This window comes from Lepidochelys kempii, chromosome 1 (assembly GCF_965140285.1).
Source record: "Lepidochelys kempii isolate rLepKem1 chromosome 1, rLepKem1.hap1, whole genome shotgun sequence".
In the NCBI taxonomy this organism is placed as follows: domain Eukaryota; kingdom Metazoa; phylum Chordata; order Testudines; family Cheloniidae; genus Lepidochelys; species Lepidochelys kempii.
Window position 1 is genome coordinate 229,312,397 of NC_136380.1, and position 282,075 is coordinate 229,594,471.

General features: G+C 42.6%; 5 protein-coding genes and 1 long non-coding RNA gene across 14 annotated transcripts; 1 reads left to right on the forward strand and 5 right to left on the reverse strand.

The window, feature by feature from the left end:
• Nucleotides 1-848: 848 nt before the first annotated feature.
• On the reverse strand, nucleotides 849-34,011 carry PARVG (parvin gamma). The gene is made up of 13 exons (XM_073316502.2): nucleotides 33,755-34,011; nucleotides 28,403-28,498; nucleotides 27,813-27,877; nucleotides 21,872-21,974; nucleotides 19,817-19,957; nucleotides 19,307-19,422; nucleotides 18,176-18,231; nucleotides 16,172-16,194; nucleotides 14,219-14,280; nucleotides 14,053-14,121; nucleotides 12,072-12,173; nucleotides 4,221-4,293; nucleotides 849-2,623 (listed from the first exon to the last, which is right to left on the reverse strand). Exons 2-13 carry the CDS (start codon nucleotides 28,479-28,481, stop codon nucleotides 2,544-2,546), a joined length of 969 nt encoding a protein of 322 aa, XP_073172603.1. The 5' UTR covers nucleotides 28,482-28,498; nucleotides 33,755-34,011; the 3' UTR covers nucleotides 849-2,543.
• A 2,840-nt stretch (nucleotides 34,012-36,851) lies between these two features.
• PARVB (parvin beta) lies at nucleotides 36,852-134,439 on the reverse strand. 5 transcript variants are annotated; one of them, XM_073316514.2, is made up of 13 exons: nucleotides 134,237-134,439; nucleotides 97,913-98,002; nucleotides 91,852-91,922; nucleotides 79,567-79,669; nucleotides 73,824-73,964; nucleotides 72,107-72,222; nucleotides 65,493-65,551; nucleotides 63,759-63,778; nucleotides 58,255-58,316; nucleotides 53,887-53,955; nucleotides 51,183-51,284; nucleotides 46,020-46,092; nucleotides 36,852-40,388 (listed from the first exon to the last, which is right to left on the reverse strand). In XM_073316514.2, the coding sequence occupies exons 1-13, from the start codon at nucleotides 134,349-134,351 to the stop codon at nucleotides 40,312-40,314; spliced, it is 1,098 nt and encodes a 365-aa protein (XP_073172615.1). In that variant the 5' UTR covers nucleotides 134,352-134,439; the 3' UTR covers nucleotides 36,852-40,311. The 5 variants fall into 5 exon arrangements, with proteins under 5 accessions (XP_073172615.1, XP_073172652.1, XP_073172635.1 ...); XM_073316551.2 differs by lacking the exon at nucleotides 134,237-134,439 and adding an exon at nucleotides 127,366-127,425; XM_073316534.1 differs by lacking the exon at nucleotides 134,237-134,439 and adding an exon at nucleotides 114,354-114,495.
• On the reverse strand, nucleotides 105,759-110,999 carry LOC144929541 (uncharacterized). Its single transcript, XM_078849337.1, has 2 exons — nucleotides 106,995-110,999; nucleotides 105,759-106,324 (listed from the first exon to the last, which is right to left on the reverse strand). The coding sequence occupies exons 1-2, from the start codon at nucleotides 107,368-107,370 to the stop codon at nucleotides 106,272-106,274; spliced, it is 429 nt and encodes a 142-aa protein (XP_078705463.1). The 5' UTR covers nucleotides 107,371-110,999; the 3' UTR covers nucleotides 105,759-106,271.
• Nucleotides 134,440-155,374: 20,935 nt separating the features above from the next.
• Nucleotides 155,375-189,429, reverse strand: SAMM50 (SAMM50 sorting and assembly machinery component). Its single transcript, XM_073316621.2, has 15 exons — nucleotides 189,286-189,429; nucleotides 185,960-186,070; nucleotides 183,122-183,223; nucleotides 181,808-181,895; nucleotides 177,292-177,398; nucleotides 174,004-174,134; nucleotides 171,525-171,612; nucleotides 170,786-170,914; nucleotides 169,959-170,030; nucleotides 165,573-165,659; nucleotides 161,179-161,249; nucleotides 159,342-159,409; nucleotides 158,052-158,198; nucleotides 156,346-156,487; nucleotides 155,375-155,485 (listed from the first exon to the last, which is right to left on the reverse strand). The coding sequence occupies exons 1-15, from the start codon at nucleotides 189,304-189,306 to the stop codon at nucleotides 155,440-155,442; spliced, it is 1,410 nt and encodes a 469-aa protein (XP_073172722.1). The 5' UTR covers nucleotides 189,307-189,429; the 3' UTR covers nucleotides 155,375-155,439.
• On the forward strand, nucleotides 188,716-213,588 carry LOC140900064 (uncharacterized). 2 transcript variants are annotated; one of them, XR_012155542.2, is made up of 5 exons: nucleotides 188,716-188,935; nucleotides 205,221-205,368; nucleotides 209,451-210,922; nucleotides 211,357-211,433; nucleotides 212,577-213,588. It is a non-coding gene; the product is annotated as an uncharacterized LOC140900064 (long non-coding RNA). The 2 variants fall into 2 exon arrangements; XR_012155543.2 differs by having other exon boundaries at nucleotides 209,451-210,592.
• LOC140900045 (patatin-like phospholipase domain-containing protein 2) lies at nucleotides 198,737-242,993 on the reverse strand. Of its 4 annotated transcripts, none has more exons than XM_073316598.2 (9): nucleotides 242,372-242,993; nucleotides 231,727-231,959; nucleotides 230,629-230,694; nucleotides 224,448-224,657; nucleotides 223,163-223,223; nucleotides 217,573-217,788; nucleotides 214,057-214,189; nucleotides 210,412-210,528; nucleotides 198,737-199,136 (listed from the first exon to the last, which is right to left on the reverse strand). In XM_073316598.2, exons 1-9 carry the CDS (start codon nucleotides 242,556-242,558, stop codon nucleotides 198,968-198,970), a joined length of 1,392 nt encoding a protein of 463 aa, XP_073172699.1. In that variant the 5' UTR covers nucleotides 242,559-242,993; the 3' UTR covers nucleotides 198,737-198,967. The 4 variants fall into 4 exon arrangements, with proteins under 4 accessions (XP_073172699.1, XP_073172677.2, XP_073172687.2 ...); XM_073316576.2 differs by lacking the exon at nucleotides 198,737-199,136 and adding an exon at nucleotides 199,242-202,278 and having other exon boundaries at nucleotides 242,372-242,986; XM_073316586.2 differs by lacking the exons at nucleotides 198,737-199,136; nucleotides 230,629-230,694 and adding an exon at nucleotides 199,242-202,278 and having other exon boundaries at nucleotides 242,372-242,988.
• Nucleotides 242,994-282,075: the final 39,082 nt, after the last annotated feature.

Sequence of the window (282,075 nt, forward strand, 5' to 3'; positions counted from 1 at the left end):
GTATGGCTACTTTTAAATCTGTTATTGAGTAACCGAGGAGAGTGAAGTGTTCTCCTACTGGCTTCTGTATGTTACCATTCATGAGGTCTGATTTGTGTCCATTTATTCTTTTACGTAGAAACTGTCCGGTTTCGCCAATGTACATGGCAGAGGGGCACTGCTGAGACATGATGACATATATCACATTGGTAGATGTGCTGGTGAATGAGCCTCTGAGAGCGTGGCTGATGTGATTAGGCCCTATGATGGTGTCCCCTGAATAGATATGTGGACACAGTTGGCAACGGGCTTTATTGCAAGGATAGGTTCCTGGGTTACTGGTTCTGTTCTGTGGTTGCTGGTGAGTATTTGCTTCAGGTTGGGGGGCTGTCTGTAAGCGAGGACTGGCCTGCCTCCCAAGGTCTGTGAGAGTGAGGGATTGTTTTCCAGGATAGGTTGTAGATCGTTGATGATGTGCTGGAGAGGTTTTAGCTGGGGGCTGTATGTGATTGCCAGTGGTGTTATTTTTCTTGTTGGGCCTGTCCTGTAATAGGTGACTTCTGGGTACCTGTCTCACTCTGTCAATCTCTTTCCTCACTTCCCCAGGTGGGTATTGTAGTTTTAAGAATGCTGGATAACGATCTTGTAGGTGTTTGTCTCTGTCTGAGGGATTGGAGCCAATTCTGTTGTATCTTAGAGCTTGGCTGTAGACAATGGATCGTATGATGTGTCCTGGATGAAAGCTGGAGGCATGTAGGTAAGTATAGCTGTCAGTAGGTTTCCGGTATTGGGTGGTGTTTATGTGACCATAGGGCACTAAAAATACATCATCTAGTAATGACTTCCAGTCACTAACAACATGGGCTGGATTCTAACCAATTACCTAACGGCAAAAGGCTGTGCCTATACCATAGTACCAGTCCCCAGAGTCATTAAATCCCTCTGTGATGGACATTCTATTTCTGTATCCTCAGTAATCTAGCGGTGTTCTAATCTTCATGTAATGTTCCGGTAAACGTATCAGTGAATAAAGAACACAAACTTTTAAGGTCTTCCCCTTCATTAGATGTTTGGAGCCCATCAGGAGAATAAAACAAGATATCTACAGAGATTCATACATGAGATAACCCTAAGAATGTATGTCAGATATGAATCTTTTGGAATAGCTGATTTAATTAACTTTTGCTATTGAAGCAGGGTGCTCTTTTTTGGTAACTTGTTGGCGCCAGACATTGGATTTTCCTTTGTAAAATGTATCTTGATAATTAGCATAAATGCAAATGGCATTATGATGTTCATAGCGGTTTGTGGAACTCTCTCCTTCAGTAGCTTTGCATAATTATAATTTTTCAAAGCCAAATATACATGAAATGCAAATTTAAAATAACTTTAAGGTCAAATGAAGCTGAAGAAAGCCGCAAAGGGCATAGGACTTAAACACCAGGGTGGCAGTTAAAGGAGAGGAATGTGGCTTTTGCAGCCACAGTTACATTAGGGTGGGGATTGCGTGGGTGCATACCTTAGTGGCAGCTGCTGGAGGTATTGTACAGAATAGGTATCCTGTATAGTCCCAATACAGTTTGTGTGCCCCACAAGAGCAAACTCAGAAGTGGCAGCTACAAAAAGGTTTCAGTATAAACTCCCGTCAGTGCTGGACTCTGAGTGTTACTGGGATAGAATGAGCCACACCCCAACCCACCCTCCCATGCACCCTTGTAAGGGGGAAGGTGGAGTCATGTTAGCCTCTCCCCTTGCACTTAGATAGTGCAAAGACTAGTATTCAGGCTGGCCATAAGTAGGTGCACAAGAGTTGCAGGGAGAAGAGGGCTGCAGCAGGCCACAATGTTGTGTTAGATTAAAGGGCAAATAAGGGGGCTCTTTCATGGTTTTTTAGGAGGTATGGAGGACCGGGGAAATCCACAATACTGTACAGTGGATGGCCTGTATAGTCTCACCAATGTAAATGTATTTTAAGAGGCAAGCAGGTTTTTTCAAACAGTTCATGCCTTGTCAAGTTTCATACCGCTAGCCATTTTTTAAAATGATTAATCTCATCATCCTGCCTGAAAATGTAGTACAGGAGTTATTAGACTATGGGCTTCAAGCCCCCTTGGAATCTATCCATGGACTTCAACTCCATCATGGTGCTGCAGCAACCTCAGTGCAAGTACAGGTGCGAAGTTCTAAAAATGACTTCCAGCTCCCTCGCTGATAAAAGGGTGAGGTGTTGAAGCAGGGGCTGAGGTAGCACATTGACAAGTCTTTACAGCATTTGGGGGCCTTAGACGAAGCAAGGGGTGGATTCTGTTTCTGTGGCAAAATTCACAGCCAAGGAACAGCAGAAAACACTGGCCCCTGAATACGCACGTGCACACACATTTATATTATAGATAGCACAAGTTATATAACTGCAACTTTGCAAGCATACACACTTTTCAAAGCATATTAATACAACAAGTGTCATACAGGGTGTGCGCATGTGCAAAGTGGCAAACACATAGCTAGGGACTGAAAATTAAACCCAGCATACACTAGCAAGAAAATCTAGCTCTTGGTTTCACTCTTCATGTTTCTTTGGTCTTGTATTTGGAATACAAGCAGTACAAAACCTGCAATGTAGTCTTCATATCTCTGTTCACTATATCTGTGGATACACAAGAAAGAAACAAGCCTTCACATGTTAAAACACTGAAGATAATCTTTCACTTTCCCCAAATTACAATCTAACTACATTTCCTGTTTTGGTTCTTGATTTAAAGTTTTTAGATTTTCTTGATAACTGTATTTTTTGTGATTCTATTATAATGTGAATAGTAGCAGACATTGCCTTAACTCTTCATTTCCTGGCTTTGTAGTGTTTGCACTTTATTCTGTGGTGTGTACTTCCTGCTTTTTGAAGGTTGCAGTTTTCAGCTGCTAACTTCCATATTCTGAAAGTGCACAAGGTACTGCTAAGCAACCTCAACTCATGTTTGACAAGGGTTTTTGCTAGTTAATACATCAACTTGTATGCAAACTACTACTTCTTCCAAACGATGAGAGACATAGAGGGCTTGCTGCTCCTCTTCAAGTAATGTAAATGTATGGCTTTGTACTGAACATAGACCAGCAGTAGGACCACTAGGCCAGATCTTCAGCTGGTGTAAACAGTGTAGTTCCATTAAACACCAACACTCATCAGCTGAGGATCTGGCCTATGTAGCTGTACATAAATGATACACAGATGCTGGAGTTTATATTTCCCACATTAATCAACATTAGACATTATTTGAGGCAATCCTCCACATTTAGAGAAATGGATGTCCAATGCTTTTAACCCACTCAAAGAAAAGGTATACCCAGAGGCTTTCACAGATTTAGCTTTCACAGTTTAACTAGACTGGTTCACTGAACTTCAAGTTCCAAGTATAGGGCATAAAGGCTCCAATTTTTCACTGCATGCTCACAAATCACTCACATTGACATTAATGACAGCTACCCATGAGTAAAGCTGGTTGGAAAAAAACATCGAAAATGTTAACGAAAAAAATTAAACAAATTTTCATAATTCCCACACCTTCCATTTTTTGATTGTCTCTACCCAATGACGTAGGTACAGATAGATGACCATTCCATGTGCTCATATGTACACATACCCCAATCTTGTTCATGAGCGGACTACCCAACTGGGAAAAGATGCCATTTTTAACACTTGAATCGCTTTCTGGGGAACATGGTAAAATGCCCATCACTTAACATCTTTAAATAAAGACTTGAGGTCTCTCTAAAAATATATGCTGTAGTTCAGCAACACATTATTGGGCTTGATTGAGGAATGATTGGGTGAAATTGAATGGTCTATGTTATTTAGGAGCTTGGACTAGAGGATCATAATGGTCACTTCTGTCTCTAAAAATCTACTAATACATTCACATCCTGATTTTGGCAACGAGGTCCCACAGACAACACACTTACTCCTAATTGGTAATTTCAGCAACTACAGATGTATCTTACATAATTTCATTCTTGCTTTAAATGGTGTTAACTTACCAAACAGTGGGTATTGTAACAATAGAACTTTTTTTTTAGTGTAGACTAGATTGTTAAAATATGGGATATATACAGGAGATGTGAAGCAAAGGAAATGTTATGAAATATGTGGTTGTCATGTTGGAGAAGATTCTCTAGCTGAGTATCTTAGCTTTTCATGAACCAGAGCAAGAATCATTCTCTTCCAGAACAATTACTATGTTATGACTCACCTTCAGCATTGACAGGAAAATCTAGAAGACCTCCATCTGTCAGCAAAGCCACTGCAAGGTTAACATTGTGAAGCTGTTGATCAGACGAGATCAATGAAACAAAGTGAACTCAGGCCAAATATAGATAGTGCATGCTTTATTTCTTTGGTAGTTGAAATGGGAGTTAGCATTGCTGTACCAACATTTTTTTCATACTCTCTTTAGTTCTGGTGAAAAGCTTATAATCAATCACTTCTATCAATTACCAAATCAGAAAAATAGAAACCAAATTTCCTTTAAAAATTACATGAGAAGGGATGCAGAAAGATCAATTCATTTAAAAGTTTTCTGAAAATCTTGCATTAATGAGAGCCCCAAAAATTAAAAGTTTGATAAAAACACAGGGAAATGTTTAACAAATTAAATTTGCAGAAAGTATTCTATTTTTCATTTAAAATCCTAAAGGTTTGAAATTTTCTGAGCAGCTGTAAATACAAACATTAGGATAATGTTTTAACATACAAAGGTCTACTGATGATATCATCATGGATATCGCACTTGAGATATTAAGGACACTTCTAGGAATCAAGTATTTTTCAAGCTCTTGATTTTTATTTATTTACAGTTACATTCCAGATCCCATTCACCTCTTGATTTTAACAATCTAAAGTCAAGTTGTCTATTTACGTTCTGTCACAAGACTATTCCTTTAATGAAGTAAGAACAAAAACAAAAATTTAAATTGCTTCCTTAACCATTCTACTGCTCCTGATCAGCTTATCCTCCAGGAGGTACTGTGTACAGTGCTGGCATGCTGTGCTTTTTAACCTCCCCATGTTACGCACTTATGTCCAACCATGCATAAGCTGAGCAAGAGCTTATTGCTCTTTTATTTTGAACTAAAGTGATACCTTTATGTTCCACCTGGTTTTGTGATTTACAGATAACAATGACAGAGTTTGAAACTAGGTTTAGATTCTTCTTCAAATCCATGGCAGACAAGGAAAACAAGAGGATTATACAGAGCTACTAACTTCACCTGGGGATGAATAAAATGATTGTTTAATGAAGTCACCGAGTGAGGAGGATCAGATGTTTCCCTCAGCAAGTTTATGAGACTTCCACATAAAAGTAGAATGCTGATCTTTTATATAAATCTTAAGACACAGTACTGATACTTACTACTGATAGGCAAAATGGTTTGGATAAAGGGAGCACATTCATCTTTCTGCACTTCCAGATGGAACCAGAAGCACTGTAATACTGTTCAGCATTTCCAGCCTGATAGGAAGTTGGAAATATGAGAAGTCTTGGATAAAAGTCTACTCTAGTGGTTATAGACTCTTCTGCCCCATGCCACTAGCTTGTCTTCCTCTCCATCTCTGACATGTCCTCTTTCCAGCCTGAACACAGAAGCGAGTTCATGTGCATGAAGTGCAAGCTGGTGGCTGTGCTGGAAGAAAAGATTCTTGGATTGGAGGAGAGATACTACTGAGAATCAGAGAAGGTGAAGAGGAAATACTGTTACCCCAGGTTCAAGGAGAAGGGACCTGGCCACCAAGGAAATCAGAGAAGAAGCCTGGCAGTTCATAACCACCAGAGGCATACGGTCACGGTCAAGCTTGCTTGCAAAAAGTTCTCCAACTGTCCAAGGAAGACAGATAATTCTTGTTGGAGATTCATACTCAGAAGAATCAAAAGAAATTCTGCAAGGCACAGGCAGACAATAGGACAGTGTGCGGATTTCCTAAAGCCAAGAAATGAGACACCACTCTAAGACTGGATAGGCTTCTGAAGTCGACAGGCATCACCATTGGTGATGATGCCTATTGGAACTAATGACACTGTATTGTGGGATATTTTGCAGATAGTAGATGACTTCAGGGAACTTGGAAGTATTCTGAAGAAGAATGTCCAAGTGATCTCTGAGATCCTTCCTGTCCCACGAGTGAAAGACGACAAAAGGCAGAAGATTCTGGAAGTGAATTGTTGGCTAAGTAAGTGATATAGTGTTTTGGGTTTATGGAACATTGATCCACTTTCTATGGGGAGAGGGGATTATATAGTCTGCATGGCCTCCATCTCAGTAGTAGGGGAACCAATCACTTTGGGGACAGGCTGGCTAGAATAGTCAGGAGAAAGCTAAACTAATAAGGTAAAAAGAGGGAAGATATGAGCACTCAGCACAAAATTGAGATGTTGAAAACAAAATTAATCAAGGAACCAAAGGACACGAAGAGAAGAAATTATTGAATTGCCTATACACTATGTTAGGAGCCTGAGTAATAAACAAGAGGAACTGGAATTGCTCATTTATGAGCATAAATTTGGTCTAGTTAGCATTACTGAAACATGGTGAGATGATTCTCACATTTGGAATGTTAAAATCAATGGTTATAACCTATTTAGGAAGGATCAAGTAGGGAAAAGGGGAGGGAGAGTGGCACTCTTTGTCAACAGTGGAATTACCTGTTTCCAAATCACCAATAACTTAGAAGAAAATGATCTTCAATGCTTACAGATCAATGTCCTAACAGATAAAACACACAGATGGAGTACCAGATGGTGTCTGCTATAGACCACCAAATCAGTGTTAGGAACAGGATAACCACCTCCTTTGAACTTATCTATAATGTGAAGGAAAATAAGCTGCATGATCATGAGGGACTTCAATCTGCATGACATATGCTGGAGATCTCATGCTGCCAGTACCAAAACATCCCTGGAATTTCTAAACATTATAGATGACAATGTCCTAACAAAAAAGTGTTGCAGCCTACATAGGAGAATTCTTTATTAGACTTTCTCCTAACAGATGAAGAGGAACTGATCACAGAACTAAAAATTAATGGTAGCTTAGGTACAAGTGATCATGATTTGCAAGCAGAATAAAGTCCAGACCATTAATATGTACACCTGGTTCTTTAATGGGGCCAATTTCACAAAGCTGAAAACAATTATGACCCAAATCAGCTAGAAGGAAGAATTTAATCAGAAAAATGTGAATGATAATTGGGAATCATTTACGAAAATCTTACTAGATGCCCCAAAAGCCACAATCAAGGAACAAGCCTGTGCTGGTTAAAAAAAATGACCTGGTTTAGAGGAGAAGTAGGCAGCTATAAAAAGTAAGAGTGAGTGTGAGTGTAAAAACAAATGGCATAATGGGGAAGGTGATAGTAATGAATACAAATCAGAAGTTGGGAATTGTAGAAAAATTATAAGAGAAGCAAAGGGACAGAGGAAAATCTATGGCCAGCAGAGTTAAGGACAATAAGAAGGAATTTTAAAAATATTTTAGAAACAAAAGAATTCTAACAATAGTATTGAGCCATTGCTAGATGGAACTGGTAGAATTATCAATAACAATGCAGAAAAGGCAGACATGGTCAATAAATAATTCTAGTCTATATTGGGGGGGGTGGAGACAGATGATATAGTCTCTTCATATGGTGAAGATAACACTCTTTCCATTCCACTAGTTACTCTGGAGGATGTTAAACAGAAGCTACTAACGTTAGACATTTTATATTAGGAGATCCAAATAACTTCCATCCAAGGATTTTAAAAGAACTGGCTGAGTAGTTTGCTGGACCATTAATGTTGATTTTCAATAAGTCTTGGAGCACTGGGGAAGTTTTCAGAAAACTGGAAGAAAGCTAATGTTGTGCCAAATTTTAAAAAGGATAAACAGAATGACCCAGGCAATTATAGGCCTGACATCAATCTCAGTCAATATAATGAAACCGCTGATATAGGAATCAATTAATAAAGAATTAAAGGAGGGTAAAGTAAGTGATGCAAATCAACATGGGTTTATGGAAAATAGATTAAATCAAACTAACTTGATATCTTTTTTAGCTGAGTTTACAAGTTGGGTTGTTAAAGGTAATCGTGTTGACATAGTATACTTTGACTTCTTTAGGGCATTTGACTTGGTACTGCGTGACATAGTGATTAAAAAACTAGAATGACATAAAATTAACATGGCACACATTAAATGGTTTAAAAACTGGCTAACCAAATAGGTCTCAAAATGTAACTGTAAATGAGGAATCATCATTGATGGATGTGTTTCCAGTGGGCCCCACATGGATTGGTTCACTATTTAACATTTTTATCAATAACCTGGAAGAAACCAGAAAAACATCATTGATGAAGTTTGCAGATGACACAAGATTGGGGGAGTGGTAAATATTGAAGCGGACGGGTCACTGATTCAGAAAAAACTGGATCGCTTGGTAAACTGATCACAAGGAAACAATATATGTTTAATACTGCTAAATGTAAATGTATACATCTAGGAGGAAAGAATATAGGCCATGCTTATATGATGTGGGACTCTATCCTGGGAAGCAGTGGCTCTGAAAGATTTGAGATCATAGCTGATAATCAGCTGAATATGAGCCCTCAGTGTGACACTGTGTCCAAAAGAGCTAATGTGATCCTTGGATGCATAAACAGAGGAATCTCAAGTAGAGCAGAGAGGTTGTTTTACCTCTGTATTTGGCACTAGTGTGACCATTGCTGGAATACTGTGTCCAATTCTGGTGCACACAATTTAAGAAGGATGCTAATAAATTGGAGAGGGTTGAATGACTAAAGGATTAGAAAATCTGTCTCATAGTGATAGACTCAAAGAACTCAGTGTATTTAGCTCAACAAAGAGAAGGTTAAGGGAGACTTGATTACAGTCTATAGGTACCTACATGAGGAACAAATTATTTAATAATGGACTCCTAAATCTAGCAGAGAAAGGTATAACCCAATTCAATGGCTGGAAGTTGAAGCTAGACAAATTCAGACTGAAAATAAGACATAAATGTTTAACAGTGAGGGTAATTAACCATTAGAACAATTTACCAAAGGTCATGGTGGATTCTCGATCACTGACAATCTTTAAATCAAGATTGGATATTTTTTCTAAAACAGTGGTTTTCAACCTTTTTTATTTCCAGAGACCTAAAAAATTTTGAATGGAGGTGCAGACCCCTTTGGAAATCTTAGACATAGTCTGCAGAATCCCAGGGGTCTGTGGACCACAGATTGAAAAGCATTGTTCTAAAATATATACTCTGGGAATTATTTGGGAGAAGTTCTATGGCCTGTGTTATACAGGAGGTCAGACTAGATGATCACTGTGGTCTCTTCTGGCCGTGGAATCTATGAACCTCCCCCCATCCCAATTCCTGCTCTCCTCTCCCCTCCTCCTGCTCATCCTCTGGTCCCTAAATCCCTCCCCTTCCTAATCCCTCTGCATTCCCACTAGAGTGACCAGACATCCCAATATTGGGGACTTTGGCTTATATACTCAGCCATACCCCCCAACCCCTGAGAAAAAAAAAAGTGTTACAATTTTTCACATTTACTATCTGGTCACCCTCATTCCCACTGTGGCTTCTTCCTCCTTTTCCTCCACGCTACCTAGGCCCAGCAACTGGGAACACTGAGAGAACAAGAGACAGTCTCCCTGCTCTCAGTTCCAGTGCCCAAGTCCACAATGGCCCCAGCCCACAATGGCCCACAACTACTGAAGAAGCAACTGAAGAGAAAGTCTTGTGCAGCCTTGCAGCTCAGGGCTTGGAGCATGCTTGGTTGCTCTGAGGGGATGGTACACGTGCAGTCCTGTCACACAGAGGAGCAATGAGAGGATGGAGCGTGCTCAGTGAAGACAGAATCTTCAGGGAATTTAGCTGCCACACTCAAACAACACTCTATACTGACCATGTGCCAACTGAGAGGCTTACAAATTGACCAAATTTGGGCAGTTTTTCACAGGGATGGCAAAAATCCTCACAAAAACCACCTCCTGCTTCAAAGAATGGAGGAGCTAGAACTTCTCAGCAAATGGGTTGTGAAAATGTTTTTAGTATGGGCAAAACAACAAAGTTCCCCCTAACCTTGTTCTCAGAAATAGGTGAACTGTTTTAGTTGGAAAAAAAAAATTCAGCCTGAGGCAGGTACCTTGCCTGGAAAAGTATAGCCCAAATAGTTGAAGTTTGGCAAAGTTATGATCAACTGAGAACAAGGTCTTATAATGGGATTTATGGGAAGTATCAAGGCAACCTTAACTATAGGTGAGCCTTCCAGTTCCACCTATAATAAAGGAAAGGGGGGAAGGGATAGTGCCATCCTCTGACATCAAAGGGAGGGTGGTGAAGCAAGAGATTAGAGAGTGCACCACCCATTGTTGCCACAGGATGAGCAGGAGGATAACTCCAACCACTGATGCCCTGCTGAGGAGATCTCTAAGAGGTAAAGGATAGTTCCATCCTATGTTGAGCAGGGTTCTGCCGCCACCACATTTGGTTTCTTTTCAGTTTACATACATTCTAGATATATCCTAATATCGATTTTCCTTTATTTTTCAGTGTTTTCCCCCCTCACTAGAATTCACTCCAATTTCCTCTGCCAAGATACACAGACTGTATTTACTGGTTTTGAACTATCAGCTTTCAACTTGAGTAAAAGACAATACACAATAATGATCCTGAAGGTATGGCTGGTTGTCACCACCTTTTATAACAGGAATGTCATGTTTTAAATCTCAAAGGAGTTCTGCAGTGAAGGTTACAGTGTCATGTTCTACTGTACCAATTAATGTCTAAAATGTGGGGGAGTTAGAGTACATAAGGGATTTGGGGGAAGTGTTTTAAATTGAAATAAAGTCTCTGAACTACAGTAGTTAGATTTTTATATCACTCAGGGTGTAAGACAGGGAAAAAAATTAGTAAACAATGCTTTGACCAAAAGCAGTACCTGGGATTAACTTTGCTAAAATGAAAATTCTTGACATATTCAGTATCACAGCAGAGTGCTTCACACTCTCAGTGGATTCCTCTCTGAAGGCAGTGTCCAATGGGTAGAGGCTAGGACTGGGAGTCAGTAGTTCTGGATTCTAATACCAACTCTGCCACTGTCTTACTCTGCAATTTACCTCCAAAAAATGGAGATATCTACATTCCTCACAAAAAAGATGTTTAGGCATCATTAACTAACAGGGCTGGTCAAAAGAATGGGGATTCTTTTCTACAAAACTCTTTGAACAAACCAAAAACATGTTTGTTTTGTTCAAACTTCTTCATGGGTTTTACTGATTTTTTTCCTTCTAAAGTGATTTGAAATTAAAATGTTTTGTTTCCAATTTAATGGAATCAGAGCAAAAGAAATAGTGGAGAAAGAAAAGGGAGAGGGTGATTGAAGATGGAAAACTTTCATTTTGATTCAATTCAAATTTATTTTTTCCCCAAATCTAATTATCAGAGTTTTAAAACAGGGTCAGTATTTGACAGGCTGTATGTACTAGGGCTCTCAGCTTTGCTAACAGAGGTCAGGTGAATTGATGTTAGCAACAGCAGGAAACTTTTAGAAAAGTTACCTTGCCTACGTGGGGCCTTAGCAGTGGTTCCATCAAGTTATGGTTGAGGTACATTTGTGGGACAATGTGAGGGAATCTCTGTGGCCCCTACACTTGCTGTGTCACCCGTGTGGCTAAATGGAAGAAGCTGTTGGTCTAATATTGCATTCGCATTCCAACCCATACAACACAGAGATGTTTATTTAAAGCACTATGAATTCAGTGCATTGGTCTGGTTAACAAATGCAAATAATGATCACTTTCATTTTGTAGGATCATGGTAGATTTCAGTATAGCCTTGGGGACAGGGACTTGTTTTTTTAAAAAATTAATTATAACATGCTTAGAACACTCTTGTGTGTTGTCTAAAGCTGCTATCCTGCAAACTCTTGATCATATGATTAACTTTACACATTGTCAGTAGTGTCTGTGATTTCAGTGGGGCTAATCATGTGCATAAAGTACAGGTAAGGTGTTTGCAGGATCCGGGCTTAAGTAAATAAATAATAACCTACCATTTCCGTAGCACAGTTTGGGTTCAGGAAGAACTCCCTTAAATTCAGGAAATAGCCCCCAAGTTGTCCAATTAACAAAAGCAAGATAACTCCATCTGCAAACTATAAGAAGAATCACCTGAGTATTATTTATTAAATTGGCTTTTACCAAAGCCAGGGAAAAAAAGATTCAAAGAGTTTTACTCAGAGAGATAAATGTTCTTCTATGGAAAGAAGAATTGAGAATATACAGTATAAATTATACAAACTGGTGACTTATTTCTTTGACCCCAATTTATACACACAATGTCATTTCTATCTATATAAGGCTCATAAATTCCTAGCAGGAATGTAACACTGTGTGGAGGATAGCAATACAAATGTCCCATATTTGAAATGTCCCATGTTTGAACAGATTTCAAACAAAAATAAATACGCATCACTACATAAAAGGAAATTTCATCTAGGATTCCTGATAGCAGTCCCTTCAAAAGCTCCATTCTTGGTAATTAACACTGCAGTCTCCAGCCATACAATGCAAGCCAGTGGAATTATTATTGCGTCAAAGGTTTTAATGGTTGCAGTGAAGTGTCAGCTGTAGGCTAGATTTCCCCCACCCTTTCATGTGCATGCCAAGAAGGAAAAAAGCACAAGGAACTTCCGCATCCCAATCTGCTTCCACTTGTTCACCCTACTCAGAGGCATGGGAGAATCACAATTCCTGTACTCTCGCTAGCATAAGAACGGTTTCCCTCCCACTTATGTGCCCCAAGAGGTGCCAGTTGCACCAACGGGAGGTGGGAGGAGACAGAGTTATAGCACCTCACCTCCTCACTGGAGTGAGCAGGCTGCACCCATCCTCACAGATGGTGCAGTGTGAACTCTCCCCTGTGCTCTGTGAGGGATGTGTCTGATGAGTGCAAACCCTGTTGGAACTCCTCCAGAGGTGGTGGCTCCACGTTGTTCCCAGCGCAGGGCTGTGCCTCTGGAACAATCATGCCCTATAAATAAGGCTACGATTTTGTCACAGAGGTTGCGGAACTCACAGGATCTGTGACTTCCGAAGACCTCCATGACTTCAGCCCTGGCGGCTAGGAGCTGCAGGGTCTTGCTGCCTTCCACAGCAGCAGGGAGCGGTGAGGCCCCCAACTGCCAGTCACCATGGGCATGGGGGGTACCCCACAGCTTCCGGCCACCGTGGGCAGGGGGATCCCCGCAGCTCCCTGCCAACCGTGGCGGGGCAGGAGGACCCCCACAGCTCCACATAGCGGTGGTACAGGAAGATTCCCGCAGCTCCCCACCGCTGGGGCTCTGAGCCCCCACAGGTGGTGGGGTCCCCGGAACTCCCAGCCACCCCGCAGTTGCCCAGCTCCTTCCCATTTTATCATGGATATTTTTAGTGAAAGTCACAGACAGGTCACAGCTTCCGTGAACTTTTCTTTATTGCCCATGACCTGTCCGTGACTTTTACTAAAAATTCCCATGACAAAAATCTTAGCCTTACCTATAAATTATGACCTAGATTTTCACAAGTGTCCAGTGATTTTGGGTGACCACCTTCAGGCACTTTAAAGGGGGCTGATTTTCAGAGGGCTGGAGGTCAGCACTTTGTGAAAACCAGGCCTCTCGACCACGTCTTAAGTTAGGCACTCAAAAAATCACTAGTCACTATGTACAATTTAGGCCTAATTTTCAAAGATGCTGAGCACCCACATTTCCAACATAAGTCAGTGGAAGATGTAGGGGTTCAAGAGCCTCTGAAAATCAGGACCTATATGACTGCAACCTTGGGATGGTGTTCCATACAAACCCCTTATTTTCAATTACTTATCATATTGGCATTAAAAATCCTCCCAAATTGACACTTGATATGCCTGAACTCAGGCTATGAATGAATGTGTATATTTGCCAAGTTTAAAAGAGAAATATAGGAATTTTGGAGGTGACAGGGAATATTAACGTAACCGACAGACATTTTAACATACATCTCAAAGAGTGCTACCTGAGAGTCAGCATCTTTCACGTTTAATCCTAATTTTCCAACATGCTTGTTGACAAATTGCAAAAGCACCTAAAGAATGGGAGGGGGGAAAATGGAATTTTTAGAGAATTCGTTAATTATATCTTATAATGCAAATGTCAATGCCTGTTTAACGTTTAAAAGTTACCTTTTTCACAGCATCCAGTTTGTCCGGTGCATGTGAGAATAATTCATCAAAGGCATCAGCTTCTATGGCAAAATATTCAATAAATGTTAATTGGGATTCTCTGGAGTAACTACTAGACCAGTGGTTAAAATAAACTGAACTGGGAGTGTGGGAACCCTCCCTGTAGAAGCCCAGGAGAAGTCGAGTTGAGGAAGAGCACTGCTCCCTGATATTCTCTTCCCCACTTCATATAAAAGAGAAGAGAGAGCTGTGCTTCCCCTGACTTTAACTCCTATGTCAGACAAAATAGTTTGTTTTTAATCAGCTTCCCTAATTTTCACAGGCATGGGTTCTCATAGTTTGTGCTGCCATTAGCATGAGCCCTAGGCAAGCTGCAGTTCCATGGGCCCTATAGTTCATCTCTTTTCATGTCCGCACCTTAACCCTGAACATTTGCAATAAAAATCAGTAGAAAATAAGTGGCATATATTACCATTCTTCAGTACCTGAAATTTCCATTGACATCAATGGGAGTTTTGTACAAAAACTGAGGGTGGAGAATGGCCCTACATTCAGTGATAGAAATATTTGCCCATAATTCTAAATCCATAGATTTGAAGGTCAGAAGGGACCAGTCTGACCTCCTGCATAACACAGAGCATAGAACCTCACCCAGTAATTTTGAGTAACATTACATGTGAGAATTAGGGCTGGAAATTGGAATGAAATTCGGACATTTTCAGTGAAAAATGGAAATGAAATTTTTGTGAATTCCCACCCCAGTGACCCATGAACACAATTGCTTTTGCCTGAGATGAACAAAGTTCTCCAACTCGATTAAAGTCAGGGGCATTATGCCAGCGTAATTAAGAAGAGATTGGGGCTTCTATGGTGTGGGAAGTGAATTCAGCTTTGTTTAGGAGAGAGACTACTCATCAAAATTGGCAGCTATACTACATAAGTATTGAGAGAGTGCCACTGGATCTCATTCTCCCTATTCAATTGTGGGTTCAGTATTGTTGGGAAACAAAGAATAATAAATCAATAGCAGGAATGTGTGTAAATCCTACAGCATTGTCACAAACTAGAGAGCCTTCTTCTGGAGCTAAGCTTTGTGTTTTTCTTCCTTACTTTAAGCAAGATATATTTTTTAAAAAATAGATTAAAGACTGAAGAGTGAATTAAGGTTTCTTCCTTTGACAGATTCATCTGCAGGTTTTCTGCATTGTCTCAGTTTATAAATGAAGACCACTTAATGAAATAACTGATAAAAAATAAATACATGTTCAATGAAATACTTTGTCTCTGCACTGGCTGTTACTGGTCATATGAATTGCACAGAAGAGAATTAAAGCAGCCCCATTTATTCACTGAGGGTGAAATTTACCCCTTTGCAGATAGCAAGGCTCAAACAGGCCTTGTAAGTCCCCAAAATGGAGCATAAGTGGTATAGAAGCCTTCTGCTGACCCTCTTCACCAGGGTGAATTTCACAATGAAATGTTTTACTTCCTTTGGTGGTTCTGATGGTACATTCAGCTTTGGATTAACCTGGTTGTTAAGGTCTGTTATCAAATGATAATAAAGTTTCAAAACGTTATTTTGCAAACTAAAGAAAATAGACCTGAATGAAACTGGCAGCAAGTCAGAAGCCCAATTCTACAGCTATTACACACATGAATAGTTCAACTGAAGTAAATGGGATTCATCTCACTTCACCCCTCCATCATTTTGCCTCCCTCGATTTTATTTCTCATTGCCAGTATGGCTTTAGGCTCTCCTGTGGGGTGATCAAGTGGAACCATGATGGGCCCAGTTCTGATCTCCTCCCAGTATTATACCATTGTAACTCCACTGGATCTCATGGGGATAGCCCTGATTTATCATTACGTCAGTGAGATCCGAATTGGATACATACAACTTTTGAAAACAGTATGCAGTAAAGAAACACTGAATTTGGCCTTCAGAGTACTTACTTGACTGGCCTTCTAAATTCTCTCTAAAGATTCAACAACAAAAAGAGAATTAGCAAAAACATATAGCAGAACTAATCCAATTTCTAAGCAAAGCATATCTGTGCCATAAGGATCCCTATGAAGTAGGAGATAGAATACAGAACCTCACCAGTTATTTGCCAGAGGTAGCTTTCCAACAGACAGTTTTATAGTGCACTGTATTTATGTGTTCTTGGAAGAATATAATATTTTAATTGGCACACAGACTAACGCACATTTATTTTATAAGCACAGTTTTCCAACGAGCTGCTCACAATACTAGAATTTGAAGTTGTGTTAACATATAAAATATAATAGTTGATGATGGAACTGTAGAAGGGAAAAACTGTTTCCAGCTCACGGTGCGACCTCCATAATTTCATTGTGTCCCATGGCTGAGCTCATATAATAATTAGAGAATCTCACAAACTGAGCGAGATCAGATTGTTCTTTCTTTACTACCAAAATAAGGAAAAATTGCTGAACTCTGGTAATGTATTAATACAATAGCTATAAATTAGTAATATGTAAACTGGTTTTGTTTTTATACAATTGCAGTTTCAACCTCAGATGTATAAACCTAACATGCTTGGTTTACTAACTATGTCATTTGTCAGGTTTTGCTAAGACCAGTCAAAACCAGTAAGAGCTCTGCAAGATGAATAAATGCCTCTACTTCGTCCAATGGCAGTAGTGTTTATTTAGCATGGCAGTAGGTTTACTAAGCCCTGAAAATGCTTAAATTACTGAACCGATTGTAACTAAATGGCAACCAGACATGATGTATAATTGAACTTTTTGGTAATAGCAATTTCAGAATTTTTTTCTGATCCGGTCAATGTGTTGGTGTGACGTATTGGGAATATGTTTATATGAACTTATGACTTTCAGTTTGATTTTTATGAACTCTTTGTGTGATTATATGCTTATTTGATTCTGTATGCTGTCATGTAAAAATTACATCTTCCCTCTTTTGCAAAGGGTCTGGCACCTAAGGGGTTGACCCTCGATAAGGACAATCAATAGTTTAATAACCTGGCCCTAGGAGGACAGTGGAGACCACTGGCCAGAGATTACTGACTTACTAATGGCTGTTATCCATGGTAACAAATATAGAGGATGCTGAAGGCCACATCTAGAGTTAGTTGAACACTGATTCATTGAAATCAAAATGTTCTGATGAAAATTTTGTGAGGAAGGTTTCTAAAGTCCAGGATGGAGTCTTATTAGTGAGTGAGACACACCAACCCACCACAGAATAGCCAATGCCCTACGTCCACCTAGGATGTGGGTGACCCAGGTTAAAATCCCTCCTCCAAACCAGTGACTTAACCAGCGTGAATGCCCTAACCTTTGGACTATTGCCTATTATTGGGGTGGTGTATCTTTTTTCTGCCTCTCTTGTATTCATTCATAAAATGTTTTGAAACATTGCCCTTTTGATCTGATGCAGAACAAAAACAAATTTTGAAATCTGGAATTTTTTCATAAAATGAAATTGTTGCCTTCCAACCACCCCTAGCCACAGCCCATAGGGGGCTAGAGGCTGGAATAACCCCAGGGGAAGGCCAGGAAGAGAAAAGGTCTAATAAACAGTTGTTAAAAGAAGACTTACTTTAGCAAGGGGGCCAAAACCAGAAGACAAGACTGAACAGAGAATGGTGTCAGAGGATCCTGGACTCACTGAAGGATACTGATTAATACCAAAAGAGCTCCCAGGAAGGATGAGGAAATTGAGGGAAGGTCTTGTGTTCAGGCATTTGTTGTTTCAGATATGAATATCTCTTGTGCTTTGTCTATGAGTAAAGTGTGACTGGTTTAGAAATTCCTTTGCAGAATGTGTGTGTTCCCTTGTTTTAATTCACAATGTCCCAGAAAAGTGAAACTGTAAATCAGGGTATCAACGTGGGTGGAATTCTGGAAAGCACATGCTTAAGTTATTGGAAAATGTATACAATGTATAAAACAAAATGTTTCTTCTCTTACCTGTTCTCCGTGATATATTCCACTGCATTTTCTGTCCTTAATCCTGTTAAGGTACGCTGTTAAACAGAAAGCCAATATAGAATAATATTTAACTGCAAGGACTATAGAAGGAAATGTGTTGGAGTAAAGGCAACTTTTATTAACAGTTTGCAGCTATAAACTTTAAGTTTAAAATATTCACAAGTGCTTAAGTGACTTAGGAACCTAAGTCCAACTGTCAAAAATGACTTTACTGGCGTCTTGTATGGTCAAGATCTAGATCTTCCTGTCAGAGGCTATCCATACAATAAAGCATTTAAATCCAGACTTTCCTCGATGTAAATGTGTAGAGAGCAAGCCCAAGGTATATGCATCACTTAAGTCCCATGTGTAGCCCTGCAAATAGGGATTAAGTGGACTTTAAGGGGGATATAGGCCTCATGCTATGTTCTATATGCAAGGGAACTTCACCCACAGTTAAAAATCTGACTCAGTATTGCCAGCTTCCACAATTATATCACAAGTTGTGGGATATGTGATGTTTTTCTTAAAGCCCCAGATCCTAGAGTCATGTAACTATGTGAGGATCTCAGTTTTCATTTCATTACCTAAATAAATAAAATTCTGAAGGTAAATTCCTAGCCCTCATAGGTGTGGAGAAAAGCTTGAAAATGTGACCCAAGTGCACCCTAAAGTCACAAAAATCAGAAAGTAAATAAAAACCCCAAATTTTTAAAAGAAAAATCTCATTATTTTTAGGCCAATCTCAGGATTTTGGGAAGCAGACAAATGAATTTTGAACAGTTGGGGTTATAATCAGTTATAATTTTCCATCCACCAAGAGTAACTCTGCTTTCAGTCTGAATGCCTTTTATTTTACATTAAGTGGAAACAGCAAAAGCGTAGCAGGAAAGTCTCAATGACAAAGCATTGTGTTTGTAGTCTCTGTAGAACGCTACCTCTGAACTGAACACAAAATGGCTGGTTACTCCTGCAAACAACAGATTTCTAGAATTAAAAGGTGAATTACACAGAAAACAAAAGCAGAACAGTTATACAGTGATATTCACCACACTTTTCTTCCACTGTATTTTTTAATTTCTTGTGAGATTTCTGTGACCCCATGGCAGCAAAGGAAAGAGCCATAATTACCTCAATGATTATTACTTCCACACTAATATTTGAAGGGATAGGCAGATCAGGTTGGAAGTGCTTTGCTATTGCAATCAGAAGATATAATGTGCTCAGTAAGTCCTTCTGGAAGATAGCTGTTTCATGCAAAGAAAGCAAATTATAAGTAATGTGCAAACTCATTACAGCCTAATAATAATACTTTGCATTCCCATTGCCCCTTCCTGAGAACATTCTAGTGCTTTACAACCAAAATATGAAATATGCCTCCAAATATGCTTGTGAGGAAGGGCAGATTAGTCCCATTTTATAGCTGTGGGAATGAGGCACAGAAAGATTAAAGAGACCTGTTCAGGGTCAAATAGGAAGTCTGCAGTTAGACACAGGAGAACTGGGTTCAGTTCCTGGCTATATTTCAGTGCCTTAACCCCAAGATCATCCGTCCTTTAGCAACATCATCTTAGCCAAGTAAAACCCCAGAACAATGTATTTTTATGAGGTAATTTCCTTGCATTTTACTTCTCCACATACAATCAACACTCCATTTCAGCTGGCTCTCTTCTAGTTGTAAACACTGGCCCACAGCTTCCAGAATAACAGCAAGTTTACGCTTCTGTTTTTTTTCCGTCAGTGCCATCTTCTCAACATCCAGCCTGAGAGATCCTAGTTTTTCTGAGATGGAGCATAGTTAAAACAAAACAAAGCAAGATTGATGTGTTTTAACAGCACTGTAGAGACAATACAAAATCATAGCAGAAATACCAAAAAAAGTCTTGATGTAAGTGATCAGTATAATTTAATAAATTATATAACGCAGACCCAAAACCTGCAATTGGATGTGCATAGGTACTCCCTTGGGTTCATGCAGAATCTCACTGACATCAATAAGGCTCCGCACATGGTTCTGACTGCATGGTTCTGATTGCCCTGCAGATTGACTTTTAGCCACAAGTGGTCCACACCCTGGGTTTTACCAGTGGGAACTGCAGGAATCCAATGAGTGAATCTGCCCTGTAGATTGGTATATGTGCTGAGCACATAGCAGTTCATATAAAAAAAAAATCTTAGCTCATAGTTGTGACATCACAGCCCCAAATTATAAAAGAAAACCAATCCTATTCATGAGCCTGGTGGCACCACTATGATTTATGAGATTTAATCAGAAGATTAGGAGGTGAGGGCCAATCCAGTTGCAGTCAAAGTAGAGTGGAGAAGAGGATGAAGACCGCAGTAATTAGAGGGACGGTCATGGGGGGAATGGTAGACCATAACTTTAGGCTGGGCATTGATTCAAGAGGCCAAACCTTCAACTAGTATAAAATTGATGTTGCTCCATTGAAGTGAATATAGCCACATTGATTTTCAGCAGCTGAAGTTCTGGCCTGAGGTCTCAGACTATGGCTTTTAAATATATATTGTGACAAAATTCCTCCTCTACCTTGGTGGATCCTGTGCTTACTGGCAGATTTTGCTCACCTCAGATATTCACAGTAGCCCTCAGTTTGGCCACTTTCGTGGCTCAAATCTGCCATTCACTCAGATAACCTCATCACTGGCCAGCATGGGGAAAAGGAAGGAGAACAATCCCCACAGTCTCTGCTGGTCCACCTAGTGGGTCAGGGGACAGGCCAGGGACCTTCCCCTCTGGTGGGACCCACAGTCCAAGTCAACTTCTCCTGTATCCAATAGGGAGTTGGGGGGGACTTGGGCCTGCCCTCTACTCCAGGTTCCAGCCCAGGGCCTTGTGGATTGCAGCTGTCTACAGTGGCTCCTGTAACAGCTGCGTGACAGCTACAACTCCCTGGGCTACATCCCCATGGCCGCCTCTGTATCCTGAACGCAGGACCTTCCTCCTGATGCCAGATAGCATTTGTACTCCTCAGTCCTCCAGCAGCATGCCCTCTCACTCTCAGCTGCTTGCACACACTTCACTAACTGGAGTGACAGCCTTTTTAAACCAGGTGTCCTGATTAGCCTTAATTAATTCTAGCAGCTTCCCAATTGGCTACAGGTGTCCTAATTAGCCTGCCTGCCTGCCTTAATTAGCTCTAGAAAGTTCATGAGTGTTCTGGAATAGTCCCTGTTATTTTACCCAGGGAAAAGGGACCTGCTTAACCTGGAACTAATGTATCTACCTTCAACCGCTCTTTTGTAGCCATCTGGTCTGATCCTGTCACAATACATATATATGTATAATTGTAGTGGTGATTCCAGCTGGTATTTATGGTAATATCATAAATCATATTCACTGTCATGGCTTACAATGTCATCAGCACCTCTTGGAGGTGTTATAACCTCAGACTTCAAAGTTAACCTTTTTACTCTCTATATAAACAACGGAATAAAAAGACTTTCCAAAGGTTGGTGGGGAAGGGTAGATCAAGCACCTGTTCAGGATTAGAATTACCACATATGATTCACAGTGCAGTGCTCGTGTCTATTTGAGTGCATTAATAATTAGTACGATACCAGCAAGCAAAGCTGTTCTTACAGTTTAGTGTGTTTGGTTTTTATTTTATCTGTGAGCTTCTGCACTGAAGAGCATGCGAGATTTATTAGGGAGCAGAGCTCAAAGAAGCGACTTACCCAAGAGATGATGAAGTATCAGCCCATCAAACAGATCTTCTTCCAGGCTTTTTACTATGATGTGTTCCTCTTTCAGGGATGTGTTAATCCAATCTATCAAGAGCTGCAGGGAAAAATCAAACAGTCAACAATGATATATCTGTTGTTGGAACAAAAAGTGGGAAAATAAATGGTAACACTTGACCACCACAAGAGTGCACCTTTCTCCTTTGTCTTTTGTTTTGTTTTCATCCTCCATCGAGTCTCTCCTTGTCTTTATTTTATTTCAGTCCTCTCTCTCTCTCAACATCATGCCCCTATTTTCTCTTTCCAACTCTCTTCTCTCTCCATTTTCATTTTCTCTCCTCCTCACCCACATCCGCTTTATTTTCAATTCATCTCACTAAGTGGCATATACACAGTATGTAATGGAATACATCTTTGTGTGGTAAAGGAAGGTGCTCAGATTATTTGTGTCCTCTCTGCTGTGGTTGATCGAATGTGTTTCAGCACTTCAAAATATGAAATGCTTAAAGGGTAGAATTCATTCTGTGCAGAAAGCCAGTAAAACCCACCGGTGAATATGTGTTATGGGTCCTCTTCTGTGCCTGATCTGCAGAGGGTATTAGAGTAGCAGCCGTGTTAGTCTGTATTCGCAAAAAGAAAAGGAGGACTTGTGGCACCTTAGAGACTAACAAATTCATTTGAGAATAAGCTTTCGTGAGCTACAGCTCACTTCATCGGATGCATTCAGTGGAAAATAAACAGCGAATGCATCCGATGAAGTGAGCTGTAGCTCAAATAAATTGGTTAGTCTCTAAGGTGCCACAAGTACTCCTTTTCTTTTTAGAGGCTATTAGTCTGTTACAGCCCAGCTACAGAGATTTGGCTCTAGCTCAAGCTGTGACAGCTCATGCTTTAGTTCTGGAAGCCCCCAGTTCTATGGTCCATGCTCATGTCTGTCCCAATTAAACCCTACTTGGAGGGCTTAATTGGTGTATCAGTTTTGTGCTGCTTCTCTGCCCAGGGGTGAATGGAATCCTGAATAAGCCTATTTTCCCCTCATTAGACTGTTCGTCAGGCTGAAACATTCCAGTCCATATTGTTACTCTGAAGACATGCTTCTCAAAGAAAAATGTATGAAAGAAAACTTAAAAACCCTATGAGATGTTTGAAAATTCACAAGAAACTAAAAAACCTCTCTGCTCTATATTGATGAGCTCTCGAAGTGTGTGTAATGTATATTCAAAGCCAAGAGACAGCAGCATTTCACTCAGTGAACTGTGGTTCTCTCTTCACCTAATGCCTAGAGTTCAAGTTCTGACGATGCATTGGATTAGTGCAGTTTGAACTGGCAAGCTGAGGGCAGTGGCATAAGCTGATGAACTGCACTGCTGAAAATAGAGTCACAAGCTTCCTGGTTCACCTGTTTTATCTTTTAACAGCCATCTCCCTAGCCTACAGCTTAGGCAACATTGCCTTACCTCTAGCTACCAGGGTCTCCCCAGGCAGCAGTACAGAGAAGTGTATCTGAAAATACAGAAGAAAAGAACAGGTAGGGAAAAGAAAAAGAGTAGTTGAAGCAGAACTTTGCTACTAACTTCTTCTTGCTTTAAGCACTTCACATTTTACCTGTAGTTTAATAATCTTGGCAACTGAGGTGGCCCATCTTGCAGCTTATATTTCTTTGCCCCCAAAGCCACCCTGATAAGAACACCCAATTAAATCAGGAAACTAATTTAATATTTTCCACAAGTGAGTTTCTTTGCTTCTCTAAGGCAGCCCTTGAAGCGACTCCAATGTCTCCCATTATAATTGCCTTGCTAAAGGCTCGGTGTCAGAGCTGTGAACTCTCCAGACAAGGAAGACAATGCCTGCCACTCCCCGATATGCCAGAAGGAATTACTGATGGTGAGCAACATAAAGCATTCTCTCTCTTCCCCTGGCCAGTGAGGAAACGGGTGAATCCAGTGGTTCTCAAACTTTTGTACTGGTGACCCCTTTCCCATAGCAAGTCTCAGAGTGCGACCCCCCCCCCTTATAAATTAAACACTTTTTAATATACTTAACACCATTATAAATACTGGAGGCAAATAAGGGGTTTGGGGTGGAGGCTGACAGCTTGCAACCCCCATGTAATAACCTCCCGACCCCCTGAGGGGTCCCAACCCCCAGTTTGAGAACCCCTGGGTTAGTCAGTCAAACCCAGGTTGCATGGTCTGTAACCATGAATGGGGTCAACAGCAAAGCTCACAGGAATCTTCACAATCACAGGCTAAAGAAATCTTTTATTTTGGCAACTTGTGAAGAATGAATTCAGTGTCTTTAGTGATTCCTTTTTGCTATACCACCTCTCAGATTCTCTCGTTTATTAAAATATGGTAATGGTAAACCCTGTTGCAAAAATTAAATCCTTCATGAACCGATTGTGAGCTCATTAGGTTTTAGGAAACATATAATATAGAAACACACAAATATATGTTTAGGGATTTGTGAATATGAACTATACATACACACCAACACTCAAAGGGCATTTTTAAAATACCTGTCACAAAGTCTGTCCTATCTCGGGGCCTCTCCTTCTGCCCCTCCACCCCCACGAACATGATACAGTTCTGTGGTGACCTGGAATCCTACTTTCGACGTCTCCGACTCAAGGAATATTTCCAAAACACCTCTGAACAGCACACTAATCCACAGAAACCTTCCTACCAACACTAGAAAAAGAAGGATTCTGCGTGGACTCCTCCTGAAGGTCGAAACAACAGACTGGACTTCTACATAGAGTGCTTCCGCGGATGTGCACGGGCTGAAATTGTGGAAAAGCAGCATCATGTGCCCCATAACCTCAGCCATGCAGAACACAATGCCACCTGCAGCCTCAGAAACAACTCTGACACCATAATCAAAAAGGCTGACAAAGGAGGTGCTGTTGTCATCATGAATAGGTCGCAATATGAACGAGAGTCTGCTAAGCAGCTCTCTAAACACCACATTCTACAGGCCATTACCATCTGATCCCACTGAAGGTTACCAAAAGAAACTACACTATTTGCTCAAAAAACTCCCTGAAAAAGCACAGGAAAAAATCTGCACAGACACACCCCTAGAACTCCAACCAGGGGTATTCTATCTGCTACCCAAGATCCATAAACCTGGAAATCCTGGACACCCGATCATCTCAGGCATTGGCACCCTGACAGCAGGATTGTCTGGCTATGTAGACTCTTTCCTCAGGCCCTATGCTACCAGCACTCCCAGCTACCTTCGAGACATCACTGACTTCCTGAGGAAACTACAATCCATTGGTGATCTTCCAGAAAACACCATCCTGGCCACTATGGATGTAGAAGCCCTCTACACCAACATTCCACACAAAGATGGACTACAAGCTGTCAGGAACAGTATCCCCGATAATGTCATGGCAAACCTGGTGGCTGAACTTTGTGACTAACCCATAACTATTTCATGTTTGGGGACAATATATAGCTTCAAGTCAGCGGCACTGCTATGGGTATCCACATGGCCCCACAGTATGCCAACATTTTTATGGCTGACTTAGAACAACGCTTCCTCAGCTCTCGTCCCCTAATGCCCCTACTCTACTTGCGCTACATTGATGACATCTTCATCATCTGGACCCATGGAAAAGAAGCCCTTGAGGAATTCCACCATGATTTCAACCATTTCCATCTCACCATCAACCTCAGCCTGGACAAGTCCACACAAGAGATCCACTTCCTGGACACTGCAGTGCTAATAAATGATGGTCACATAAACACCACCCTATACCGGAAACCTACTGACCGCTATACTTACCTACATGCCTCCAGCTTTCATCCAGACCACATCACACGATCCATTGTCTACAGCCAAGCACTACGATACAACCGCATTTGCTCCAATCCCTCAGATAGAGACAAACACCTACAAAATCTCTATCAAGCGTTCTTACAACTACAATAGCCACCTGCTGAAGTGAAGAAACAGATTGACAGAGCCAGAAGAATACCCAGATGTCACCTACTCCAGGACAGGCCCAACAAAGAAAGTAACAGAACGCCACTAGCCATCACCTTCAGCCCCCAACTAAAACCTCTCCAATGCATCATCAAGGATCTACAACCTATCCTGAAGGATGATCCCTCACTCTCACAGATCTTGGGAAACAGGCCAGTCCTCGCTTACAGACAGCCCCCCAGTCTGAAGCCAATACTCACCAGCAACCACATACCACACAACAAAAACACTAACCCAGGAACCTATCCTTGCAACAAAGCCCGTTGCCAACTCTGTCCACATATCTATTCAAGGGATACCATGATAGGGCCTAATCACATCGGCCACACTATCAGAGGCTCGTTCACCTGCACATCTACCAATGTGATATATGCCATCGTGGGCCAGCAATGCCCCTCTGCCATGTACATTGGCCAAACCGAACAATCTCTGCGCAAAAGAATAAATAGACACAAATCAGACGTCAAGAATTATAACATTCAAAAACCAGTTGGAGAACACTTCAACCTCCCTGGTCACTCAATTTCAGACCTAAAAGTCGCAATTCTCCAACAAAAAAACTTCAAAAACAGACTCCAACAAGAAACTGCAGAATTGGAATTAATTTGCAAACTGGACACCATTACATTAGGCTTGAATAAAGACTTGGAGTGGATGGGTCATCATACAAAGCAAAAACTATTTCCCCATGCTAATTTTCCCCCTCCTATTACTCACAACTTCTTGTTAATGGTTTGAAATGGGCCATCCTGATTATCACTACAAAAGTTTTTTCCCCCTCCTGCTGATAATAGCCCACCTTAATTGACTAGTCTCGTTACAGTTGGTATGGCAATACCCATTTTTTCATGTTCTCTGTGTATATATATCTTCTTACTGTATTTTTCACTGCATGCATCCGATGAAGTGGGTTTTAACCCATGAAAGCTTATGCCCAATGTGACAAAGTTCCTCCTCTGCCTTGGTGGGTCCTGCGCTTATTGGCGGATTTGCTCGCCTCAGGGGTCCACGGCAGCCCTCAGTTTGGCGACTTTCATGGCTCAAATCTGCTGTTCACTCAGTTAGCCTCATCACTGGCCAGCTTGGGGAAAAGGAAGAAGAACAAACCCCGCAGTCTCTGCTGATCCACCTAGTGGATCGGGAAACAGGCCAGAGACCTTCCCCTCTGATGGAACCCACAGTCCAGGTCAACTCCTCCAGGATCAAGTAGGGAGTTGGGGGGATGGAGAGATGGGGGGAACCCGGGCCTGCCCTCTACTCCGGGTTCCAGCCCCGGGCCCTGTGGATTGCAGCTGTCTTCAGTGGCTCCTGGTAACAGCTGCGTGACAGCTACAACTCCCTGGGCTACTTTCCCATGGCCTCCTCCCAACACCTTCTTTATTCTCACCACAGGACCTTCCTCCTGATATCTAATAATGCTTGTACTTCTCAGTCTTCCAGTAGTACGCCTTCTCACACTCAGCTTCTTGCTCCCAGCTCCTCACATGCACACCAGAAGCTGAAGTGAGCTCCTTTTTAAACCCAGGTGCCCTGATTAGCCTGCCTATCTTAATTGATTCTGGCAGCTTCTTGTTTGGCTGCAGGTGTTCTAATCAGCCTGTCTGCCTTAATTGTTTCCAGAAAGTTCCTGATTGTTCTGGAATCTTCCTTAACCTGGAGCTAATATATCTGCCTTCTTTCACTCTCCTGTAGCCATCTGGCCTGACCCTGTCACACCAAATAAATTTGTTAGTCTCTAAGATGCCACAAGTACTCATCGTTTTTGTTTTTGTTTTTGCTGATACAGACTAACACGGCTACCACTCTGAAACCTGTAACCTGCTTAAGTACTTTGCTAGACTGGGGCTAGAGTGCTCAGTACCTTACATGATGGAGCCTGATTACAAAACATTTAAAAACAACAGTTCATGTGTAAATTATAATTTAGTAAAAGAAATTATACCATTTGTAGTTCGTCCAACTTAGCATTATTGCAGGATGTAGGATTTATTAATTTCCTCTTTTCTCCTATAAATAGAAGTGAACAATATCCATTACAATTCTCTGATGTGACTAATGCAAGTTTTCTATAACAACTGCCATCAGTTCAGTATTGCCCCATTTTGCTAATTACACCATGAAAAAGTGTACTCATTTGTAATTTTATAGATTTCCTATGAGAGAGAAAAGGGCATATCAGATCATTACAATTGCCTGTTAGAAATTATCTTTCCAGGGGATTCAAATTGATGAGACCAAAGGGACACTTTCTAAAAATAAACAGAAACACAGTTTGGTTTGGTTCTTTTGTGAATTGTAAACCTCATTTAGAGGATTAACCGGAACTTGCATTGACTCTTCATAATCCGCCTATGGAGAGTTGGAGGCTAAATTCCATGCAAAAGGGTTACTTACTTACACTTGTCCGAACCTGGGAATAATGTTGTGAAACAAGTGAAATTCATCTGTGCTGAGAACTTTCTTTTTTTTTTTTTTTTGGTTCTTTGGGTCCCTCCTCTCTCTTTCTTCATTGCTGGTTTATAAAACACATACCTTGAACAATGTCATTCTTAGGTGGCGAATGATGAAGTGCACTGGGCTGTGCAAAAGCAGTGAGAAAGTCTGGTTCCATTGTATTATTTTTTGCTCCTAGAAAATTGAAAAAAAAAATTCAAAATGTGCTAGAGCCAAAATGAGTATGAATGAGGGAATATGCACCAAATGAAATTATTTCTTTCAGCAGTTTTTGAAGTGTTTGTGGGTGACCTACTTTTAAACATGCAGCAACGTATATTTAAGCAACATAAAAATTAAAATGAAGTTAATCAGTTTTTTCCTGGAGATGAAAAGCACTACAGTATTCAAAAAAAGTCTTAACTCCAGTCAGTTCTGCTTAATCTGAATTAGATCAGCAAAATCCTATTTCAGTTCAGTTGATAAATGCTTCAGCAGGAGACATCGGGGTGCAAGTTATAAAAATGGTCAGCACTTAACTGTTTGGGATGAATAAACCAAGAATATAGCGAATCTAGAAGACTGTATGTATTTTAGAAGGAAGTTCAAAAAAGCTCAGGTTTTGACGTTAATTCCCTTCCCAACTACTACTGTCCTGAAATAAAATGGGGATGGCAACACACAAAAGGAGAACAGACCAACGTATCTTGTTAACATATAGAAGACTATGGAAGGGATTTTCAAAACTGGACAGGAAGAGTGGGAGAGGGTAGCAGATGCCAAAGTGGGGGTGAATTGGATAGGAGCAAAGAGGGACAAAAACAGGTTGGAGCACAGAGGCAGAAGGGTCTATAACCACTAGAAAACATTCCTCTCTATCACCTGGAATTGTATCTTTCAAAAATTTAAACATATCAGGGAGAGCAGAATAAGTTTGTATACACAAACGTAATCCTAGAATTTCCTAACATTAGAATGCTTGACTTTGTAACCTTAACGTTCTTTTAACATAGGATTTTTTATATGTAATATAAAAGGCTGAGAAAGCTAGGCTTGCTTAGTCAGGAATGGTAAAGAGCTAAAGGAGACTAAGATTCTGAAGAGTATAGTTAAAAACTGAGCAGTCTCTCTTTACTTTGTCCTATAATATAAGAACAAGAGGTTAACTTATTACACTAATGGCAAGTAAATTTAAATTCACTGCATCAGGAAATCTTGTCACATACTGTAACTGGATGTTAAGGGGTTGGATAATAACATTTGTAATTACAGTATGCAAGCTAAAAATAGGGATATTAAAATCTTATACATCAGTGTACAAAATTATCATCTGCCGGGGTCAGAAAGGACTACAACTTGCATCACCACCAGCCATTTATAATTATTATTGCTCATTATTTGTATTACAATAGTCTGAGATTGGTCTACATCATGCAAGACTCTGTACAAACACAGAGTAAGAGCCAGTTTCTGCCCTTTACAATGTAAACAGACAAAGGGCAGGAAGGGGAACAGCATTGGATAGCTAATCAGGCGCATTCTGGAAGCGAGGGCCACAGTTCACCTTCCATTGAAGCATCAAATCTTAGCTATTGCTAGAGGCAGAATATCAGATATCACGGATAAATAATCTGCCCGGTATTATTAATGCTATGTTCCTATGGCCTAATTGATAGAGTACTGCATGTGGACTCAGCACTGCCATGGACCTGCTGGGTGACCGTGGGCAAGTCACTACCCTCCCTGTGCCTCAGTTTCCCCATCTGTAAAATGGGGATAATGATACTGACCACCCTTGTAAAGCATTTTGAGACCTATGGAAGAAAAGTGGTGTATAAGAGCTAGGTTTTATTATGAAGGGGAAACACATTTCCTTCTTATTAAAAAAAGTTCCAAGTCTCAAAAACATAGGGGAAGAAGTAAATTTAAAGGAAAGTGAGGCACGCCTTGTTAAACATTCACATTGTGAGAATAGGAAAGCAGAATAATCAATAGGTGAGAGATCCACTGCAAACAGTATTGCACATCTGACATGGAAGATCTCTAAGGTACAGTTTCTTGCTCTGACAGCTTAAAACTCCAAACAGCATTGGGAGGGTCCCCTTAGAATCGTTCTCACATTTTTATCGGGGCTCCAGTGTAAGGAAAGTGCATGTGTTGTGTTTTAGTACAGACTTTGATGGTTCCATTTTGAAAATATGCTTGGCGAGACAATACTAGCAGAAAACTATGATTAGATACTTTCACATGTCAGTCTTGCACAACACAACACAATAGACACGAAATGCACAAAACCGCTGGAGAGAATGTATTTCATCATTATGGTTGCAAAACCAAATGTCAGCTCTAGAAATGCAGTTGGCAAGAATGGAATAATTATAAGAAATGGAGCCTTTTACTGCCTACGTAAGAGCAACAACTGAACTATTTGAGGAACGCTGGAACAAGGGAAATGAAAAATGTAATTAATATAGTGGAAGATTTTCATATGCACTAGTGGCAATTAGATACCTAACTTGAAAGTCAATGGGGGTTAGGTATCCAACTGCCACTTTTGCCTTCAAAAATCTTTCTCGGAACTCTTAGACGTGGGTACACTTACTGTAATTCATACCCTATATTGCCTCAGCGTTGCTGTTCCCCTTACCTTTGATATCAGTCACCCTTCCTTCAATACTTATGGCTGAAAAAAACTTGAACTGTCAACAATTCTGCTTCTCTCTAATAAAAAGTTAGTAACTAAAAACACACATGGGATATTGGGGAGGCCCCCAAAATCAGACACCACCTTTGAGAGTTTGGACCTTGGCATCTCAGTTTCCCCATCTGTGACGTGAGGAGAGGAACACCTGCCGCTGAGTGGTTGTGTGGGGATTCATTTGATGAGGACTAGAGAGAGGTTTCCCCGCTGCCCATAGTAAGGAGCATCAGGTTGCTGTGCCAGCCCAGGCTCAGACTAGAACCTGACTTGTGACTCAGTAACAGTCACCGTTTGATTTCTACTTCCCCAGCCTTGCTCCTGTGAGGGAAGTAATCTGCTCTCATCTGATAGCAGGTGTCAGTGACTTCCCTCTCTGCACTAGCTCAGCAATGCTGACAACCACATCAAGGCTCTGCCCATTCCTTGCCTTTGCCTGTCCATCTGCACAGGAGGGCGGAAGGGCCCAATGGAGGTTGCTCTCCCCGCCGAGTTGGGGCCCACCATACTGACTAAACCACCCAGAAGAGTGAGGATGTGCCAGACACCCCTTTACTCCGCTGCATGAGCATGTAGGGTGAGCCACAGTTGTGCCCTAATTATTCATGAAGCACTTTAAGGCTATAAAGGGACTAGATTCAGTAGGTATGCCACCGTAATATTAAATCAATGGATTGATGGTGGCCATCTTGGCTGATACAGTATGTACACTGAGAAATCTCCTGTTAATTCCAGGGAGAATATTGATGTGGGATTGTTTCAAGCCCTTATTTTACAATAAGGGTGGCTTGGTGTGCAGTGTCAGGCTAGTGACCCAGCATTGCATGTCTAGCCCGGTGGAAACCTAGATTGTAGATCAGAATTTGCTGCAATCTTCTCCCTCACAGGCCCTTCACCTCAGCTTCACCCCATCTGCCCTTCTTACCCTCATCTTCACCCCGGTCCTATCTCCCTCACCTCCTTCACTACCGTGTCCCCTCCCTCTTCACTTTTCTTTCCATTTAGCATACTTCCTTCCACCTAAACCCACAAAAAGGAGTGGGGGTGGGGGAAATCACAGCACTAACATGACATTTGCCACTACCGTACTGGGCAGTCTGCTTGGGTGTTCTACCCTTTTCCTCTCCCTGTGTCTGACTTGTCTATTGGGTTGTAAGCTTTTAACTTCAGGGACTATCTGCTACTCTGTACAGTGCCCATTTTTGCCACTTTCTCACCTCCCAAGCCCACCTGGGTTCAGAATGCTGCGGGGCCTGCCTCCTGGGAACGTTGACTCCTCTGATTTATTCAGGAGCTGTTTTGGCAAGCTGAAAAAACTTGGGGATCTCATACAAATTTATGGCTTAAGCTGGCAAGATGCTGAGCACCTACTGCTACAGGAGTTGGAGATCTCAGCATGTCACAAGTAGTACTCAGGACCACGCAAGAACAGGCCTTAAATTAAAAATTGGTGGCAGCGTACATAAATATACCCTTAGGGCTCAATCCAATAACCTGCTCAGCAGCTGAGAATGGAGGGCCTCAGCATTTCATAGGATCATTAGTTATTATTATTAAGGTGGATTCTGGATCAGGCTCCAAGTTACTCTCTAGTGAAGGGGTGGCCAAACTGCAGCTCGCGAGCCACATGTGGCTCTTTTACAGTTAAAGTGCAGCTCGTGAAGCCCACCACACCCCGCATTCAGCTTCTGCCCTAAGGAGAGGTGCTGGGTCTAGGGGCTTCTGCCCAACAGCGAGGGGGGGAGGTCTCAGGGCTTCTGCCCCATGGGAGGCACCTGCCATGGGGCAGAATTCCCTTGCCCCACCACCTTGCTGCAGGGCAGGAACTCCAGAAGGCATGCCCCGCAGGGCTGAAGCCCCAAGCCCCAGCAGGCACTCCCAGCTCTCGAACTTCTGAAGATTATTATATGTGGCCCAGTGGGTCAGTAAGTTTGGTCATCCCTGCTCCAGTGAAATGCTCAAAAATTTGATACAATAAGTTTCAGTTCCAAACAACCCCCCAGGATGTCTGTACATAGCCCAGAAAACTGCCTGCTAAAGGTTTATATATTGCACTAACATCATGGGGGAACGTGACTGTGTTTGGAATCCTTTTTCTATTTCAGTTCCTTAATTGCGCTGGGAGAAGTATTAAGATTGGAGTTTGTCATGCAGGCCCGCTGCAATAGGGCTCTGCAGACTATCTTTTCTATTTTTCTTTTCACTTCTTTTGCTTTCAGGCTATTTTCTCCGGCCTTGCATCCATGCATCCATTATTTACTGGTACATGGAGAACAACACTTGGAATAAAACAATTGCTAGAATATTGATTGCAACAATATTGTGTACTGGAATTTTTAAATCATATTGGCCTTACACTTGACTCTTTGAGCAAAATGGTATCACTTGGTTCTGTGTTCTCAATTACTGAGAGAATATCCTAAATTTTCTGAGATCTTGAGAAAGGCAGAAGCTATTTATTTTTCTGCATTCTGCTAGGGGTAGTCAGTGAATAAGTTTTCAGGTATGTCAAGAGTTGCTATAAAATTATAAGCTGCAATGCTACAGTTCCTTACTTGCTGAAAATAGCAGTTAAGAAGGTTCTGGATTGCAGAATAACCATTTTGTATTAATAGTTCAAATCACCCAACTTTTCGTCTACTATCCCTTCACAATCTGGTTCCTCAAAATTTCACTGAGCTATTACATATATTTTACTGCTCATAATGCTACCATAATTATAATCTACCATAGAATATACACGAAACACTTACTTTTGCAGATAAGGACACCAAGAAGTTTGAATTGATTTATTTCCTGTTGGAAAAAGCCAAAAGTGGTATTCCAAATAAGCTCAAAATTAGTACCAAAGAAAAGGCTTTCTAGTCTGAAAAAATAAAAACGGCATGTGTCAGGATTCAATCAATCCACCTAATTTTATACTGCTGCCATTAGAACACCACGATGAGAAAAGTAGGCAAGAAACAAAAAGAAAGACTAGTTCTTTGCACTCAGTTTAGAACAGTCCCTTACTTCCTCATTTTGCACTGCGGTTTTCAAGAGGTTTGCTTGGTAGCAACAGGAAAGAGATGACGTTATGCCACATTTAGCCAATATAATCAATTTGCATATGAACATTTTACATAAAAGAACTGACACCATGTTGCCTTTAATAATTCTTTAAGTGTTCCTCAAGGGGTGTATTCAAGGAAAGGTCATGGGAAAGGAGTATGAAACCTAGCATAGGATAAAGTTTTGGGCAGCTTTGTGTTGAAATTGCTGCCTTGCATCAAAGCAGCTTGAACATTATCAAGAGGCAAGTTACACACAGTTCTTACGTTACATTTTAAAAATGAAACCACAATTCTGTTCAGAGTCCTAATATCAGCAAGTATGGTCTCTGCTAGCATCTATAGTAACTGCAGTAAATGTGCATCTAAACCAGGGGTTCTCGCAACAAATTTTTGGTGGCCTCAGAGTGAGGCCAGCAACTCTTGCTGGTGGCCACACTGACACCTTTTTCCTAAAATTATTTCTTTTTCCTAAAGTTAATAAAGTAATATGCACATATATACATCCAAATCATTGTAGTTTATTTATGGAAGGTTTTGGGTTTTTTTTTTTTTTTTTTGCAAACTCAATAATAAAAATAAATGCACAATTATCTCTATTCTTTACTGGACCTAACAGAATAGAAATGCAAATAAGGTACTTTGCACCTTCTTGTCTTTTTTATTGTTTATTTTGCATTTTTGGTAAAAGTGGTTGTCTGTACAATTCTGAAGTAAATTTAAAAATGCTTTGACATAATAGTCCAAATAATAATGAAAAACATATCTGGGTGGCTTGGGTCTGGGGAGGAGGGGGCAGGGCTGTGGCTGCCCCGGGGCTCCTCCGGGCAGGTGTGTGTGTTGGAGGCATCTCAGGGCTTCGGCCAGCCCGGGGCTCCTCTGGCTGAGATGGGGAGGCACTCGGGGCTTCTCCGGGCTGGGGGCTTTTGGCTCCAGCCATAGGGGGTGTGTGCGGGCGGAATGGATGGAGTCAGGGGCTAGCATCCCCAAAAGGGGGAATCCACCCACTGGCCATGGGCCCGCCACTCGCCTCCTCACCCCCCCGCCCACCGCTTGCTTCCTGCATCCCTCCTCAGTCCCCCACCTGCCGTTCACCTCCTCTTACCCCACCCCCACCCACTGCTCCCCACCTCACTCCCCTGCCACAGACACCCCCTTCCTGCAGCAACAACCCCCTGGTATTTTACTGACAGGGAAAATTGTGGTCATACTGCACAGAACACTGCATCTCTCTCAGGAAATATACAGTAGCACCTACCATTCAGGTGATTAAATACTTTTCTTTCTGAAGACAAAGAGGCAAAACCGCTCTTCAGGATATAATATTTAGATTTTCCCCTAGTCTAATTAACATTTTAAAATATTGTAATGGGCATACTAATGGGGAAAGCCTACTAGGTCATATCCATCCAGTTACTAATGCATGATGATTCCCTGAAGTAAATTCAAGTGGTTAGTCCAATTTAGTTTTAAGCATCATAAGCAGTAAGGCTTCCTTCCCCCACTTCCCTTGGGAGATTATTTCACAGTCTAATGGGGCTCACTCTGATATCATAAACCACCATATTTAAGCTAAATTTTCCTTTTTTAAAAATGTCACATTCTTACTCCAAGTTATAGCCCCCAAGCACTACTCAATTCCTCTCCTTCCTCACCATACATCCCCATCAGATAATGGTAGCTGATTGCCATCCCCTCCCACATATACTCATTCATCATTCAACCACACTGACTGGGATTTGTTCTCTAAAGCCTTCCTATCACTAACTGATGCATTCACAGTCATTTTTGTTGCTGTTCTCCAATTCCCCCCAATTGCTTTCTACCGATAAGATGCCCCGATCTAAGTACGATAGTCTAAGTGGCGTGTGATGGCGTGTCCACCCCACACGAGCCCTGAACTGGTTAATATGGATCAGAAGGGGTCAATTAACCTTAGATACCGCACCTGGAGGGGACCCAGGGCTGGATAGGGCCAAAGGGCAAATGAAGCAGAGCTGGGAGGCGGGGATTGGGACAGCATTATAAAGCAGGGAGTAAGCACAGGAAAGGGTTGCAGGCAGTGTATCTGCAGTTGCTGTCTAGAGTAAAAAGGTGTTGGCCAGGGATAAGGAGGAGCTCTAGGGGGCAAGTAAGCCCTGGTGTCCTGCCCTGGACTAGGGAATCTTACAAGAGGCCTAGGAGGCGAAGTGGCCCTGGGGAATGGAGGACGCTCTGGGGGTAAACCCAGACAAAGACAAGGAGATGGAGAGGTGGGTAGGAAGGAGTCCAAGGACTGCAACAGCAGTCAAAGGGTCCCTGGGCTGGAACCCAGAGTAACAGGCAGGCCTGGGTTCCCCTACCAGCCACTGGCTAAGTGGCACAGAGCTGGAGTTGGAATAGAAGACTGCCTGGGAGGACATATGGACAGCTTGTCTGGTGGGACGTCATTGCCCTGGAAAGGTGGGAGAAGACTATATAGTGACTGGCCGAAGGGCTGAATCATCAAGAGGAAGCACTCCAAGTCATGGAGGTAGGATAGAGAGAAAACAACTGATTGCAGGGGCCACCATATGGGGCAAAAGTTAATTCCCAGACCCAGGCAGAAAGAGGCACACCTGCAGTGAGTGAACCCCTTCATATGCTGCTCTACCAGTGCCAGAGAGACAGACTGTCACGTCCCTGCTCTGTTTTCTAAGGCCTATGCAGACCAATATCTCATTGGCATCTTGGTCTTCATTAAATGCATTCTTCATTCAAGTCCTTCCTTTTATTAGAACTTCATCCATTAAGCAGGCCAAATAAGAGCAAGAAAGCTATGTAATCATTATTTGTTTATTAGAATAAATACAGTTGTCACAAACCATGCATTAAGTTCCACAACACTCCTGCTGTGATTTTAGAAAACATAGGATTGCATTGTAATTTGCTTACAGTACACTACTGTTACACTCTCACAAAGCCAGACTTGTCCACGGTATGACAAGTGCAGTATCTCATCTGCAAGGTTGGTTTTTTGTGTGGGTTGGGGTTTTTTTTAGGAACAGAAATCCAGAGTGAACATTGTTAAAAAATAGTAGAAAAGATTCTTAAAATACATTAATACACAAAGCATTGGGTTTCTATTAGGGCGAAAAAAGAAAGCTCTAAGTTTTTACATTGATGTAAATTCTTTTTTGTTGCTTTGCAGTCTTGTGAAACATTACGCCATAGCTGACCATTGCTCAGGCCTCTCCTGAGCCATAGAACAAGTTGTACGACAACTGGCTGGAACGGAATCCACAGTTCTGATGGTGAATCTACAAGGCACATTACATAGGCTGTATAGGCAGCCAATCTCATTAACCATATATAAATGTGGAAGCTTGAATGCTGGGCATGCCGTGGTCAAGAACTATGCAACAAGCCTCAGAATTCCCTGGCCTTTTCTACCCAACTAACTCTACACTAAGAGGCAGAATTCAAAATTTCCAGTAATACGAACAAAATATTAGCCATCCTGTTCTTTAGCACTGATGGGGGGACACCTATACTTTTAAGCTTTAAACCCAAAACATATTAGCCCATTAGAACTAGAGTGACCAGATAGCAAGTGTGAAAAATCAGGACAGAGGGTGGGGGGTAATAGGAGCCTATATAAGAAAAAGCCCAAATATCCGGACTTTCCCTATAAAATCGGGACATCTGATCACCCTAATTACAACCCACATATCAGGTATGTGATAGACTAAGAATGAAATAAACAATATTAGTTGGTGGGGAGCTATATCAAGATGATTGTGTTTTAAAACTGTTTGCTTTTGGGGAAGCCCTTCTTAAGTTAAAAGCATCCTGTTGGCAATTTGCCCATGCATATAAACTAAAAGGTCCCAAATCTGCAGTCCCCTGCTCACAGGAGTACTCATATAAGGACTATCTAATAGTCCAGTGGTTAGAGCACTCACATGAGATGTAAAAAACCAACTTCAGTTCAAATCACCTGACTTGGAGTGGGGACTCGACCTCAGGTCTCCCAACTAGCCCTAATTGCTGGGTTATGGAATTTTCTGGGGTGGGGCTCTCACTCTCTCCTGTTGAAGCTCTTCCGCTTCATATCCAATATTTGAGTTTAAGCAGGAGTTTAGGGACCTAGAGGACTAGGCAGCAGCTGAGCAGGGGAGTTGAGGATCTACATTTTGGACTTAGGTGCCCAGTTACGCACCTAAATTCCTTTGTGAATCTAGCTCTTACAATCTAACTCACTAGTTCTTCAGTCACCATAGCATCTCCCACAGTAGATGCGAGCTGAGTTTCGAATGGAAACAAGTAGAAACCTCCTCCCGCTTTTTTTTAAATTTTTTTTTTGGACACTAGCCCCCTTAGGCCACTTTTATACCTCATAAAGAAACAAAAAATAAGTGTTTTCTCCTTTTGCAAGTCACTGTTAAAGTGTCAAGCTGAGACAAAAATGTTAATGAAGAGAAGACTCTTCTGTACAATTACACCACAGTTCACATAGCACAGTAAGGGGACATGCGTTTCCTCCTGGTCCTTAATGCTGAAGGGTAAATTCAGTCCTGGTGTAAGCAGATGCATTGCATTTGTAGTCAATGAGAGATGGACCTCTGCTTACAACAAGACTGAACTTGGCCCAGATAACGCAGTAACACTGTCTTCCTTGATAGGCTGCTCTGTTAAATGCTTTACATAAAACCTGGCAGCCCATAAAATGTGACTAATGTGATAAATAGAAAGCAATAAGATAGTAGTTTTGAATCTCCTCCACATTCTAAGGGAAGGAATGCTATAAAATACAGAGCCCACAAATAACTTGCTTTAGCATTATAATACTATTTCTTTCAATAGCCCTGCCCATAACCTGCTCACACAAACCACATCCTAGCCTTGCCTTCTTTGTACATTTAACTACACCTATTGCATCATTAGACACACAGATATGTCTGCACAATCCGGTGAAGTCCATCAAGTGCTGTAACAGTTTCTTGTGACAAGGTAGATACATTCGAAGGGTAGAGTCTTTTCTCTCACTGACCTCAATGGGAGTTTTGCCTAAGGATTACAGCACTGGGTCCAGAGTTCACAGCAGTAGCAAAGTATCATTGGGAATGATGGGATGAAGTCAACTCATCACAGCATCACTGAAAGGAAACTTATGTTATTTTCAGCCCTGGGCTTGCACCTCTAAACTGTTCCAAATTCGGTGCAGTCCAGTCTGTTTGATACTGGTGTACATTACATGGCATTGTCCAGAATAACCCAGGAAACAGAGGCAAAATCTTACTGAAAAATGACCTTGCTTCATTTAATTTTCAAGACAAAAACCTGTAGTTCTGTTTACACACTTTGGGCTCTGTCGTGCTGTAACTGCCGTTGACTTCAATGAGAGCAGGAGTAGGTGCTTTAGCTTTTCCACAGGAAAGTAAAGGTCAACCTTGCACCTCTAAGCAATCAAACTGTGATTCCCCCTGTTCATTCCACGAAGGGTTAAAAAGAATGCATAAATCCAGCCCATCCATCCTTGACCAGCTCCTGACCGAGCTGATCCAGACTGCACATTTCAAGTGTGGCTACAGCTCCCTCCTCAGCACAAAAGGAGGGAGAGAAAAGCAGCTATGACCAGATGGGGCAATAATTCCATTTCTAGTCTGTGTGTAAACATCAGGTGGAAATAATACTGGGTAGTATGAAGTTAACATGAAAGGTAGAAAAAGCCCTCATGGGTTCTTATGTACAGTTTCAGGTGGTGTCCTTGGAAACAAATACAGTAACACACACAAACCTTATTTAATGGAAACTGTGCAGTTTCTAAATATATTACAATGCAATGTTGTATTTCTCACACTCAAGCCTAGCATATCTTCCACCACCAATGGTAACCAAGCAGTTTACAAAAGAAAGTATATAAAGGCACTGCCCCATCAAGAAGGGTTCAAGTTTTTCCTGTTTATCAAAGTAGCTAGTAGTAGATTTCTTTATCAACAGAACAAGAAAGCTTGTTGACCCTAGCAAACAGACCCACCAGGATCTCAGAGCAAAGATGTAAAAATGATATTTCAAAAGGGAGCTAACATAAAATACACAAAGTATTTTCAGTGGGCACGTCATGCAAAGAGGTACATGGAGATAATGTGAACAGAAGAAGGAATGCCATCATGCAGCATGGAATATAGTGTAAGGCACAATGGGAACATAGAAGGTGTTTCATTTTTCCCTTTTTTTTTTCTTTTCTTTTTCTTTCCTTAAGAAGGTCGTGAGGATTAACATCTCAGCAGCTTCCAGCATCACTCAACATTCTTGTATTTTGTGAACAGGTTGTACAAAACCCTGAGGGTAGACTTCAGATCCAAGTTAACAACATCTGTGGAAGAAAAGGAGAGATTCTTAAGGTTGGTTTAGTGCTACCTCCCAGTTGCCTATGAATGGAAGAAAGTGTCTTCTGATCTGTGAACTCAAAAGAATAAAAAATCAAATCAAATTTAAAAAATACAGATCCAGTTCCCTTGAATAGCATCATACAATAATCTTCAAGAAACCTTAGCCATAACAGTACTTTAATCACTGATATTTTTAAACTTCTCTCTGGAGGGGGGGGGAAAAAAGAACCCCCATCCCTCCCTGATCTACAATTTATCATAGGCTGCAGTGTTCTTGTGTCTCAGACCTGATATCTCACAAATAACTTTGAAAAATACTCCATGTTAGATACCATGTCACAGCTTTAACAATTTCTAGTGAGTTTCTACCAGGGAAATTACTAACCAGGGGTCCAGAGTGGGGATTTAAGTCTAAATTGTATATTTCATGTGAGGTTCTGGACCCACCGTATCTAGAACCTCTGCAATGACTTGCTATGCAGTGAGCAGGACTTAAACTCCTGCTTTGTGTGCCAAACCTTCCTGCATCCCCTCTCACTGTGCCAGAGTGTGGGTACATTTTCATCTGAGAAAGGAAGGGAAGAGTGCATCAACAGTTACAGTCCACCATAAAGACAGGCCGTCTTCCACCCTCCCCATTCTTCCCCTTTGCAAACTTCAAACTTATTGCTAATGGGCTTGGTATTCCCCCTTCTCAGATGTACAACAGAGAGAGTCTCTCTCTTTGCTCTTCCTGTCCTTTTGCTACGATAACATAGAGGAAGTGCCAGAGAGAAGTACATTCCAAAGGCTGCCAGGGGAAAGTACAGCACAGAGTGCCCTTGCAAGACTGGAGAGAGGATCTGCCAACGTCAGCAGCGCAGGAGAGGGGAAAAGCAGCAGGTAAAGATGTGGGAAAGGAAGAGGACAGGAGGGAAAAGCAGGGGAAACAGGAAGATGAAAAAACATTGAGGAGGAACAGTTCGGATGGAAGAAGAGGAAGGAAGAGAGGTAAAAACAAAAAGAAAAACCCCACAAACCCCATTCCCAAAAAAACGACGTTTTCAGTCTCCTCTCACCCTCTCTTCCTTAGTCTATTATTTTGCACAGTTGAGTGAAGAGAGACTCTTTGTCTTTCTCGTTTAACATGTGGATTGAAACGTGCTGGCTATAGAGCTCCACAGAGAGGACCCAGCACAGGCTTCCTCACCATGCCCTGCAAACATGCCTGGCCTGAAATGATCCCTTGTTGGGTAGGAGAGAAATTCATGCTCCATGAACATATGCTTCTCAGCCTCCGTGACGGGATGGGCAACTGGCTCTCAATTAGCACCATTTGAGGGGACAGATTTGTGCTGCACACACTTGTTTGGAAAGAAATTAACTATTTTACACAAGCCTCCAGACAGCCACCAGCATTACTAAATGACGTGCAGCCTCTATCAGCTTGGCCGGATTTTAAGTCGTGACTTAGAAGTGAACAGCTACATATCCAATTACCAGTTCCCAGCGTCATGCTATTCCCCCATGCTATCCTCTCTTCCTAACCTGTGTACGTGTGCATAAGCAGCAGGAGCAAGGGAACTCCTAACAAAGATCTTGCTTGTATGAAAAGGACCACTATAACACAGGAAGAATAGTCCTAGTTTTAGCAGAATTGTTTCTGTATATCAAAGTTTTCCAGAAGGTGTAGGAAGCTGTTTAACACCACAGTATCCCCAGCAGCACAACACTCCCAAATGGCCTGGGAATGTGTACTACCTTCTGTGCAACAGATCGAGTTGCCTCAGAGACAGATTTAAATGTGAATTTAGCCCTGAGGAGCAAAGCTTCTTACCAGCCATATCCTCCACAATCAGCAAGCCAAGGGGAATCTTTGGTGTGGGCCAGGGAAACCGACAGGAAGATTCAACCTAACGGTGCTGGCAGCCAACTTGAAGTTCCAATTCCAAATGTATAGCTCTGGTAGTGCAGAGCACCCTTACAGCTGGCCTATGAGGCTAGCTGAGGTTACTGTGGCATGGGCAATCCCTACCTGGCATAGAGCCTGCATAGCCAACTCTACACCATCCAGCCAACACAGAGAGTACTCCAAAGGAGGGAAAGGTGGCCAGAAAGCACTGCGCTCCACCAATCCCCCTTGAGTCCACTGCAGGCAGCTAGAACTTAGAGCAGCTGAGACCAAATCAGCCCTGTGCATTGGGGGAGCATGAAGGTGACAAAGCCCCCTTCTACGGCTGCACTAAGCACAGCTCCGCTAGAGCCAAAGATCAAGGACTGCATCTCTAGGTGCCCAGTACTGAGATTCATTGTCTCTGCTCTTTGTTATAGTACCTGGTCTGCAAGATAAGTGGACGGTGCAGTTTATTTGCAATCATCACTTAACAGGGATGATTGTTTTTTTAAGGTGACAGGTGGTCCTCTGCCTTCAGGGATTCTTAGGGTATCTGTGCCATTTCCCATTGCTCCATTGGTTTACTTCTTCCCTTCCCTCCTATTCTCAAGGTCCTACATCCTAGAGACCTCCCTTGAAGACGTGTGGGTCTTCTTTCTGAGTCACGGCCATAACTTCTGCCTCAGCTGATAGGAAGCAATGGGGAGGGAATTATGACATGTTGCTCACTCCTCCTGCTGAAAAGGGATAAACCCGAGTCTTTTACTTGCTAATATAATGTAATGATTCATAGAATTTAAGGTCAGAAGGGTCTACAATCTTCTAGTCTGACCTCCTTCATAAAACAGACCAGAGAACTTTACTATGTAATTCCTGCACTGAGTTTAATAACTTGTGCTTGAACTAGAATATATCTTTTAGAAATACATCAACTTTTAATTTAATGAGTTCAAGTGATGGAGAATCCACCTCATCTCTTGGTAATTTGTTCTATTAGTTAATTACTCTCACTTATAAAATCTATGCCTTATTTCCAGTTTAATTTTTCCTTTCAAAGAACTTCTAGCCATTGGATCTTGTTAAACCTTTGTCTGCTAGATTAAAAAGTAATGTAATATCAGATATAGCCTCACTGCATGGGTAATTATAGGCCATGAGATGAGAAGCACTGACAAGAGGGACACCAGACATGCCCAAAAAAACCCCATGATCTCAATCTTCTGCTCCTTGTAAGAGGAAGTTTGTGTGGCCAAAGCCCAGCCAGTGCTAACTGACAGAATGCCAACCAAAGGTGGCAATAAATCATAAAAATAGCCTAAAATAGAGTTTAAATGAATAATACCTCTACAACCTGTCAAAATCCCTTGGGAAGATAATAAAGCCGCCCACTAAAATTCACTCTACTTTAATGACTTAGGGCAAAATTTTGTCTTCAGATGTGTCTATTGTATTTAATGGATGTAACAGAGACCAGAATTTGGCCTGTAATTTGTGCAATGTTGTATACACCATGCAAGATGACTTTTGATATTTTATTGGGGTGGGAGTGAGTGGAGCAGGATATACTAAAATATTAAATTGAATACTAGACCTATCTCTTGCGAGTACTGCAGAAAGCACTTAGACTGCAAAGTGGTGTTAAAGTGCCCTGTCCTCAGAAAATCCTACAACAAATAATTTAAGAGGCCTTTACTACCCGAGTCAAACCAACTGTCCATCAATGTAAATAAATAGCTTCAACTGGCGCTTTTTCCAGTCCATTCAGGCACAAAGTGACACCAGTACAGTAGGGCATACACAGCGAATCCCACACATAAAACATTCTGTGGAGCGTGAGAAACTGCACCACTGCAAATTGTTATTCAAAGGGACACTAAAGTTTGCAAATGCCTGTCCTTCTGGATTCCACAGCAAGATGAAATAAAACTACTGCAACAAAAACAGCCTCCGATGCTACTGTCCCTTCCACAGGAGCAGCTGTACAAAACAGTGTCTCCTCTGTTGGAAATCACAGCTCTGTGTGGTGTATCAGCACCCTCATTCAACCCAGAGAAGCAGATGTGAACCGGTGCTAAAGGGGAACAGTACACACAAGACTACCTCCTGCAAAGCGGGGGGACAATCAGACCAAGACGACTGCCATATTAACTAACCTTGCCCTCCTACTTTTATTAATAAATTTAATTTCTAAAGGGTACAATAATCAGCTGATTATAAGACCATGTAGACACTGAAACCTGTCCCAGTTCTCAGGGCATGTCTACATTTACCTCCGGAGTGATCGATCCAGCAGGGGTCGATTTATTGCATCCAGTGAAGACGTGATAAATCGACCGCCGTGCGCTTTCCTGTCCACTCTGGCACTCCACCGGACCAAGAGGCGCAGGCAGAGTTGACGGGGGAGTGTCAGCGGTCAATTTACTGCAGTGAAGACACCACGGTGAGTAGATCTAAGTACGTTGACTTCAGTTACGTTATTCACGTAGCTGAAGTTGCACAACTTAGATCGACCACCCCCACTCCAGTGTAGACCAGGCCTCAGTAGGATATCCTCTGCTGTACACTGAATCAGAGGGCAAACCACATGGAGTCCGGAGCAAAGAGTAAAGTAACACTGTTTTGAATGCTTTCCTGCAGTAACAAACAGTAATGGTCAGGCTAAGCTACCTGCCTTCACCTCTTCTCCCCCTCCATCCCCTCCACTCCACCAACGATGCCAGTCCTGATTTTGATCCCGCTGCACCCACAACCGTCCCCAGCCCCAGTATATGGAATGTATTCCTGCTTCTGGTCCTCCAGGCTAAGATGTTCACATCATTCAAATCTCTCCTTTAGGTGCACTTTGGGAAAGAAGAAAAAAACAGTCTGAGACATGAAGATGGGCACATGCCTAAATCGAGTAACTAGGCGATCCTGATGCCGTAACCTTTTCCCTTCCTCACCTCATCCCCTCCCTGCTATTTATTATCCTCACTTGTCTCATTTAAAGTTAGACTGTAAAACTCCTCAGGCCTCCTTGTCTTTCTGTGTGTGCTGCAAAAGCATCGAGCACACTTCTGGGGTAGTCATAATGAAAATGAAGATTGCTCGACTGACAGTCAAGACGACATAATTCCTCCTGTTAGCCAAAGAGCAAACAGTGCAGAGGTAGTGCAAGATTCTTGACACTGCTCCATTAATTAGCTTCAGTACTCGGAGGTACAGCCTTTAAAAAGTCAAAAGCATAATTCAAGTCTTCATGCTCGTTCAGTACTTGGCCCTGCACCATAGGAGCCGATGGGAGTTTTTGTCACTGATTTGCATAGGAGAAAAATTATCCCTTCAGTTATTGATCTCTGTGATCAGGCTGCTCGCAAATTAGTGCTAATTTTTTATGTAAACTTTCCACTAGGAAAAAGACTGAGAACACCAACTAACCTAACATAGGCTTCTGAACAGCTTTCACATAGCACTATCACTTACTAAAATCATGGGCCTGACTTGAACCTGTTAACAGTTGAGTCTACTCCAGTTACGATGCACATTAAGGGAGATAATGCAGATATGCATAAGGAGTCTTTTGGATAAGAGGGAGTCTGATAAACATAAAGTTTTTCTGTGTGTGTATATATATATATATAATACATGCACCCACAACATTATTTCCTGATGTAACCCTGTTGACTTTAATGGAGTAACACGAGAGATGTAATTGCCACTATGCCTGTATAAATAGCTTGTGCCTCTATAGTGTATATATTACCTTCAGGACGAGCCTTTGGTTTCTTGAGCCCTCCATCTTGCATCAACTCAAAAGCGAAGGAAACATTATGGACCTGCAAAGAAGCAATTTAAATAAATTCCCAAATTCTAACAAATTGATGAAAAAGCAGTTACTTTCTTCTCCCTTCTCTTGACATCAAAAATAATGATGCTGGGATTTATTTTGTTGGTTTTAAAATCAACAACATTTGTTGATCTGAATCGCAGCTGTTTTCCTCCCAGGAGTAAAGACAACAGAAATCAAATCAACCGAGGGACTCATTTAAGAAGAAAGTTTCCAAATGTAAAGAGTCAAAAATTTAAGATGGAGTACAGTCTGAATTAGGAAACCCCACAAAAACTTGGCAGAACAATCAAGTCTCTGTGTTGGAGACTGGGTGTGCTACTGAGATCAATAAATCATACAAATGTAGGGCAGGGAGGGACCTGGAGAAGTCAAGATGTCACAGCCTTTATATGAGGGCAGAAACATCTGCATTTCTGGTGAGCTTTTCCTGTCTGTATACTCATGATAAATTATAGTGTTTCAGACTCTACGGAACAGATCATCTGCCATCCAAGCAGTAATTTTCAACAGAAAGCAGGTGACAATTAGGAAGAGAGATTAGAAGTAAGGTCAGGCTTAACATTTTCAAATTATTTTCACTAGATCATTACAAACTAAGTACCAATCAGCAACAGTAAACGGCTGTCCCTCAGTAATAATTAAGAGCAGTATCTTGACAGAGGAAAAGAGGGCTTCTGGGTTCTATGAAAAAGAAGACAGTCACATTAACAGAGAACCCACAAAAACTATTCTTAGAATTAAGGCAAAGTCAGAGAACAGAACAGGGAGACACACAGGAAAGAAAAATATGAAGAGGATCAATTAGGGTTAGTCTACACTGGCAAAGCTAAAGCGTTGCTTGGCTTGTGTGGGCACAGCGCTGGGAGAGAGCTCTCCCTGCACTCTAAAAAAAAACAAACACCTCCACGAGAGGCGCGGCTCCCAGCGCTAGTGCACTGTCTACACTGACGCATTACAGAACTGAAACTTCCTGCGCTCAGGGGCGTGTTTTTCTACACCCGACCCAGAAAGCCGCTGTGCTGTAAATTGCCAGTGTAGACAAGCCCTTAGAAGAGAAACCTGTTGGGGAGAGAATGTTAGTCTGAAAGGATTTAACGTGAGCAATCAGCTTTTCTTCTGGATGCCTACTGACGTTTAAGAAATTCTTCCTCTCTGCATGTGGAAAGGTAATTTGTGCAAAGAGATCTTTGTATTTTTGTCCCTTTAAGTGATTGACTCTGGAGATATGTGCCATGAGGGGGGAGATGTAATTAAAACTACTCATCTCAGTGAGTGAGGGAGTTATGCATACAAAACCCCTTTGCATTAGGATGAGAAAAAGCTCCCTTTGTTGGATTAATTGATCAGAATTGTAATCTTTCCTTCTACTCCTGTTTTTCCTTGATTTATTTAGGCAAAACCAATTTCAGATGTAGAACGAGATGCACAGTTCACAAATAAAAGCAAACTAATCCCTCCCCACGCTCACAGAGACACTTTCTTTTTCCATGTCTGGTTCAAAACAATATCTAATAACTTTGGTTCAGCATGAGTCTCATGCAGCTAGACATAAACAAGCAACACCACAACCACAGCTGAGTAGCTATGGCATATAGATAAGCATTGTACGATTTTATACGCAAGAAAATTCAACCCATAAGAGAGAGAGAGAGAAAGAAAGAAAAACTGGAAGAAAAAAAAAAAAAGCTAAGCAGTACCCATGAAGGGTTTTTTTAATGAAATAATAAAATATTCATCTTTCCCAACCTGCTCTATAAACATAGTCCACACAGAATATGAAGTCCATCATCATCACCCACTCCCTTGGCATTTCTTTATTAGGAAAAGAAAACTCTAAGATAACAAAAGATACACTCAGATCTTATCCTCAGGCTCGGTTACTCCTAGGTGTTTCTCTCATAGGATTTCTCAGACCACATCCTGGATTCTCGTCTCTCCTCTCCAGGAAGCCACTCCTACCTCCCATACATCCACATCTGGCAACTCATCATCACCTGCCTAAGGGAGTCAGCAAACCCCAGGTTGCTGTTTCTCAGCGGAATCGACACCGGTTAACAGGACAAGGAGTTTCAGGCAAATTCTTCAGTCAGTTACAATACTTTCCTAATTTGGTAAAATATATTTTTTGCCCTACAGTATGGTACAATCCCTTCTGATGAGGATGAGCTATATCCATCAAAGGTGAGTTGGGCAGTGAAGACCAAGTCCTTTAAGGTGTTGGGCTCCTCCTGGTAGACGCTGGGCCTCAACCACCTCCACTAAAGTCAGCAGGAATTGAAGGTGCTCAGCATTTTGCAGGATCATGCCCTTAAAGACTACTAAGTTCCTGCAACGTTACTAACATGTCAACCCCCAATGCAGCCAGCTTCACTCCTATTCATAACCCTGGAATGCACTATGCGCTCAGACCAGAGCTCCACAGAACCCCACCAGAACAAGGAGCCAACCTCGCAGGGGGCAGATACATTGTTTGTATTCCAGAAGCATCTAAGGCCTGCAACCAGGGTCAGAGCCCCACTGTGCTTGGCACTGAACTCACTGAGAGATTACATAGCATCAGTGGTGCAAGTAGAAATCATTTCTTGCTGGTATGCTGCACTCATGGAAAGGACACAAAGGGGAGGCACGTGACTGCCCCATGTGACCCCACCCACGTGACTCGTCCCCGCTCTGTCCCCAGCCTGGGGCCCCCGCGCTCTCCCCGTCCCCTCCCCATGATCCACATCCATCCCACATTACATGGGTGGGGGAGGAGTTGGGGCATGCTGCTGTACAGACATCAGGCAGGAGGACTCAGGAGACACAGCTGCTTGGAAGGGCTGGGGGCAGTACACCTGGTGGCCCCATGTTCTGTTCCTTTCACCACTGAGGTTTCTGGGAGATCAAGGCTCTCTGGAACTGCAGCGGCGAAAGGAACAGAAGAATGTGAGGCAGAAGCAGCTGCTATATCCACCGTCCTTTGGCAGGGCTGCTCAGGACTCTCCTGGGAACCGCAGTGGGGCAAGGAGCAGAATGTGGGGCCATCGGGCCCCAACCCAACCCCACCCCACCCCTGCCCAGCCCTGTCCTCCGGCGGGGCTGCTCTACAGAGCCCAGGCAGGAGGACTCAGGAGATGCAGCTACGTGGAAGGGCTGGGGTGGGGCTGGCTCCTCCTGTGTCTTTCCAGTACACCATACCAGCTATAAATATCTTACTGGTATGGCGTACCAGACCACACCACCGTACTTGCACCACTGCATAGCATGGAGAAGGATTACATAGCACGGAGGCTAACAGTGAACCAGGATATCTAAACCAAGGGCCATCCCTGAAATTTTTCACATGGTACATTCCAGGGCTCCCTGCTGCCCCTCTCCCATGCCCTGCAGTTCCTCCTTCTTGTAGCAGGTCTTGAGGCTGTCACTCAGCAAGTCCTGTGGGCAGAGCAGAGAGGAAACGAGCTGCTGGAAGTGGGAGGAGGTCGGGCAAGCCCTGGTGTAGGAGCCAGCCCCCCAGCAGCAGTGAGGAGGAGCAGAGCTGGCTGCCCCTCTGCCCACTCAGATTTGGTCCTGCCACTTCTCCACCATGATGGGGGGATGGCAGGGCCAAACCTCAGTGGCACAGTGACCCCTGTGCACCAGGTTGCAATGCCACTCACTCAATTTCAGCCCTGTGGCACACCCATTGTGAAGGAGGGCCCATGGGACCCAACCCGAGTAGGCAGTCAGCAGCCAGCGCTGCCCCTCCTCTCCATGGCTGTTGGGAAGGCCCAACACAGACAACCTATCGCCCCTCCCAATGGCATGCAACATTCACAACTTGCTTATCACTCTAGGCACCACTGATCTAGGCCGCCCCCCGCTGCAACAGCGTGGCAAATCCTTACCCTCTCCTCACAGCTCACTTCATCTGTGATGCCCATCCACAATAACCTACTTTAGCTCAGATGCCATCATTCACATCTTACCATATGGAAAGAAATACATGAAAATGCTTAGCTAGATAGACAGAACACTGGGAGACCCAGAGGAAAACTGTGTACCTAGATTACAAACCCCTTGGGGAAGGAACAATGGCCCCCAATTCTGCAGTGACTTGTGCACAAGCAGATCCCTGAGCTGGTGTAGATTCCTATTTACTTCAGTGCGGTTTTGTGTGGCATGCTGCCAATAGGGTGCTCATTGCAGGATCAGAGCCTATGTTTGACTGTGCATCTGGTACAGAGTCAATCCCACTATCAGTGCTCAGCAAATGAGTTCTAACCCCAATACAGTCAGAGACCGGCTGTGTGGCCTTGGCCAAGTCACTACTGCTCTGCGTCAGTTCCTCATACACATTAGAGGTAATATTATTTATTTCCACATTTTACAGGGAAGTGACAAAAATTAGGAAAGATAAAGGATGGCTTTGTGGTGAAGGCACTGGACTGAGACTCAGGACATCTGGGTTCAATTCCTAGCACTGTGGTGCTGACTGCCTATGCTAGTCTGGGCAAGTCACTTAGTCTCTTTGTGCCTCAGTTTCCCACCTGTAAAATGGGGACAAGACTTCCCGTCTCCCACCTTTTGCCCTTCTTATGCCTTTCTTGGATTGTAAGTAGCTCAGGGCAGGGATTGTCTCTTATTGTGACTATATACGATGCCTAGCAAAATGGGGCCCTGGTCTCAGAGTGGCCTCTAAGCATTGCTGTAATAATAATTAAATAAGTTATTCAATCTGAACACGTAAAAGTTCTATGTAAGTGCAAACTATTTATTATTTTATATCCTTTGGGTTTATAAACATCATCTGACCACAACTGTGCTGGACATCGCAGGACCTAGCTTTTCTTCTCTTAAATATGTTTATAGGTATAGTCATTCAGGAAGTATTGGTAAAGTCACTGGGATTTACACCTTTGTTTCACAGGCAACCTTTAAAGTAAGGATTCTAGGAACTGCCAAGTGTTATAACGAATGCACCTTCGCTACAGCCTTTGAAAGAAAGGATATGCTATACTCTGGCTTAACTGGGCATGAAGAGAATTCAGCCAATGGATGGAAAATAGCATGTGGGATATGGTAGTGAGCGGAGTCCAGATTGGAATTTCTACTCACCTTCTGATCAAAACTTTCAGGTGTTAAATAAAAGTGGTGGAGTGGAACAAAATAGTCTTCGAGCAGACCCATGAGCAATACCAAATAGACACCATCTGCAAACTGAGGAGAGATACTGGTGAAATTCCCAGATGACAGGCAAGAGGCATTTGGTTTCATGCGAGGCTTTGCAACCAATGAGAAAAATCAAGATAAACGGCCCAAACCATTTACCTCTACTTGCAGCACTTCATTAGCTGGTTTACAGACATTTAATAATCTACCTTCTGCCCCATTCAGGACTGGGAAGGAGTTTACTGCACTTGTGTCAGAAACAGTAGGACCCTTGGCCAGTTCCTCTTCTCCCCAGACTCAACCATCAAGGCCCTGTATCATGGTCAATATCCTTTCAGCTGAGGAATGCCGAACGGGTTTTTCTTTGGAGTCCATTGACCTAGCCCTAAGTGGCTAGACAGGTTGCTGCAGAGGGGCACAGGGATGTCTCCCCACATCTGAGTGCACTGTTTTCACCACCCTCACTATGAGTAACTATGTGCTACATTGATAATGGGAAACTATATCTTTAAAAGACAACCCAGAAGACCACACAAAACTCTTTTGCATGCCTTTTCCTTGTTTTACACCATATGTATGTTCACGTGACTTGGGATGAGGTGCTCCAACCCAAGAGGAGAGCCACACCAAGCTTATGAAGAGACCCACCAGTAGAGTATCACTGCTGTAAACTCATACAATTCCTTTTAAATGTTGGTAGGTACTGTATCTTTCAAAAAGAATTATCTATATTGGTTCCAATATGACCTGTATGACATCCCCTGAACTTTTTAATCAGAGATAAGGTGGAACATGCAAAGAGTTCTCTGGGGCAAGAGCAGTCTTTGTTCTGTGTTGTACAACATCCAGAACCATGGGGTCCTGGTCCATGACTAGGGCTCTTATGCGCTACAGTAATAATAAAGCAGTGCAACAATCCACAGAGACCTACACTTCCAAAACCAGAGCCACATAAATGTGGCATGGGATAAGCCACTACCACTTTAGCAGAAGCAGAAACTCCTGTTAGCTGTCAGTAGACTTAAGGGGGAGATTTTCAAAGGCACAAATGGCAGAGAGGTGCCTAACTCCAATTGGAAATGAATAGGAGTTAGGGTCTTTGTTGCTATTTGTTTCTTTTGAAAAATCTTTATCTACATCCGCTTTGTAGGCCAGCCACTAGAGGAAGAAATTCTCAAAACACTTGACCAGGTCTCATTCCATCTAGTTAGGGACAGTAGTACAGAAAACCCAGCCAGCACGTTTATGTACTACTGCACTATCTGACCAAGGTAAGCAATAGTTCAATGATCAAAATTCCGTGTTATCTAGTAACTTGTCAGACATGACAGCCTCTCAACCTACTTTCCAGAGCATAAAAATCCTTGTTAATTCTGACCACTTTGCACTGCAGTCTAGCAACTGCTTCCACCGTAAGTGCAATGGTGGAGTTCCAAGATTCTGATTGATTCCTAAAATAGAAGGTGTCTCATCTAACCAATATTTCCATTTATTCTAACCTCCCCTGGCCCATTTTCTTGTATTTTTTACATTCTTTGTACATTTCAGCACTGGTGAATGATGCTGGATTGACAGCCCTTGGAGATGAAAGATCTGTATGCATAAATCAGATACCGCATTGACAGCAATCATACAAGACTCTTGGGGCAAGCGGGTGGATCAAGTCTCCATAGCCCAATTAATCACAGGTATCTCAGCAGAGAGCTCAAGTCAATTTTTGTGATAAAGATAGCCAGGCCCCAGAACTGGACTGAAACCTCCCATTCACTAAGGCCCCAGAATTTCCATCAGTGGATGATCAATTTAATCTGTATCAGCCTAGGCCAGATTCAGACCAATTACCCAGATGAAATGCTCAGTAGTCCATAACCAATTCCCTAGGCTATCCAGTGCCCACACTTACTCTCCTGGGCAAACAGCAAAGAATAAGTTAACCATGTAGTCCCATTTTAAAGCAGTCTTTATCTTTTATGAACTCTCTTCCATTACACAGTTTAATTGTTTCTATTACAGCAGTTAGAGCTATGCAAGCTTCTGATATGCTCGCAGCTGAGTGAAAGCAACATGCCCCAGTGTCTCCAGAACTCACGTTTGATTGGGTTATAGTGTTTTGAAGGATACCCAATATCCAAACTGAGTTAAACACAGACAGACCTATGCCACAACAATTACTGAATCAACTGAGGATATCCTGGTTCAGATCAACAGCCTGAATTCACACAGTTGGAAAAGACATGCCCGTCACCTGCTCTCATCCATAGTTTAAGTAATACAGCGAGTGCTTTGCACATGTTTTCTTTGATGTGTTTGAAACATTGGTCTGAAACCCAGCCATATATTACAGTCAATAACACAAACAAATATTAAATATTCTAAAACTTCTCTCGTTATCTGAAGCCAGGCGAGGTTACAAATTACCAGCTGCATCTGCTATAAGTCATGTGTGCAATAAGTGGGCAAGAGAAGCAGCCAGAGGCAAACATTACTGCAAATAACCATCACCTACAAAATAAGGCAAACACACATGTGTATCCCTCTAGCAGAACTATTCACGTGTATAAAGAGAAGCACATGCAAAACAGTTTGCACAACTGGGGCCTAAATTTGTAATTTACACCTTGAGATTTATTTTCTTGTCTAAAACGCCTACCTGTGTTTCTAATTCTGTCACTTCCAAGTTTAGCTTATTTAGGTGTTTGTTCACAAAGGTGATCAGAGACTGTAAAGGAAGATGACAAGGATTAATGAGATTAGAAACAAGAACCAATGTCCATATGGTAGGGTTAATACAGCATTAGACTAAAAAGATTGGTAAACAATTGTCACAATACCCTCTTTGTCAGTACACACAAAAATAAAAAAAATGTAAGAATTAAAGTGATACAGCAGTGTAAATTACTATCTCCATTGCAACAGTATTATGGCAGGAGTCACCTCTTACAAGTTATTTTTCTTAGCATGCAAGCACATTTTTAATCTTGGAGGAAATGCTATGGTGGTGTTGGTTCAGTTGCCGGTTCTTGGGGGAGCCATGGTAAGCAGCAGGAGTGTGCACTGCCTGCCCTAATTCTCCAAAGAGAGCCAATTCTTGCACCAGAACTGTTCTATGGGAATTGGGCCTTGGTACTGGGCTGAGATTCTTGAATGAAGGGATGGTCTGTGTGCCGTTTGTGACCCCTCTGCTCCAGAACTGGTGTGTGTGTGTGTGTATAAATAAACAAGTTACAATAAGAATATACCCAGGCTCTGTATGTCTGATTTCCATCTGAACAGGAAGCTGATCTGCAAGGCCCTAGACATCTGCTACCATTCAGCAGAGGGACAACAGCAGCATGAATATGTACAGTAACTCCTCACTTAAAGTCGTCCCAGTTAACGTTGTTACATTGCTGATCAGTTAGGGAACATGCTTGTTTAAAATTGCACAATGCTCCCTTATAACGTCATTTGGCAGCCGCCTGCTTTGTCCACTGCTTGCAGGAAGAGCAGCCCGTAGCAGCTAGCTGGTGGGGGCTTGGAACCAGGGTGGACCGGCAGCCCCCCTATCAGCTCCCCTCTCCCCTAAATTCCTTATGTGGCAGCCACCCAGCAGGCTACCAATTGCCGGCAGTTCAGCTGTCCCTCCCCCCACTGCCCTATGCTGCTCCTGCCCTCTGCCTTGGAGCTGCTCCCCAGAGCCTCCTGCTTGCTGTGCGGAGGGTCGGAGGAAGATGGGGGCTAATTTCAGGGTGCCCCCCTCCCCCCTGCTCCTGCACCCTGCTTACCCCATCTTCCATAGAGCAGGAGGAACACATGACAGCGGATTCCTAGCAGCAGCTGCCAGCTCAGCTTGCTGATCTACTTAAAAAGGCAATGTACTTAGAGTGGGGTCAGCGTACTTAAAGGAGCAATGCGCACCTCTCTCTCACACACAGGGTGTGTCTCTCTGTCTCTGTCTGCCATGCTGTCTCCCCTCCCTCCATTCGTGCTGCCTTGTAGAGCACGAGGCTACATTAACAACGAGTTAACCCTTGAGGGCTCAGCCAATTGCTAGTTCATCATTTAGCAGTAAGGTATTTCCTGGGAAATATCCCACCCTCTGACTTCACCACCTCAACCAAGCTTCACAATCATCATCGCTGTGTATAGTATTAAAGGGTGAAAAAAAATTCCCTAGAACTTAACCCCGCCTATTTACTTTAATTCTTATGGGGCAATTGGATTCGCTTTACATCGTTTAGCTTAAAGTACCATTTTTCAGGAACATAACTACAACGTTAAGCGAGGAGTTACTGTACTAAGATATTTATCCCAGCAATCTAGCCATCAGCTTAAAATATTTTTAGAGGGACGTGGAGTCAGATTTTAAAGTGTATATTAAATGGGCAGCATTCACTTAAAATTCAATCAACTTTTTAAAAATGCTTTAGCAGCAGTTTCAGAATGGAAAAATAAAAACGTGTCCATGCTACACGCCTAAACGTATTAGTTTAAATGTATCCTGGAAAACACCTCTTCTGTCCTGGTCCATGACTAGGGCTCCTAGGTGCTTTACTAATTAGGGCTGTCAAGCGATTAAAAAAAATTAATCGTGATTAATAGTGTTGTTAAACAACAATAGAATACCATTGATTTTAAATATTTTTGGATGTTTACTACATTTTCAAATATATTAATTTCAATTAAAACACAGAATACAAAGTGTACAGTGCTCACTTTATATTTATTTTTATTACAAATATTTGCACTGTAAAAAATAAAAAAATATTTTTCAGCTCACCTCATACAAGTACTGTAGTACAATCTCTTTATCATAAAAACTGAACTTACAAATGTAGAATTATGTACAAAAAACCTGCATTCAAAAATAAAACAATGTAAAATTTTAGCGCCTACAAGTCCACTCAGTCCTATTTCTTGGTCAGCCAATCACACAGACAAACAAGGTTGGTTACAATTTTCAGGAGATAATGCTGCCCGTTTCTTGTGTAGAATGTCACTTGAAAGTGAGATCAGGCATTCGCATGGCACTGTTGTAGCTGACACTGCAAGATATTTACATGCCAGATGTGCTAAAGATTCATATGTACCTTCATGCTTCACCCATCATTCCAGAGGACACACATCCATGCTGCTGACTGACACATGTTCATTTTCATCATCTTAGTCAGATGCCACCAGCAGAAGGTTGATTTTCCTTTTTGGTGGTTTGGGTTCTGTAGTTTCTGCATCAGAGTGTTGCTCTTTTAAGACTTCTAAAAGCATGCTCCACACCTCGTCCCTCTCAGATTTTGGACGGCTCTTCAAATTGTTAAACCTTGGGTTGAGTGCTGTAGCTATTTTTAGAAATCTCACATCGGTACCTTCTTTGTGTTTTGTCAAATCTCTGTGAAAGCATTCTTAAAACGAACATATACTGGGTCATTATCTGAGACTGCTACAACATGAAAGATATGCAGAATGTGGGTAAAACAGAGCAGGAGACATACAGTTTCTCCCCTTCCCCCAGGAGTATAGTCACAAATTTAATTGACACATTATTTTTTTAACGAGCATCATCAGCATGGAAGCATGTCCTCTGGAATGGTGGCTGAAGCATGAAGGAGCATATGAAACTTTAGCGCACCTGGCATGTAAACATCTTGCAGCGTCAGCTATAAAAGTGCCATGTGAACGCCCGTTCTCACTTTCAGGTGACATTGTAAATAAGAAGCAGGCAGCAGTATCTCCCGTCAATGTAAACAAACTTGTTTGTCTTAGCAATTGGCAGAATAAGAAGTAGGACTGAGTGGACTTGTAGGCACTAAAGTTTTACACTGTTTTGTTTTTGAGTGCAGTTACACAACCAAAAAAAAAAAAATCTGCATTTGTAAGTTACACCTTCACACTAAAGAGATTGCTCTACAGTACTTGTATGAAGTGAATTGAAAAATACTATTTCTTTTGTTTATCATTTTTACAGGGCATACATTTGCAATCAAAAATAATAACATAAAGTCAGCACTGTGCACTTTGTATTCTGTGTTGTAACGGAAATCAATATTGAAAATGTACAAAAACATCCAAAAATATTTAATAAATTTCAATTGGTATTCTAAGTGCAATTAATTGCAATTAATTTTTTTAATCATGATTCATTTTTTTAATCAATCACGTGAGTTAACTGTGATTAATTGATAACCCTACTAGTAATACAAATAATAACAATCATATAATGCAAAGAAGCAAATTTCAGTTCCAATCTCTATGTAAAATAGTTACTCAGTTTTATGCTCAACAGTTTAACACTGGTATTTGCACAAGCCAATGGAATAATGCAAAATCTTTGTCTGTTCTCTTCCAGATGGATATATTAACAAAAGCTGGCCCAGATTAATGGCTATTCTTCCTTTTCCCTCTGCCCCCAAAAAGTGGCATGTTGAAGGTGGAACAGAGGGTGGCCTGTGATCTGTATCAGAAGAACAGACCCAGGGGACTGTTCCAGCTGTCGTAAGTGAGCATCCCTTTGGACGCATTAATGAAAGTGAAGTTTAAATAAATAAAGAGAGCAAGATTGAGTGAGTGAGTGAGTGTGTGTGTGTATTACAACTTCTTGCAGCCATAATTGGTGAATCACAACTCATATCTGTCCCTCTGACAGCCACAGTACACTAGGGAGATTCTCCAGCTGTGGAAGGGCACCCCTTGTACAAGACAATTGCTCAGATCAGACACTGGATGCTTCTTTTGGATATTAATACTTGTAGTTTCTCTCAAAGTGCTGTATGGAAGAGGGCTGACAAACACCAAGAATCATCCAAAACCCACTTGAAATTATGGGAGTCTTAACTGACTCCAGTGAATACTGGGCCAAGCCACAAAGCTTCAAGATAAGCACTTCAGTTGTAACTTTGGAGTGAAATTTGTATGATTCTGATGGGCATATTTTTTCCACTGATACCACAAATATTTTCTACAGGTTTCCAGACTTCTGGGACCCCTTCCTGCTTAAAAATCCACTACTGACTACAGTAGGAAATACGTTTTTAAAATATTTTACCTTTTTCACGACGCTGAGTTTATCTGGTGCATGGTCAAAGAGGGTGTCAAAGGCATCTCGTTCTGATTCACAAAGAGACGAAAGCAATGTTAGAAAAATCAATTCTGCTGTAACAGTCAGATGTGGAAGCAAGTTATGTATGTTAATTTTCTTTGTTCCTTGTCTTAGGAAAAACACAATGGAGATTCAAACAAAAATCAGTCAGCCAACATAGGTGTCTAAAGGCCAGAGCAAACTGAATTGGGAATCTTGGGAGTAGTTGAAAATGGTGTCTTGAATGTGAAATGCAGAAGGGAAATCCCCCAATTTAATACAGAAAACAGACACATGAAAACAAAAAACATCTATTACAAACGGAAAGAAAAGTTGCCCTATGGCCTATTTTTCTCTATATCAAATGGTCATTGAATATTACTTGATGTTTGTGTTCTTCAGGAATTGTGTATGCCCGTTGCTGAGTGATACAGCAATCAGGCCCTGATTCAGCTAGGTACTTACTCGCAAACTTAACTGTAAGCACGCTAGGAGTACCATTGACTTAAATGAAGCTACTCACAGGCTTGAAATTGGGGCACGTCTTCACTAGCAACATTAAAGTGCTGCCGCGGCAGAGCATTAACATGCCTTCTGTAGTCATGGCTTGTATAGTCCACGAGGGGAGCAGCTCCCAGCTCTGGGGCATGGTCTACACTGGCGCTTTACATCCCCGAAACTTACAGCGCTCAGGGGTGTGTTTTTTCACACCCCTGGGTGAGGAAGTTGCAGTGCTGTAAAGTGCCAGCATAGACCAGCCCTGAGTCATGCAAGTAGGTGCCTTGCTGAATTAAGGCCTGAACGCAGACCTGATTTCCCCCCATCCTCCACCCCAGTATTCAATGTAAAGAATAAGCATTTAGCACTTCCATAGCGATTTACACTTCAACAGGTCTGCGCACTCGCTAATTAATCTCATCTAAATTGATTTAAACTAATTAAATATGAGTGCATTACTTCTGTTGGTATTTTAATGGTAAATCCACTGCATTTGATGAAGGTTGTATTCACGCTGAAGTCAATGAAAGTCATTTTCCTTCTGTATGAAGAGAGACTGTGCCTTCTCCAGCCGCTCCAGATTCACAGGCCCCAAAGAGGTTATCCAACTCGAACCCAACACTCCTTTTTTCTTGGTCTCACACAGTGCTTAGATGAAGGAGCGAGCAGGCTGCCATTAGGCTGGGGTCCCAGAGTGGGGGGATGTATGTTAGGGTATAGGATTCAAACACACTTAAGAAAAAGTTTGACAATGGGATGTGCAAATCCTGAATATCCCTCGACAGAGCAGTGGAATGTGGTAATTGCAGCCGGGTGCACTCTAAGAGAGCTAACAGCCAATCCGTGCTGTTTGAGCTGAAGGAGGTAGTCCAATCTGAGAGGTAATGGAGCTCAGGCAGCATCGACCTGTCCGTCGGCACACCGAAGTTGGAACCGGTTCCACGTGTGGGAATAGGTACGTCCAGTAGAATCGCACTTGCTATTTATCAAGATATGTTTTACTGAATCTCAACAGGTTATTTCTGAATCCCAGAACCACAAAGGACCAAGCTTTCAGGAGGAGCATCCGCGAATTAGGATGGTGAATGCATCCCCTGTCCTGAGAGAGGAGCCACGATGCTGGGGGAAGGTTTATAGGCCGAGAGAGTGTCATGTGAAGCAGGTACGCGTACCAGACTTGTCATGGCCATGTTGGTGCTATTAGTATAATCAGAGCTTGATCTTCCTGTATCTTGCATAAGACTCGGAACAGGAGGGGAAAGGGAGGGAAGGCATACAGAAGTGGCACATTCCAGTTCATAATGTATGCATCCCTCAGCAAATCACGTCCCAGGCCTGCTCTGGAACAAAATTGAGGACAGTGGGTGTTCTCGTGAGTGGTGAAAAGGTCTATGGTGAGATGACCCCATCAACAGAAGATGGGTCGGAGTGCTCTCATGACGAGCTGCCATTCATGCTCGTGCGAGAAGGTTCTGCTCAGCACATCCACTGTCATATTTTGATGTCCAGGGAGATACGCAGAAGAGATGGAGATGTTGTGGATACACCAATTCCATAGCTTAATTGCTTCTGAGCATAGGGAATGGGACCTGGCACCTCCTTGCCTGTTGATGTAATACATGCAGGCGAGGTTGTCCGTCATTACTCGAACAGTCCGGTTTCTGAGGAGTGGTAGGAAATGTTGGCAGGCATTGTGGACCGTCCTCAGTTCCAGGATGTTGATTGGTAAGGTGAACTCAGTGGGCATCCATCAGCCCTGTATAGTGTGCTTGCATAGATTCACTCCCCAGCCGAGGAGGGAGGCATCAGTGGTAAGTATCACAGTACGATACAGAAATAACCTGTTCAGATTCAGTAAAACATATTGTGATAAATAGCAGGTGCGATTCTACTAGACGTGGAACCGGTTCCAACTTCGGTGTGCCGACAGACAGGTCGATGCTGCCTGAGCTCCATTACCTCTCAGATTGAACTACCTCCTTCAGCTCAAACAGCACAGATTGGCTATTAGAGTGCACCTGGCTGCAATTACGGTAAGTATCACGGAGGTTGAAGAAAAGGGACCCTGGCACAGACATTGTCGGGCACATCTACCACAGCAGTAAGTCCTTGACCTGGGTTGGCATGGACAGGAGTTTTTGCATGCTGTGCTTGTGAGGAAGATATACTGTATGAGCCAGCCCTGAAGACACCCCGCACATGCAGCCTCGTGTGTTTGACCACAAATGTAGCAGCAGCCACATGTCCCACAAGTGGGAGGCATGTAAGTGCTGGGATTTGGGGACATGCTCGGGTGGTTGAAACTAGTTGTGTTATTGCTGTGAACCTGTGAGGTGGTAAAAACGCTCTTGCCCACTTGGCATCGAATAGAGAGCACCAATGAATTCCAGCGTTTGCACTGGGGTTAGTGTGGACTTTTCAAAATTGATAAGGAGGCCCAGTTTTGTAAAGAGGGTCATTGTAGTGTGGACTGCTTGGAGTGCTTCGGTCTTGGATGGCGCTTTGAGAAGGCCATCATCTAGATACTGGGAAATGGTGATGCCTTGTTTGCAGAGGAAGGCCATGACCACTGCGAGTACTTTGGAAAAAAGTCAAAAGCTGTGGATAGTCTGAAGCGTAGTACCCTGTACTGGTAGTGACCGTGGCCGACGATGAATTGTAAGAAATGTCTGTGAGCAGGGTGTACTGCAATATGAAAGTACGTGTCCTGTAGGTTGAAGTGGCTCGGGATCTTTCAATGAGTGTAAGGAGTTGTCCGTGCGCTCAGAAAAGAGTTTTTCTCCCTCAAATGGGAGATCCTCGACCGTATTTTGCACCTCCTTAGGGAATCCTGAAAGGTACAACCATGATGCATGTCGCATTGCTACTGCAGTAGCAATGGATGGGCAGTTGTATCAGCTGAGTCCAGGGAGGCCTGTGGGGTCATGACCTTCCGAAATGAGGTGCAGGAATTGTTCCCTTTTTTCCCCTGGCAGATCCTGGCAAAGTTCCTCCAGCTTAGAATAAACTTTATAACGATATTTGGCCATATCTCTTGGCCAGATGAATAGGATTTTCTGCCCAAGAGATCTAAATGTTTCCAGTCTCAGTCAGGATGACCAGATCGGGATTGGCATTGATGGCCATTCTCTTGCACCGCATTCACCACGAGGGAATTCGGGGCAATAACTCCACATTTTTTGCAGGTTCATAATATTTCCTATCTGCCCATTTGCATGTAGGGGGGGATAGAAGCTGGAGTCTGCAAAAGGTTTGTAGGTTCAAATAGTGCACCTTTAATAGGTAGGGCAATTTTTGTTGTCGAGTATGAAGAACGTCAATCAGTTCACGTTGTTGTTCCATGACTCCTCAAGTGGGATGTTTAGGGAGTCAGCCACTCCACAAAACAACTCCTGAAAGTGACGAAAATCATCAGCTGCAGTGGGAGGTGGTGGCATGATGGCTTCATCAGGTGAAGATGAAGAAAACGGCAGGACCAGAGGTACCTCCTCATCCTGCTCTCCTTCCAGTTCCTCCTCCAGTAGTGGTATTGTGGAGGCTGTGTTTCTGGAAGTTGAGAGATTGTTGAAGAGGGGATGGATGGATGGATGGAGGTCGGCGTGTTTGCAGCGGTGTGGGATTACCAAATTGTGCCATGGGGGTCCCAATATGGCCAATTAGAGGGAAAGGGAATATATGGTTGCATCCATGGGGCCCCTGAAAAGGCTGGGTGCCCTAATTGCGGCAGAGTAAGGCTGGTAAGTTGATGTTAATTGTCCTGATGTGGATGGGGCAAGAGAGTCTTGATAATCACCCACATCCTCCTCGACATCACTGAGGAAAGAAGATGCTGTCCTTGTGGGAGAGCACGAAGAGCGTGTTGACTGAGAAGTGGGTGAGATCTGGGACACCTCCTGTCTGAGGAGTGGAGTATCTGCAGTGTCAGCTACAGCGAGGCCTGACAGCTGTGTGAATTCCTGTGGGTGATCTCTGGTCAGTGCCTGTGTTGAGCACAGGGCTGAGGTGTGATATGGGAAAGAGTCAGCAGATGGCGCCAGAGAGCTCTCTAGAGCCACGGCTTTAGTACTGAGGTTCTCAAAACTGGGGGTTGGGACCCCTCAGGGGGTTGGGAGTTTATTACATGGGGGGCTGCGAGCTGTCAGCCTCCACCCCAAACCCTGCTTTGCCGCCAGCATTTATAATGGTGTTCCTCGGACAAGGGGAGTGAGGGTCAGCAGACAATCTTGCTGAGCATGAGTGTCTCTCCAGTGAGCAGTAAGAACTGGGGTCCGACACTGGTTGCAGGGACTTTTCCATGAGGAGTGGGAACACTTCTGGGAAACGTCCCTCTCCCAGGCAACGGACATGGCTGTCCGTTATAGAGAAACCTGCCCCACTTAAACCCAGAAGAGCCAGGCATAAGGGCGAGGGAGTAGCATCCCTGACGGGAATTAGGGAAAACAAAAAAATAATTACTTTTTTTTTTTAAAAGGATAAAGGAGAAGAAAAGAAAATGAAGAAGCTAGCTAACTACGAGAGGGAAAAACAGGTAAGAGACTATCTAAATAACCAAGTGGGCTCTGCGAACTGTTCCATACTAGACCACAGGCAGTAGAGAAGGGTCCGAGGACGGTCAGACCGCATAGCGCGGGGGAGGAGAGGTGCACGTGTGCGGTCTGATGGGCACTGCTATTGAAGACCTCTGACACAAAGGCGCTGCCGCACCTACGGTGGAGCACCGATCGGGACATCACTCCAAGTAGTAGTTCTGGCTCTTTTGGTAGCTGTTCCTTGTGCTCCAGTCCCCACTCCTCCCTGGTGCTTCAGGCAGTACTCCCCACAGCCAGTAACAGAGCTGTCCCAGCTATGTGCTCCTGCCCTGTGCAATTGCCTACTCCACTGCCCTGGACTACCCAAGACACACTTGTAAGAAACACAGACACTTTGTCAATGTGTTTGAAGGGGCAACTTTCAAAGGTTCATGTGTTACTTACCAAATCTTCCCATCATCATCCTGCAAGTGAGAACATGAGAAAATATTCATTTAGTTCATGAATCATTACCGTCAAGGAAAAGATCCTGGCCTTAATGGGCCTGATCCTGTGCGGTACTAAGGATCCTCAACCCCCACTGAGGTACAAATCTCAGCACCCAACAGAATCAGAGCCAACATGCTGGAGGAAGAGAATGGGCCAAATGTATCCCGGGTGTAACTCCACTGATGAAGCGTAATTATTACTTTTCCAAGTCTAAGAGTGAATGAATAAATATATCAATTTATATTATTAGATACCAAATCTCTGTACACATATAGATAATAGATTACATTACACAGTTCAGAATAAGCATTGCGATGGTTAGGTATACCACAGTTTTATTTAGAGAAAAAGAATATTTATATATATAGCTTATATATGGTATGCATATTTGTATGTTATGGAAATAACATAGGTACATACTACACATGAACCAAGTCCTCAGCTGGTGAAGTCAATGGAGCTATGCAGATTTACATAAACTGAGAATCTGGCCTATCTATATGCACAGAAGAGTTTTGTGAGAGTTCTGTCCAGGGTTTAGTTTTGTTGGCTGTTATGGGGTTAGGTTGTGTGTGTGTGTGGGGGGGGGGGGTTGTGTTTCTAACTTGTGTCAGAGCACTTAGGTGCCTCATTTATTTAGATCTACACCATATAAAAATACACACTTAATTACACACCAAACACACAGTAGCACCTTTCCCCCTAAAACAAAACACTTTACAAACTATATCCAGCACCACTGAACCGCAGCCACCTCCGAGAAAGAGGTCTGCCAAGCACACTGCACAAGCTGGAGGAAGGAAAGTAGTTTCGGCCAAAGACACCATGGCAAACCTCCATTCCCCTTAAAAGGGCCACGAGAGCTTTAATGTCTGCACAGAAAAGCTGCGCCCTCATTTCTGAAGGTTTCATCCAAAAGGACCCCCACGGAGCAAACCACCTGGTACTCCACTTAGCTACAAAATGATAAAAGGTTGAGACATCCCTACAGGGAGCCTAGACACTGATGAGCTGGAGAGGGCTCATGTAAGCCCCTTGTTAACACTGCCTTTAGGCCCCATGATGGAGAGTCTGAGCTTTCACTTTTTAGCCAAAGTGCATTTCTATCCCTTTCGCTTTGGGAGAACTGTAAAAACAGCAAGTGACGTAGACCAGCTGCAAAGATTAAAAGGAGTATGCTGCTGGGCTCCCACTGTGCAGCACAAGGATGGGGAAACCTTACAGATCCTTCCCACACTCTATTTTTGTATGAAAGCAGTTAGTTCATTTTGAGGAGGTGTCCCAAGGAAGCATCTTGCTGATCCTCCCCAAATTCCCTACACTGCTCCTTTAACAGCGTGGTGTGATAAGGATGGACAGAAATGGATTATACACAGAGGGGGTAAGGGACACAGCAAAAAATTGTTGTGCAAAGATCATCAGTGATATATTAGGATATAGCTAAAATCTTTTGGCACACAGGCTTGTTAAGGAGAAATTTTTTTCCTTTGCAATGTATTTCCAGTGATAAAGTGGCTTCTGCATGACAAAAGTTGTGCATTAAGGGTTTCACAGAGTTGGTTAATCTGGTAAACAGAATTTTTTATGCTCTTTCATTTTGAGTAACGATACACCATACGTACTCCCTACACTCTCTCTCTCTCACACACACACTCCCCTCTGTCAGATGGATAAGGATTTCCTGCTTACTCTGTTGTGGTTGTGAGTTCCTCTGTAATGTGAGCCGTCTGGAGAAGGCCTTCCCGTTTCTGGAAACCAAGATATAGAAGTCAGAAACTGGAACTGTAGTGGAGGAGTTCGTAAGAGTTCTGCAGCATTCCTCTCCCATTAGCGTCCCAAAGGAGTGCACACATTTTATCTAGCTTTTAAAATTAAGTTTCTGTAAAGATGGGGCAAGGCAATTGACACAGGGGGTTGCGATTTAGCACAGTGGCATTTATCAGACTGACATCCAAATGAATGCTTAGGACGCATATATCTGCAGCCTATAAATTCACGAGCAAGTCTCCTCAGGAGACAGGCGTCAAAATTCTGCCTAGATCACAAATTAGAGAGAGAGTTTGTCAATCCCATCTGAAGCCCCCTGTGGATATTTGCTCATGACACAAACATCAGAGAATGGTTTAAATGAATTGGCAGCCCCAGAGCAGTCTGGGGCTGGGATAACAAGGGTTGTTACCAGAGGTCAGGGTTGAGGAGCACTGGCAAAGCTACCAGTGTGTGAGGGAAGCTTGCCCAGCACAGGAATCCAAATGTGGTTGAGTCAGTCGCTCTCTTTCAGGAGTAACCAATTCACCAAGGAATTGTAGCAGGGGAAGACTGACTATTTTATAATGGAAGTTATTTCCCTTTTACTGGACTTTTCAGGATGATTTTCTGCAGGACTAAGAGCTGCTCTGCCCTACAGAAAGCTAGTGCATGGTGAGACCCAGTTACAAAACAGGTTTCCCCAGACTCTGATAAAACGTGGCCTTTATACTGTAGACAAGACCAAGCTGAGCTTTAAGCATGTCCCTGCGCCATGCTGGAGCCTTGGGGACACACTTCATTGCTGTAATTGGGTCCTCCTGTATGGTAGTTTTCTAACTCAATGCAGAGCCAGTGTTTTTACTTGCTTACTTACATTCATAACTTGCCCTTCCACAGACTACATAGGTACCCTACAAAATTCAGGGATATATCATTTCCCCTCTGAAGGAAGAGAATTTTTTTTCCTTTTCTTTCTCTCACTGCTTTAGATGCTGTCTTAAAGAGCTCAGATCCCAGCTGCTGACTCCCAAGCAAGTCTTGTCAAATAGACTTATGACTCGGATTGCTGCTTCAGGACTAGCTCTAGTTCTGGTATACAAGGCAAACCACCCCCCGGCATGAAACCCTCCTATTCCTCCCATGCCCTCTCATTCATTCTTGACAGTTGAACCACAAACATCAAAAAGAAATGGTTGTTATTGAGGAAAGCACCAAAAAGAAGCACCCCTCTCTGAAGCATTTTGTTTAACCCAAGAACCATTGCAGGAATTCCTTCCTGCCACCCCTTCTTCACCAAACAAGAACAGTTTTGCTGTTTCTAGTGAACCAGCTAACCTGGCCTGGAGCAATGTTGGAAGCAGCTGTTATCGCTTGCTATTTTGCTGTCATGTCTCCACTCTAGGGCCTAGCCCTGTGCTGTAGTGAGGGCATCTGTCCCACTGTGTCTGAAGAAGTGAGCTGTAGCTCACGAAAGCTTATGCTCTAATAAATTGGTTAGTCTCTAAGGTGCCACAAGTCCTCCTTTTCTTTTTGCGAATACAGACTAACACGGCTGTTACTCTGAAAACTGTGTCTTAAGAACACATCAAATCCACTTCATGAATACATCCGATTCTGCACCCATCAGGCAGCTAAAGGATTACTGCCTGGATGGTCTAATAATGTAAGATGGGATGACCACAGGGATGGACAAATAAGGAATTCTGAGTGAGTGCCAACACTGAGTGCTAAGCAACTGCTGACTTGTTTCCAGCCCATTGTTCCTCTGCTCTGCTTCCTAGATGGGCTTCCGCAGCCACCAACCACTTTACAGCCCAGAGGCAGGAAGCAATAGCTGTGAATGAATGAATTCAGAAAGTAAAGCTGGTGAATAATGGGTCTTAAATGTGAAAAAGGAAGAAGAACAGAAGTGAATCCTGCTCCTGGGTTGGCTGGAAACAGTTACTGGAGGGAAAAGTGCTGATTTTTAGGAGCTGAGCATGCTGGTCCTACAGCAGTCTTGGAACCTAGTCCCATGGACCTGGCCAGCCCAGACACAAGTGATCAAGGTTTGGTCCTGACCCTTTACACTGCAGTCACTGAATAGACTTATTTTTCCATGAACACCACATACGTTCCTCATCTCCGGGCTTTGACTTGGGACTCCAGCTGTTGGAGGATTATTTCAGTGATACCCCAAAAATCTTTTAGTAGCACTGAGGCCAGATGTGCTGCACATTTGTGACATTAAGTGGACTAGGAGAGAGATGGACTCTCTAGGTAAGCCTTGAATATAATCCCACAGAAACTATGCACAGTGGACTTAAGCACTGTCGTTATGATGATTTATGAATAAGTCTTTCTATATTCTCCTGATTTAAAATAGTGCTCTATTATAAAAAAATTAACTGATGTGAATTTATCTTTCAAATGAAAGTTAAAACTCAGGAGGGGGAAGTCAGCTGGGAGCAAACCCTCAGGATTTTCAGTTTTCTGCTTTAGGCAAGTACATCCAGGGTTTCCTCTTTTTTTGAGGGGGGGGTCGGGGGTTGAGTGCTGAACAACTCAACTACTAAAGCTGCTCAGCAATGCAACCTTAGCCCTGCTAACTCAGTATCCGAGGCAGCCACTTATAGGGTCATACAAAACAACAAGTTAACTTGAGCTCAAGACTTCATGAGTAACTGCAAAAGTCAGATTGTCATGCTAAAAACAGTTTATATTTCATAGGCAAAGCATTTAAAAAAGAGATAAAATAAAATACCACTGGTCAATTTCAAGAGGCAATACATACTGATTTTGCAACAACCCACCCTGAAGTTAGACACACTGCCATCTTGTGGAGTCTGTCACAATACAGTTATTAAGTAGCAAGCGTACATTTATGCTGTACTAATCTCTCTGGTATGTGAAATACATTTCTTGCTATGTGTGGTACAGAGATTATAGTTCTTCCTGCAAAGAGAGAGAAAGCAGAAAGACCTGTTTTAAACATAAAGTTGCATTCTGCGTATACAGTGCAGCATGCACTCAAAAGTCTACGAGGTATAAACCCAGATCAAATTGCACAGATTTTCCAGTTCCTACATGTCCTCACCTTTAACTGAATAACTGAATCCAGACAGCATGGGAAAGCATTAGCCTCTCCCCTAAAATCCAAATCAATGTTTTAAAGAAACGGTAGAAAGGGCATTACATCTTTCAGGACCTGCATAGACTACTTGCTCTCACCTGCAGCATGGTGCTATGGTAAATTTGTTTTATTTTATTGAGCAGGCTCATAGAAACCAGAGAAGAAAAAGACCTATTAGATCACTGAGTGGCTTCCAGGTTATTTGTTGTTAATAATTCGCACTATTGTAGAGTTTTCACCCATAGATCAAAGTGCTTCATCAACGTGGATATGTTATCCCCATCTAAAACCTGGGGACATTGAGAAATAAGGAAGGTAAGGCAGGATTTTCAGAGACACTGACCTCAGTTGTAGCTGTGAGTGCTCAGCATCTCAGAAAACAAATAATCAGGCCCTAGGTGACCTGCCCAAAGTCACATAGCAAAAGCCAGGAACCGAACCCAGTTTCCTGACTCCTAGTCCCATGCTTTATACAGTTGACCATGTTCTCTCCCTAGGGAAGCTACTGCAGGTTTACCTTGCAGACCTCTGAACCAGCCGTGTAAATGCCAGGAATTCTACTCTAATCCAATCCACTCACACTTTTAGCCTTAAACAAGGCAAAACACTTCTATAAGGGATCCCACATCCCTAAGACACCAGGCGCAAATGACTACATTTACCCACAGAAGTCCAAACACTATGGCTGGAATTATTTAGATATTTTTTAAAAAAAAAAAACTGAAAAAAACACACCATTGAAAAAAACAGCAAATGTAGTAATAAAGAAAAGAAAAGAAGCTAACTTACAGCAGAATTTAAAAACAAAACAAAAAACAAACACTGGAAATACATATAGGATTTTTTTAAAAGTAGAAACTGGCAGGTTATTAAATTAACACCACTATGGAAACAGGCAGAGGTTAAAAAAGTAATAATTAAATGAAACCAAATCATGAAGCTGTGAATTAACCCGGTCTATGTAACCTCATCATCTTATCACTGCTACCCTCACCCTTCCTGCCATTTCTCCCTCCTATTGTTTGTTAGAACTTTTCTATATTGGAAATGGCGAGCCAGTTTAAGTGAGACCTTGTCTACACCACAAATGCTTTCCCAGTATATCTATATTGGCAGAGTCCCCTAAGGAAGACACAGCTTATGCTGACAGAAGGCATTTTTCGGCCAGCTTAGTAACACCACCTCCCTAAAGGACATTAGCTATGTTGACAGAAGCCCTCTTGTTGTGCCAGCATAGCTATGTTGGCTAGGAGGTGTGGTTTTTTTCACATCTCTGACCAACATTGCTATTCTGACAAAAAAAAAAAAAATCTGTCAAGGAGACCCAGCCTAAATCAATTTAAAGCTGATTTAGTTAACCCATGCAAAATTCCAAAGTGGACATACTTAGGCCAGGTCTAAACTACAAAGTTCTGTTAGCATACTTAAATTGGTTGGGGTGTGAAAACAAAAAAAAACCCAAACATCCTCTAGCCACTTATAGCTATGCCAACTAATCCCCCAGTGTAGATACAGCTATATCAACAGAAGAGGGCTTCTGTTGACATAGCTAATATGATCTGGGGAGGTGGTGTTACTATGCCAACAGAAAAATTCCTTCTGTTGCTGTAAGATGTGTCTACACTAGGGGGCTCTGCTGGTACTGCTTTACCGGCAAAGCATTTGTCATGTAGAAAAGGCTTCAAACAAATAAGGCTTATGTTGGTAAATTACGAAACTAAGCTAAGCCAATTTTAAGCAAGGGTTAAACTAGTTTAACTGAGTCTACATTAGGGGTTTGCATCAGCTGAACTAATTCAAGGTAAGACTTTTCTAAGGGGTAAAAATGTCGAACGTGCCTAAGCGATTTAAGAGTTTAAGTCCCACTGACTGTCACTTCTCGCATCTTTTCTTAAATGAAGGTCAAATTCTGCAGATGGTTACATACTCCAATCACTTTCCATGATGTTCAGTGATCCCCTTGAATGCATATAAAAGTGTTTGCAGGATCAGGGGAGGGGCCATCTATTACCCTGTTTCTACAGCACCTCGTCTAATGGGGCTCTGATTGTGACTGGGGCCTCTCGGCAATACAATGCAGACAATACATTATTATTATTAATATGTATTATTTAAAATGTTATCAATGCTGACACATGCTTTAAAAACTGACACATGTTATTGAACTGGTATACATTTCCTTAAGACTGAATCACGTACAAGTTCAACTACAAATATTTTACACCTCACTCAAACTCTTAAAATACAGGATAGTATACTGTATTTTAAAATATTACAGGATAGTAGCAGCAGGATAGTAAATATAAAGAAGTTTCTCAGCAAAGTGACATACATAGATAGTGCGCACACGTACATACACACATCCCCCTTGTCCCTCCACGGCAGGTCTACACTGCAGCTGGGAGTGTGCAGAATCATGCTAGCTCCGCTCAATCTAAGACTGTACTCCTGAAATGAATCCTACTACAGCAGGGGTGACCTCACACTACCTGCCAAATCCACAGTCAATGCCGTCAGCTGTGCATACGTTACAACCGCATGGACCATCACACTGAACATTTAAAGCAGGACATGAGAAAGCAGCCAGCCAGAAGTAGTCTTGGATTGGTAGGACAGTAGTTGTTCAGGACCCATTTTGGGGCTTCTGCAGCTTCATCGGCCAGAGAGGACCACGTGGCCCAGGTGAAGAGTGAATGAGTTATGATGGAAACTGAGACAAAAAACAAGAGTGAGAATGCCCTGCAGTAGCAAAATGCTCTTTGTGGACCACGAGAAATGGGCAAAAAAGCCAGGAGGACCAGGCAGCAAAGACAGAAAGGACTGTTGCAATGTCTAGAGCAGGAGATTAGAAATCAGGGTCTAATCCCATCTCTCTAATTGAGCAGAGCAAACAGAGGAACGGAGCTGTGAATGACCATGATCAAGGTCAAAATGCAGAACCAAAGGAACCAGAGTGTCACAACTGACATGACGAACTGGACCCTGGGAAACACAACGGGCTTCCAAAAAACAGATTCTAAACCTCTCCCCAGATCCTGGTGTTGTTTCTGTTTGAATGGTTCCCTCTTCAACGAGCAGGAGGTAACAATAATTTACCTTTAGTAAAAAGCCAACAAATGGAGCTCTCTGACATGCAAATTCCATTATACACTACTAATTTTTTTGTATGACAATAGCATACAATCCCGACCATTATTAGGGATGTATTGTTCTAGGTACCTTGTGAACACATCATAAAAGATTGTAAGATTCATAGATTCTGAGGCCAGAAGGGAACACTGTGACCATCCACTCTGGCCTCCTGAATACCACAGGGGAGGGCTTAGCTAAATAACTAAGACAGAGATGGGGCTGGGGGGGAGGTTGCAGCATATAAGATGAGTGATCAGGGTGATGGATGGCAGCCATTATGACACAACTATACTTGGGAGTTCATACTTACCCTTACAACTACCACTTGCACAGAAACGTGCTCAGGAAGTCGGATGGGAGCCCGGAAATGCATGGCCAAAGCTACCAGAAGGTGGAGAATGGAAATTAGATTCTTGCCATGGATTGCTGAAGTAAAAAACACAAGTCGAAAACAGATTTTAAACAACCAGTCTTTAGGGGGTGGAAAAAAAGGTTGAAAAACTTTATTGGTTAGCAAGGCAACACTTTAGGCCTTTCACATAATGATCTCAAAACAATTTTACAAACAATAAGAATTCAATTCACCTGTGTCCACTGGTGAAATATTATCCCCACTTTACAGATATGGTAACAGAGGGGAACCGATTGACCAAAGTCACAAAACAAGTCAAAAGTAGAGCCAGGTGTTGAAACCAGACCAGTGCCCAGATCATCCCTCTCCTCACGGAGGAGTAAAGGACCTGAGGGAGCATATTACATGTACTAACCGTGTACAGTAGTTAGGTGTATGCACAGCCTCAGAACTACAGCTGAGTCTATCAACAAAGTAGTGCATATTCATAAAAGTCACCACAGAAGTACAGAATTGTATTGGCTATTAAAGTGAATTAGCACATCTCCTCGAGCAAGTTCAGATATGCTCAACTGTATTAAATCAGACCTACACTTGAGAATGCCCACCTGGAATACATCTGTAGCAAAATTAAACAGGCTATGGTGTTCCTGTTTATAAGCCACATTAAGATGGTTCACTCCCTGGGTGGAAACACATCACAAATTCTTTTGTAGATAAAGGGCCACACTTTAAAGGGATGTTCTTTCTGCTTACTCCATCAGAAATAGTATCTCTAAACAGGTTTCAGAGTGGTAGCCGTGTTAGTCTGTATCAGCAAAAACAACAAGGAGTCCTTGTGGCACCTTAAAGACTAACAAATTTATTTGGGCATAAGCTTTTATGGGCTAAAACCCACTTCATCAGATGCATGGAGTGGAAAATACAGTAGAGAGGTATAAATACACAGCATATGAAAAGATGGGAGCTGCCTTACCAAGTGGAGGGGTCACTTTTGTAGTGCTAATGAGTTCAATGTAATCAAGGTGGCCCATTTCAAACAGTTGACAAGAAGGTGTGAGTATCAGCAGGGGGAAAAATTAGTGTTTGCATCTTTTCATATGCTGTGTATTTATACCTCTCTACTGTATTTTCCACTCCATGCATCTGATGAAGTGGGTTTTAGCTCACAAAAGCTTATGCCCAAATAAATTTGTTAGTCTCTAAGGTACCACAAGGACTCCTCGTTGTTTTGGTCTCTAAACTGGACATCCTAGAATGAATGAATGGGTCCAAGCTCTTAAGTCTCTATCTTGAGAGGCTAACAAGTTTCTCAGATCTATAGAGATTCAGCAAACAATGTTTTAATGATAATATATGCTTAAAGAAATGACACACTTCAAGAAGCCCAATTATGACATAACCCTCCTCATCTGAAGGAGTTCGAACCAGAGCTATAGAGGTAGGAGGGTATATGGTATAACAACAACCTTCTCATGCTATATATATGGACTACACATATACATTACTATTAGTAGTCTGTAAAAACACTGCAGCACAGAATATGTGATCAAGTTATTGGTTACCAGGATGGATGCTGCATTTCTGAAATGGGCAGCAGAAAATCATTTCCTCTGCATTCATGAACATGACACAGTCTCACTTCAAAGCAGACTTTTTTGCACATGGCACTTACAGTCGACATTCCACTTGATTGTCCAGCCGTGGGGTCGGAGTAAATCATGGACAGCTTCCAGAACTGTCTGCAGCTTTTGCTTCTGACCAATTTCAGACTGTGTCACTTCTGCCACATTCAATTTACGGTCAGCCAGCTTTTCTGCATTTAAACAAACAAACAAACAAAGCAGGACTTGTTAGACAAGCATAGGGGAGAGCACAGGACTCCTGGATTCTAATCCCCAGATCTGTCACCTTGGACAAGTAACCCACCTGTGAAATGAGAATATTTACCTTCCAAACTTCACAGTGATGTTTTCCAGTAACTTCAGTGTTTGGTAAGACACAGAGACCCTTAGTTAGTAGTATTTTAGAAGTGTTATATTATAATAATTTTCACAAGGGTACAACAAAAATTTTGCTGTTGTACCTTCCTTTTTCCTCCCCTATAGGTAAATGAGTTCAACACAGTAAGGCCTTGTCTGCACAAGAAAGTTGCAACACTTTGACTAAAGGTCTGATTTTGTTAAACTGGTGCAAAAGGCTGCGTGGACACTCTTATTTTGGTTGAAACCTGAGTTATTTCAGTTTAGCTGAAGTCAGTTAAGAGTCGGTTTAAGCTAAACCTAAGGCTATGGCTACACTAGAGAGCTTACAGCGGTTCAGCTGTACAGATGCAGCTGCACCGTTGTGAGCTCTCTAGAGTAGCCGCACTAAGCCAATTGGAGAGAGCTCTCCATCGGCTTAATTAATCCACCCCCAACGAGCAGCAGTAGCTAGGTCAGTGGGAGAAGCTCCACCAACATAGCGCTGTCCTCACCAGTGCTTAGGTCAGTGTAACTTGTGTCGCTCAGAGGGATGGCTTATTCACACCTCTGAGTGACATAAGTTACACCAACATAATTGATAGTGTAGACACAGCCTAAGTAGGCCAACTCTTAAACCAAAATAAACTTTTACACAGTGGTTTATACTGGTTTAACTGAATTGGTTTAAAAATAGATTTAAGTTAAACAAGTATAACTTTCTCATATAGACAAGGCCTAAGTCAATTGGTTGTTTTTTTTTGTTTGGTTGGTTTTGTTTTGTTTTAACCAGTGGACAAGGCACAGCAAGTTTTGGTAAAAATCACAGATATTCCTAACATTTGGGATTCCTCAATAGTTCGTCTGAACTATTCCCCCAGAACCACACACTAGTGTTTCTCCTTACCCCTCCCCCCTCAAGCCAATGAACTTGCAGTTGAGCTACCTCTATCTACTCTTCCTCAAACTGGTGGGGGGTGAGGCAAGGAGACCAAGCTGTCCTCCAATAAGCTGTACAGCAAAGGGAGGAGCTGGTACCTTCTCTTCCCTTCCTCAGGCCAGGGGAAGAATGGCCAGCTCACTCGATACCCAGCTAGAACATATTTTTAGGGGTGAAAGCCTCACATCCAATGGAAGTGAATTTTTTGTCATACACCTCCCTTGTTATTGATCACCTTTTAGTGCACAAGTTAGGGATCGGGTGTATTGACAGCCCAGCAAATAGGGATTTTGCTAATCTTTCATGCTGACACTATGTATATCATGGCATCTCAGTGGCAATACTTATCATCTTGATCCAATTCTGCAAACGAGGTTCAGCTTCTAAATAAGTCCATCACCCATTTGCTAATCTGCCACTCTGGGTGGCTTCAGAATTCTCCAGATGACAAGTTCCGATTTTCACCTGTCATACATCCTCTAAGGAATCTGAATTCTGTTCTTAAATCTCGGAGCATCTTTCACATGAATGAAACAATAACAATCACGCAGTGCACGAAGTTGAAGGAACCTACTTTATGAGCCTCTTGTGCATGCAAAAGGGTGAAATGAAGGGTCAACTTTGCTCACATATTGTGAGACCCCAACCAAAAGAAGCTCCTCCAGTGCCACATACTTCATTACCTCTTGCTGTGTCACTAGTACAAGACATTTAGCCTCAACGATGCAATGGCTATGGCTAAAGCAGTCAAGAAGCCTTGACTAGAGCACGAGATGGAGCCCAGTTGTGATGACTGTGGTTCTCCTGTGAAGAAGAGGCAGGCTTGCATGCTAGAAGATGCGGGAAAAGGCAACTCGGCAAGGATTCTGCAAACTCATACATGCATAATTTTACTCACAAGACCTCCCATTGAGTTCAACAAAGCTATGCACATGCATAAAGTTAAGCACATGGGTTTGTCTACACGTACAGCGCTGCAGCAGTGCAGCCTCGCTGCTGTCACACTTTAGTGAAGAGCTTCTCCCGTCGGCATAGTTCATCCACCTCTCAGAGGCGGCAGCTTCTCCTGTCGACATAGTGCTGTCTACACCGGGGGTTAGCTCGGTATCACTACATCGCCCAAGTGTGGGGATTTTTCACACCCCTGAGTGACAGTTATACTGATGTAAGTTCGTAGTGTAGACCCGGCCTAAATGTTTGCAGAGTTGGAGTTTACGTGTGCCACTGTGCCCTCAATAGAAGGTCACTGATTTGTATAAACTCTCCCTATGAGGAACACCCACCTCGGATTATTTAGTACAGCGCCACTTGCTACAGCAACAACGTGTGTAAGGGAGAGCAGAGACCATACTTCTGCCCTTTTATTATCCCTTGCAACTAGTTGGGAGCCACACACCAGAAATTCCCATAAGCAGAGAATTCCCAGTTTCTCACCATTGACCCATGCCAGCTCCCCAGCATGCTGAAACTGACTCCTAGAGAACGGACAGCACACCACAAGTATTCTGAAGTGCTGTCCAAGCAACACACTTTGTAGGAAGGAGCACCTCGGGATAAAAATGGTTGGCTGGGGCACCCTACGTGGAGGGATCCCTGCCAAAACTTTTGATTTATACTAACATGTCTGAATGCTTGTTATTCTAAATTGCTGTGGCTGAAGACCATTGGTTAGGAAGGAATTCTATAGAAACAACATAGTCTATTGAATGCAACCGCCAATCCATAGCCATTTGCACTTGTGCAAACACCTTCAGCTAAGAGGTACCCCCACCTTCAGTCATAGCCTGACCAGCCAGTGTTTAAAGCTCCCCCATTTAAAGTCATGCATTCTGCTTCTCAGTGCTCTAGAAAAGCGGATTACAGAAAGCTACCTTTAATAGAAGCAATGGAGTCTGGTCAATTAGGAAACAAAAAAAAATTATAACTATTTTATATCCATCTTTGCAGACAATGTTCCTCACAAAAAAGTGTTGATATATGACACGCTGGGACGAGGATGTGGACAGACAAATTACTTCAGAAGAATAGGGTTTGATGTGGAAAAGAGGACCAGCAACCTCAGTCTGTAGCACTAAAAAAGAAAAATTATTTAAAATACTGTTTCAATGGCCCCAACCATACAAACACTTAGACCAAAGTCAAAAAATAGAGAAAGACTGAATGGGGGGAAACGTTGGAGAAACTGGCGAAAAAGGAGATTTCATGCATATATGGTGGACATGTCCAGTCATTAGAGAATATCGGGATGCAATTTGTAACCAAATATCACAAATGGTTGAATATTTATTACCAAATGATCCTTTGGTAATCCTCCTGGGGCTTCTTAGGGGATATGGTCACACAAAGGAAACATCAGTGCTGGAACTAGGGGTGCTGGGGGTGCTGCCACAACCCCTGGCTTGAAGTGGTTTCCATTATGTACAGGGTTTGCAGTTTGGTTCTATGGATCTCAGCACCCCCACTATACAAATTGTTCCAGCACCCCTGAAAGGAAATGAAGAATTAATCTCTCATCTGCTAGTAGCTGCTTGGCCATTGCTAGCTTCTCATTGGAAAAAGAAAAATAGACCAACCACTGAGGAATGGTTCCAAAATTAATTATATATAAATATAAGAGGTTGTGGTTCTGGAAAAATTGACACACTGATTACGTGCCCAGCAAAATAGACAGGGGACAGATAGTCACTTAAATATTGGGTTACTTTTTATTCAGTATTCAGAGTTCACCTGCAAAAAGAAAAGAAGCTCCTAGCACAACTATCCAACTGTTTTTTGTTTTTGTTTTTTTTTAATATTAATATTTGAGAGAGATACCTGGTCTGTTAACTACATGTGCATAGAGATTTCACTCCATTTCATAAAGTCACTAGAAGCAACACAGGTATTGTAATGATGGTCACTCTGTAATATGGTAACACCCTGTTAGCTAGAAAAGAGCTAGTGACTATATTCCTAGATAGCGTCTCTTTACACAAAAGCTAATTGTTGTAATGTTTGTTTTGTTTCTGACATTTACAGGACAAGGATCTGTAAACTTGTTAAAACTTCCTAAATAAATAGTTTAAAAAAAATTTAGAAAGTTCTCCTCCCATTTTATTGAGCTCCCACAAGCTGTGTTTTGAGGAGTTTTCATTGCATAATAAAGCCGTTATTGTTAATCAATGTTTAAAAGATTTTGTGAATGTTTACTGGAACATTGTGGGGCTCTTTCTAAGTGGCACATGGGGGAAACTCAGAAAACAGCATCCATAAAGCCTAATGAAATTAGCATAATTGAAACCCCTCACTCCAGCCCCTCCAGATCACTGAAAACGTTCCATGGGCAGTCACTCTCAATCTGTGGCTCACAAGAATTAAGGAAACTATGAGCCTGTTTCTCTAGCATGTCTCTGATCTTCTACTACTTGAAGCTCTGAGGCTTGGTCTACAATATCACTTTTTTCGGTAAATCTTTTGTCAGTCGGGTGTGAAAAATACACACCCAGGACCAACACAAATTTCACCGACAAAAGTGCTGGTGTGGACAGCGCTATGTCGACAGGAGAGGTCTCTCCTGCTGGCAAAGAGCGGCTGCACGGGAGACCTTACAGAAGCACAGCTGTAGCGGTACAGCAGTGCCGCTAGAAAGTCTGTAGCGCACATATAGCCTACGTCTCTCCATGGGGTGCTTCTAGCTTATGAACCACTGCATTGATTCCTGCAGCACCTCCTCTGAGACACAAAGGATTCTGGGTAGAAGCTATTAGGGGACAATGGTTGCAAATGGAGAAGTGAAGGTGTAAGGGGGATGCCGAGTGATAGATAGAATAACTATTTACTTAACCTACTGATTGACTGAAGATCCTCTCTCCCCCAAACCCAAGACACGTGTAAGGGCACAGTGTGTGTACCCCACTCATGCCACATCGTACAAAGTTAATTTTTGAAAGAGCGTCCAGTCTGACCTGAAAGATGAACCATTATAATTTATGAAATGGATTGCTCTCAGCCCAAAGACTTTCAAAAGTGGACACACTAGATCTAAAGTTAGGCCAGTTTCACTTTGATTGACCAAGGTTAGCACATGTCTCCTCCCCCCCATTTCATCTATCTGGGATGTTCTCCTGAGCGGACGGAGTTTAGACATCAGCATGAATCACACATTCTGGGGAGCAGGATTCTCGTCTATTCCAATCCCCTACCTGGTCACATGAACAGAACAGATGGGCAGAAAGATAGGACAGGCTGACGCTGTGCCTGATTGCCAAGGTGGATGGGCTGAATATATGAACCATTATAATTTATTAAATGGATTGCTCTCAGCCCAAAGACTTTCAAAAGTGGACACACTAGATCTAAAGTTGGTGGATGGGCTGAAAGATGAACCATTATAATTTATTAAATGGATTGCCAAGGGGGATGGGCTGAATATTTAACTTTACCAAAGCTGCAGACAGCTAGTCTGTGGGGGGCAACTAGCCATCAAACCAAAGGGGCTGACTTCTTTGCAAAGCCCCCCTTCTGTAGCTTCAACTCACCCAAAAGCTTCTGCAGCACTTGCCCATCATAAAGGTCCTCTTCCAGCTGCTTAACGATGATTCTCTCTTCCACCAGGACATCATTAATCCAGTCAATTAGAACCTGGGAGAATGGAGATGGGAGGCAAGTGTCTAATCACTGAAGTGTGTTACTTGTATCACAAGCAGTGATCAAAGTAAGGACCAGAAACAGGTAACCCTGCATGAATAATCATCTTGTATATTTACTTCCAAACAATAGAGAGCTCAGGTGGTGAAGAGATGCTTCAACTTTTTTGGGAGCCCAGATCTCACAAGAATCCTCTCCCTCTCTAGAGCCAGTCAGTAATAGGTGATGAAAATATACAGCTCACTGTCATCTATTATTCCATTCAGATCCTTTTGCTCCCAAAACACAGGCTACCACTACTTGAGCTAAATCTCTGTTATATGTAATTAATACAGTATTGCGCTTTAAAAAGATCTCTAAACCAGTCAGAAAGACCTGAGCACAGCAGAGCAGCAGTATATATACACACTAAACAGTATTTTACAACTGTTTGGCCATTGGCCAGACAGGAACGGGTGTTTTACAAAGGCAATAAGCTCTAGCTCCTACTATAGGCTAAACAGGCTCCCTGAAGAATAATCCTAGTCCTTTATCAACCCAAGCAATAAATGGATGAGAAGTTGCTTGACCAGATAGCAAGTGTGAAAAATCAGGACACTTCTGGAGGAGAGGGCGGGAGGCAATAGTTGCATATATAAGACAAAGCCCCTAATACTGGGAGTCTGGTGACCTGAATGAGACTTTACATAGTGCACCCACAGCACAATATAGACAGACAGAGTAGTGTGGAACCAAAATGCTAGTCAGCTGGGCCAGTCTGGCAGTCACTCTGTACTGTGCGTGACAGGTCCCATATGCTAAATTAGCTTAACTATAAAACCTTGCATGTGCTAACTGAAGCAGGAAGGAGCATAAAGAATCTTTTAAAAAAGGAACAATATTAAGTTTGTCAAGCCCCAGAAATAACCCCCTTAAAAGTAACAGGCAAAACAGTGAAATGTCTTTGTTTAGTTGGCATTAGCATGGGAAAAAAGTAGTTCATCACTTGTTTTACTCCAGTTGACTATGTTAAGCTCTCTATATTAAAGTACATTTTGCTGAAGTAATGTAATTTTTGTAATAAGAGACCTTGCTTTCTGCTATTAAATCTTTGCTTATAAGTGGAGAGGCAGTATTGCCAACCTCAAGTCTTCAAAAACCATGAGTCAGGGCCCCCAAAAATCATGAGAATGGCTTAAAAATCATAAGGTTTTAAATGTTATATATACAAAATTGTGGATTCCATTGATTTGCTTTCTGGTTAGAATCCACATTTCCACCTTTTCTCCACAACCATGAGCTTTTGGATCTTATTTTGTTTTTCTACATGCAAGCTGAGATTTTTATGTAATCCTGCGATGACAGGAGCTGGGCTTAAAAAACAAATACTGCAAGACTTGTGACAAAAATCACAAGAGTCAGCAACACTGGAAGAAACAGGCATTTCGGGTGTGCTGGTTACAAGGTGTATTTGGCTAATTTATACAAGTTAGTGAGGTTCAGCTGTATTAAGCTACTGCACAGCAGCAGAGACACACACTTAGGGCTTGTCTACATGGGGCCAGCGAAGTGCGCCAGAGAGATGTAATTGGTAAAGCACACTAATGTGCTGCACTCTAATTGCCCCATGTAGACATGGCTGGCATGCTGTAAAAGGTACCTAGCTCATGTTAACACAAAATAGGCACCTTTTAGGGCAGGGGTCTAAAATGTAAGGTGTGCCAGCAGGATCTACATGGGCCAGTTAAAGTGCAGCACATTAGAACGCTTTAAAAAAAAAAACACACACCCTTCTAGGGTGCTTTGCCAGTGCCATGTAGACAAGTCCTTAATATTCATAAATCGCTTTGAGATCCTTATACATGTGCACCTCTAACATGATTCTTAAAGGTCTCCATGATACTGTAGAAATTAACAGAGCTACTAAAATCAGGGCTAAAAATAGAGCACAATTTTTCACAAGTTTCAGCTGGACAACATAGCAAGCCCTTGACTCAGGGTGAACTGGGATAGGTTTGCGGGTATGAACATCACATCTACCCTTTGCTTTAAGCTGCCTGGAAGCAAAAGAAACTTGGTAATAAAAAGAATGCTCTACAAGTCTTTTTTTTTTTTTTTTAATTAAAAATGTTTTGAACAGATTTCCGTGAGACAATAGCAGCAGCTCTTTAATGCTGTGCAGGATATAAGCACATGACTAAAGAGACTCATGTGTAATGTATTTTTCAATGGGGGGGGCAGGAGGGAGATAAGAGTTTAAAGGCATCTGATGACTGAGTGCTCTGCAATAGTTTAGACACTGCTCCTCCGTGAGTTCATAAAGAAGCTACGTGTATCTGCTTTGTCATTCACTCCAGCCAAGCAAACATCACTTCCTCAACGTATACAATAAAGTGTCCATCCTCTCCTCTGTGCACCACATGTCATAGCCCTTCAGTGATCTCTTCTCAGGCCGTGTCTTGATAGGGGCACCAACCCCTCTGTTCTTCTCCTCGACATTTAGACTGAGATTTTTCAAAAGAGCCTACGGGAGTTAGGCACTCACATCCTCTCAGTTTTCAACATGAACTAGGTGTCCTACTGCCTTAGGCTCTTTTGACAATCCCAGCCATTGTCAGCTGGCCAAAGATTACACCCAGCCAAGGCAGAGTAAGTGGGGTGCAACCTGTGTAGAAGAGTTTGGAAGGCATTGCACAATAGGGCAGTGCACGTTACCAGAGCAGCCCTTGCAGACTAGGTCAAGGAACTAACTTATAGCTCTTTTCTGGGGGCAGCAGGGCAGTACAGTCTCGTTGGTAAGGGGGAGAACGAGGTTACAGTAGTTTTTTTAAGGTAGGAAGGAGCCATTACAGTGAAAGGAAGAGAAGAAGGAAATGGGGATTGGGTGGGAGAGGAAGACAGGCCTCCTTTAGCATTACAGACCGTTCACTAACTCCAGTAAAAAGCAACTCCCAATTAACTAGATACTTTCTTGTCTCAGATGGTAAAATAGAGATATTGTAGCCTCTTCCTGAACTACAACACCTTGATAACTGTTGGACAGCAATAGAAAATGTTTAGCGAGAAAGAAGCCATAAAGAAATACACGGTTAGCATCATTCCTTAAAAGAAGAAGGCCAGATTTCTTTTTTCTTTTTTTAAGTGCATTTAGAGCCTGAATGAAGTGGTTAGAGTTTCAAATGTGCAAAAGTTCTCAGCCCACAGCAGCTTCCATTGGAACAATGGCAATTTTTGGGTGCTAAGCTCTTTAAAATCTAGCACAAAAGATTGTGACTGAAGTTACTTCATCACCTTTCTCGTATCACAATAGTGACAGAGAAGAGATTGAGAGAGAGAGAGACCATGGGTAAACAGATTTCAAAAGGATCTATGTGAATTAGGAGCACCAAGCACCATTTTCAAAATAGGAACCTAAATCCCATTGACTTCCCAAGTCACTTAAGTACTTTGGAAAATGTTACCCTATGTAAGGAGTTAAAGTTACAGCACTCACAGTTTAAATTTAGAATAAAAAAGACCTCTTGGCAAAAACACATAAAGGAGAGAGAGAAATAAAACAAGGACTAGTTGGCAGGTTTCTAAAAAAATTAATACAATGGCTACATTTGAAAAGGGGAGAAAAGGCAATAAATGTGAAAACTCATTTAATATGCAGCCCACAATATCAGCCCTCCTAGAGAAAATGATTTTGTAATTAAAAAATAATCCATCTGAACCTTTTTGAAAAAGCCCTCAGAGAATGACAAGAGCTGCAGTTTTCAAAAACCAAAGTTAGCCAGATCGCCCATTGATTTCCTGATTGCAAAAGCTTGTCTTGCTGAGGAAACCTGAACAAATGCTCTTTGCATTGGATCTTTTTAACTCTTTCAAGAGGAGAAACAGGAGTAATTTGGTTTATTTAAAAGGTACAACAGAGACAGAATTTTTTTCTGATTCATTGCCCACAGAGGCGTAACTCTTCATGTCTTCCAAGTCTCCCATTTACACAAAGACAGACACAATCTAGCGAATTTTCTGTAATAGCTGACTGTTTAAGCAGCTCAATATAGGTTCAGACACAACAAAGCACTTAAGCATGTACTTAACTGAGCATGTGAGTAGTCCCACTGGAGTCAGTGGGAGAATCTGTGTGCTCAAAGTTACATGCATGCTTAAGTGTTTTGTTGGATCAGGGCCTTAAATTCCTAAAAGTGGAATTTCTCTTAAGTGTTCTACAGTATTTGGCTAGTAGCAGTTTTAAAACTGCAATAAAATCAACTCCTCTCCCCACCATCACCTCACCTGCTGCCTCATACAGACAGAGACATATAAAAACAATCTGCAACTGTATCAGATCCCCAGACACATATATGCATAATAAATTGCATAAACATGCCAGTGGTGCTTTAAATTTTGACACACATATTTATTAAACCACTTTTAGGACAAACTCTTATGTCTGATTTAATGAGCCATGTTTTATTATCGAGTGCTGGGTTGAAAATTGAAATTGCTACAGGCAGAACCCAGAAATAAAATGGTGTGAATATCCTACAAGGAAAAAAAAAATCTGGTCTGCCTGGCTGACTCGTATTATGGACAGGTACGCTCATTTTTTGCATCAAACTTCACCAGTCCCATAAAGTGCTTTATTAGAAAGGCTGCCTGCCCCAGAGCACGTTGAAACTTGTTCAGAGCAAACTTGCAGAGATCAAGGACAAAGAGCCCTAGGTCACCGCTGTTGCAAATAAAGAACACAAAATAAAAACAAAACGAGTACGTAAGAGCACTTGGCACAATGGGAAAGCAGGAAGCCGAGCAAAGAAAGCCAACTCCAAGCAAAAGGTCATTAAAACAAGAGTTGGAAGAGCCTTCCGCAAGAAAATGTGAAAGCATGCAAAAAACAAGAGAGCTTAGCTCACTTTGTGGTTGAGTGTGGAAACTGCTGGTGTCATGCAAGTCTGCAAGCCTTTTGGCTAAACCTTCAGTGCAGGCTGTTTCTGGACAAGCGTTTTTTTATTTTTAAGACTGAACATCTAGCTTTTTTGAACAAAACTTGCACTGGTTAGTCACATGGTAGGCCTCTGTGAAAACTCGCAAACCCATGCTCAAAGCTCACAGCTTAATGGTTGAAATTTAATTTTTGTCTTCATCAGATCTGACTTACCCAAACTATGCATTTAACCTTGAAGGAGTGAAAACTAAATGAAAATGTTTGTTAAAATCAGGGCTTGACCAAGTATCATTGCTTGGAGCAGGATTCAGTTTAGGAGAGAGTGTTCAAGGTCCAAAACATCTTGCATCATCAGTTGATTTTACAAGGTTTCTGTGTCAAAAATAACTTGAAAGGTTTGGTTGCTGTCGAATCTGAACCTGAAAGGGATAGGTTTCAGGTTTAAATTTGACAACAACAAAATACTCCAAGCTATCTTTGCAAGATTTTGACCCTAAATGGCAAAACCTTGTAAGATCAGCTGATTGTAACTAGGGTGACCAGATGTCCCGATTTTATAGGGACACTCCTGATATTTGGGGCTTTGTCTTATACAGGCACTCTCCAACCTTTGTCCTGATTTTTCACAGTTGCTGTCTGGTCACCCTAATTGTGACAGATGTGAGACCTGGGAAGTGTACGGAGTTCAAACTCCTTCAATTATGCCAGACAGGCATGGACTTTTGAGACAGTAAGTGGGGAATCCCTGAGGAGTGATTAATCCAAATGCCGCAACCCTGGTTGTGCAAAAAAACAGCCTTTTGAAGCTACATCCTGAGGAGAGGGCCATTGACCTGTACCCAGAGACTGGAGATCAAAGGCACAAGAGCTGCATCAAGAAAGAGCTGAACTGACCAATCGGTATCAGTCGGTTTCTGGTTCCCAATTTAAAAACTGACATGAACTTGTAACCAAGGGGCAAAGCCAGTTGTGGGGTTTGAAAGACTGACGCCCACCAGAGCCTTATGTTGGGGTTGGGAATAACCTCTGGTAAGCATTTAGCATGTGTGTAGATTCTTTTATTGTTTTTATAGGTTTTTTTCTGTAATGCTTTTGCCCTAAGAATAAATGTAGCTTTGTGAAGGCTTGTTGGTAAATCGGTGTACAGTGTTATAGCCTCTGGAGAAAAAAGTTAATGACAGGTTCTGTACCCTGCTCAGATCTGTTGGAAAAACCACAGGAAGGTGCAGAGGGACTGCAAGCCTAAACCCCCCTGACTAACAGGAGAGAGGCCAGTTCTCCACACCAAGAGAAGTGAGTGCTGGGAAGTCTAAACCTTAAGTGGATGCCATCAAGGAGGGATACCAAAGGTGCAGTTAATCCTGAAACTATAACACAGATGTTGCAAGATCTCCCTCATCTTGAATGGGGGAAATCTAAGAGAATAGGTGTTTACATGAGATTTTGGATAAAGTTTTCAAAAGTGCTAATTGATTTAGGAGCCTAAATCCCACTGACTTTCAGTGAGATGTAGGCACCTAAGTCAGTTAAGAATTGTAATACTGAGTAGAGAAATGCCTAAATCCTTTAAAAATCTGGGTCTTAGACACTTTTGGAAATTACACTCTTTGGCTCCATCTGGACCAGAACCAAAAGTTAGGCCCCTTCCAGTTTTGGATCCAACAAACACCAGAACACATAGATGTGAGAGTTAAAGGGGATTCAAATCTGCATTACTCTCAAGATCACAATATTTGAAGTTGTTCAGTAGAACTGGAATAGCTTACAAATATCCCTGAGTACACATTAGAATTATTTAAATGGATTGGTTTCAACTATGTTCACATCACTTCGGTGTTTACTCTAGTAAACAATTTAATGGTAGGAATGTTCACCAAAACAGAGAATCTTAAAGCAGCGAGTCAGGATATTAACGGCAAACAAATGTTAAATATGTAAACAAGAACATTCATATTGGAAACCTGATAATAAGGGCTTGTCTACATGGCCCCAGACTTCAGTTTACAGGGGCGTACACTGACGTGCACACCAAAGTGATGGGTTGTAACTGCCCCATGTGGACGCTGCTGGTGCAAACGAAAAGGTACCTAGTTTGCATTAATTTATGTCCACCTGGGGCATTTACAATGCAGCACTTTGGTGTGCGCTACAGTTCACACCCTGATAATCCAAACTGCAGGGTCATGGAGACAAGCCCTAAGAATTATGACATGCTTATCTAATCAGAGAAGAGCCACATACCAAGTGCCTTTAAATATAAAGGGAAGGGTAAACACCTTTAAAATCCCTCCTGGCCTGAGGAAGAATCCTTTCACCTGTAAAGGGTTAAGAAGCTAGGATAACCTCGCTGGCACCTGACCAAAATGACCAATGAGGAGACAAGATACTTTCAAAAGCTGGGAGGAGGAAGAAACGAAGCCTCTCTGACTGTCTGGGTGATGCTTTTGCCGGGGACAGAACAGGAATGGAGTCTTAGAACTTAGTACGTAATCTAGCTAGATATGCGTTAGATTATGATTTCTTAAAAATGGCTGAGGAAATAAGCTGTGCTGAACGGAACGGATATTCCTGTCTGTGTGTCTTTTTGTAACTTAAGGTTTTGCCTAGAGGGATTCTCTGTGTTTTGAATCTAATTACCCTGTAAGGTATTTACCATCCTGAGTTTACAGAGGTGATTCTTTTTTACTTTTTCTTCTATTAAAATTCTTCTTTTAAGAAACTGAATGCTTTTTCCTTGTTCTTAAGATCCAAGGGTTTGGGTCTGTGGTCACCTATGCAAATTGGTGAGGATTTTTATCAAACCTTCCCCAGAAAAAAGGGGGTAAGATTTGGGAGGATTTTGGGGGGGAAAGACGTTTCCAAATGGCTCTTTCCTAATAAAAAACCCGGTTAGACGTTTGGTGGTGGCAGCGAAAGTCCAAGGGCAAAAGGTAAAAGTTTGTACCTTGGGGAAGTTTTAACCTAAGCTGGTAAAAGTAAGCTTAGGAGGATTTCATGCAGATCCCCACATCTGTACCCTAGAGTTCAGAGTGGGGAAGGAACCTTGACACCAAGCAACCCAAGTGACCAATCAAAAGTAACCATCAAAGCTGAATTCCAAATACTCACATAAAATTGTTTGCAAATAAGCCACAGACCAAGAACAAATGAGTTTGAGAAAAGTTTAAGAAGGTCACCCACAGCAAGAAAGTCCAAAAATTCCTGGATAAGCTATTTACTATGAATTATTGCCTCAGTTCTTATGTTTTGATCTGAGCTTCCAGCTTTGGGCCATCTAGTAAATTTCATACAACTCTAATCAGAACCTACAGTTCTACCAAGACCAGAACTGTAATTCGCTACACGCAGATGCAAATGAAGTGGAAAACAAGGACTGATGGCCACTGATGGGATTTATTTGATTATCTAGTTGTTCTTTGCAGCTGGATTTCCTCCTGACCCATTGTGCCAGACTATTTTTAAAATATATAATTATACTACACATCACTTTTTTTCTTTTGTAAGCCCACCTCTAGCTTGTGCTCATTTTCAGTTCTGTAAGAGCAGTCAAAGCATCTATTATAGAGTTCTCCACACAGCAGCCATTTAGTATAAGAGATTTACTATGCTTGCTTTAGCTGAGATGAAAAGTTATTTTCCCTTTTGTTCTTTCTGCATTACAGTGGGATTCTACAGTCTGTCTCCCCCAGAGCTAGGACAGTTATGTTTTAATCACTTCCAAATGCAAACAAAAGCCTGAGGTGCTTAATCCACTACGGATACAATTCTTATTGCAGCAGGGAAGAAGAGATTAAACATCCTTTTCTGTGGAGCCAAAAGGTATTAAACTATATGTCACTATTAGATTCCCTGGTTCATTTTCCCAGGGGCTTCCCTGCCCCGACTCTGCTTTTCACAACATTGATTTGTGAGCGTGTATGTGAGTGGAGTGGGAAAAATTAAGAAGAGGGATTAAAAATACTGTAGATGTATCCGCTTTTTAGAGAGGGGAAAGAAATCCTGAAAAGGTTTAGGATCAAAATTAAAGCTATAAAAGTCACTATTCAGTTTTTCCCTCTTTATTTAATGGTGATCTTAGATTGTAAGCCCTGTGGAGCACAGACTGTCTTGTTCTGGGTTTGTACAGAATCTAGCAAAATGGGGTCCTGGTCCCAGTTAGGGTTCTTAGGTGCTACCACAACTCAAATAATAAACAACAATAGTAATAGACAGCTTAGTGACCCATTAAAAGAATACAAAGCAAAGAGAAGATCAACCCACCACACTTTCATTAAGTCATTCAGGTACAATCACAGCATAATTCAATCCCCTCTCTGCCTCACAGTCTCACACCAAGTTCGTCCTCAGATTCCTTTCCAACTATGCCTTTCCAACTCCTGCTTTAAATTAAGCTTGTGAATGGTTAACGAATATTTACATTTATATATGGCTCTCCTCTCTGGAGTAGCCCCACAAGAATAAACACAAGGCTCTTTTTGGATGGTCCAGAGGAAACAGCCCCTAGTGGTTTCCAGGACATAGGGATCAGTTCTCCATTGCTCAAAGTGGGAGTAAAATCTTACCAGTCTGATTTGTAAGCAACTGTGCTGAGTAATGGTGAACCAGGCCCCGATCCTGCAATGTAACCCATGCATAGAGACCTTTGTGCCTATGAGGAGTACATTACAATATCAGGGCTCAAGTCTTCATCCTTGCTCTAGTCAGATTTTGAGGGGAGGAGAATCTTGCTAATTTGTATTAATGACTCAAAAGATTCATACCTGACCACACCATAAGGGCTTCAAGTCTCACTAAATTCAATAGCAAAGCTCCCACTGATTTCAACAGGATCAGGAACAGACCTTGTAGCAAACTAACAAGATTTTAAATCAAGTGTACTGCATTCCAGAGTGTGCTTGGTTCACTTATTCTGACCACAATCGTTCAGTTTTGATTATTCGTAGGACAGCCATGAACACCCTGTAGTACAGTTTGGAATAGCGGCACAAGACCAGTAGGGTTTTTGCAAGCACTGTTGCGTCTGAGGATTAACACAGTGAGTATGAGTGAGATTCTACAACATATTCAATGGGAATAATATCACGTGTACTTGCACACAGCTCCTCTGTAAAGATGGATTTGCAACTGGACAGGAAGCTGCAGTTATGTTTCTAAAGCGATGTCTTGCCACTGCAGTGCTGATAATACAATGATGGGTGTGTTGTAAGTACATACATAGGCTGCTGTGGTATTTCTTTGAAGCATGCATTCACTCCAGTGATGTAAAGATACCCTGACAAGAATGCATCAAAGCACACGTCCTTGCCTCCTTCATGGGATTACATAATCCAGATTTTTCTGACACATCTAAGCATTATTGCACTGTGGTTTCTATCCAAAGCAATATAAACCAAAAGCCTCGCACGCAGAGAGGCAAGTACAGGAAATGTAGTAAGAAAGTAGTAGGAGCATGAAAGCTTCTGGGAAGAAAGCATGCATTAGGGCAGGGGTTCTCAACCTCTCTCTTTCGGAGCCCCCCCCCCCCCCCCAACATGCTATAAAAACTTCACAGTCCACCTGTGCCACAATAACTGGTTTTCTGCATATAAAAGCCAGGGCCGGCATTAGGGGGTAGCAAGCTGGGCAATTGCCTGGGGCCCCATGTCACTGGGGCCCCGGCGAAGTTACATTGCTCAGGCTTAGGCTTCAGCTTCAGCCCCGGGTGGTGGGACTCAGAGCCCCAGGCTTCAGTCCCATGCGATGGGGCTTCAGCTTTCTGCCCTGGGCCCCAGCAAGTCTCACACTGGTCCCGCTTCGTGGCCCCCCTGAAACCTGCTCACGGCCCCCCCACCCCCAGATCCCTGGTTGAGAACCACTGCATTAGGGTACAAACCTGCCAACACCTCTCTCTCTGCTCCAACCTTCACTCCGTTAACCTCAACGCCCTAACCCTTAAACTGGCCCTTCTAAATGCTACACACTCTGGGTTAGACTCCTCCACCTCACACAGAGCATGAGTAAATGTGTGCGGAACTCGGGCTGCAGTGGGATGGAGTCTACAACCGTTATAGGACAGGCTGTGGGGCAACACTACAGATCCTGAGCTAGAACAACAGCTGCTGCCCCTCCACACACCTAGTGCAGATGCTCCCAGCTACTGGATATATGACAACCACAGATCCAGTCCCTCCTCTAGCACACAGGTAGATCAGAAGCTTCTATTCTCCCTGTCTCATAACACAAAAGCAAAGGGACATTCAATGAAATTGAAAGGAGGAAAATTCAAGACCAGCAAAAGAAAATAATGTTCACACAACACGTAATTATTCTGTGGAACTCATTGCCACAGGGGGTCATTGAGGCCAAGAATTCAAAAAGAGACTAGATATTTATATGGATACCAAGACCATCCAGAGTGAGCATAATAAACAACAAAATATAGTGGAAGGGATGTTAAACTTCAAGCTTTAGATCTTAACCGTAAGCCAATCTCTAGTTTTAAGAGACCAGAATGAGACACCTAAGGCGGGGGGCAGATTATGCCACCTCTGCCTACTGTGGGGTTCTTACATCTTCCTCTGAAGCATCTGGCTCTAGTCATCATAGAGGACAGCATGCTGGACAAGATGGACCTCAGGTCTACTCATTATGGCAATGCCAATAGTCCTATACTCTCAACGCTCCTCTCCACTTGGACCTAGCCTGGACCCACTCCCCCAGTGCGCAAATATGAAGACCACCCTGCACAACCATTTCACCTTCCCCCTTCCTGGAACAGGAGCACTGCTGGGGCTCCACAACATAGAGCATGGGCCCTCCTCCACCATGGCAGAATTTCACACCCAGCGAAAAATCCTGTTCCTCCCCTACATTTCATCCATCTGCACTCCTTTCCTGTAACCCAAACTCACACCTTCCAAAACTGTTTTCCCTGCTACCACAGTGACAGGGAGCCCAGTCTCTCACATCATGAGGAATGGCATTGTGATCATTGCTAGATTCAAGCTGAATTCTGCCTCACTTCAGTATTTAAAGGGATGAAACTGTAGCCTTCATCTCCCCTCCCTTGGCATCCTCAGGCTCTCAGATGTCTGCCAACCTCTTCTCATATCTTCTTTGCTGTTGGCTTTACTTCCTAGCACTTGTACGTGACCTCAATATCCAAGACAGTTCATGAATTATTATCCCTTTACATAGATATATATCTCTGGTTTGCAAAGGATTACATATAGCGATCTAAAGATTTTTTCATGAAAGAAAAACAAGACAAGTATTTACTTCCTACCTTGATCAGTTCTTTGAACTTGGAGTCTTCTTTGGAGTTGGGATCAATCATGGTACGTTCCTCATTTTCCTCTGGCCATTGAGAAGGGAAATGTCTAGTTAGAGCCATGACATGAACACACTGTCGAGGATACTGCAGGAGCTATTATTTATAAAGTTGTCTGGAAGTTGATTAAGAAATGGCAAAGTCTAATCATCATACTAGTGAGGGAACATCAAGTGATCAAAGCATGGGGAATTCTTTAGAGATACACTGAAGGATTACACAGTATTAACTTCCCTAAAATAAGATTCAACTGGCCTTCATCAGATCACGCAGCATAGTGTGTGTCAGGCTGTATCAGCTAGTCTCCTATATAATGTAGGCTCCTTGGGGCAGGGCTATGTCTTTCTCCAGATGGACCAGAGCGCATTAGTGGCACCCAGCTAACAATGATGATCATTTTATCCTTTCCTCAGTTATTTAGTTTTCATTTTAAGCTACATCACTAGACTGCAGCATCCCAAAGAACCCAGTAAGCTCACTGCATTGTGCTCCCTGTAACAGGGGTGATGCTGGATTATGGGTCATCCTCCTTTCTCCTGCCTTTTCAAATTCTACTGTAGAATTTGCTAGCTAGTGAGGACTGAACTTAGTCTGCTGCAACTGCACATAATGCTGAGTCAATGTCCGGCAGCAATACCAAGAGTGAAACTGACAAAGATTTAGGTCAAATTCAGTTGTGCCTGGAGGAAAGTGCCCAGAGCAAGTTTAGCAGAGGTGCAATCTGCTCCATTGCTGTGGAGCTGAAGAGTGGAAAGGAGAGAAATATTTTCTCCTTCTACCACCAAGGAGCTGCCAGACCAACACAATTTGGGAAGGATGGGAGGAGAAGGGAAAAGACACAAAAAGGAGATAGAAACGGAACAGGGACACAGAACAGGAAAGTGGAGTGGAATGAGTGGAAGAGAACAAGGAAGACATACACATGGGAAGTAGAGTGGGGTGGGACAGTTAGAAGGCATTGAGGAGGTGGCTGGCTGCATCAGAACTGGGGACCCAGCTTAGTTCCTCAGTGTTAGCAACAGCTAAGAGTACTGTAGCTAAAGCCACTGGCAAGGAAGCGTAGGGAGTGTCTTTCTACACAGTTTCTTGGGCCAACTGAAAGAACCATGCCAACAGGCTCTGGGGGAAGACCTATCTAGCTCTTCTGAGCTTGAGGAGGGTCTCCATAACACATGGGTGAAGGGAGGAGAGGCGAGACAGATAAAACAAGGAAGAGGAAAGAGAAGGGAAGGTGAAAGACAAAAAAATCCAAAGGAAGAGAGGAGACAAAGGAACAGAAGAGGGAGAGGGAGGAGTAAAGATTAATTTTAGAAAGATGATTGCATTTGAGGTTTTGTCCACTGAGCCAACACTTTGTTGAACTGGTAACAAATACATTCAAACAAAGGCTCCCACTATGTCTTTCCCCACCATAACTGAATGCATCTGTAGGTGCACACAACATTCTATCCTAGACGTGAATATTAAGGAGCAATGTTGTTACAGCCTGTTAAATTCTGGTGCTCCATTTCAACTAGCAAATTCAGCCCTCCCCACCTTTCCTCATTGTAATCTCCTTTGTTGCTGAAATGACAGTTGTGATTTAGTTTAGAACAGCTCCTATAAGTGGAAATGAAAGCACAGCTGCTACACTGCAACAGGAATGCAGCATCACAGCCTTGTTACATGATCCACTGCTCTGCAGCTAAAACAGAACGGGAGGGTTTAACTTTAGCTGTGCACATAGACATACAGGATGAAATCCAGACCTGCTGGAAGTCAATGGCAAAATTTCCATTGACTTCCACGGGCCAGAAGCCCATAGCATACACTTGCCTAAGATTTATGAGGCAGAAGCCTTTGATACATGAAACACATGCCTCACATCTCACTGTACCGTTTAAGAAGCCAGGCCTGCTTGAGTAGGTCTACTCTACAGCTGCGAGTGAGCCTACCTGCCCAGGCAGACTGACTTATGCTAGCTCCGCTCAAGCTAACATGCTAAAAACAGCAGCGTGGACACTGGCCCAGGCAGCAGCTCCACCCGACCCCCCGTGCTGCCACCTGACCTGGTCTACTCAGCCATTTTTAGCACTCTAGCTTGAGCAGAGCTAGCATGAATCCCTCTGCACAGGCTGGGAGGCTCTTTGCAGTGTGGACTTACCCTTTGTGTTGCCTTGATGTACACATGAATGGAAGATGGACAGAGATGCCAACACATAGTACCACAATGTGGTCAACCACACAAACAATATTATGGTCACAAAAAGGAGCTTTGATGGCCACAGTGCCATGGACAGAGAGCCCTCTGACCTGCACCACTATTCAGGCACCAGAACACAACGACCCACTGTCCCAGTATTACAGTTACACTGCTGTTAGTGATGAAGCTCTGCACTCACACTGGGTGGATATGAGAGACTGTACAATTGAGTGGGGTTTCCCTATACCTGCCCAGACATTTGAGCTCAGTTCTTTGCAGGGTGCACAATCTATTAAAAAACAATCAAACTGAACGTTGAAAACGTTTGCCAAATTTTCCACAAACCTAGGAAGAGCTTCTGATTCTGTAAGGTTTCCAGTTTCTTTTGGTTCTTTACTTCCTCTTGGCTACTGGGATGAGTCAAGCAGGCTAATGCTGAGGAAGTTACACCCAGCACACGCCCAGTCCATAAGATTGCAAGCTGGAACTTTCAAAAGAGATCTCACCCATGTTTGTGCAACACCCACATTTCCTGTGTGGGGCCCTAATCTTTCTCAGTCTCTCCCTCCCACCTTTAATAGTTAACAGCGGAGGGAATTAGAGAAGCTCTTTTTGTTTCTTTTTATATAAAGGCCTTGTATCCCATCTCTGAAATGAGTCAATACCAGATGCAGCAGAAGGCAGCATTAGGTCCCCCGCCTTTATTCCATTATGGAATAACCTCTACAGAAGTTAGTTTTCTTCCCCATTCTGGTCAGTCAGTGCCTGGCTTATGCCCAGAAGAATGCAGGTTTGTCTCTCTGGTTTCCTTTGCCTATTTAATGTAACTGTGGGTTTTCCCATTATCCATATAAACAGTTACTCCTTTTTTCAACTGCTCAGAATTATTTACCTCAGTGACATCCTGTGCCAATGAGTTCCACAGGTTAAAATATATATTGATAGGAGGAAAACATTTCCTTTTATCATTTTAAACTTGTTGCTTTTTAATTTCAATGTGCGCCTTCTTGTTCTCATACTATCAGAAAAGATAAATAGAAGCTCTCAATTTACCTCCTCTATTGCATTAATTATTTTATATACCTCTAGCATAGCTCCTCTTATTTGTCTTCTACAAACTAAACATTTATCATCTTTTCAATCTCTCCCACCCTCTGTTCATTCTCCAGACCCATATTTAGTCCCCTTCTATTTTTTCTATATCATCATTTGTGAGATGGGATGACCAGAACCCAATATAGCATTCAAGGCTGGAATGTATTATCCATTTATTTAATACGTACTTTGAGAAAAAGAATGGTCTAGTGGCTAGGCCTAGAGACCTGGAGCTGCGACACCCATGTTCAATTCCCAGTTCTCACACTCCGTGTGAGTTTGGGCAAGTAACTGAGGCTATGTCTACACAATGGACCGCAAGGCTGTACTGCTGCAGCTGCACCACTATAAGGTCTTCCATGTAGCTGCTCTCTGCCAGCAGCAAAGAATTCTCCCACTGGCATAAAAAAATCACTCCCAACAAGCAGTGGAAGCTACATGGCACTGTCCACACTGTCAGTGAAACTTATGTTGGTCAGGGGTGTGTTTTTTTCACACCCCAACTGACAAAAGTTTTGCTGACCAAAGTGCTAGTAGAGACATACCCTTGTGTGCCTCAGTTCCCCATTAGTACAATGGGAATAACAGGAATTCCCTACCTCACAGGGGTGAGGTGAGGATAAATACATAGCCTTAGTCTCTCTCTGCCTCAGTTCCCCATTTGTACAATAGGATAACAGAACTTGCCTACTTCACAGGGGTGTTGTGAGGATAAATACATTGAAGATTGTGAGGTGCTCAGATATTATGGTGACGGGGCCAGGTAAGTATAACAAGATATATATTCAGAATTATATTCGGTCTAATTATTTATACTTCCTAGCATTTATTTGCTTTTTTGACCACTGCTACACTATAAGCCAGGGATCGGCAACCTTTGCCACACGGCCCGTCAGGGAAATCCGCTGGCAAGCCGGGACGGTTTGTTTACCTGCGGCCTCTGCAGATTTGGCCAATCGCAGCTTTCACTGGCCGCGGTTCACTGTTCCAAACCAATGGGGGCTGCAGGAAGCGGTGGCCAGCACATCCCTCAGCCTGCGCCACTTCCTGCAGCCCCCATTGGCCTGGAACACAGGGAGCTGCGTTCGGCCGAACTTGCGGACGCTACAGGTAAACAAACCGTGCAGGCCCACCAGCGGATTTCCCTGACGGGCTGCATGCCAAAGGTTGCCAATCCCTGCTATAAGCCAATGTTCCCATTGAGATGCCCACAATGACGCCAGGTTTTTTTTCTTGTTGTTAGTTAATTTAGAAGCCAGCACGATGTGTGAGGATTTCAAATTATTCTTTCTGGTGTGCAAAACTTTGCACTGGTCAACACTGAATAACAGTGCCATCATGCTGCCCAGTCATCTAGCTTAATTGGGTCCCTCTGGATTTCCTCAGAGACTACTCTAATCGTAACTACCTTAAATACGCTATCTGCTCGTTTTTCCATCTCACTGCTCACCTCCTTTTTCAGATCATTAATGGAATACACTAAAAACATCAGACCTTGGCAAGAACCTTGGCACACCCCACCATGAAAACTTTTGGTATGTTGAAAATTGTTCCTACTCTATTTTCTGTCTCTTGACCAGAAACCACTGTATTCTGAACCACAACAGTACTTTTCATCTCATCCCAAGACTACTTAGGTCAGGTCTACACTACCGTGTAAATCCACCTCTTACCTCGCTCAGGAGCGTGAAAAAGACACCCCCCTGAGCGACACAAGACCTAAGCGCTGTCCACAGCAGCGCCACATTGGTGGGAGACGCTCTCCTGCAGACATAACGTCCGCCTCGCACAGAGGTGGAAAAATTATGCCGACAGGAGAGCACTCTGCCATCGGCATACAGCGTCTTCACCAGATGTGCTGGTGCACAGCAGCACTGGTGCAGCTGCGCCGATCTAGTGCTTCTCGTGTAGACCTGCCCTTGGTTTCCTTAATATGTGGCATTTTGCCAAAAACTTCTTGAAAGTTCAAATAAAATTATATTTATGGGCTCCTCTTTTATCCACTGTTTCACTGACATTCTCAAGTTCTAGTAGATTGGCATCCTTTACAGATGCTATGCTTGTCTGTCTTATCATATGATCATCTAGGTGTTTTATAATTCTATTTTTAATTACTGTTGCTTACAGTTTCTCTGGTACTGGAGTAAGGCTCAATGGTCTGTAATTCCTAGGATCACCACTAGCACCTTTGTTAAAGTTCGGTACAGTATGTGTTACTACACCAGGAACCTGGAGGGTGTAAGTGATATAAATGAGAGTTTCAATATTTATATGAGCACTTCAGCCAATTCATTCTTTCAGAAGTCTTGGAACACGACCCCTGGTGGCTTGCTGCCCTTTAATTTAGCTGTTTGTTCCAAGGCCTCCTCTTTTGATATGTCAATCTCTGACAGTGTCTCATCCTCATTACCTGAAAAGACTTTAGTTCCAGGTTAGGTATTTCCTCAATATCCTCTGTGATATGGAATGATGCAAAGAAATCAGTTAGTTTCTCCGCAATGCCCTTGTCTTCCTGATAGTCCAATTCTCTTGCTAGCTTCCTGGCTCTAACATACTTGAGTAGTGGACTCGCTGCTGTTCAAATTTTCTCTCAGCCCTTCTAATTTTTATTTTACATTTTACATACCATAGCTCATGCTCATTTCTATTGGCTTCAATTAACTTCAATGTTCAATACCTACGCACATACTGATCTCCATTAACACACACCCACTTATGCCTGTAGCATTAATACTGTACCTAATAGGGTATCTTCAGGGTGGATATCAATGGTGGTGGGAGACATTGGAGCGTTGATAGCATTTTTGCCCTCTTCCTGCAGGTCGCTCACTGAAGAGAAGAAAGGAAAAAGAAAAAAAGAAAAAAAACTTTTGTAAACGCAGAATTTTGTACATTTTACACAATTTTTAGCTACAGTGGGAGAATACATCCGGCAGGCCCATTTCAAAGCAAGTTTACAGCTTATGGAAATAAGAACCACAGCCGCTGTGGAATAGAATCAGAGAGTCAAAACATTTTGCCGTTTCATAAACAGCTGGTTAGCCTGGTGATTTAGCGGAAGTTATTTTGCAGGATCTTGAGCTTGCAGTAAAGACTAACTCAGAATTTCCATTTCCCACACTGGGAAGTGTTTAGAGCTCTGTGGACTCTCTCTCAGTCTGGAGTAAAGATTGTTCCTTTTGTGCACCTCATGGGGCTGCACATGAGACAGAAAGGGGAACTAAACACTAGTTCTTCTATGACGATAAGAATAATCTTTTCCACCTACGGTGACCAGATGTCCCGAATTTATAGGGACAATCCCGATTTTGGGGTCTTTTTCTTATATAGGCTCCTATTACCCCCTACCCGGTCCTGATTTTTCACACTTGATATCTGGTCACCCTATTTCCACCTGCAAGGATCACTATGTGCAACTATAATTAACAAAAAGCCTGAAAGAGCCCAAGGAAGACTTGAGAAACAGCAAAAGGGGTTTTAGTCCAACACTGGCACTGACATTATAAAGAGGCATAGTATGGGCTAGGGGATCAAGCATAAGACTGGAATCTTTGAACTCAAGCTGTAAACCCAAAGCTGCCACTGACCTCTCCGTAGGATCTTGGGGAAGTCGCTCAACTAGTCTGAGTCTCCATTCAGCCATTTCTAAAATGGATCTTTAGAGCAAGTTTCCAGGACTGTCACTCTGTATGCCCCTCTGAAGCCTAGAATGTCTGTTGAATCGGGGGAAGCGATGGAAACAGCAGCAAGCATGGCTGAAAGTTATTTTTGCCCAGAATACCACTGGGTTCACTTATGCCGGCATTCACGGTCTGTTACCATCCAGTTGTTAAGTTCTCAGCCATTTTGATTTTATGAATTACACCCATGTGACAGTAAGGCATGTATCTATGATACTCCAAGAGTCCTATTCCACTGCAATATCCGCAGTAACTCAACGAATCACCACCCTTTCTTTACAGCTAATTTTCGTTCAACAACAATTTCATTGGTTGTATGAGGGAGACTGAAGAGATGGTGGATTACTTGGCGCAGCTGTCACAGTTCCTCAAAACCACCCACACAACACCACAACCAGCACATATAATAACCCAAACATACATAACCCCTCATGGCAACACCACCCCCGCCCCCATCCCATTCACAACTCACACAAATCAACACATCTCCCCACACAATCCTCCTACAAACAAATCAACACAACTGACCCACGAAATAATCCCAACTGTCTCTCTGAAGCCTAGAATGTCTGTTGAGTCAGTATGAACGGATGGAAACGGCTACAGGCATGGCTGAGAGCCCTTTTTGTTTAGCATATCACCAGGTTCAATCAGCACTGGGATGTTCAGCCATTTACAGCTTCTTTTAGTTTTTTTAAAAACACACAACTTTACAAATTACACTGCTGCAGCAGTATGGCCTTTCAGCTACTAATATTAACATACCTAACTCTCACCAGTGTTGGATGGAATAACAGTGCTTGTGCACAGTTAGAAAAAAAGCAAAAGAATTGTATGTGCTATTAGTATCATCACATGTTATTAACGGATATTCACTTTAAAGCTCCTATGGATAACAAAATCAACCACTTATTTTAAGTTAAAGGAACAGATGGGTTTGAAATAAGACAAAAGCACTGTACAAGGAAACTATGTAGGCTACTGTAATACACAGCAGCTCAGTGTGGTGCTCTGCTGATCTCTACTAGTGGCTGGTATAGAGATTGATGAGCCTGCTACCAGCCTTGGCTAACAGCTGGTTTACTTTAGCTCAAGAAGAGAAGGTTCATGCTACTAGATCCAGAGGCACCATGTTCAATCTCTGCTGACAACAACCCATTGCAGGGCCTGGTGCTACACCGTGGTTAGGGATGGATAAAGTCCAGTAAAAAATAAAAACACACGATCAATCTTCACCCCCCTAGGTTGAAGCTTGGATAACTTTTGCTGCTGCTGACATGTTCAGTTTCACATCCTTCTGCACTGCATGGTCACGGTGAGGAGTGAAGGTGGAAATGCCAAAATATCATGAGAAAGCAGCTCTTGCAGTATTTCGGACCCATCTGAAGGCGGCAGTAGAATTAAGGTAGAATCCTTAGGATCTGGTCTCCCTAGGCTATCACGCTTTGAAGGAAGATCAGGAACCCAGGAGTGGAAAAAAGAATATCATCAAGAGCAGTGAGAGTTAGCAAAGGACTATTGGATAGGGGAGAGACAGGACTACGTAAGGGGGAAAATCTCAAAATTATGGTGGATCCTGGTCCTATTTATCCTTAATCTGCTTTTACCATGAAATGCTAGAAATCTCCTGTTCTCATGAGATTAACAGACCAAGAAAAAGTTAGAATACATTAGGGTGGTAGATAAGCTGCCACATTTATGGATGTTTCTCCCAACCTTTTTAGGTTTGCCTATTGTAACCCACACACCTCCTGGGTGTGGTGTTCTGTCCCATCGAGTGGCACTGAGACCACTGAGAGAGAGATTAATGAGTCTGCTCTACAGCCTTAACTAACAGCCATATGGCTTTCGTTTCATTCCTATAGCTCCAGAGGTCCCAGGTTCAATGCCACCTGCCAACAACTGGGGGTCTGTCGACGTTACAAGTGGAGGCTTGTCCGGGATTTCAACTGGGAAGTCTCTGAAGCTCGGGATGCACTTCCTCAGCTAGGGGAAGTATGTAACGCATACACCTTCTGGATGTGGTGTTCTGTCCCATTGAGTGGCAACGAAACCACTGAGAGAGAGATTAATGAGTCTGCTCTATAGCCTTAGCTAAGGGCCATATGGCTTTTAGCTCATGCAGTAGAGGCTCATGCATTAAGCTCCAGAAATCCCAGGTTTGATTCCACCTGCTGACGACTGCGGTTTGCCAGCATTACACTATCACCAGCTTCACATAGCATTGGCCACCGAGGAAGAGTGTGGTGGACAGGGATACAAAGACCTAGGTTCCAAGGCACAGTAAAAGCAGAACTTTAAGTTTGCAGATAACCAGTCCTTCTCCGACCTACCAAAAAAGAGCAACATCACTCCAGGAATGACAAGAATGTTTTCATTGTCTGTGCAGGAGACTACACAGGAGGCCAAAGTCCTTGAGGCTCTTTTGGGGCAAAGCAAGGATATCCATATAAACTGGGAAATAACCACAAGCTCAAAAGAGCAGTCCTTTCCTAGGGAAAAAGGCAATCTAAACCCCATCAATCTCCCATCAGGCAGTTCTTTAAAAATATATCCCTACTCCCCTTTCATGCAGTGAAATCAACCCATATACTCTAGCCATTTATATATATATTACACATGTCACAAAAAGTCCCATGTCACCACTCTCCACCTCCCCACCATACAGAAAGAGGATAACAGAGAATTAGAATGCTTGGGACACACACGTGATAATCTCCATGCAACATTTCACTGGCATCCAAAGAGAAGGCACTTAAAACCATTTATCACTTTTCCTAATGAGGATTTCAAGAGGTGAACTAGTTTCTGCTTTCTGGCAGACTATCAAGTAAGTATAAATTTCCTGAATGCCACATGTTGTCCTTATGTCCCCAGAAGCAACAAATGCCAGATTCATACATTTTGAGAGCCTATGGATTAAGATCCATGTTAAAGTGACCTGCTAGAGTTAATATGCAACAAGAGTGTGTGCTGCCGGTAAGAAGGTACAGCTCACTTTTGGTATTGTATACTTCTTGCAAAAGGACAGGAGCAAAACTGCATCCTCTACTATATATGGAATGTGTTGTATATACTGTAGCTTTTTACTTATACATAGTTAATTAAAAAAAAGACACTAAAGACATCTGGATTTTATTAATTTTTTCAAAATTCCCCTAAACAAGAAATCACAGAACTAAAAAGTCACATGCTAAGTTGAGTGTCTTTTCATAGCATGGCATCCTCTCTATGTGCCCACTAAGGGCTCAATCCTGCAAAACCTTACTCCCTCAAATAGTCCTTATGCTGAGAAGTCAATGGAAATACACGTGCAAGTAGGAATACTCACAAATAAGGTTTTGCAGATCTGGAACATGGAGATTTTCAAGAGCTTCCCAAGAGATTTGGACACCCAAATCCCATTCAACCAAGTTGCCTTTGAAAATCCCAGTCTAAATTATTAACTCTTCATGGCAGAAGTTTTATCTTCATTATTAGTAGCATTTACATCATTACTGTAGCACCCAAAATATCCCATCAGGACCAGTGCCTCCCTGCCCTGAATGTTAGGGAAAGATAGATGATGAGACAGTCATTGCCCTGGAGAACAAATATATTTTAGAGTACCTCACACCCACTGTGCGCTAAATAAATACTCAAGATGCTTTCAGAAAACTACATTTAAACAAGATAGTCTTTTGAAGAGACTTGGAAGGATTACATTTTTTAAATCAGTAAATGTCAGCAAACGTCATCTTCACCATACACACACACACACACACACACACACAGAAAAAGTATTTCCATCACTAATCGTCAAAATTTACAGAACAGCAAAGTCAGAAAAATGCTATTTGAGAACTTATTATGGTTTGATTTAAGGACATTTACTTTGCACGTTTTTGACATCTGATGTTGTATCAGGTTATAAAGCTTAACATTTGGAATCCTATCTGCCGCCATTAAAGCATTATTGTCTGGCCTCCCCCCATAATTTCCCACAACTATGACAACTGAAATTGAAAAAAATGCTTTAAAATAATCGTTGCTATTATCCATCGAAATTGTCCAGAAAAATAAAATTCTGCCAAGCCTACTTTTAAAATGCAGCTAAATTGCTTTTATTCCCCCAGGAGTTTGATTAAAAAAGGAAGCTCTCTGATCAGAGTAGATAAGGAAGGAGATATTTTTAAAATGCAAGAAATACATTTTGAAATCAGAACAAAGTAAAGTATTTTTAGCAAATAAAATCTCCTCCTTTCCACAACACCACTTCTATGCTAAGGGCTCAAAAACAGATAAAGAAAAAGTTAAAGGTGGAAATAAATACAGTCATGCATTAGGCACCCAGTGCCCACCTCACACACAGTTGAAGAAACATGTTTGATCTTGAAATCCAATTTGCTGGGCTGAATTCCACAAGAGCAAAAGGTTCTGTCCTATTTCTGAAGGAAGTGCCTAGTCAGAGCAAAGTGCTGCCATTTCAATAAAGCAAATTCTAAGAGACAGTCCCGCCGGCAGAGCCTCACTTACAGAAAGCCAGAAGCTCACAGCAAGATCTCTGCTCCACACAGGTAGCTTACAAACCTTAGAGTTTTGTGCATGACAAATCCTTTCGCGTACCTCCTTTTTTGCGTTTTTTACAAAGCAGCCCTGCCATTTTGGCTCCCTACAGTATGCGATGGTCCGGAGCGTACCTCTGCAGTGCAGTGTGGGCAGTGCAAACGTTAAAGGCAGAATGGCAGCTGGACAGGGACTGACACGCCTGGCCAGTCAAACTTGGGTTAATTTGGTCATGGTGACTTGGGAGGAGAGAACAAGGCAGCAGCAGCTATGTGGAGGGGAGAGTAGGGGGAGAAAAAATACTTTGCTTAGTAGCATGAAATTCAAGAAGGATGAACTCCCAGCATGAAATTTGCAACATACCTCACGTTCTGTAAAGAGAGACAAAGAAGCCATAAGTCCATCGCGGTCAGCTCAAGGCAACAGCTGACACACAATTTTTAAAGGTTGCACTTAGCCCACAAGAAGTCCCCGGTTAGTCATCTTTGCCCACTAGCCAGGGCACAGTCACATTCCCCTACCATTAAGCGATCACAATGGCTTATCAAAGAGAATACTGAAGTGCAGAGAGGAGTAAGAGGTTCAAAAGGCACTGATCACTTATGCAGATAGTCAGAGACACCTAATAGCAGGTCTTATTTCATCATCTTCCATTCCCCGTGTGGCTATGTTTGCTCTGAGGTTTAAGCTTCAGGTTTATCATAATATTCCACATGCCAGAGTTTCTGAAAATAAGAAACTGTCCCATGAAAGCAAATAAAAATGAAGCTGCAAAGTTCAGATCAGGATTATTCACAATTCTAGTGCACATGCCTGTGTGAACATTCATTTGCTGGGGTACTCTCAACATGGTGAACTCTGAAGTGTATTCACAGGGTTTTTTGGTAACAATTCTGCGTCACCGTTTTCCCCTTCACACCAATAGTCCGTTAATGAGATACAGAAATGAAGCAGGAGGGGAAAAATAACTTACAACACACACACAAAAGAGACCAAGACAACTCACAAACACACAATGGAGACAGCAACAAAAACAAATTATTCAAGATTGAAAAATGTATCCATGTCTGGGAAGAACCCAACAGATGTTTTAATAAAGGCTCACAAAAGTTATGCAAAAAAATTAGTCTAACTGAGACAAGTTTCACACGTCTCCAGATAACAAAAGCTATCTCCACACTGAAAAGGGCTTCCCAGGGTAGCTACTGTATACCAAAAGAGCTATACCAGCAAACCCCCCTTGTGGAAAAGCACCTTATACTGGCAAAAAAGGGGTTGCCTTTTAACCAGTATAGCTTATACCAGCTCCTCAAATGGAATAAGCTCTATTGGCAAAAGCATTTTTTTTTGGCAGTAAAACTGCATCTACACTACACTAGGATTTTTGTTGGCATAGCTAAGTGATTTTCCCCCCCACACTCCTACCAGACTCAGCTATGCCGGTAAAACATTCTAGTATAGACCAGCCCTCAGCCAGAAGGGGGGAAAGCTAATTTGCTTCTTCTAAGGGCATGGTGACACTTGCAGGTGTAAAGCGCTGAGAGTTAAACCAGCCATCAGAGAGCGCAGTAGGGAAAGCGCTGCCGTGTGTTCACACTGACAGCTGCAAGCGCACTGGCGTGGCCACCTTTGCAGCATTTGCAGCAGCATTGGGAGAGATGCATTATGGACAGCTGTCCCACAGAGCACCTCTTCCCATTCTGGTGCTGTGGCTTGTGGGAAGGGGGCGGGGGGGGGCATTCTGGGTCCTGTCCCAAAGCCCCGTGATGCTTCGCTTCGCATCCCAGCAATCGCTGTGCTTCCATTCACATTTGGCGCCATCTTTCAATGGTTTTTGTACTGCGCGCTTTGTCTTCCCTTTCGGTCTGCCAGAATGGAGCCCGAAGTGCTGAGGAATATGCTGATAAGTCTCGCCAGCACGTCACGTTTGGCAGTTGAGTTACTCCTTAAGCTACAAACTGACAGTGAGGAGTCCGACGACGATGTCGACCCGCATAACGCATACAACAACAACATCCCCACGGTTATATCGCATGCTGTACCAACGTTTGTGAAGGGAAGGGTGAACGATTCACTCAGGCATGGACCTCAGAGGTTCAACACCTGGAGGCTGAATTTGAACAGCCAGAGAGCAGGGCTATTAGAGGGGCCCAGCGTGGGGCTGCAAGGATTAGGGATGCCTTGAGGGAGCAATTTGAGGCTGAAAGCCACCAGTAATGTTTGGTGCCTGCACGGGAGTGAAGTGCAGTGGTTCCAATGTTAGTAGGAATCTGTGTTTCCTATGTATGATACACTGACTTGCAGTGCTTGTTTCTTTCCTGGGCTAAGGTATCTTCTACTTAATGCAATAATAAAGAATGTTTTCAAAGCCAAAAAATCCATTTATTGAAAAGAAACACAACTGCTTGGGAAACAGAAAGGGTAAGGGGGTGGGGTGGGGAGGGGAACGGTACAATCACAGATTTGCGTATCATACTGTTATCATTTTCCTGTTATCATACTCAGCCTTCCCATCTGGAGTGCTGTGCAATGAGTGCTGCACTTCTGGCTGGCTGAAATGCATGGTGATGGGGGTTGAGTGGGTTGGAGGTGACATGGGGGTACAAGGGAAAGAGTTTTGGAACAAGGGCTGCGGGGTGGGGGGGGCGGAAGCGCTCCACCTGCATTGCTACGAGCGCCTGTATTGAGTCCACTTGGCGCTCCATAATGCTTAGCAGACGCTCGGTGCTTTGGTGCCGGCGATCCGCATTCTGCTGGAGGACCCTCCTTTCTCTCTCCCGCCACTCCTGCAGTTTTTGATTTTCATTAAGGGACTGCTGCATTACTTCATGCAGCATGTCCTCTTTGCTTCTACGTGGCCCCTTTCGAATTCTTTAGAGTCTTTCGGCCGGTGATGACATGAATGGCTGAGATCTCAGGGTTGCATCTGTAAAGGCAAAATGCAACACTTAACAGAGGCAGCGTTGTTCACACCAGACAGATCAATGATTTGGCCGTACTTAAAGTAGACAAGTACAGTCTACACAATAGCAGAAATTGTCTGTACCAAAGCAAGCGCACATAACCCACAGGAGCCCCAAAATGGTGAGTAAGCACAGGGGCCAGGGGGACTGATTGTTTCACGGCTGTACTGTCCTCTGGGTTTCTGTGCCTTGGGGAGAACTAACAGCAGCAGGGGCCCCCTATACTGAACTCTGTCCCCACATTTTCCACAGGAGTTCATCCTGGAAGATATCTCGCTGCTGAGAGTGACCTAGGAAGCAAGGGAGGGTCTTGTACTACAATGCAGCTTTCACCCCAGCCCATATGCAGCTTGCCTGTGTGCAGCAATGGTCCCCCCACCGCTCATGGCACAGTGGCACGGACATGTTAGCCTTACAGGACTAGGAGTACCGTAGCTCTCCCAAGGAACCTGCACAAGCGCATTGCCCCAGCTTCTGCATGAGACCTTTGAAGAGATCACTGAGGCCAATTACAGCAATGTGAGAGAGCACATCAACGCCCTATTCCGCATTTAGGCATGCATGCAGCCCTAACCCTCCTAGCCCCAAGAGCCTGCACTGAACAACTTCCTTCCCAAAATAAAAGCCGCTTACCAGGAACCTCCTCTGGTGTTTGTCCTTCCCCAAGCACCGGCCGCTGCAACTGGCTACCTTTCTCCTGGCTTGAAAACAGCTCTGGCTGCATGCATCTCTGGATGCTGGGCTGTCTCCTCTCCTCCACAGCACCCTCACTCCCGCTTTCCTCCTCCTCGTCCTGCCTTGTTGAACTGGACTCTGAAGTGTCCATGGTACTCGGAGTGGAGGTGGGGTCGCCCCCAAGTATTGGGTCCAGCTCTTTGTAGAAACGGCAGGTCGTGGGGGCAGCACTGGAGCAGCTATTTGCCTCGTGGGCTTTGTGGTAGGCATTCCGCAGCTCCTTCACTTTAACCCTGCACTGCAGTGCGTCCCGCTCATGGCCCCTTTCCATCATGTCCCTTGATATTTGCCCGAAGGTATCGTAATTCCTGCAGCTGGGACTGGACAGCTTCTCCCCCCCCAAACACTGACGGGACACTTTTGGAGGCCGATCAGAGCGCACTAACAGACCAGGGCATCCACACTGGTGCCGTGGCACTCCAGCTGGGGCGCATCAAGCGTTATGCTTCTCGTCGAGTTGGAGTACCAGGAGCACTCCAGATGCGGAGTCCGGGCACTCTACGTGCCTTGCCAGTGTGGACGCATTATGAGTTAGAGTGCCAGGGGCTGCTTTAATGTGCTGTAACTCACAACTGTAGTCATGCCCTGAGTCACAAGGATTGGTCTCACTCCTGATTCACATCTGGTCTGTAGTATTGTGAGGGACTCTGCTAAACAGTTATAGCCCCAGAGTCAAATTTTCAAAAGCCTGTGACTTAGAAGCCTAGGGCCTGGTCTAGAAAAGTTATACAAGTATAACTTTGCGGATTAGGTGTGAGAATTTTTATTGATATAATTATACTGACATAAGCCCTGGTACAGATTGGTATAATTGTGCCTTATACTGGGGGAGGGGCGGGGGGAGGTTGGTGCTCTAACTCTATTAGTTAATGTAGCAAAACTTTCTAGGAGACAAGCCCTAAGTCCTATTTGCAAACGTGATTTAGAAGCCTACATTCCACTGACAGTCAATGGGACCTAGGTGCCTAAGAATTCTACCCTAAGTTTCATTGACAGTCAGTGGGGGTGTAGACTCCTAAATGCCTATCTCATTTTGAAAACAGGACATAGGCACTTTTGAAAAATGTACTTCCATTTTTGCAATCAGATCCTTGTGGGCAGACCTACTGGGGTTCCCCATGGGCATGGGAACGAGGGTTGCCAACCCTACAGGATTGGCCTGGAGTCTCCTGGAATTGACATCGATCTCCCAGTGACTACTGAAAGCAATCCGGGAGATTTTAATAGGATATTTTAAGAAAATGGCATTATGTCATGGGGGGAGAGGGGGGGAAGAGGAGGAATCTCCTGCAATAGCTTCAGTCAGAGTTGGCAACACTAATGGGGTCCCATCTGTGTGGATCCAGTTGCAGGATCGGGGCTTATGCTTGTTCCAGTGTCTGGCCATTAGTTGGCCAAAACACAAACACACACACACTCTTCTTTGAGAAAAATCATTTTTGAAATATTGCCAAACCCCCAAACATACTAAAATCATGATCTAGGCTCCACCCCAAAATAATGAGATTTTAATAAATCCAGAGTTCATTGCCTTCTCACTTCTGTGTCTTTTTGCTACACTCCAGTCATGTTTTCAGGCTCTTCTCTGCAATCAGAGAATAAAAAGGGTTTTTTGTAAAATAATGAAATAAATAATTAGTAAAAGAAATGAAAGCTGAGATTTTCCTGTAATCCCCTGAAGAATAATGTGAGTGGGGTAAGGTCATGAGGCTTGCAATAAATCACCTGAGCAGACAACAATGAGATAACTCAAATTGTTTAGCTCTAGGATCCCTATTCTAGCCCAATGCCCAGTAATATAGACAGTTAGGTGCTCAGTACAACACAACAAAAAAAAAAGGAAATCAAAGGTAGCAGAAAAGCAACAGTGAGAAGTCTTCAACCCCAGTTATGTGTTTTAGGACTCACCGAGACCTACACCTGTTCCATTCTGAACTTATTACGGCTTTAAAGATCAGTGCCCTGAATTGGACTACACTCTCATGCTTTTGTCATGGGCATTCAGTCAGCAGCAACACCCTCCCCTCCTTTCTTTGGCATGTACTGTGCCTCTTCTCAGGCACCACGAGTCATGAGACAAGGAAAATTAAACAACACAGCCTGGGATTTGAAAAGGGAAATAGGAGACACATATATCAGCCTCCCATGATACACGTCCTGTGAGATTTCCATGGAAAGTGCAGAGGCGGTCGTTCAAAACCCGGGACATCATCCTTGTAAATCAAACAGTGGTTTACAGAATCCCCTTTACTTGTGCATTGCCTGAACAGAGCCCAATCCTCCCTCCCACAACTGACACGGACTTGTGCCTTACCTCTCCAGTAGTTCCACTGAAATCAGAGTGAGGTACAACTATCTCAATGCAAGTAAGAGTGGCAGAATTTAGCCCTTACATTTTAATCTCTTCACAGCAGGGATCTCACTACTATCATGCACTTACACTGGCACTACTGAAATAGTAAAAAACAATAAAGAATCATTAAGTGACCAGTGGGTTTGTCAAACACCATGGAAGCTGCCCCAAATCATCCAGGCAACAGAGCATTCTCTGGCCTATTGGATTCTCACCGTGGCACAGGACCATAAACCACCCCTCTCTCAATCCCAGTGACGGGGCCATGGCTAGGGTATCCATAGGCTCTAACAAGCCTCAGATGCCATAACAGGCCCTGGTGATCATTGACAGCCAATACTATTTAGTTGTGCTGACTGACCTGGCCTTATCTACTTAAACTAATATACTGCCTGGACTGTATAGCCACATGTCACGCTGTACAGTTTATACCCACAATAGTAAGTTGCGCTGTTAAAGGCACTTTGGTTCCAAATATCCGGCTGCTTCAGGGCATGGGAATGCAGACAACTGCACAGAATGAAAGGGATCAGTAGCAAGAAAGTGAAAGCTCCAATGAGATTTTCAAGCATTTCTCAAGAGGCATGAAAGTGAATTTTAAACTCAGCTTGAACCCAGACAAAAAAAACAAACAAAAAAAGGAATTCCAATTAGGCAAATTCCACTACCCATAAAGGTAAGAACAATTTGATTTCAACATGAGGTACTTGCTTATCTGCTTCCTCAATAACGTCAGCATAATTAACACGGTGTTAGTGTTTTAGGATACAATGCAGGCCACCTTTAACTCACCACCATTAATGTTCTTGTTATAAAGGGCAATCACTAACTCTCAACTCTTAAAAAACAAAATAGAGTGATAACTAATTAATTTTAACTACAGTTATTTCTGACCCAAGGATTGAACCTCACCCAATAGAAAAGCAACAGCTGTCACAATGCTGATCATGGCACTTTGGACACACAGCACCTTCCACTTAGTTCATATGGTTGGTTAATTTCATCCTCTATTTCACTTGTTCAAAATTTCCAAATTGTGCGTGTAAAAAAGTAACACTGACACTGACAGCTTTTAGGGAAAAAATTGGTCTTGTGGTTAAACCACAGGTCTGGAAACCAGGAGATCCTGTGGGGTCCTATGCCTGGCTACATCACATACAAATTAACTGAGCACATCACTTCACCTCTCTGCCTCAAAGAAGGTGCAAATGTGATGCCTATGTACACATGCTAACAACGTGTGGCTCATTGTCCCCCTCTAGTGGCCAAGGATACACAGAAATTGACAAGCCTACTACTGCATTACTGATGTGTTAATGTTTGCAAAATCTGATGAAATCTTTGGATAAAAAGTGAGAGAGCAGTGCAAAATATTCATCAGTTAGGGATGCAAAAGTAGCAACAATACTAGGCAGTAACTTCAATCAAAATGATAGGAACTGACCTGATCACATTCATAGGAAGGGAAAGTGTTAGGAATTACATCCAAAACAGAAGTACTTTAATAAAAGGAAATGACTAGTAAGCCTGAATAGGCAGACAATACACACACTCACAGTAACCAGATAAGCCGACAGACTCACAGTGCCATTTAGACACAAGGAGGTCAGAAAGAAGGCAAATGCAAAACAACTGCTTTTGAGAAAGAGAGGTCTGATCACACTTCTTTTTTTAGCTCAGAGAAGTGGGTCACATTGGCTTCTATGGGCTTCTGTTAAATTGACAGTGACAGTCCCATCAGAGACTGGCGGGCAGTGAACAAAAGGTCTCCCTTATTTCCCCCTAAAAGGATTTTTTTAAAAAACAAACACTCACATCAGATAGAAGCCATACATTCTGGATCAGGATTGGCTGAAAATTTTCCATCAAAACAGTCTTTCAGTGGAAAATTATGTTTGACAAAACAAAATTTTCCACAAAAAGTGTCTGTTTTCCACGGAATATTTCAATTTTTCGCCAAAATCTTTTGGTTTTTGAGTTTTCAGCAAAAACAGAACATTTCCATGGAAAAATTTAAGAAAAATCTTTTTTTTTCTCCTATTGTTGTTGAAAACTGCCATAGGAAAAAAAAATAATTCAGACGAGCTGTATTCATGGTGTAATGCTATAACATTCAGTACGATTGTAATGTGACAGAGCCCCAAAGGATACATCTACACGACAATAAACCACCTGTGGCTTACCCATGTCAGCTGACTCAGACTGCGGAGCTATACAGCTGCACCGTAGCCATTTGGGCTTGCGCTGGGACCACCCCAGAGCCCACTTATGATGGGAAATGGAAGAACCATGCACTGTTTGGGGCCTGCATATGTTTTTCCTTTGCAATGTAGTTATGCAGCTGTTTCTTTTCTATAGTTAAAATGCCCACTGACCCACTGTATCAAAGAAACAGGACCGCAGGACAAATGAATGAAGTCTCAAAATTGATTTTTGTGTTTAGCCCATAAACAAATATCTCCGTACCCTTAAATAAAAGCATGTGTCCAACTCTATCCCCTGACAGAATCCGCTTTTAAGGATTCAGCAGTTATGAGTCCTTTTAAATATAACAAAAAGATATTAAACTTGTTACCTGAACTAAGCAGAATGGGATCAGGACAACAAAGAAGATATTGCTGAAATGAACACTGTTCTGGTCCTTATGTAGCTATGGGGCTTAATGAGGATCAGCATGTGGATAACAATTAGAGAAAGAAAACGTGTGCCTATTTAAATACAGGGGCTCAAATTCCATGTTACAGGCTCTACTGGGCCATTGATCACTATTTTTTTGTTTTGTTTTGTGTGTGTCAGCGGTCATTTCGACTATAGAAAAGAAACAGCCACTGACCTACATTGCAAAAGAAAAGCATACATAGGTCCCTAACAGTGAATGGTTCTTCCCTAACTCAAGAAGAGAGAGAAACAAGAGTCCCCCTCATTTAGATAAAGTCATCAGAGATCAACAATCCCAGCTCCTTCATTTATAATATATTTAACTCTCCCCATACATCATGGCAGTTTGCCTGCTTTGTTACTGTCACAATTAAGTCGCCGGCATGGCAGTTGATCTTTTTTGTTCTTCTGCACTTTGGAACAGAAAGTTATTCAACTCAAGCTTGACAAAGGAACAAGAGAACATGGGTCAGGAATGTCCTACTAACATCCTGTATTAATTGTTCTGTGACTGGGACCTTCCTCCTTTGTTTCCTGCTTCTTATCTCCACCTCTTCCCCAGTTTTGAATGCATGCCACCTAGAGAGGAGGTGATTACTTAAGGATAACTGATAACTAGCCATCTTCTCCACTAGCTTATTCACTGCTACCTAGTAAGTAGGGAACTCTCCCAAGCAAATGAAGGCCATCCATTTCTAGAATTTGAACATTTTAAAAGGAAAAAAATGTTTGTACAGCACCTAGCACAATGGGGTGAGGATCCATGAGTGGGACTCCTAGGCACTACCACAATACAAATAATAAAGCTTCTATCCTTCAAGACGTGAACTGAATGAATTCAATGAAGTATCTTCCTGAGCCTGCAAAAGGATTGCTTCAGTCCATGAGTTTGCACCCTTGCTCAGTTAAAGTTCTGCCATAAAAAGAAGGGATTTTCCACTCATTAAACAAGGATTTGTTGGTGGTGGAATGGAGGCGGTGGTTGGTCTTTGTTGTTTCCCACTGCCTCCTGCATGAATAACAGGAACCTTGTATTTAAGAGAGGGAGGTAGAGTCTGAAAGTTGCCTGTTAAAACATTAAGGAAAGAGAGAGTCTAATGTGCAGAGGAAAGCTATGTGGGGAGACCTACTGAAGTAAATGTCATCCTTTAGTATCCCTGCACTGGCCTTGGGCAACATCAATACTCCCTTTGGAGATACTTGTTCTTGACCCCACCTCCCCTACCCTCCAACCCCCAGCACCGCCCTGCTATACAGTTAATAAAGAAGTTTTTAAATTTCGTATAGCAAATGCTATATAAAGCATTGCATATTACTATGTAGTCCACACTACTACTTTGGACTTCTACACCAAAGAAAAGTTCAAAGAGATTTATCAGAATGAATTAATCTTCAGAGACATTATTGTATTATCATCTCCATTTTTAAAAATATAATACACACAGAGTCTGAGGGCAAAGTTTGGGAACCCAAATCAGGCACCTAAATAAGGGGTTAGTTTTCAGATGTGCTGACACCCCCCAATTCCCATTGAGCAATGAGTGCTGAGCACCTCTAAAAATCAGGCCACTAACATGAGCACCCAAGTTTCTAAGTTTTGGACAAAGTGACTACTGAAGGACAAATCAGCCAGTTAACCAGCAGAGCCAGGAACGTACCTGAAGAGTCCCAACACAGTCCATTCATTTTAATCTGTGATCACACAGCATTGTCCCCTCTCCCCAAAAAACCCACAGAAATTACTTGCTAACTTCTGTACACTTTAAATCTGGCCCCAAATAAGGGCTCAATGCTGCAAACACTACCATTTGTCACCATTAGCGATTCCGACTGAAGTTAATGTGATTCCACCAGGTAGTAAACATTACAATGAATGATATTTGCAGAAACAGACTCGAGGATAGGGTGACCAGATGTCCCAATTTTATAGGGACAATCCCAATTTTGGGGTCTTTTTCTTATATAGGCTCCGATTACCCCTCACCCCATGTCCCAATTTTCCAAATTTGCTGTCTGGTCACCCTACTCGAAGATAAACATTTCCACAGCCTTCTCAGTTGGATACGGATCATCAGGAGAAGTTTTACATGCTTCAGCTTATTGCTTTTCTTCTCCTCCTATTTGTTCTAATTGATATAAAGTGTTATGCAGAATTTTATATTAAGCATACATATGTCTACACATTTGCACATGTCAAATGTTTTTTTCTGACTATGTCAAGAGAAATAAAAGGCAACAGGACTCACTGATGAAGGCAATGACAGCAGATAAACACCGGTAGTAGCAAGAAAATGGCACTCTCCAATCCAGCCTGCGATATGGAAGTCAAGAAAGAAGCCGTTTGCTATATATGAATTCGCATCTACAGCTATGACTCGCAATTTAAGGAAAGGAACTCTTTTTGGTGCAGAAAAGTGACTGCAGGAAAAGTACACTGAAGATAACAGATGCTGCAAACCACAAATATAAGTTCTCTCTGAACTGTTACTAACAGCTCTAGATGCACAAACAACAACAAAAAAGAAAAGGGAGTCCTGCTGTGAGGTTTTGCTAAAAAAAACAAACAAACCTTGCAATTCAGATATTTAACTCAACAAATTTTATTGTTTTATAGTAAATACTGGGTCTGAATCCAGTACAATGTAAATAGGGTCCAGCCTAGGGATGGGCAGACTATTTCACAAGGTTGGAAACCACACCCAGAAACTCAACCAAAGCTTTCAAAGTGTTTAGCACCTCTTCCTGTCCCGAAGCAGCAAAACAGCAGCAGCCAGAGTCTACAACTCATAGCCATGCTGGCTAGTGCCTTCACTCTGTGAATACATTCAGTGATTTCAGCAGAGCTACTTGCATGGTAGGATATTACTCCACATATGGTAGAATCTGACCTTTTAAGGAGTTTTTCTAATGGTTCCGGTTCTGCCATATTCAGGAAATTATTATTTGTATGGCAAGAGCCTCTAGGGGTTCCACCAAGATCAGGGCCCCATTATGCTGGCTGCTAGACAAACACAGAGTAAGAAACAGCTCATGCCCCCAAAGAGTTTACAATCCAAGTAGTCAAATCAGACAGACGCTGGGAGATAGAAAGTATTTGTATTCCCATTTTACAGATGGGACCTGAAGCACAGAGAGACTCAGTGACCTGCCTGAGATCACGTGGAAATTTTGTAGCAGAGCCCAAATTGGACTCAGGTCTTTGAGTCCTAATCCAGTCCAGCATTCCAACCACATGACTATTCTTGGAATTTCAGGAGAAAACTCAACCATGAGAAATATCAGCCCAAGTACCAACCAAAAGAGGCTCCGAGTTTTGTGAGGGATCCAAATGTTTGGATTATAGATTTGGGTGAGCATCCAAGCGTTCAAATATTTCACTGAACAGGAGGTGCAGAGTTTTGGAGATGAGGCTAGAAATTCCTCATGGTCTGTCAGTCTAGCCTGTTGCATTTCCTTTTTATTCTAAGGAAACACATCAGTGGCATCAGGCACCAGCCTACCTCATAGTTTGCATAAGGCAAGACATTATTTTGTGCCATGAGGCGCAGCAGCAGCAGTCTTGGCAGGCAGATGTTCAGTGGGCTTGGGCACTTTGAAGAGGAAGTGAGCCCTTCAAATCCAACCATTGGCCAATCTAAATTTCTTTTTAAAGCTACACAGCCTGACCCTGACTCAGGTTGGCGGGGAAAAGTGGGCAGAAGAGCTACCCAGTGAGATACACTCAAAGCCAGGAAAGAGAAGCGGCTTTGCTATTATTTCCTGTTTCTAATGTAGTAGTGTGCAAGCACTCCAAACAGGAATCGCGGCCCCATTGCTCTAGGCACCGCAAAAAAATCCCACACAAAGGCAACCCTTGCCCCAGAAAGCTCACCCAGTATAAGAACAGCCCCCTTGAACCACACTTGCATAGATCCAGCAGCCAAGAATCATCACATGGGGGTTGCTGTAGGTTAGAATGGGAATCTTTCCTTCTCCACATCCTGCTCAGGCCATTCAGAGGGCAGAAGCCTGATTCCTTGGGTTCTGTTCTCCAGTGAGAACTCCTCCTTCATTCCCAATGTCAATTTACAGTCATGTTACTACCCATGGTGTGACATGCCAAAATACCCAGCATCCTTGGAACAACAGTCTGCGTCGCTTGTGCAGACCTGTCCATTACAAAAGTGAAATTTCCCAATCAGGACAGATTCTTGTTATCTGTATTTTCACTTCCTTGAGAAAACTCTCCACTGTACCACGCTGCCTCCCCACAGCTGGATTTGCTCTCAAGCAAAATTCCCTAGTGCAATGAAACTCCTTTCACCGTGACCTAGGAAGTCCCATATTGTTTTCAGGCACTTCAGTGGGTATGTAAATTGCAATTCCGATTGGCTTCAATATGACAGGGCTCCAAGATGGGGTGTGAATAGGGTGACCAGACACCAAATGTGAAAAATCGGGATAGAGGATGGGAAGTAATAAGAGCCTATATAAGAAAAAGACCCAAAAATCGGGACTGTCCCTATAAAATCGGGACATCTGGTCACCCTAGGTGTGAACAGCCTTACCAGTGAGTCAACAATGACATAGATCCCTAAGGGGTTAGACTCGGCATAGATTAAAGGTATAGTGCTAGCCACTCCTTCCCTGCCCAACATCCTGGTGAGGTGGCGTCACTGTAGCAGATCTCTGGAGCATGAGCAGGAAGGGAGGCAAACGATGATCCCAACGAGATGGCATGTGAATGAAGACCAGTGGAGAGCGAATTAGGAGAGGCACATTAAGGGAAAGTCCACAATCAGATGCCTGGAAACCCTTCCAAAACTCCACCGTCCCTGAAGAAAAGAAGATTCAATCCTCTGTGTGTGCCAGAGCTGTGTATTAGACCCATACCACTATGCAAGACAAAAACTACAGTATGCAAATGCCATTCTATTTTAAACTGAAAGAGACAACAATCTTTGCATCTATTTAATAATATGTCTTCAAACTCTTGCCAAGCAGGCTAAGTGGGAAGATGTGTTTTGAGGATCACACATTGTTTTTATTTAAAGATAATGAGAAACAGACAACATGCTCTATAAAGAGACTGTAATAGTTCCCCATCTCATCCAACTCCCACGTTTCACGACATCAGGAGTTTATTTCCCCACCCCAAAGAACTGGTGTACATCTCTCTCGCTTAGCTAATTAAAAGTTTTCACAGCCAACATATGGCAGCTTCACTGAAAAATACATCCTTTCTTTTCAGTGTATATTTGTATTACAGTTCAATCGTTTTAAATAAGAAATACTAAATGAGGAATTGGAAGTCATTAAAGCCAGAAGGGCTGGCCTGTTTTATGATCACTTGAAAATACATTTTATTGGGTGTTGAAAAGTGTTTTTATAATAATAAATAATAACAACAACATCAACAACAAGCAGCTCTTATAGAGATCTCCAGGTGTTTTACAGAAGAGGCAAGTATCATTACCCTCTTTTTAAAGTCTAAGAAACAGTCACTGAGAGATAATAGACTTGCTGAAGGTCACCAGAAATAAAACCATGTCCAGGGCCACATCACCTAGGCTACACTGCCTTCTCCTCTCTCCCTCCCCCATACCCCACTCCTCCAATACATAAATAAATAAAAAATAAATATTCTGCCAACCGACTCCTTAAGGCAAGACTGAACTGGAATCACGTTGCACACCATGTTTTTCAATTAATTTACACGCAGCACAGAATCCATGACTTCTGGCTGCAGAAACACAGGTTTCTTCGTGGCTAAGATGGAGTCCCAGTGTTGTCTACATGGTGACTTATTGCACAGTAAGCCACTGTGTGACTGTGTAGTGCACCAACTTGCTGTGCAAACATTGTTACACCACAGTGAAAGCCCTAGCATACGGCTTAGCATACTACTTCAAAGTGCAGTATGTTAAACCACACTCTCACACTTTTGCTGTAGCAGTGGCCACACCGTGAGTTACTACACAGCAAGCTGGGGTAATGTAGATTCACAGTAAATCCTCCTGTAGACAAGACCCAAGTCAAGAAATACATACATGGGCAGGCTGGACACATTCCATCCAGTAAAGGTTAGTAGTGTGTGCAGACATGTGCCTGCACAAACACAAGCATTATCCATCTCAGAGGTGATGACTAAAGAGAGTAACAAAAATAGCACATAAAGCAAGAGGTATTCCATATCTACCACACATGTGGCCAGGAAAACCCAACACAAATGCCATATTTTGCATATCATAGCATGTAACTCAATCTATTGCATCAACTGACCTAATACAGCCCCAGTGGGAATCAGTAACCTCCAGCAGTAACGACTAATGTATTTAACATATTTCAAAGACAAAATCCACTCAAAGTAACAACGCATCCCTCCCAACAGTCGCCATCGTCTGCTGGAAAACCATGTGATGGGGTGGAGGAATTATTTAAGCTCAGTACCAATGTGGACACAAGAACAAATGGATATAAACTGGTCATTGGGAAGTTTAGACTTGAAATTAGACAAAGGTTTCTAACCATCAGAGGAGTGAAGTTTTGGAATAGCCTTCCAAGGGAAGCAGTGGGGGCAAAAGATCTATCTGGCTTTAAGATTAAACTTGATAAGTTTACGGAGAAGATGATATGATGGGATAACATGATTTTGGTAATTAATTGATCTTTAAATATTCATGGTAAATAGGCCTAATGGCCTGTGATGGGATGTTAGATGGGGGCGGATCTGAGTTACCCAGGAAAGAATTTTCTGTCGTATCTGCCTGGTGAATCTTGCCCATATGCTCAGGGTTTAGCTGATCGCCATATTTGGGGTCGGGAAGGAATTTTCCTCCAGGGCAGACTGGAAGAGGCCCTGAAGGTTTTTCGCTTTCCTCTGTAGCATGGGGCACGGGTCACTTGCTGGAGGATTCTCTGCTCCTTGAAGTCTTTAAACCACGATTTGAGGACTTCAATAGCTCAGACATAGGTGAGAGGTTTTTTGCAGGAGTGAGTGGGTGAGATTCTGTGGCCTGCGTTGTGCAGGAGGTCAGACTAGATGATCTTAATGGTCTCTTCTGACCTTAGTATCTATGAATCTATGAGTATTACTGCCACGAGTTGTCACCAATCACCACATTACTCAGAGTCATGGAGGCCTCATGAGACAATAAAAATTGGATAGAGAATATACTGGGGGAGGAGGGAAATGTCAGCTGGTAATGAAAACATAAGAGCTCCATTAGAGAACCATTCAGACTAAGACATCAATAGAATCGACACAATGATCGCTGACTAGACATAGCCTGTTGCATCAATCAGGTCCCAAGAGGCACAGATTCAGGTTGACTAGCAGGTCAGGTTTTTCTGTTTTAGATACTGCAAGCTGACTTTTAAGTCACTAGCTTCTGCAGTAAATTATAAATAACTGCATGCAGTTAGCCCGAGATGTCAGAGAACAAAATCTGCTGAAGTCATGACTGCTTTGATGACTTGAGGTCAGTGCAAGAGAAAGCCTGCGGGTAACCAGCTTTTGTCTTCCCTACTTCCTGCTGTCACTAAGTCTTCTAAAAAAAACATAACGGGTTTGAGGGATGCCTCTTAGTTTGCTGATGTGCTGAGGAAGATGAACCACTGAAACAGGAACACAGTAAGGTTGAAAATATGAAACGGCGGTGCACAACTCTGAAGTTAACAGGGGAAGCATAAAGCAGCTCCAGTTACAGGCTCTACCAGCTGTAATGATGGTCAAAAGTCCCAAAGAGACACTGCTATATGAAAGCAGTGGGCCCTTCTTATGGTATATGCCAGTGTCAGTTTACTGCGTTCTTAGCTTTTCTGATGTCCCTAACAAGTAGTCATCAAGAGTTCTCTATGTCCCATGTATCCTCACATAACACCCCACACTTCCAAATTCATAAACACAGGCTGAGATTTTCATCCACGTGCAAGGGATTTGGAAACCTAATCACCTTTAGAATAAATAAAGGAAGCACAGGCAGGAACGTCTGTGAGGGGAGGGCTCCTACCTCATACTGAGAATGAGGGGCGATCAGCAGGTTATCTCAAGTGCCTATATACAAATGCACAAAGCCTTGGAAACAAGCAGGGAGAACTGGAGGTCCAGGTGATGTCAAGCAATTATGACGTGATTGGAATAACGGAGACTTGGTGGGATAACTCACTTGACTGGAATACTGTCATGGATGGTTATAAACTGTTCAGGAAGGACAGGCAGGGCAGAAAAGGTGGGGGAGTAGCACTGTATGTAAGGGAGCCTGCTCAGAGCTCCAGTATGAAACTGCAGAAAAACCTTAGTGTCTCTGGATTAAGTTTAGAAGTGTGAGCAACAAGAGTGATGTAGTTGTGGGAGTCTGCTATAGACCACTGGACCAGGGGGATGAGGTGGATGAGGCTTTCTTCCAGCAACTCGCAGAAGCTACTAGATCACACACCCTGGTTCTCATGAGCGACTTTAATCTTCCTGATATCTGCTGAGAGAGCAATACAGCGGTGCATAGACAATCCAGGAAGTTTTTGGAAAATGTAGGGGACAATTTCCTGATGCAAGTGCTAGAGGAGCCAACTGGGGGGGGGGGGGGGGCGGGAGCTTTTCTTGACCTGCTGCTCACAAACCAGGAAGAATTAGTGGGGGAAGCAAAAGTGGATGGGAATCTGGGAGGCAGTGACCATGAGTTGGTTGAGTTCAGGATCCTGACACAGGGAAGAAAGGTAAGCAGCAGAATACGGACCCTGGACTTCAGGAAAGCAGACTTCGACTCCCTCAGGGAACTGATGGGTAGGATCCCCTGGGGGAATAACATGAAGGGGAAAGGAATCCAGGAGAGCTGGCTGTATTTCAAGGAATCCCTATTGAGGTTACAGGGACAAACCATCCCGATGTGTCGAAAGAATAGTAAATATGGCAGGCGACCAGCTTGGCTTAACGGTGAAATCCTTGCGGATCTTAAACATAAAAAAGAAGCTTACAAGAAGTGGAAGATTGGACAAATGACCAGAGAAGAGTATAAAAATATTGCTTGGGCATGTAGGAATGAAATCAGGAGGGCCAAATCACACCTGGAGCTGCAGCTAGCAAGAGATGTTAAGAGTAACAAGAAGGGTTTCTTCAGGTATGTTGGCAACAAGAAGAAAGCCAAGGAAAGTGTGGGCCCCTTAATGAATGAGGGAGGCAACCTAGTGACAGAGGATGTGGAAAAAGCTAATGTACTCAATGCTTTTTTTGCCTCTGTCTTCACGAACAAGGTCAGCTCCCAGACTGCTGCGCTGGGCATCACAGCATGGGGAGTAGGTGGCCAGCCCTCTGTGGAGAAAAAGGTGGTTAGGGACTATTTAGAAAAGCTGGACGTGCACAAGTCCATGGGGCCGAACGCGTTGTATTCGAGAGTGCTAAAGGAATTGGCGGATGTGATTGCAGAGCCATTGGCCATTATCTTTGAAAACTCGTGGCGAACGGGGGAAGTCCTGGATGACTGGAAAAAAGCTAATGTAGTACCAATCTTTAAAAAAAGGGAAGAAGGAGGATCCTGGGAACTACAGGCCAGTCAGCCTCACCTCAGTCCCCGGAAAAATCATGGAGCACCTCAAGGAATCAATCCTGAAGCACTTACACGAGAGGAAAGTGATCAGGAACAGTCAGCATGGATTCACCAAGGGAAGGTCATGCCTGACTAATCTAATTGCCTTCTATGATGAGATTACTGGTTCTGTGGATGAAGGGAAAGCAGTGAATGTATTGTTTCTTGACTTTAGCAAAGCTTTGGACATGGTCTCCCACAGTATTCTTGTCAGCAAGTTAAAGAAGTATGGGCTGGATGAATGCACTATAAGGTGGGTAGAAAGTTGGCTAGATTGTCGGGCTCAACGGGTAGTGATCAATGGCTCCATGTCTAGTTGGCAGCCGGTATCAAGTGGAATGCCCCAAGGGTCGGTCCTGCGGCCAGTTTTGTTCAATATTTTCATAAATGATCTGGAGGATGGTGTGGATTGCACTCCCAGGAAATTTGTGGATGATACTAAACTAGGAGGAGTGGTAGATATGCTGGAGGGCAGGGATAGGGTACATAGGGACCTAGACAAATTGGAGGATTGGGCCAAAAGAAATCTGATGAGGTTCAATAAGGATAAGTGCAGGGTCCTGCACTTAGGACGGAAGAACCCAATGCACCGCTACAGACTAGGGACCGAATGGCTAGGCAGCAGTTCTGCGGAAAAGGACCTAGGGGTGACAGTGGACGAGAAGCTGGATATGAGTCAGCAGTGTGCCCTTGTTGCCAAGAAGGCCAATGGCATTTTGGGATGTATAAGTAGGGGCATAGCGAGCAGATCGAGGGACGTGATCGTTCCCCTCTATTCGACATTGGTGAGGCCTCATCTGGAGTACTGTGTCCAGTTTTGGGCCCCGCACTACAAGAAGGATGTGGATAAATTGGAGAGAGTCCAGCGAAGGGCAACAAAAATGATTAGGGGTCTGGAACACATGACTTATGAGGAGAGGCTGAGGGAACTGGGATTGTTTAGTCTGCAGAAGAGAAGAATGAGGGGGGATTTGATAGCTGCTTTCAACTACCTGAGAGGTGGTTCCAAAGAGGATGGTTCTAGACTGTTCTCAGTGGTAGCGGATGACAGGACAAGGAGTAATGGTCTCAAGTTGGGGAGTGGGGGAGGTTTAGGTTGGATATTAGGAAAAACTTTTTCACTAGGAGGGTGGTGAAACACTGGAATGCGTTACCTAGGGAGGTGGTAGAATCTCCTTCCTTAGAAGTTTTTAAGGTCAGGCTTGACAAAGCCCTGGCTGGGATGATTTAATTGGGGATTGGTCCTGCTTTGAGCAGGGGGTTGGACTAGATGACCTCCTGAGGTCCCTTCCAACCCTGATATTCTATGATTCTAAATGGAAATTGGATATCCAAATCCCCCTAGCCAACTTTGAAAATCTCAGTCATATATTTTTACTCACTCCCCATGTCCTCAAGTTTGAAACTCTGGACTTCTGTGTCCACGGTATTGACCATATGTATACCTGGTACTTCCTGTATCAGGAAACCTCTCTGCACTGTGGATAAAGTTATCACGTAGGCTGAGCAGCAAGCCTGAAGCTGCTAAAACACTGAACCCTACAGCAAGCAGAGTCTGCCTCACCTAGCTCTTGTCCCAGATCACCTGGCACTTGAACCCTTACCTAGAAACTGATAGATTTCAGCAATGGAAGGAGTTCACTAGCTGAGCCCCTGTTCTTGTGAAATAAAGGCATGATCCAAAGCCCAATGAAGTAAGTGGAAAGACTCCCATTGACTTCAATGGGCTTTCAATCAAGTCTTAAAAGCGGAACATTTTGGACCAGACAGAACATTCTCTTGGGTGAAGAATGATGGAGGCAATTTCGGTTTGCTGCAGAGAGTGAAAAGATGACAGAATAAATATCAATCATATGCGAATGTTTGGCCTATGCGGCTGCTTTTAAAATATGCCAAAGAGATTTAATTTTACAATACTCCTTGTGTATATAAAACTCAGAACTGTGTTGAATAAGCCCTCTGTACTCCCACAGTACTGAGCTGTGAATCACTTGAATAAAATTTACATTAATAAAGAGCCCTGATATGTTACAATCCATAAAAAGCACTGAAGTAGTTATGATTTCATGCATTGCAGATATAGTCCAACCTAAACCACCACAAGTCAACCACCACAAAGGAACTGAGCAGTCTATAAAATGCCTTTTCCCCTCCAACAATATTTTTAAAAACAGTTGTGAAAACTGATTTTCTGTAAATTATTTTGATAACTATTTTGCTACCATTTCTGAAAAAAGTTTTTAAAAAAATCCAAAAATTTTAGTGAAAACAAAAAAAGCTATTTCAAAACACTTTGAAATAAAAACAACTTCAGTATTTCAATTTTTTTAAAAAAGGGTGTTTGTTTTTCAACCTGCTCTAATAAAGATGCAGAGCTATTCTGCTGATTCTTGCTCCTGCCAGACCAAGTGAAGGTTTTTAGCTACGATCCAAGATCCATAAAAAGATCCACCATTTCTCTCAGAGGTACTGTCCACACTTAAAAGCTTTTGCTAGTATAACTTAGACAAGTTCCCTAAATGAAATAAACTATACTGGCAAAAAAATTCTTTTGTTGGTATAACTGCATATACAGCATTGCTAGGGGTACCAGGTGTCCAGTTTTCAACCGGAACACCCAGTCAAAAAGGGATCCTAGCAGCTCCAGTCAGCACCACTGACCAGGCCATCAAAAGTCCAGTTGGTGCAGGGCTGGAAGGCTTCTTGCCTGGCTCCACGAGGCTCCCCAGAAGCGGCAATGTGTCCCTCAGCTCCTAGACGGAGTCCCATTGGCTGGAACTGCAGTGGCGCCTCCGAGCAAAGGCAGTGCGCAGAGCCGCCTGGCCTCACCTCCACCTAGGAGCTGGTGTTTCTGTGGACTCGGGAGCCACCCAACCCCCCGCCCCAGCCCTGAGCCGCCTCCCACACCCAAACTCTCTCCTGGAGCCCGCACCCCAAAGCCCCTCAAGCTCCCCACCCGAACCACCTCCCACGCCCCAACCCCCTCCCACATTCCAAACCCTTCAGCCCCAGCCCAGAGCCCCCTGTTGTACCCCAAACACCTCATCCCCAGCCCCATCCCAGAGTCCGCACCCCCAGCTGGAGCCCTCACCCCGCCACCGCAACACTCTGCCCCACCCCAAAGCCCCCTCCTGCACTCCAAAGCCCTCATCCCTAGCCCCACCCCAGAGCCAGCATCCCCAGATGGAGCCCTCACCTCCTCCTGCACCCCAATCCCCTGTCCCAGTCCGGAGCCCCCTCCCATACCCTGAACCCCTCATTTCTGGCCCACCCCAGAGCCCGCATCCCCAGCCATAGCTCTAACCCCCTCCTGCACCCAACTCCCCTGCCCCAGCCCAGTGAAAATGAGCAAGTGAGTGAGGGTGGGGAAATGGAGTGAGCAGGGGACAGGGCTGCTGGGCAAGGGCAGGACCTTCGGGAAGGGACGGAGAAAGGGTGTTCAGGTTTGTGCGATTAGAAAGTTGGCAACCCTAAGCATTGCCAGCATAGCTACATCATTTAAAAAAAGCAACAACAACAAAAATACACTCCTCACTAACTGACACTGCTATGCCAGCAAAACTTTAAAGTTTAGACCTGACCCAATGCAGAGGGAACTAGTGGCAGGGGCAGAGGGGCCCTGAATGGTAGAATCCTATGAACAGCCAAGCTCAGAAGCAAATTCATGTTTGTTGTTATTTAAGGAAACACTAGGAAGGGCAATAAGTTGGACTCAATCCAGTGTGTGTCTATCAAGGCAGGAATGTCACCTGCCTCTATATAGGTACATGTATCATTTTAAAAGTATAACTCTAACAACATAAAACATGTAAATTCCCCTTCTAAAAACAATCACTTCTGCTTAACCAGCTTTCATTCCACCATTGATCTACTTATTTAACTTTATATAGATATGAGCAGCAGTGATGCTGTGTAAATGGATCATAAAAGCTAACCAAGTGCAGACCAAAGATTCTGCGCTGTCTCTCTCTTTCTTTTTGTTAATATATCACCCTTTCATATGCAGATCAACTAGAAATCAGTGTTTCCAACTCTGACACTGAAAGCTGTGTGCCACTCTTCCATTACCTCAGAATACCTCGCTGGGCATAGATGAACAATAAATTACACTTGGCTCTTACAGTGCTTTTCATCCACGGATCTCATGAGTTTACAAGAAGCGAACTAAGTATCATTCTCCCTACTTTACACCGGAGGAAACCAAAGCAGAGAGAGGTGAAGTGCTGTCAAAAGGCAGGTCGGTGCCAGAGCCAGGGACAGAACTCAGGTTTCAACGTTCCCATTCTAGTGCTCTATCTACCGCCAATGCTTTTCTTAAATAGCTACTGGAACTGGAAGTATCCTGCACAAATAATGGGTTATCTAATACACAACATTGGTGAAATATGGCATTTAATACCTAGAACATTTTCCATTTTATTATTAATTTGCTCTTTATTTAGGAACACTAGTGCTGCAGACCCAATGGTTGAAATGATGTACGAATTGTCTGGTCTGTTCTTCCACTTAAAGTTTGCATTTCATGGCTATGGCATTTCAATTGTACTGCAGCTGTGAAATATGATCCTCCAAACTGGCCCTGAGGTTTGCAATCATTTGTCAGAAATGTCACTGCAGAGCCCTGCGGCAAGAGTTTTTACTCATTTTTTCCACATGGCACACAATGGTGGCCAAGAGGGGAAGAACTTTGAAACGGGAGGAGGAGCAAACATCCGGCCAGGCAGGAAACAAAAGGGACACAGAGTGCCTTGTTAACAAGATAAGGAGGATACAAGAAGAGCTACAGTATTAGTTGTTTCCTGCTATGGAACGTGACTCTATGGAACACGGATGGGAGGGACTCCCACAGTCATCAACAAGACACAAGATCCAGTTCACAGACACAGAAAGGCAGAGCATCATTGAGGAAGAGGCTCAGAATCACTATTGTAGCTAGGGAAGGGCTCAATCCTGCAGCTCTTACTCGTAAAAGTAGTACCTCCTTATCCAAGCAGTCCCCTTAACTTCAATGGGGCTACTTGCACGTACAAGGATTGAGGGATCAGGGCCCCACTTATTTTCCGCTCCCTACACTGATGAATCCATTGCCACCTACATTTAAACACAAGCTTCCAAATTACACACAATATGATCCCTTCACATAGTGAGTGACGTTAAACAGCAAGATCTAACAACACTGGTCTCTGGTAACACTCTAAACACACAGAACACCACGCCAAGACACCGTACGCACTGCTTAGTGGAACCCTGTCTCAAGCTCCACCTCCAGGATTTGCAAGAAACAGGTGAACTCAAGAGGTTTCCTGTTTGGCAAGAAATACCACAACAGTGCCCAGCCGCTTGCAGTTATTTGGCACTCTGTACCCCTGGTCATAAAATGAAGACGACACACATCAGACTAAAAGTTACAGCAAAGGCAGCAGGAGTGCAGGATTCCATGCACCACCCCAGTACATGCCTCAACCCTGATGCCTAATGTCTCCAGGGCTGAGCTATCAGCTCGGCCTTGGCCCTACTTTGGACCTGTCTACAGCATAGCTGCACCAGTGCAAACCTCTGGTATAGACAGTCAACACCACTTATAAGTTACCCCTGCTTGAAATCTGCAGACCAGCAATGGCTGTAGCCAGAGCAAATCCCCAGAGCAGACAAGACTGCCACCAAGAATGACAATTGTGATGCAACGGGAAATACTGACCTGCTAGGTTTTGGCAATGGAAGAAGTTCACCAGCTAAACGACTCCTTTAAATGATCAGCTGAGGTCCAGGCCCAGGCTTCGGGGAAGCAAACACCAGCCAGAGCACAAAATGTAAGCATCTGAACTAATCTGAAAGCACATGAACTCTTGCTGAAAGGGATTTTCCTGCTGTTTACTCAGGCCAGGTCTACACTACAGACCTATATTGGTATAACCAAGTCGCCCAGGGGTGTGAAAAATCCAGACCCCTGAGCGACACAGTCATACTGACCTGACTCCCTGGGCAGACAGCACTATGTGGACAGAAGAGCTTCTCCCACTGGCACAGGAGCATCTTCACTTAAACAGTACAGTCAATGCAGCTGCGCCAATGCAGCACTTTAAGCGTAGATCTGTCCTCAGAAGTCATTCTCTCAATCAGCATTACGCTCTGCAAGGGACAGGGGAAGAACGTTAGGGTTTTTGTTTTATTTTAAATACTGGATCATTTCATGCCATGGGAAGCAAAATGGTGCTCACTCTGTAACAAAACATGTTGTTAAATAGAGAGATCTGGTTGTTATATTACTGTGTAAAGTTTCTCTAACAAAAGATCACTGTTGGAAAGATGATTGTATTGTCTCCGATATTTACATAGCTAAGATCTGTTAATTCCTAAATAAATAAAGCGTTAAAAAAGATAGTGGATCATTTAGTGTAGGTCTGTAAACTCAGTCACCAGCCAGGGAAAGATAACAAGCCACACACAGATCAGTTCATAGCCCTTACCTAAAGACTCTATTTATTGTCCAACACAAGAAATGCTGAGTGACAAACGAAACAACAGTCCTATTCTCAAACCAGATTGTGGGGGGCCCTGGCAGTTTAGGCTATGTCTACACTACAATTACAAACCTGCAGCTGACCTGTGTCAGCTGACTCCAGCTCATGGGGCTTGGGCTAAGGGGCTGTTCAATTGCGGTGCAGACATTCGGGCTCGGTCTAGAGCCCGGCCTCTGGGACCCTACGAGGGGGGAGGATCCCAGAGCTCAGTCTCCAGGCCAAACCCGAAAGTCTACATTGCAATTGAACAGCCCCTTAGCCCAAGTCAGCTGAAACTGGCCAGCCACGAATGTTTAATTGCAGCATAGACATACCGTTAGCAGTCAGCACCTCCACTGAGCCAAGACTCATCACCTCCCAGGCTTCAGCTGCATCCCCTATCTGGTAATCATTAGGCCCAATCATCTAACACTGCCAAGCGGGCCAGCTGATTCCCAGCACTTGCCTGCTAGGCTCCTCTTCCAGCACAGGGCTGGCTGATCTCTGACCTCATTGGCCCTTTAAGGGGCAGACCACCCTATTACATTTGTGTTGAGGGATTTAGATGGGGGATCAGTAACATGTTATGACTGAGTCAGCTGCTCCTGTTGCGGTGAGAAGCCAGCAAAGTAAGAGATCACTAAGATGAGAATCTCTCGGTGGGAAACTTCCGGTCAGCCAGGCTGTGTGGCACAGGTGATGGTAAGATTCGAAACGTGGAGTTAGCCCGTGGTGTCAGAGGCCAGGAAGTGTCAAAGTGGTCTTGTTTGTCAAAAGTGTCAAACAAGAAACCTTGTTCCTCCAAAAAGCAATCCCTTTATGGTTTGCTCTTTTGTCCTTCACCACTGGTGAGGCGGCCCCCTAGGTGCGCTCTTCACCAGCTCTATTCTCACATCACCCTTGTTTACGGGACAAGTGGTGCGAGATGTCAGTTTTTTGCCATCCACGTCTGGTCATTTCATTCAGATGTGGACTTTGAACAGCGATCCATGCTTTTGTCACCTCAGGATTAGATGACTGCAACATGCCCCCTATGTGGGCTACACATTAACCAGTGCTTTGGGATCTAAACTGGCTGCCCATTGGTCTTCAGATGGAGTGTTGGTTAATGACCTATAAAGTGCTAAATGCTTGGGACTGGCCTACCTGAGGGACCACCTCTCTCCCTGTGCCATACTGTCACAGCTGCTGGCAGTAGGAGTGCTAGAGCTGGATCCCCCTTGTTAGAAAAGAGAAGGGACAGCTGGCAGGGTGTTCTCTCCGAAGGCTGTGGGTCTGTGGAATGCCCCATATACACACTTTTGGTCCAGAATAGCCTGAATTTGGTATCCTTCAAGGTAGGCTGCAAAAACCATCTGTTTGAGAGGGTTTGCAGAGAGGGCTGAGGGTATGCTCACACAATGACAAAAGGAGAGAAAGGAGTTTTTGTAGGTGGCTGGCTGAATTCCTGTTGAAATTATTACTTTAATGTTCCTGGGATTTCAATGTATTATTAATGAGGTGTCAAAGTGCCTAAAGCCTTGGATAGGCATCTTTTCAAATAATTTAATCTAAATTAAATAAACAAACTCTAGCTAACCGCAGAGCAGCAGGAGGAATTAAGCTCAGTACAGAACATCAGTGGATTGGGAGTTAAAGGAGTGTAATTTTTTGGTACACCCCATCTCCCGTTCAGGCATTGTAGGATCAAATTATTATAGATTTGATGGCTCCAGAGCTCCCACAACAACAGCTGTGAGGCAAGCTTGGTCAAACTTGGCTAGGAGGTTCTGCTTCCATCCATTTTTCCATATAGAGGCAGTCCAATGGAGCAATCCTTAGCCTGAAAATCGTTGGCAAAACTTTCATGTGGAGGGATTGGATGGGCAGAGGAATGATGACTATGTCGCAGCTAATTGCCAATGATAACTTTAAACCATTTGTAGATCTTTGGCAACAATTTGGCTTGCCCTGCTCCAGAGCATGGACATATCTCCAGCTAAAGCATTTACTTATGAATGTATTTGGACCAGATGCATTGGGAACTCCAGAACCTCCATGGTTTTGGAGGAAACTTCCCGGATTTACTCTGCCAACAGTATCCTTTTATGATTTTCTGGTCCAAAAAATTCTGCCAAAGATTGTATGCCAAGCTTGTCTCTCTCACCAACAGAAATTGGGCCAATAAAAAAAAATATTACCTCACCCATCTTGTCTCTGCTAAAAACTGATCGTTTCAGAGATGCTTGGAATAGAGATTTGGATACACAACTATCTCTGACCCAATGGAATACAAAATTGTATCTAATGTTAAAAAACCAACTACAGACTCCAAGACTACATCTTATTCACCAAAAGGCACTTTTTCGAATATACTATCCCCAATACAGGCTATTGGTAATAGGCCTCATTAATTTTGACCACTGCTGGATATGTAACTCCGTTGGCATTACACTAACTCATATGTTTTGGGAGAGCCCCTGTATCAATAATTTCTGGTGAGCAATTTCCCACATTCCCAACCATAGATGAATGGGATTGACCACATACTTTTCAAACATCTCATTTCAAGGGACGGCACTCATTTTAGTCTTAAAGTTCCCTCTATTCCATGCCCTCTCACATTATTAATGAAAATTTAGACCAGAACTATCCAGAAACAAAGTACTGACAATGTAGATGACCTCTCAAGGTCCCTCCCAGTCTTACGTTTCCATGAGTCTGTGAATTCTGGCAACGTTATCTTGAGTCTCACAATTTTTGGTGTGTGTAAATCTGTAGTTCCTAGAGGTGTATCACTCGGGGAGAATCCCAGCTTTTATTTTTAAAAAGGTAGTTTCTAGCCCTGATGTTTGCAGAGCAAAGCTTGAAAATGTGCACCCAAAAAGCATCAAAAACCAGGAGGCAAAGAAAAAGAACCCAACACTTAAAAAAAAAAAATCCCATTATTTTTACGCCAATCTCATGAATTGTTTAGATGCAACTCATGATTTTTAAATGCTTGGAGTCTGCAACACTGGAATCATTAAACTAAGGTTAGAGAGAAGGTTATTTATATGAAAGAAATGAAACCCAACATTTGCTTTCAAGTTTCCTGTATGTGCATTTTTGGAGTCTTTCATTTTGGATCTTTGTCACATACTGCATTTGTGCCTTGGCGGGTTGAAAGAAATAGCTGGCTGGTGTAGGGAAGAAGGCAGAAGAAGCTAAAGGAATGGAAGCCACTTCCCTTTACAGTGAATAACCTCCATGCACTCAAAGTCATAATGCTGGCCCCGCCAGAACGTAAACATGAAATAAACAAATTGTTGGTAACTACACAGGTCTGTGGAAATTTTTTTTTCTTCATTTCCATTCATCCCATTTAAAGGAAAGAGTCACAAATTTAGATTTCCTTCCCATCAAGAAAAGCAATACAACTCAAGCAGTTTCCATCTGATACAAAAGACAATAATTAAAATAAGAATTCTATAGCCAGCGGGAGCTGTGGCCACTACAAGAGTTGGCAAAATAATGGGCAAGCTCAGCAAAACATGCATTTGGCCTCATCTAAAAGTGACTGCAGCAGCAGATGTCCTGAAAAATACAATCTTACAATGTGGAAATTGTTTGTTTAAAAGTGATGCTGGCAACCTATTTAGGCTCAAAGAGTCACCTTCAAAAACCAAAAACTTAGTTGTATATTTTGAAATTGACTTATATCAGGGGACGTTGTGACTATATTCCTTCAGTACCTCAGAAATGGAACAGTGGGACAAGGTCTGAGAAACTCTGGATTAAAAAAGTATACTAATCAAAGGAAATGCCTTTTCTTCTCCCGGGTTGTGGTTTGGTATGGCCTAGCAACATCTCCTTTGATCCAAGTTTGGATGCCAAACATTTATATTTTAAAAAAAAATGTACAGTTAATTGCTGTTCATAGAATAATTAAGTGTAATTAAAACATACACAATTTCAATAGGTTTCAGAGTAGCAGCTGTGTTAGTCTGTATTCGCAAAAAGAAAAGGAGTACTTGTGGCACCTCAGAGACTAACAAATTTATTTGAGCATAAGCTTTCGTGAGTCACAGCTCACTTCATCGGATGCATCCTTTTCTTTGTACAATTTCAATAGTTAAGTGAAAGGAGTTTCAAATTAAGTGATTTATCCCCTTCCCCCTCACCTCCAATCTTAATCTAGACCAGAGCCAAGAATGTCTCTGATTAGCAAGGTTTCAGAGTAACAGCCATGTTAGTCTGTATTCGCAAAAAGAAAAGGAGTACTTGTGGCACCTTAGAGATTAACAAATTTATTTGAGCACGAAAGCTCATGCTCAAATAAATTGGTTAGTCTCTAAGGTGCCACAAGTACTCCTTTTCTTTTTTCTGATTAGCAAGAACGTAAAAATTAGATTCAAACATAAGGAAATGACACTCGGATTTCCTGCTACCAGATATCAGTTGTTTGAGAGTAAGGATGATGATGCTGAGGGATACCTCCTATATAGGACTAGACATGCATTCAGAGTCAAAGAATCAAAGGGCAAGAAAGTGAGTTATCCTTAAAAGGGACGTTGTCAATTAGTTTAGGGGAAAATTTAAGTTTAGTTTATAAAGAATTAAAACTAGTTCTACAAAATCTAATTACAGTATCTTCTTGTTTACATAAAAGTTGCATCATTTTAACTATTCTGATACAATTAAAGCAGTATCACCGCCATGAGGGTTTGTCCATAGTTAAAATGGACACTACCTATGCTGATGGGAGGGGTTCTCCTGTTAGCGTAGGTAACTCACCTCCCCAAGAGGCAGCTAGATCAAGGAAAGAATTCTTCTGTCAACCTAGCACTGTCTACAAAGAGACTTAAAATGACCTAGCTATATTGTTCAGAGGTGTGGATTTTTCACACCTTTGACTGATGTAGTTAAGCCAATTTCATTTTCTAGCTTAGACCAGGCCTTAGTGTGGATGCAATTTATATGAACAAAACTGTGCGTTAGCTGGCATAGCCTATTCCAGGTCCCCCTCACTCCAAGAGAAATAAACTATACTAGTAAAAGTAGTGACCAATATAGCAATGCCAGCAAAACTTTATAGTGCAGACCTGGCCCTTATACCAGCACAACTGTGTCCACACTAGGGCTAGGTTTACACTTAAATCACACCTGCAGCACAGCTGCAACACAGCAGCTGCGCCATGGTAGCACGGCACTGCAAACACTCACTGCAGCGAGGAAAGGGATCCCGTCTCACCCCTAGCCAAAACAGGTAGGCCTGTAGCAAAACAGCATGTAGACCAGCCCTGGAAAACAGCTGGCGGGATTTACAGGGTCTCTTGCACTGTTTGCAACCCCAACACCACAGCATTGTGCTGGAGCAGTGGCTCTCAGCCTTTTCCCAACGATGAGCTCATTTTCCAACAGAAAAAAAGTGTCCGGGCTTATCACTCCTCACTGAGAGCCCACGTGCAAGAGCATGGGAGCTGGGAAGCAAAACTAGACAGAAAAAGAAGTGGAAGCGGCTCGTCCTGCCTAAGTGAACGAGGAGCAAATAAAGGAAGAGCTGGTAGTAAGCAGTGAAGGGGGGGGGGGGGGGTTTCCAATATTCGGCAAGCTAGAGCCTCAGCGCTTTCTGTGAGAGCCGGGGCACAACCCTGCAGCCTTTGACGTTAGCACTGGCTACGCAAGGGCCGGTCTGTACTGAGCAGCGGCGCCCCCGCAACCAAGCTGAGCTGCGACCGCTCTCCCCCCCCCCGACTGCGAGCGCCCCCCCCCCCCGACTGCGAGCGCCCCCCCCCCCCGACTGCGAGCGCCCCCCAGCCCCGCCGCGCTACCAGGCCGCCTCTGCCGAGCGCGCTCTCCGCAGCCCGCCCCTGCGGGCCAGGCCCTGGCACGCACCGCCCCAGCGGGGCGCCAGACCTGCCTGCGGGCTCTCGGCCCCCCTCCGCTGCCCTCAAGCCCATGGAAATAACAAAGGGGGGGGGCGGGGGGTTGTTCCAAAGCGTCCCTGCCCCCGTTTCCCTGGCCAGCTGGGCGGGGGGGGGGGAGCCCGCAGCAGCTGCTGCGAGTCACGTTGCTCTGATTCACTTTGTCCCCCCCCGCCTGACTCACCCTCCTTCGCTTTCTTCTTCCTCGCCAGGGTCCCGCCGAGCTTGCCCAGGAAAGACTCGTCCTTCTTCATCCTGTGGGGCCGCAGGGTGGGCGAGCGGAGGGGCGCCGAGGACATTTGGCTTGTCCCGGGGCAGGCGGCGGCAGCGGGCTGGGGAAGCGTGTCCTTGTCTGGCCGGGCTGGGCGAGCGGCGGGGGAGGGGAGGGGAGGGCCGGGCGGCGTGTGGGTGTGGGTGTGTGTGTGTGAGCCCCACACGCGCACCGGGAAAGGGGCGGGCTGGGAGCTGCAGGGACCGGCCGCTTTCCAGCCTGCCACAGCGCCCTGCCCTGGCGTGGAAGTCCAGGGGAGCCCCCTCGCTCAGGCAGTCAGAGGGCTCCCCCTACCCGGCTGGGGAGCAGCCCCGCTGCTTGCGGGGAGCGAGCAATGAAATCCTGGCGGGCTGAAACGCACACGAGGGTGGTTAAACCGCGCCTGTGTCAGCTGGACTGTAGGCTTGGGGTTGTGGTATGGGGCTGACCCACACAAAAATCCCACACGTGCGCTGAACCCCCCCTCCCCCCCCCAAAAAAAATCCTGTCAAGGAAGATCCATAATCCAGGTGTCCCTCCACTGCTTGGTCTGCCTGGGTTTCCTTAGCACGCTTTATTAGCCAGATGAGGAGATGGGGCTGGCACATATTGCAAACGTGTAGATGTGTGTGGAAGAAAGACATGAGCTCTTAGAGGACCCCTCTGAGATGTAGGCACCACACACACACTGAGGAGCCAGCCCCCCTGCCCTGAAGAGCTGACAATGGAAACAGGCAGGACAAGGGAGGGGTTCAGGCACAGAGGTGTGAAGTCATTTGCCCAAAATCGGTGGCAGAACTGGGAATACAGCCTAGGGGCAGCACCTCAGCTGGTGGCAATTATCACAGCTCTATTACAATCAAAGGAGTTATGACAGCTTCCACAAGCTGAGGATCTGTCCCCAAATCTCCTATTCCCCAGTCCAGTGCCCCATTCATTAGACCACCCTGCCTTGCAAACAGTATATGTGTTTCAGAGTGGCAGGCGTGCTAGTCTGTATTCGCAAAAAGAACAGGAGGACGTGTGGCACCTTAGAGACTAACCAATTTATTTGAGCATAAGCTTTCGTGAGCTACAGCTCACTTCATCGGATGCATTCAGTGGACATTTAGTGGAGATGTTCAGTCCACTGAATGCATCCGATGAAGTGAGCTATAGCTCACAAAAGCTTATGCTCAAATAAATTGGTTAGTCTCTAAGGTGCCACAAGTTCTCCTTTTCTTTTTGAGTCTATATGTTACTGTCTCCTCTCCCACCCTGCCTGTGTCTCTTGTCACTTTAGGCAGCAATCCTCCAATGAGCTCCATGAGGGCAGATGCTTGTGCCTGCTGGGACCCCATTGATTTCAGAGAGACTCCCCATGGACACAGATGTGCAGATTTTATTATAGGGCGGAGGTCATTGACTCTGGAACAGGAACCATGCCTTGTGTATTAGTGCAGCACCTACCACAAGGGATGCAGAGCCCGGCTGCAGGTCTCTGCCCACTACTTCTATATAAATATTCGATTCTAATAAAGAAAGGCTACAAGGCAAAGTAACTCATGATCCTGCTGAAAGATGTACTTATTACTTACCAGTTTATAGCCCCCATAAGTGTGAATAGGTGCTTCACAGAACACACAAATACAGATCCCACAGAGGTTACAAATCTTAGGCTCTAATCCTGCCAAGTTTTATGTACATGTTTAATTTAAAAATTCCATTGAGTTCAATGGAACTGCTCAGGTGCTTAGCATTTAGCACATGCATTAGGCTCCAATCCTGCGCTCTGTTCCAAGTGAGCATGTGACGGTCTATATCAGGGGTGGGCAAACTACAGCCCGTGGGCTGGATCCGGCCCTCTAGCCATTTTAACCCGGCCTGCGAGCCCCTGCTGGGGAGCGCGCTCCGGTGCTCCAGCCGGGATGCAGGGTTGGGGGTCGCACCATGTGGCTCCTGGAAGCCGCAGCATGGCCCCATTCTAGCTCCTACATGCTCCAATGGCCCCCTCCGGTGCTCCAATGGGAGCTGCAGGGACGGTGCCTGCGGACAGAGCAGCACGCAGAGCCACCTGGCCACACATCCAGGTAGGAGCCAGAGAAGGGACGTGCCGCTGCTTCTGGGAACCTCTTGAAGTAAGCGCCTCTAGGAGCCTGCACTCCCCAGCCAGAGCCCTCACACCACCACCCCCCGGACCTCACTCCCCCACCCCAGCCCGGAGCCTCCTCCCACACCGTGAACTCCTCATTTCTGGCCCCACCCCGGAGCCTGCACCCCCAGCAGAGCCCTCACCCCCTCTCACATCTCAACCCCAATTTTGTGAGCATTCATGGCCTGCCAAACAATTTCTATTCCCAGATGTGGCCCTCGGGCCAAAAAGTTTGCCCACCCCTGCTCTATACTATTATACTTTTACAAGACTATGATGAATTTTGTACAAAGTATGCTTTGTGAGGGATCATTTGAAAAGTCATAATCTTCAGAATATTACCTTGTTATATGTGTAGCCACACTCTATGAGAAGTTATAAGATTCTACTGTATGACTATTAGTGAAATATGTTGTCATTTTGGTAGCACCCATAAACCAGTTTTTCAGAGACAAAGACATACTAGCACCCCGGATAGGTGTTAAAGGGCCATCACCTACTTAAGCGGCCATCCTCCAGCAGGGGACAAGGTGTGAACAAGAAATTTACATTTAATCACAAGGAGACTCAAACCTTATGTCCAGATGCTCAGCAAGGATGATTCGAGCATAAGAAATTGAATTATAAAGAGGGAGGAAAACAGTTGACTTCACCTCTCTTCCTCCCATCTCTCTGCTCATGACATCAATGACTCTCAAAGAACTGAACTAAGAGGGGAAGTGGTCCAAGACTGAAAGGAAATGCAGCCTGTGAAATTTACTACAGCATATGGTGAGGAAGGCTTCTGTTTTTAAGTTCAGATACCTTGTGTATTACTTTTATTTTCTTTTGTAACCAATCCTGATGTTTATGCATCATCACTTGCAATCACTTAAAATCTATCTTTCCTATAGTTAATAAACTTATCTTATTCTTTTGTCTTCACAAGTGTGTTTGGATTAAAATGTGTGGGAAACTCCATTTGGGAAAATAAAGCTGGTGCATATATCATTTTCCTTTGATGAAATGACAGACTTTCTATGAACTTGCGTTGTTCAGTAGCATGCTGGACTGTACATTTCTGGAGCAACAAGGTTGGGACTAAGAATTCACAGCTGTTGCCTTGTATGTAATTCACGAGTGATGGGTGGTCAGAGTGCTCATGTATTTGACTGGGAGTGAATTTGCTGAAGTCTGTATGAGCAGGCCAGAAGTGGATGTTCGGACAGTACAGCAATGTAAAAGGCACCCCAGGCTAGAGAATTAAGGGGACACAGCTGTTCAACTGTCCAGATTGTACCCTGGGTAATGTCACAGAGCAGACACTTCCCTCCACAGGGAGCCTCACAGAAGTCAATGGGGCTTTGCACAGGGATCCACTCATGCAGAACAATTGCAAGATTGGGACCTTAATGATGAAATATACAGTGAAATGAGAAACTGAGAGGATGGGGAGGGAAGAGGAGGAGACATGTTTCTGAGATATGACTGGGTGGTGACTCATTAGGCAAACATAATGCTTTGTGGTTTACATACAATGTTTTCAAATGGGGACACTTGTATTTCTTTAGGTGATGCAGCAGAGTTTTTGAGGAGCAATCTGAACACTGAGAGGGCGGAGGGGCCTCACCGATTTTGGAAGGGCCTTCCAACAGGACAGGGCAGCATGGAAGAATGCCCTAAGGCATATGTCAGAGCAAGAGACAAAAGGGGTGTCAAGGCTGTCACTGACCAAGTGGAAGTGGAGAGGAAATAGAGATCAGCTCAGATGTATGCAGGGTGTGTGTGAAAGAAAGGACAAGCAGTATGAACTCTTTGCATATGGAGAAATAGAGAACAAGGTGCAGTTTGTTTCTGTTTTAAACTTTGTACAAGTAATGGAAGTTATAGGAGGGGATTATGGTAATTGGGGGTAATCTGGCTCAGTAGTTTGTGTTTCTATAGCAACTTTCACTGAAGTAACTCAGAGCAGTTTATAAATATAAAGGGACATTGTTGTTAATTTAACAATCCCACTTCTCTCTGAAAATTAGGGCTTTTTTAACAAGCATCAACAGCATGGAAGCATGTCCTCTGGAATGGTGGCCAAAGCATGAAGGGTCATACGAATGTTTAGTATATCTGGCATGTAAATACTTTGCAATGCCGGCTATAAAAGTGCCATGTGAATGCCTGTTCTCACTTTCAGGTGACATTGTAAATAAGAAACGGGCAGCATTATCTCCCATAAATGTAAACAAACTTGTTCTGTTAGCGTGGCTGAACAAGAAGTAGGACTTAGTGGACTTGTAGGCTCTAAAGTTTTACATTGTTTTGTTTTTGAGTTCAGTTATGTAACCAAAAAAAAAAAATCTACATTTGTAAATTGCACTTTCATGATAAAAAGAACGAGGAATACTTGTGCCACAAGTACTCCTTGTTCTTTTTGCTGATACAGACTAACACGGCTACCACTCTGAAACCTTTCACGATAAAGAGATTGCAGTACAGTACTTGTATGAGGTGAATTGAAAAATACTATTTCTTTTATCATTTTTCAGTACAAATATTTGTAAATAAAAATAATATAAAGTGAGCACTGTACACTTTGTATTTTGTGTTGTAATTGAAATCAATATATTTGCAAATGTAGAAAAACATCCATAAATATTTATTAAATTTCAATTGGTATTCTACTGTTTAACAGTGCAATTAAAACTGGGATTAATTGCGATTGTTTTAATCATGATTAATTTTTTTTAGTTAATCGCATGAGTTAACTGCGATTAATCGACAGCCCTACTGAAAATCTTTCCCCTGCTATTGTTACAAGTAACATCTAATGTGGCTGTAACTGAAAGATGAGAGCTTTTTTTAAATTCCTCTATTGCTTTGGTTTGTTTCCTTTGTGTATTTGACTGGACTTTCTGTATAGTCAATTTCATGGTGTTCGTTGCATAAGTTTAGGCACCTGCTCCTGTTGTTTGTGTGAATTTTTCACAAATCAACAGAGCAGAGAAACATTTTAAATGAAAATAGGGTCTTTAAAAAGCACTAAAACTGACAGCAGATCTCAATTACAAGTGGAGACCCATGAGCTACTTTTAACTTTTTTTAAATTGACTGGATTTCAAGTTTACAGTGCCCCTTTATTTAAGCCTCCTATTGTCCTTGTGAATCAGGCAGTGTTTTCAACCTGGCTTTCAATTATCTCAGTTAGTGGGAGTGATCAAGAGTAAATATTTTACTGTTATACATTCTGAATATAGACAACTCATGAAGTCAATACTGCTATATAATAAAACATTTCATTTTAGCTTTGCAATTGTAATGAATTTCTTAGGTTTGCCATTTAGTAAATATGTTTGTTTGGAAACTACAACCTCTAATAAATTTAATTACTTTTGCCTGTGATTTTCATATTAAAAGCATGGCTACTAAATCACACATCTTGCAAAGACGTAAGCGTGTGCATCATTTTACCACCATGAGCAGTCACATTGACTAGTCACATTGCAAGCATATTAGTCTTTGCAGGATCAGGACCTAAATGCAGGCAGTAACAACTAAAAACATCCAGGTTACAGTACAGGTAGTTAACAGTGTGGTTACTGGATGAGAAAGCAGACATGAAATATTTGGCCTACAGAACCAAATTGTCAAGATATTTGAATCATGGTGTAAAACATGCTTACTTAGTGATACGGTGTCATGGCATGATGGAGCCCAAGATATACTTGGGAGTCTGTGAAAACTGGCATTGGTCAGTGGCAAGGGGATAAGTGGCAAAGTCACTTCCACAACCTCAGTTCCAGATGTAGCATTTGGTTCACACTGAGCTTTCTGCTCTTTAGCTAGTTATCTCTCTGGGGTTAACAGAATCACAGAAGACAAGTGACTTGTCAAAAATCTCCGTATTCAGCAAAAGTAGAACTCAGGAGCTCCATACCTGTCATCATCTTATCAAGTACCCTGCTCAGCAAAGACTAGAACTCAGGTCCTCTAGGCCTGCCACTTGGTCATATGCCCCTCTACTTAACAGATGTGAGCTGAGGTGGTCAGTAAACAAAATATTTAATTGAATTTGGCCCTTAATGATAAAAGTACCCTCTTGTGTTACATTAGGTATATGTCTTGGTTGTTAAGCAGATACATGTAACAATTATATAATATTATACAGTATTTCAGTCAATTTCTCTTCCTCCCAGGGAAAGGATGGTTCATGTGGTTAAGGAATATGACTTGGAACAAGAGCCCTGGTTTTTGTTCCCAGCTCCATCAGACTTCCTTTCTTTAAGTAGGACACTTTACTTCTCTAGGCCTCCATCTCATTTGTTTAAATGCGAATAATGCCTACCTCATAAGGGAACTCTTCAGCTTAATCCATTAATACTGCTAAAACACTTGGAAAGCTTGGGCTGGAAAACACAGTGCAGTGGCTACCGTTAACACTTATTAGTATTTACTCCCACCACAGTATTTACCTTTTACTGCAGTATTTTCTCCATCCTGCCTCCTTGGTGAGCCAGGGAACTATTATTCCCATTTTACAGATGAGGAAACTGAGGCACAGAGGGAATAAGGTCCAGATTCCCAAAGGTACTTAGGTGCCTAACACCCATTTAAATCACTGGGGGTTAAATACCTAAATACCTTTGTGGAGCTGGACCTAAATGCCCATGGTGCCACAGTGAGAATGTAACCAGTACTCAAAACTCCCATTTCCATGTTCTAACCACTAGACTATCCTCCCTCAGGTACCCCATAACCTAGAACTCTGTTTCTTCAAGGGTCACTCCTGCACTATGATACACAAGGTTTTAAACAAAAGTCTTTAGCACATGGACATGTTTTTTTTAAATCTGCAGGATTTTCTGGAGCTCCTCATGCTTGCTGTGCTACTGTTCAGTATTCACTGTAATCCTAAACACAAAACAACGAAGTAGTTTGTGCTCTCTTAGATGCCTCATTGTCCCTATTTTAATCAGACATCCCTTCCTCAAGCCCTGGAGGTATTTGATCTTTGGCCCTTGTGACAGATTTTTGTTACCAACCTGCCTGAAGGCGTCAGTTGATCAGGCTGAGGCCAAGGATCTTTTAGGGAGGAGATGACAAGGCACACCAAGGGTCTAAGTTTAAAGCTTTATTGATAAAATAATAAAACAACAGCAAAGAGTGCTGGGAACACTCCCACGTCACTCAGGGGAAGAAAGAAAGCGTTAATGCCCCTAGCCCTAATTCACTTTCATACTCACATACGCTACCCAAGGCCGGCCAGGCCTGGGTGTAATGTCAGAAGAAGGGTGGGGGGAAGGGTGGATGGGAGTTCTTGTCCTGGGCCCAGGCCGTCCAGGTCTGCTGCTGATCTCTGAATTGCTCCAGCTCTCAGGAGGGTTTTAAGCCCAGGGCTCCTTTGGGGGTGTTCTATTCCACAACCTCTGTTCCTGGTGCTCTTTGTTTCAGTCCAAACCAGCTTGCTGTGGCCTTCTCGGTTTCCCAAAACATCCCGGCTCCGGAGACTTTGTTTTCCTTTCTATTGGCCTTCACTGTCGTGTCTCATTTGCTCTCACTGTTCCTGCTGTTAACTTTGCAGCTTTGCTCCACTTAGTTTTTCCTCTTCTTATGGCTGGTAGGGTGGGGGGGTGGGTTTGCATATTGCATTAATAAAAACACATATCTTGGTGAAACATTCCTGTGTTTCATAGATTTCAGTACATGCATTGCTGTCTATTACACTGGATTAGATTCTTAATAAGCTTTACTACTCAAGCATATTGTAGCAGAAGTATTTCCATAATATGGGAGTGAAATTACATAATGCTATGGTTTAGCTATTGTACTAGGAAGATTTAAATAGTTTGTAGATGTACTTTGGTAGTCAAGCTGCACTTCACTAAATGGAATACTTATCCTATGAGGCTTTTTCTTAAATGTACAATGCAAATGCTTACAAGCAATCACAAGGCCTATACACACCCCTTAAGTTGGGACACAAATGATGTATTGGCTGTCTACAGAGAGATGAATTTCACCCTTAGAGAGTATACTGGTCACTCTTCAGTATTTTTCTATCCTAAATAAAGTTAACTCTCATACTGCTGTAATATTTTTTGAGGAAGGAAGGAGACTTGCAAGAAGAGGCAAATATGGTGGTAGTTTTTAATATAATTTAGGGAGGTCTAGAGAAAGCATTTTACTGCCTACCTTGTTCACACAATTTTAGGTCTGCATACAGCTTTGGGAAAAACATGCAATTAGTAAAGGAACTAATTTCCTCTTATTTGCTTGAAGCAAATGAGGCAGCTTTCCAAACTGATGTTTTCAATCTTTGAATACATTGAAATAAGGTAACTGAATCCAGAAAATATATACTAGAAACTGCTGAACAAACAAATGTTGATCAGCAGCATGACTAGCAGAGTGCATATTTCATTTGCTAAAGTTTCCACTGAAGTATTAAAATATGCATCATTTTTAGCAACATGGAAAACTAAGTACAGCAGCATCCCATTCAACCATTGAAATAAATGGGTGTGTAGCTGGTAAAGTAGATTATATGGTTGAATCAGTAAAGTATGACTCAGTAAAGCTCATGAGCTAAACATGCAGTCCAAAGAGCATATAAACCTTCACTGACTTAAGTATACCAGCAAATCAGAAAAATACAACACTTGAGATGTAAAATACTGTATGCAAACATCTTCAAATCTAGCTGTGTTTTCTTTTTTGGGTGGGGGGGGATAATATTTAAAATTATATTATGGTAAAATTTAGAGACTGAGCAAAAATGGACTAAATAGCTGCTGCATATATAAAAGAAGGAGAGATCGGATTATTAGGGAGCAGGACAGGGAAGGTGTGATGGAGTAGTTGGCATCAACACCTGAGCCAGCACTCTGATCACTTCAGCACCAATTAACCCCCCTGGGGTGGACCTGATTTGCCTACCTAGAATTGGCTGGGGAAGACCAAAGTGCTAATTAGCTCATTAATTCAGAGGAAGAAAGTGCTGGGGAGAGGCAAGATAACAGAGCCAGAACCAAGAAGGCTCTCCAGGTGGAAAGATCACTGCCCTTCCCTTGGTAGAAGATGGAGGTAAAACTGATGTCAACCCTGTGTATGGCTCAATGGGGTGGTGGGAAGAGTAATGACATAAATTGCATGGTGGGGTTTAACAATGAATAGTGTCTGAATACTCTTTGGATACAAAGGAGAAGACAGGAGTGTGACCTGGCCCTGTCAGACAGGGCATAAGCCTCTCAAAGGGAAAAATATTCTAGAATATTGGAGATCTTAAGTCTAAGTCAGATCACAATGGGTGTGAGCAAATGATCCACTCTTCTACATTGGGGATGAATAACTTAAGTCCCTATAATTCTACTAGTTGTTAGTCCTTAAAAACATTATTTAGTTCACGGCCAGTTTTCCTGACAGATGGCTTTTTTGATCCAGGATACGGAAGGCCTAGGAGCTTGAACCAGAGTACAAGGTGCCCCTAAGGATAGGACATGAGAGCACCAGGAAGGCAAAGTGCATTAGTCTTCTAATCATCTTCCAGACTGAATGATACCAGTATTATATATCCTAGAAAAATCACTTCTCCAGTGTTACCTTGCACACCAGCCATGAAATTCCTTTGACTGAGTATTCACTAGAAAATCTGCCAGAGCTTGTATGAAGAGCTCTGTGGAGCCTGAAAGCTTGTCTCTTTCATCAACAGAAGTTGGTCCACTATATATAATATGTCCTATTAGGAATAAAGGATTACATTTGGAACTTAGTGCAGGATCTGCTTTTGATTTCAGCATATGTTAAGTAAAGGATGTACCTTTAACAATGCGGAGTCATTTGAATGTTCCCAAAGTTCTTTCCCCATGGTTTTTCCATTTGCCTCTATTTTAAGTTGTATGAAAAGTTTTTTACTTAGTTTAATATTTGAAAGTATGTGAAGCGCTCATTAAAACTGAGTGTCAATGGAATGGTGTTTGAAATTGATTTTATTAATTATATGGTAAAAATGATAAAGTCAGCAATTTTTCAGTAATAGGGTGCTGTGATACTTTTTTGTGTTTTTATGTCTGATTTTGTAACCAAGTAGTTTTTAAGTGAGGTGGAACTTGCAGGTCCTCAAGACAAATCAGACTCCTGAAAGGGGTACAGTTGTCTAGAAAGGTTAAGAGCCACTGCAGTAGACAATATTACAGTTCCAATACTTTTTTCCTGTTAGTGTATTTTATTGAATTGAAGACTAGCTTATGCATAGAAGTAAAGATGATTTTATTTGTATATACACTAAATTGACTGGCTGCAGGCTGATTTCCGCCCCCTGGGACACTGTTTAACTTACATTAATCTGACTGGCACAGTATCCATTCAGTATAATAAGGCCATTCCCAGCATCAGTGAAACATTGCTGTAAGCACAGCAGTAGCTAATAGGGTTCTAGCACAAACCACCCTAGACAGTGTTGTAAAACTGTTCTAGATTTGGCTTCACAGTTTTAAGAGAAATCATGCTAAAACCTCACGCTGTGGTCAGAGAAATCATGCTAAAACCCTCCTAGCAATAGCTACCCACACAGCGGTAACCTTTGTGAAAAGAGGGCTTTTAGAGCAGGTTTAAAATCATACACACTCGGAATCCCACCCATTTTAGGCAGTTAGTCCTGCATGTTGTCCTACATAAACCTGAAGGTAGGGACAGGTATGAAGAGACTGCTGGTCATTTAAAGTGTTTATTTTGGGATGCCAATACTGACCTTCTTTGTAAGGCACGTTGGGCTAGATTCACAAAGGGACTTTGGAGTAGTGATGCTGAGCATCATGGTGCCTAACTTTCACGGGCCTAGAAAATCACAGGAACACCACTGTGCTGCTGAGTTAGGCACCTATATGATGACAAGGGGCCAGGGCAGTGATAGGTGCCTTAGAATGCGATCCACAAAGCCAGCATGCTAGTTGGGGAGCTGTCTAAGGTAGCCCATGGGAGATGTTGACCGGAGGGGTGTGGCCTAAGCACTGCCCCTCTCACCGAGTTTAGCAGCTAACGGGCTTGCAGGGAGATGCCCTGACCACTGCGTGATGGAGTAAGGATGATTTACTCTTTTGGGAGCCCTTTCCCAATTAATACTTAATTATCCAACTGAAACGGAACTTCATCTGGAAGGAGTGAGGGAGCCCCACACTGGAATATAACATACCTCTCAGGAGAGTGCTCTAACCACTGAGCTAGCAGATCTCTTTTGAATCCCTTCTTATCAGGTGGGGGTGGGGCTGGGGCTGGAACCCATGGTCTCCCACATCTCAGCTGAGTGCTCTAACCACTGGGCAAACAGTTATATAGGAGGTTCTCCTCCCTCCCCCAAACTATTTTGTACGGAGTTGTGGCCTCTAAGCATGCCTAGTGGATCAGGCCCTGCCCATGACTTATGCAGACAAGTGCCTATTTCTCTAGAGAACTGGTTCTCAACTGTTTCGGGCTCAGGCCCCATTTGTAAATGTTTATGGCCTGTCGTGACCTAGTAAATCTAGGGGTGGAGGCCCTGAGGCAGTTTTGGTTGGATCTGAACCAGGAGAGGAGCAGGGTCCTGCCCAGCACTCCTCACCGAGTGGCGGCTCCTGCAGCTCCCATGCTGTGGGGCTGGCTCTCCACTCCGGGCATTGCAGCCTTTGGGGTTGCAGCATTGCTCAGGTTTGGCCCCCCCAAACTGGATCAAATTTGTGAGTGTGAAGTAGTGACCTGGCTTATGAGTTGCACTGCCAGTCACTCACATTTGGCCTATCCAGACTCCCATCATCATGACAGCTCAGCTTTAAACATGAGTGGTGCTGGGATCCTATAGGTTGCAGTGCCTGGCCCAGAAAGGCAAGCCCACCCAGCCCCATAGGACAGGAGGCACCAGGAGCTGCTACACAATCTTTCAAAGCATTCTAGTAACCCAGTTTTGGGTCCTGGCCCACAGGTTGAGAAACCCTGCTATAGGACTTAAGTAGGAGATAGGCACCCCTACACTGCGTGAGGCAGCAGTGCACATGCTCAAAGGCAGAAACATAAGCACCTAGACAAATTTTACTGCACAAATTTAGACTCCTACAGCCTTAGGCAGCAGCTGAGCAAGAGTCTTGCAGATCGCAGTAGGGCCTAAACACAGGATTTTGGTGCCAATGTACCTTTGTGAATCCCACCCTTGAGATCAGTGGATAGAAAGCATTATAAGCAGTTGGTATTACTATTTTCCTTCATTACTTATTCAGCACGGCAAGCCATTGTTTGCATAAGAAGCTTCATTGAAGTCAAGGGAACCGGTTAGGTGAGCAACTACATGTGAGCCACAGTGGCATAAGCTGACACGTAGTCCACATTTGTATTCAAGTGTAATAAAACTGGCCGATAGACCGTTTTGATTCTGTACGTTCATGGTTGGTGCTGTCTGTCGTAACACCCCCTTCGTCAAACATTGCCCATCCCGTGGGCTAGATTCTCTCATCAACGTTTCAGAACAAATTATTGCTGATAGTTCGTTTGTGAGGCATTGTCTTACATATAGTAATAAGTGCCATAGTATTAGCCTCTGCCCCTCTATGTACTTCCGTTGACATTAAGCGGAGGCCTAGATAATGCTTAAAATGTAGTGGTTATTATTAACTCATTTGCCCCAGTAATGTTCTCCTGTTTAGAAGTATCTAATTTTAAAATGTGGGGATTTTTTAAACTGCAAAGCAATTACCTTATTAATAAGGTCATAGTAAACCTGCTTCCAAGATGCGAATCAATCCCTGCCAGTTTATTCTTTTGTCACATCTTGTGCTATGATCCTGCCAGCCGTCACAAGTGTAAAAGCAAGGGAGCAGCTTTTCACTTGGATAGAACAGTTTAAAGAGATCTCACCGCTAGAGGAACCAGGGGCGGTGGTTCATAAGGTGATACTATTCCTCCTGCATTACCGCTGACCACCCATACTATGGCCCTACCATGATGTGAGGGGATAACACAGCTGAAGATACCATCTTTCAGATAATATATGCTCACATACAGCCAATAATGAGCCCAAGGGATTTTCACAAAAATAAGTTGAGTAATTAGATGTTATTTTTCAACTTGTCGTACATTGTTGGGCAGGGTTACAAAGTAAAAGCATCTCAACCTACCTCCAGCTGAAGAGATGTATAAATCACCGGTTTAAGGGCTACAAAAATGCTTCCTTGTTCAGTGAGTTAGCATTAACCCTTCCATTTTTTTCTGACCACTGAGCAAACTCTTTCAGAGAACCTTATGTTTCCAGTTGAGACTGACCAGAAGAAGTCGTTTGCTTCATGGTTCCGGGAGCACAGTCAGAGTTTGGGGAATCTCTGGTGTGAGGTCAGCACAACAGCATTTTAGCAAGAGTACCAGGGATGACCACGCATATCAGCAAATAGCCAAAAAACTGGCAGCATTGCAAATTTACTGGATCAGTCACCAGTGCAGGGAACAGATTAAGCAGCTGAAGACCAAGCACTAAGGACCAGAACTGTACCTTGAGCAACTTGCACACATCATAGCCATTTTATAAGGAATTTGACTGGATGCTGGGTACTGCACCGAGCACAAAGCCAACGTCAGTGCACACTGATCTGGTCAGCCAGGATGGGGCTCTGCTGGTTCCAGAATCCAGCATGGGGACTGATGGAGCCAGCAGCTGGTGCTGAGAGAGGCCAGCAAAAAACACCCCAAACCAGTTATCTACCTTTTCATAACTGCTGTTCTTCAAGATGTGTTGCTCATGTCCATTCCATTCTAGGTGTGTGCGCGTCCACGTGCACAGTCAGAGTTTTTGTCTTAGTGGTGGCCGTACGGTCAGCTGTGGCACCCTCTGGAGTGCCACGCTCGTGCCACGGTATATCAGGCACCACCGACCCCACGCCCTCTCAATTCCTTCTCACCGACAACTCCAGCAGAGGGGCAGGAGGGCGGGTAATGGAATGGACGTGAGCAACACATCTCGAAGAACAGTTACGAAAAGGTAGGTAACAGTTTTTCTTCTTCGAGTGCTTGCTCATGTCTATTCCATTCTAGGTGACTCAAGCAGTATCCTCAGAGGTGGGCTCAGAGTTCAGTCTTGCAGCATTACTCTGCCAAAGGCAGCATCATCTCAAGCTTGCTGGGTAAGCACGTAATGAGATGCGAACGTGTGGATGGATGACCAGGTGGTAGCCAGACAGATTTCTTGGATCAGCACCTGTGCCAGGAAGGCCACCAATGTCGTCTGTGCCCTAGTTGAGTGAACCCTCATGTTCGCCAGCGGGGCACCTTTTCCAGCTCATAAAAGTAGCGGATTCAGGCCGTATTTCAAGGCGTGATTCTCTGGGCAGACACTGAGCAACCCTTCATCCTGTCTGCCACAGCAACAACCAACTGTGTTGACTTACAGAACAGCTTGGTTCTATCTATGTAGAAGGCCAGCGCTTGCCTGACATCCAGGGTATGAAGCCTGCGTTCCTCATCCGTCGCATAAGGCTTGGGACCAAAGACTGGCAAGTATGTGTCTTGACCAGTATGACACTGGGAGAGGACCTTGGGCAGAAAAAGCCAGGTGCGGACGCAGCTGGGCCTTGTCCTTTTTGAAGGCCATATAAGGTAGCTCCAACGTGAGCACCCTCATCTGACACCCTACGGGCCGAAGTTACAGTGACCAAGAAGGAGACCTTCCAGCTACTTCACACTACTATAGGTAAACTATGTACAAAGGCCCTAAGGCATGAAGTTCAAACAGGAGAAACCACTAGCTCTTGCTCAGCAAGAAAAGTGCTCTGACTGACCACCACAGGCGGTAAGGAGGAACTGAGAGGGCATAGGGCCGGTGGCACCTGATATACCGCAGCATGAGCATGGCACCCCAGAGGGCGCCACAGCTGGTCCGACGGTCTGACCGCTAAGACAAAAATCTCGGACGACCACGCGCCTAGAATAGAATCTACATGAGCAAACACTCGAAGAAGAACGGCGGTTACTGAAACCAGCCCCAGAGGCGGCATTGCCGCAGGAGCAGCAGTGGCACATCTTGGGTCTATACTCGAAGAAGCTTTTTGATGCCCCCAACCAAAGAACAGCTCACTGTGGCGCCTGCAGAAGACGGGACAGACAGAAGCCGCTCCAAGGCCTGTAAAGTTTGTCTCTATTTTAATGTTTATTAATAGGGAAATAGGAAATTAATGAGGAGAGATTAATAAAACCAGGACTTTTCAGCTTGGAAAGGAGATGATTAAGGCAGGGATATGACAGGTGTCTGAAAAATCATGACTGGTGTGGAGAAAGTAAATAAGGAAGTGTTGTTATTTACTCCTTCTCATAGTACAAGAACTAGGGGTCACCAAATGAAATTAATAGGCAGCAGGTTTAAAACAAAAGGAAGTATTTCTTCACACAATGCACAATCAACCTGTGGAACTCTTTGCCGGAAGATGTTGTGAAGGCCAAGATTATAACAGGGTTAAAAAAAAAAAAAATTCCTGGAGGATAGGTTATCAATGGCAAGGATGGTGTCCCTAGCCCCTGTTTGCCAGAAGCTGGGAATGAGTGACCGGGGATGGATCACTTGATGATTACCTGTTCTCTTCATTCCCTCTGAAGCACCAATCATTGACCATTGTTGGAAGACAGGATACTGGGCTGATGGATCTTTGATCTAACCCCGTATGGCTGCTCTTACGTTCTTCGAACCAAATGCAAAACATATCCACTAATGGCAAATTGTATGCCAGTGCCTGTGCTCACTCCCACCTCCTGTCTCCACCACATGGAGTTCAAAATGGCAACCAGAAAACTTTAACAGTAAAAATTGAAACCAAATTTTTACTTGAAAGGTGCAGATTTTTGCTAGGGCATTCCTGTTTGTCAAAAATAACCTTACATTGCCACTGTCATAAGTACACTGCTCTGTGACTGCTCAATGGTCTAACAAACTACCTGAAAGCAAGGAACTTGGAAGAGGGGCGAGGAGAGGTGGAACTGTGTTCCATTTATAAATCTAGTATGTTTTAGTTAAATACAGTTCACAGATGACAAAGTCATTTGCCCCAAAATAAGACTGGTTTGAATTTTGTCCAGAAACATGCTGGGCAGGGAGATGGTGTGAGGAGGATGGCCATGGAGTTCTGCTTGTTTGCAAGCAGTCATAACCCATCTCCAACAGGATTTCAATCTGCCAAATGCACATTCAAACAACCATTCTACACCTGCTGAAAGTGTAATTAAACTGTCTTTTGCCAGGACCTCTGATATCAGGGTACAGTTTCATAAGCAAAGGCAAGAGGTACACAGGATCCCCCAGAGTAACAGGAACTCTGTTTGTGACGATGCCATTTGGAGGCAACAGTGTCCCAGCCTGTCCATGAATGTAGACTCCTGATCAATGAAAGACATTATGAACTTTTCCAGTGCAACCCACATTGACATTCATAGAATCACCTCTGCAGTTCACAAGTACCTGTATAATTTTGCAATTTATGTACTCGTGGTCCTTGAGAAGGGCAAACTATGGGCACGAGTCCCATCAATGGCTCCATCAAAATTTGGAAACTCCATTGCCTCAAAGCCACCAATTACCTCAGGTATACCTTTTTATAATGCCACTTTGGGGTAAACCACATGCTTGATTGCCTCAGAAACCTGCACCGCCACTTTACCTGCAATTGACTTTCCAATACCAAACAGGCTGGCAACCATTGGCACCGACTTCCCCTCTGCCCGGTGGGTGCTTGACCCTGCCCCCCCCGGCTCCACCCCCTCCCTTTTTCCACCCCTTTCCCCCAAGTCTCTGCCCCTGCCCTGCTTCTTCTCCACTTCCTCCCCTGAGCACGCTGTGTCCCTGCTCCTCCCCTTCCCTCCCTGAAAGGCCTAAGTGCTGCCAAACAGCTGTTAGACGGTGGGGGGGGGGGGGAAGGGAGGAAGTGCTGGGAGGGAGGGGGCGGGGTGGGGACGTGGCACATTCAGGGGTGGGGGGGAAAGAAGAGAAGTGAGGATGGGGGAGCTTGGCTGCTGGGGGGTGCTGAGCACTCACTAATTTTTCCCTGTGGGCGCTCCAGCCCTGCACCACCCACCAAGTCGGTGCCACTGCTGGCAACAGACCTGTAGCAATCTGTAGCAGTTTCCAGATGTTTATAGCAACCCACTTCTGGACCAGCATGGCCACCCTCATGTGTCTTTGTGCTGAAGGGTTGGGGCAAGCTGCTCAAAAAGTTCCAGAAATGTAGTTTTCTTTTGCAAAAGTTCTGGACCCACTGAGGATCACCTCAGGTCTGCATGACGATGTGGTCTGTCCACTCAGCTCCAGAAATGCCAGTCTAAGTCAGGGGTCATCAGCAGCTGTCATGAGCAGAATCAGCCAGTTTGACTCTGCCATGTTTGTGTCCTCCCCCATCATAACTGTCAGGTGCCCTTCAGTGGATCAGAAAACGCAGCCAAAATGTCCACCAGTGTCTCATGGAAGCTCTGCCCATTTCTGACACAGGAGTGAAAGTTCAAGCAAGTGTAGTTCTTCAAAAGGTGCCTCCTCCATGTTGCTCACTTCTGCTGCTGCAGAGCGCACAGACCAAAATTACTGCTCAGGATGTGTTGGGGGTTGTTCAAACTTCCAGTAGTGTGCAGGGTGGACAGTCAAGTTTCCTCACATTGCACCACGATCAAAGAGCTAGAGTGGCTACATTTTGGGAGGGTGATAGAGGCTGTGATATGGTTAGTTTGACTCTGGTCTGTGTGCTGTAGTGTGGACACTGGAGTTCCGGGTTCAAGCCCAGGGTAGAAAATTATTAACCTGTGGTTGACAATCAGTGTAGATGCTTAAGCCCTGGGTTCTCTAACACATGGTCAGATGAGTCAAGTCCCATTATTCTCAACTTATATTGCAGTGTAGACATATCCAATGAGGTGGCAGCAATAAGTTTCAATTGGAGGTATGTCAACTACAACCATGTTAGCCTGGAGTGATCCCTGGAAGGAAAAGTGTTTGATTTATATGATTGCTTCAGGGAAATTCTTCTACACATACCACATCAACTTTTCTAAAGGCAATATATGCCAAAAACCAACTCAGTCATTCATTATCCTTCAACACTTCAATATCAGATCAGTTTTCTGGAAATTAAGGTTGGGATTAACTGTAATTTCTTAGCATGAAAACTGAAGCAATTTTTATAGATGTTTAGGATTCAACTCAGGCACGTCACCTTGCCTTTTAAAATGACTGACGGTTGTGGCCTTGGTATTCTCTAGCGCTGGAAAGCACAAGATTTTAATTGACCTGTTCTTTCATCTGGCAACAAGCCTCATGTGTATATAAGGAGCTTTTCGTATCTCTGGAGAGAGTGACAAAGCTATCAGAAATTAATCTAGCTTAGAAGCCTGAACAACTTGGACAAATTCTACTTTTAACTGCCATGAAAGAATGCTTAGGTTACCCTTTATTATGTAAATATTCCCACTCCTACTAAAAAGGAGTTATGTCAAAATGCATAAACACTACCGGGAAACACTCATTTGTTGAGCCCCTTAACGTAATAAGACTTAACAGTAAAAAACAGTCCCTCGTAACTGCTTTGTTAAATATTAATTTATCATGTGGTCAATTTTAATTAAGAACTAAACTGCATTTGCTTTTCAATACACTGCTAATGATTCAATCAGCTAAAGGTTCTTTAAAACTATACTGTTACTGACAATCTATGCACTCCATTTCAAGTTTGCTATCCTGTTGATGCAGTATTTTAAAACAGACAGATGTTTGGGAAAGCAGAGGTTCACACAACCATGCAAATCAACACCATGTTTAAGTGGGTTATACCTATGAGTGGAGCAGCAACTTTCACCAACACCAAAACATCTGGGGTGAAATCTTGGCTTCATTAAAGTTAATGGGAGTTTTGCCATTAAGTTCAGTGGGACGAAGATCTTACTCCTGGGCTTTATAGCTTTCGCCATTAAAGTCACAGTATTTTGCAAGTGTGGTAAACCTGAGCCTTCAGCAGGACAGAGCGATTCAAGAGAACGTGTTCGTGCCCAATGACCAAGTAGTCCCTTGACTATTTTCTAGTTGAGGATCAGCACTGGATAATGGCTCTAAAGGACTTAGACACCAGGAAAACCAACTGAACAAAGTAAGATAGTTGAGCTGCATTAATAGACATGCAAGACTCTACTTCTCCAGGACAAGCCATTTTATTACTTATTTTTAATTTCTACAATGACTAACAAAAGAGTAGATTTTGATGTAAGGCAAGCAGATTTTATGCCTGTGCTGGTACATTTCAATGACAATTTAACAAATCTGTGTTAAGTAGATTTATTCCATATAAATTTAAGTGTCTTGAAAGCAGTCATTAGAACAGGGCAAGTGATTTACACTAGCTATCTTATAAGAATGCTTTTAAAACTCAAAAATATGCTTAGCCATTATAGCGGAGTGCAATTTAAAAGTGAAATGGATATAAAAGTCAAAACTCGCCTTTGATATACAACCAAGTAATATGATAGTGGTATCAGATCTCAAATATAGAAGTTGACAACTTTTTTTTTTTTTTGCAACTGCTGCAGAAAGTATTGAAGTACAAAATGCAGCTTTTAAACCTGGCACTGCAAGACTTGTCTACAGTACAATATGTGACAGGGTCGGGCCAGATGGCTACAGGAGAGTAATAGAGGGCAGATATATTAGCCCCAGGCTAAGTAGGTCCCTTTTCCCTGAGTGAGGTAACAGGGAAGGTTCCAGAACAATCAGGAACCTTCTGGAGACAATTAAGACAGGCTGATTAGAACACCTGCAGCCAATCAAGAAGCTGCTAGAATCAATTAAGGCAGGCTAATCAAGGCACCTGGGTTTTTAAAAGGAGCTCACTTCAGTTTGTGGTGTGCATGTGAAGAGCTGGGAGCAAGAGGCACAAGGAGCTGAGAGTGAGAATGCAGACTGTTGGAGGACTGAGGTGTACAAGCCTTATCAGACACCAGGAGGAAGGTCCTATGGCGAGGATAAAGGTGGTGTTGGGAGGAGGCCATAGGGAAGTAGGCCAGGGAGTTGTAGCTGTCGCACAACTGTTCCAGGAGGCACTCTAGACAGCTGCATTCCACAGGGCCCTGGGCTGGAACCCGGAGTAGAGGGCGGGCCCGGGTTCCCTCCAAATCCTCCCAACTCCTGGTCAGACACAGGAGGAGTCGACCTGGACTGTGGGTTCAGAAAAACGGCCAAGCTGAGGGCTGCCGTGAAACTCCAAGGCAAGCAAATCCGCCAATAAGCGCAAGACCTACCAAGGTAGAGCAGGAAATTTGTCATAAATATGACAATGTATTTTAACTGCCTGCTTCACTGAGAGTCTGACGAATCAGCTGTTTCTGAATCAAGAATGTCTACAAAATTTAGTCTTTGAATTTTACTATTCATTCATTCAGGACAGTTGGGTTCAAATTTTTGAAAAAAGGGCAGTCAAAGTTTTTAGGGTCCAATTTTCAATACAGCTCATTTTACAACATTCAAAATAGTATTTTTATCAGAGTACTTTCCTGTAGGTATAACCATTATGCTTGTTACACACTGAAAAGTGCTTGATACTGGAATTTTTCATGGCATTCTCTCTATTCATCCAACTTGGCATAATGTAAGTACAGAAAAAGAATATCCCACTGTATTAACCTTTACATGGTATATGTATATAGTAGGGCCATCCTAAACATCTGTTGGGGTTTTATGAGACAAGTAGTCCACTGACAATTATAATGCTGTGGAGTTATCCCAGCACTAGTTTCCAATATACCTATTTTTTTTCCATTTTAAGTATCAACAGCCTCAGTAAAAGTTAAAATAGTTTTAAAATCCCATGAAAGAGTCCGCCTGCCTTTGATAAAAATCAGAGGTACCGTGCACCTTTCCAGAATAATTCTTTAATGTAGTTTCCTGTGAAGTCTGAGCAGTTAATCATTCAAAGGCACATTTATACTTCAAGGAAAAAAAAACTGGAATAATTGTGAGCAATATTTTATTCAAGTGCTCTCTTTTTTGACAGAAGCGTGAAGTGTTTCTGTAATATTACAGGAATCTTATTCCAGCTCCAAACTGGACACCATCACATATCCTGAAAGAAAAAGGCAATACAGTGCATAGTATTAGCATGATACATAAGGTATCTTTGGACAGTGCCCTCCCCCTCAGATTTTCACTATTTTTAATCCTTGGAAAACTACAATTCAAATATATTTTGAGGAAAAAAAGCTACGTTAAATATTTTCCATGCTTTTCAGCCTATCGGTAATGGAAGATCACAGGCCAAATTCTGCACTCTCTCACACCACCTTTAGCCCTAATGAAGTTAACAGAATTTAGCAGGATAAAACTTTAAGGATCCATCTTAACTATGTCAACAACTCAGAAAATAAAACTTGAGGTCAGCAAAAGTCTATTTGCAAAATCTGAAACTGTATTCCCACTGAAGCTTTCTGATGGTGTATTGTACCATTCACTCAGTAGATAAAATCATAGTTGGCTGCAAAATGCAATTATAAGCCTGCCCTCCCATTATCAATGCCTAACTTTCTAAAAAGCTTACTTTTTCCAGGTGGGAAATTCCATGTTTGGTAACCTTTAAAATTTTTTTGAATGGATAAGGAAAGCATCATCAGCTGTTTGAGTCTGTATTTCCTTATTGTAAAGAAATAGAACCTGCCACACTTTTATTCATACGATTTCAACAGCTGAACTCAAAGTTCAGTGAACTTTGAAACCTGAGATATAAATGGCTCTAAATGGAGAAGTACTTCTGAAACCAATGTGGAAAAAGTTGGCTGAAAGAAAAATGCTTCAGTGCTGAGAAATCGCCAAGGAATAAATAGATAAAGAACACACACAAGACTAAAATTCTCACTGAAGCAGATGAATAAGTTTCTAGGTACTCTTAAAAATTAGTCAATATTCTAAGAAAACTATAAAAACACAAACCTGTCACTACCCTGTACTCCCATAGGGATACAGTAGTTAAGTTCTAATCTAGCAATGTTTCCAAGTCTGAGCACTATTCCAGCACCGTAAGACCATCGGATGAACTCAGCCAGCTTCCGGAGATGAGCTTTGGGACCTTCACCTGAGAAGGGAAAGAAACATTTGGAGACTGGTAATCAAACCACACCGTCAAGAACTTCAAGGGCCAACTACAATTTTCAGGGCCAGTAAACCTAGCACTTTGGAACATCCACTACAAACAAAGAATCAAACCCCACTCCATACAAAGTGTCTACAACTCCCATGGATCCTCAGCATCTCAGATCCATCTCAGATTCAGGAATCACTACTCTGCACTTCCTTTCTGGTGTTTAAGAGCCACTGTCTAATTTCCACGGTTATGGTACCCAGTATTAAAGAGAGCATTTAGCATCTTCAATAAATTTCTACTGATTTTAAATCAGATGCCTATGCTGCTCAACTGTATATAAAATGCACCTTCACTGCATGAGTTAATTCACCTCTTCCTTCAAGCTACAAAGGTAACAAATGTCACTATAATATTAGCTGCTCACACTATCTCCAGCAAAATAGCTGAAGAGACTTTGGAAGAAAAGGAAGCTGAAGGAGTAAAGTGTGTGTGTGTGTGGGGGGGGAAATCAAACTAGTTATTGCACCCTTGGACATGTTATGGTACTACCAAGTTTAATTAATCTGAGCACAGAATTCTAGTTTGATTCTTCTGTTTGCCTGCAAACCCTTTTCAGAGTAGTCTGCCTGGGATAGTGGGCAGTAAGGGTATATCTGCACTAGAAAGATAAGTTGACCTACATTATGTTGACTTACAGCCATTGCATTATTACTGCATTGGTGAGTGCTCACATTACCCTCCCTGAAATCGTGGTGTACATCCTCACCAGGAGTGCTTCCACCAACCTAAGAGGCACCGTGTGGGGAGTGGACAGTCCAGTCTCACAGCTCAGGTGGCAGCTTCCTGATGGGACTCGCTTCTCCACAGGCTCCCAGTGGGATGCCAACCCTCCTCTGGTCCTGGTTCCTCTCCAGGAGTGGGGAGAAGCCACCTGTGGCTTCTCGTGCTGGGGAGCGGGACCTACCAGCCCCTGTTTCTTAGGCCCCTCCTCTCCCTGCTGGGAGCCGGGCAGCCTCATCAATTTCACGGCTCCTGCCCTGAAAACTGACAAGACAGCCAACAGCGATCTAAGTAAAGCAGTGTCTACACAGACACTGTGTTGCCCTAACTACACTGACATGAGCTCTACACCTCTCGTGGACATGCAGTTACTATATCAGTGTAGTAGGGCACTTACATCGGCGGGATGAACATTGTAGCGTAGACATTGACATAAGTAGGTTGACGTAAGCGGCCTTACGTCGACCTAACTCCCCAAGCAAGCACACCAGAAGGTGAACAAATATATGGAAATACCACAGTTAGACTTCCACCCACCACTTCTGCAACTTGAAAAGTTCCTGACCCAACAGGCTTTAAAACCAAGTGCTGTAGATAGAGGTTTACTAAAGTTAACGTTCAAATATGCAGCCTACCAAAAGTTGCCTTTTATTGGCCCACTATATTATACGCTGTAAACTAATAGCTTTGAGTGAACAAATATCCAACAACTTTATAATGCTCTTTGGACTTGGTGGATCAGGTTGCAATGGTTTATAAGTATCTTGCTTCTTACCGTAGTTAAGATTGCAGAGGTTTCCAGCATTGAGGAAGAAGTGTGTTCTAAAGAGGTCTCCAAATCCCCCACGACCTGGCCGAAAAGGGAGAGGTGTGTACAAGTGCAGGCCCCCAGCCCAATAGGCTTCTCCTCCAAGGTAATCACCTACATGAGGAAAATATTGTAAAAACAGCATTTACCATGGAATACACCAAATGGAAACTTTTCTACATACGATACAGGAGGAACTTCCTAAATTGCTTTATATAGCTACAACCCACTTACCAGAGGTTCCCACCTCCAACAAGGATAAATTAACACTTAGCTAACACCCTTTAATTCTCCTCAGTACTCTTCCTTTTTTATCTCTGCCTTTAGACTAGCTATTTGGAGCAGGGACCTGTTCGGTGTTCAGCATAGTCCACCTACTGTACACCTCTGAAACAGGTATCCCCATTTTAAAGAAAGGGAAATGATATGATTGAGTGACTATTTTACAGTCACATGAAGTCAGTAGTAGAGCAAGGATTAGAATTGAGGAAGCTCCTGGCTCCCAAATCCCTCTCTCATCTTACACTACCTTTCTCCTAAAGGAAACCCCATTGTTTTATATATAAACTACATGAGCACATGCTGTTCCACATATAGATTCAGTACAATCACTACTCTAACCACATTTTGTTTTTTAAATCTTAGAAGGTTGTTTGCAAAAAATCAAGGTGACTCACTGGAGACTGAAATCTAAGTCATTCCTGTAAACAAACATCAGTAAATTCAGATGAAGCTCTTGAAGGTCAAAGACATTTTGTTAGCCCTGTCTCTTGCAAGGATATCTTAAGAAAGCAGCAGGGCTACTGAAGCAGTATTAACTCTGCCTCACCCTCAACTTGTTTTAGTGCTAGCCACACATACACAATATCTTAATACCCTTTGAAGGATATCGGGAAGTTTTAAATATTCCTTTAGAAATGAGAAAGCTTAGAGAAGCCTGTGTAAGGGGTAAAGGTACAATAGCCTAAACAAGCCTACATGCAGAGTCAGTTTAGAAGAAGTATAAGTAGTCTAGAAATATACCTGAGGGCTACTGGCTTTGTTCCAGGGTGAACTAGTAACGTAACAGGAGATCAAAGACACCTAAAACTTCTCAGACCCTTGGGATTATACCCACCCTTTCTGAGAAAAAAATGCCAGAGGCAGAGCAGTTTCCAATTATTTGAAATTTGTAATAAGTAACAAAGATACAAACCCTAGCCTTAAATTATTATTATTATTACGTTGATATTAGACTGGGATTTAAGAGTCTCACACCTTCGCTTTGGGGTCCAATGCTGTACATACTGAATCCACGCACACTCGTTGGTCCACCAAGGTAAAACCTAATGAGCAAAGTCATTTTTAATCAAATAAATAATCCTTAGTAAAAGTGTTCTAGTTAAATTGTAAAATATACACTTATCAATTCTTTGAAATTTATATTCAGAATTACAGGAAACCTTTTTACAAGTGAAATGCTTTTAAGAAAATACAAGAGCTAAACACAACTCAAATCAAGAGGAGGACATATTCAGGTTTACTTAAAATAAAATAAAAATAAAAGCATTTTGATATTTTTTTTTCAAATAATTTTAATCTTTACTTACCAAGACCAAAATACAGGGGTCTGCATTTCCTTTGCTATGCCTGATGTCACAATCAGTGTAAGAAATGCAGTTCCTTTACAGGGTTAGGTGCGGATGGTACTCACCATTGGAAGAGAAATGCAGAATCCTGAACTTAGTTCTCAGTAAGTTCCAACTGTCTTAATATGTTTACCTGTACCCATAACAACATCTAAACACAGCTTAAAGTTAAAGCAGTTCACAGGATTATTATTTACAAATATCAAGTCTAAATATTTACTTGTCAAGGTTCCTTCCCCACTCTGAACTCTAGGGTACAGATGGGGGGACGTGAATGAAAGACCCCCTAGGCTTATTCTTACCAGCTTAGGTTAAAAACTTCCCCAAGTTACAAACTTTACCTTGTCCTTGAACAGTACGCTGCCACCACCAAGCGTTTTAAACAAAGAACAGAAAAAAAGACCACTTGGAGACGTTTTCCCCCAAGCCCAACACCACCTTTCCTGGGGAAGGCTTGATAATAATCCTCACCAATTGGTACAGGTGAACAGACCCAAACCCTTGGATCTTAAGAACAATGAAAAATCAATCAGGTTCTTAAAAGAAGAATTTTAATTAAAGGTAAAAGAATCACCTCTGTAAAATCAGGATGGTAAATACCTTACAGATTCAAAACATAGAGAACCTGTCTAGGCAAAACCTTAAGTTACAAAAAGACACAAAAACAGGAACATACATTCCCTCCAGCACATCTTATTTTACCAGCCATTAAACAAAAGAAAATCTAATACATTTTCTAGCTAGATTACTTACTAATTTAACAGGAGTTGGAAGGCTTGCGTTTCTGATCTGTTCCCGGCAAAAGCATCACACAGACAGACAGACCCTTTGTTCCCCCCCCTCCGGATTTGAAAGGGTCTTGTCCCCTCATTGGTCATTTTGGGTCAGGTGCCAGCGAGGTTACCTTAGCTTCTTAACCCTTTACAGGTGAAAGGGTTTTACCTCTGGCCGGGAGGGATTTTATAGCACTGTATACAGAAAGGTGGTTACCCTTCCCTTTATATTTATGGCATTACTGTTACAAACATTTGTTAAAGATCTGTATTTTAAAGCCCAAGCTAGAATACACCACTGTTATAAGATGGGGTTACCACTCAATGTATTTACCTTCTCTGCAATATTTCCTAAACTTACAATGGGTAATTATGCAAATAATATGGTAAATTTAACTGTTGAAGGTGGCACATATTTGCTATTTAATGGCAACCACTGCAAGTTTATATAACAACCTTTATTATGGAAATGATGAATATGAGGTATGCTTGAAATGTTAATGTGGTGCTCAAATTAAACGGGATCTTGCCTGGTTTAGTACCCATAACAAGACAGAAAGGAAGAAAGAAAAACCTCCCCTTCTTAATGCAAAAGAAACAGCAACTATGGAGTTTTCATAGTATATTGTCTGAGTTTACAGAAAACAATGAAGAGAGTCAAACAGGACAATGAGAATTAAATGCATTACTTGCCTATCAGCAATACTGGAGGGTTTATCTCCAATAGGAACCAACATTCCACCCCAGAGAGTTGCTGAAAAAACCTTAGGAAAAAAGCAAAATTTGTTTTTTAAAATTGTGTATTATTCAGATACCGTATAACAGAGTTGGTCAAATTCTGCCATTCAAGACACATGCAGAGCTCCCACTGGCTTTACTAGGAGCTACGCGAGATCAGAATATGCTTGTGTGCAGTATCTAATCTCTAACAAATGTATTTTCAGAAGAACTGTTGGCCACTGCTGCCCTCTTTCTGAAGTATGTAGCGTTACATTATCAGAAGAATTGTTAAAGTATCGTGCTATTTTTCAATTTGAAAAAGTCAAGTCTGGCTCCCACGCTCTCAGCCGTTTTCATATCTTGCCCCTCTCATGCTTTTCCCCAAAATAAAATGGTCATTTTGACATCAGTTGCTCCCTGTGATTTCAACATTAGAACACACTTTATCCCTAGAAAACATCTATTAAGAATGGAAGCTATATGGCCCCTGTAATTTAAAAAAAAAAACAACCTTATCTACTAGCCTACATAGCATAACATATTGGGTAAATTTACTGGTAACCAAATCACAATAATAAACTATACTGGTAGCCTGCACTGAGTGTACAAAATAGAAGGAAAATACTGTTGTGCAGCTGGGTCTCCCAAAAGTCTATAGTCAAATAAAAAATAAAAAGTATAGTTTTACTGCAGATACAGACTCTCAGTACACACAACCTAAACACAGAAGGCCAAATTTTTACACATTCCCTTACAATAAATAATACTTTAACCATTTCTTCAGTGGTGCTACTTGCAAATTATTATTCTGAATGAGTATGGATGACAGAATCTGGCCCAGAATTATTAATGGAAGTAGTAAGTAGACAGCAGTTCAGAGCCATGTGTGCACTCCTGTAGTGCATTTTATGTTAAACCGACTCAAAAGTTTAATTTCCTGTAAGTAAATGGACTAGTAGAATGTAGCAAGCAACAGCAACAAAGAAGCAGTGCTAAATCTCTACAACTTCTGTATGACTAAAGCATATCTTCCAGAAAGGCATTCAGTTTTGATTTGAAGACATCAATAAATAAAGAATCCACCATTTCCCTTGGTAGTTTCTCCCAGTGGTTGTTCACACCAAATGTTAAAAATCTATGCCTTATTTCTAAACTGAATTTGTCTGGTTTCCACTTCCAGCCACTGGTTCTTGTTATGTCTTTCTCTGCTAGATTAAAGAGCTCTTTAGTACCTGGTATTTCATCCCCATAAAATACTTATACTCTGTAATCAAGTTACGGCTCAATCTTCTTTTTGATAAGCTAAACAAATTAAGCTCTTTAGGGCTCTCACTCCAAGTTATTTTCTCCAGCCCTCTAATCATTCTTGTGGTTCTTTTCTGCACCCTCTCCAATTTTTCAACATGTTTTTTAAAATATGGACACCAGCACTGTATGCAGTATTCTAGTATTGATTTCACCAATACCATTTACAGACGTAAAACCACCTCCCTATTCCTATTCACTACTCTCCTGTTTACATATCTAAAGATCACATTTGCCCTCTTTTCCTACAACATTGCATGGGAGCACGTCCACTATAACCCATAAATCCTTTTCAGAGTTACTCCTTTTCAGGACATAGTCACCCATTCTGAAAGTATGGACTGCATTCCTAGTTTCTAGATGTATAACTTTGCACTTAGCCATATTGAAATGCATTTTCTTTGAACTGGCCCAGTTTACCAAGCAATCCAGATTGCTCTGTATGATTGCACTGCTCCCATCAATATTTACCAGTGTGTCAATCTTTGTGTCATCCATAAATTATATCAGCAGTGATTTCAAATTTACACTTCCAGATCAGACACGAAAGGGTTGAATACTGTCAGGCTTAGTACTGATTTCTGAGGAACACTGCCAGTAGAAACACCCCTATTCAATTATGATTCCCCTTGACAATGACGGTTTGAAATCTGTCAGCCAGCCAGTTTTGAATCCGTTTAACAAGGGGTCTATTGATACTGTGTAATGTTAATTTTTTAAATCAAACTACATAATGCTAATTTTTTAAACCAGAATGTCACGTGGTACTAAGTCAAATATATTACAACAGTCTAAGTATATTACATCTATGCAGATTACTTTTATCTGCTAAACTGGTCATCTCAACATAGAATGAAATCAGGTTTGTCTGACATTATCTTTTTTCCATAAAGCCATGCTGACTGGCATTAATTATATTCTATCCTTTAATTCTTTATCAATTAATTCCACGATCAGTTATTCCATTATTTTGCCTAGGACGGATTTAAAGTTAATTGGCCTATAGTTACCTGGGTTATCCTGCTTGCCTTTTTAAAATAGTGGCACAATATTTGCGTTGTTCTCATCATCTGAAATGTTTCTGGTATTCAAGATTTATTAAAAATTAATATCAGTGGTTAAGAGATCTGCTCAGCCAATTCTTTTAGGACTACTGGGTGCAAGTTATCCAGGCCAGCTAATATTTATCCCTAGTAGATTATATTTAACATCCTCTTTAGTTACTAATGAGCTGGAAAGTACTTCATTCTCATATGATACAAGCACATCATCCTCATTCTCTCCAAGTACAGAAGAAATATTTACTGAGCACTTCTGCCTTATCAGCACTATTAACAACAATTCTACCATCTCCATCTAGTAGTGAGCCTTCACCATTGCTAGGTTTCTTCTGTTCCTAATATACTTAAAATCTCTTCCTTTATTGTTCTGAGCCCTGCCTATTGTTTTTTTCCTGATATGTTAAGCTTCCCTTAACAGTTTTCTGCAGTTCACAACTTCTACTGTATATTGATTGTTCTCTATCTTCCCTTTTTTCCATTTGTTATACATTGCCTTTTAACTTCTTATTTAATGGGAGATACAGGGTTAAAAACTGAACATACTGCCTTGAAAGCCCCCAAACACAGTACCATTTGCCTTCCACTGCCCATCTATTTTCAGTCACACCTTGATACAGAGAAGCAAGCTGATTATACAGCAGCACTACTAAAGTCACTCCAATAGCGCACTATCACAATCAAAACAGCACGATTTAATTGAACCTCCTAAAAATCATCATCTGATAGCACATTAATGGTTTCCTGAAAGCTTTTTTGGTTGAAACTTGTGTTACCTCAAAAAGTTCATCTTGCTTCCCCAAAGCAAGGGCCCCCTCTTGTACTGACTCACGTTTGAAGCATAGAAGATGCCTGCATTTGTTTTTCATGGTATATTATCTCTTTCCCACCCTAACACACCTGACCTCAGAGATTTCTTTTAACCAAAGAGGGACCTCTTCCAAAACCAGTAACATTGCTCCACTTAAGACAACCAGTTGGTCAGTGGAGAATGATGCAATGAGCTATCCTCTACTCATAGGCTGAGAGAGTACTGCCTTTCTGCTACCATTCCCCTCAGATATTAAAGTGTTTGGTTCGTGTTTCACCTTAAAAGTCTTCATTTCTATCATACAAGTGAAAGTATGAAAAAAGCTTTAGCACAAATATTGTGCTAAAGTTATTAAAAATAAGGGGCTGTGGACAACTACATTCAAATTTATCGGCTAAAGATACCACACAATGATAAATTTCAAGGTGTTAGATGTAAGAAGAACCAGTGTATGCATGAAACTTCTGGTATTTATCCATCATTCTGGGACATCTACAGTGGACCCAAGAGAACAGAATTAGAGATCCTAAAGAGGGGTTTTTAAACAGATAAATTCAAATGTATTTGTGTGCTTAATGCTCTCCACAGTTTGGTATGTTGGGGATTCAACGTATAATGTTAGCACAATTTTGGGGTTAGCTTTCCAGTTCACCATCATTAGTTTTACATAGAACAAAAACATGAAGATAATAATGGTGATAACAGGTACATAACCATAAACTCATAGTACTATTATAATCAAACAAAAATGTATAACTAAAATCTAGGCAGACAAGACTGACCAGAAAATTTATAATCAAGGGAAGAAGAAATATAAGCTAAAGGGTCCAACCAATCAATGAGAAAGCTAATAACAGTATCTATGGACAGAAGATCCACATAATATAGCTACATCAAACTGAATTCCTTTTTAAGGGAAAACATTTCTCACACCTAATTGTCTGAGTTATCCATTCTCTTCAAAAAGTCCAGCTTTCAAATTTCTATGACAGATGCAGAAGTGTCACATAAAAAGAGATTAATACGATGAGAAAAATAATACATATTAATTCTAAGGCAAATCAAAGTATCTACACATCTAGCTTTAGTCAGTAAAATCTTTTTGAAGGCACGATGAAAAAGGGTCATGAGAAACATTCAATTCACCCCACTTGTTACATTAGGAAGTGAACTGAAAATGTTTAAATACTTACTGAATCCCATAAAAGTTGCTTATTCAGCTGAAGCTCAAAGTCCTCTTTTAGAAAGGACACATCTCCACCTGAGTAGCCGGCTAGCTCCTAGGAAAAAACAAACTTTTAAGATACCACAAACACGCATATTTTGGAGGCCCACCCCCCTTCCTAACATAATTCATCTAAGGCTGTGTCACCATCAGCAGTGTTCTCTATGTAGACAACAGCAGTTTCCACATTGGCATGGTTGGGCAACCGAATTCAACACCTGTGAAAAAACACAACTGAGTCCTAGAGAAATGAAAGGTCAACCACACTTTCTTACCACGGATGTTAAATATGGCTACCCCTTTCTACACCACTTGTTGTCAACAAGACCTTGGTGGAATGGGGCAACAGTGTTTGACACCTAACATCAAACAGTTGAAGCTTTTTCCATGAAACAGTAACATTTCAGTTAGTAAAATATAACTGAAGACTATAAAAGTAGAAAAGGAGTACTTGTGGCACATTAGAGACTAACCAATTTATTTGAGCATAAGCTTTCGTGAGCTACAGCTCACTTCATCGGATGCATTCAGTGGAAAATACAGTGAGGAGATTTATATACACACAGAAAATGAAAAAATGGGTGTTATACACACTGTAAGGAGAGTGATCACTTAAGATGAGCTATTACCAGCAGGAGAGAAGGGGTGGGGGGCAGGGGGGGAGAAAAGGGAGGGAGGGAGGGAAGGGGAAAGATTTTGTAGTGATAATCAAGGTGGGCCATTTCCAGCAGTTAACAAGAACATCTGAGGAACAGTGGGGGGGAGGAGGTGGGGGAATAAACATGGGGAAATAGTTTTACTTTGTGTAATGACCCATCCACTCCCAGTCTTTATTCAAGCCTAAAGTTAATTGTATCCAGTTTGCAAATTAGACTCCAATGAGAGACTGCTGAATTGGAATTGTTTTTGAAGTCTTTTTGTTGTAATAGTGCGACTTTTAGGTCTGTAATCGAGTGACCAGAGAGACTGAAGTGTTCTCCAACTGGTTTATGAATGTTATAATTCTTGACATCTGATTTGTGTCCATTTATTCTTTTACGTAGAGACTGTCCAGTCTGACCAATGTACATGGCAGACAGACATTGCTGGCACATGATGGCATATATCACATTGGTAGATGTGCAGGTGAACGAGCCTCTGATAGTGTGGCTGATGTGATTAGGCCCTATGATGGTGTCCCCTGAATAGATATGTGGGCACAGTTGGCAACGGGCTTTGTTGCAAGGATAGGTTCCCGGGTTAGTGGTTCTGTTGTGTGGTATGTGGTTGCTGGTGAGTATTTGTTTCAGGTTGGGGGCCTGTCTCCCAAGATTTGTGAGTGATGGGTCGCCCTTCAGGATAGGTTGTAGATCCTTGATGATGCGTTGGAGAGGTTTTAGGGGACTGAAGGGGATGGCTAGTGGCATTCTGTTGTTTTCTTTGTTGGGCCTGTCCTGTAGTAGGTGACTTCTGGGTACTCTTCTGGCTGTGACAATTTGTTCCTTCACTTCAGCAGGTGGGTATCATAGTTGTAAGAATGCTTGACAGAGACCTTGTAGGTGTTTGTCTCTGCCTGAAGGGTTGGAGCAAATGCGGTTGTATCGTAGAGCTTGGCTGTAGTCAATGGATTGTGTGGTGTGGTCTGGGTGAAAGCTGGAGGCATGTAGGCAGGAATAGCGGTCAGTAGGTTTCCGGTATAGGGTGGTGTTTATGTGACCATCACTTATTAGCGCCGTAGTGTCCAGGAAGTGGATCTCTTGTGTGCACTGGTCCAGGCTGAGGTTGATGGTAGGATGGAAATTGTTGAAATCATGGTGGAATTCCTCAAGGGCTTCTTTTCCATGGGTCCAGATGATGATGTCATCAACGTAGCGCAAGTAGAGTAGGGGCATTAGGGGACGAGAGCTGAGGATGCGTTGTTCTAAGTCAGCCATAAAAATGTTGGCATACTGTGGGGCCATGCGGGTAACCCATATCAGTGCTTCTGATTTGAAGGTATACATTGTCCCCAAATGTGAAATAGTTATGGGTAAGGACAAAGTCACAAAGTTCAGCCACCAGGTTTGCCGTGACATTATCGGGGATAGCGTTCTTGACGGCTTGTAGTCCATCTTTGTGTGGAATGTTGGTGTAGAGGGCTTCTACATCCATAGTGGCCAGGATGGCGTTTTCAGGAAGATCACCGATGGACTGTAGTTTCCTCAGGAAGTCAGTGGTGTCTCTAAGATAGCTAGGACTGCTGGTAGCTTAGGGCCTGAGGAGGGAGTCTACATAACCAGACAATCCTGCTGTCAGGGTGCCAATGCCGGAGATGGGGCGTCCAGGATTTCCAGGTTTATGGATCTTGGGTAGCAGATAGAATGCCCCAGGTTGGGGTTCTAGGGGTGTGTCTGTGCGGATTTGTTCTTGTGCTTTTTCACAGAGTTTCTTGAGCAAATGCTGTAGTTTGTTTTGGTAACCTTCAGTGGGATCAGAGGGTAATGTCTTGTAGAAAGTGGTGTTGGAGAGCTGCCTAGCAGCCTCTTGTTCATATTCTAATCTATTCATGATGACGACAGCACCTCCTTTGTCAGCCTTTTTGATTATGAGGTCAGAGTTGTTTCCGAAGCTGTGGATGGCATTGTGTTCTGCACGGCTGAGGTTATGGGGCAAGTGATGCTGCTTTTCCACAATTTCAGCCCGTGCACATCGGCAGAAGCACTCTATGTAGAAGTCCAGTCTGTTGTTTCGACCTTCGGGAGGAGTCCACCCAGAATCCTTCTTTTTGTAGTCTTGGTAGGAAGGTCTCCGTGGGTTAGTATGTTGTTCAGAGGTGTGTTGGAAATATTCCCTGAGTCGGAGACGTCGAAAATAGGATTCTAGGTCACCACAGAACTGTATCATGTTCGTGGGGGTGGAGGAGCAGAAGTCCAGGCCCCGAGACAGGACAGATTCTTCTGCTGGGCTAAGAGTATAGTTGGATAGATTAACAATATTGCTGGGTGGGTTAAGGGAACCACTGTTGTGGCCCCTTGTGGCATGTAGTAGTTTAGATAGTTTAGCGTCCTTTTTCTTTTGTAGAGAAGCAAAGTGTGTGTTGTAAATGGCTTGTCTAGTTTTTGTAAAGTCCATCCATGAGGAAGTTTGTGTGGAAGGTTGGTTTTTATGAGAGTATCCAGTTTTGAAAGCTTATTCTTAATCCTTCCCTGTTTGCTGTAGAGGATGTTGATCAGGTGGTTCCGCAGTTTCTTTGAGAGCGTGTGGCACAAGCTGTCAGCATAGTCTATATGGTATGTAGATTGTAATGGATTTTTTTTACCTTCAGTCCTTTTTGTACGATGTCCATCTGATTGCATTTGGAAAGGAAGATGTCTGTCTGTATCTGTACAAGTTTTTTCATGAAGTTGATAGTTTTCCATTCCATACGGCTAAATGCAGTGCCTTGCATAATGACAGGTTTCAGAGTAGCAGCCGTGTTATTTGCGAATACAGACTAACATGGCTGCTACTCTGAAACCTATAAAAAGTAGAGTTGCATTATACGAAAATCTGGGTAAATGTATAGAATACAAGCAGCAAAACAGGATATTTTGTTTTGAACATCTAACGAACAATTGGCAATAATCAATAGTTTAGTAATCTTGTTCACAGTGTGCACTTTATCACATATGTATCCTTGAAAGAATCTCCATTTCTCCCACTTTACACCCTCCACTCCTTTCCCTATTAAGGTCCCAAATCAGTGTCACCATCTTTGCTTAGGAGGAACAAACAGGAAGTTTTCCAGTCTTGCTCTTATTTGATCCAAGTTGCTGCTCTAGTACTTCCAGACTTTGCTGGAAGGAAGGATGACATTTCAATTCACCATACAATCTAATGGTTAACGCATACATCTGAGAAGCTAATTGATTTAAGATGAAAGGCAAGTGAATAGTGGAAACCATTTTCTAAACTCATGCACATATCCTGAAAAGTTATTTTTATAAAAATAACTTAAGTGCAATGAACTTTAAAAGTCATGAATAGCTACGTAGTCTAGCCACATTAGGATGTGATGGTACAAAATGTTGTCTCAACTTCTATTTTGCCAGATGCAGTTTTGGTATGTGACAGTATTTTTTAACCAAAGAATTTAATGCCAATAGTTGAAGACTGTTTTGAAACAAAAACAATAAAAATATTGTTTATTTTCATATTTATATCTTCCTCTATAAAGAGAATTAGTGATTTAAAAATACACACTGGTGCCGAAAAGTGAACACAAAACTATTTTGAATGGATTTTCTTATATTCAATGTATTCTCTAACAATATATAAACTCAGAAATGAGCAGTATCAACCAGAAACAAAACGAAACAAACATGCTGCACACACTTATTACTGGAGTGCGCACTACCTGATTAATTTTCAGCAAAGCACCTCGTCTTGGCAAGATTGAAGAGTTCCGAGAATCGATTACCATGGCGTGCTAAAAAGACACAAAGTTATTTAACTGGTACAAGCTAGATATATTTTAAGCAAAGGAGGCGTTATTTGCCATCAGAAACTGGGCACATGCTGGGAGACAAGTAGCACTCTCAGGTTAAGACTAAATCATCTACATGGACTGGAGAGCCAAGAGAGGACCATGTGCCTATAGGATAACCCAATTCTGTGTTAACAGGCTGCATCAAAGACGCATCTGCTCTGTTGGCTGTGGTAGACCCCAGAAATGTAGTGTCTACAGTACCCAGCAGAAATTACTTGGTCATATGGCAACCCTTTTCAAATCCACTCGTAGTCCTGCATTTTGTGAGTTAAAATCAAAGACTGCAAAGTGCTGTGGTGATACAATGCTTACAAGCAACCCAGGAGCTCTGTAGGACAGAGGGAGGAACGCTCTCTTCTACTGTGTTCAGCAGCTTTTCAGAAAAAGATGTGGGAAGAAGGGAAAGGAAACCTCTCCCATGGAGCTCTGCAGGATGAGGAGGAGACCGCTAACCTTCCCTCCAGCCATGCAAAGTCCAGTGGTCACTGAAGATAAGTACTTTGCCTCGTGACCTGCTGGGTGATTTGTTGAGAGGAGTCGCGCTACGCAGTAGGTATCTGAGCACCAAACACACAGCCTGCAGTGATTATTAATGTTTCGAGCACCAGCGGCAGAGAGCGCTCTTTTGGCAACATTCACAGTTCCTATAGCATTCAAAAGCACGCGTATACCATTTACAATATGAAAAGCCTCACAGAGACAGAAGATTTAAGAGAGTGTCCACTTTCTTCTCGAACAGAAAAGGAGGCTGTTCTTGCAAGAGAGCCAAGCTCTCTCCAAACACCTTCCCACTTCAGTGTGTGATTGGTCTTCCATATGGGAAACTACAAATAAAGACATTTGAACAATACAGGAAGTGTTACAAGGGACAAATATAACATTTTCCTCACAAATTTTCATTTCTAATGCCTCATTTCTATGTGGAGGAGATGGGTACGTTTACTCTTTCTAAGTTGCTGTACTGGATGGGGGAAAATCAGTCACTCTTCCCCATCAGAGTAATATAATTCTATAAGCCAAGAAAATTCATCTCTTTATGTTTGGACAAACATTACTGAATCTTCTCCCAAATGAAACATTTTGAATTATGCGGATCCAGTGCCCTAGGAAAGCAGGTAGACATCTCTCTGAGATGAGGAAATCTTTAGTGCTAACCGTTTTGTAAGATGAAAGACTTAATTTGTTTTTGCTACAGGTGAAGTGAGATTCAATTCCAAGTAATACAATCTATCAAAAGGATGAAAAAAGTATTACTTGGAATTGTCGTCATCATTCATGTTAAGGCAAAATGATCATGGTGACATGTATTTTAGAAATCTACAGAAAAAACTAAAAACTAAACAAGTAGGCCTTGAACTGAGTACATCTAAACAATGTTTCAATTCCACAAGTTCTTGCAGTGAAACAGGCAAAGGGAGGTGCTATTGTGCTTACATTAAATTCTGTCGATAATCCCCTGTCAGTCTCACGAAGGGAGCTCCACGGGAACTGTCCAGTTACTTTATACAGGTTAACTGAAAAACTAAACAGAAAGAGTACATAGTGATTTGAAGTCAAAACTGTTAGAACGTGTAAAAGTTTAAAACTAAAGATGTGTTTCGGGAACCATCTGTGTGATGTTAACTAACAGAGGAGTAGGTGGCCCTTGATATTGGCACGAATCGTAAAAGCACAGATTTAAGTAGTCAATCTATACTAGAAGAGATATTAACGGTTTTATTTACTTATCAAAAGTGAAAGAAACAGTCAGTTACTCTAGCTCTCAAGCCAACTCTTATTAGTAATTTCACATCCCCACCTTCCCTTAAGGCTTTAGCAGGCAGCTGTCTATATCAAAGAAATCTGAGTGGAGTACAGAATTGTGGCTCATTTTATAATCTTATTTGTTAGAAACAAAAAAAGCTATAGTAAATAGTGACTAACATACAGGAACGCCTCACTTAAGGTTGTCCCGGTTAACGTTGTTTTGTTGTTCCGTTGCTGATCAATGAGGGAACACGGTCATTTAAAGTTGTGCAATGCTCCCTTCTAATGTCATTTGACAGCCACCTGCTTTGTCCACTGCTTGCAAGAAAAGCAGCCCGGTAGAACTAGCTGGTGGGGGCTTGGAACTAGGGTGGACTGGCAGCTCCTCTATCAGCTCCCCGCTCTCCTAAATTCCCTGTGCAGCAGCTACCCAGCAGGCTATCAATTGCTGGCAGTTCAGCTGTCCCTCCCCGCACTGCCCTGTGCTGCTCCTGCCCTCTGCCTTGGGGTGGGGCGAAAAGAGGGGGGCTAATGTTAAGGTGTCTGCCTCCCCCCTGCTCCTGCACCCCGCTTACCCCATCTTCCATAGAGCACGGGGGAAACACCAGTCCCGGAGGCAGCAGGTGAGGTAGGTCTCAGCTTGCTGATCTAATTAACAAGGCAGTGTTCTTAAGACAGGGATCAGCATACCTAAAGGGGAAATGCACATCTCTCTCACACACACAGGTGTGTGTCTCTGTCTCCTATGCTGTCTCCCCTTCCTTCATTCCTTCTGCCTTGTAGAGTGTGAGGCTACATTAACGAGTTAACTCTTGAGGGCTAGTTCATCATTTAGCAGTAAGGTATTCCCTGGGAAATATCCCACCCTCTGATTTCCTCACCTCAACCAAGCTTACAATCATCATTGCTGTGTACCAGTATTAAATTGTTTGTTTAAAACTTATACTGTGTGTGTGTAAAAAACTTCTCTGGAATCTAACCCCCCCATTTACATTAATTCTTATTGGGAAATTGGATTCGCTTAAAGTCGCATTTTTCAGGAACATAACTACAACGTTAAGTGAGGAGTTCCTGCATTCATTTAGAACAAGTTGTCCTTTCAAGTGAGAGGTCCTCCTGTTTGCAGGAGACTGATGGAAGCTGTTGCATTGTTATAGACATGAAATAGTACAGTGGCTCGTAAACTTTCCAGATTACTGTACCCCTTTCACGAGTGATTTGTCTTGCATACCCCAAGTTTCATCTCACTTAAAAGCTACTTGCTTCCAAAAATCAGACATAAAATACAAAAAAGTGTCACAGCACACTATTTCAGAAAAATTGCTTATGTTCTCATTTTTACCATACAATTGTAAAATAAATCAATTAGAATATAAATATTGTACTTACATTTCAGCACATAGTATATAGAGCAATACAAACAAGTCATTGTCTATATGACATTTTAGTTTGTATGGACTTTGCTAGTATTTTTTTTATGTAGCCTACTGTAAAAGTAGACAAATATCAAGATGAGTTGATACCACCCTGGAAAACCTCTATATAATCCCAGGGTATGTGTACCCCTGGTTGAGAGCCACTGAAGTAGAAGGTCAATTTTCACAGCTCAATGCATCAGAGTAAGTAAGATTGTGAATTGCATTCTAGTAGTTCTCCATACATGACAGTGAAAAATTTACATCTTGGAGATCTTACTAATGAAATCATATTTTGGACATATGTACTGGCAAACATTTCAAAACAAAACCAAACTGTAATGTGACTACCATTGTATTTCTTATAAGTTAATTTGCCATGTCTCTCACAGCTAATCACATCACAAGCATGGGAAGCAAAAAATTAAGATGTGAAGCTGGTAATTAAGCATTAGCCATAAAGAACCCAGTTTCAGATCCTAAATGGACTTCACAGTGCTGGTATTAACAAAAACATCTTTACACATGGAAATTAAGATAATGGGCCCAATTCACCTTGGCATAAGCAAACACTACTTCATTAACTTCAAACAACTCATCACTTTCACAAAGTAAACCTGGTCCATTGAAAAATAAAATGCGGGAGGCCAATACACCATTTTTGTTAGTTTTCAGAGAATGATCTCAATTTGAAATATTTCTGTTATTATGAAGAAATATTAGCGTATTCAGAAATTGTGTCTGTTTCCTACTTTCTTTCAAAGTTTCCAGGCTGTGGTTTGAAGAATGATAGGCCATATGAAGTTTCCTTTGTTCCATAGGAAAACTGGAAGGTCACCTTCTCTGCACGTCCAAAGAGATTAGGGAGTTTGAGCCCAAGAACCTAGGAGAAATGGAAAAAAAACATTTGCTACTATTGATTTTGCAAGAATAAGATACTGGCAAACAATTATATGTTGTAGAAAAATGTATTTATGGTACTAATGTCCGGGATTAGACATGGAAGCATTTTAAAAAGCCAATTTACTCATCACTATTTATGCTTTTCATATTTTTTTGCATTTCTCACAGCATTGACAATGAAAATTAATTACCTCAAATTTACTTTTGTTTATAGCCAGTATCACTTTCTGGTTCTTAGTACTGTAATATATGCTTTTCATTTTTGACTCTTTAAAAATATTTGTTTTTATTGGAATTTTGAACCATCACTATATTATTTGCTTTTAGACATGCAATTTACGTGTTATAATTTGAGTTGATAATGTCCTTTGTTCTGTTTAAAAAGTCCACAAAGTGTACAGCCTTTACAAATTGGCAATGTATTTCCCATAATAATTTTAAAAGTTAAATTTTCATCACTAAAGCATTACACTAATGCCCTCCTCTGTGTCAAAGTTAGAATAAAATATTTTGCTACATTTCAAGTATTACAGCTAACTTCACCCGCCTCCTTGTATGCTAGCTGCACCCTTTTCATGATAGTGCCACTCCTTTGGCTGGGAAAATGAAGTAGGACTTTCTCATCCGGAACTATCATCACTTATGTTTCACTGAGCTGTGTTTAGGAGGGTCCCTCTTTTTTTAGTAGTACAAAACTGCTGAAAAGCACGATCCAGAGATCCACAGATCCAGTGTACCAAATCCAGCTTGCCTTGGTCTCACAGCTGTTGGGAAAGTGTAAAGACGAGAGCCACAATACTTTAAGGTTGCCAGGTGTCCAGTTTTCAACCGGAACGCTTAGTTGAAAAGGGACTCTGGTGGCTCTGGTCAGCACTGCTGACCGGGCCATTAGAAGTCCAGTTGGCAGTGCAGCAAGGCTAAGGCAGGCTCTGTGCCTGCCTAGCTCCGCGCGGCTCCAGGAAGCGGCTGGAATGTCCGGCTCCTAGGCACAAGAGTGGCCATGGAGGCTCCGCACGCTGCCTCTGCCCCAGCGCTGACTCTGTAGCTCCCACTGGCGGGGAACTACGGCCAGTGGGAGCTGCGGGGGTGGTGCCTGCTGGCACGCACAGCGTGCAGAACCCCCCGACCCCTCTGCTTAAGGGCCAGACATACTGGCTGCTTCTGGGAGCTGCGCGGAGCCAGGGCAGGCAGGGAGCTTGCCTTAGCCCTGCTATGCCACCAACCAGGAGATGCCTGAGGTAAGCGCCGCCCAGCCGGAACCTGCACCCCAAGGCCCCTCTCGCACCCTAACCCCAGGTAGAAAACCCCCTCCTGCAACCAAACTCCCTCCCACAGCCCACACCCCAACCCCCTGCCCCAGTCCTGAGCCCCCTCCTGAACCCTCACCCCCTACCCAAGCCCAGTGAGGGTGGGGGAGAGCAAGCGATGGGGGTGGGGGGGGAGAACGGAGTGAGCGGGAGGCAGGGCCTCAGAGAAGCGGTGGGGCAAGGGTGTTCGATTTTGTGCGAACAGGAAGTTGGCAACCCTACCAGACTTACAGTTTATTTTTGTGATTAAGATTACTACCTAGAGGATTTTCCAAGTAACTATAAAATACTAATATAAAAGAATATCGGGAGAAATGTCTAGTTCTACATATTTCAAACAAATTTAAGAGGAAAGAATCAGCTTGAAATCTAACTAATTCTTAAGAAGACTTAAGAGTGATTTTAGTCCCACAGCCAATTTGTGTGTTTACAAGTAGAGCCCTGCGTGGATATAAATTAGTATCTACGGAACCGCAGGGCTCTCCCGGGAACTGCAGCGGTGAAAGGAGCAGGATGTGGGGCTGCCACACCCAAGAGCAAGCGCCTCATGCCGACAGCTCCTCGGGGTCAGTTGTACCACCCCCAGCCCTGCCCACTGTGACGGGCACCAGGCTCACTGGCAGCTGTCCCTGGTTGCACTCGTGTTCAAGCAGCACACCCACCCCCAGAGAAAAAAAGAGACAGACAGCTGCGTGGAAGGGATGTGGCATGGCTGGGGGTGGTACAGCCATGTCGGCATTGCTGCCGGCGAAGGGCGCTGGCTCCTGGGAGCGGCAGCCCCATGTTCTGTTCCTTTCAGTGCTGCAGTTCCGCAGATACCGATTTATATCCACGAATATAAATTTGTATCCATACAGAACTATTTACATGTCACATTTTCCTACTATTTAGTATGTTCCTCTCCTCCACTGCTTTGTGTGAAATGCAAACAAACAGAAGGGAAGCTGACTATAAGAAGGAAAATGGAGTTTTGTCAAATGCACTAGAACCGAAACAGATTTTTTCCCGTCATTTCATTCAGTTATAACTGTGTGATTTATAACACCAGTAGGTAAATAGTTTTCAGACAAGATTATAATTTAAGTTGATATGTATCTTTAAATCATACCTAAACTATAAAAGGTGAATGTAATGCAAATATGTTCTATAATATTTGAGGCCCTAAAAAGTCCTATAGATTTCAGCCCAGAACAGTCGGGATTGGTCTTCAAAACTATAAGAATGAAATAAATGTGATTTGGTGGTCGAACACCTCATACTCCTTCAAGAAAAGCCTAGCATGAACTGATCTGCCAGAGAACAAAGTTACTCATATGCTTTTCAACATTAAGCACATAAAACATCTCAAACAACATTCAACACATTTGTGAATTTTATATTTACAATACAGATTTGACTCATTTGTAAACCATAAAAAACAAATTATTGGGCTAGGGACACTGTGTATTAGGCCTAAATTCAAAACACAACACCTTAAGCACATCTTTAAGTGTTTTCCTGAATCAGGGCCTTAGCATCCTAAAAATCTAGCTACTGGCATAAATTACAAGTGAAAGTGAGTTATGATCTCAGCCTAGTACCCATTTGGGCACAAGAAAAATACACTCACTTGAGGAAAGCCTGTCAGATGTACCAAATACAACCACAGAATGAAAACAATGGGGACATCCGTAGGCCAGGATGAAGGTCTTTTGGCAAAGCTATATTGTGGAAGTAAGTTTGTGAGGATCAGGTCTTCACATAAGCATGAAATTCATTCTCAGATTAAAAAAAATTAAATAAATTACGCCACAACAAATGAAATTTGCAACACTTAAAAACCAGCCATACCATACTGCCTTCATTATTGCCAACCATAGTGTTATAGCTTCCAGTTAGTCTTCTCAGTTCTGTTACTTCAAATGTAACATCTAAACCATTTGGAAGGGCATCATCTCCTAAATAAACACATACATTTATTAGTGAGCACTGTACATTTAATACATTTCTTACAAGTAATCAGTTCAATATTGCTTTATATCTGTATAAAAGGCAACTTAACTTTTGTAAAACATTCTTTTAGAAATCAAAAATTGGTTGACTCAAATCTTCATGAATGGCTAAGTTATACAGAAAAATAATCTCACAAAATTAGAAGTCTCAATTAGAATCCGAGTATTTGCGTATAGGAGTTTGATTCTGTCATACATTTGGCTTTTTCAGCATCAGTCCTTTAGTTATGAACTAGTTTAACATACATTTGGTAACCTACCCTATGAAAACAGAGTTACACCGATTTTATCTTAGAAGAAGGTAGCTGTATCAAATAGTCACTGGAAATATAGTGTTCCCAATCTCCATGGGAAAGTACCATGCAATGTAAGCATTTTTTCCCCCCCTCTTAAAAAATAAAAATAATTTCTGGCCCACTTGTCTTTGACCATCACAGTTTAGAGCAGTTGAGTTAAAGGGCATCTGCCTTTGCTCTAAGCAATTAGGCAATATGCCTTTAAGGAACAATGTATTATGTCACACAGACCTTCCATTTTCAGTAACAGAATATTTCCCAAATTAAACAGTCTCTTGATAACAGTAGGCCATTTCAACAGAAGCACTGTTCTGATAAGAGAAGGAAATTCAGAGGCTTCCTACCAACACATATTGCAGCAAAAGCATGAAACGTACAACTACATTAAAATTCTCAGATAATTCATTATTTTTATTTCTACCATATCACTAAATGTACACTTAAAAAAAAAAAAAAGACAAATTACTGAGATTTTTCATACTTCAGAGAGATTCTAATACTGACTGACAGCACCAGAAAATGAATTCCTCTATTTAGTCACAGAACAGGTATAGCACACAAGTTTCTCCACTCTGCCTTGACTACATGTCTCAGTCCTGACCTGTGGAGGATGCCACTAGGAGTGAAAAGGTAGTTCATTCTGTATGCCTATTCAATCTTTGGCCCCTCTGTTGAAACTACTTTGTTTTGTTTTGATTTAAAAGTAGTGTGAACTAGTAGTTAGAGACGAGGATGGGAATCAGGAGGCCAGACTGTCACAAAGACTTGCTGTGGAAACTTAGGCAAACTACTTGATTTCTATGTGCCTCAGTTTCCTTCTCAGTTAAAATGCTTTTCAAAGGTTGGTATTTTACTTGAGATCCTGGGATGAGAAGCAGTAAGCATGTATATGACGGGGCACATGCCCCACATTGGCAAATAATGGACTAACAGGGAATCTGAGAGCCCAATTAGCCCATTCTGGAGCACCTGGGGGGCCACAACTAATTAAGGATTAGCCCCAATTAGGGAGAACCAAGCTGAGCAGCACCTACAAAGGAAGGACTGCAGAGCCAATGGAAGAGGACTGAGACAGCAGAGCAGCAGTAGGGGACTGATACCCCAAGACTGACCCTGAAGGGAGAGCAGGAATGATGGGGTTCCAAGGTACCTGCCAGACAAGCTAAGTGACACCCTGAGAAAACACCTTAGCTACAGACTTGTAAAAGCTACACAGTCGACAAAACTCCAAGGAGAGAGGACTGGAGGGTGCAGCTCCATAGCAGACACCTGCATGCAGGCAAAGGTAGGAAACAGCTCAGGAAATCCGGGAAGGATCATAAAAAACAGACCCTTGCTTCTTATTACAAGGGCCCTGGGCTGGAACGAGAGGAGAAGAAGATGAGCCTGGCATCTCCTATTACACTATCCCTCTTGCGAAGGTGTAAGTCTCTGGAAAGGGACAAGGACTACAGGCCCGCTATGTGGCCATTAGGATTTTGGGTTTTCATTTGGACTTATTTCAGTACATTCCCCTTCCAGGGTAACCAAAAGAAAGGTGACCTGGCTGGAAAGCTTGGACATGATGCTGACCGCAACAGAACTAAAATGGTGATCAACTGTGGTTGCTAGAAGCAAGGGACCCTTTCAACGTCCCAAACTAATTTCAGGGGTTGCTACAGATTGAGGGCAACCGCTGAAAATGTGAAAAAAATGTATTATATGGACATTTGTCCATTGACGCCAACACAACCATACCATTTCACTTACGCCACCCAGCTATCTAACTGTATGAGTCTATTTATTAGAGCAATAACTAATAGCACATTAGTGGGTTCTAATCCTAACCTTTCACCTCCAGGCCTACACCTTTCATCCTACAATCTATCTAGTTTGGGTTAGAAGTTAGTTTAGTGACAATACTACTTATTGTATTTTCAAAATACATAGAAATACTCAGTATTCTTAAACAACTTTATTTTACCTTTAGTTCTTTCATATGGGATGAGAACACCCTGTAGTAAAACACAAACCCTTCAACTAAAGGTAGAAAACTGCAGTCTGGCTTTAAAGGATTAAACAAAGACACAATTATGTCATTGGATTTCTCTTATTTACTGTTAGTGTTGAGTGGGCAAATATCATAAATTTCATTATTTCAGACATTTAAATCTCAAATTTCACAGAGTTGTAACTGTACGGGTCCTGATCCAAAAAGGAGTTTGGAGGGCGGTGTCTCAAGGTTATTGTAGGAGCGGTTGAGATACTGCTACCTTTATGCCATCACAGCTGGGAAGCCGGAGAGTGGCAGCTGCTGGCCGGGAGACCAGATTTCACAGTCTGTGACACTTTTTTCATGGCCATGAATTTGGTAGGGCCCTATCTATAACCATGTACTTGCAAAATTTTTGTTGCAGAACCAGTGTGTATCCCATGCAGATAGGCTATGTACACCTCATCTGTGCACCACGGCTCTCAGCTCCATGTGAGCTCCCAGCACACTGCTATATAACAGATTCGGAAATGTGGATCCAGATAGAAATGGATTCATTTAGCACATTACACATGTGTGTGGCAGTGCAAGCTACTGCTTAAGTGTAACTTGGGGACAAATGTAGAAGAGAAAGATTCCTTCCTACCATAGAGGTGAAGATTTTGGCCTTTGACAGTTCACATCTCTCTCATGTCAAGCTGTCTGCAATCTAAGGCAGGCACCTCTGCATCTGTCATACTTGGTAAGTTGTCTTAGGGTAAACTAAGGCTTGGAAACTTTAAAAAATAATTCTAACTATCACAACATCAGATGGTAAGTGGGAGGCTTGCCCAGGGAAAGCTTCCTCCTCCCCGCTGGCAAGTGTTTTTGTCAAACTGTTTCACAGTTTGAAGTTGGATAAAACAATAGTGTCCTTCAAATTAGAGATGTCATTAGCATACAGACTTTCAAGGAGCTAGATGGTGTATACAGATAGAAAAAAGGCTAAATTATCGATTTATGATACCTTATCAGAACTATGAATGAAAGTTAGCTTTGAAAGATGAAAGTAAAACACTGATTTTAAAGAGATGAACTTGTATGTACAGTTCTGTAGCTCAGATACAAGCTATAAAACAGAAGATGTTGACACATGGTAATTTAAAGATCTTTTTTCTATGGTCATTTTAACACATTTGATCAATACAAAATAAAAGTTGATATTAAAAATGACAATACAATTCTTTACTGGACATTTTGAAATGATGTTAAGGAGAATACCTGAAAACAATGTAAAACTGCTACTGTATCAGATGAGTAAAGTCAGACAGCATACATGTTTACCCCCCCCCCCAAAAAAAAACAAAAACAAAAAAACAAAAACCACACACCCACACACACGCCCACCCCCCGTGGTAAAAGAATGTTAAGGTTGCAAAATCAAGCACTCTACAGTTAAGAAATTGCCCGTGCAATTTTAATTCAGCCCCCCTTCTGCATATGAATTATGATACAGCCTTTAATTACATGATCACATACTATTTTTTTTCCAGAGAACCCGTGCCTTATTCACTGAATAAGTAGTTGCACATTATTTCTTATTAGCACTCTCGTTCAATGTGTGGACACAAGCACACCTTCCAAAACCTGCACTAAATACAAAATTATTAATTTTCACATAGGCATTTCTATGGTGGTCTCACTATAATATCAGAATACTTCAAGCATAAATATATTCATCTTCACAATCTGTCCATGACATTAGGTGGTATTAATATCTTCATTTTACACCTGGAGAACTGAGGTACAGAGATAAAGGACAAAACTGTCAAGTGTTCACTAATTTTGGATGCCCTACTTGAAAAATCTAGGGCCTGATTTTTCAGAGTACAGCCCTTTATATGTTCAAATCACTGTTCCACACATTTCAGTTGCAGTTGTGAATGCTGAACACTTTGGCAAATTTGGCCCCAGGTGTGTCACAATAGGCAGCCAGAAAATGAGGAACACACAATTAATGACCATCTGTGAGGATTCTGGTTTAAGTGACTTGCCTGGCATCATACAGGAACTCTGTGGCAGAAGAAGGAACAGAATCCAATTCTTACCTTGACATGTATCAATCAGAACTTCCACCTGCCTAAAAATTCCTAGACGGAGCAACTGTTCACGAGCTTCATGTGATTTTCTCATTACCTATAGAATGAGAGAAGGAATTTGGATTGCACCTTACCAAGGAATCACTGGTACAATGGCTAAATAGCACAAAGAGATTCATATGTCATTCATAGATTTTGAATGGCTTCTATACACATTAGAACATAAATGCAAGAAGTTAAACACAAAGCATCCACCTCAATTTCCTGGTTTTGTTAACTTGCATCACCAACTTTATAATACTGAAGCATCCTTGCATATCCATTTTCTTTAAAACATTTTTAAAAAAGGAAAAAACCCTTCTGAACCATATCAGAGTTAACAAGGTAAGATCTTAACATCTCATTTGGATTCCTTATGTTTATCAACTGACTATACGTTAAACTCAAAAGTGTAGGTAAAAACCTCTCGTGTTAATTACTGTATTGAGTACTTACAGAAGGAGCTAGATATAAAGAACTTCTCTATAGAAGGAAAATGATCAGCAGAACTGTTGTATACAACGTAGCAGTGTCAGTCCCAGCATATTAGAAACACCACCTGGTGTCTCTAGCGGACTAATTCTCTTAGTGACTGAGACAAGCTTTCGAGCTTACAGGACCTGAAGAAGAGCTCTGTGTAAACTTGAAGGCTTGCCTCTTACACCAACAGAAGCTGGTCCAAAAAAAGAAATTACCTCAGAAGAACTCTAGCAGTATAAAGGTGGGGAGCAGCAATGAAAACTTCCCCACATTGTCCGGCCAACCTTATTCTAGACAGACGTCTACTCAAGAGTGAGAGAATATCCATACTGATTCAGACTTCAATCCCGGCTGACAATGCCACCAAAGTGCTAACTATGATAGCTGATGTCTTTTCTTTTTAAAGAACTGAATACAACTACATAACATAAATACATAATAAAGCGTGATTCCACTCTGAAAAGTGACTGAAAAAACATCATGGTGTTCTGTGTATGTTATCTCTGTTTATAAGAGAACAAAATAATTTTTCAATCAGTTCTGCACACTTAACCTGATCTGAAAGTCAAACTGGGTTTTCCTTTCTTGGGAATCATCAGTGGTAACAAAGACATTGCAGACTAGTAGCACAAGTGACAAGAGACTGGGCTGATGGGATACCCCATCACCTAATTTTAAAAAAAAAACAAAAAACTACATTTGGCCTATAGGTTTACTCATCTAACTAGTACCTGTAAGTGGCTTGGTAAATTTTTCAAGTCTGGAATGTTTTGCAGAGCATCTGCCACTCACTACAATACTTACATCAATGAGGTTTTTAGCCTTGAAAAGGTCACCAATTTCATACATGATAATGTCATCTTTAGTCCTTCCAAGTCCATCGAAGTGTACATGTTGAACCACCACCTAAACATAAAATGACTATTAACAAAAAAAAGAAATTAAACCACCTAGACATCAATAATACTGTAGTCTGACTGAAGGTACAAGATTATAGGATTAATTTGTGAATTACTATTAATTTATAATATCAGGGACCAATACGAGCACCAATCCTGGATTGTAGTTAATTATTTCCATTAACAAGAATTATGTTGAAAAACAGATTTCCTAACTCCAAATTAAGAACGGATTACAGGAAAAGACTACACTAAGAGTCCATAGCTACTAGGATTTTAGTTATATCTTTATGAAGAAGTCAGTCATTGGCTGAAACCATATGATCTTGAACACAAGACCGAAACATATAGTTCTCTATGTACTTCCTTTACCACTTACATATAAGCAAGGAGTTTAAATAGACAGTCAAAAATAAGTCTCAAATACCTGAGTAAATATTAAACATTCCATCACCATCTGAATATTATAAACTAAAACACATAGCAAGGTCTACAATACTACAAGATACCGAATGGTTTTTTTTTTAAACTCAAATTGTTTTTTGTCTATATAGCAGAGTACTGTAGCTAGTTTATCTGATTTTAATGCACTATATTGATTAAATCTGCCTTATTTTCTCCAAGCTTTTCAGTACACATAGCTTTGGGACTTATTACTCACTGCCAAAAAAAAACAAAAAAAAAAACACTACCCCTACCTAAGAAACAAACAAAACCCCCCAAATGATTAGATGCTCCTTTTTCTAATAAAATAGAAGATAGTTGCAACCTACCATCACTGGCAACCCTACAGTAATAAACTGGTGTGCACATGTAATAGAATTAAAACATTTTTTATTGAGGAAAGAGACTTCATTACCAAGCTTCCAGGAGGAGTGACTATGAACAAAGTCCAGGAAAGGAAACATCTTTAAAAATGAGAACATTATGTTCTTAAACATATTAAATGTATTTAACAACATATTTTGTAGGAAAAACAGGGTTGATAAAATATGATTATCTTTTATTTTAATTGGATTTTATTTAAATTGAATAAATTTTTTTTAGATAAACCTATTTAAAATTAAGTAAGAAATTGACAAACTACGTTAAGGCTAGACTTGGCAGAATTCGATTTTTTTAAAATAATTTTTAAGTTTTTTTAAATATTTTTGTCAATTTAAATGTTTACAGTTGCAGGAAATTATGGAGGAAAAGACAATATGTAATGACAGTAGATGTTGAGATTCTAAAAATTTAAAGTTTTATAACTGTTCAAACACAAATTTTCAACAGCATATCGATATATACGAAGTAAACATCCTTAAATCAAAAACTTTATTAAGTTCCCAAGCAGCAGTTTTCTTACTATGCCTATCTGCACATTTATCATCATCGATGGAAATATTTCTTGCTGGTTTTTCTCTCTCTCTCTCTGTGTGTGTGTGTGTGTGTGTTGAAATCGATGTTCACCAACATTTACCAATAAAAATCTAACACCTCCAAACCTTGTTAATGCCTTAAATTAATATAATGCATTGAAATCATTTACATTAAATACCAAAAATAATATTAAACAGTAGATCAGCTTGCCAAGTTTTAAAGAAAGTCAGACACCGAACTAGCGGATGTCACTGGCTAAGCACCTGGAACCAGAGTTTACTGACGTGCTGAATCAACTGTTGACCACAGTAGCCTCTACGGCATGTGCAGAGAAAGTTTTTTTTTTTTGTTTCAGTTTATTCAACTAGTTCAGTTGAACTAGTTCATTCAAAGATAAGAAACCAACTAGGAGCTGAAAAAGAAGGAAAGCTTGTTTTCCCTCTTCCAATCTATGAATAAAGCAAGGTGTGAGAGGATGAAATCTACTAGTTCCAAAATCTTGAAGAACATGGTTGCCAGAAACAAACAATTAGTTCAATTCACTAACTACAGATAATTAAGGCTATGATTTAGTCACTGAGATTGCGGAAGTCACAGATTCCGTGACTTCCAGCGACCTCTATGACTTCAGCCTGCACGGGTCAGGAACTGCAGGGTCCCCCACAGCCTGCGGTGGGACAGAACTGCAGGGTACCCCTGCCATCTCTGGCGGCCCCTGGAGCTCCAAGTCACCACAGGTGGCAGAGAAACCCCCATAGCTCCTGGCTGCGGCTGGGGAACCCGTGACAAAATCTTAGCCTTACAAATAATATTTTGTTTAATATCAGTTTTAAATGTAAAACATGTTTTGCTAAACTTTGATAAATTTCTTATGTATTCAGCACTTGTATTTAAAAAAAATGTGCATTTAATTGAATTTCCATCTAAATACAGCTTGACACAAATCACTAGTAAAAAATTAGCCATCTAGTAAATAAGAAATGCATTCAACATTTTTAACATAATAAAATGTAAAAGTTAAGAATCTGAATAAATGTAAGTTATATAATTGCTTAAATAAATGGCTACAGACATAGTGCAGCCTCCTGGTTAGCAAAAAGCAGCACCAAATTCAGTATGAAAGCTATATTTAGTTGCAACTCAACAATCAATCAACTTTTTATCAGGAAAAGAACTAAAAAGTACAAATGCAAAACATGATTAAAATCAATTACTTAAATCATTTTAATAACTGTTTGCCGATTTTAATCACCGAATAACAAAGGAAACCAGACATTACTGGATTCATTCTCTTCTTTTGTATCTCAAATACTGGTTTGGGATAGTCCCTACAAATAAAAGATTTAAATAAAACATTCACACCCATTGATTAGGAACTCACATCTTTGTTTTCAAGGACTTCCTGCTTGGCTTCAGGTTCAACTTCAACTAGTTCAGGTTCATCTCCTAGAGCACCAAAGTCAGACCCACTCACTGGAAGAGGCTCCAGACTCTTAATAAAATATATACACAAAATAATTGGCATTTGCTATTTAATAAATTAAACATTTTGTACCACATCAGAGAGTTTTTTTCTTGTGAGGAAAATTCTCACCATTCTGCCCATCATATTATAATGAATGACAATAACATAAATAGAAGAGAGAAAATACTGGACATTACATGTATGTATTTGTACAGTATATATTTGCTGAAAGTTTTATAATATATAGAATAATTTCCTTGTTGAGAGTGTTTTCTTTAGTAAGATATGATATACAGTAAGTTATGTCTGCCTAGAAAAAAGTACAGTATGTTTCTTTAAATCACTACACAGTTTTGCAGGAGAACAAGTTCCTTTCCTTTATAAAATTTCAAATATTTAACTTTTCTGATATTATTCACCAGCCCTTCAAAAATACTTGTATAATTCAATTTTTAATAGGCATCTATGCTTGTCGGTCATCTTATTTTTAAGGCATACTTTCACTATGTGAAATGATACGCAAAATTAAAGATATCATAACATTTGGTTTAGAAAGAAAAACAGGTTTTTCAGCATGTTACTTTGTTATGTGGCTTAAATCTTTTTAGATTTGCAAACACAAGGTTTTCTTCCTATCACCAGCCCTCTGAACATCATTCTAAGAACATGACTCATCAATGTTGGAGTCTGCTTTTGAGGTGAGAAGGTAAGTCAGTTCAGTTTCCCAACTAAAAATGGGTTTGTTTGCTATAGTTTATAGCATTATGAAATAAGAACAATAAGAACTTCACGAAGTCGTGGAATACCCTCTTACACTACTGCTTATATCAGACTTCAGCAACAATCTCTATGGCAAGGTCACCAGCAGAGTATACGCTGAATCGCTTCAGGGAGAAGCTATTCTTTTGCAACACAGGAAATGCCATACTGCACCAGACCCAAGGTCCAACTAGTTCAGTATCCTGTCTCTAACAACAACCAGTAACAGCTGAGTCAGAGGAAGGTTTCAGAACATTGCAGTAGGGAGATGTGGAATAATCTGCCCCCACATTAGGTCTTATTCTGATCTCTACCAGAAATTTGCTTAAACCCTTAAGAATGAGGCTTAATACCACCTTCAAAATTTTTATAATTATGACAACTCTGGATATCCTTGATATGCATATAAATGTCCAATCATTTTTTAGAATCTTACTAAGTTCTTGGTCTCAGTAACTTCCTGTAACAATAAATTCCACTGTCTGATTACATATTGTGTGAAAAAACATATGCCTTTATCACTTTAAAGTTTACCATCTTTTCATTTCACTGAATATTACCTTGGAGTTCTGGAACCAGAACGAAAAATACAAGATAAGGCAACATATGCTGAAATTATAGTATTCTATGACTCATCCAATATACAAGCCAACGGCTCTGTTTTTGTGCATATAAGGGAACTTGAATCTAGGTGTCATACTTTAACTCCAAGTTTCTTGACTTAGAATCATAGAACTGAAGAGGGCCTGGAGAGGTCATCACACTCGTGGCAGGACTAAGTATTATCTAGACCATCCCTGACAGGTGTTTGTCTAACTTGCTCTTACAAATCTCCAATGATGGAGATTCCACAACCTCCTTAGGCAATATATTCCAGTGCTTAACCACCCTGACAGTTAGGAAGTTTTTCCTAATATCAAACCTAAACCTCCCTTGCTGCAATTTAAGCAGATTGCTTCTTATCCTATCCTCAGAGGTTAAGAACCATTTTGCTCCCTGCTCCTTGTAACAACCTTTTATGTACTTGAAAACTTATGTCCCCTCTCAATCTTCTCTTTTCCAGACTAAAGAAACCCAATTTTTTAAATCTTCCCTCATAGGTCATGTTTTCTAGACCTTTAATTATTTTTGTTGCTCTTCTCTGGACTTTCTCCAATTTGTCCACATCTTTCCTGAAATGTGGCACCCAGAATGGGACACAATATTCCAGTTGAGGCCTAATCAGCGTGGAGTAGATTGGAAGAATTATTTCTCGTGTCTTGCTTACAACACTCCTGCTAATATATCCCAGAATAATGTCCACTTTTTTTTTTTTAAACACACACAGTGTCACATAGGTGACTCATATTTAGCTTATGGTCCACTATGACCCCCAGATACCTTTCCGCAGTATTACTGCCTAGGCAGTCATTTCCCATTTTGTAGGTTTGCAACTGATTACTCCACTTAGGAAGGAATACTTTGCATTAGTCCCCATTGAATTTCATCCTCTTTACTTCAGACCTTTTCTCCAGTTTGTCCAGATCATTTTGAATTTTAATCCTACCCTCCAAAGCACTTGCAACCCCTCCCAGCTTGGTATCGTCCTCAAACTTTATACGTGTACTGTCTATGCCATTATCTAAAGCTTCCAAATGTTGTTCAGAAAAGCCAAATACTTTAATGACTTTTATTCTGCAGGGAACACCAGTGCAAATATATGAAAGACTGCCATGTGGAAAAAATGCACTTTGCTTAAAAGCCGCAGCCCCCATCCCCATTCTTCTATGAGCTGGGTCTTTCAGCTTTTTTATCATACGTCACCACTTCCCGGTTTCAGACTAGAGAAAGCCCGGTGGCCCTTTGGAAACAGTACCAGCCGTAGCCAACAGGTGTGCGAGAGGGGCCCTTGAAAGAAGGACGGGAGGAGCTGGACAGCGAGTTAAACCCTTCCCGGGGAAATCAGCGTGGAGAGCAAAGCCAGAGCCTGGGCGGGGGCGCCTCTTCACCGGCTCAGTCCCGCCCCCCGCGCCTCTTGGCGCGGCCAAATGTCACCAGTTCGGCGAGAGGGCCGCCCTGCCGCCCGGAGCCGGTGCCTCGGACCCCCGCCGCCCCACATCCCCAGGGGCGAGCGTCCCGTCTCAGACATTTCAGGTTAAACTCCCCCGCCGGGCGGTTTGCCTCGCCCCGGGGCGGCGACTCCACGGGGCCGCCGCTCGCTGACAGGCGGCGGAGGGGGGGGGGGGAATCCTGCCGCCCCAGGCTCGCAGGGACTCTCCCGGCACCGGTTGCGAGGGGCGGGGCGGGGCAGCCTCCGCAGCCCGCGGGGAAGGGGTTGGCAGGTCGCCCGGGAACAAGCCACCCCCGCTGCTCCCACGTTCAGAGGCCCCCGGCCAGGCCCGGCCCCGCTCCCGAAGGTCGCGGCAGCGGGCGCGGCGGCGGCTCCTCCTCCTCCTCCGCGGCCCCGGGGCCCCGCGCGCCAGCGGAGCCGGCAGGGACCTCACCCGCGCGTGCACCGTCCCCATGGCCGCACCGCCGCCGGGCGGGGAGAACCGCGATCCCACAGCGAGGGCAGCGCGCGGCGGTCAGCGCCGGGCCCACAGCGAAGACCGCGGCGCCTAGTCCCGCCTCCCTCCCAACCAGCCCTTATTGGTCATCAGTGTTGAAAGGGGCGGGGCAGGCAGCGAAGGTCCCGGATGGGGCGGGAGCTAGGAAGCCCCGCCCCCACGAAGGGAGCGGGGAGGAGGCAGGCGGGAGTGGGGATCAGGATGGTCCAAGTGGAAAGTCGCGGGGTGGGGTGGTGGGGGGGGGGGAAGGGCTTCCCTAAAGCCGCAGCTGCGGGGGCTCCTGCGGCAGGAGGCTAAATTACACTTGAAGGTGGTGGCCTGGGCTCTGCAGAATTTAAAACGGGGCAGTTACAACATGGCACACCGGCAAGGCAGGGCAAGGGCTGCAGCATGCAGAAAAGTTGAAAGAAAAGGAGGACTTGGGGCACCTTAGAGACTAACAAATCTATTTGAGCATAAACTTTCCTGAGCTACAGCTCACTTCATCAGATGCATACAGTGGAAAATACAGTGGGGAGATTTATATACACAGAGAACATGAAACAATGGGTGTTACCATACGCACTGTAAGGAGAGTGACCAGGAAAGGTGAGCCCTCAGGCCCTACACTACCAGCACTCCCAGCTATCTTCGAGACACCACTGGCTTCCTGAGGAAACTACAATCCATCGGTGATCTTCCTGACAATGTACATTTGGGGACAATGTATATCTTCAAATCAGTGGCACTGCTATGGATACCTGCATGGCCCCACAGTATGCCAACATTTTTATGGCTGACTTAGAACAACGCTTCCTCAGCTCTCGTCCCCTAATGCCCCTACTCTACTTGCGCTACGTTGATGACATCTTCATCATCTGGACCCATGGAAAAGAAGCCCTTGAGGAATTCCACCTTGATTTCAACAATTTCCATCCCACCATCAAACTCAGCCTGGACCAGTCCACATAAGAGATCCACTTCCTGGACACTACGATGCTAATAAGTGATGGTCACATAAACGCCACCCTGTACCGGAAACCTACTGACCGCTGTGCCTACCTAAATGCCTCCAGCTTTCATCCAGACCACACCACCCGATCCATTGTCTACAGCCAAGCTCGATGATACAACCGCATTTGCTCCAACCCCTCAGACAGAGACAAACACCTACAAGATCTCTATCAAGCGTTCTTACAACTACAACACCCACCTGCTGAAGTGAAGAAACAGATTGACAGAGCCAGAAGAGTACCCAGAAGTTACCTGCTACAGGACAGGCCCAACAAAGAAAACAACAGAACGCCACTAGCCATCCCCTTCAGCCCCCAACTAAAACCTCTCCAATGCATCATCAAGGATCTAAAACCTATCCTGAAGGACAACCCATCACTCTCACAGATTGTGGGAGACAGGCCAGTCCTTGCTAACAGACAGCCCCCCAACCTGAAGCAAATTCTCACCAGCAACCACACACCACACAACAGAACCACTAACCCAGGAACCTATCCTTGCAACAAAGCCCATTGCCAACTGTGTCCACATATCTATTCAGGGGACACCATCATAGGGCCTAATCACATTAGCCACACTATCAGAGGCTCGTTCACCTGCACATCTACCAATGTGATATGTGCCATCACATGCCAGCAATGTCCCTCTGCCATGTACATTGGCCAAACTGAACAATCTCTACGTAAAAGAATAAATGGACACAAATCAGACATCAAGAATTATAACATTCAAAAACCAGTCGGAGAACACTTCAATCTCTTTGGTCACTCAATTACAGACCTAAAAGTGGCAAACTGGATACAATTAACTTAGGCTTGAATAAAGACTGGGAGTGGATGGGTCATTACACAAAGTGAAACTATTTCCCCTTGTTTATTTCCCCTCCTACTGTTCTTGTCAACTACTGGAAATGGCCCACCTTGATTATCACTACAAAAGGTTTCCCCCTCCGCCCCCCTCTCTCCTGCTGGTCGTAGCTCACCCTTCCTGGTCACTCTTGTTACAGTCTGTATGGTAACACCCATTGTTTCATGTTCTCTGTGTATATAAAATCTCCCCACTATATTTTCCACTGTATGCATCCAATGAAGTGGGGGGAGGGATAGCTCAGTGGTTTGAGCATTGGCCTGCTAAATCCAGGGTTGTGAGTTCAATATTTGATGGGGCCATTTAGGGATTTGGGGCAACAAATTGGGGATTGGTGCTGCTTTGAGCAGGGGGTTGGACTAGATGACTTCCTGAGGTCCCTTCCAATCCTGATATTCTATGATTCTAAGTGAGCTGTAGCTCATGAAAGCTTATGCTCTAATAAATTGGTTAGTCTCTAAGGTGCCACAAATACTCCTTTTCTTTTTACGGATACAGACTAACACGGCTGCTACTCTGAAACCTGTCATCAGAAAAGTTGAGGCAGAGACTAGCGCATTTCACACGAGAGGGGAAGATGACGACTTGTTCACTGCTAGTAACACCGGGCTGCAGGGTGGCATCTGTTTGCGCATGACAGCTGGGGGAAAGAGTCATCTGGTATTAGCTAACCTTACACCCTTGCAAGACACAAGCAGCATAGTGGAGAGTCATGCCTTGCACTAACCAATTTATTTGAGCATAAGCTTTTGTGAGCTACAGCTCACTTCATCGAATGCATACTGTGGAAAGTGTAGAAGATCTTTTTATATACACACAAAGCATGAAAAAATACCTCCTCCCACCCCACTCTCCTGCTGGAAATAGCTTATCTAAAGTAATCACTCTCCTTACAATGTGTATGATAATCAAGTTGGGCCATTTCCAGCACAAATCCAGGTTTTCTCACCATTACCAGCAGGAGAGTGGGTTTGTGTGGGGGTGGGGGGGTGAGAAAACCTGGATTTGTGCTGGAAATGGCCCAACTTGATTATCATACACATTGTAAGGAGAGTGATCACTTTAGATAAGCTATTTCTAGCAGGAGAGTGGGGTGGGAGGAGGTATTTTTTCATACTTTGTGTGTATATAAAAAGATCTTCTACACTTTCCACAGTATGCATCCGATGAAGTGAGCTGTAGCTCACAAAAGCTTATGCTCAAATAAATTGGTTAGTCTCTAAGGTGCCACAAGTCCTCCTTTTCTTTTTGCGAATACAGACTAACACGGCTGTTACTCTGAAACATGCCTTGCACTAGTTGACATGAAAAACAGACTTCAACAGCAGAGGAACATACTGCCAAAACCAGCAGCCGCACTCGCACACATTCAGTCTAGCTGCATCATAAAGGTGCAGCCTCAGGCCAGTAAAATGTAAAAAGGCTTTTAGGGATGGTGATATGGTAAAAAAATTAAAAAAAGGTGTGTTATCACACTGGCTCATGCAGTCGGGGAGGAAGAAATGGCAAAGAATGTTGAAATTGTGTCACTGCCCCACTGCACTGTAGCAAGGAAGGTAATGGAGATGAATGATCACATGTCCTCAAAACTCAAAGACCATGATTTAGGGTGACCAGACAGCAAACGTGAAAACTCAAGATGGGGGTAATAGGAGCCTATGTAAGAAAAAGACCCAAAAATCAGGAGTGTCCCTATCAAATCCGGACATCTGGTCACCCTACAATGATTGAAAAAAAATGTAAGTACTTTTCAGTAATCTAGGAGGTAGTATTGAAGCAGGGATTTTCCTATACCCCCCCCCCCCGAATTTCCCCAACATCCCCCACAGTTTTGTGAACTAGTTACATGAAGTGTTGCAAATTTAGTGATTGTTTGGAAATGTGAATTGAAATTGAAACATTAATACACACTTTAAAAGCATATACAGTGTATGATAAAATACATGTATCTGAAAAAGTATAATAGATTTGAAAAGTATGAACATAGACTAGCTTCCTTATACAGCTGTTGCTTTTAATGACAATGTCAGTGCATTCATTTTGGTGATGTTGGCCAACCTAATAATTTCAAACTATGATTTGTAAGCAAAGTCTAAATGAGCTCTCCATGATGGCTGGGGCTAAGGCTTCAGGACCAGATTGTATTTACATTCACACCTAATCTACCTAGGTATCCAGCAAACAGAGCTGTGTTGCCACAGTGATAGATTTTGGCTGGGGTTGAGTTACAAATCACTTGAATGAGGGTGGGGGGATGAGATGTTATTCTTATTGTATGAGTAAAGGGCAGCAGAACTGTACTTAGCCTGTGCTGATTGAGGGCATCTAGAGAGAGGGTGGGGACAGGTGTTTTACTTGATAGTCTGCCTGAGTCACAAGTACTGTTTGACCTACACCACTCCACTGTTTCAAGACAGAGATGATTAGGCTCCATAGATAGTCTTTTGTATTGTTAACTAACCACTACAGCTGAAGTCACTGATAATCAGGTCTAAGTGCCTAGACCTGCTGTGGGACAGTGTTTCTGTGGAAGAGACAGCCCACTCTGCACTAGCAGCCAAGATTCCCCCACTGAGAGCTCAGCTGAAATTACTAAAAGCTAGTGGACCCTCAAGAGACCAACTTGCAGAGGTCACAGAGACAGGTGGCAGCAGAAGGTGATGGTGCAGGGCCATTGGCAATAGAGGAATGGAGGCACAACAAACAACAGTGGCCAGAGTGAACAGTGAGCAGCTGGAGGAACGAGCAAGGTGCTTTCTTGCTCCCCACCTGGGAGGTGAACTCATGTGAAAGCACCTCTGCACTCTGAGTCTCCACTGAGCAAGGACAACCCCAGTGAGTGTTAATGAGGCTGTTAAGAATGCTGGAGACACAACACAGTTCATGCGAACAAACATGGCTACGGCATCATACTTTCTATTTAAGCAAGAGATACCACACACTACAAACTGGAGGCCAATGTTAAGTGCATTGTCACTTGTTCATCCTGAAGTTGAACGCTGGCTCCGAACAAGACCAGCAAATGCTCACTATCTTTCTGCAAGAAACTCAGCTGACTGGCTGGACGCATGTGGTGCAACAGTGAAAGACTCAACAGTTGAAAAAGTAAAGAACTCGCCACATTCAAAACATCTGCATACATAGCTGATGAATGCACCGATGCAAATGCACATCGAGTGTTAAGTCATTGTGTACGTTATTTTGATGTCAGTGGTAGACCAGTAGATGCATTTCTAGATATTCAAGTTATAGAAGACACATTGGCTGTATCTGTGACAACCCACATCTTAGAAGAGTTAAATGCTTGTCAATTGGACCCCAAATAGATGGCTGCTTTTGCATTTGATGGAGCTGCAAACTTCTCTGGAAGACATGGTGGAGTACAAGCTTTGCTCAGAGAAGTGTAATCCTAATCTCTCCTATACACACTGCAGAGGCCATCTACTCCAACTAGCGCTAGTACGAGCTGCAGACTCTTCAAAAGACATTAAAAAAGCTATAAATGTAATGTCTTCATTATATTATTTTTTTCAGCAAGAGTCCAAAAATACTGAATATCTTGAAAAATACAGAAGATACACTGGGACTGCAGTTCATATTAGTTCAACCTGGGAAAACCCTCTGGCTTTCTCATGAGTGATCCTTGCCTGTTGTCTTAAAATTACTCCAGCCATTATTACTGGCTTTGGAAAGTATCTACCAAGATGGAATGGATCTAAGTAGTGAGGCTGGTGGATTACTTTTGCTACTATGTTCAGAGAAGACTATTGCCATTCTCTCTCTTGTAAGTCTACTGTTGAAACCACCTGAAACAGTGCCATCCAGGCATCTGCTACAACAGTATTAGATCTTTGTCCAGCAATAGAAGCTACAGTTGAATCAATCGGAGAGCTATCCATTGAAAAAGTACTGGAAGAAACAAAGACTTCAGTCCAGAAGGTGACTTTTGAAGGCATTTATATTGAATCTTTTAGTGAAGAGGACAAGGAGTGTTTATTAAGACAACTGAAAAAGTACACAGACTTGATTCTTAAAAATCTACAACAGCGACTTCTAGATTCTGCTCAACCTCTACGGAGCTTTTACAGATCCCTGTCCTGTAAAACACCAACAGTTGAGCAGAGTGAGGCACTACCAGCAATGGGGTTGCCATGTGCTCAGGATAGAATAGAGAATTTGAACAGAGTGGAATATCATATGACGAATGAATGAAGATTTGACTTCAACTTCTTTTTTATCATCACTAGTGGCTTGAACTGATCTTTGTGCTAGAATTCCTACTTCTTTCAGCTCAGGAAATAATCTCTTGCTACTCCCAGTCACAACAGCTATAGTTGAGCGTTCTTTTTCATCATTGAATAGAATTTTGTGTTCTGAAAGAAGTCACCCCTCTGCCTGAGCATGTGAATGAACAAATGAGCATATCAATTGAAGGAAGGGAAGTACCAGACACATGAGAAGCCACCGAAGATGAGCACATTTCATTCAAGAAGTGCATTAACAGAGTTGTGCAAAATTATAACAAGAAACCAAGAAGGATGTAGATGTAGTGCTTCATAGAAGGCTTGAGTAGCCAACTTTAATTTGTGTGATGATTTTAAAATAGGAGTTAAATCTAATAAAATAGTCATGAAACATTTCAGTTTTTACTATGGTGCCATAGAGCCCACCTTCACCTTCACAGTCTCACCCCTCATCGGCCCTGATTTTCCTGCCCCCCCATAAATTTAAACCACCCCACCCACCCGCAATGTCAATTCCTGGGGAAAACAGTGTATTGAAGCCCGTGCCATCAGCCCACTTACTGCCAGACTAATTTTCATCCAAACTATTGATGAGGATTTCTCCATGCATGGAGTTACTGAGCTAATTCCACCACGGCCCTTACTTCTGTGAGCAAATATGGAGGTTGCTAAGTGTGCTTTTGTACCATCTGTGCTGAAGCATGAACAATGACCAGCTATATAGGGGGATTAGGAGGTTTGCTAAAAGAAAATAGAGTTGAATACCCTACCTTCTGCACTACATCCTATAGCAGGAGGCATATTGCAGGAAATCTGTTGAAACGAGTGATGTGATAACTAATGTAATAAAAGTGGTAAAAGTAATCCATAGAGAAAATAGAGCACAGAAGCACAAAAAATTTATCAGCTTCCTTGAGGACTTGAATGCAGAATATGAAGATTTGCATTGCCATTTACAAGTTTGGTAGCTGAGTGCAGGAATGTGCCTTCTACAATTTATTTTTCAAATTAGAAAGGTGAGCTGTGTGTTTCTGGAAAAAAAATAAGCAACCATGTCTAGTTTCAAGAGCAGCGGGAAAACCCAGCCTTTCTCTGTGCCTTTCCACCCATACACATCTCGGTACCCTCAGGCATGGGCTGCTGCAAGGTAGAAATCAGGATGTTTCTACTTTAGTGGACCATGCTGATGCAGACCACAGAAAGCTTAGACTATTCAGAGTGTCCCTTCCCAAGAACATCACCCATTTTCCATCATGTAAGGAACTCTCACGTGAGAGTGGGGGTGCTGATTTTCACAGCTTCTCAGAAATATTATATCTCAGCCCTAGATTAGCAGTTTGAGAGTGAGAGATCTAGCATTTAACAATCTGATGGAAGTACCAATTGAGCAGCAATCGCACAATCTTCAGTTTGACCTGTGTGAACTACAGACTATCATTTTCTTTTCAAGAATAAATTGCATGAAAACTTCTGGAAACTTGTCCCTAAGGATCAGTTTCCAAACTTAGAAGACTTTGTCCTGAAGCTTTGTTCAATGTTCAGAAGCACATTCTCAGTAATTAAACGAGAAGTCAAAACGAACTGGGGAGCACCACTTGGCTGCTATCTCTGCCACTGCAAATATGATAGACACTGGGACTCTAGTGCAAGAAAGATCTTTTCCTTAGGGTCTTCACTAAGAGGGGAGCGAGTTTCTTTTTAATACTTCTTAATCCCATTAATGCTTTATGGCTAAATCCTAAAAATATAATTTCAGATCCAAGAATCAGATCATTTCTCTGTATATGGCCCCTAGAGGTGCCCCAAAACAAGCACCCAGACCACAGCTTTGTAAAGGTTGGACCATCCTGATTCAAACTGGGCTCAAGCTGTGCAGTGAGAGGACAGATTTCACACCCCACCCCCCCGCCCACAGTTCCTGGCTACTCAGACAAGTTATAACAACTGGGGCTATTTGCAAAACAGAAATATGTTCAACATTATGTATTGCTGCGGCATTTAGTGACCCTACCCCCCTCCATTGCAGGCCAAGGCCCCATTGTGAATTTTTAATGTATAAGAGGGGTCTCACTAAGAGGCTTGCCATGTGAAAGGGGTCACCCATACAAGAAGTTCAAAAACCACTGTGCTAGATGCTGTACAAACATGTAACAAAAAAACGGGGACCTCCCCCAAAGAGTTGACAGGCCACATATAAGGCAACTAAGTGGATATACTGGCGAGGGAAGCACAAGGCTTGGTTCTACACTTAAGAGTTATGGCAGCAGTGTGGTGTCAAAAGCCCCAGTGTAGAACACAGCTATGCTATCAGAAGCATGTTTCTGGTGATGTCGTTCGTGAAAGAGAGAGAGCTCTGTGTAAACTCGAAAACTTGTCTCTCACCCGCAGAAGTTGGTCTAAGAAAAAATGACTACCCACTTTCTCTCTCTTGTTCCTATTCTGGCAAAAAAAAAAAAAAAAAAGTTGATGTATGGCTGCGTCTCTACTAGGAGGCTATGCAGGCATAAGCTCTGTAGTATAGAAATAGCCCAAAGCATGGGTTAACAACACTGGTCCTTATGGAAGGCAGTGTGTTTGGCTCTGGAGGCTGTGGACCAGAGCTCTCTTTTCAGTTCACAACAAAGAACACATTAGCTTAAAGTACTCTTCATTCAGTTTTCCCCTCCCGAGAGAAATAAATACCCTAGAGAATCAATGTTTATATACAATTTCCTTGTGTGTCTTATTGTAAGTGCTCTTGTGTGTATCAAAGTAATCATCTTACCCTTATGCAATTCTCCTGCCAAGACTGTAAGAAAGCATTTCACTCCCTCCGCCACTCTCCTCCCAAAACCCCAATCCATTAATTGATCACTCCGTTAGCTTGGCATATTTAAGTGCTTTCTGAAAGTGAATTCAAAACATGGACTGTCTCAGCCTTGTAAACTGATGGATAAGAGGTCCCTCAAATAATAATACATTGAAATGGAAAGGAAAAAGGTACCCAGTTGTGTTTATGAACCTTTATCATAGTGGTGTCAAAAGTACAGCCCCAATGCTGTACTTGTGGGGCCTGCCTTACATGTTCTGATTCAGAAGCTAAGATATCATTAGAAAAAAGTTTCTAGCCTACACTGATGCAGAGATAATGTGAACAGACTATGAGTGATGCAATGTCATCTGTCCAAGTCTTAAGGCAGCCTGAACCAAGACTCAGATGTGAACACCTTGCCCCCTCTGACAAGGTGCCAGCTCTAAAGTCAAATGAGGATTCTTCAGAGTCAACCTTATCTATTTAAGCACTGATCATTTTAATGGAGGGAATGAGAGAGGAAGCAACAGACACTGGGTTGAGAACTGCAAGTTTCTGCAGGAAAGGAAATGCAGAGGAAAGAATAGAGACTGGAAAGAAGGGGAAAAAATAGGATGGAGAAGGAAGAGCAACAAAGGGTTGGAAGAGCAACGAAGGGTTTGAACAGCACGGGGGCAATTGAAAAATATTAAAATGCAAAGTTAAAAACATCATATGTGGCACTTTAGTTGGTAGTCTCAGCAGAGAAGCCTAGGAGAATGTTTGAAGCAAGGCTAATTGATGCACTAATTTCCGTGAAGACAAATAGATCCTTTAGCTCAGACAGGAAGCATATTGAGAGGCCAGTGGTAGGAAGCTTGCACAGTTGATCCCTTGCTGTATCTGTTACAAAGCTAAAAAATGGAGTCAAGGTTTGTTATTCCAACATTCTTCACTACCAAATTTCACATAAAAATTAAAAACCAATTAGTGATTTATTTTTAAAAGCTGATGGAGCTTACACAGGTGTAAAAGTGCATGTAGTGATAGGAAAATCAGTCCAATACATGATTAGCAAAACAGCATTTCAGAGATCTCAACAACAGAGCTATAAGAAATGAAAAAGACAGCAAAGGGACAGCAAGGATTTTAAAAATTATCTGCTCTATCATTTTCTGGACAAAGATCCAGATGATATTAGAAAACCTACAGTATTAACCCTAGTAAAGTGCATTTTCCTGTATGTATGAAACAAGACTGCTTATTAGCCACTTTGCCTTATCCAGTGATTGCAAAAAATGAAGCAGTCTACAATACTTGATACAATTGTGTAGTTTACCATACTTTCCAAGAACATCAGTAAATGTCCATGTATTTCCTTGCTATTTTGAAGATTCTACTATGATTTTGGACAGAAAAATTGTAAAACAAAATTAAATGGAGGCAGGGGATGGGGCGGTGGGAAGAGAACTGTGTTACAGGAAATGCAGGCCACAATCCTGCAAAGGAATTATGAATGTGTATTAGTCCCATTGAAGGCAATGGGGCTTCTCATATATGTAAAATTAAGTATTTTTGTAAGTCTGTAGTGTTGTGGACTAGATATCTCATAAAGAGGACATTAAAATAATTTACTAAAACAGTATTTTCTTACATGGCAAGAAAAAAAAACACCTCATTACACACTCCATAATATCAATTTGCCGTTACAAGTGAGACTATATAACCACAGCTTGTGTTTTATTTTTTGAAATAAAAATTAGTGGTTGTACCAATATTTTTCTTTTAACAGGTCACCGTGCAGAATCAAAGATATACAAGAGTCAAATATCAAAAATCAAGTACAATTTTTTCAAGTGAGATAGCACAAAAGATATAAAAATCCATATAATAATATAAAAATGCTTTAATACTTTATGTGGGGAAATACATTATAGTTTAACAACATTTTAACAATTTTTAAAGCATTTTAATGAGAGTTTATTCTTAAGATGTAGCACTTTGAGTTGTGAATTTTCTTTGAAAACCTAAAGAACTGCTTAACATTTAGTCCAAGTTGGGAACGTTAAGGTTTTGACAACTCAAAGACCTGGAGATATTCAAAATTTACACTATACTATTATAAAAAATATTTGTTCTTCTCTTGTCCCTCCCATCTCCAGTCAGTTTTATTTACAGGCCGCTCCCAATAAATGCTTGAGAGAGTTCTCTCTTCTCTCGGGAGTACAGCTCATTTACTCCAAATTTACAGTACTGTACTAGAAATAACATTTGGCCCTTAAATGCCAAGTCTTTTTCAAGCAAGCCACAAAAGGTTACTTCCATTTATGTTTTTAAAACCACCATTAGCCCAAAAAATGTTGCTTTAAAAAAAAAACCCCAATCATCATTAAAACAGTGGTTTAATAATTATCTTCATAACTATCAGGGTTTTGTCAGATGAGCTCATAAAATACTTAATTTAAGGCTGTCTATACTGAGATTTGAAACCACAATGACACCTTTATAGAGAACAGGTTTTATAAACTGTTACAAATTTCAGCGTGGATAGGACTTGATGTTTTGGGGAAAAGGGGCAGGAATTTTTTTTTTTTTTTGAACAGTGGATTTAGACCTGCATGCAGCTCTTTACGGTATAATACATTTGTTTTAAACTTCGCTTATTCATTCTGATCTCAAGAAGGACACAAATGTTAGGAAATTTCCCTACACTGCTTGAGATAAGTTAGCACAAGAAGTGCTAAACAAACAGAATGGAATCACTGGGATCTCCTTTCTGCTCCTCCAAGGAATAAAAAAGAAATAAGGCCTCCTTTTCCATCTTATAGAAAATGTATATAATCCACAAATCAGAGCACAAGCCTGACACTGTTCAGTGTCAATGTAATCTCACAAAGATGTTTTGCAATGGTTGTATTATGACAACTTCATTGTTGCTCTATACAGCTCCACTCAATGATACTACTGTCTTTTTAAAAGACCACTGCTCCAGCTATTTTTCTTTTTTAAATCTATTTAAAAATATTAGTTCAAATTAAGCCCTTGCGAAGCATGCACAACAAGTCAACAGAGTTGTGCCTCTTAACACTTATGGCTAAATGCGGCCCAGTTCTTGAGACTTTTTTCCTTCTCAATACTTAAGGAAAAGAGGCACTTTGTAAAACTTGTTGGGAATGGTGAACTTGGATTACAGTATGAATTGTATATTACAGTATGTAATCAAAGTTGGTGCCTTTTTTCCAGAAAACAGTACAGTTAAACAAAAGGCAAACACACTGATATTGGAGGCCCTCAAAAAGTTCCTAATGAACATTTCCCTTTGTAAAGTACAAGTTGCCTGATTTCATGCAAGTGCTAAAAATTAATCTACCATCACCAAACACAAGTATTTTTTTAAAGTATGTCCTTTAAAATGCAACTTTTCTATAAACGCTTGTTTCAGTCTAGAACAAGCCATTTATAGGGTTTGATTTCATGTAGCTTTTTAATTACCGGTAGCTTGGAGTTAAATCTTTTTCCAGATATTGTGCTATTGTAATTTTGAAATGAAGCTTAACAAGAATTTAATAGATTAACAAGAATGTGACTGTTACATAACAATGACAACTCTTCTGTATAATCCTTAGCATTGTAAAGGTCTGAAAGGCAATTTGTCATTGAGCTTAAACAAAACAGTCTTCCAATACTTATTGGCAAGATGGAAGAATGAGTTTGCTTCACAAGGTTTAAGCTTCTCTGTCAGACGGATTTCAGAACTTTCAAAATTAATCTTCTGAGACAGTTTGGAAACTCTTGTCTGAGGAGGAGTCAAAATCCATTTCCAAGCCAGATTCTTCAGAATTCATGAAGAAAACATGGTGAGAATCAGAGTCTGAGAGCCCCTTTATACCAACAGAAATTTGCTTCCCTGCTGAGTCTCTGCAGTACAGAAAATCCCAGAGCCAACCTTCAAGGTCTGCAGCAGCGTGTGGCACTTTAGAATGGCAATAGGGAGAACGGAACTCTACATTAGGTGGAACAGTCTGACATTTTCTGAGTGATGCATAGCTCTCTTTACTGTGGAGGGGGGGGAACAAAAACAAATATCTATTAGCAATATTTTAATGAGGTTTCTATTTCAGTTCAAGGGGTGATGGAATAAGGGTTTTTCCTACATGCAAGGGAAACTGAGATGATACTACAGCATCTCCCAGGGAAAATAAATGTGGAGTCTAAATATATTATTTTTAATGGGGTAATAGAAAATAAGGCATCAAAAGTCTGAACTTCAATGGAGCACATCTTACTGGGGGTGCCCACATAGTTTTGAAGTGTGATACAAGTAGTGTGGAAGGGTTGTGTGAAGAAAGTAGGATGATCAGATAAACCTAAGATAGCAAGGCTAAATTTATACAACTCCTCTCCAGTGCTACTGAACAAAATCAGGGGTGATCAGTAGGTGACCAAGATCAGTAGGTGACCCATTAACCAACTGAGGAGAATCTGCAGTGATAAAATGCTGTGAAGTCTTACCTACATCTATTATAAAAAAAAAGTTAAGTACCAGTAGGAATAAGCATACAGAATAGTTATTTTAAATGGATTTCCTATAAATAATGTACAGTCTCAATTTACACACATTAAAAATGTTGTTTGTGTTTCAGATACAATTCCGATTCCTTACTCAGGCAGTACTTGAAATGTTACAAATTTTACCAAAACAGAAGAGTCTTACCTGTTGGTTCGTTTCCTACATTTTAGAACAGTAGTTCATAATTAGCAAGTTATTCCTCTTTCCTCAGACACAGGAAAGGAGAGCCAACCACCAAAAGACATTTAGCACCATCTTCCTCTAAATTCCATCTCTCTCCTGGAGATTCTTTACTTTGACGATTACTTCCTTAGCTGAAATTTGGATGTGCCAGAAAACACTAACCACTAAGTTAAGATTTGGGGACCTTGTTAAGTTTCCTAACAGCACAAATTCCCATGAAAGTCTGAATTCTGACTCCTACTGAGAATTGAGAGATAGGGACTGTTGTCTTAAGGAGGAAGATGAGAAATAAAAAAGCAGAACTTTATGGAAGAAATACCTCCAATCATTGCGAGAGGCAGAAAAATCCATCAATTCAAACACAAATTGAGAATCCCATAAGAGAAAGTTACCCAGAGTGCAAGGTGAGGTTCTAAACAGGAAATAGAGCTTTAAGAAATCATCACCAGAACATAAAGTCAGCCAAAGCAAAGGAAGAGCAGGACCAGGATTTTCCTTTTTACTTATTTTAAAGATGGGATGGAAATTATAGTTTCAAGCAACAGAATGGTATCTGATGAATTCACTGACTGTCTCCTCTAAATCCTCTTCTACAATATGCTTAAAAAAAGAATTTGCATGCATCAGACTAATGATTACTATGAGGCGAAGGTGTGGTGCATCAGAGCGGGGAATCCGGCGGTCTGCTCAGAAAAACTGAAGAGGTACAACCAACAGCCAAGCTATCAATGAGCAAGTATTCTAAGAAAGCCCTGGTTGAGTATGGACCCCCCAAACCCCAAGCTCTAGAAGCTGTCTGTAGTGGGTTGCTTTACAAGAAGAAGTTACTCACCTTGTGCAGTAATGATGGTTCTTAGAGATGTGTCCCCCTGTGGGTGCTCCACTCTAGGTGTCAGTGTGTCCCTTCGCCGGAGATCAGATATTTCTCGCAGCAGTACTTGGTCACAGGAAGGGTGCACACAGGAACTGTCTCATGCAGCCGTTGGCATCCCCTGTAGTGTGCGCACCCCCGACTATGCCCTCCATTCCTTCTCTACTGCAGAGCTTGGCTGCATGAACTCCAAAGTAGAGGGGAGGAGGGTGTGTAGTGGATCACGCACAGGGACACATATCTCGAACAACCATCGTTACTGCACAAGGTGACTAACTTCTTCTTCGAGTGGTGTCCCTGTGGGTGCTCCTCTCTAGGTGCTTATAGAGCAGTACCCCACCAGGGGTGGTACGAGTTCGGAGTTATGTATTAGTGTGTGATGAGAGCACTATGAGGCCAACAATAGAGTCTGAGACAAGGCCTTGGGTGATAGCATAATGTTTTGCAAAAGTGTGCTCCAATGTCCAGATTGCAGCTCTACAAATATCTATTAAGGGGACATTGTTCAAGAATGCAATCGATGCCACCATGGCTCACGTTGAGTGGGATCTGATGCCCATGTGGGGTTCTTCGTGATGCAGGTGGTAGCAAGTTTGAATACAGGAAAATTTGGAGAGTCTCTGTGTTGATATTGTAGAACCCTTGGAGTGCTCTGCTGTAGAGACAAATAGTCTTGGTGACTTGCAAAATGGTTTAGTTCTGTCCAAGTAGAAGGCTACAGCCCATCTGACATCTAACATGTGTAACATTGCTTCTTGAGAGTCGTTATGTGGCTTGGGATAGAAGGCAGGTAAGTGTATGGTTTGGTTCTGTGAAAATTTGTAGCCTCTCTGCAAGAATTTTGGGTGAGGACGTAACATGATTTTGTCTTTGGTAAATATAGTGTATGGTGGTTCAGCCATAAATGCTCCTATTTTGCTGACACGTCTTGCAGTCGCGATTGCCACTAGGAATGCAACCTTAATTGACTTATGTAGGAGCTAGCAGGTTGCTAGAAGTTCGAAGGGTGGTCTTGTGAGACATTTGAACACAAGACTGCGATCCCATGGTGGTGCAGGCTGGCGTACTTCTGGGTACATGTTCTGTATACCTGCTAGAAAGCGCCGTGTAATCGGGTGAGCAAATATTGAAGCCCCTTCTATCTGTTCATGGAGGGCTGTGATGGCAGCCAGGTGTACTTTAATAGAACTTATGGCTAACCCCATTTCCTTCAGTTCTAGTAGGTAGTCTAAGATCATAGATAGAGGCGCCATGGTCACGTCCAGCTGTTTTTGCTGACACCAAAAGGAGAATCTTCTCCATTTGTGGCGGTAAGTATTTCTAGTGGTGAGGCGACGGCTATTTAGTAATACTTGTTTTACTTTCTCCAAACAGTTCAATTCCCCACGTTGGAACCAGAGAGGAGCCATGCTATAGGAAGGAGTTTCGCTGGGTCTGGATGGAGCGTCAGGCCCTTGTTCTGGAACAGGAGGTCCATCCGGAAAGGCTGTGGTTGTGGGGCACAGACTACTAGACGTGAGAGGTACGGAAACCAAGTCTGTCTGGGCCACATGGGGACAATGAGAATGATGTATGCTCTGTCGAGTCGCATCTTGCAGATGACCCTTGGGATCAGTGATATTGGCGGGAAGGCATACATGAGTGACGTTCCACAGGATGAGGAAGGCATCCCCTAATGAGCCTGGTGCCAGGCCTGCCCTGGAGCAAAATAGTAGACATTTATGATTTGTCACTGAGGTGAAAAGGTCGATTACTGGGTGACCCCATTTTTGGAGTATCGTGCCGAGAACACTGTCGTGAATTTCCCACTCATGTTCCTTTGAGAAGTGCCTGCTGAGGTTGTCAGCTGTAGTGTTTTGGCACCCTGGTAGGTAGGATGCTGTGATGTTTATATTTTTGTGGATGCAGAAGTTTCATAGATTCATGGTTCCTACGCATAACGAGTGAGACCTGGCTCCTCCTTGGTGATTGATGTAAAACATGCACGCCACATTGTCGGTGAGGATAGAAGTTGAGGTTTCTCATATGAATGGGAGGAAGTGTCGGCATGCATTGTGTACCACGCGGCATTCCAGGAGATTGATATGTAGTCGGGTTTCCATTGCAGACCACTTGCCTTGTACATTGTGGTGACCCAAGTGGGCACCCTAACCTATCAGGGAGGCATCTGTTGTAATAGTCACTGATGGGGGGTCTTGTTGAAAGAGAATCCCAGAGCATACATTCCCTGGCTGTGTCCACCATTGTAGGGAGAGGATAACCCTTGGTGGTAGCATCACACGTCTGTTGAGAGAGTGTTTGCTGGGTGCATAGACCATGCTCAACTAGTGCTGTAGACTTTACTATGAAAGTTGTAGCTGCCATATGTCCCAGAATCTGAAGGCATGTCCTCACTGAAGTTCGTGGGCTGATGATCACTGTGGAAATAAGATTGGTCAATGTAGTGAATCTGTGGTTTGTCTATATTACCTTGGCTTGTATGGAGTCTAGGTTGGCTCCGATAAACTCCAATCACTGGGTTGGTTCCAGGGCGGATTTCTTTTTGTTTATCTGTAGATCTAGCTGGTGAAACAGGTCTATTGTGGTCTTCAGCATGCCTGCCATTTCTTGTCAATTGGTATCCTTGAGAAGGCAATCGTCCAAAGAGGGGTAGATGATGACTCCTTTGCATCGTAAATGTGCTGCTACTACCACGAGCGTTTTTGAGAATACACGGGGAGTGGTGGACAGTCCAAAGGGAACGACCCTGTATTGGTAGTGGTTAGGTCCTACTGTGAACCGCAGGAACCGTCTGTGGGCAGGATGTATTGTAATATGTAAGTATGCATCTTGGAGGTGGAGGGCTGCAAAACAGTCCCCCCTGTCTAGCGCTGGGATTACTGTGGCCAGAGTGACCATTTTGAACCTGTGGTTGCGTACGAATCTGTTGAGTTTTCGAAAATCTAAGATTGGTCTCCATACCCCTCCTTTCTTCTCTGTCAGGAAATATTTGGAATATTTTCCCTCTGTACTGATGTGGTACTGGTTCCACAGCACCCAGCAGTAGGAGGTGGTTTACTTCCTGTTGCAGAAGGTGCTTGTGAGAGGGGTCCCTGAAGAGGGACAGGGAAGGGGGGGGGTAGGGGTGATGGCTGTGAAAGGAATAGTGTAACCAGACTGTATGATCTCCAAAACCCATTCATCTGTGGTTATCACAGCTCAGGCATGGTAAAATGGGTGTAGGCGGTGACCAAAATTGTGGGATGCGGCATCTGTTGGCGTTAGAGGTGTGGGGAGGTCGTGCATACCCTCAACCAAGACTTCAAAATTGTGGCTTAGATGTAGATGGACAGGTGGACGAGGCCTGGTTCTGTGGAACTCATCGTCTCTGAGCCCGTTGTTTGGGTCTGTTCTGAGTGAAGTATTGTGGTTGTTGACTGGCATGGTGTAAAGCGAGGGTGTTTGTCAGGCGGTGGGTGTATGCCTAGCATACGAAGCATCGCTCGGGAGGCCTTCATGGTATGAAGGACGTCATCTGTTTGAGACAAGAATAGTTTATCCCTATCGAATGGGAGGCCCTCCACTTTTAGTTGTAGTTCTTTTGGAATTCCCGAAGCCTGCAACCATTATGTTCTTCTCATAACCACAGCTGTTGCGGTTGTTCGGGCAGCTGTGTCCGCTACATTCATTGCGGCTTGCAGTGCTGTGCTGACCCTCATTGATAATGGCGTTGAGTTGAGGACGTTTATGCTCAGGGAGGTCCTCCACAAGCTCTTGTACTTTACTATAGTTAGAGTAGTCATAATTTGCTAGTAGAGCAGAATAGTTGGCAACTCTAAGCAAAGGGTGGCTGATGAGTAAACTTTCCGCCCAAAGAGGTCCAGTCTCTTGTGTTCTTTATGTTAGAGTGAGGAGCAGAAATGAGGCTGTGTATTGCACTGATTAACAGCCTCTACTACCAGAGAGCAGGCTCGAGGGTGTGAAAACAAAAATTCCATGCCGTTGGCTGGAACAAAGTATTTTCTGTCAGCCCATTTGTTGGTGGGTGGTGCCGATGCCAGTGTTTGCCATATTACCTCCGCAGGCTCCATTATAGCCTCATCCATGGGGAGGGCAATCTTGGTCAATAATGCCAGTTGTAAGATTTTTAAACAACTTATGTTTTTTCTCCTGCACCTCATGTAAGGCAATTTCTTGGTTGTTTGCGACTCTTTTGAAGAGTTCTTCGAACTGTTTCAGGTCACCTGGTGCCATAGGGGGAGATGGCGTCACCGCTTCATCTGGTGCAAAAGATGAGTGGGGGGCAGGTGGTGAATCATCCAGGTCTGCCTGTGATAGTATCTCTTCCTCTTCTATATCTGTCTCAGGGGGCCAGAGGTTTCTCTGTGTGTTAATGATGGGTATACTCTGGAACCTCTTGTTGCTGGGGAAGGGGGACCAGAATAGGGGTTCTGATATGTGGGCCAGGGACCCCATTGTGGCCATTGCATGGAGTAAGGTAGTAATGGGTAAGACCAGTGCTGTGCATACCAGGGCTGTGACTGCTCGGAGGGATGAGGCTTAGGCTTCACAGTGTTCCATGTAAGTCTCATCTGTGATGGGGATGAACGTTGAGAGGAGAAGCAGTTGTGCTGCACGTCTCCTTCCTCACCACTATGCATGGAGAGTGGTGCAGGAGATGAAGGATGGTACCATGCTATGTAGCTCGGGGAGTGTTCGGTGCCGAGCAGTAGTGACTGTGGTGCTGAAGAAACTGCTATGTCCTCAGTGTGCAGGAGTTGCGCTGGTCCTGCCTTGGGGTTGCGGTTGACCTTTGGAGCGCTGACGGGTGCCAGGTTTGGTATGTTAGCCGGCATCAAGTCCTGGGTCGGTGCCGGTGGTGGCAGCACTGATTGCACTGCTGCTGCCTGTGCCATGCTTTGCACCAGGGTAGTCAGTGCCGTGGAGGAGACTTGATGTGTCAACACCGGTGCCGTGCGTTGGGACTCAGCAGGGGTCCACTGAGGGACGGTGCCGGAGGAGCCCAGTGCCTCGTAAGTGCTCACTCTGGATGAGTGGAGCACTGAGGGTAAAGACCTCGCTGGGGAAGCTCTCTTTTTCTGAGACCCTTGCTGGAGAGGTCGAGGTTCACTTCCTGACAGTTTTGGAAGTCTGAGCCTTATCAGAGCTCAGGGATCTCGGTTTATGAGACTCCCCAGAGGGCCTCTCTTGTGGAGGTTGGAGGGATTTCTCCAGCAGGAGCATTTTCAAGCGGAGATCCCTGTCACATCTTGCCCTTGTTGTTAAGTTGGTGCAATGTAAGCATTTCTGGGAGATATGAGTTTCTCCCAGACAGCGAATGCAGGATGTATGGCCGTGAGAGACCGGCATCGGTTCAAGGCAGGAGTCACACTTTTTAAATCCTGTTGAGCCTGGCATGACTGCACTTAAGCCTCTCCCACCTCTCAAGAGATAAGGGTGGGAGTTAATTGTAATGGTAAACTGTAGAAACTTTTCCCAAATGGGGAGTTAAGCAGAGAAAAAGTCTTCTTTCTTCTTCTTCTTTTGAAGAAAAACCTCTAAGAGGAACTAAAGAAACTATGATAAGAAGTTCCTATGTAACTAATAATTTTTTTTTCCTTTCAGAAAGAATCAAAGAGAGCAGGGCTGCGGAGCTCTGCCTGCAGCTGAGGACGATTGAGAAGGAACTGACGGGACGGTCGGGGTGCACACACTACAGGAGGTGCCAATGGCTGCACAAGACGACTCCTGTGCACGCCCTTCCCCCAACTAAGTACTGCTGTGAGAAATCTCCAATCTCTGGTGCAGGGATGCACCAACACCTAGAGTGGAGCACCCACAGGGACACCGCTCGAAGAAGAACACAGCTTACTTCCCCACTTGCTATCAGAATCTCTCAGTAGCTCCCAGTTCCTCTGGGACAGGATTTTCCTGTTCCTCTCCACAAGGGTCCTGCTTCCCAGTCAGCAGTCCTTATCCCTGTGCATAGACGAAGTTGCTTGGTCTGACATTTCCACTCCAACAGTGGTGGACAGAGACAAAAGGGCCACACCAGCTGGGCTGTCCACCCGTCTCTAAAGACAGTATGGAGGAGCTCAAGATACTCCCAACACTCTGATGTTCATCACAGTGGAGGAGAAATCAACTTATTGAAGGAATTTTTTTCTGATGGAGTCCATCTTCAGAAGCAGAGAAAAGACAGAGAAGAAAGAAGCTGGGGTGCTGGAGGCAGGAAAGAGTGGTGAATCTAGAAAAATAGGCACTAGAAGTCCCTGCTGCAATTGCCTCAGCTATTATCAGTCCTGAGGAAAGAGCATGAAGCCATTTACTGAAGAAACCTCTTGATCACCAAACATGGTGATCAATATCAGGTCTAAAGAAGAGAGAGCAGGAAAACAATCCCTTAGTATACTGTAATACAGAGAGAACAGGGCTTTGGTAGAAGTGAAACAAATTTCTACTTACCCTTGAAATAATCTACTAAATGCTTGCAACAGAATATTAATAATTGCACTAAGTTTTGTTTTGACTGGCAAAATAAATGTAAAAGATACATCAGTTTGCACATAGCAGCACAATGATTTACCTGGATGTACTGAGTAGCTTATTTCTTGCCAGAGAATAAACTGTACTGACAATCCGACGTAGTTGTCCCTGCATCCATTGAAAATCATCAGGGATATCGGGAAACCAGTCTACTAACCTGCAGTCATCAAAAAATAAAGTGTTTCAGCAAACCTGAATATATGTTGAAAGTTCCATAAAAGGTCTGGAATGCAAACTTTCACCCATACGCACACACACCCTGCTAATGTGGAGGTTACTTACTGTAACTAGAGACTCTTAGAGATGTGTGGTCCCTATCTGTATTCCACCTGTGTGCCATGTGCCTGAGTCTGGGAATTCTTCAAAGCAGTGTCCATTGACCCGCATGTGCACAGTAGCTCTCCTAGTGCTCCCAGCCAAGGATATTAAGAGGCAGCGGGGGTCAACACCTTTCCACTTCCTTTTCTAACCACAAATCCAACAGGATCTGAAGCCAGGGGATGAAGGAATGCAGATAGGGATCCCTCATCTTGAAGAAGCCTCGAGTTATAGTAAGTAACTGTGATGCCCCCTATGTGTATTCCACATGTGGGTGATTGGAAAGCAGTGTTCAGCATGGAGGTGGGTGCAAGGAAACTGGTAGCAAAGATGCATGTAATACTCCCAATCCTACCGCTGCATCTGCAGCCAAAGCACGAACTAGGGCATAATGCATAGTGAACATGTGGATCAAACCGCAGGTGCCTGCTCTGCAGATGTCCTGCAGTGGAACATATGATAGGGATGCCATGGAGGCAGCCTCTACTTGCGTGGAGTGAGGTGTGACACCTCTAGGGGGAGGAATGTTTGCTACCTTGAAGCATTCTAAAATATATCCTGAGACCTATTTCAAAATCTTCTGGGAGGATATGGCTTGCCCATGCGACTTCTCTGGTATGGTGATAAAGAGTGTCGGTGATTTCCTAAATGGTTTGGTTCTTTGCAGGTAAAATGCCAGGGCAGGCCGGACATCAAGGAATCTCTTGTCTTCAGAGGAAGCGTGGGATTTCAGGAACAATACAGGTAACTATCATTTCATAGATGTGGAACTCAGAAACAATCTCAGGGAGAAACTTGGGGTATAATCAAAGAGAAACCTTTTCTTTGTGAAACACTATATACGGAGAGTCAACCATGATGGCTCTGAGCTCCCTGACCCTCCTAGCTGAGATAATAGCTACTAAAGGTACCACTTTCCTGGACAAGTGGGCCATGGTACAAGTTGCCATGAATTCAAAAGGCAGATTACATAGTCTGGACAGGACAAGGTTAAGCTCCCATTGAGGGCTAGGTTTAAGCACTGCTGGGAAGGTCCTGATCAGGCCTTTCATGAATTGTACTGTAGTTGGGTGAGTAAAGAAGAGTATCCTTCCACCAGAGGAAGAAAGGCACTAATCGCAGTTAGGTGTACTCATAGCAAACAAATAGAGAGATCTGAAGTCTGCAGGGACAGGAGAATGAAAACTACTGCTCTATACTACCTTTTTTCATTTGTGGACCCCTAACCATTTTTGAATGGAGATGCAGACCCCTCTGGAAATTCAACCTATGGTCCGCAGACCCCTAATGTAGAAGTCTTAGATTGCATTCTGTTCAGTCAGTTTTCATTTGTTGGAGCCGGCTCCTTAGGTACCATTCACGATATGATCTGGACCAGCTCAGGGAAAAAACATGTTTCTTATGGACGATCCTAAATGGTGATCTGTCCTTGTCATAACAGTGCCCTTTACTTACAGGGAGCCCTGAAAGAGGAGTTCTTGGGCTTACATGTTGAAGGCTCTGCTGCAAGGCATGTACTTTGAGGGGCACGGGTAGGCAGCGGAGACTGATGTACAGAGGGATCTCCCTGCCCCGGGTCACAAAGCAGTTTCATAGCCTTCTCCATTCGGTACTTCCATAGGCAAAACTCCTGGGCTTCTTGAGTTCTGAGTGGGAAGGAGTGACAGATGCTACACTTTGCAGAGACACATGCCTCACCTAGACAGTACAGTCAGCATTGATGTTCATCACTGATAGAGAAGGATCGAGGGTAGGGGATGCATTTCTTGATATGGTCCCGGTGCTGGGAAGGGGTTCCCCAACCAGGGAAACAAACTACACTATAAACTTTTTAACTACTAACTATTAATCTAAGAATATAACTATTTATAAATATTTTCTTTATAGGTAATGCAACAACATGAGGGAGGACACAATTCTGGCTCAGGCTATGCAGCAGTAAGAAGGACCTGGGGAAGCATCTATTCGCACTGCCTCCTGTAACCTGAGCCAGGAGCACTAGGAAAGCTACTGTGCATGTGCGGGCCAATGGAGACTGCTTTGAAGAATTTCCAGACTCAGGCACATGGCGTGCATGCGTCTCATGTGTGGCATACATATAGGGACCATTACTCAAAGAAGAACTTTTAGCTGTATATTTCCTTCCTAATCCCTTCCAGTATTTTCTGTAGAGAGTTATTGTGATGAGATTCTGCTGTTTATGCACTGGGATGCCCTCCATCCTAGTACACAGTTTAGGACCTCAGGAAAACTTCATTTCTTTGTCTTATGTCAGAGGTACACAAGCTATGGGTTGTAGAACGTGTTTTGACTCCACGGGCAGAATTCTACCCCAATAAATAAGTTTGTATGAGATGTAAGGGCTTGCCCACACAGTATGCACCGATCAGGGTGTAAATTCTAATGTGCACCAGTGTGTTGCACAATAACTGTCAGTGAGGACCCTACTGGTACACACTGAAAGCTCCCTAGTGAGCACTGACATAATACTTTTTGAAACAGGACTATGCCCACTTGCACTCGAAAACTTTTAGTGCATGACATGCTAGTGTGCCCACTAGAATTTACACCCCAGCTGGCATGCACCATGTAAACAAACCCTTAGTGCAACTCCGACTGCATTACTATAAAGATTTTTGATGTGGTTTTTAAGTGATTACAACATAAGTGACAATGTATAAAGGTTAATTATCACCAGAGAACAAAGCAGTGTAAATGAAATTGTTATATTTTGCTACGGGTAGCACATTAAAAGGGAATCTGTCTGAAGGCATTGTACCTGCTATAGCTGATTACTATAACTGAAAAAAGTTAGCAAATGAACAAAACAAACAAAGAAACATGACCCTTTCTGACCTATTTTGTGTATAATCAGTTTCTCCCTTGTTGAAGAGACACTTAAGGGCAAAATAAATCCTTAATTTTTCAAACAGTCTAAATATAGAACTCTCTTTTTTTAGATGTTGCTTAGATATTAGAATTATTTTTAATCAGTCAATTAAAAGATACTTCATACATTAAAAAGACTAAATACATATGGAATTCTAGAAATCTCCCCTTTTCTCCATTTTTCTATCCATCTTTCTGTTAGCAAGTTTTTATTAAATGCTGTTAGTTGTGCACAGAAAACATCTGTAAGATGAACCAATATGGGGACGGGAAGCAATATGTAGCAATAAGCTACAATTTACACACGTGCTAGAGACAGTTCTAGAACTCAAAGTCGAGTCTTCAGTGCATTTCAGAACACTTAATAGACTGCTAGCTTGTTAGTCATGACTATACAAATAATTAATGAAAAAGAATAAAAGAAGTCTTAATGAGCCAGAAGTATGAGTTCTATAGTAGTTCTTAAATAGAACCGCACCTTAAAGCAACAGAATAGGCAGACTCCACTGGCAGTGTATACGGCAGTATCAGATAAGACATCACTCGCATTGGTAAGAGTTTAGAGAGCTGTGCATAAAACCCACTCTTCTCTTTACAAGCTTCTTGTAATGCTGGAAAATAAGGATTTTTTAAAACAGCCTTTAGAATACATTTTTGTTTTTAAATTTACTGTTCAAACAAGTTATTCTAGGTGTGGTGATGTCTTTTAGTATTCTATAAGGGTGATTAATATTGAAGCACAATTGACAAGCAACATTAACTAAATGAATACTTAGTTTGTGGCAAGTTAGGATGTAAATCTACCCCGCACTTGCATGCTGTGCAATAAGTGTCTATATAGACCTTGCTGACACACACTAAAAGTTTTCTAATGTGCTTTGATCAACTCCTGTTTTAGGGAACTTATAGTGCATGGCAACATATTTAGCGGGTGGCACACTAATGCGGAATGCATTTATACCCTAGCTTACTGTGAACTAACATGTTCATTTAGACAAGCCCTATGTCACAAAATATTAGTGCTAAAACAAGCTTTTTCTATTTAAAACGCATCACACTACAGAGGAAAGTTATAATAGTACTTAGCCCTTCTATTTGCTTTTAAGCTATAGACCTCAGACTACATTACAAAGATGGATAAATGTCAGCATCCCTATTTTACTGACCGATTAAAATCAAGCACATTTGGTGTGGGAACATGGACAAGTCACCTAACGTCCAGAATAGAGCTGGCAATAGCACCCAGGTTTTCCCAAATTCCAGTTTTGTGTTCTGTCTATCAAACAACTCTGCTTTCACAATTTTTCTGTTTCTTTATGTAATTTACTTGTTTTCCTAAATCACAAGTCACATATTTCAGGCTTTGAATTGCTGGTAATGGTCCATAGACACCTAGCTAACCTAAGGTAAATTTAGGGACATTAACCCAGAAATGAAAAGGAGTACTTGTGGCACCTTAGAGACTAACCAATTTATTTGAGCATAAGCTTTCGTGAGCTACAGCTCACTTCCTCAGATGCATACTGTGGAAAGTGTAGAAGATATTTTTATACACACAAAGCATGAAACAATACCTCCCCTCACCCCACTCTCCTGCTGGAGAACCCAGAAATGTTTAGTGTACATACCTGTTAAGTTTTGTTCTCTGAAACATCAGGGTTTTATTTAGTCATTAGAAAAGTCATTTAGGTCATTAGTTTTGATGATGACTTCAAGTTCTTACTTATCCAATTTTAGTTAATGAATTATAATTAAAGTATTAGTGATTAAAGATTTAATTTGTAAGGTATTTGAAATATTTCTCACATAGGATTGTTCAAATCATGTTACCGTGGTTATTATTAGAGCTGTCGATTAATCACAGTTAACTCGTGATTAACTCAAAATAATTAATCACAATTTTAAAAAAATAATTGTGATTAATTGCAGTTTTAATCGCACTGTTAAGCGACAGAATACCAACTGAAATTTATTAAATATTTTTGGATGTTTTTCTACATTTTCAAATATATTGATTTCAATTACAACACAAAATTCAAACTGTACAGTGCTCACTTTATATTATTTTTGATTACTAATATTTTCACTCTAAAATGATAAAAGAAATAGTATTTTTCAATTCACCTCATGCAAGTGGTGTAGTGCAATCTTTTTATTGTGAAAGGGCAAATGTAGACTTTTTTTTGTTACATAACTGCACTCTAAAACAAAACAATTTAAAATTTTAGAGCCTACAAGTCCACTCAGTCCTACTTCTTGTTCAGCCAATCACTCAGACAAACAAGTTTGTTTGCATTTACAGGAGATAATGCAGCCTGCTTATTATTTACAATGTCACCTGGAAATAGGGTGACCAGATAGCAAATGTGAAAAATCGGGACGGGGGTAGGCAGTAATAGGCACCTATATAAGAAAAAGCCATGAATATTGGGACTGTCCCTATAAAATCTGGACCTCTGGTCATCCTACCTGGAAAGTGAAAACAGGCGTGTTCGCATTGTACTTTTGTAGCTGGCACTGCAAGATATTTATCTGCCAGATATGCTAAACATTCGTATGCCTCTTCATGCCTCGGCCACCATTCCAGAGGACATACTTTCATGTTGATGACGCTCGTTAAAATACAAAAAGTGTTAATTAAATTTGTGACTGAACTCTTTGGGGGACAACTGTATGTCTTCTGCTCTGTTTTAACTGCATTCTGCCATATATTTCATGTTACAGCAGTCTTGGATGATGACCCAGCACATGTTGTTTGTTTTAAGAACACTTTCACTGCAGATTTGACAAAACGCAAAGAAGGTACCAATGTGAGATTTCTCAAGATAGCTACAGCACTTGATCCAAGGTTTAAGAATCTGAAGTGCCTTCCAAAATTTGAAAGGGATGAGATGTGGAGCATGCTTTCAGAAGCCTTAAAAGAGCAACACTCCAATGTTGCTACAGAACCTGAACCACCAAAAAAGAAAATCAACCTTCTGCTGGTGGCATCTGACTCATATGATGAAAATGAACATGTGTCAGTCCGCACTCCTTTGGATGGTTATTGAGCAGAACCTTTCATCAGCATGGATGCATGTCCTCTGGAATGGTTGTTGAAGTATGAAGGGAACATCTGAATCTTTAGAGCATTTGGTACGTAAATATCTTGTGACGCTGGCTACAACAGTGCCATGTGAACACCTGTTCTCACTTTCAGGTGACATTGTAAACAAGAAGTAGGCAACATTATCTCCTGCAAATGTAAACAAACTTATTTGTCTGAGCGACTGGCTGAACAAGAAGTAGGACTGATTGGACTTGTCGGCTCTGAAGTTTTACATTTTTAATTTTTTTGTACATAATTCTACATTTGTAAGTTCAACTTTCATGATAAAGAGATTGCACTACAGTACTTGCACTAAATGAATTGAAAAATACTACTTCTTTTGTTTTTTACAGTGCAAATATTTGTTATCAAATAAATATAAAGTGAGCACTGTACCACACTTTATATTCTGTGTTGTAATTGAAATCAATGTATTTGAAAATGTAGAAAACATCAAAAATATTTTTGATCAAAAACATCAAAAATATTTAAATAAATGGTATTCATTATTGTTTAATCGTGCGATTAATTTTTTTAATCATTTGACAGCCCTAGTTATTATAAATATATTCACAAAACTAATCCGTTTATGGCACTACACCTCAGTTATGCTCTATAAACTACAGTTAAGTGACTTATGAAACTAGCTTCCATCTTGCCAGTTTCTGAAACCAAATACAGCTTTATTTTTCTTATATGATCATACCTTATAATTGTATTTAAAGAACTGCTCTGGGTTACTTTAATCAATTAAAAACTATGGTAGATTTTACATTGTTATCTTATGCAAGATAGTTTTGTATTGTCTCTTATCAGAAGATATTGTCAAGATGAGAACTAGTTAAAGTCATTTATAAAAACATTACTGGCATTCAAATTTATTGGAAGATATTCCCAAGCCTATACCTTTACGAAGTCTAGGAGGTAGATGCTCAAAAATTCTTTCATCCAATGGCCATGTGTTTAGCTTTAGCTGGTTACTAAGCATTTTTGTCTTCAATATCTCCTCTGTGCCCTTCCTCTCTGGAATAGTTTTCTTGTTTGTAAAGTCAGTGTCCTCTATGAGTTCCTGAGGGTTTTTCTTTAAGGACAAGTCGACATAAACTGAATCATTAAGAATATCTGGGAAAATAAGAAAGTAAGAACTTACATTTATGACAGCTGTCATCCAAAAGATCCCAGAATCCTTTACAACAGGTGTTCTAAACCTTTTTCTTTCTGAGCCCCACACCCAACATGCTATAAAACTCCATGGCCCACCTGTGCCACAAAAAATGTTTTTTTGCATATCCAGTAGATTAAAAGCCAGGGCCAGTGTTAGGGAATAGCATGCAGGGCAATTGCCTGAGGCCCCGCGCCACGGGGAGCTCCGCGAAGCTAAGTTGGTTTCATCCCCATGCAGCAGGGTGCAGGCTTCAACTTCAGCCCGGGCAGTGGGGCTCAGGCTTTGGCTTTCTTCCCTGGGGCCAAGTGACTAACTCTCTGGTTTATTTTGGCGGCCACCCTGAAACCTGTTCATGGCCCCCCAGGGGGCCTCAGACCCCTGGTTGATAATCACTGCTTTACAGACAGGCAACACTTCATCTACCAGAGGTGAAATGCAGGACTTTAAAAGAAAATTGTAAGCATGGGCCTGAGCTTGAAAATCCTTGCTCACATGAGACCCTTAGACACTTTGCAGGATCAGATATCATTTTAGGATAGGAAATGAACAAAAAATGAAAGCTGTCAACTGAATCTACACAGGGAATATATATAGTCAATCACTGATGTCATAACCTGGCAAAGGCATGCGACCATTTTAGGCGGGTAGCAATTCTGCAAAAAAGGGCCTTATTTTTGGAGTTTAATGTACCCATGCAACACACACCCACATCATAAATCATTTGCAAGTTTATTTTATATCCATTTAAATGGAGGCATGATGTGGAGCTGTCAAATATAAGCCTGCAGGTAAGGTGAAACAACAATACCCAAAATGAGAAAATGCCATTTTTTGCATTCCAGAAACACTGCAACATGACTATGACTATAGTTTTTATTGTTTCAGTTAAGTTCAAATCCTTAATGCAGTGTTCACTGGTCAAAGCTGCCAAACAATGTATTAAAAGGAATTTATTGGTTTTGCCTGGGCAAGTTCCCCCACACCCCCGGGAACGATGGAGCAGTTTAGCATGTGCAAAAATGGCAAATACAACATTGCGGGATATCCGAACCTGAAATGGTTTTACATCGCATATTCTTAACTGTCAAAGTATCACAAGTGATAACTCTTTTCTATATTTAAGTAAAATTTGCTAACCAGATCAGTCTCTCACTGAAAGTTATGCAGCAGTAGAAAATCAATTGTCTGACCACTGTTTGTACTGTATAGTGCAGCGGCGGGCAAACTTTTTGGCCTGAGAGCCACACTGGGTTTCTGAAATTATATGGAGGGTTGGTTAGGGGAGGCTCCGCCTCCCCAAACAGCCAGGCATGGCCCAGTCCGCGCCCCCATCCGACCCCCACTGCTTCTCGTCCCCGAAGGCCCCTCCGGGACCCCTGCCCCATCCAACCACCCCTTCTTGCTGACTGCCCCCGGGCTCCCCCGCCGTGCCATCCAACCCCCCTTCCTTCCTGACTGCCTCCCCCATCCAACCCATCCAACCACCCCTTACCCTGTCCCCTGACCGCCCCCGAAGCCCCCAACCCGACTGACTCCTGCCACCCCATCCAACCCCTTCTCTCATTCCTGACTCCCCCCCATCCACCCCCACGTTCCCTGTCCCCTGACTGCCCCCAGAACCCCTGCTCCTGACTGCCTCCTGCCACCCCATCCAACCCCTCCTCTCCTTCCTGACTGCCCCCCGGGACTCCTGCCCCCATTCAACCCCCCTGTTCCCCACCCCGACCCCTATCCACACCCCCAGCCCCTGACCACCCCCCCAAACTCTCTTGCCCTCTATCCAACCCCCCCTGTTCCCTGCCCCTTACTGCACTGCCTGGAGCACCGGTGGCTGGCGGCATGGCTGCACCAGGACAGGCAGCCATGCCGCCTGGCTGGAGCCAGCCACACACTGTGCAGCACAGAGCTCTGGGTCAGTCCGAGGCTCTGTAGCTGTGCAGTGAGCTTAGGCTGCAGGGGAGGGGGAACAGCAGGGCAGGGGCCAGGAGTTCAGGGGCCGGACAGAACGGTCCCGTGGGCCAGATGTGGCCCGCAGGCCATAGTTTGCCCATCGCTGGCATAGTTGCTAGATTATAAATGTATGTGAATTCCTAATGTAATGTTTCTCTATACAATGTAGCAGTAGTCTGCCTAGTAGAAGGTTTTAATATATAATTGCCTATGCATGCAATATTACCCTTCGAAATATTCTAGACATTAGCTTTTTAATTCTATGACACTTATGCACAGGTCAGTGTTTATGTTAGAGGTGACAATACAGTTTCATATTATGACTATTCAAAAGCTAGGAGAGAAAGAAGTGGGCTAACAAGAAGCAGTGAAGACAAAGTATGCAAACAAGTCCTTGCCTCTGCAATGAATAGGAATGAAGACCATGTTACAACTCTCACCAACCATGTCATCAACAATATGACAAACCCATCTGACCCTAAATCTCATCAACAGGTGATCATCAACATATTTACTGGATTGCATGTAATATCAGTTGTGAAAGTCTCTACCAAAAATAGCAGATCTTGGTGAAGAACAAATAGAGAGATTTGTAAGAGGTGCACTTGATTCTAATGGGACATGTAGCTTCCTCAGTCCAGTCAAGAAATCTGGCATCAAAACATTTGTTGAGATGGCCAAGAAGACCAAATTTAAGTCTGGCAAGGTAGGAACAATCACAGCAGCTATCAATACAGAAATTGTTTTCTACAGAGCCCTTTCTTTAGCAAGATGCAGAGATGATATTTCAATGGCAAAGGTTAGATCACCCAATAGGACCTGTGTCACCCAATAGGACCTGTGCCTCTGTCCCTCTCCCATGCTGATGGAACAATGAGAAAGACAGACAAAGCTGAACTAGGGCATCAGCTTGAAGCTCAAGCTGAAAGAATCCATCAGTTAAGAGCATGCAAAAAAGAAACCACAGTATACGTCAGGTCCACATCATACCTCATTTTAAGGGAGACATAATAAGCTTTCAAATGATGTGCATGTGTGTAGAGGGGGGTACATTAAGTCAACCAAATCAGTGGTGACTGCTGCACACCTGTTTCCGTCTATGCTTGCAAAATGTGCCATAAGTTTTTTAAATGACCCAGCACTTTGATTTTACATCTCATCTGAGAGTCAATGCCACTGCACTCTATTTTGGGACACAAGCTCCCAAAGGACCTAGTGCTACTTATTGTATCTACAACACTTTCAAGGTGTATCCAAGTACTGACTGAGCCCAACTGTTTATCCTGAGAAACTGTGCCCAACATAAGGTGGTACAGATGCATATTTTCCCATATCTTACTGCCAAAACGTCTAGCAAAGTTCTTTCTGAAAATAGTGCTAGCTATTGAGTGCAAAATTAAGTATCCAAAAATGTTCTTTGAGTTCTCAATTTCTAAAAGAGCAGCAAAAGTAAGCCACTGTTTATGCAGTATTTCTGTTTGCATACAAGAGCTGCAGAACTGAGTTAGGTGACAATATAATGCATATTGCACTTACAGGTACTGCTGGAAAACCAAAAGCAACAGTATATAATGTAGATATGTGAAAATTCTCGGCTGAAGTGAAACTAAATATATAGAGAAGTGTTTATTAAAAGGTATCCAATTTTGATAACATTCGGTAATTTCAACTATAGGCAGACTTTCAGGAGGAAGATAATGATTGAGGAATGATTTTTTTGGAGGATGTGGGGGATTTTGTTACTGTAATAATTCACAGGAAGGCTTCTGATTTCCATATATACTTACTGTTATTTTGATCAATTGTTAATGGTATCAGACCATTGTTAACCAACCTTTTGTTTGTTTGTTTCTTAAAGATCTAATTAACTTCAACACCAAGTTCACAAGCAGAAAATTCTTCATGGAATTTGAACTGTTACATACAGCAAAGCAGTTACAGTAAGGGAATGACTGTATTTGGCTAAGCCTATACTACACAGCTATATTGATGCAAATTGCCATAGTGCAATGCATCCATACAAGGCATCCTATGCCACATTTTTTCTATTTTTGCATGTGTGCGGAAGCGTTCTGGGAATACACTGGGAGGGCCAACTGCACAAATGCAGTTGCTGTACTATCTCTTGATATATATGTCAACAGTGCACCAACAGAGACTGACATGCCGGTAGACGATGTGGTGGTGATTTGCAACTGCTCAGAGCAAGTGTAAGCCAAGTGGTAGCATGACTGACTATGCACTGTTGGGACCTATTGTGTTTGTGGATGCACGGTATGTTACAGGGAAGCAACGGTGTCCAAACAGTGGTTGGCACATCTGTTTTTCTAGTGCAGAGAAGGCCTCACATAAGGAAGGGGACAATCACTTGCCACTACAGATGACAGTTATAAGAGCAACAATGTCAATTTAAAATATCAGACATAGTACAGAAATGATGTTGTCAAAACGCATCACAGACCAGAAGCAATTCATTCACCACTTATCTTGGAACTCTCCTACCAGAATCTAGATTTTCCATCTTTTTTATGAACACAAAATGTCATATTTTGAACATGTTGCTTGTATCAACATATGTTAACATTTAACCTCTACATTTAGAAATACATTAATTATACAACTTCAGAGGCTTCTTGACTATGTTAGGATACCAGTGCCACTGAAAATCTTAAATTTTCTAATCTCATTTTCAAGTATCTTATTTCTCTTCAACCATAACCCCCAGTATTTTATCTAGCACCCAAAAAACTTTTCCAGGTTACATTTCTAAGAGAGAGACAAATATTTAAGTCCCAACAAATAGATTTAAGAATGCTACAGTCAATAAGCTTTTTTATCCATGAACAGGACTATAGGCTCTATTTCTCTGACTTTGCAGACAGATCTGAAGTTCAGTGGGAAGTTACAAGACAATCAGGCTCTTGATTATGAAAGCCTCCCAATTTCACGTTCTCATATTCCTCAAAAGTACACCCATTCCTTTACTCCACTTCTACAATATTTGTGTCTTTGAATAGTCATTTAAATCTGTGCAAAGTGGGTATAACAGTCTATCACTCTTAACTGGTGTCATTTTACACCCCCCTCTCCTTTGCACAGGTATGAAAGACAGTAGAGAATCAGACTGTAGGAAATCAGACTTAAGGTAGGACCTCACACAACAGCATGAGGACAGCAATTTCACTAACTTAATAAAATTGCTCAAGTAAATTACTATTAAAAGATTATTGCCTACTGAATGGCTGAACTAAACTTCTTGTTAACTTTTCATGATGACCTTCACTTTGTCTCAAAGGAGCTTTGTTTTAACCTGCCAAAAAAAAATAATAATAAGTAGAGAGTCACATTAAGTATTGATAATGACAAACAAATTTAACATACCATTTTCTTTCAAAAATCTAAGTGCATCTGAATATCCTTGTTCACAGATTTCTCCTAGTACCTGCAAACACAGGGTACAGCAAGTCAGTCAGCCATCAGAAGAAAGATTCAAAGTGAAAACCACCAGTTTACAGAGCGAATGGCTGCTGTATTCACTTAAAACTAGTCATATAAGGAAGACAATTCCCATGACTTTAAGATTGTCAAACTATAATAAAAGTTTTGAAGCGATGAATTCACATGTGCTGTGACGATACCTAGATGAAGACATCTTTCAACTTGCAAACATATGCCATTGATCAAGATATTGCTAAACTTATAACAGTGCTTTTCCAGTTGTACCAGAGCATCAAACAAACATATTAAGCTTGTAAAAAACTTCTTTCCTTACTGTCTCCCTAAGTAGCTTTTTTGATCAGACACACAGATCACCCCTCTCAACTCCCTCCCCTTGCCACTTCTGAAAACTAAAGAGAGCCAACTCTGCAATTCTCCCAGGGAGGCTGAATTTCATGATTAATCCCAAACTTGGGTCTCCCAGATAACCGGTGTTACCAGCTGAACCACCAGGCCACCTAGTATTGCACATTTTCGAAGTCCTAGACAAACAAACAAAAAAAGAAACAGAATGTTTAAAGCCTATGTAAGCAGAAAAGTTTAAGAACAGAATATAGATAAACTGATCACCTACAAGAGTGTTTGTTCGCAACTAGCAAGAAAAAAATTGATTTTAAAGCATACAAAGTTATCAGGTATTTGATTATTAAAACACCATCTTTTTTGTCTAGTACCTCCCATCCCCAGACACCTTCAGCAGTCCCCATTCAGAAAGAGGACAAGTTCTGTGGTGGTCAATAACCACTTTTGAGCTGTTCTGGCTGCATCATGCATGCATCAACAGATTTTTGAAGACCTTTAGCTTTAATAGTACCAGTTTCAAAGCCTGTGCTGGTTGGTGGCTGGGTATGAACAGGTTATAACCTTGCACACTCTACTTTAGATTTGTACACTAATGCTTATACAGAGTAACTTGCAGTGTTAGAAATGTAAACACAGGAACCCAAGAGCAAAATATTTTATTTTCATCTTGAAAAGCAAAACTAACATAAAAAAATTAAGTATTCACGGAAGTGATGAAAGAAAAGAAGCAACACCAGAAGCCATCAGAAAAGCTTATTTGGCTAGATGTTAAACTAAGATCCTTATCACTAACTGCTTCCGCAACAATTTTGGCCTTTTGTTGCAAAACATTCAATTATGAACCATGTAAGAGGATATGTATTACCTTGGGTTCTGGTGGAAAGAGTGCTTGTGTTAGACGGTAAAGGTTCCCTAAGCTGAACTGAATGCTGGTATTAGTAACATTCATTTCATGGAAGTTTGCAGAGTTCCCCTTTGGGCAGATATCGCACTCCCCAGAGAAAGGAGAAATCGTGATGGTATTCTTAGATTCATACTGAGGTAAGTTGTCACTGATTCCACCATCAACATAACGCTGAAAAGAATAATAAAAAAAGGGAGCTTTTAATGCCAGACAAACTATTTCTACACAACCAAACTCCCTGTATTAGTTAAATAGCATCTAAGATTTTAAAATAGAACTTAAAATCAGTAGTTTGTCTCTGCATATGCACAGAGGCTAATTTTTTTGATTTTGTATAAAAATATGCTTCCTTATTGCAGTTTTAAAGCCAACATACTTCCTAATTCTCTGACAAACTAGAATACTGTTAATAAATATGCTTGAAGTATAGTAATAGAGAAGAAATTGCTTCATGCTTTGTGTCATAATTCTGCTCTGCACAGAGCAGGCAAGGTTGGAGCTTCCTCCGCTTCACCAGAACAGGACACAATCCCAGAATCACCCACAGTGCTCTCCCACAAAAGAAAAACACAAGATGAAATCAACTCTTTAAACAAAATTCTAAGTACTGGAAGCTAAAGTTGAGTTCCTTGGCAATAAAGTAACCGCTTTCCTAACTATAAAAGATGTTAGACTTTTGGAAAAAACTATTTCAGGCTATTATAAAAAAGCTCCACAAACAACTAGAAAGGAAAAAATTGCAAGTAAACCTTAACACTCTAGAAACCTTTAAAAAATTATACTATCTTAAGAGCTAGCCATTTTAAAAATGTGAGTTTAAGAAGTGGTTTCAGGTTCTACACCTGATCCCACCAAGTCCAACTGCCAATTTTGGTATTTTGACAAATATTTTGGTATTTTGTCTTGCACCTCTAACTTAGACATATTCCACATATGTAATGTTTTCTAATCTTAGAGCTTAATATTACTGACAAAAGGATGAAACACAGTCAAGCTAACATTGCTGTAAAAACCTTAAACTTCATATTTCTTCAGGTACAATTTTAGAAAACATAACTAATGTTGTAGAATAGTTCTGCAATATTAAAAAATGTTCTCAGAATTTTTGTTTACGAGATACTGTTTATTGGTTTGGAATGTCAGGTGTACGTGATGCTGCTAAATTCTTCTGAGCCAGATTACAAAGACCACCCAGCTCCAAGGTTAAACTATTCAAGGCAAATGGCTACAAATTTCACCAACAAGCCTTCTCAAAAGACTCCTATGCACGAACTCTTAAAATAAATCGTTTTGGAATTTCTACAATATCCCATATTTGATAAGATGTTACCAGAAAAATCCAGCTTTTCAAGATGTGAAAAGTCTCTACACTTCTATCCAGAATTCTCATATCCGAAAGAGGTCTTGCTTGATTACCAATCACTGTCCCACAAGAGAGCACATTCATAAAGTTTCAAGCAGAGAGGAATTTCAGTATGGTGGTTAAAAGAAAAGGAGTACTTGTGGCACCTTAGAGACTAACCAATTTATTAGAGCATAAGCTTTCGTGAGCTACAGCTCACTTCCTCAGATGCATATCGTGGAAATTGCAGCAGGCTTTATATATACACAGAGAATATGAAACAATACCTCCTCCCACCCCACTGTCCTGCTGGTAATAGCTTATCTAAAGTGATCATCAGGTGGGCCATTTCCAGCACAAATCCAGGTTTTCTCACCCTCCACCCCCCCACACAAATTCACTCTCCTGCTGGTGATAGCCCATCCAAAGTGACAACTCTTTACACAATGTGCATGACAATCAAGTTGGGCTATTTCCTGCACAAATCCAGGTTTTCTCACATCCCCCCCACCCCCATACACACACAAACTCACTCTCCTGCTGGTAATAGCTCATCCAAACTGACCATTCTTCAAGTTTAAATCCAAGTTAAACCAGAACATCTGGGGGCGGGTAGGAAAAAACAAGAGGAAACAGGCTACCTTGCATAATGACTTAGCCACTCCCAGTCTCTATTTAAGCCTAAATTAATAGTATCCAATTTGCAAATGAATTCCAATTCAGCAGTTTCTCGCTGGAGTCTGGATTTGAAGTTTTTTTGTTTTAAGATAGTGACCTTCATGTCTGTGATTGCGTGACCAGAGAGATTGAAGTGTTCTCCGACTGGTTTATGAATGTTATAATTCTTGACATCTGATTTGTGTCCATTTATTCTTTTACGTAGAGACTGTCCAGTTTGACCAATGTATATGGCAGAGGGGCATTGCTGGCACATGATGGCATATATCACATTGGTGGATGTGCAGGTGAACGAGCCTCTGATAGTGTGGCTGATGTTATTAGGCCCTGTGATGGTGTCCCCTGAATAGATATGTGGGCACAATTGGCAACGGGCTTTGTTGCAAGGATAAGTTCCTGGGTTAGTGGTTCTGTTGTGTGGTATGTGGTTGTTGGTGAGTGCTTCAGGTTGCGGGGCTATTGTTTCATATTCTCTGTGTATATATAAAGCCTGCTGCAGTTTCCACGATATGCATCTGAGGAAGTGAGCTGTAGCTCACGAAAGCTTATGCTCTAATAAATTGGTTAGTCTCTAAGGTGCCACAAGTCCTCCTTTTCTTTTTGCGAATACAGACTAACACGGCTGTTACTCTGAAACCTGTCAGTATGGTGGTTGTGTGTTAAATGAGGCTTATAATAGCAACAGTCTTTCAGCCTCAAGCCCCTCACTGGGAAACACTTGGGGATGTGCATACATGTTTGCAGAATTGGGGCCTTAATTATAAAATCTCTGACTCCACAAATTAGCAAGCTAAATCTCCTCTTCCTGACCAGGGCTGGCTCTAGGATTTTTGCCGCCCCAAGCTCTGAGAGCGCAACTGCTCAAGCAAAACATTTGGAGTCCTCAAGAAAGTTTCCACCTTGACACAGACACATTCAATTTTTCACTTCCATCTCCCTGCAAACAAGAATGCAAGAGCCTGTTATAGAATCTTTATTGGGCAGAATAGGTCAAAAGGAGGCAGTCACCTTCTTATACAGGGAGGATATTCAGAGAATCAACACTTGTATGTTTTTGTAGTTTGAGCTAAGCCCTTTTAGATAACATTATTGTCCAACCAACGAGAACTGAACAGCCAGATTAGCCTGGATCCACCTAAACCTTGGATCCAGTCCAACGTCCTATTTCATAACACTCTGCTCCAGCTTAAAGAGGTAAGGATATAGAAAAGCTTTAGAAACATGCATAAGGCAGCTTTTGAGTCAACTTGAACACTGCTGCTCTTTGATGTTACTTAAATACGAAGGAGAGACTATGTTTTAATGGTTGTTATCTTTCAGCAAGTCCCAAGGAACAATGTTTGTAAGGCAACATATTTCAAGGCCATTCTTAAAAGTGAGAGATATCCCAATAAAGGCTATCAGAACAAAATGCTGCAATGAACCATTATTTGAAATGCCTTCAGTTTTCCTTCAAACACTTTACCCTCTTCCTTCTTCCCCATTTTTACTAAAAAAAAAATAGGCTGATGAAAGCAAAACAACTAAGCTGATGCAACATTATGGTTTACCACAAAAAAGATTAAGATAGTAAGATTAACTTTTTCCCCACAATGCACATGCATGTTTGACTTGTTTGTGTTAAATTATAATGTTGCAATAACTTGTTTGGCTTTAAACTTCCCTCTCTTTTACTAAAAAAGAGGGGAATGGAGGGGCAGCAGAGAATAAGTGTGGCATGTGTGTTGCAAGAAAACCTGAGCCATTCCAAGCAATGGCTCCTTGCAATGATTTGATGTAGACCAGGGGTTGGCAACCTTTCAGAAATGGTGTGCCAAGTCTTCATTTATTCACTCTAATTTAAGGTTTCGGTGCCAGTAATACATTTTAACGTTTTTAGAAGGTCTCTCTATAATATATAACTAAACTATTGTTGTATGTAAAGTAAATAAGGTTTTTTAAGTGTTTAAGAAGCTTCATTTAAAATTAAATTAAAATGCAGATCTTATCAGTTTAGTGTGATCCTTGCCCTTGCTTTTCCTTGCTAAGTTTTCCAATGTCTGGCACATATTTGGATAGTTTAAGCTGCACAGAGGCTTCTGAGTGATCAATTGTTAACTGGCCCTAAGAAGGACAGATTTCATATGTGAAAATACCTGCTCACACAGGTATGTGAATCCAAATGCTGAAAGCATTGCAAACGCAATTTTCTTCAAACAGTTAAATTTCACTGGCAGGGACATCCAGCAGGTCAGAATAGAGGCCCCATGATCTCTCTCGGTAGCTTTAAGTGCACTCTACGGATCTCCAAACTTTGATGCCCACAATTCTAAGCTTTTTAACTGAATGAGCTGCATTTCGAAATCTTCAACACACATCCACTGAAATACGGACAAATCCAAGTCTCTTTTGTTGAACTTTTCAAGTTGAATTAGAAAAGAAAGCATTGGGCCAAATCGCTGGAAATCTTGAAATCTGTCAGAAAATTCTGATTCCAGTTCTTGCACGTACATTCCAATCTCATCAACACTGACAGTGCAATGTGTCGATGGCTCTTTTATGTGTTGGAAGTAGCAGAAAGCCGAAGTTCAAATATCCCGAGAAAAAACAGCTAGTTTTACAACAAATGACTTCCAGGTTTCATAAAGATCCAGAACCATTTGCCCTGCACCCTGGAGACGGAGGTTGAGTTCATTTACGTGAGCAGTGATGTCAGTTAGAAACATGAGCTTACACAGCTATTTGTCATCGTCCAGTTTGGGGTAGTTTTGTCCATTTTCTGACAAAAAGGCCTTGATTGCATCAAAAGAGTTTACGAAGCGCACCAAAACCTTGCCACAACTTAGCCACCAAATGTTGCTGTGAAGTGAAATGAACGGACATCTAACTTCGCTTTCTTAGGAGCTGACATTTGTCAAATGTATCCTTCAACTTACAGGGGGGGGAAAAATCGTGACAGATGGCACACACAACGTCAAACGCAATGTGCTGTTCTACGTAACATGATAGTGATGTAAGCAGCAAATCAAGACTTAAAAATATTCCAGTACAGTGGCGCTGGAACAATTTTTAAGGTGGGGGTGCTGAGCTGCACCCTCTTTTGCCCTTGTCTGCACCCCTCACTGCCTCAGGCTGGGGCCAATGGGCCACAGCTGAGGGCAGCTTCAGAACCCCGGGCTGGTGGCTGGGACCCCAGTATGGCAGCAGAGTGCCCGGGACCGGTGGCTGGGACCCAGGGCTGGCAGCGGGCTGGGCGGGGCCAGCGGACGGGACCCCGGGTGGCAGGGGGCCGGCGGTAGGACCCAAGGCTGGCAGCAGAGCTGCCAGGACCGGTGGCTGGGACCCGGGCAGTGTGAGGGCCACTCAAAATCACCTTACGTGCTGCCTTTGGCACGCATGCCATAGGTTGCTGACCCCTGATGTAGACAGTCATTAATGGGAGATTTCAAAATTCTAAGGATGGCTTTGAAATATGTTGCTTTAAGAAAGAGGCCTTTTAACCATTACTCCTTGGGATGTGCTGAAAGAAGAGAACAATTAACACTTCACCTTTAAAACAATCTCCCCATACTTGAGTTAGTTTGAGTTTTCAATTTAAGTTATATCCTGTTTAAAAATGCAACTTTAAATGTGCATTAAATAGCTTATTTGCATTCATGTTACTGTGTATTAAGTGGCTCTGTTGTGAAACATACAGAAGTGCTATATGGTCTGTTACTAGGATACTTATTTCCTGACAAGTGTTTAAGAGACCAGCCCTGCACCTTTACTCACATGGATGGTCTCACTGTCTGTGTCTACACTAAACATTTTTCTTAAGCTTTCCTACAATTGCTAAGTGCTCATTTAAATAAACCAGCCTTTTAGTAAGTGTGTCACCTAACTCTGCTTAGATGAAAATTTAAGGGGAAAAAACTGCTGTAAACTAGGCCATTATCTTCCCTTTCGCATTTTCTTACATATGTAATGTTACTTTACTATATGCAAAAGTTAAAGCCAGATATAGCTTCAGTACCATGAACCTGAGTAAAGTACTCATTTTTAGTAAAGTAACCAAAAATATATTCATATATTATCTTTCAAAATTTCCTAGATGGTTATCAAACTAAATTTAGCACTTAGGAGGAAACAATGCAGACTTACCACACCTCTGAATGATGGTGGAATTAGGCCACAATAAATAGGAACAAACGAGCTACAAATTAAAGCCTATGGAGAAATGAGATTATATAGGTAAATTAAACAGCAATTTCTCTAGTATTGAAAACTATTGTATAATGACAATACACATGTGTCTCGGTTTAATGTTAAAGTTTATGATAATATTAAAGGGACATCGAAATCTATTTGAAATAAATAAAGTTGACAAACTCACTTTTTGAATTAGTTTAAATATATACAGCTGCCCCTTCCCACTCTCCAGAGTACCTACGCCAATTTGTAGTTTTGCAATCACTTTCCTTTTTTTTAAAAAAAGGTTTCTCTCCTATTGTTCTGTGAAAATTCCACAACACCAGAGGAAATGACTGATTACACAGAGGAAGTGCTGTCAAATGCATAAAGTAAACTAAAAAAAAACAACAACTGAAATTAGAGGGAGAAAAGTATTATTTTAACAGTAGGAGGTGAAATATTTCCAGACAGAAGTGTTTTGTTTTTTTTAAAGTGTCCCTCTAAATAGGTCTAGATAAAACCCTTGTACCCCAGTATTTATTAAAAGGTGTCTTTACAAACCAGAAGCCAAAAAAATTAACCACTCCATCTCCACAGAGATACTCTGAGTATAATAGGAATAGTATTAGATACAACCATTGCATACTTGCTCTTTCATTATGGATGAGATAAAGAGCTCAAAATAGCCAGCAGCAGTATTCTTAGTTAGTTCTCAGTCATTTTTGATCATGACATAATTGCCTTTCAGCTTTTATAAATAAAACAGTTTGCACCTTAATTGGATATGCAATTGTCAAGCAAATGTTCATTCTACAATATTAATCTTTCATAATACAACATATATGGCATCATTTTTGACGTTTAGTTTTCCCAATAAACATAGCCTCAAGAACACACATCATGACAAATCTGAGATGACCATACCATCATTGAGGGGGTTATGCCATGATATTTCAAGGATTAAGCAAAAAGAAATTCCAAGGATCAATCTACACTTGGACTTAAAACTTAGAAAGCTAAATTGTGGTAACTTTTAAAGTTGTCATAATGGTGATCAGGAACACATACCTGAACAATTTCTTCTTTAGAGTTAAAATTGGATACCAACACATTTTTGCCATCTGACACTCTGGTCAGTGAAATACACAGCTTGCCTGCTGACAACTGGTGAGTATTTTCTGGAAGGTTTTTGAACAGTCCATCTCTTATTATCTTAATCACATTAAAAGAAGGATGAAGTGGACCAAGACTTCGCTTTCTGGCTTCTTTGGCTAACCCCAGAACATCTGCACAAGCTTCAGCTGAAAAACAGAATACGTTTCCTTTGAGACTGGAGGCAATTTCTACAGTGGATAAAAGTATTATGATTATTTCCACAGTGACATGGTCTCAAGCTTCTAGATTTTCTCATGCTTGTTCAGATCACTAAAACAAAAACTCTGTATAAGGTACAGTGATATTACTATTTATGACTCATCTAGTTTAAGTCTAAACTTTCAAGTTCAAGTTGCTAAACTTGTAATTTTGAACACTGCCACTAGATTACTTAAGTATGTGGTTTATTGTAATACAAGATGAAAATTCTTTTTAAAATGTGATTTATATCAAGAGCATACATGCTTCATTATGAAGTCTATTGTAGAGTTTAGGCTCCAGAAGCCTGCCCTTTTACGTAGCAACATGGAAAACTCTATTATTGTTTTCCTAAAGTATACTACTATGGAAAAGACAATGAAAGCTTATAATGTACATGGCACACACATTTTACAGTGATTATTCAACAACATACATTAAGATACCAGAAAACCTAGGGATCACCTCAACCAGCTATACTTGTTGAAATACATCTTGCCTTGTCTAACACTATGGTTTTAGGGTGTTAGCAGACATTTATTTTATTCAACATATTCTCAGTGATGGAAGGTAATTCCAGAGTCTGGACTCCACCACTGACGAAATTCCTGCCACCAGAAGTTTATTAGCTCAGGCTCCCAAGATCCCAACTGTAACTAGAGCACATGGGATGGGAGGTCCTTTTGTAGCAACTTGCAAAGCCCTAAATCACATATGGTTTTATAAGTGAGTCAGTATCTTGAACAATACCCAGAAACAATTAACTAAGTCAAAACACAAGTGCAACATGCTCCCTGCAATTACCACCACAAAGCTGCATCACACACCAGTTCTGGAATATCACATTTAGTGAGTAGAGGGCTATGTTAACATCTGTGATTCAAGATAACCTCCTTAGATTTATGCAGAAATTACACTTCAAAAACCACAAACAGGTCATCTTGTAGAAGAACTTGGACATTGATATTGCATATCATACTATGAACTTCTGAATGTAATTTGAAATTGTCTGCTCTACAATCTTACGTTTTTATTGCTTACAACTAAGGCTAAGATTTTGTCATGGCTTTTTTTAGTAAAAGTCATGGACAGGTCACGAGCAATAAACAAAAATTCACGAAGCCCATGACCTGTCTCTGACTTTCACTAAAAATATCCCTGAGAAAATGGGGAGGCGAGTCTCCCCCTACCCCACCTGGGCACCTGCAGGGGTCCCCCCCAACCCCTGCCATGGCTGGGTAGCGGCGGGGGGCAGGGGGGAATGGACGCCTGGGACCTCCAGCCCCGGGGCAGAAAATGTCATGGAGGTTACGGAATCTGTGACTTCCGGGACATAATCGTAGCCTTACTTATAACCAAGGCTCTGTGTTTGTCAAAGAAGTCGCATGAAAGTCACGGATACAGTGACTTCCTGCAACCTCAGTGACTTCTGCAGCAGCTGGTACGGCTGACCTCAGGGCCGCCCAAGCAGCTGGCCCTGCTGGGGACAGCTGCTTGGGCGGCCTTGGGGACAGCCACACAGGCTGCTGATGGAGCAGCTCTGCAGCCAGCTGCTTGGATGACCCTGTAGCCAGCTGCACCAGCGGCTGCTCTGGCGGCCACGGGGCAGCAGCAGATGGGGCTGACCATGGGGACTGCCTGAGCAGCAGTCCCAGGGGCAGCGGGAGCAGCCACAGCTCAAAGGCTCCTGGCAGCGATCCTAGGGTGGCCAGAGCAGTGGCTGGCCCCCTCGTGCTCCTGCCGGCAGCGGCCAGAGCTACCGCTGGCCACCCAGGGCTTCCCCTGCCCTCCCCAGCCGCACCTGGAGTGGCAGCGGGACCGTGGGGCTCCCCCCCCACAACGCCCCCCCCCCTTATAGTACTCCCACAGTACAAGAGTCAATCAAGGGTATTTATGGTATAAGTCATGGACAGGTCACGGGCCGTGATTTTTTATTTTTTGCTTGTGACCTGTCCATGACTTTTACTAAAAATATCCACGATTAAGTCGGAGACTTAGTTTTAACCCATCTCCAGCAAAAGACAACCTGCTGACAATGGTGTTGTTTCCATACACAATCAGGGCACAAAGCAGTAGTACTCATCTTATGACATATCCAAGAGATTGGTACCTGAACTTTTTCTTACACCATCTTAGAACCATTCAGAGATGCATAAATTAAGACTTGTCTATATTTAGGGAATTTTAGGGGAAATTCCCACCAGTTTTGTTCAGCATCTATATAAGAGAAAAGCCAGTACACAGACCAGTTTGGGAACTACCTCTCTCTAGAATCTTCATGCCAATGTAGATCTGCTTGACAAATGTTTTACAGAAAGATTCAGTTACTTCCACTCCCTGAATTTTTGCTTTTGTTTATCTCCCCAACTGATAAATTTCACCTCCACAGAAGTTTCAGCCAGCGCACCCAATCATTTATACCACAGCTAAATAGGAATACATTTAGCTGCACCACGAAGATAAAACCATGGCAGGGAAGACTATATTCACAAACACTTAAACCATCCCAACAGTTTCAAAACTCGTCAGAAGTTACTCAGGATAGCAGCCCATTCAGATACACTCTTCTCTTATTTTGGTAAATATTTATTTAAATTCTTATACTGAGTCTTCTGTCTGTACTTTACAATTGGTTTAAGGAGCTTCCCAGTGCTTAACAGGCAGATTTGCTTGTCTTAACAAAAAAAACAAAAAAAAAAAGAATGACAAGTTCACAAATAACAAGTTATTATCCCTAAACTGACATGCTGCAAGGTTATCTGAAAATGTTTTTCAGAACTTATCTATTTAGAAGTGAGTTATGGAACAAAAGTATATAAGGATTGACCTGCTGAAATAAGTGTGTGCAGATCACCCTCAATTCCCAACAAGATTTACTCTTCTACCTAGGTTTCAGAGTAACAGCGGTGTTAGTCTGTATTCGCAAAAAGAAAAGGAGTCCATGTGGCACCTTAGAGACTAACCAATTTATTTGAGCATAAGCTTTCGTGAGCTACAGCGAAAGCTTATGCTCAAATAAATTGGTTAGTCTCTAAGGTGCCACAAGTACTCCTTTTCTTCTACCTAGATGACTCAGCTGATTTATGAAAGTAGCCACTTTTTGCTACACTTCTTGGACCTAATGTGCAGCAGTTTGAAATTTACTTACTCCTGGCTCAATGAAGCCAACCCTGATACTAACAAGTTGTTTTGGAAACACTCACTCCTACAGATTAAGTGTTCTTGATTAATCCAATTTCTACTCATGAGTTAAGCCTGTTTTATTCTTCTCTCTAGACATAAATCTTGGATATGCTTAGAACTACACAGATCAGTGGTCTTTTAAACTCAAGATTTTTAGCACAACTGCACTTGCTTCTATATTTGTTTCCAGGAACTGCTTAGAGAGGTAAATACTCTCTCAGGTACAAACTAACAAAGAAATTCTAAAATAGAGATTATTCAATTTTGATCACTACAGCATGTCAGCTACACTACAGTAGCAGTCTATGGTTCAGAGACACTCATTTTAAAACACTTTTTCAGAAGTTAGAGCTTCCATCTTTATGTATTTATTCTTAAAAAGGTAAAAATTATGAAGTTGTCTAAGGAAGAGGAAAAATCAAATGCTTTTTCATGCTTTAAGGAAGGATATGCTACTTTTTGTTGCATCTACATAGCTCAGTGGCTTAGTTTTCAAATATTGTATGCATACAAGTGTGCCCAAACAATTATTCTATCCAGTGTGGAAAGTATATTATGTGTCAAATGGTGTGCTACTTCAGAATTGTAGACTCCAGGCTTCTAAACAAATAAGCAGCCAAGAAATTTTCTAATGTATTGAACAAATTTCACAACCCGGCAAATAAAATAATTCTCAGTTTCATCCATTAAAGACATCAGGATTTCACACTATAATGTAATGAAATATTTGACTGAAGTTTCATATCACAAAGACAGCAAAACCACAGTCAATTTAAAGCACATTAATGGCATGCTACTCATCTTGAATAGGTGGGCACATATCTTATTGCATGTGTTCGGAAGTGCTACAGTTAACAGGGCTTCCTATGTGCACAGGGATCCAACCTAAGCAAACACTATTTTGCAAAAAGAAAAGGAATACTTTTGGCACCTTAGAGACTAACCAATTTACTTGAGCATAAGCTTTCGTGAGCTACAGCTCACTTCATCAGAGGTTTTGCAAGTGTGGCAGCTGACAGAATAAGGTTGAGGTCTGATTTTTTTAGAGGTCTTGAGCATTCAAACCTTCATTGTGAAGTTTGTGGTGTCCAGTACCACTGAAAATGAGGTCCTAAGTGACCTAGCCCACAACAGAAATGGCAGGGAACTCAAATCTCCAGACTTTTCAGCCTTGTACTCAAGGGCAGATGTACATTACCCCACACAAACACTTATGTTGAGTATTAAGTAAAGTGGTACTTAACATAATTGTTTAAAGTGACAAGCTATAAGATTCACACTATGGCCACGATGATCAGAAGCAATTAGTGATTTTAAGCAACTCAATTCGTGTGTACTCAATATTAGATATCTTAGTTTTCCTGAAGTCCGATTTACTGAGGTTGAGTCTTTTGCCCTCTTTGAAAATCTGGCCCATTTAAGATATCAATCTGGGATCCAAAATCATTACTCACTTTTGGAAATATTGTCCTAAGTGTAGAGAGACTCAAATTAATTACCAGTTTGACAGTAATATTATTCTTAGTATTAACTAAACATTGTATGCTGTTGTACAAAAAACAAACAACCCACAACACAAAAAAACAAATAGCTGTCAAAAAAGGTTCCACTTTCAGTGAGAGAAACAATGTCTGAAAATCAAATACTTCTTTGCAAACTGAAAGTTTCTAAACAGACATATAAACTTGGATTTCTGCTCTTACTGGAGTATTCTAAATTCAAACCATCATTCAATTTTTTGTTTAAATCCTCACACTTCTGAAATTATTTGCTAACATCTTTGGTCTGGGTTTCCTCTCTCACCTTGCCCCTGTAGAGCAGAAATTTGAGCAGGTCAATGATCTGCAGTAACCTTGTCTCTAGTGTCAAGTAATCAGTCATACCACAAGTCACCTGAGGCTCAACTCACCCTTCTTGTCCAATCACAGGGCTGAAAACCAACAGTTTACTAGGGCTGCTATTCATCAATATCAGATTGACATTTTCCCTTCTCCCTGGCTTAACTTCCATAAAGGAAGTTAAACTATCCAACAGAATGCAATTTAACCTAGAAATTTAAACCAATAAAAGTTTACTCAACTCATATATGAGAAGTACACAATACTTAAACATAATTAAGTAGTAAACATTGGGAAATCTATAAATAAATATTTTGCCATTTGCCATTCAGGGAGAAACTAGATAGGAAGGTTCCGAAATGGTGGGCATAAAAAGGACTACTGAGGTAAATCCCCACTTAGTGAAATGCATCTATGTGGTACTACTGATATACAATTGTGAAAGACTTATCTGGAGCACGTCACTGTACTAAATGTGTAAAATCAAGTATTGCCCATTAAGTGTACAATTTTTAAAGACTATTATCATCTCTGATGATATCCCATTATTACACCATTTCTCTTACAAGAACAAGGACAGACAATGCAAAATAAAATAAGCAGAATCACAGAGAAATATAATTTTCCTCCTGCTTCAAAAAAGTAATAGACACCTGAATATATGGGCTTATAAGAGAAGTGTCTCCTCAACTTAATGACTAATCATTATTAATTGTTCTACAAGAGACTAAAAACCTGTCACCTACTCATGATGACTAACATTTCTAGTCAAATGTAGAACATACTTTTCAAACAGAATAATCAAAAACATTTGTATACAAGAACTAATATTTTAGTAAATGATCATAGCATATACCATGTTAAAGCTAATGGATTCTGAAACTGGCACTCTATTTCACAGGATAAGCTGGAAATTTGACCGGGGGTTAAAAAAAATGCACAAGTTTCATTTGTATATAAACTACTCCAACAGCCTTTTCTAAAGTCAGTCCATTCTCCGAGACTGCTTTAAGCAGGATGGATTGATTTAAATCAAACAATTTAAATCACCAAGCAGGAAACCTTGATTATTCAAGTCAATTTTAATCTTGTTTTGCATTTGTACTTTTAGTTATTGTTCTAAAGACAGGATGATTCTCATTGGTTGCTAACCATTAAAATGCTGCTTTGCAACTAAATATAGCCTTTACACTAAATTTAGTGCTTCTTTTTGCTATCGAAGAGAATATATATTATTTATTTAAACAATTATATATCTTAGCTTACCTTTATTCAATTCTTAATTTTTACATATTTTATTATGTTGGAAAATGGCAACTGATGCCTTTCGTATTCACTAGATTTGTTTTTTAAACTTGTGGTTTGTGTGAAGCTATATTTGGATGGAAATTTGAAGTCCATTAAAAATAAACAAAACCAGCATTTACCTTTTTTTTAATTAGTTAAAACTATCTTAAATGCGCTGGACCCATAAACAGTATAAAAAGCTTATCAAAGCATGTTTTGAATATAAAACTAATTCACTTATTAATTGGATTGATTGTTTCTAGTTCCCTTCAAGATTTTTAGGAGTAACAAATCTCATCATCTCAGACCTAGCTTTTATTCAGACCTAGCTTTTATTTTATTCATAGAGGAAAACAAGCTTTCCTGCTTTTCAATTCCCATTTGGTTTCTCAACTTTGAATGAGCTAATCGTTGAACTGAAGTCATTAAATAAACTGAAATGAAGAAACTAATCTCTCTGCACCTGCAGAACAGGCTACTGATCTCCAAAAACTGATATAGTACTTCAACAAGCTCTGGTTCCATGAACTTAGACTGTGACTTCCATCATCAGTTCAGTGCCCTGACTTGCTTAAAAATTTCAGCAAACATGTATTGTTTAATATTTTTTATTTAAAGTAAATGATTTAATAGATTCTATTAAGGCCTTAACATAGGCTGTAATTTCAAATTTAACTTTAAATAGGTGTGTTCTTAAAAACAAATCTGTATTTAATTTTTTTAAAAATCCATTTATTCTCCTCCCCCCCCCCCCCAGAAAATTATTGATTGTTATCCACCCTGGTTTTAAGTGTATGTTCAACTAAAAACTAAAAAAACAAAAAACAAAACCAAACATTTCTAATCACGTGCTCCTAATGCTATTTGAGCATTGTGAGTTGACTAAGGCAGAAAATCATGTTAAAACTAGCCTAAGCTCTGATCTTAACTCTCTAAACCCTACCCCAAGAACGGAGAAGCTTTAGAGAAAGCACGTTATAGCTAACTGAAACCTTTACATAGAGTCAGTCAAAGAGAATTAAAGGGAGAAGAGAGAGAATCACCTCTACCTAAGACAAAAGGAGCAGATGAGAATTTATTCAAACTCTCAATATTTCTACTTTGTTTGACAGACAGGTGGGTGGGTGGGAGAAAGATGGAATGAACAGAACTAGAGTTTCAGCTACCTCCTTCTCTTCCTACAGTATTCAGTTTTTCTATGTTTTTATTATTATTTTGGGGTTAAGGAATAAGACCCTTTGGCCTAGATACTGTTCTCCCTGAAGTCAGTAGGATTATCTTGTCATTGAAGCCAATGACAACTATAGGATTAATCCACAAGAAGGAACAAACGTGTCACTCAGGGGTTCTCAAACTGGGGGTCAGGACCCCTGAGGGGATCACAAGGTTACTACATGGGGGGTCGTGAGCTGTCAGCCTCCACCCCAAACCCAGCTTTTCCTCCAGCATTTATAATGGTGTTAAATATATAAAAATATGTTTTTAATTTATATTGGGGGCGGGGGGGTCGCACTCAGAAGCTTGTTATGTGGAAGGGGTCACCAGTACAAAAGTTTGAGAACCACTGGTGTAACTCTTAGGAGACATGCATGAAAGTCATATACACACAAAAAAACCTCTCTTTTTTTGGTACCTGCCACTGCAGTATTTAGCTGCTACTCACAGCACATCTCATTGTGTCACAATATATTTAGCAATTGAAAATACCCAACTGCAGAATGGTGTATATAGAGTAGCTGATGAGCACATTCCCTGAGGCTTTGAGGTTCTGACAAGTATCTTATTTCAGCGAGGAATGGCAGGTTTGTATAATTTTTGATGGTGCCCAGAATGGGTCTAAGTCCCGCCCACCCCCCACACCTGCTTAAGGCTTTGGGAGGGAGTTTGGGTGCTGGAGGGGAGAGGGGTCAGGCTCTGGGAGGGAGTTTGGGAGCAGGATCTGGGCTGGGGCAGGTTTGCGGGAGGGGGTGAGGTGCTTATGTCAGGCATCTCCCAAAAGCGACCTGCACACCCCTCTTGCGGCGGCTCCTAGACGGGGGGGACAGGGTCTCAGTGCGCTGCTGCCCGTAGGCACTGCCCCCGCAGCTCCCATTGGCCGCAGTTCCAATAGCAGAGTCGGTGCTCAGGTTAGGGGCAGCGCATGGAGAGACACCCCCCAGTGGCCGCAGGGACACGCCGGCCGATTCCAAAAGCGGCATGCCGCGTGGAACTAGGGCGGGAGAGAAGCTGCTTTAGCCCTGCAGGTAATGGAGGCGGGGGCCCCTGGGCCCTTTTAAATCGCCCAGGGGCGACAGGCGGAGCTGGGAGACGCTCCAGGGGAGGCGCGCGGGGGCAGCAGGCAGGGCCAGGGAGAGAGACCTGGCCCCGAACATTTGTGGAGCCTGGCCCCCCATGCTCTGAATATTCCTGGAGCACAGGCACCGCGGGGCCATACAACTCGCCGCCCCTGACTTTTTCCTCTCTGCACATGGACTCAAACCTTTTAAATTCCTCTAACCCCTAAAGAGAAGAAGAAAAAAGGATTAGAAGACTTTAAAATCATTGCAGGTCTCATTCGTTCAAGAAGGAGAGTCCTCTCCTTTAGGATTAATTTTAAAGCACGTTTTTAGAAGTTTCTCCCACTGGAGATATACATGTGTATTATATACATACACACACACACACACACTTAGATAACTACACAGGAAAATTTACTAGCATAATTACACTGATATATATATACACACATCTAGTTATACTAGTATGACTCAACATATAGATGCTTTTATTCTGGAATAAGAGTATCTTACACTGCTTCCAAAGTGACAAACTGTAGAAATGCCACTCTTACTCCAGAAAAAGTACTGTCCCATAAGGGTGTAATTTATAAGGTCATAAGTTAAAAAAAAATTAAAAAGGGACAAATGGCTGAAAACTTAAAAAGTGAATGGTAACAGACCACAAACCCCAGTAATGATTAAACATGGTGATATTCTAAACAAAAACTCTCAACCATGCTTGTAGCGGTTTCCATCGCTTCATACTGACTCTACACACATATCAGCTTCAGAGTGATATTTGGGGTTATTGTGCATGGGCTGCATTAAACTGGGAGATCTGTGCAGATCTGTGAAAACTGAATAGGGATGTGTGTTGCAGTGAGGGTGTGTAGGTGTTTGTGGTTATTGTGTCTTGTATCCCGTGGGTGGCTGTGCTTTGACTTGTGTCTGGAGCATTCTGCTGGGAGATGTGTGTTTATTTGTACCGGTGGCAGTCGGATCCAGTAATCATCATCTGTGCAGTCTCCCTCCTACAACCAGTGAAAATTTTGGATGCAAGTGCTGCGGAGTAAAGGTGGTGATTGGCCGACTGGTCTAGGACTCCCAGCGTAACACAGATATAAGCTTTGCTGAAGCTGCCGGGGTGTCATTCGCGAACACAGAAGGGCGGAGGACTTTCTGACCGTGGACCCCAGACCGTGGACCCCCAGCGATGGCTGAACCAGGCGACGTTCAGAACAAGAGCAGCGGCAGCGCGGGTCGCTCTTTCCATCCCTTCCGACTGATGCGACAGCCCAACTTCAGAGCAACCCTCCTGCGGCCGCTGGAGGCTGGAGCCACAGAGCAGGATGCCGGGGAGTTGTCCCTGCGCCGACAGGGCCTTACCCACGTACATCATCTACTCCAGATGGGCCACTTCTGCTGAAACAATTTGCTGACCAGCAGAACTTGGCACCAGAGTTTCCACCGTCCCGTCCCCCCCTCGCCTTTGGACCCGATGTGGTGGTTCTGTCAGGGACACAACCAGACTCAGCTCAGACCTTCCCGCCTGCCCCGAAACACCTGGGACCCCCCCCCCCCCGCGCGGATACAGACCCCCCCCCCACGCACCCCGGTTCCTCCACACACGGACCCCGCTCCCCTCACGGCCCCCCCCCCGCCCCCCGCCGAGTCCCGGATGTAGAGCACCGCCTCCGCCCTCAGACCCCGCGCCCGCCGCCCCCGCGCTCCCTCCATCCCCCCCCCCACCCCGGGGCCGCCGTCCCGGGGAGAGCGAGGGGCGCGGGGACGCACCCAGAGAGCCGCCTCCGACCAGTACGGCGCCGGCGAGGGCCCCGGCAGAGGCGCCGAAGATCTTGCGGGCGTCGCGGACGAGGTGCGGGGCGCGCTCCTGCAGGCAGGTGGCCGCCCCGATGTGGTAGACGCCCAGGAAGCCGCAGCCGGCGAAGGAGACGCTCCAGCCGCGCTCGCGGTCAAACATCCCGGCGCGCGAGAAAAGGGGGGGGGGGAGGGAAAGAGCGGGGGGGGGAGGGGGCGACCCAGCCTCCCGGGTCACAATGAGGGGTCGCTTCCGTGGCCGCAACGCGGCGGATGACGCGACAGAAGCGCTGGAGCCGGCCGCGCTCGCCGGCCGGTTACTTAAAGGGCCCTGGCGACAGACGCCGGGAGCGGCCGGGATGGCACCAGGAGCCCCAGCCAATCAGCGGGGATATGCAAATAGCCGAACCCCTCCCCAATCCTTCGGCCGTCACAGCAAGGGCCTGAGCACGGGCGCCCGCTGTCCTGCGCTGCCCACGCTGGGCTCTGGGGCGGGGCGGGGCGAGGGGACGGCGGCGCCGTGACCCTGTGCGCGGCCCGCCGGCTCCCCCGCGGCCCGTCAGCTGTCCGCCTCGTGCGGGGGCCTGGCCTTCCCTTTCACCCCGCAGCCTTCTGCCCCCCGGTGCACGGGCTCCTCCCTCGTTCCACCCTGCGCCCCCCCCTCCCGCCCTCGCCGCGGCCGCCAGCCCGTGAACACCCCCCCCACACACACCGCAAGAGGCCATCCACCCCCTGCACCTGTTCCCATCCCTGCTTCCAACCCCCCATCCCCTCACGCCGTGGCCCCCGCTCACCCTGACCCATCCCCACGCTTATTCCCCCCTGCAGAGCCCGCATCTCCTCATTCCTGCTTTCCCCCCTCCACACCCAGCTGCTCACTCCTTATCTCCCTCTTCCTTCTGAAGCCGCCCTCCTGCTGTGAAAACTCCCTGCCTTCCTCCTGGCCAGACGCCTAAGCCCTCCCTGTTCCTACCTTTGTACAGTGCAGATTAGTGCTCAACCATTTTAAGTGTTTAAATGGGTAGTTTTTTAAAAGATCTGTTCTCTAGCAATTTTATGTGAATAGTATTTTGTGTAGTCTCTCTCCAGTGATTCAGTACATGGCTTTGTAGTGGGTACATTAATTCCTTTTTATATCATCACTAAACAGAGTTATGATGTTCTTAATTACTTGAATGTGAATTTGAGATTAAAACAAAAATATTTTACAAATATTAGTGAAGAATGACAGACTTCCACCACAAATTAATTCAGACAGGCAGGGAGAAAAGGTAATATTTGTATGCATGGAGAGTTTATCAATGGTATTTATATTAGAGAAGGCTTTTTAATACTTGGGGTCTTCTTTGTTATTTCAGGGAAAGAAAGTGAATAGACAGGTCTTGGCTCAAACTCTGTAGATGTGAATCATTTTGGTTTTCCCATGTGCCTGCTCATTTACCTCAGAGGTTAAGGCTAGATTGTGCCTTTAAGGATAGTCCTGAGTACAGTGCCACCGCAACCCAGAATGATCTTCAGGTGAGTGGTAGTTACTACCAAACACAGTTCCTATAACCATGAGTATGGCCCTATCAAATTCACGGCCATGAAAAATGAGTCATGGTCTTAAATCTGGTCTCCCCTGTGCTTTTATCCTATACTATACAGATTTCATGGGGGAGACCAGTGTTTCTCAAATTGGGGATCCTGACCCAAAAGAGGGTTGAGGATCACAGTGTTGCCACCGTTACCTCTGGGCTGCCTTCCGATCTGGGCATCTGGAGAGTAGTGGCTGTTAGCCGGACACCTAGCTCTGAAGGCAGTGCCCCACCAGTAGCAGGACACAAGAGGGTGGCAATACCATACCATGCCATCCTTGCTGCTGCTGGCAGCTCTGCCTTCAGAGCTGGGCTCCTGGCCAGCAGCCGCTGCTCTCCAACTGCCCAGTTCCGAAGGCAGGGCTGCCACCAGCAGCAGCGCAGAAGTAAAGGTAACTGTACTGCAACACCCCCCTACAATAACCTTGTGACCCTCCCACAATCCTTTTTGGGAATCAGGACCCTTAAAATTAGCACACCATGAAATTTCAGATTTAAATGGCTGAAATCATGAAATTTACTATTTTAAAAATCCTGTGATCATGAAGACAGGTTTCAGAGTAGCAGCCATGTTAATCTGTATTCGCAAAAAGAAAAAGGAGTACTTGTGGCACCTTAGAGACTAACCAATTTATTTGAGCATAAGCTTTCGTGAGCTACGGCTCACTTCATCGGATGCATTCAGTGAGCTGTAGCTCACGAAAGCTTATGCTCAAATAAATTGGTTAGTCTAAGGTGCCACAAGTCTTCCTGTTCTTTTTATGATCATGAAATTGACCAAAATGGACCGTAAATTTGGTAGGGTGTAAGTGAATGAAGTCTTTAGTATATAAACTCACAAAATACATATTTTAGACATGAACCCGTGAGAGATGCATAGCTAACCTGAACAACCACTATACAACCTGGTCTTCTAGTCTCACAAGCACATGCCCTTCCTTTGTTGTCAGCATTCATGTGTACGTTTAGGGACCAGGCCTGCAATCCATTTACAGGGGGAATCAATGGGATTGATCGCATGAGTATGGATTGTAGGAACAGGGCCTTAGACTGTATATTGAGGCAAGAGCTGTATACTTGCTCTTGCACACTTACATTGCTGTATAATTTCATACTTATTCCAACATAGAGGCAAAGGCAGAATACAAAAGTTATCCCAGAAAATATTTCCCCAAACCTTATTAATCCCAGGGGATCTCATACTTTCCCCAAATACATGTTCTGAGGGTATGAAAGTGAGCATCTTTGCAAAATTGGGCTCATATGTCAAATGAGGACACAGGACACTGCAGTCTTCATCCTGGAAACAAAACTGCAGCAACAGCCAGCCTGAACATGTTTTTCATTCAGAGTAGAGAAAGTTCAATGGGAGTCATTGTTTCATATGCCAAGCTGTTGTTTGGGTCCAGATTAAAATATTTTAAAGATTATTTTTTAACATTACTGAATCAGGTCCTTTCTGTAACAAAGAGGACTTAAAATGAACAGTTTTAAGACTCTGGTAGAACCTGACTGAATCCAGGCTTACTCCTTTTGACTAAAGTAATCACTAATCTTCATTATCTGTGAGGAGCTGGAAACTTTTAAGCCTGATGAAGCTGTGATCCAATTACTTCAAGATACTAATCAATACACAGTCTCAGCTTAATAAGTATGTACTATTTATATTGAGTCAAAACCAGAGACTCTTACCTATATTGTACTCATGAAATTCAATGGGAGTTTGCCTGCATAAGGGCTGAATAAAATCCCAGCTTTAGTCTGTCATCTTAATATTCCAGTCTTTTTTTTTTTTGCAGTATTTTAGTGGTCAGAGAGTATCTTGCCAAGCAGACAGAACAGAATGTAATTACTCAAACTGGATTTTATCCAGGAAACCAAAACTAAGTCATTTTTACAGAAAGCGTCATATGGGTTTTAGTGACCCAAAGAGAGGTCAGGGCTTGGAGACCACAGTTCTACATTTCATCAAGGGCTTCCAGCAACATGTAGGAATAGTGCCACTATTGATTGAGGGGAAGTTTTTCCTGTCCCTTCATCACAGCTTCCTGCAGCTTTTGCCTGTCCCCTCATCACAGCTTCCTGCAGCATTTGGGGTGTTACTGACTTGTTCTGAATCTATTTTGTTTATAATATCTCAGGAGATCATAACCCAAGGTCATGTAGCCACAGTCCACATAAGATAAAAATTTAGAATGGCAGTCAGGTCCTGGCATGTGACTAGATCTCCTAAGCACTACAGTCATACAGATAATATAAACAATAAATGGGAATTTGTTATAGATTAGTAATAAGGAGGGAAGTGTAAATCTAATAAGAATTTGATATGGTCCAACATTTGGGCAACATAGGATAGTAGGATAATTTTATACACTGTTAATGTTAAGCCAAAAGAAAGAGGCAAATGTTTAGGTATTTTTAAAGATTGTTAGGGAAAGGTGGATATGAAAGACAAACCTTGCCATATTACAGCAGAGCCCAACGAATACATCCTGGGAAAACAGGAAAGTGCAGATTTTTTCAATTATCCTGGTTATCAGATACTCAAAAGGAACACGTTGTGGTTCTTTATATAGTCATTTGTATTGCATGAATTGCTTTAAGTACAGGCATTGAACAGAACATTAGAAGAACTTAAGTTACAGTAAGAAACTCATAATACTTCGCACTGCCATAGTGTTTTTCTTCCAAGGATCTTAAACAATCTTTACAGTTTCCACTTAGGCATGTATTATCCACATTTGACAGATGGAGAAATAACAAGCTTAGAAAGAGTAAAGGCCAGATTTTCACCACTAGATTCATATCTGCATCTTTAAGCACATAAATACCTTTGAAAACCTGGCCCAAAGTGATTTAATAAAAACTCAGTGACCCAAGAATCCTGACTTCTAGTCTCTTGCTCTAACCCCTAAACACTGGTATGCTAGCCAACCTTAGTGCATCCCTATAAACTTTTGCAGATGAACATTGACACAATACTAGTCCAGCCACATAAGTCAGCAAGTCATACCATTTGTCCATTATTTTGGCCAGGGGCACCGACTTTATAATGTGCCGGAGGGTACTCGACCCCCCAGCTCTGCCTCTTCCTGCCCCTAGCCCACCTTTTCCCCCAAGTCCCTGCCCTGCCTCTTCCCACTCTGCTGCTTCCTGCCCCACCTCTTCCTGCCACATTCCGCCTCCTCCCCTGAGGGTATCCCCCCCATTGTTCCTCCTCCTCTCCCCCAGTGCTTTCTGCACACTGCAGAACAGCTGATCTGTGGCGAGCGGGAGGCCCTGGGAGGGAGTGGGGAGGTGCCAATTGGTGGGACTACCAGTGGGCAGAAGGGGGAGCTGGCTGCCGGTGGGTGCTCAACACCCACTATTCTTTTTCCCCCTGGAGCACCCACAGAGTCAGTGCCTATGATTTCAGCCTGGATCCATGAAAGGACATAGGGGTTGCAACATGCAACTAAGGTTACATGGGCACTCAGTGGGGAGATGGGATACCCAGAGTCTAGTTCTCCTGCTCCAGTCAATCATTCTTTCGTTATTTACCCACAGTGGAACAGATTTAAGAGGAGAGACTGAGGGAGCCCCACATCAGAATATCCCATAGCTCAGTGGTTAGGGCACTCTCCTTAGAAAGGAGCTTAACAGCAGTCTCTCATGTCTCCCCATTAAGCAGTGTGGGGAATTGAACCTGGGTCTCAGGTCTGAGGTGAGTGGTCTAATCACTGGGCTAAAAGTTAGAAGGCGGGTGGTACCGCCATCTCCTTCAGCAGCCAGATTATAATGGGATTTGATCCAGTAAGCCTACTGGATCAGGCACCACAGGGATGATAGCTGCTTCTCCACCTACTTTCTCTCAGTACATGGATTTTACTGGGGCTTAGGAAGGAGATAGGCATTCAGATGCTTATAGTGAGGCAGCACAACATATACCCAGAGAGGCAAAAACTTAGGTTCTAAAATTTAAATGCCAAGTGAGTTTAAGAACCTACAGGGTTACACAGCAGCTGAGAGTTTGTGAATTGCAGTGGAGCCTAAAACTAGGACACGCGGTATGTCTGTACTAGAGAGACTATACTGGCATAACCCTATAGCAACCTACACTGACAGGAAGGGTTTTTACTCTGTTGGACAACCTCCCCAAACAAAGTTAGCCATGTCAACAGAAGCTCTCTTCCATCAGCATAGGGGATTTGTCGATGTAGCTACATCAGTCAGGGGTATGGGGTTTTCACATTCTTATATAGTGTGCTATATAGTAATAATTGGAAAACTTACAGTGCATGATTTGTGAAGTGCTTTGAGATCCTCTAAAGGAAAGTGCAATATAAGAGCTATGAGGGTAAAGATAGTGTTTTAAATGGGAAGGAATGGATTGGTATAGTGAATTATATGACTGTTCTCCTTTGCACTCAAAGATGGAGGGACAGGTAGCTATGGATGGCAGGCAAAAGGCAAAAAAGTTGCGGTGAGAGCTTGGCCAGGATCCTGCTCATCTACCTCATGTTGAGAGGGAAGGATACCATCCTCTCAAAGTAGTGATAGTCCCTGTGTGGAAACATTGTGAAAATCAGGACCTGGTCTGTAAGACCTTTGATTTTTCAGAGAATAACGATAACCCATAGCTCTTATATGGAGTCTTGCATAAAGCACTTGACAAAGGAGTTAAGGATCGTTTTACAGTTAGGGAAACAGGCACAAAGAGGTTAAGTAACTTACCAAAGGTCACCCCACAGGCTAGTGGCAGAGCTGGAAAGGCCTTTTTGCCTCTAGCCATCCCTTTTACATCCCTTATTGTAAGCCATCCCTTATTGTTTAGCCATGAAGGCATTTTATTTGGGGGCATACATTTAGTTTGAGCTCTATTATGGTGTTTTTATGTAGTTTCCATTCAGTTTGCATGCAGGCCAAAAATAATTTGAAGACCAACTAGCAAAAAACAAACTAAACAGCAAAACGAATGTAAGTGCTTCAGAAGCCTACCAAACAGTCAGTGCGGCCATGGATGAGAGATGCTAAAGGAGCACTCAGGGAAAATAAGACCATTGCAGAGAAGCTAAATGAATTCTTTGCATTGGTCTCCACTGCAGAGGATGTAAGGGAAAATCCCACACCCGAGTCATTCTTTTTAGATGTCATCTCAATCAGGGACAGTTGCTCAGATGTGTCAATAGGTTTTGGAACAAACTGATAAATTAAACAATAAGAAGTCATCAGGACCAGATGGTATTCACCCAGCAGTTCTGAAGGAACTCAAATAGGAAATTGCAGAACTACCAACTGTGATATGTAATTGCTTAAATTAACTTGTATGCCAGATGAATGGATGACAGATAATGTAGTGCTGGGTTTGTTAGTTAGTTAAAAGGCTCAAGAGGTGATCCAATTACAGTCCTATAAGCCTAGCTTCAGTACCAGGCAAATTGGTTGTAACTATAGTAAAGAACAGAATTCCCGGACACATAGATGAACACAATGTTGGGGAAGAGTCAACACAGCTTTTGTAAGTGGAGAGGCATGCCTCACCAATCTATTAGAATTCTCTGAGGGGGTCAACAAACACATGGACAAGGGTTATCCAGTGGATATAGTGTACTTGGACTTTCAGAAAGACTTACTAGGGTCCCTCACCAAAGGGTCCTAAGCAAAGAAAGCAGTTATGAGATAAGAAAAATCCTCTCATACATAAGAAACAAAGTAGGAATAAATGTCAGTTTTCAGACTAGAGAGAGGTAAATAGCAGGGCTACCCCCCTCCACAAGAATCTCTACCGGGACCTATGCTGTTCAATATATTCATGAATGATCTGAGAAAGGAAGTGTAAACAGTGATGTTTGCAGATAAACAAAATTCCTCAAGCTAGTTAAGTCTAAACCAGACCTTGACAGAACAGATGCAAAACCTGCAGATACATTTCCACTGCTACAATGATCGACACCTCCCCCTCACAACACACCTTTCAAGATCAATGGATCCCACACCTGCCTATCACACGTGATGCATCTCATCCAGTGCACTATATACCCCAACAACTAGTTGGGTGAATCCAGACAGTCACAACAGTCTCAAATGAGCTCACACAAGAAAATAATAAAATAAATTACCTGTGGGTGAACACTTTTCACAAAGCAGTCACTCTATATCTGACCGCTCAGTCCCCATCCTCAAACCAAACCTGCACAACACTTTCAAAAGAAGAACTAGGAGCTTAAATTCATAACTTTACTAAACATTAAAAGTCATGAACTGAATACAGACATTGGATTTATGGCTTATGACTGGAGGGGTGTTAATGAGCCACCTCATCTTGAACACATTTCAAGAGATCAACTACTTTATGCTAAACAATCTGTTCAAATCTTGTATTTAGCAGTGACACTTAGTTTCCCAGACCTGAAGAAGAGCTCTAACTCATTGTAAGCTCAAAAGCTTGTCTCTCTCACCAACAGAAGTTGATACAATAAAATATATTACCTCACCCACCTTGTCTCTCTAGTATCCTGGGACCAACACTACAACAACACTGCATACTTTTACAGACTGTCTGCTGAAGACCCAGATGGCATATTTCCTTACAGAGCCCACTAGTCTACAAGCGTGACCGGAAGCCCCTTAAAATGATCTCATCACTTTAAGTTTAAGACCATTTTCCATATACCACAATTAACTAGCAGAAATGATCTTGGCTCCTTCCGTTCACCTGAGTAATACAAGGTGAGCATACTAATCTAGAAGGTCAGCTGCTTCTGGAGCTCACAGAGCAGCAATAGCTAGGAGTGTTTTAACTCAACTTCACAACCTCACTAAGTAAAGATTTCTCCTGGACGCAGACCTTGACATAGTAATGCAATACCTTTGGAGCCTACAGGTTGAAATACTGCAATACACTCTCTATAGATCCACACCCAGAAAATACAACTAATGCAGAATGTATCTGCTTGCTTGTACAGAGGAATGTCTCACAGATAGCACATTTTCAACCTGTGCTCCATGATCTGCTCTGGCTCCCAATTTGTACTGAGGTGCAATTTAAAGTGTTGCTTTTAAGCTACTTAGTGCTTTGTTCGTTAGGCTTGTGGTGCTCACTGCTTAAACTTACAGCCCTCTGTTTTAATTGGCAAGGGGCTGGAGGCAGGGCATTTTCAGTTCTTCATTGTTTCCCTTGGGCTTAAAGGTGGGCTACGGTCAACACATTTTTGTTGGGGGGAGTGCTTTGCGTTGGTGGGGAGTAATATAATCCAGGTGGATAGATTATTTCCTTCTTTGCACATTTATCTTAATTTGTTGGGCATTTTGTTTTGGTATATACCCTTTGGACTTTAGATGAGTGCACACTTAAGTTAAATAAAATGAAATACAGATCCACATAGCAAAGGACTGGTCATCGGATGACTGAAGGTGCAAAGGTAGACATTACTGATCCAAGTGGAAAAAAACAAAAACAAAAGTAGTCTCAGATAATGGCTTTTAAAGGCTGCCACTTTGTAGGAAGCTACTCAAGTGGATGCTGGAGGAGTACAGTGTAAGCTTGACAGCTCAGTCCAGTAATATATGAGAAATCATTCAGGGTATAGTAGCCCTTTGTGTTTGTGGGGAAAAATAGGTCCATGTCTGTACAAATGAAATGAGCCACTTAAGTTTTTCAGAGCAACAGTATCCACATTTAAGAAGTTTGGGAGTTTTCAGTAGACTTTTGCCATAGTCCATTCTTAAAGGGGTGAGAGGGTAGGGAATCTCATTAAAAAACCAAAAGACATTTCAAGCTCTTCTTGTTGTGATGTCTGTCAGTCTCTCTCATATCCCCAACCTGCACCTTACAACCACACATACAGCTCCCTCTGCTGGACACTCCCCACCCAGTAAACTGGACTAATGTGCTTTAAATTTCCCTTGGCTTAAGTAGGTTCTAACACAGTTTCTGTCCAGCATATTTCCTAGGTCCAGACGCTCTCTCTGTTACCCCTTTGTTATAAAGGCACCATACAACCCAGCTGCCCTTGGCCCCCAGGACCAATGCTGACCCCTCCTCAAACTCCCTAGTAGCTTAAGCACAGCTTTTCCTGGAGCTCCAATCCCTGAGTTCACAGTTCCCCTATTCAGTCGACACAGGATAGTAAAGTCAACAGACAGACTTTGCACAGGATTCTAAATACAGTTACTCTTTACTTAGATACCATGAAAGATACACACAGTTCAATACAAAGCAAATGGGTGTGTGTATTTCCTTGCCTCAATTTCCTCACAGTTCTGGAGCATTCTTCAGGCATAGGCAGAATCTTCTATAGAGGATGGTATCCTTCCTCTCCTTTCTTCCTGCACATGGCTTCTCATCCAAAAGATCACATCAAATCTCACACCCGAGTGGGGGAGCTGGAGAGGGAGAGAGAAGCCGCTTGAACCCCTTTCTTTAACCTTCAACACCTGTTGTCAGGTGACTCCATTATCAGCCTCATCAGGTGGGGAAAATCCCTTGCCAGGTGATTCATTGCTTAATAAGTTACTACCACCCTAGAGTTTAGCCTTGAAAAACTGATTTGGCTTGGGCAGCTGCCATTTCTTGGTCCAAAGGTGCTCAGTTTAAATGAATGATCAAAGTTTAACAATTCTTTATTATTAGCCCCATACATGAATTTATTCTATTGCTTCTTGTGGGTTTTAGCTCAATATGGAGGGGAGCAGGAACAAAGACAAGAAAAATGGAATTTGCATTCTGACCTAGATACAGGGAGAGTCCCCAATATCAAATTCATAAAATGTACATAGACTCCCCAAATTGTCACAGTAGCCTTTAGAGCTCACAGCTGGATCCCGGTGCGCTTTCATGTGCCTATGATAGGATAGCAAATTGGGACTTTAGGGCCAGATTTGAAAATCCCTGAAACACTGGCAGACCAGGTGCCACCTCTTTCCAAGGCTTTAGGCCTCAGCAGAGCACTGACAAATTCATTTCTGGAAACCAGTATGTTTCACCTGTGTGTTAGTATGGTTAAGATGGGTATTGAACTTGTGGTGGGTTTACCTGCCCCACAGGGGCCATGTGATGTACTGGGGTACAACTGAGCCCACCTGTTCCACCAGTCTGGGCTTCTTTACATTGTCCTGCTGAGCCTCCTCCAACACACAGGTAGGGACACACCCAGAAAGATAGACACTGAAATCAGCACTGCATGGGAAGGCTTCAGCTATGGAATAGCCCAGTACTCAAGTGCACATCCCCTCTGGAGTATAAGCCCAAAATTGTATCATCTTGTGCTGCACAGAGATCTGTACAATGTAAGCTCATCAAATTCGCTCCCTCCCTCAATGTGGAGGAAGATATGCACAGCTTTTTCTCCCCTCCACCCCCGTTATGAATTTCACAAACTAGTTTTAGAGAAAACAGAAAAGATTATTAACTACAAAAGATAGATTTTAAGTGATAAGGGTTAGCAGACAGATCAAAGCAGATTACCTATCAAACAAAATACACTAAGTTTAAAGATACTAAAGAAACTGGTTACAAATAAAAGAAAAGGAGTACTTGTGGCACCTTAGAGACTAACCAATTTATTTGAGCATAAGCTTTCGTGAGCTACAGCTCACTTCATCGGATGCATACTGTGGAAAATACAGAAGATGTTTTTATACACACAGACCATGAAAAAATGGGTGTTTATCACTACAAAAGGTTTTCTCCCCCCCGCCCAACTCTCCTGTTGGTAATAGCTTATCTAAAGTGATCACTCTCCTTACAATGTGTATGATAATCGAGATGGGCCATTTCCAGCACAAATCCAGGGTTTAACAAGAACGTCTGAGGAACAGTGGGGGGGGGGGGAAAGGAATAAACAAGGAGAAATAGGTTACTTTTTATAATGAATCAACCATTCCCAGTCTCTATTCAAGCCTAAGTTAATTGTATCCAATTTGCAAATTAATTCCAATTCAGCAGCCTCTCGGAGTCTGTTTTCGAAGTTTTTTTGTTGAAGGGTAGTCACTTTGAGATCAGAAATCAAGTGACCAGAGAGATTGAAGTGTTCTCTGACTGGTGTTTTGGGGGGGGGGATAAGACCTGGATTTGTGCTGGAAATGGTCCATCTTGATTATCATACACATTATAAGGAGAGTGATCACTTTAGACAAGCTATTACCAGCAGGAGAGTGGGGTGGGGGAGAGAAAACCTTTTGTAGTGATAAACACCCATTTTTTCATGGTCTGTGTGTATAAAAACATCATCTGATGCATACTGTGGAAAATACAGTAGAAGTGAGCTGCAGCTCACGAAAGCTTATGCTCAAATAAATTGGTTAGTCTCTAAGGTGCCACAAGTCCTCCTTTTCTTTTTGCGAATACAGACTAACAGGGCTGTTACGCTGAAACCGGTTACAAATAGTAATTTTTCACCCTAAATGTTGTTTTAGGCAAATTGCAGTGGTTCTTGAAGGCAAGCTGCTCTTGCTTGAAGCTTAACACTCCAGGATTTCTTTCACAGGCCAGACACCTTTCCAGCCTGGGCTCAGCTCTTCTCTCGCCCCCACCCCCAGCCTTGTCTTTGTTTCTTACATTTTCACAGCAGTCATCTTGGGTGGGGATTCAGTGAGGAATGACCACAATTATGTCACTTTGCTGCCCTAAATAGGTTTTATATATGGCAGGAATCCTTTGTTTCCCAGTGTGATTCCCCCCTCTCAGTGGAAAAATACTTGTATTCTATCATGGAGTCTAGTACCAGATGACTTGATCAAATGACCCTGCAGTGTCAAAGCAGCCATGAGTCAGAGATGGTTTGTAGCATCCCAGGAAAGCTCTCACAAAGGTGGGAGATTAGCATCGAAGACCTACTGTTCTCCCTAATGGTCCATTGACTTGTTCCCAGCTAGCCAGCCAGACTGATTGCATTCTGTCTGGTAGGTGTTCCCCAGGTGCAAACACTTGTGTAGTACGGATGTATAGTCAATATTCCTGACTTTAGATACAAAAATGATACATGCATATAAATAGGATAATCATTCAGTAAATCATAACCTTTCCAGTGATATTTCACAAGACCCATCTTGCATAACATACATTGCAATGATTATGACACAATCATATCATAATATTAGTCTGAAAATATGCAAAGCAGTGTCACAGAACTTATAACAAGGTCTTTAGTGTTTAGACTTTGTGAAATGCTTAAGTGAGATTAATGCATGCATCATTTTACAATTCTTATCACATGCTATAAGGTAATATTTAAATTTTTGCTTTGTAACTCTAAAAAAAATGTTTGGTCTGAAACTAAACTCAGGAGAAATCAATTGACCATAAAGAAGGCCAATCAAAACTAAGAGGGCCATTGTGGGAAAGCACAATACAAAGACATTGTGAATTGCCCCTTTACAACCATGAAGGGGCTCATCTGATCATCTTGAATTCTGGAAAAGGGCAATAAAAATGCAGACAAGAACATTTTTAATCTCCTTTCCTGTTTGAATTCTGACAAGGCTGGAGCTACAAAACAGATGCAGAGATGGCCACGATCAACCTGGCTTAGCCCTAAAAGACAGTCAGAGCTGGCAGATTACTACAACTCTCATCTTTTTGGAACCATGGACTAGAACTCATTAGTTTATATATGCTTGCCTGCTTTAACCCTGTAAAAGCTTTTAGTTTTTTAGTTAATAAATCCTTAGATAGTTTGCTGTAGGATTAGCTATAGGCATGGTCTTGGATATGAAATTTAAGGTACAAATGACTAGTCCTTTGTGACTGGGAGTACTCAGAATATTTTGTGATTTTTGGTGTATAGCAACCATCTATCACTAAGTCAAGCTTGCCTGGGTAGCAAAATAGATTGGAATGCCCATGGGGACTGTCTGTGATCCCATGGTGAGACTGTTACAGTGCTTTAGGAGTTAACACTTGTTACTGGGTGGGTGAAATCTAATTATAGATCATACAACCAGTTTGGGGTCTCTGCCCTGCTTCTTGAAAGTCTGCCCTAAGGTTAGCACTCAGTCATGAGCTACTCCAGAAAGTGTGACAATCCCAATGTTTGTGTTGAAAGTGCTGGAAAATCTGGGCCCTTCATTTTGGAGCCTGAATAGGAACTGAGGTCTCTGGAAAAATCTGGCCACTATTATGTAAATTGAGGCATGACAATTGCTGAGTTTGAAGTTATATATACAGAGAGAAGATAAACCTACATGTGAATGCTATTCTAAAAATTGTAACTATTTCAATGCAGCAATTAATCAGCATCTAGTCAAAAACCACAATCCGCCACCTCATGCCAATAAAAATATACCGTCTGACTGCATTTTTGTCATGGATTATGTTTATTCCTAAAAATAAAGCTTTGACTTTTGACATTTTAGATTTTTTTTCTCATGTGGATGATGCGTGGATATGATGTCAGTCAATTTATTTGGCAACCAATTTAACTGAGAATTGAGTGCTGCTAAAACCTCAGGCTACACAGAAAGTGAACAAAGCAACCTCTCAGCACACAGTGTGGGGACAAAAAGAACCAGAACACTGAACTTTCAAATCTTTAATTTTTCCCCAAGGGTGATCACTCTTCCTTTTCAAAAAAAAAAAAAAAAAGGAGTGGAAAGTTACAATAGGTGTACAAAAGTCAGCTCTGATACAACTACTACATTAAAATCATATCACAGAACAAGCAGTTATTTACATGAACATGGTAAAATAAAGGTTATTTAGAGCAATGGTTTTCAACCAGGAGTCCAGGGCCCAAAGGGCCAAGAGCAGGTTTCAGGGGGTCTGCCAAGCAAGGCCAGCATTAGACTTGTTGGGGCCCAGGGCAGAAAGCCAAAACCCCCTGCCCGGGGCTGAAGTCCAGGGCCCTGAGCAATGTAGCTTTGCAGGGGCCCCAGGCAAATGCCCAGCTTGCTACCCCCTACCGCCAGCCCTGGCTTTTATATGCGGAAACACAGTTGTGGCACAGATGGACCATAGAGTTTTTATAAAAAAAAAAAAAGGAGTACTTGTGGCACCTTAGAGACTAACCAATTTATTTGAGCATAAGCTTTCGTGATGCATCCGATGAAGTGAGCTGTAGCTCACGAAAGCTCATGCTCAAATAAATTGGTTAGTCTCTAAGGTGCCACAAGTACTCCTTTTCTTTTTGTGAATACAGACTAACACGGCTGTTACTCTGAAACCAGAGTTTTTATAGCATGTTGGGGGGCCTCAGAAAGAAAAAGGCTGAGAACTGCTGATTTAGAGTATAAAACAATGTCCATGACACTTGATGTTGACCATATTCCTACTGCTTTGCATTTTCACAGCCCTGGATAAAACAGCACTAATGACTACATAAATATAGCTGGATAAGAGTAAAATTTTAATTTCAGTCATCTCCTGACATTTACATTGCTTCATTGATCCTTTAGGATCCCAAAGGACTTTACATACTCTACAAATGATAGACACACAACACTCACCACTGGGGTGGAATGCAGATGTTTAACAGTTAACTTGACAGGTAATAGTTTAGGACAGGCAATGGAGAGAAATAGTTATAGCTACTTGAAACTGCAGGAGGAAATGTAGGTTGTCACAGACTTAGATTTTTCAAATTATCATTTTACATGAAAACCCACACTCTCCCTCCTGCAATTCCAATTGGCTGTAGCAATTTCTCTGTTTCCTATCCTAAACTAATAGCTATCTAAACCACTTATAACCATACATTTTGAAAATTAAAATATTAAATAATTTCAGTGACAAATGTCTGCCTTTAAGGTTTAATATCTTGGAATCAACCAGGCCAAACAACAAATATTTTATACCAGTGCTTAAGGTAGATTCCCAGCTTCCAAATGTGGTATAAAATGCTCATTTCCATCCCAAATTAAAACTTGCCACTTCTCCAGGACTGTTTCCTTCTGGGCCTGAGCTGGTGTAATTTGTGGGGAAAAAGAGAAATGTCTTCACATTTAGAATCAAGCAGGCTGTTTTCTAAAAAAAAAAAAAAGTTTTTTGAATCTGCTCAGAGGTTTGGAATGTTAGATTAAGTCTTGGGGAGAAAAAGTGAGCTGAGTGCAAATGAGGATATGACATATAGACATATGCTCTGTACATTAAGATGCATCTTTGCTATGACCTATAGATTTGCCTTAAAAAAAAATCAATGACTTGAGATTTTATACGTTGTTTTCCCCCCATGTAAACTGGTAGACATGGTGCTAAACAGCTGAACCATAAGTGTTACTAAACCAAACTCCAGGTTGGATGAGGATAACGGAAAGCAAAACTCCACAAATACTGTGTCAGCCCAGATCAGTTAATTTAGAAAGCTTTAATTCTTTCAGAATTGATTAGGTTTCTCCCTTCCTGAAAGAATAAAAATAATTTGGCACCCTTCCCCCAGGGCTCTCAAAGTGTTTATAATGGAACTGGTCATGTCTGTATTATGACCATTAAATAATAAAACACCCATCCACAAGAGTACCTGGAATGCTCAGCTAATAAAAAGAACACCCCAACCTCAGCAAAATCACAGACAAGATGACTAAACAAAATAAAACAGCAGCAACAATGGTGGTAATTTAAAAACACTTCTGGAAAAAAGTTTAGATGTTTTTTAAAGAGAGAGGGAGAAATTAAGTGAGACATTCCAGAAAGGAGAGAGTTCCACACCAGTGGGACTGCTGCAGTGAAAGCTCAATCGCCTATGATTTTAATTGCAATTATAGAACTACTTAGCACTGGCAGTGTGCAAGTGCAAAATGAAAAGACCTATCAGGTGGAAACTCAGGAAGTAGGTCTTCAGTTTAATTAGGGCCAGTCCCATTCAGAGCTTTATAATCCAGCAAAGCTAATTTAAGATCAATCTTCCTGTAATAGGGTTCACTCACCACTCTGGCACCTCCTTCTGGCTGTCCTGGGAATTAGCTCTGCACCCTCTTCAGGTAGTGTCTCACCACCATCACTCCTGCTCTAGGATCCACATCTCTCCAAAGACTGCAGTGACCTCTTCAGCAACACAGCCCTCCAGCCATGCCACACACTGTGGTCCTCCCTTCCAGGGGACCTGCAGTCTGCTGTTCAGCCACTTCCCTTAGTGGCTGCTGCTGCAAATTGTCTGGCCATTTCCTTGTGGCCCCAGCATCCTCTTTGCCCTTGCTTCAGGATCTCAGCCTGAAAACCCCAGCAGCCAGCCAGGAGCTGTCTCTCACTCCCCCAGTCCCTGCTAGTAGCACTGCTCTGTCCAGGGTGCTGGCAGTTCTCTCAGCCCTTCAGCAACACCATCCTTCCTCCCTGGGCTCCCAGCAGAGAACTACCCTTTTCTTCCTTGCAGCTCCCTTTTTATATGGACCTGCTTGGCCCTGATTGGCTGCTCCCTTCAGCCCTTCTCTGATTGACTGCCTTCTGCACAGCCTCCCTAAAGCTCTATTAACCCCTTTTCTGCCAGTGAGGGGCAGCCAACCCATCATACTGCCACATACTAGGCAGCCAGTGTCAAGAGTGTAAAGCAGACTGAATAGGATCTTGATACCTCAAACCCATGAACAATCATGCTGCTGCATTCTGAAAAAGCTGCAGTTGGTGGATCAGCCTCACTGATAATCCAGCGAAGAGAGTATTACAGTAATCAAGCCTTTGAGTCATATTTCTGTTGCCAGGTTGTCACAAGATAAATAAGAGTACCATCTATGCAAATTGTGTAGCTGAAAACCATATTTCTAAGCCGTGTCCAACACACGGCTTTCCATGAATAGGGAGCAGTACAAAGTGATGCCAAATTTGTAACCTGAGTCAGCCTCTGTATGTGTCCCCTCAGAGGAGGAATGAAAGAGGAGCAAGTCATCTTGTAAAAATATTCTCTCTCCACTTGTCTTCCCAGCACTGAGAACAAGCTAACTTTGATGCATTCATCTAGCAATATCATTCAAGCATTCCTCCAGAACAAAGAACAAACTCTCAGGTTCCACAGGGCAAGAAGGCAAACTCTCAGATTCCACAGGGCAAGAAGTCATCAGCATACTGAAGGTACTCTACCCCATGCTTTGCAATGATCTCCCTGAATGGCTGCATATACATATTAAACAACAGGGTAACAGATTGACCCCTGGGGATAACAGATTTCAGGTCCATTGGTGATGAGGAGAAATCACCAGTCACACCAATTTTCCCTATTCTTCCAGGTAAGACCAGAACCAAAGTGCAGTTTCAGAACACCAGCAACATCCTCCAGTCACTGAAGCAACAGCCTATGATCAACCGTATCAACAGCCACCAAAATGTCCAGCATAACTAAAATAGTTTGCTGGCCTTGATTTAATATCAGCAGGAAATCATTCATAACCCTCACAAGCATGGTCTTGACTCCAAAGAATGGTCAAAACCTAGACTGGAACCTGCCCAGAATACCATTTGATTCCAGGTGCTCTTGGAGTTGAAGAACCACCACCTTCTCAGTTACCTTCCACCTATCCTAGCAAAAGCTTAAATCTAGTTGTTTGTACTTACAAAACAAATGGAGTGTATAGTAATGAATGAGACACCTGATGTTTTAGTTTTTTTAATTCATTCTCATTCACCGTGAACATGACTTGAGGTTTCCTAAGGATTGCCATAATAAAACATTATCTATTATTATTACAATTTGAAAAAAAACAAAAAACATTTAGAACCAGATCTTCACCTGGTATAAGCTGGCATAGCTCTACTGAATTCAGTAGAGTTACACCAGTTTAAACCATCTGATGATCTGGTCCTTACTTTGAATTTTGCAAATGGTAGGCCATATTCTGCCACCCTTGCTCATGCTGAATAGTACCTTACCCCTTGAGTAGTCCCACTGACTTCAATGAGACTAAGTAAGATTCAACTATTCAACTACTATTCAACAAGAGTGAGGGTGACAGAATCTGGCTGTCTATCTGAAAAACAGACAAGAAGTGGCCTGTTTTGGGTTGCTGGAGGGAGACTTAACCTTGGAAAAAGAGGAGACGAGGGAAGATGTGATGGAGAGACTGCTGAGACTCATCAAGCCCTCGGATTGCTGCCCCTTCCTGTTCTCCATGTGGGCACCAACGACACTGCCAAGAATGACCTTGAGCGGATCACTGCAGACTACGTGGCTCTGGGAAGAAGGATAAAGGAGTTTGAGGCACAAGTGGTGTTCTTGTCCATTCTCCCCGTGGAAGGAAAAGGCCCGGGTAGAGACCGTCGAATCGTGGAAGTCAACGAATGGCTACACAGGTGGTGTCGGAGAGAAGGCTTTGGATTCTTTGACCATGGGATGGTGTTCCAAGATGGAAGAGTGCTAGGCAGAGACGGGCTCCACCTAACGAAGAGAGGGAAGAGCATCTTCGCGAGCAGGCTGGCTAACCTAGTGAGGAGGGCTTTAAACTAGGTTCACCAGGGGAAGGAGACCAAAGCCCTGAGGTAAGTAGGAAAGTGGGATACCGGCAGGAAGCACGAGCAGGAGCGTGTGAGAGGGGAGGGCTCCTGCCTCATACTGAGAAAGAGGGGCGATCAGCAGGTTATCTCAAGTGCCTATACACAAATGCACAAAGCCTGGGAAACAAACAGGGAGAACTGGAAGTCCTGGTAAAGTCAAGGAATTACGATGTGATTGGAATAACAGAGACTTGGTGGGATAACTCACATGACTGGAGTACTATCATGGACGGATATAAGCTGTTCAGGAAGGACAGGCAGGGCAGAAAAGTTGGGGGAGTTGCACTGTATGTAAGAGAGCAGTATGACTGCTCAGAGCTCAAGTATGAAACTGCAGAAAAAACTGAGAGTCTCTGGATTAAGTTTAGAAGTGTGAGCACGAAGGGTGATGTCATGGTGGGAGTCTGCTATAGACTACCAGACCAGGGGGATGAGGTGGACGAGGCTTTCTTCCGGCAACTCACAGAAGCTACTAGATCGCACGCCCTGGTTCTCATGGGAGACTTCAATCACCCTGATATCTGCTGGGAGAGCAATACAGTGGTGCACAGACAATCCAGGAAGTTTTTGGAAAATGTAGGGGACAATTTCCTGGTGCAAGTGCTGGAGGAACCAACTAGGGGCAGAGCTCTTCTTGACCTGCTGCTCACAAACCGGGAAGAATTAGTAGGGGAAGCAAAAGTGGATAGGAACCTGGGAGGCAGTGACCATGAGATGGTAGTTCAGGATCCTGACACAAGGAGGAAAGGAAAACAGCAGAATACGGACCCTGGACTTCAGAAAAGCAGACTTTGACTCCTCAGGGAACTGATGGGCAAGATCCCCTGGGAGAATAACATGAGGGGGAAAGGAGTCCAGGAGAGCTGGCTTTATTTTTAAGAATCCTTATTGAGGTTACAGGGACAAACCATCCCGATGTGCAGAAAGAATAGTAAATATGGCAGGCGACCAGCTTGGCTTAACAGTGAAATCCTTGCTGATCTTAAACACAAAAAAGAAGCTTACAAGAAGTGGAAGATTGGACAGATGACCAGGGAGCAGTATAAAAATATTGCTTGGGCATGCAGGAGTGAAATCAGGAAGGCCAAATCACATCTGGAGTTGCAGCTAGCAAGAGATGTTAAGAGTAACAAGGAGGGTTTCTTCAGGTATGTTGGCAACAAGAAGAAAGCCAAGGAAAGTGTGGGCCCCTTAATGAATGAGGGAGGCAACCTAGTGACAGAGGATGTGGAAAAAGCTAATGTACTCAATGCTTTTTTTTGCCTCTGTCTTCACGAACAAGGTCAGCTCCCAGACTACTGCACTGGGCAGCACAGCATGGGGAGGAGGTGACCAGCCCTCTGTGGAGAAAGAAGTGGTTCGGGACTATTTAGAAAAGCTGGACGTGCACAAATCCATGGGGCCGGATGCGTTGCATCCGAGAGTGCTAAAGGAGTTGGTGGATGTGATTGCGGAGCCATTGTCCATTATCTTTGAAAACTCATGGCAATCCAGGGAAGTCCTGGACGACTAGAAAAAGGCTAATGTAGTGCCCATCTTTAAAAAAGGGAAGAAGGACGATCCTGGGAACTATAGGCCAGTCAGCCTCACCTCAGTCCCCGGAAAAATCATGGAGCAGGTCCTCAAGGAATCAATTCTGAAGCACTTAGATGAGAGGAAAGTGATCAGGAACAGTCAGCATGGATTCACTAAGGGCAAGTCATGCCTGACTAATCTAATTGCCTTCTATGATGAGATAACTGGTTCTGTGGATGAAGGGAAAGCAGTGGATGTGTTGTTCCTTGACTTTAGCAAAGCTTTTGACACTGTCTCCCACAGTATTCTTGCCAGCAAGTTGAAGTATGGGCTGGATGAATGCACTATAAGGTGGGTAGAAAGTTGGCTAGATTGTCGGGCTCAACGGGTAGTGATCAATGGCTCCATGTCTAGTTGGCAGCCAGTATCAAGTGGAGTGTCCCAAGGGTCGGTCCTGGGGCCGGTTTTGTTCAATATCTTCATAAATGATCTGGAGGATTGTGTGGATTGCACCCTCAGCAAGTTTGCAGACGACACTAAACTGGGAGGAGTGGTAGATACGCTGGAGGGTAGGGATAGGATACAGAGGGACCTATACAAATTGGAGGATTGGGCCAAAAGAAATCTGATGAGGTTCAACAAGGACAAGTGCAGAGTCCTGCACTTAGGATAGAAGAATCCAATGCACCGCTACAGACTAGGGACCGAATGGCTAGGCAGCTGTTCTGCAGAAAAGGACCTAGGGGTTACAGTAGACGAGAAGCTAGATATGAGTCAACAGTGTGCCCTTGTTGCCAAGAAGGCCAATGGCATTTTGGGATGTATAGGTAGGGGCATTTCCAGCAGATCAAGGGATGTGATCGTTCCCCTCTATTTGACATAGGTGAGGCCTCATCTGGAGTACTGTGTCCAGTTTTGGGCCCCACACTGCAAGAAGGATGTGGAAAAATTGGAGAGAGTCCAGCGGAGGGCAACAAAAATGATTAGGAGACTGGAACACATGAATTATGAGGAGAGGCTGAGGGAACTGGGATTGTTTAGTCTACAGAAGAGAAGAATGAGGGGGGATTTGATAGCTGCTTTCAACTACCTGAAAGGTGGTTCCAAAGAGGATGGATCTAGACTATTCTCGGTGGTAGCAGATGACAGGACAAGGAGTAATGGTCTCAAGTTGCAGTGGGGGAGATTTAGGTTGGATATCAGGAAAAACTTTTTTACTAGGAGGGTGGTGAAACACTGGAATGCGTTACCTAGGGAGGTGGTGGAATCTCCTTCCTTAGAAGTTTTTAAGGTCAGGCTTGACAAAGCCCTGGCTGGGATGATTTAATTGGGGATTGGTCCTGCTTTGAGCAGGGGGTTGGATTAGATGACCTCCTGAGGTCCCTTCCAACCCTGATATTCTATGATTCTATGATTCTAAGAATGGGTGGGAGGGGCAAGACACATTGAGAGAAGTAACAGGAAAGAGATGGCCGGTAGGTGTCACTACACCTACCATATGCTATTATTAATTTGTTCTCTGTCAACAGAAGTGCCTGACTTCAGCCAAGTTCAAACACAAGGTCTAAAGTTTAGCTCACTGCAGTCACGTTCTGAAGAAGAAACCCGTCCTATTTTCGTCTCACTCCAGCCCTGTTTCTGGAAACCTTGACTTTCACAGCAAATCTTTCTTACAGCATGCTGGGGGCAGGGGTGCTGGAACAATTTGTATAGTGGGGGTGCTAAAAGCCATTGAACCAAACTTTAAACCCTGTATATAATGGAAACCATTCAAGCCAGGGGGTGCTGCAGCAATCCCAGCACCCCTAGTTCCAGCACCTATGGCTGGGGGGAAATTAATTTCTCCACATTTGGCTCAATCGTGCCAACCCGTAAATCGTTGCACTCAGGGTAGGTAGCTATCAGTCCCCCTAACCAGAGGGAGATTAATCTCTTTCCTTACAGCCTCCAGAAGGGGGCTTTACACCCCATTTGCAGTAGATAAGAACAGTTGTTTACTACCACTTTCAGAACTCCCCTGCATCCTAGGGCACAGGAAGCTTTGAAAGATTAAATGTAAGGGGACTGCTGCCCCCTTACTAACTTTCGGTGGGGGTGTTTTGGTTGGCTAGCTCCCAACACTAAAAGGGGAAGGGTCTATGGGAAATCAGGACCCTGAGACTGACAGCCCCCAGGAACAATGGGGAGAGGCCAATGCTCCAGGTCAGCCTGAATGACAGGGCGGGCAGGCTAATTAGGGAGTCAGGAGGCCAGGGAGGTCCAGTCCTCCATCTGAGCTGGAATTGCCTGGATCAGACAGAGTGGGGCTGAGCTAAGGAGAAAGCAGGGGCCCAAGCTAAACTAGGGAGCAGAGCTGTGCCGGATCCAGAGAGAGCAGACTCTGTCCTGGGAGCAGAGCTGCAGCCCAAAGCCAGAGGCACAGCCCAGAGAGAGCAGACTTGTCGGAGCAAAGCTGCAGCAACCAGAGCCAGAGGGGCCAAGGAAGCGGCCCAGGGAGCTGGAGGCAGAGCGGCAGCAACAATGCAGAGACAGAGTGGTGGAGCTGGGGTTGGAGCAGTCCGGAGCTGGGTGCGGTGAGCAGCTGGGGAGAGCGAGGGGGATCCTGGGGGCCCAGCACAGGGAGACACCTCAGCCAAGAGGCTCTGCAGGCCAGGCTTGGATCGTAACCCCGACAGGGCGGGGGCGGCACTGGGAAGAAGGGTCCTACCACTTAGAGCCTGAGAGCGTGTGTCCACCACCAGAGCAAGTGTCCGACCCACAGCATCCCTGCAGCACAGCCAGGGCCTGAGAAGGAGGCCTGGGACATACAAGGGACAGCCTGTGAACTGCCCTGACATTCCAGAGACCCTGTGTGTGACGTTCCCTGCCACAGAGCGGGGTGATGTGTTTCCTTTAACCTTTCTCATTTTTCCTTCTTCTTTTTAAAATTAATTGTTGATTAAATAACTTGCATTTGCTTTAAATTGTATGTAATGGTCAATGGGTCAGAGAAGTGCCCAGTGCAGAGAGAGTACCCTGGAATGGGGACACCCGAGTCCCTGTTCTAGGTGACCACACCAGGGTTGGGGGTTGAGCCCCCCAGGAATCCTGGGCCCAGCCTTGTAGGGGTTACGAGGACTCTGCCAGACAGGAGAGTGGAAGGGGAGTCCTCAAGGGCAGGGAGGCCTCTGGGTAAAGGAAGTGGGAGCAAGGACTCAGATCCTCTTGCTAGCCCACTTCACCGGGGTAGTGCAGAAGCCAGGAAAGTTCCCCACAATAGCGGGACTATTCCCCTGCTTACATAAAGCTGCGTGTCATGTAGGCAGATACACACCCTCCCCTCCCACCCCAAATGCTGGCTCACATATTCTGCCCACACCCTGCCCACATGCACACACAGATTCTTCTGCATTCAGGGCCTTGTATTTTTCCTGTAGGAATAAGGGTCTTTCAATGTTTTTACTAAAAGCAGTATAGCACTGAATACCATTTACTCCACCATTTTTAGGTGTTGTGCAAAGGGTAAACTAGCTCTGGCACAAAGGAATAATACTGCTTTTGTTTCTATCCACTGACTAATAGGAATGAAGATTAGCTCCTAAAGGTTAAAAAACCCTATTCTCTCTTTGCATGGCCTCTTCTAACCTTATTTGTTGCCAATGTCAACACACAGAAGTTCTGTTTATTTAAAAAAAAATCTTTAAGCTTCACTCTATATTCAGTTTGTGAAAACAGAACTACTCTAATAGCTCCGTTGATTTTCTGGTCTGGTTTCAAAATTCAGATTGCTAATCTTCACACACTATGTGCAAGAGTTTTCAATCAATAGTCAGGATAATCTGTCTTTTCAATACAATCTTTATGCTGACAAGACTCCTGTTGAGTACAGGCTAGTGTATTTCCATTGTCCAAGCTGAGAGAAATGCAGAAAGCGAGCACATGGCATAAATGGTGAAAGGCCATTTAGATTTGTATTTTTTACCCATACATTTTAATAATCATTTAAAGTTTATTGAGCCAGATCCTGTTTTCCCTGAACACCCCAAAACTCCCAGAGACTTCCATGATTTGGCTTATTACCAACATTACAAATATTTTTGTTTGTTTGTTTGACCTTGGTGTCCATTTAATTTTCTTGGGCTTTTTTCTAACTTCAAACAATACTTTAGTTTTGCAAATAGTAATATTCCTAATTTTCCAAGTGTGCAAATCTAGGACCATACCTCCAGTTGTGCTGGAATGGAGCTTGGTGCACTTGAAGAACTGGGGAAACTACAGGTGTTACACCTTGCTGTGACCAGTCATGATTACTGATGTGATGCCAAATATGATTTGCACTGATCTTCACAAACATGGGCAGCTAATGGATTTTTCATATTTGTATCTGAATATGAAAAACTGTTACATGGACAAGTGCACAGGGGGACTGTATTGCAGCCTACAGCCTCCTTCTTGTGGGTAGGGGGAAAGTAAGCTGTTTTCTTCTTCAAAGCCCTGCAGACAGCCACAGGGTGCATTTCACCCATTGATGGTTATCCAGGTAGATGTATGCTTATTACAACAGCACTGAGAGGCTGCAACTGAGATCAAGACCCCATTGTACTAGGCCCCATGTAAACACAAATGAGAGGCATTCCCTGACTCAAAGAATTTATAATCTAAACAGACAAACGAAATATTATGATCCTCATTTTACAGATACTGTCTCTGTGCTTCAGTTTCCTAAGTGACTTGCCTATGGCCACGTAGAGTAGGTAGTTGAACCAAGTCACTCAAGGCCACCCTTCCTCTCTTCTGCCTACACTTTCCTCCATCCCAGATCAATCAATCCCAGAATCAGAATAAAGTCTTCTTTAGTCTTCCTTTCCCTTTGAAAACTTCTTTGAAGGCTGAATCTGAAAAGAAAAAATTCCCCTGATCCTACAGCTCTCTCTCCTTTGCACAGAGTTAGCTGGACTACTAGCGCCTTAAAGTGCCAACAGAAGATACTCAACATAGCACTAATGTTCATGCTTTATATATGTTTGTTTTGAACCCCAAATTAAACCTTTTTAGGAGAACCACTCCCTCTTCTTTCTCCCTTTCTTTGTACTTGGTCCACTGAGGTTGTACCATGAGGAAGCCTGAATTACTAGAGTGAAAAGCATTTCATTTTAATCACTTACTGGCAGAGCCCCTGCCTTTCATTTCCATCCCAATGAAAACTCAGATTAATATAAAAGAAAATGAGGACTTCCATTGAAAAAGACTGAAGTGTTCTCCAACTGGTTTTTGAACGTTATAATTCTTGACGTCTGATTAGTGTCCATTTATTCTTTTACGTAGAGACTGCCCAGTTTGACCAATGTACATGGCAGAGGGGCATTGCTGGTACATGATGGCATATATCACATTGATAGATGTGCAGGTGAACGAGCCTCTGAGAGTGTGGCTGATGTGATTAGGCCCTGTGATGGTGTCCCCTGAATAGATATGTGGACACAGTTGGCAACGGGCTTTGTTGCAAGGATAGGTTCCTGGGTTAGTGGTTCTGTTGTGTGGTGTGTGGTTGCTGGTGAGAATTTGCTTCAGGTTGGGGGGCTGTCTGTGAGCAAGGACTGGCCTGTCTCCCAAGATCTGTGAGAGTGATGGGTCGTCCTTCAGGATAGGTTTTAGATCCTTGATGATGCGTTGGAGAGGTTTTAGTTGGGGGCTGAAGGTGATGGCTAGTGGTGTTCTGTTATTTTCTTTGTTGGGCCTGTCCTGTAGTAGGTGACTTCTGGGTACTCTTCTGGCTCTGTCAATCTGTTTCTTCACTTCAGCAGGTGGGTATTGTAGTTGTAAGAACGCTTGATAGAGACCTTGTAGGTGTTTGTCTCTGCCTGAGGGGTTGGAGCAAATGCGGTTGTATCGTTGAGCTTGGCTGTAGACAATGGATCGTGTGGTGTGGTCTGGATGAAAGCTGGAGGCATGTAGGTAGGCATTAATATATAATATATAAATATATTAATATATAAAGGCAGCAGCAAGTGCCCTTCTCTTCCTTTTCAAAATGAAAATAAGATGATTGATTTAAAAAAAAATAAAATCAAGTGGCAAGTCCCTGTTTTAAAGAATTTTACTTTATCTCCAGATTTTCCTGTTTCATTTTGTTTGCTTAATTACTACTTGTAGTGTGTAAAGTTAAATCAATGGGACTATGTAACGGCCCTGGCTGGTTAGTGCTTCAAATCAGGACCTGTTATATACAAAATTTCTTTTATAATGAATGATCTACGTAGAAAGAATTTTATCTCAGCTTCAGTCTTCCATGATTAGATTTTATTTGTGTCTACACAAGAGTCCTTCTGCCAAATAAACATGGTTCATTTTTGTGTTCCCAGAAATTGGGAGAGGATTATCGTTTATGGGAGACTTAAACCAAGGATTCACCATCCTCTGCATGTAATTACATATCTTACCAAGATAGCCAGGGCTGTCAAAGGTTTATTCAATAATTAGGAAAGAGTGTCCAGGGAGGTTTAAAGAAGCCCTTAAATGCTGACAACTCTTAGAAGAATTACAAAAAGAACAGCTCAAAGGTGAGGAACTGGGCCAGTACATGCCATTGCAGTATATGCTATTGCCATAAACTGCTTGATAAATAAATGTCTTTACAGGTACAACCTGCAAAATAATGCCCTGAAAGTAAATGCAGAAAAGGCTCAGTCTTGCAGCATTTCTGTATGAAACATTTAAAAATAAAAAAGGCTGAAGATATTTCCTTGCTACAACTCATAAGATACAGTCACAGAGTTGTTTTATTTTACTTTCACTTAGTTTTCTTTACAAGAAAATTTGCTTTATTTCAATTATCTTAAAGGAAATTCAAGGTTCCAATTCACTTTTTTCTTTAAACATTTGATTTCTGATTATTGTAAAGGCAGATAGAGACAGACAGCTACACAGAGTTACGGCTGTATTAATGTGTAGTCAGAGGATAAGTCAAAGTCCACATAAAAAACCCCACCTTCCCATATACCCCATTCTAACCATTTCATTTTCAGTCAGGTTTGAGATCTGCCCCTGCTCGATCACTGTTTCCAGGTAATAGGTAGTGAATATTTAGAGAGACAGCTCTCCATTAGTTTAGGCTTTAAATTTAACATAAATTTGATATATTTTGACAGAGAATGCTATCTGGAGTAAAAAAAATAAAATAAAAATCTCTATCTAAATCCATCACTGACACTGGAGAAGAAAGAAAACAATGGGCCAAATTCTCAACTGGTGTCAAATGACATAGTTCCAATGAAATTAATGGAGTTACGCATTCACCCCAGTTGATGATCTGGCCAATAGCTATTGCTTAGGAATGACTAATATTTTCCTTTGTAGTTGCAAAGGCAGTAATCTAGAAAGCAGGTGCAGCACAGATTAACGTAATCCTCTTCCTAGAGCTGTGCTGATACTCTCAGTAGTAAGTGTTAGAGGCTTATTCCTTCACCCACTTACTTCCCTGGTCCTTCTCGCATGAACAGAGAGCAACAATACCCAAAGTCCAAAGGTGCAAACAATTCGATGTTGATTGGCGTGAACTCCAGCAAGCATGATTCCAGTTTCCTTCCTTAGTGTCCCCCTTCTCAGCTCTGACACCACAGAGCCTTACCTGTGTCCCTGTTCCGATTCTCCCCCTTAGCAAAACATGATTCCAATTTCCCCACCCCCATTCCCTGTTCCCATTCCCCCTCTTACTTCCTGATTGACTGCAGACTATATAGTAAAACTTGAGTTCTGCTTAGCTGTACCTTAACCAATCATTTTCTTGAAATTTAACTAACCAATCCTAACATATTGTAACATGATTATTTAACCAATTGTATCCCACCACCTTAATTAGTTTACACCCAGCAAAATTAATTAACCAGACAGAGATTATACAGACAAACAATAGGGAAATGGGGACTACAGTGATAGAACAACACAGAAATGAGGATTTCACATCCCAGCTATTGATAAGTGAGTTCTTGCCAGACAGGATGCTATCAAACTAAGTTTCCTTTTTCATTTTCTAGGCACTTTCCTTTCTCTGGAGGTGATAGGAATACAATCCTGTCCTGATAATGCCTAACAGCCCAATAGCACCTTATTTCAATGAGACTCGTTTGGAATGTAAAGATGTGACCGTTTGCTTCCCAGCTTATGGCTGCCTCTGCTGCTTAGCCAAAGGCCTTAGCCTAAGAACAGGGCCCCAGACTGTCACAGTGAGAGAAGGCCCTTACACTGGCAGACAGTGATTCGATTCTCTCTTTTATACCTCTAGAACTAGCTAAGTGATAAGAATACACCTAAATTCTTTAGAGTATAGGCCTTTACAGACAGGCCTGAATATCTATACCCTAACAGTAAGGACTAGTGGTGTGGTTAAGACAAAAAACACAGAAGTTGGTAGGCCTGTGTTCTCAACTCAAATGCAGACTTATTGGGGCAAATTCTTCCCTGCTGTAACTCCACTAAAGTCAAAGGGCCCAATTCTCTTCTTTCATGGATTTAGATGGATTCACTATTGATTTATACCAGTGTAAGGGTTGGTCTACACTTAAAATACCTACAGCAGTACTGCTGGTGTGCTGCAGCTGTAGGGTTTTGTGTGTAGAGACTACAGTGATGGGAGGGGTTCTCCTGTTGACATAGTGAATCCACCTCTCTGAGAGACAGTGGCCAGGCTGATGGAAGAATTCTTCTGTCGTCCTAGCGCTGTCTATACTGGAGATCAGGTTGGCCTAACTAGGTCACTCAGAGGTATGGATTTTTCACACCCCTGGGCAACGTAGCTGGGTCAGCTTAACTTTTTAGTGTAGACCTAGCCTAAGTGAAGGAAGAACCAGGCCTAGTGGAGTTACACTAGATATAAATTTGGGTCCTTGTGTGACATTGAAAATCTGGCCCAAAGTAGCTTGCCCAAAGTTAGGCAGGCATAATTGCATACCAATTTGTGTGTGAAATGATTGATTGCAGTATCAGACATGTTTCAGAGTAGCAGCCGTGTTAGTATGTGTCCGCAAAAAGAAAAGGAGGACTTGTGGCACCTTAGAGACTAACAAATGTATTTGAGCATAAGCTTTCGTGAGCTACAGCTCACTTCATCCGATGCATGCAGTAATACAGTGGGGAGATTTATATACACAGAGAACATGAAACAGTGGGTGTTATCATACACACTGAACTGGCATTTGCAAGTGCAATCATAACTATTCAATCTGTAATTTTTGTTTAAATCAAAGTAATGTGCCTGAGGTCACACAAGATATTTGGGGCCAGAGCAGAAAAGTAAGTCTCAAGTGTGATATAGGTACCTCTTATTGTTTTGCAAGTCTAGTATAAGCAGAGAACACATCCAGGTGCCCGTGTAACCCCAGAATTCGACAGTACTGCAGTCAGCCTTTTTGTGTGATCAGCCACTGCCAGCTGAAACCCAAACATCACATAGCTAGGATAATCTTAGGCCCTGAGACAAGGCATGTTTGCAGTTTTGCTATTAGAACGGGAGGATGGATAAGAAGTGAATGTATTGTGAAAATAGAAGGAAGGTTTGGACAACAACCTTGGTTTTAGGTGCTTCTGATATGTAAGTTTTATTGTTATTATGACTAGAAATGTTTTGCTGATGAGAATAATGAATTGTTATTGGCTGTTGCTAGAGAAATTGTTAGCCTATTAGAGGTTATTATGGACTTGTGCTTTATTCAGAGAAAATTTATAAACATTTTAGATAGAAAGTGTGCTTTGGAGAAGTCCAAGGAAGCTTTCCTCTGGGCAAGGATTTGACCCGTAAATTCCCAGCAGCTAGATGGAAGGTGGTCCCCCCCACCAGAGGCCTGGCTGCTGATTCTTTGAAACTATTTCAGACTTTTTGGGTAGCAATAAATGTTTGGAATACTCTGAACCTACTGCTACAGCATGTGTGTGTGTGTGTGAGAGAGAGAGCTTGAGACCTAATAAAAAAGTAGTTTTAGGTAAAAGCACTCTTGCTTGTGCCCGTCATTTATCAGATGGACGAGCATGCCCCCACTGATTTATTTCTGACACCGTCTGGAAAGACACAGTAAAGTCACCCTGATTTGGGTTCTGAAAACCTTGGGTAACACCTGTAGCTGCTCCTCATAGGCTACTAACCAAGTAAATGTTTCACACATGCAATGTTAAAAATTGAAGGCAAATATTTTCTAGTGTAGACCTGGCTTGAGTCTGATCAGGGTGACCAGATGTCTTGATTTTATAGGGACAGTCCTGATTTTGGGGGCTTTTCCTTATGTAGGCACCTATTACTCCCCACCCCGTCCCGATTTTTTACATTTGCTCTCTGGTCATCCTAGTCTGATCCGCAAAGATCATTTGAGACCGAGAACCTTGACTGTGATAGTAGCTCTGTAACAACTCTGTTCTCACTGAATCATAGGAGCAAGGGTGATGAAAGTTTCACTCCTAATCAGTATAAAACATAGGGACAATACAGTACCATAAATCTTGTGCAAACAGTGCCTCCTGACTGTGCTGCCACTTAGTGGTTTCTCGACTGGACTCAACTACCTTTATGGAACCATTAGTTTCCATTTCAGACAGCTAAGAATATGTAAAAAAAAAGAAGCAAAAAACATGACAGCTACTGTACTTCATGAACAAATGCAAGATACATCATCATCCCCAGAGGTCTCACCAGCTATAACCCTCTGACCAGTACATATAAGTCCAAGAGACCGGAAGAAGAGTTCTGTGTGGCTCAAAAGTGTGTTTCTCTCTCACCAAGAGGAGTTGGTCTAATAAAAGATAATACTTCACCCTCTCTTGTCTCTTGTCTCTCTTTATGGACTGTATGCAGAGAAAACAATGTTAAATCATCCCCCAATCAGCTTTGTATCAGAGCATTGTCTGTACTGGAGAAATCTGATGAAATAACCGCTTTTTGGATCCCATGACATGCCTGTAACACACCATGCACCTGCACACAAGTTGCTCACAACAGTACACAGGTGTTCAAACAGCATTTGGAGTAGATTTGCTTTAAGCATGACTAATCAGCATGTTGTCCTCCACCATGACCATCTTCATATGCCAGTGTAGGCAACAAGCAGCCCTGTTCCCAACCCCAACAGTTAAAAGTCTTGCCATTACCATCCCACCTGATTAGGTGCCCTATCTAGTTGAGTTTGAGCTCTTATTGGACTGGACTCACAGGGCTCATCCCTCAGTGCAATACAAGATACAGATGGACATGCCAAATCCCAATCTGCCCAGGACAGTGACATGCACCATGTTCATTTGGTCCTTCCTGTGCATGGCCCTGGTATCCCTGCCCAAGATCAGGCTAAAGAAAACCAGGACTCCCAAGGCATGCATTTCAAGTCCCTGTGGACAGTGTGGAAACATTTACCCCAAGTTCTTTCCCACCATCACCTCTCAGTACAGCAGTTACTTATTGCAGCTGGCCTGCAAGTGTATGAGTTGATTTTGACATTTTCTGCGTCAAGTGTATGACAAAGCTTTCCAGAGTGACTAGTGATTATGTTTACTCCAGTTGGAGCTTAGAGTGCTGAGTGAGCATCCACCTCCTGGAAAAAAAAATCAAGCCCCTTTAAAAAGGTCTCACATTGGGTACCCAAAAGTCATTAGTCACTTTTGAAAGATTTGACAATACATTCCATAACAGTCACTGAAGAGAACCCTACTTGTATTATAAGAGTAAACCCACGACAGGAAACAATCCCAGTTAATTCCAACAACTGCTGACATTTGCTTTAGTCTATATCAGGCACTTGTGTTCTCCATCTGCACCCTACACTTGCAAAACCTGTGCATAGAACATATTGGATTTGGTGTGCACGTCAACAGCATGTTGTGTTGACATAAGTTACAGCTTCAGGTGTCAACTTGATTTTCCAGCTCTACATGTTTTGCTTCAAGTCCTGTGACCTCCTCCCTTAGTGTATCAAACACCTCATCCCTGCTCCCACAGATGTTATCCAGAGTACAACAGGCAGATCTGGACATTGTTGATTGCCCTAAGAGGTTATCATGTCAGTCATGCCCATCTTGTTTTAAGGGTCCTGAAGAAGCTCTATCTTGAATCTGCAATGTATCTGAATTGCCATATGACTGTTAATAGGGTATGGATCTTTGAACCCAAGGTATGCTGCATTACCAAGAATCACTGTGGGGATGTAAACACCATTAACATCAATATTATGGGGTGGGGAGAATGTGCTTCTCCATCTGCTCTGGAAAATCTGAAGTTGTGGTAGGGTTTTGTTTGTTTGTTTTGAAAAGCATTGCTTGGTCCTCTTATGTAAGCATTTTGGAACCAGCCATGATAATCCACTGGTTAAAGGTTGGAATGATAGCCTTTTCTGTTAATGTGCTCCAAGACTTGGTAGGGTGGGTGTTTGGCACAGAATGGGCAGATGGTCCTATATACACACACCTCTAGTGATTTGGGAATCCTGATTCTCAGTGATTTGACATCTTGATCATACAGTCCATCAAAACACTGCATTTCCCCACAAGCATCCACCTGGACACCACCCACTGTTGACTCCCCAACTGAGTGGCCGCTACCCAGTTTCCACAGGACAATTTTCCCCCCCTCCCCCCAAGGTGATCTCTGGTACTTCTGTTACCTCCATCCTCATAGTATCTGAGTACCTCACAATATTTTTGTACTGATCCTCACAATACTCCAGTGCGGTAGGGAAGTGCTAATATCCCCATTTGACAGACGAGGAATTGAATCTCAGAGAGACTAAGTGACTTGTCCAAGGTCACACAGGAAGTCTGTGGCACAGCAGGGAACTAAGCCTGTATGTACCTTCCTCCCAGGCTAAAGCCTTAATCACTGGATCATCCTTCCTCCCACCCTGGTAACTTGCCTCTGCAGTTTTGAAGCCAGCTCCCACCGAGGTACAGAAGTAGCACTTCCCAGGGTAAGCTTCTTGAAGCACCAGTTGCTGGTTACTCCAAGACATGAGCCTTGTGGTGGCATGAATTCCATATACTGCTGGTCTTGTTCTCTGGCTTTTGCAGATAGTGCCGACTCACCCTCCTCTGCCTCTCCTGGGCCATCTGAAATGCAGGAACTCCAGCAAAAGACTGTCTTCCTGAGCAAATCATTTGGAAAAAAAATGCCGTGGAAATGGCTGAGCTTCACTAGGAGTTCTGACAGAGAAGCAGTTGCTGCTGCAGGCACCAGTGTGTCCCTCCTCCCCTCACTGCAAGCTGAGCATGTTTTCAAAGTGGGGCATCTCAGGGGTACATTTCAGTGGGGGGTAAAGGAAATTGGCAGAGAAGAGAAAGGAGCACATACTTTCCTCTCCCCCCTTCAAAAACATAAATCTGGGGCACTGTTCCCCTGCACTGCCCTTTACTATCAAACAGTATTTCTGTCACCCCACCACTGCTTATTCCCTCAGTCCCTGTAATACACCTGTGAGTAGCTTCTCCCCAGGTCATATTTGACCTTCAATTTACTAGATGTAACCAGAAGCCTTCCAGTCAATTTCACAATTGAGAGAAGTGTGAGGGGAAAACAGTTTTTTAAAAAAATTCTTAACACAAGTTAAGGCCCAGGCCCCAACTCAGGTTTTCACCCCACTCCACCCCACCCCACCCCCACCACACACACAACCTTAAGCCTCTAGAAAGGTTCATCACTTAAACAAAAATGAATCCTCTTTCATAGGCTAAGTCTGCAGTAAGAACTAGAGGTGTGATTCCCCTACCCATGTACACATACTCAAGCTACCATAAGTATAAATAGGAGTGTAGCCACAGTAGCAGCAGCAGAGGCATGGCTTAGCTGTCCCGAGTACAGACGTGCCTAAACCCTGTGGGTATAAACTTGGCAGAGCTAAACCAGGCCTCTGTTGTTGCTACCGTGGCTACAGTGCTATCTATACTCATGCTAGCTTGAGGAGAACTAGCATGAGCATTCACCAAGAGTCCTGAAGGAACTCAAATATGAAATTGCAGAATTACTAACTGTTGTATGTAACCTATCACTTAAATCATCTTCTGTATCAGATAAACAGAGAATACCTAATGGGATACCAATTTTTCAAAAAAGGCTCCAGAGACGATCCTGGCAATTACAGAGAGCACGAGGAAACTATGAGACAGTGTTCGTTGTGCTAGGTCTTGTCATACCAAGAGCCTAACCACTGTGAAGATATTTTTGTAGGCAGGACAAAGGGAAGTTTTGAGGAGGGATTTAAGGAGGAGAATAAGTTAGTTTTGAAGAGGATTACAGGGAGTGTCTCCCAAATATGAGGGGCAGCAGTGGATAAAGTACAAAGGTGTCTGAAAATTTGACAGGAGGGTAATGGAGGCTCGCATTCTGGCCCATTTGGAAGTGGGAGTTGACTGATCTAGCCCCACTTTCGAAGGTGCCCACAACTATAGTCTGGGCACCATTTACATCATGGAGTAAGGAAAAGGCACTATTTTCCAAATTGCAAACACGATCACACTTCCCTCTTTTAGCAATGAGCCTCTGCTACTGCACCAAAACTCAAGGTAATCACTAGTGACATCTTTTGTTCTAGTGCAATGCATTCTACCACTTAGCACAATGCTAGATACCACAATACCACAAGCTAGGAGACGTAAATCCAGACAATATAAAGAAACAAAGGATCTGTTGAGGGTGGAACAATAGCACCCAGATTGGGTAATGGATAATTAGCCATGTTATAGTACGCCTCATGATCAAAGTGCTGTACAATCATCTGTAACATTAATATTTAAAGGTTTCAGAGTAGCAGCCGTGTTAGTCTGTATTCGCATAAAGAAAAGGAGGACTTGTGGCACCTTAGAGACTAACCAATTTATTTGACCATGAGCTTTCGTGAGCTACAGGTCACTTCATCGGATGCATACCGTGGAAAAAAAGTAGTTCCCAGAGGCCCCCGTCAAGATCAGGAACCAGTTTTTCTTCTTCGAGCAGTGTCCCTACAGGTGCTCCACGTAGGTGTGTCTGTGCCCCTGTGCCTGATGGGAGTTTTTAGGCAGCAGTATCTGTTCAGCCCACACATGCACCCTCTCTCCCGGTCTGCCTTGAGACTATCTGGTACTGTGCGGGGGAACCCCCCTCAGTTCCTTCTCAACCACCCTTGGCCTAAGACAGAGCAAGCAGCAGTCCAGTTTACTTACCCTTTATTATAGTTGATAGTGTTTATTTGATAGTTTCTCTCATAGAGTTTGTTTTATAGCATTTGTAGAGCTTCCGTTGTTAAAATAGAAAAAACTATATGTGGTTTTTTCTTTCTCCCTATCCTCTTTTCCCCCTTTTTGGTGATTGCTACCTGCAGGGACAGGCCCCGCTTCCCCAGGTTTAAACGGTGTCTCTCATGTAAGGAGGCAATACCGATTACAGACAGACACTTTTGCTGTATCCAGTGCCTGGAGAAGCTTATGTCCCACAGAAGTGTACCTTCTGCCAACAACTCAAGGCTAGATCCAGAAAGAACTGCAAGTTAAAGCTGAAACTCCTGCTCATAGAGGATGTTCTTAAACTAGCAGCTGATCCCAAATCCCTTCCACAGCACAGATCGTCCCCAGACCCTTTAACTTCTCAGGAGGGGGAGCTGAGGAGAAAATGTTTTGACTCCCTGCACAAAGCCTCCAAAAAGAGGGTGGTGAGCCCTCAAACCAAGCTCCTGATCAGCCAGAGGAGATCTTTGATGCGATCGATCACTTCAGCACCGGCGGCACAGACAGCACCAAAGCACGGTACTAGAAGACACAGGGAAATCAGGTGTGAGTTACATCTTAATGCCTTCTCCCCTCTGTTCAGAGTTCTCGACAGGGGGCTCTGTGATAGAGAAGGAACTGAGGGTGGTTCGCCCATACGGTGCTACATAGTCTCAGGCAAACCATGAGGGATGGAGGGTGCATGTGCAAGCCAAATGGACACTGCTACCTAAAATCTCTGATCAGAGGTGCAGACATGCTTACAATGGAGCACCCATAAGGACAGACATCTCAAAGAACCATTGTTACTGCACACGGTGAGTAACTTCCTCTTACTGGGCACTGTATGCACACATACAAAGTCATGGTCCCTGGTTTCAGAGTAGCAGCCGTGTTAGTCTGTATCCACAGAAAGAAAAGGAGGACTTGTGGCACCTTAGAGACTAACCAATTTATTTGAGCATAAGCTTTCGTGAGCTACAGCTCACTTCATCAGATGCATGCAGTGGAAAATACAGTGGGGAGATTTACATACACAGAGAACATGAAAAAATGGGTGTTACCATACACACCATAACAAGAGTGATCAGGTAAGGTGAGCTATTACTAGCAGGTGAGCAGGGGGAAAAAACCTTTTGTAGTGATAATCAAGGTGGGCCATTTCCAGCAGTTGACAAGAACGTGTGAGGAACGGGGGTGGGAGGTGGGGAATAAAAATGGGGAAATAGTTTTACTTTGTGTAATGACCCATCCACTCCCAGTCTTTATTCAAGCCTAAGTTAATTGTATCCAGTTTGCAAATTAATTCCAATTCAGCAGTCTCTCGTTGGAGTCTGTTTTTGAAGTTTTTTTGTTGAAGAATTGCCACTTTTAGGTCTGTAATCGAGTGACCAAAGAGATTGAAGTGTTCTCCGACTGGTTTTTGAATGTTATAATTCTTGACTTCTGATTTGTGTCCATTTATTCTTTTACGAAGAGACTGTCCAGTTTGGCCAATGTACATGGCAGAGGGGCATTGCTGGCACACAATGGCATATATCACATTGGTAGATGTGCAGGTGAACGAGCCTCTGAGAGTGTGGCTGATGTGATTAGGCCCTATAATGGTGTCCCTTGAATAGATATGTGGACACAGTTGGCAACAGGCTTTGTTGCAAGGATAGGTTCCTGGGTTACTGGTTCTGTTGTGTGGTGTGTGGTTGCTGGTGAGAATTTGCTTCAGGTTGGGGGGCTGTCTGTAAGTAAGGACTGGCCTGTCTCCCAAGATCTGTGAGAGTGATGGGTCGCCCTTCAGGATAGGTTGTAGATCCTTGATGATGCGTTGGAGAGGTTTTAGTTGGGGGCTGAAGGGGATGGCTAGTGGCATTCTGTAATTTTTTTTGTTGGGCCTGTCCTGTAGTAGGTGACTTCTGGGTACTCTTCTGGCTCTGTCAATCTGTTTCTTCATTTCAGCAGGTGGGTATTGTAGTTGTAAGAACACTTGATAGAGATCTTGTAGGTGTTTGTCTCTGTCTGAGGGGTTGGAGCAAATGCGGTTGTATCGTATAGCTTGACTGTAGACAATGGATCGTGTGGTGTGGTCTGGATGAAAGCTGGAGGCATGTAGGTAGGCGTAGCGGTCAGTAGGTTTCTGGTATAGGGTGGCGTTTATGTGACCATCGCTTATTAGCACTGTAGTGTCCAGGAAGTGGATCTCTTGTGTGGACTGGTCCAGGCTGAGGTGGATGGTGAGATGGAAATTGTTGAAATCAGGGTGGAATTCCTCAAGGGCTTCTTTTCCATGGGTCCAGATGGCATCAATGATAGGATACAGAGGGACCTAGACAAATTGGAGGATTGGGCCAAAAAAAATCTGATGAAGTTCAATAAGGGTAAGTGCAGGGTGCTGCACTTAGGACAGAAGAACCCAATGCACAGCTACAGACTAGGGACCGAATGGCTAGGCAGCAGTTCTGCGGAAAAGGACCTAGGGGTGACAGTGGACGAGAAGCTGGATATGAGTCAGCAGTGTGCCCTTGTTGCCAAGAAGGCCAATGGCATTTTGGTATGTATAAGTAGGGGCATAGCGAGCAGATTGAGGGACGTGATCGTCCCCCTCTATTCGACATTGGTGAGGCCTCATCTGGAGTACTGTGTCCAGTTTTGGGCCCCACACTACAAGAAGGATGTGGATAAATTGGAGAGAGTCCAGCGAAGGGCAACAAAAATGATTAGGGGTCTGGAACACATGACTTATGAGGAGAGGCTGAGGGAACTGGGATTGTTTAGTCTGCAGAAGAGAAGAATGAGGGGGGATTTGATAGCTGCTTTCAACTACCTGAGAGGTGGTTCCAGAGAGGATGGTTCTAGACTATTCTCAGTGGTGGAAAAGGACAGGACAGGGAGTAATGGTCTCAAGTTGCAGTGGGGGAGGTTTAGGTTGGATATTAGGAAAAACTTTTTCACTAGGAGGGTGGTGAAACACTGGAATGCGTTACCTAGGGAGGGGGTAGAATCTCCTTCCTTAGAAGTTTTTAAGGTCAGGCTTGACAAAGCCCTGGCTGGGATGATTTATTTGGGGATTGGTCCTGCTTTGAGCAGGGGGTTGGACTAGATGACCTCCTGAGGTCCCTTCCAACCTTGATATTCTATGATTCTATGAATGTAGCGCAAGTAGAGTAGGGGCGTTAGGGGACGAGAGCTGAGGAAGCGTTGTTCTAAGTCAGCCATAAAAATGTTGGCATACTGTGGGGCCATGTGGGTATCCATAGCAGTGCCACTGATTTGAAGGTATACATTGTCCCCAAATGTGAAATAGTTATGGGTGAGGACAAAGTCACAAAGTTCAGCCACAGGTTTGCCATGACATTATCGGGGATAGTGTTCCTGACGGCTTGTAGTCCATCTTTGTGTGGAATGTTGGTGTAGAGGGCTTCTACATCCATAGTGGCCAGGATGGTGTTTTCAGGAAGATCACCGGTGGATTGTAGTTTCCTCAGGAAGTCAGTGGTGTCTCGAAGATAGCTGGGAGTGCTGGTAGCGTAGGGCCTGAGGAGGAAATCTGCATAGCCAGACAATCCTGCTGTCAGAGTGCCAATGCCTGAGATGCTGGGGCTTCCAGGATTTCCAGGTTTATGGATCTTGGGTAGCAGATAGAATACCCCGGCTCGGGGTTCTAGGGGTGTGTCTGTGTGGATTTGTTCTTGTGCTTTTTCAGGGAGTTTCTTGAGCAAATGCTGTAGTTTCTTTTGGTAACCCTCAGTGGGATCAGAGGGTAATGGCTTGTAGAAAGTGGTGTTGGAGAGCTGTCGAGCAGCCTCTTGTTCATATTCCAGCCTATTCATGATGATGACAGCACCTTCTTTGTCAGCCTTTTTGATTATGATGTCAGAGTTGTTTCTGAGGCTGTGGATGGCATTGTGTTCTGCACGGCTGAGGTTATGGGGCAAGTGATGCTGCTTTTCCACAATTTCAGCCCGTGAACACTGGCAGAAGCACTCTATGTAGAAGTCCAGTCTGTTGTTTTGACCTTCAGGAGGAGT

Excerpts from the sequence above, each read along its gene's own strand:
- PARVG (XM_073316502.2), bottom strand. The coding sequence starts at position 28,481 with ATGGAACCAGACTTTCTCACTGCTTTTGCACAGCCCAGTGCACTTCAT. Across the intron at positions 16,195-18,175 it reads GAATATATCACGGAGAACAG|AGAGAATTTAGAAGGCCAGT; the intron begins GTAAGAGAAGAA and ends TTGAATCTTTAG. Across the intron at positions 2,624-4,220 it reads TTTTCCTGTCAATGCTGAAG|ATATAGTGAACAGAGATATG; the intron begins GTGAGTCATAAC and ends GTGTATCCACAG.
- LOC144929541 (XM_078849337.1), bottom strand. The coding sequence starts at position 107,370 with ATGATGGAAAGGGGCCATGAGCGGGACGCACTGCAGTGCAGGGTTAAA. Across the intron at positions 106,325-106,994 it reads AACACCAGAGGAGGTTCCTG|ATGCAACCCTGAGATCTCAG; the intron begins GTAAGCGGCTTT and ends TTGCCTTTACAG.
- PARVB (XM_073316514.2), bottom strand. The coding sequence starts at position 134,351 with ATGTCCTCGGCGCCCCTCCGCTCGCCCACCCTGCGGCCCCACAGGATG. Across the intron at positions 79,670-91,851 it reads AGTTCAAAGAACTGATCAAG|GTTCTAATTGACTGGATTAA; the intron begins GTAGGAAGTAAA and ends CCATTCTCCCAG. Across the intron at positions 58,317-63,758 it reads GATGATGATGGGAAGATTTG|AACGAGATGCCTTTGACACC; the intron begins GTAAGTAACACA and ends TTTGTGAATCAG.
- SAMM50 (XM_073316621.2), bottom strand. The coding sequence starts at position 189,306 with ATGGGGACGGTGCACGCGCGG. Across the intron at positions 186,071-189,285 it reads TGGGGACGGTGCACGCGCGG|AGTCTGGAGCCTCTTCCAGT; the intron begins GTGAGGTCCCTG and ends TATTTTATTAAG. Across the intron at positions 159,410-161,178 it reads CCCTCCAGTATTGCTGATAG|GTTTTACCTTGGTGGACCAA; the intron begins GCAAGTAATGCA and ends TTTGCTCATTAG.
- LOC140900045 (XM_073316576.2), bottom strand. The coding sequence starts at position 242,558 with ATGTTTGACCGCGAGCGCGGCTGGAGCGTCTCCTTCGCCGGCTGCGGC. Across the intron at positions 223,224-224,447 it reads TCTTTCCACCAGAACCCAAG|GTACTAGGAGAAATCTGTGA; the intron begins GTAATACATATC and ends CTGTGTTTGCAG. Across the intron at positions 210,529-214,056 it reads GCCTATTCTGTTGCTTTAAG|GTTAGTAGACTGGTTTCCCG; the intron begins GTGCGGTTCTAT and ends TGATGACTGCAG.